The sequence below is a fragment of the Gadus chalcogrammus genome, chromosome 9, assembly GCF_026213295.1.
Source record: "Gadus chalcogrammus isolate NIFS_2021 chromosome 9, NIFS_Gcha_1.0, whole genome shotgun sequence".
NCBI lineage: Eukaryota > Metazoa > Chordata > Actinopteri > Gadiformes > Gadidae > Gadus > Gadus chalcogrammus.
The window spans coordinates 14,114,003-14,359,501 of NC_079420.1; the positions used below are offsets into that span (position 1 = coordinate 14,114,003).

General features: G+C 45.2%; 10 protein-coding genes across 25 annotated transcripts; 5 read left to right on the forward strand and 5 right to left on the reverse strand.

Annotated features, from left to right (window-relative positions):
• Positions 1 to 76,387: 76,387 nt before the first annotated feature.
• Positions 76,388 to 94,178, forward strand: LOC130388749 (protein arginine N-methyltransferase 8-B). Its single transcript, XM_056598248.1, has 10 exons — positions 76,388 to 76,572; positions 79,827 to 80,075; positions 80,735 to 80,890; positions 83,166 to 83,229; positions 84,356 to 84,498; positions 84,854 to 84,941; positions 86,004 to 86,119; positions 89,071 to 89,221; positions 90,934 to 91,055; positions 91,844 to 94,178. Exons 1-10 carry the CDS (start codon positions 76,504 to 76,506, stop codon positions 91,925 to 91,927), a joined length of 1,242 nt encoding a protein of 413 aa, XP_056454223.1. The 5' UTR covers positions 76,388 to 76,503; the 3' UTR covers positions 91,928 to 94,178.
• Positions 92,529 to 108,254, reverse strand: cracr2aa (calcium release activated channel regulator 2Aa). Of its 7 annotated transcripts, none has more exons than XM_056598242.1 (19): positions 107,865 to 108,254; positions 106,704 to 106,746; positions 105,840 to 106,365; positions 104,631 to 104,742; positions 104,178 to 104,358; positions 102,220 to 102,366; positions 102,039 to 102,129; positions 101,409 to 101,504; positions 99,656 to 99,843; positions 99,224 to 99,295; positions 98,895 to 98,940; positions 98,709 to 98,791; positions 97,575 to 97,926; positions 97,168 to 97,300; positions 96,675 to 96,756; positions 95,948 to 96,062; positions 95,441 to 95,542; positions 94,655 to 94,731; positions 92,529 to 94,190 (listed from the first exon to the last, which is right to left on the reverse strand). In XM_056598242.1, exons 3-19 carry the CDS (start codon positions 106,194 to 106,196, stop codon positions 94,103 to 94,105), a joined length of 2,322 nt encoding a protein of 773 aa, XP_056454217.1. In that variant the 5' UTR covers positions 106,197 to 106,365; positions 106,704 to 106,746; positions 107,865 to 108,254; the 3' UTR covers positions 92,529 to 94,102. The 7 variants fall into 7 exon arrangements, with proteins under 7 accessions (XP_056454217.1, XP_056454214.1, XP_056454212.1 ...); XM_056598239.1 differs by having other exon boundaries at positions 106,704 to 107,003; XM_056598237.1 differs by having other exon boundaries at positions 106,858 to 108,254.
• A 621-nt stretch (positions 108,255 to 108,875) lies between these two features.
• On the reverse strand, positions 108,876 to 121,443 carry LOC130388751 (ubiquitin-conjugating enzyme E2 H-like). Its single transcript, XM_056598250.1, has 7 exons — positions 121,133 to 121,443; positions 117,911 to 117,987; positions 117,745 to 117,819; positions 117,594 to 117,633; positions 117,285 to 117,337; positions 113,988 to 114,116; positions 108,876 to 111,956 (listed from the first exon to the last, which is right to left on the reverse strand). Exons 1-7 carry the CDS (start codon positions 121,183 to 121,185, stop codon positions 111,832 to 111,834), a joined length of 552 nt encoding a protein of 183 aa, XP_056454225.1. The 5' UTR covers positions 121,186 to 121,443; the 3' UTR covers positions 108,876 to 111,831.
• An 896-nt stretch (positions 121,444 to 122,339) lies between these two features.
• On the forward strand, positions 122,340 to 129,189 carry LOC130388748 (kelch domain-containing protein 10-like). Its single transcript, XM_056598247.1, has 10 exons — positions 122,340 to 122,579; positions 122,928 to 123,020; positions 123,674 to 123,895; positions 124,929 to 125,083; positions 125,216 to 125,364; positions 125,443 to 125,527; positions 125,624 to 125,690; positions 125,785 to 125,832; positions 126,267 to 126,406; positions 126,707 to 129,189. The coding sequence occupies exons 1-10, from the start codon at positions 122,489 to 122,491 to the stop codon at positions 126,914 to 126,916; spliced, it is 1,260 nt and encodes a 419-aa protein (XP_056454222.1). The 5' UTR covers positions 122,340 to 122,488; the 3' UTR covers positions 126,917 to 129,189.
• Positions 129,190 to 131,306: 2,117 nt separating this feature from the next.
• srgap1a (SLIT-ROBO Rho GTPase activating protein 1a) lies at positions 131,307 to 202,476 on the reverse strand. Of its 7 annotated transcripts, none has more exons than XM_056598232.1 (23): positions 202,063 to 202,476; positions 201,635 to 201,712; positions 179,732 to 179,927; positions 172,805 to 172,967; positions 167,721 to 167,783; positions 163,994 to 164,173; positions 163,228 to 163,356; positions 161,567 to 161,788; positions 160,538 to 160,639; positions 156,152 to 156,349; positions 155,386 to 155,470; positions 154,279 to 154,306; positions 152,919 to 153,012; positions 150,300 to 150,360; positions 149,447 to 149,524; positions 149,172 to 149,306; positions 146,565 to 146,670; positions 145,235 to 145,459; positions 143,176 to 143,255; positions 139,435 to 139,615; positions 137,726 to 137,863; positions 134,537 to 134,924; positions 131,307 to 133,840 (listed from the first exon to the last, which is right to left on the reverse strand). In XM_056598232.1, the coding sequence occupies exons 2-23, from the start codon at positions 201,696 to 201,698 to the stop codon at positions 133,412 to 133,414; spliced, it is 3,345 nt and encodes a 1,114-aa protein (XP_056454207.1). In that variant the 5' UTR covers positions 201,699 to 201,712; positions 202,063 to 202,476; the 3' UTR covers positions 131,307 to 133,411. The 7 variants fall into 7 exon arrangements, with proteins under 7 accessions (XP_056454207.1, XP_056454205.1, XP_056454208.1 ...); XM_056598230.1 differs by having other exon boundaries at positions 201,635 to 201,715; XM_056598233.1 differs by lacking the exon at positions 152,919 to 153,012 and adding an exon at positions 151,664 to 151,697 and having other exon boundaries at positions 201,635 to 202,476.
• An 88-nt stretch (positions 202,477 to 202,564) lies between these two features.
• rxylt1 (ribitol xylosyltransferase 1) lies at positions 202,565 to 205,809 on the reverse strand. The gene is made up of 6 exons (XM_056598245.1): positions 205,573 to 205,809; positions 205,288 to 205,464; positions 204,987 to 205,089; positions 204,542 to 204,856; positions 204,252 to 204,422; positions 202,565 to 203,980 (listed from the first exon to the last, which is right to left on the reverse strand). Exons 1-6 carry the CDS (start codon positions 205,718 to 205,720, stop codon positions 203,578 to 203,580), a joined length of 1,317 nt encoding a protein of 438 aa, XP_056454220.1. The 5' UTR covers positions 205,721 to 205,809; the 3' UTR covers positions 202,565 to 203,577.
• A 179-nt stretch (positions 205,810 to 205,988) lies between these two features.
• Positions 205,989 to 208,039, forward strand: LOC130388750 (cytochrome b-c1 complex subunit Rieske, mitochondrial). The gene is made up of 2 exons (XM_056598249.1): positions 205,989 to 206,244; positions 206,603 to 208,039. The coding sequence occupies exons 1-2, from the start codon at positions 206,121 to 206,123 to the stop codon at positions 207,211 to 207,213; spliced, it is 735 nt and encodes a 244-aa protein (XP_056454224.1). The 5' UTR covers positions 205,989 to 206,120; the 3' UTR covers positions 207,214 to 208,039.
• zgc:112052 (protein C19orf12 homolog) lies at positions 207,241 to 209,937 on the reverse strand. Of its 4 annotated transcripts, none has more exons than XM_056598251.1 (3): positions 209,866 to 209,937; positions 208,564 to 208,721; positions 207,241 to 208,360 (listed from the first exon to the last, which is right to left on the reverse strand). In XM_056598251.1, exons 1-3 carry the CDS (start codon positions 209,877 to 209,879, stop codon positions 208,095 to 208,097), a joined length of 438 nt encoding a protein of 145 aa, XP_056454226.1. In that variant the 5' UTR covers positions 209,880 to 209,937; the 3' UTR covers positions 207,241 to 208,094. The 4 variants fall into 4 exon arrangements, with proteins under 4 accessions (XP_056454226.1, XP_056454228.1, XP_056454230.1 ...); XM_056598253.1 differs by lacking the exon at positions 209,866 to 209,937 and adding an exon at positions 209,092 to 209,258; XM_056598255.1 differs by lacking the exon at positions 209,866 to 209,937 and adding an exon at positions 208,904 to 209,015.
• uri1 (URI1 prefoldin like chaperone) lies at positions 209,308 to 216,505 on the forward strand. The gene is made up of 11 exons (XM_056598244.1): positions 209,308 to 209,684; positions 210,569 to 210,603; positions 211,089 to 211,167; positions 211,401 to 211,536; positions 212,834 to 212,922; positions 213,005 to 213,068; positions 213,250 to 213,442; positions 214,349 to 214,619; positions 214,742 to 214,896; positions 215,219 to 215,456; positions 215,550 to 216,505. Exons 1-11 carry the CDS (start codon positions 209,589 to 209,591, stop codon positions 215,733 to 215,735), a joined length of 1,542 nt encoding a protein of 513 aa, XP_056454219.1. The 5' UTR covers positions 209,308 to 209,588; the 3' UTR covers positions 215,736 to 216,505.
• A 9,660-nt stretch (positions 216,506 to 226,165) lies between these two features.
• On the forward strand, positions 226,166 to 243,331 carry LOC130389152 (uncharacterized; the record flags this gene model as incomplete). The annotated part of the gene is made up of 4 exons (XM_056598823.1): positions 226,166 to 227,930; positions 234,059 to 234,961; positions 240,639 to 240,817; positions 243,272 to 243,331. Coding segments are annotated over 4 exons (2,907 nt in total), but the record flags the coding sequence as incomplete, so codon positions are not given.
• Positions 243,332 to 245,499: the final 2,168 nt, after the last annotated feature.

The following is a 245,499-nucleotide window of genomic DNA, read 5'->3' on the forward strand; positions in this document are numbered from 1 at the left end:
CAAGGTTTGCGACGTGCTATGGTGAACGACTGACACTGGACTAAGGGGAGCGGGTAAGGGAAAGGGATGAGGGTTCTATGTCTCCGTGTGCACAGGTCATTATTGCAGTGTTGAGGGACCATGTCGTCAGAGAGGTTTGAAGTAAGCCGTAAAGAGAGTAGGGGGGGCTGAGGCGGCTCAAGCATGTGGGTGGTCACACAGGGGTGAAAGGGTCGTCTCCAACAAACCTGTAGCCGCTCGACCTAAGTGTGGCCTCGCTTGGCTCAATCAACACACGAGGCATGCACAAGCACCCATGTGGATACAGGCATACACATGCACACACACACACACACCCGCGCACGTGGACACACACGCGCACACATGCGGGCATGCCTGTTTGGATACACACACAGGCACACATAACTGCTATCTCCGCCTACTTAGTCGATCTTGTGAACACCAAACACACACTGCGTGTTTATCTCTCCTTCACATTTCTCCTGTTATCTGACCTTCTCCGTGACATTGTCTATATGTGTTTGTGTGTGTGTGTGTGTGTGTGTGTGTGTGTGTGTGTGTGTGTGTGTGTGTGTGTGTGTGTGTGTGTGTGTGTGTGTGTGTGTGTGTGTTTGTGTGTGTCTTTATGTCTTTCTTCCCAGCTTGTTCTCAGGTTCTGGCTCTGACTATTTGATCTAAGATCAGGGCTGGTGTAATGCCTTCCTTGGTACAGACAGATGATACACTGTACCCTTTCGGCCTTTCTTAGAACGGCCCAAGATCCATAATCAATACCTACCAAACACACACACCCACACACACACACAGGCACGTACACACACACACAAACACACACAAATAGACACCGAAAGACACACAAACAGACACAGACACCGACACAACGACACCGACACCGACAAACCAACACACACACACACACACACAAACACAGGTGCATGCAGACAAATTGCTTGGATAAGCAAATGCCCAGACACACACACACACACACACACACACACACACACACACACACACACACACACACACACACACACACACACACACACACACACACACACACACACACACACACACACACACACACACACACCGAGCTGTGCACGTGCAGGGAAGCATCAAAGCCGATCTGATCTGGCTGGAATGTCAGCAACAGGACCTGGACCAGCCCAGCCCAGCAGTAGGGCACATGCCTGGGATGGTTCCCAGTGTGACGGGGGCCGCGGGGCTGGGACATGACATAGCCTCCGGAATGGTTCTCAGTATATGCTCCATTCTACCTCCGGTCAATCTGGCAGAGGGATAGACAGGCCGGCTTGATGCAAAAAATACCTAAAAAAACAGGTTGAAGAGACAATGAGGAAGTGTCTGAGGGTGTTTGGCTGTTCATGTGTGGGCGGATGCCTGGGGTGATGGGTGTGTGCGTATGCGTGTGTGCGTGTGTGTGTGTGTGAGTCAGTCTGCGGTGGATGTTAGTTAATTGCATGTTATTCAGTCTTTTATCACTGCCAGAAGTATAAATAAATAATAATCCGGTGCCCGTAAACAGTGTGTTGGATTTTTCCCGCTTGACTTGGATACAGATGTGGCTTGTGAAAGGAACAGGGTCCTGCTGGGTTGTTTGTTTCCATCCAAAGGGTATTGGGTATGTTTTGTGTTATTGAAGGAATGCATTCATTTGAATCTTTGATGACTGCACTATTTAAATGCTCACATTGTGAGTGCACCACTAAGGTTCTTTGTGCGGCCGATGAGCGATCACAGGTTCTATTTGTGTGTTTATCGTATAGCGTTATTTATTTATTTACATATTCTTAACAAAATTTTATATTATGTATTAAATGAGGAGGTGAGAAAGTATCATGAGTTGGCAGCTGTTTTTTTATTGGCAGGTGTGATTAAGCCTGGGTTTCGCTCTTTCAAAATGATGGAACTGTCACGATATCCACAGGAATCCTGGTGGTAAGTGAAAGTGACAAACAAAATTGAGAAAAATATTTACAAAGTTACTCTCAAGATTGACTTCCACACCTCTGGACGTTTTGGAAGAGCTTCCACGGCTGTAACCACGACAACTCAAACACCATACTCTACTTTAACCTCAATGAGAGCAGGTTAATTACCTTTATAACTAATATAAATCGGAATATCTAACCCTAACGGCTCAGTCCCACCAAACGCCTGGCCTGGAGTGTGGCACTCACTATCCACTCTCTTTGTATTGGATTATCTACCTTCATAACTAATATGAACCTCGATATCTAACCATAGCCCGAACCTAATTTCCCTACAAATAAAAAAAAAGGAACAATCAACAGATTCAACCCCAATATCCAGGCTACCTTTATCAGATCAGCATTTACACAGAGAGGAACAGAGTGAGCGTGAGAGAGATACGCTATACACTTTTAAGATAAGTTATATGTTGATATTTTTGTTAACCGCCCACTGCCGAAAGGTCATATACATTTTGTGTGATAATCGACTTGTAACAGTTTCAACAAGCGTAACCATAGCAATTTGTGCAAACAGTACTAACAAGGAACCAAAAATAGATCAGGCAATAATGTATGTGTTTATGCGTTAACCCACCTTCATCTGTTAGAGACAATGGAATAGCTCCTCCATCACGGTGGGCAACATGATCGGACCACCTCCAATTATTTAGAACGGTTATTGGCCGATAATGATAGGTGGCTGATCAGAGAACCCTTAATTTAGATTTATTGTCACCTTTTTAGCAAGCACATATGGTGCAGCTGTTAAGCCCTTGGAAACCATGATGTATGGCATGCTGCCATTTCTAGAAACAGCCATAAACCTTCACATTTCCCCCAAAATGGAATCACTGTACCTTATCAAAATGAATAAAAGTTTCTGTTAATATCACCAAATTGAATTTACTTCATAAAAGAAACACGGTTGAAATAGCTGTATTTTTCCAAAATAAATTATATGACTGGCATTTGAAGCACAATCAAAGCGATCATAAATTAACCAAAGATATGCTTAACTAACTTCTTGTATGCTGAAAAGGCATTTCCAATACTTTTCAGATGACTAAACCCATGTCCCATTGAACTTCAGCGAGCTGGCAATAATACGCTACACTGCTATTCAAGATAATACACGATACCATGCTACAGCTTAAATTACAAATAAATCTTTTGAGACCACAGCAAATTGAATTAATCCACTATTACATTCCAGACTTTGGCGCCACAGTGCTGAGGAGACTTTTTGGGTCTGAGTTTTCAACTACTGAAGTGATGTCATATTTAGAGCAGTAGCAATGCGGGGAAAGCACTGTGGATAATCCGATTCCCAAATCAATTGTTCACCCCCGTCTACCTAGCCTCCCACCAATCCTTTAACTAATGCACAAATAGGCATCGCATCAAGCCTCGTTCCACGGAGGTCTCTTCTGCCCACACAGGAGGCACACTGCGTCCAGTCGATGGCTGGAAGGTGGGGTTGGGGGAGACGAGGTACTGTGGTCCAACAGTGATTCTCCGGTCTGGGGCACCTGAGGGGCTTCCCACCAGCACCTGAGGGGCTTCCAACCAGCACCTGAGGGGCTTCCAACCAGCACCTGAGGGGCTTCCAACCAGCACCTGAGGGGCTTCCAACCAGCACCTGAGGGGCTTTCCACCAGCACCTGAGGGGCTTCCCACCAGCACCTCATACGAAGCCATCAGCCCTGCACTCAAGCACAACTGGGCTGTAATTAAAGAGAGAGAGAGAAGGAGGGAGAGAATAGAAGGAGGAATTACCTGAAAGATAGAGAGCGGTGAGCGAAATACCTGTGTTTGTGTGTGTGTGTGTGTGTGTGTGTGTGTGTGTGTGTGTGTGTGTGTGTGTGTGTGTGTGTGTGTGTGTGTGTGTGTGTGTGTGTGTGTGTGTGTGTGTGTGTGTGTGTGTGTAAAAAGGAAGGAGTGAAGGACAGAGAGTGAGAGAGAGAGTAGGGCTCTTCAGTTACCCTGAAATCAAATTGAAGTGCACACTTGTTTGGAAGACATCTGTCGCCAGACACAGCTCATGTGAAGGAACGATATGATTATCATAATCATGATGACATGATCATGCCTAGCCCGGTGATTGGTATTCCAGTCAATACCACACACAATAATGCACAATAACAAATACACATCCATGCAGATATAATGAGGCGGTACTTGTGGGGACCATGTTGGAGATAGAGAAAGCAATTTCATGTCAAAGTCAGGCATTCAGGGACACAAATTGAATTCTTTGCCCTTTGCAAACCAAAGATTCCTCCTTGTATGCCTCACTATATCTGTCCAAACAGGGACAGTGTTCGCACTGTGACCTACAAAAATAAATAGTGTCTGAAAAGCTGTGTGTGTTGGTCTATGTGTGTGTGTGTATCTGTGGACGCACGTGCACGTGTGTATATATGTGTGTACCCGCATGTGTGCGTGTGTGTGCTTGTGTACGTGCGTGTGTGCATTCAAGTGTGCACGTGTGTATGCATGTGTACCTGCATGTATATGTGTAATAGTTTATGGAGAGGGATCATTTTCACACCTGAATTTGGAGGATTTGGTTCGTTTCAGGCTGTTGCACTTTTATTTGGTTGGGTTAGCATTCACAGAGGTCTTTGTCAAGTGAACGGTTAGCCAATGTAAACATATGTCACGTTGTCGTTCTTCTATTGGCCAGGAAATCCATGGGGAAAACTCAGAACGCCTTGTACAACAATAACGGAGCAACAACTTTGTGTGGTCTTGGGTTTTGTTCATTTCACTATGGTGTAAGTACAAACTATTTGCACCACATCCAACCGTGACTTATTGTATCCAGGCTAATTATGTTTATTATTCCCAGTTTGTGGCAAAAGAGTAAATTCAACCCACAATGCATTGTACACTGGTTCACTTCTGTTAGTTGAGTCGGATCACGTTCACACCTAAAGCGAAGCGTACCAGAATTGACTTTGAAGCTGACCAAGATCCCGGTTTTCAAGCAGGCAAACAAACAAACAAACAGTACTATCGTTGGGAAACGATCAAAGGCTTGATGTAAACGGACCGAACAGCTAAATTGTGAAAGGCCAGGACACTCTCTCTCTCTCTCTCTCTCTCTCTCTCTCTCTCTCTCTCTCTCTCTCTCTCTCTCTCTCTCTCTCTCTCTCTCTCTCTCTCTCTCTCTCTCTCTCTCTCTCTCTCTCTCTCTCTCTCTCTCTCTCTCTCTCTCTCTCTCTCTGTATAATTCACTGTGCTGCTGCTACCACAGTGGGGTCGATCAATAGCCAATTAAACACAAGGTATCTGCGGCCTGCAGAGACCAGCAGGGCACCGGGTGCCAAAGGAATCAAGTATGCAAGAATCGATGCAATGGACAGGAAACATCAAGAAGAGACAGGGGTGAGAGGCTGAGGGCACACACGCACACACACATACACACACACACTCTCTCTCTCTCTCTCTCTGACACCCCGCTTCAGCATTTTTTCCCAGTTTTGATCAGCCTTAGGGAATGGGCCTACAAGGTGTGTGTGCCTTTGCGTTTGCGTGTGCTTGAACAAGCTTGATCCTATACAACAAGCATTCACGTCATGTCCTCCTCATTGACTACATGAGGAATCTGTGACGTCATTTGCTAATACCTTTAGGAGCACACATACCCTTATCAAACATGATCTTCATCAATCACCCCAGAACATCGATCCCTTTCCCGTTTTTCCGTCTCCGTAAACTCACTCACACGCAGACAGAGGGTCCTATCTTGCATCCGGCGCAATTGACTTAATCACTGGCGCATGTGTCGTTGCTAGTTTGCAACTGGCGTAGAGTGTTCTTTTCCCTCCTGCGCCACGCGTCGGTAAATTAGGGAATAATCTTGCGCCCCAAGGGGCGGTTCGGCGAAAGGAGGAGGCGTGTTCTGGCGCAAACGTTCCCTGGTGCTATATTGCAGTTTCAGAAACCACTTGTGCCACAAACCAGGAAATACCTGGTTCAAAGTCAGTGGCGCGTTGTTCAGATGCTATTTGAAGGGCGCATGCATAATGTTGCTTGTGCACCTCACACATTCTTGGTCAATTATTTGGGAAAGAACAGCTGATACAGCGGTAATAAGTTGTACTTTTAAATCAATGCATCTGCAAACACCGTACAGAAAACACATATTTTCTGGACACAGACATCGTGTACATGCCCATAACTTTTATGATTGATGAGTATTTGATCGTGAGAAAACATTGTTTTACCGCGAGTGAGTGTTAAAAAGAATGCACGCGTGTGTGCGTCCATCTGTTCTAAACACACGCAAACTTAACACGTAACGCATAATACAGTCCATGGCAATGTATATTAACTGACCGAGGGGCACACATGCATATTAGGAACACAAGTCTATAACAATAATGCATACAATACTGATATAAAACAATGTTTATAATGTATTGCGTATATCATTAAATAGAACCACAGTTACCGCATATCATATGTTATATCATATTTGTTTTCTTTGCCGAAATGTATTTGAGGACTCAGTATTTCTGAAGTTGTGGAAGAAAACCTTATTCCATGTGTGAATTAGGCCATATTATTTGTCCATAAACTGAGCCATTTGAAGTTTGAAATCCATGTGCATCTGTCTCATCGGAGACTGCAGACGCGCTGTCAAAACATCAACTCGTCAGATTCAAATGCGCTCATGGCTCTTAAAGGGGATGGGAGCTGGCACTCTCATTGGTTTATTGCACGTTACGCCCAAACCACACCTCCGGGTAATTAGACTACTTCAGACCAACCCTTTTTAGATTTGTGCCGGGCGCAAGAGTCATTTTTCACGCCGGTGAACTAGCGACATCGCCGTAGAACCGCCCACAAAGCTACTTGCGCTTGGCGCCTCTCACTTGCGTTTCAGACCGTTAAAAGTGTTTTACCGGGGACTATCGGACAGGGATCCAGTCCAGCGAATGCTCTCACAGCACAACGGTCGAGACACTAAATATTAACCTCCCCCCACACGCCTTCCACACCCCACACACCTCACCCTTCTCCCCCAAAGCCCCTGAAGGCTCCCCAGCCGCGGAACCGACACCCTACCGTGGGGGCCTCCTAAACAGCCCATCATTCACACGGAAAGCATAGCAGCGGCTATGCCCTGACTTCCCGTCTCCCTCTCCCTCTCTCCCTCTCCCACACATTCTACATACCTCTCTCTACCGACAGCCTCCGCCGCCACTAGCCGGCCCTCGGTGGGGGGCCGGGGCGATTCAGTGGCCCGCTTTGATCTCGAGGCCTAGGTTATCTGCCTGTCCCGGCTTATTTTAGCCCCTGATTTTCGCCGCGCTTCACTTTGAAGTCTACCGCTCGCCGGAGCGGCGCAGCAGACGCCGGTGGTGAGCGGAGGCCGAACCAGAGGGGCCGGCCACGCGCTCAGAGTGAAGGGGCTCTTCAGCGCCGCCGGGCTGTTATCCCGTAGCTCGGTGTTCCCCGCTGTGCTACAGCCGGGGGCCTAATAGACTCATGGTTCCAGGTGTAGGGGCAGCAGCAGCAGCAGCAGCCTGGAGAAGCTCTACAAGCTGGCTAAATTACTCACTTAATCTGAGGCAACTTGTTGGATAAACAGAACGACGGGAGGGAGGGAGAACCACAAAGCCTCGATAGACGGCGGTCCACCGGGGAATCTTGGTGCTTATACATTCTGGGAAGTATCTTGCAGGCAGGCCAGCAGATTGCTGCAGCAGATGGGGGGGGGGTGATGGACGCTGGATGTCTTACCTGTGGCCCTGGAAGGTGGATCGGGGGGTGGATCAATCAGGGGGCAGAGAGTGTTGAGCCAAAGTCTGCTTGTCACTCACAAGAGCGGGAAACCCTAGAGAGCTGACAGAAGGGGGAAAAAAAACAGGGAGTTAGTGAGTGCTAGTTGAGGAGCGGCAGACTTAAGCCTGTGGTATTCCCAGTATAGCTACATGGACCTCATCACCCACGCCTCTCACCCTGTGTTCTAGTTTGACCTAAAAAGCTAAATACACCTGCTTAGCCAGAGGCCAGCGAACCGTGCAGATGTCACCTGGCTCGTTGTGCTCTGTACATTCAGAAGGATCTCTATCCTACAGGGAACTTTGGAAATGAAATGAGGTTAGCGCACAGCTGAGATTGTATGCAAATGCCCCCCTTTTAATTCTGTATGAGATGTTTGTACTTTTCTTTTCCTTCTAAAGTTCTGTTCGAATTATTGTCATAACATAACTATGCCCAAAACAGAATTCCTCAGTCTCGAATTCCTTTCCAAGACTGATTTGGAAATTAAAACTTTACAATCATACCGCTTATTTTCCAATTGTCCAACACGACTAGGCCCCCATTCCCTTAAACAACTGAACAATTCTTTCCCTTTCAACTTTTTTTCAAACATTTCTCTAATTAGTCATGTGATTATTTGGCAATATTGTGGCTTCCTTGGATCTGAGCGGTGATCACCCCTTACCCACTTCATATTAATGAATGAGGAAACAGCAAGGAAAAGGAGGTCAATAATACTCTGCCATGCAGCCCTCCTGCGCAGTGATCATTACAATTTGAAGAGCATCCACACTACAGTTCATTAGTGTGCGTACACAACACACTGAGATGCAGAGCAGCCTGGCCCCGGCTTTGTTTAGTCTCTCATAATAACTGAGCAGAGAGAGAGAGAGAGAGAGAGAGAGAGAGAGAGAGAGAGAGAGAGAGAGAGAGAGAGAGAGAGAGAGAGAGAGAGAGAGAGAGAGAGAGAGAGAGAGAGAGAGAGAGAGAGAGAGAGAGAGAGAGACCTTGCGCAGTGCATCAGAAAGCAAGCGAGACAAACAGGAAGGGCTACATGTTGAGGAGGAAGGAGGCGGGCCTGCCCAATTTCTTTCTCCCTGCTGTCAAAAAAAAAAAAACACCATGATGACAACAGAACAAATGGACACCTACACAGCGGCCAACACACAACATTCAAAAAGCAGATGCCTACGTGAAGCACTTCCAAAGAATTTCAAAGTAATGCAGGTCGGCTGGCGGCTTGAAGGATGGTCCTTCTGCGGCACCTCCAGATGAGAGGAGCAGCAGAACACGCCCGACAGCTGATTTAAAGCCACAATCCTGAATGAGGACAGTCTGCTTCCCTCCCCACTGGCTGACACACGAGGACACTGCAGCGGCACCAGCATTTCATTTCCATCCTATGATGAGAAATGGCAGCTACAGTATCCCTTTATTTTACCCTGCTCAAAACAGGACCAGCCAATAACAGGATACAGGCAACAGAATGTCAATTCATCTTTTTCACTTTTTTTATGGGGGGGGGGGGGGGAGAATTATATTTACATGCATGAAATATTATCAACATTTTAAGATTGAACCGAAGATTGAAGCGAAAATAATGGACCTTGGGGATGGGACTTGAAATTGTATAAGCTTCACGTCGGAAGAAGCAGGGGTCGGTGCGTCATCTATTGGTGGATGGATGTGATGAACGGATGTAAATATCAAGACGTGAATGTGGATAGGTAAATGTCAACATGTTAATGTTTATGTGAAGGGAGAGACATAAATCCTAAGATGTAAACGTTGAGACGTAAATACCGAGATGTAAACGTTATGATGTAAATTTAGAAATGCAAATGTAGATGTACAGGTCGAGATGCAACTGTAGATGTAAACGTTGTCAGATGTCAGTGAAGCAATGTCAATTTAGAGACACACATGTAGAGATGTACATGTTGAAATGTAAATGACAAGATGTATATCTGGAGACGTAAATGTCAAGATGTAATTAAAGAGATTTAGATGTAGAGATGCAAACGTAGATGTTAACGTTGAGATGTAACTGTAGATAGGCAAATGTAGAGACACACATGTAGAGATGGTCATGTCGGGCTGTAAATGTCAAGATGTAAATCTCGCGACGTAAATGTCAGGGTGTAATTAAAGAAATGTAACTGTAGAGATGTAAACGTAGAGATGCAATGCCAGGCTGTTTAATCAGCATCCACCGCTACAGCTATAAACAACCTGTAATTTGGCCGCCGTCGCAATCACTCATCCCGTGCAATACTCAAACCGCGTGTATCCCTTTACCGTAGTGTGCACGTGCCACGCTCAGGGCTTACATGTATGCATGCATGTGCGCTAATGTGCCATTGGCACGCGTGTGTGATTTCGCAGCGCATCTGTGTGGGCAACGGGACGTATAGAACACATGCTTCCACCACATTCTGCACTCTAAGCTACGGGGAGGAAATAGGACTCCACGGATACCCACGCTACTATCACTGCTGCAACCGGGGGTCTCCGGCATGCACCCCACGCAATGGTCCCAACCAGGGCATAGGGGGTCTCCGGCATGCAGCCCACGCACTGGCCCCGACCAGGGGATAGGGTTCCGTGACCTTTGGCGTCCAGCGATGGGCCTTTGTTCAGAAGACTTCCAAACGGCAACTCGTGAGCTTAACAACGGAGGACGGAAGGCGTCTTTTGCATTTCGTCAGGGGAGAGTTTAAGGGCCGGACTGTAGGATTTGCAGTGAGTTATAGCGAGGAAGATGGTTAACCCGGTTGTAAAAGGAGAGAAGGGGAGGGTGGGAAGGAAGGGGTGGGGGGGGGAGGTGGTGAAACGTGGCGTTGGTGCATCGTGCGGTAATGGGGGTATCATCTGTCTCAAGGGAAGGGGGCCTGCAGCTGTCCGTACTGCCGAGCGAACACAGCTGTGAGAGAGTGGCGTAAAGCGCTGGATGCATGCATGTGCCCTAAACGGAACGACAATGAGGTGGAAAAACGGACGGCTTTTAGCCACGATGAGCGTGTTAATCCGCCCTGCGGGGCGAGAGAGATCATGCCCTGGGGCTAAACTACCATGTATTTCTTTACGTGTTTGTTTGCATTCTGCCTTTGGCAAAAGTAATGGATTCCGCTGTGCTTCTGTGCATCTTTTATGAGGTTTAGAAGCATCCCTTTTAAAAGAGATGTGTATACCAGGAGGTATGGAGAAAGGAGGTATGAAAGGAAAGGAGCCCACTTGAGTTAAAATCTTCTGTTGCAAGTAATGAATGACATGCAGTAACAGCGTTTTACTGGAGGCATTTACATGCTGGTGTGCATGGATGGAAGGAGGGCGAGATTTTGTGCTTGATTTCCATTCCTGTCACTGACGGGTCGGGCCCAGGGTAATTGAAACCATGTGATGTGGAACAAAGCCCATCTGCCTCAACATAAAGGGGATCACTCCTGGTTCTGGGGCTCTGACACACTATTGATCATGTCTGGGTTGAGTACTGATATTCACATCATAATCAAAAAAGGACGTGTCCCTATGTAGGATCAATGCGGCGGCACCTGCATGCAATTCGCATCCGTAGTAGACAGCAAAGCACATTTTTATTAATAGAAACCATCTCTTTTGTAGGCTGTGAGCGTTCGGTCATACATCTCTAAACTCCCTGAACCCCCTCCAAACAAACACCCTGAAACAACTTCTCATGAGCCATGTCCCCCAGACATTTCATCACAAATTCCACTGTTAAACATGAGTGGAATTCCTGTTCCTAACCACTTCTCTTAAATATGGCTCCACCAGAGTGAAGTCATGTCAACGACTTCCCCGGCCTAATCCCACCCGGGTATGGTTCACGCTGAAAACCTCCCAGTCACTCTCTCAAAACCACCTGACAGCTGCCCCCCCCCCCCCCCCCCCCCCCAAAACCCACTGGATTCTCTCTCTCTCTCTCTCTCTCTCTCTCTCTCTCTCTCTCTTATTCTCTGACGGAGAGCGCATGCCTCAGTGCCACTAATACTTCTCTTTCAACAAACACTTGCTTTTCTTGACAATATCCCCCCCCCCCCACACACACACGCATGTGCATGCATTGTGATGCACTCAGCGGTGTGGCCCCTCGACGTCGCTGCGAGGAGAGAGTAGGGGAATGGAAGCAGCTCAAGGCTGGGAGAAGGGAAAGTCCAGGCAGCCATTAGATCTTGGTTGCAGGGTAGTAGGGTGTGTGTGGAGGGGGGGGGGTAAAGATACTAGGTTAGCGTTAACTCTTCAGAAACCCACCTCCCTCCGGCGGTTGTGAATCAAAATCTCTCTGCTTTCAACAGAAACCAGGGCGTGTTACTAAGGGCCGGGTTCTTATCAGGGTAAATTGCTGTGTAAGTCAAGCCCCGTGTGTGTGTGTGTGTGTGTGTGTGTGTGTGTGTGTGTGTGTGTGTGTGTGTGTGTGTGTGTGTGTGTGTGTGTGTGTGTGTGTGTGTGTGTGTGTGTGTGTGTGTGTGTGTGTGTGTGTGTGTGCGCGCGCGTGTGTGTGTGTGCACGAGGGTCCGTGCGGAGCTGGGTGTGCGCCACTGTAGACGCTGGCAGCGGGCCAGACAGAGTGGCATTGCTGACTGATGAGTCGCGCCCACCGGTGCCTGGCCCAAGAGCTGCATTAAAGAAAGGACAGCACTAAAAATCAATGGGCCACCGTGACCACCGCAATTGCTTTCTTCACCGGGAGGGTGAAAAAGATGTGACAGCACACACTGTAGCCCTGATCGTAATACCCTGGTATTGATAGCAGAGTAGTGGGGAGATAATGGAACATTCACTGTCCGTCGATTGTAACACGATTGTCTCATATTTCGTTTGTCTGGCTTGCCCTTGTGAACATTTCAATGCAATTCCTCGGCCCGTTCTTTCATCTCTCAGTCCTCACAACGGCGGAGCTGTCGCTCTGTGCCTAACAACCGGCGCGTTGTACTTGGATATGATTGGGAGATATCCCCAAGGGATTCGGTGGAAGAAGACCATAAGGAAGACTTCTATTACTTCATTGTTTTCCCCCATCATCAATCATGTGTACTAACTAAAAACGCTGGTTAAACGAAAATAAAGCTGTATCTTCCCCATGTCTTCCCAATGCCTACTCTGTGGTAAAGAGGTATTTAGGTGGCTTGGCTTCCAACGTTTGTGTTGCGCTTCATGTTATATTATGTTTTACAACAGTTCTCATTTACAATATGCCACCCCTACACATTTGCTATGGTACTTGCCTATCCGACTATCTCTTATAATCTGAAAGGAAATGTCGGGTCCTATCAGAACGTGCACGTGCCTGCGTGCGAGTGTGTGTGTGTGTTGTTTAATGTGGGTTCAGGGTTCACGGAAGGCAGCCCGGCGAAGAGTTATAGCTGCTCTACTACTATCTCATCAGCCCTGGTGTCATCCATCATGTATCTGCAAAGGCCTCACTATCACTAAACAATAAACAACCCCATGCTGGCAAATCACATAACACACACACACACACACACACACACACACACACACACACTCGCTGCTTTACCACTCAGGGTCAACAAACACTAGTATAGAGCAGCCCACCAAGTGGGACGGAAAGAAATATGGGCTTCTGGCCTGTAGACAATGTGGCATGCTTTATTATCTATTTATGTGTGTGCGCGTGTGTGAGTGTGCGTGTGCGTGTGCGTGGAAAATGTATTACGCACTGCACAACATAATGTGTTCTTTTGAACAAACAAGCAGTAATGGAGAGTGTTGAAGCCGCATGAGACATGATAAAAATTAAAATGAACCAATTAAAAGATTCTGGACAATGTACAAACACAGTAGTAGCGAAAGCAGGATGGATCCCAAGAGCGAAGAAACAAAAGCAAACAGAACAGAGATGTTTTTATGGTTGACCAGTTTGACAAATTGGTTGAAAATGTTCAACGGTTGCGTTATAGCAATTCCACTTGTAGCCAATTTCCTTCAGTTTTGTTAAGAGAATAAATCAAGTCATTTTATGGCCTCAGGTCTCTGTATGTTTTAGGGTCTGTGTTTTTATTCGTGTTAGTTTTGTTATGTCGGTTCCGAGCCGTAACCATGTTTGCCCGCTCTACAACAATAGCCATGAAACAGATGGTTCGCTCGCCGACGCTCCCAAAGCCCAAATAAAATGGTAATAAGCCTCATTTATAGGTCACTTTTCCAGGGTAAGAGATTCCCATAGAATAAAAATATAAAAACCGACGGCGTGTTACCAAAAATACACTCATCATCCAAATACCAAAGCCACATGGCAGGCCCAGGCCAGTGGAAAGGTCACACTCACACACCCACACTCGCACTCCAACGTCACACAAGCCACAAACTCTGTCTAGAACCACCCAGAGCACCAGACGACCAGACGCAGACACCCAGAGAGAAAGCACCAGTCCCCCAAAGCGACAGGATGCTGACGCATAGAAGAAGACCGGTGGTGACTGCAGTACAGAGGAGGCCATCTCTCACCAGGGGCCGTGTAAGACCTCATGAACGTCGCCAAGGATGAAAAAAAAAGATGAAAAAATATATATACACACCGGGAGCTTCAACATAAAAGCCCTCAGGCGTGCTTGTTGTGATTACCTGTGATTAGTCGGCGGAAAATATTGTGCATGTCTAAACGCCTGTGTTTCAATTGGCCTCCAGCAAGGTGCTGTCATCAAATGGTTTGTAGAAACAAGAACCGCGGCCGCAAGGTTCTCTCTCGTCTTCGCTCTCGTCTTCGCTCTCGTCTTCCCTTGTCTGGCAAATCTCTGGCAGTTAGCGCACAAGACCGCTGGCAGCGCGTTGCGGGTTGGCAGCACTTATCGAGGCATATTTCAAGATATTAATTTATTGTGAAGCCAAGGCGCTTTCGGCCTTTGTATCTCTTCTGTTTGGTTGTATCAGGCAAGCGATTGTGCTTCTTGAATGTTTCCAAGGTCTTCACAGGTAAATCAATTCAGAGTTGAAGAGCCGTTGTGTCCAATACAACAAGGACATTGTGCGGGAAAACCTCAAGCATCTTCACACATGGAGGAACACAGAACACGCATGCATCATCTAACATTTCAATGAAAGCCTCCTCTGCAATGCCCTGAAAGCCGTTCTCTCCTCCAACCTGAAGCCCGTTCTCCGACGTGAACACAACCTATTCACATGCCATTTACTCATCCTCCAGACATGACATACATCCGTCCATAATGCATCAGTCCGCCCCCGTGTCACAAATCCTAAGGACGAGTACGGTTACAAACGTCATTGTCACATCCTTGTGATCTGGTGCAGGGGAGGGAAGGCGTCTGCAGACTGCTGAACACGGAGATCATTGATCCCCGTTAGCCAGGGCGCCAGCGCCTGCCACAGGGCACGGCCATTCTTTTGTGTCAGTTTGGTGAAATTGGACCAAGGGGAACCCGGTCCGGTCGGACTCCGTTTCCCTACTCGTCTCGCTTGGTGGACTGCGCAAAACAACTTTAGACTCGGTTGTGTTCCTATTCGCAGCCACAGGCTAAGAAAGACGAGTCATCCGGCCACGTAGCACTGACACACGCGCTGAGTATTCTGAAGTCATTTTCTAAATAGGATTTTGTATTTATTTTTAATTGCTTCATTACATCGAATGAAAAGTCATGCACCGTCTCGTTGCTCCGTGCTTTGTTTGAAATACGTTCAAGTATTTCGAGTGTCAGGGGTCCTTATTTGCTACCCGTTTAATGGATTGCATGAGTGGCTCCCAGCATCACAGACCTCGCGACGGGTGGCACATGAAAGCCGGCGGAGCGAGGCCCAGGTGAGGGGTAAGAGGAGATCCTGACCCCGGATGGATAAGTAACCGTATTCATAACCATCATTGCTGGTGATGGGAGAGCTGAAGGAGTGGGTGTGGGGAGAGAGAGACAGCGGGGGATTGTTTGAATTAGTGCCGATATGCAGGTTGTCATGCAGCTGTGTGTATAATACAATTAATTGCGACCAGATGTGTTTTTACTGCGTATTGCTTTTATCTACTGGGATGTCTTTGAGTGTCTGTCCGTGTGGGTGTGCATGTGTGTGTGCGCGTGTGTGCGCGTGTGTGTGTTATGGTAAGCAAGCACACAGGCCTTCCACTGTTCGAGGAGACTTTCCAAGAGTGTCCAAGGATTGGCCATCAACCCTGTGTTGTCCTCCAGGATCAATGTCGCCCCTGATCCAACAGGCCACTGCAGGCATCTGCAGACTCAGCTTAGCCAAACACGTCATTCTCCCCCAGAAAGGAGAAACCGCCCAGCGGCAGCATCTGCTGGGTTCCTGCCACGCAACGCTGCAGCTGTGTAGCCATCCATCGGTGTATGCATACAAACACACTCACATTAGAAAACACACAGTCACACACATACACACACACGGACACACTCACAAATGATCATCCGTCACTGGGGATGAGCGGGCGTAGCGCCGGTGGGGGTGGTGGTGACGTTGGGTTGACAAGTGATACATCTCAATGGGTAGGACCCGTCATCACCCTTGACCTTGCAAAGCCTACTGTGTCATTCATTGGCATATATGAGCCTTCAGCCCGTTTGGGGGTTGGAGTTCATCTTAAAACGTATGTTCTGCTCGGCTGGGGCTCCCCCCAACAAAACACTGAGGTTTCTGAACATGCGAGCCGTTTCCAGGAATGAGTGACTTGTTTTTCTCCTTTGAACGTGACACCTCTGAGGCCATCCCCTTCCGAGCCCCTCTTTTTATTATTCCTCACATCCAGATGCCGCGTGATGGACGGCTCCCCGCCGTGCTGCACGCAACACGCCTCTCCGCCACATGGCTGAGGTTTAGTGGCTCGCATCCTCCATGCTCATTCTCAAGGCTCAACCAGTTTGAGTTGCTTAACAGCGTCTTGGACATATGGCCGCGATCGCAAGTCTAGCAGCGCCTCTCGCGCTCTCTGGAGGAGCTTAAATCCAAGGCACTGGCAGCTCACCCGCCCCCCGATCGCTGCGTTCACATTGCAGTCTTTAAGACGAGGTGAGGCACCGTGGGACCGGGAGCAGGGGAGGGTTTGGGCGGTGTGTGGGAGGTGATATTGCTCTGTTCGATGCAAGGCACGGAACAGGGGTAGGGAACGAAAAACAGGGGAAATATGTGCAGCCTGAAAGCATAATTAGCGGAAAAACAGTTATCGTCTGTTCCCCGAGGCAGACACTCTGTCAGCGAAGAAGAAGAAGAAGAAGAAGAAGAAGAAGAAGAAGAAGAAGAAGAAGAAGAAGAAGAAGAAGAAGAAGAAGATAACCACAGCTCTTGCTTGGCTTCTTCGCCAGCCAATACATCTTTGGGAGAGATTATGTACGGACAGAAGACCCGAGTTGACCCCACAGTTGCAACATCTGGCATCACGTTGAGACATGGATGAAACACACACACATACAAACACACACACAAACACACTGATTACCGTTTAATCTTCCTTGTCCAGATCACAAGGGGCCTGCACACTGGAGACGAGAGGTCTCCTGTTTGCTGTAACAACACATTCCAGAGCCGCTGAGCTGCCATCAATTTACGGCCACCACCACCACTTCTGCTTAATGCTCATGGGTGTTGAAATTCAAGGCGAGGGTCAGTCGGGGTGTGTGCGTGTGTGAGCCTGCGTGTGTATGTTCTAGGCCAGTTCCGATCGGATCACATCTTGACAATTGGATTATATTAGCAATTTGAGGCCGGATCGACAACTCGTTTTTCCAGCCCTAATATTAAGCCGATTTTAACTCTTGAGAACAAACTCTATAAAAACACAACTATAAACACTTGCTTTATGTGCACATTCGGTGTAACGGGACGGTGAAAATGTCAAACACGTCTTAAACCTAATTTGCAAATAATCTGTTGGACCACCTCGAATCATTTGGATTCTAAAAAATATTATTATTATTATTACTATACTAAGTATAAAACTTTAATAAGATATCTTTCACTCAACGTTTGGTGAATGCTAAAATAAGAGGCTTGAGGCAAAGTGCCACGTTCAGACAGAGTCTACGTGCGCTCAGGAATAATATCCAAACTAAGATGTTCAAATGAATCATCTCTAGAATCAGCGCCCTACTGTGCCTTGTCCGATATTTCTGACAGAGCAGCATGTCCACCCGCTTGGCCCTGCTAATCAGCGCAAGTGGTGACTGAACTTTAAATTCAGTCGGCCGTCTCTTTCTCGTGGATCTGGCGCCCCGCATCGCCAGTCTCCACATGCCTGCTTACCAACACTTTGATCTGCACTCTTGGAGAGTAGCTTTGTTATGGCTATGATTTTGATTGTGATCTTAAAAGATACCATAATAATATTCAACGGAACATGGTGTGCTGTGTTACAGTCGCACCAATCACAGACACGCACAGACGTTAAGAAGGGAGCTGTTGTTTGTTAGGAGACATGCCATTGAATCTTTATTTAATGTTAAAAAAAATATGCGCGCGTGAGCGTTTGAGTTAAACATCTGCAGTGACTAGATTTCAACAGCAATAAAAGAAACGAACCGTGGATATAGAAACATTGGTCCTGTGCACACACACACACACACACACACACACACACACACACACACACACACACACACACGCACACGCACACGCACACGCACACGCACACACTCTGGTTGGTTTGATACCCAGCTCCTTCTGCTGCAGTGCTGCGGTGTCCTTGATAAAGACAGCCAACTCCTAAGCAAAGCCAACCAGAGCTGGCTGACACGGTGATGAGCAGACGCTTTAATTCAAAGTGACTCGCAATTGAGATTGACAACAATCAAAGCATGCGCTCCGTTATCGGGGCGCACTAAAGAGGTAAAGTGCTGCGCAGCCTACTTTCCTGGAGCAGCTTCAAAATGCGAGCACACAGGACACCTAGGTGAACCAATAAGGAGGTGTTTGTTTGATCAGCGCGTGCGTGTGCCTGTGTGTGTGTGTGTGTTGTGTGTGTGTGTGTCTGTGCTTGTGTGTGTGTGCGGATGGGCGAGCATGGATAACTGTGAGGCATTGAATATAATGTGATTTTTTCTCGGCCCTCGTGGCTACAAAGTCCCCACGGTTAAAAAGGCAGCCCATTTAGCATTTAGCCCCGCTAAACAGGCAGAGCGGGCAGTGGCCCTGGATCTGGCTGAGTGTCAGCAGACATGGGAGTACGGGAGGGGCGGAGGGGAAATGAAGCATATGCAGAAAATGATGCCAATTAAAAAGGAGCGAGAGAGAGAGACAGAGGGCAGAGAGGGAGAAGGGGGGGGGGGGGAGAGAGAACGGAGAGAGATAGAGAACGGAGAGAGAGAGAACAGAGAGAGAACAGAGAGAGAAAGAGAGAGAGAGAGAGAGAGAGAGAGAGAGAGAGAGAGAGCTGAGAGGGAGAATGGGAAGAGAGCAAGAGAGCGAGAGAAAGAAAGACAGAGAAGTTATTAAAAATCAAATCAAACCCAGACTCTGCAGCATCAGCACTGCAAGGCCGAGCGAACGAGGTAAGCTCAAAGGTAAGAAACAGAGGAGCGAGAGGGAGAGAGATACAGAGGTCCGCAGAAGAGAGAAAGTGTCGGTTATTGGAAGAGGTTGTTAAAGAATCATCAGGGGAACCAAAACTTGGAGAGAGACATTGACCTGGCGTAAAAAAAAGCACAGGGCAAGTAGTGGGAGCCCAGGGAAGCCAGGAGGAGAGTATAAATCCTGTCTATCGGGAGAGGGACAGGGACAGGGAGAGGGAGGGGGGGGGGGATATATAGTGACCTTTAAAATAAGGGCTGAGAGACACGCACTGCTGCCAACTCCGGAGATCGCTTACCTGCCGCGTGGACACAGTGACACAGGCCGGTTTACTGCCCATTACCTAGACCTGGAAGAGTTGACTCTGTACGGGATTTCGCAGGGCAGAACAAGGCTTCGGTCCAATAAAACTGTGGATCTTAGGTTCCAATTTCCCCAGCCACACACACACACATACACACACACACACAAACACACAACTCGTCAGGAGGGAGCCATTTGTTAGGTTTCCTTCCCCGACAAAAGGATAGAGGGGATACATTCCTTTCCTCTGCAAAGTCAGTGAGGCAGTTGACACTTTCTGATTCGGATTGTGGGTCTATTTCTGCCCCCCCCCCCCCCCAACTTGAATCTTATTTGAGAAATATCAGGCCAAACGGCTGATAGGCGGAGCAAATTCAATGAGATATTGCAGGGAAGGACAGCGCTGTGACAGAGACATTCACATATACCAGCTCAGGATGGATATGTCCTGCCTCTGAAAGGACCTATACAAACAGACAGAGAGAACAGACGCAGAGAACCATGCAGGGGGCCTAAGGAACAGCCGTAAAAAGCAGGAGCCATCATAGGTCTTTTTTGTGTGTTTATTCTGAGACATGTTGATCAAAGCGAGCTGGAGGTGGAGGAGGGGGAAGAATGCTGTGGGCCGTTAATCACAGGTCATTATTCTCCGCAGGGTTTTTCCCTCGTCCCACACCTCCCCCTGACAATCAGAGGGGCGATGAACGATGCGGGACGGAGCGTCAGCCCGCCCCCTTGCCACTGTGTTGACAAGCCCCCCCACAACCCTCCCCCACTCTCCTCCTGTGTCCGAGCTGACAACAGGGTGGACAGACACAGCATGACCATCGAGGGGGGGGGGGGGGTTCCCGACCAACAACACCTCTTCTCCCTACAGGGACAGTGAGAGGAACGGATGGAGGGAGGAAGGAAAGAAAGATGGAGGGTGTAGGAGAAGGAGGAGGAGCTGCATGTCTGAGTGATGTTATGACAGACCACCGACCAGAGAGATGAGACAAATGTGAGTTATTCGTGTGCGTGGGCGCCAGGGAAAGTTTGGTCCTCATGAGAACGGTGGCTCCTTCTGAAGTCTCGTGTAGGAAAAAGAGTGTAATGTGTTTTGTTCGGATGTTTGAGTGTTTCACAGCCCTCAGGTGGATTTATGAAAGGCATAACACATACACGACGATATACTGTTTGCCTGTTGAAAAAAATGTCTTGTCAAAGGTGGCTGGAGAAGATACAGAAATAGATAAAGAAAGACAAAGGAAATAGTGGATAGTGAGGAGGAGGATAGTGTCGATTCTATGGCAACTACTTGTTCATTGGACACTATGTTTTTAGCAGACACTATGTGTGTTGTGGACACTATGTGTACCATACACGATGAGTGTGTATTGGTCACTGAGCTTTTGGTAGCTGGGCCTGGGATGATCCTGGTGCCAGGTGGTCGTGCTGTCGTGCTGTGTGTGTGTGTGTGTGTGTGTGTGTGTGTGTGTGTGTGTGTGTGTGTGTGTGTGTGTGTGTGTGTGTGTGTGTGGACATAGGAGGTTTATATTGGACAATGTGTGGGTATAGCAATTGGAGTGTTAATCGGACACTGAGTGTGTATTTGACACTGAGTGTGTATTGGACAGTGAGTGTGTATTGGACAGTGTGTGTTGACAGTGTGGGTGTACGTCATGCCGCTGTGCTGGGCCTGGGATGATCATGGCGCCGGGTGGTCTTGCTGGCAGCCGGCCACTGTTTGTCCTCGAGGTGTCCTGGTGACCAGCATGCCTGTCTGGGCCCCTGGGAGGCCCCTCAGGGGACACGTTAGGGACACATCACACTGTGCTTTACAGTATGTCTGGGCCCAGAGAGCCAGCGCCTTTTCCAGATGTACGTGTGTGTGTGTGTGTGTGTGTGTGTGTGTGTGTGTGTGTGTGTGTGTGTGTGTGTGTGTGTGTGCATACTTAAATCTGTGTGACATAAGTGGTGTGAAGGGGACATGTGTGTGAAGGGGACGTGTGTGTGTGTGTGTGTGTGTGTGTGTGTGTGTGTGTGTGTGTGTGTGTGTGTGTGTGTGTGTGTGTTTTATGTATTTCTTATTGTAAAGAAATTAAGCCAGGCCAGACCCCAACCCCATAACTCTGACTTTCTCCAGACCACATAGGAAGGAAAATAATGTTATGGCCATCACAAAGGAAATAAAAAGTGGGAAAAATATGGGCGAAACTTACCAGATCACTAAGAATTTGATCATATCCATCTGCCTCTCAGAATATCTCCCGACAACCCCCAGAGAACATTAAGGGTAAATCACCGGGTTCTAGATTAGATATAAATATAATACTGGGCCAGGTGAAAATGCGTTCAACGTGTGTGTGTGTGTGTGTGTGTGTGTGTGTGTGTGTGTGTGTGTGTGTGTGTGTGTGTGTGTGTGTGTGTGTGTGTGTGTGTGTGTGTGTGTGTGTGTGTGTGTGTGTGTGTGTGTGTGTGTGTGTATGTGTCTGTCTGTCTGTCTGTCTGTCTGTCTGTCTGTCTGTCTGTCTGTCTGTCTGTCTGTCCATCTGTCTGTCCGTCTGTCAGTGTGTGCATAAGTGTGTAGGTGTGTGTCTGTCTGTCTATCGAGTGTGTAGATGTGTGTGTGTGTGTGTGTGCGTGTCTGCCTGTCTGTGTATGTCTGTCTGTCTGTCTGTCTGTTTTTTCACACATCGGTGTGTGTGTGTGTAGTTGTATGCATGTGTACGTGTAGGTGTGTGTATTTATGTACGCAGGTGTGTGTATGTGCGTGCGCGTGTGCGTGCATGTGTGCGTGCATGCACCAGCACGTGCTCCTTGAAGCCCGGTCCTGCTCTGTGTTTCCATCGGTGTGGCCGGCGGGGTCGTGGGATTGCGAGCGTGACAGAGATGAAAGGCAGCCACGTGCCAACGATGACAGCGGCCTGAGCACTGAATAAAGGGCGACTCCCGGTGTCACGGCCGCTGCAGCCCCTAATCCCTCACTACCCACTTCCTCCGAGGCCGCGGCTCCTCGCTAAATGCCAGCCTTCATCTTCTACCTCTTCCCCACCTGAGTGCTCTGAGCCTCATCGCGCGTTGGTCTCTGTCGTCTGGCACCGGGCCAAACACAATGAGGGGAGGGAAGCTGTAGCAATGGGTTTGCAGGCAAAGCTAAACGGGTCGATTGCTATTCCGTTGACGTTTGTGTGTGTATCGATCGTTTCCCTTTATAATCTAACCATCCAACTGTTGATACTGAGCCTTATCTACATATGCAAAGGAAAAAGAGTTAAAATCACTGGTGATTTGGTCAACTACATACTTCCTTGTAATCTATTGGACTCACACTGCATAAATTACAACCACATCCATTCGTACAGAACACCATTAGATCCATTAGAATATGTGATCAAGCCAGGAAAGCAATCATCGGAAATCAAAGTAGACCTTAAAACTTTAATGATCAGTGCAGTCTGACCTTCCCTTCAAAGTTTTATGAGCGTTTTATGTGTGTGTTTCCTCTCTCTGTCTACCCTGATAACATAAATCCTAAGTCCTGCACCGAGCTCAAAGATAGGCCCGCAGCTGTCTTGCTGTAATTGCGTACATTTCTATCAGGCCTGGTTCTTCGATGCCTGCTGGCACATTGTGCCGCACAGAAGCATTGTGTCTGCGTGCACTCCCCAAGAGCCACGGCTTTCCGACCACTGTCATGGAAGGGGGCCCACCCAGGAAGGGGGCACTTTTTCCTGGGGTGGGCCGGGGAGGTCGCCGACGGCAGTGACGGCGGAGACGGCTATAAAAAGGAGCCCTTTAACACATGGGCCTGCCTGGCACTGTGGAAGGCCTGATTCAACATGACAGTGCAGTGGGTCTAGACAGCGAGTGATTAGCAGAATTAGCTCAGCCTTATCTACCGCTGATGGCGAGAGACAAAAGCGGGAGACAAGGCAGCTGGAGAGATAAGAGGCAACAATGAGCTGGGAGCGGAGTGGATGAGTTGTGGAACTTTATGGTAAATGGAACGGACGTTATCGCAACCGGGGAGCACTTGTGAAGCTTGCGGTGGTGAGATTGGCCACAGTTGCAAACACGCACACCTTACACTCACACAAACTCACACACACAGGAATCAATGTTGATTTATCAATGCTGGGTTATCGCTGGAAGGTCAGAAAGGATGGAAAGAGCGTAGCTGTGTTAAATAATGTATATACTTCTGACTACTAAATGCGCAAATAATAATATAACATTATAATGTTTTAGGAAACCATATAATACGATACACTGTTAGCATAAGCTAAGGTGAGATGGTGTTTTCTATTAAAGGGGCAAGCCCTCACTTCTTTTGATGTGCAAAGGTTGAGACGGTATACGTTTTAGATCTAAAGGAAAGTAAAATAATGGCCTTAGTTATTCGAAGACATAAAAGATGTGTGAGCTTGAAATGTGCAGAGTACGGGGAAGGCAAAGAAATAGTCAAAGAAGGTACTAAATAATGAAATCAAAGGAGGTAGAAAAGGGTTAAGGCAAGTTCAAAGGTTCAACCTCCACAAAGCTATACAATCTGTCAAATATAGCTCTCCCATATAGCTCTCCCACTTTGCTTACTTAATCATTAAAATCATTTCCCATTTATTAAACATGATACAGGAGTGCAATTTGAGGTTACATTACACACCAAAGATGACAAACAGCTCCTTCAAATGCATACACTTTTTTGAGATATATTCCGCCACCTGTATTGAAGACTATAACATAAATGTTAAATGCATTTCACAAAGTTCACTAAGAGTTGAACTCTGGAAGGGTTTCTCTTCCCAACAATAGGATAGGATAGGATTTGATTATGTGTATCGCCGTCTGGGTGATAACTACATCACGATAGGAAATTACTGTGGGCTTACCTAACCTGACATACTAGAGCAATGTACTTGCAATTTATGTTAAATTGTGATGCTAAAATTTACACTGAAAGCAACCACAGAATGACCTTAACCTAATTATCGCCATATTTATGGTACAGCAAGACACACATCTGCAGGCGATAAAGGCTATTAATAAAACGTGAAAGTTATCTTATCAAATATACGAAGGCCTTGCCTTTGCCGTTTATCAGTTTTAATGGGCGGCTGAACCTCTTTTGATGTCATTACTTATGTAACCAAACTGCTCTTTATAATGGCCAGCTCCACTTGGACATGGGCTTGATCAACTCAAACCACCAAACAATACGCAGTCCTCTCTGCCTTCATGTGTCCATTAGTGTCATCTGGGAAAATAGCCTCTCTACGGCACTAGCGGCGACACCATTAGAGAAACACCAGCGCACATCAATGACAGGTGGCTTACAGAAGGTCACCTCGTGAATGGCTCTAATGGACGTAAAAGTCTAATCAAAGCTCTCTTTCTTTTTTCTGTACGAGTCCCCCCCTCCACCCAAGGTTGGCGTTTGTATCCGAAGAGCCGTGACGTTGTCGACTGGCGACCTTCCGTCTGATCCTGGTGCCTGATGTGGCTTAATGACAACACGCACGCACGGGAGGGAAGGCGATGTGAGACAGAGGGGAGGAGAGAGGGGCGAGAGAGGGGCTCGGCTAAAGCCCAATTTAAAGAGAGATTTAGTATTTGTTCAAGGACAGAACCACTGACACGGAGAGACGGGGGGGCCGTACCGCCGCACGCGTCTCCGGAGGAGGACGGATGGGTCTGTGCGAGCGACAGGACTGTATGAATCACCGAGTGTCCGGCCCAACATCCATTTAAAGGCCTCCTCCGTTGCGCTTGAAATTCAATAACGGCGCGAGGGAACAGATGCTACTACTGCAACCCCTAGAAATAAAGTGTGGCTGACTTATCTCCTGACAAGCCACCGCCACGCTGCAATGTGATCCATCGCGCCATTTGGCCCCCCTCGCGACTACAGGGATGGACAGAAGGTGTTTCGTATTGTGATTGCCTGACACTTGCGGACGCAGGGCTCCGGCGGGGAGAGGGGCTGGATCAGATCAGAGACTCCGGAGTCACCAAAGAAGGTCCCCGGACGCTCTCTCTGCGCATTCCCCCGGCCCTCGCATTGCAGTCTGCCCGCATGGAGCCGTGGCTAAATTTACCTCCACCCCCCCCCCCCCCCCACACACACACACACACACACCCATCCTCCACAACCTCCCTCCTGCCAACCCCCTCCTCCCATTCTTCCCCTGTCACACTTTAACTGTCCCAGGGAGTAGGACGGGCACATCACGTTGGGATTCGATTACCCTACACTCCTCTCCTCCCCCCCCCTGCAGCCCCAGATGCCCTCCTACGCACAGAGAGTCATGTGCAAGCCGGAGCCCACACGCCTGGGGCTGGCTCCACCGGGCCTGCCTCTCTCCGCAGTCACCCTTCAGCCTGCTTAATGCCATCCCTCCCTCACCGTCTGAACCCTCCTTCCCCCCCTTCATCCAGCCCTCCTCTCCTCCCTCTCCATAGCCTTGTCTCATTCATTCCATCTGGGCCTCCACGCCCCCCTCCTTCCCACGGAGAGCGAACGAGCGCCCGGTCGGGGAGAGGGGTGAGATTGATAGTGGGTGACAGAGGGAACGGAATGAACTAGGGGAGGAATGGGGATCAATAAGGAGAAGCAACGGGAGGGGGGCTGAGGGATGGCTCCCTTTATGGGCAGAGAGCAGAGGGCGAGAGAGAGAGGGCGAGAGAGAGAGGGCGAGAGAGAGAGAGAGAGAGAGAGGGCGAGAGAGAGAGAGAGAGAGAGAGAGAGAGAGAGAGAGAGAGAGAGAGAGAGAGAGAGAGAGAGAGAGAGAGAGAGAGAGAGAGAGAGAGAGAGAGAGAGAGAGAGAGAGAGAGAGAGACTGAAGGAGAGGAGGATTGAAGGAATGCATCGGCTGGCATATCAGAAGGGATCTCACCTTTAAGCGCTGCTTGCATGTCATCTGGAATCGGGTTTGTGCCTGTCAGCGGCGAGCCGTGCATGAGCACGAGACATCGGAGCGCACGGTGACCCGGGAGCAGGCGGGGCACTCCAGGCCGGGACCGGGTCGGCCTGTCCCGCGGAGGCAGGCAGGCGGTCCTGGCTCCTGACTGACCAACTGGTCCCGACCGACGCTGTAACAACGATCCATCACTGAGCTCATCGGTTCCTACTTGGCCTTGTATGAGGCTTGCTCACCGCAGAGCCTGAAATAGACTGACATGCGTCAATGAGGGCATTGCGGGCATTAGCTATTCCTTTAGAGCAGCCAGCGTGGTCCCCCCCCCCCCCCCCCGCCCAGCCCCACCCACCCATCAGTTCTCTGCCTTGGTGGATGGGGTTGGAATGCGGGAGCAAGGGGAAAGACAAGCGGAGAAAAGGGGACTCGAAAAAGACAGAATAAGAGGAGGAAGTAAAGGGTGCTTTCTTGATAAGGTAAGCCAGGTGTTGCCACCATGCCCATATGAACAGGAAGCACTCTCTAACCACCCAGCACCACCTCCACTACCATCTGCCCTCTCCCTCCACCACCACCACCTCCTCCACCACCTCCTCCACCACCCCGACCTCCAAACCCACCGCAATCCCCAACCTCCTCACACGTACGGCACAGCAGCCAAGGGTCACACTGACCTCTAGTGGTGTCAACGTGAGCACAGAGCGAGAAAATCGAAAGGCACGAATGAGAGATCATTTGTCCTCAGTGTAATTTTACACCAGAAATTGATTTTAAAGTCACCGCCGGGTCGGTCGGCGGAGCGGCTCTCAGATGATATGGATACGTGGTTGACGGGAACATTGTGTTTTTGCAACGCCCGGATCTGATCTGCAGACTCAGCCTCGCGGTGTTTCCAATTACCTCCTACACCCCCCCCCCCCCCACCACCCTAAACACCACCACCCTCTGCACCACCCTACTCTCACCGACGTGCTCACCGACTTCAAGACCAGACACTCCTCCAACGCCTTTAGAGATTTTTCATTTGAACATCATCGATCCGTGCGGTGAAGCCTCCGCCGTCAAAATAAAAAAAATGAGCACCTAATAGTGAAGAGTGGCGCTCTGTCTGGGCTTAAATCGGCCGTGGCAGTGCTTTGAAGCGGAGCGAGGCGCCGTCGCCACGGAAACAACGACCCTGAGTCAAAAGGGAGGCCAGAGGGCAGGATAAGATATTACATTGAGTTGTTGTTTTTTTATGAGGGGGGGGGGAGAGAGGGAGAGAGAAGAAGAGATAGGAGAAGAGAGAGAAAGGGGGAGAGAGAGAGAGAGAGAGAGAGAGAGAGAGAGAGAGAGAGAGAGAGAGAGAGAGAAGAGAGAGAAAGGGGAAGAGAGAGAGAGGAAGAGAGAGAGAGAGAGAGGAAGAGAGAAAGAGAGAGGAAGAGAGAGAGAGAAAGAGAAAGAGAGAGAGAGAGAGAGAGAAGACAGAGAGAGAGAGAGAAGACAGAGAGAGAGAGAAATAAACTACTCACAGTGAGGTCTGCATTCTTCCTCGAGCTATTGAGATTTTATTTTCATCCGGTTAATTAGGGAAGGCTAGGCTATAACGCTTCAGCTGTTTCTTAACAGTAGCCAATGCTACGCTTGCAATGTCCGAGTCCACAAGAGAGCGGGCCACAAGGAGTGTGGGCTGAACCGCGGCTGCTGGCGGCAGGGGACGGGTCAAGTGGCGGTCAGCAGCTCTGCACCAACAGCTTGAGGAGACGCAATTTCGGTACAGATTCCAATTTGCATGTTGTTTGTGGTAAACCAGGGTTTAAACGGTGCGGCAGCATGCCCCCCCCCCCCCCCCCCCACACACACAGACCGCAACATAGATAAAATGACAAGGCCAACACAGCTTAAAATAGTCGACATAATCAGGATAGGAGCAAAACCCTTCCCCGTAAGAAATCAATGGACAAAAACCAATGAAACGTAGCCTTGGAAACTAAAGACTTGAGCCGGAGATGGAACTCGGGGTGGCATCCATCATCATCAACACCATGTTCAATATGAGCTCATGTTGAAACAGAGTAATCTAGTGCACTACTCATCTGTCATGCCGTTTCGTCACAGCTTCGAGAAAAAGTTGACATCGGCCTTTTGAAATAACCATTATGAATGTCCAACTTGTGGATCGAATAATTTCCGAACAAAATGAATTTATGGGCTAAGTGGCTAGCGTTGAGCTATGATATAATAAAGTAAAATGGAAGAGAACCATGCTGGACATCAGAGAGAGAGAGAGAGAGATAGAGAGAGAGACCCTTAGCAGGCGTATTCTTTCCATAATTCCTCTCGGGATCAGTGGCGCACGCGTTACAACGCACCGATCAAACGCTGCTTACGTGACATCTCCCTACATTTCCTCCCTCCCCCACACCCCCACGCTGTCTTTCGCTCTCGACTGTATAACTTTGCAACGGGGTGAAAACCAGTGCAAACCCGGTCGGAGCACGATGCTCCACCCGGGTTCACAGCTTTGATTGAAGACCCCCTGCCCTCCTCTCTGCACAGGGGGTCCGGTTACCCGGCGTCCGCGTGTAACACGAGAACCGTGCTGCCCACGGCCTTTAATCAAGGAACCACGAGCACTACCTCAGCATCTTCACTGCAGTGGGATTAATTGCACTGAGGCCCTTCAACCCCCCCCTCCCCCCCCCACCTACCCACCAAACATGTGCTCCTAAGGGGATGCCAGATTAAATACTGTATCATGCTCAATTAAGGTGGAAATAAGCAGAGGTTGAATTGATGGGTTATAATTGGGCGAGACAAATGGCTTTTATTTAAAAGCTTTCACCCATTGCACCAATGAAGGCAGTTAGCATAACAAACGGTGGATGAAGTTAGTTACACGCACCGATGCTAGTGGCAGTGCACAAACAACAACTTTACCTGCATCCGATACTAACGAGGGAGCTAAAGCCATTCAGAAGGCAAAAGCTATTGAGAGAGAGAAAGCGCGAGAGAGCGCGAGCCATTAAGGGACAGAGAGAGAGAGAGTGAAAGAGTGAGAGAGAGAGCTCTTATAAAGAGCCCTTTAAATACTTCCTGTGCTACTCAGGTACTGACAAGAGGCCCACAGCAACTGTCGATAAAGTACGACAGGGCTTCAAGATCATGGGAGCGACGCAGAAGAGACAATAGTACGAAAAGTTTTACACTAGCTCAAAGAAAGAGCATGACAAGACCACCTCTTGCCGTTCCTTGACATGCAAGATCATGTGAGTAATATTGAATTAACCCTCCTTCCATCCCGTAAAACCAGTTGATTCAATTGTGTGGTTCGCCCATAACTCTTCTAATCAATCCTGCTTTAGCCAATTTGGCCCTAAATACCACAATCCTTTTCGAGATGACATGTGCAGTGCCGCAAGGTCAATCCCTGTCTGTTCCGTGTCTGCTCTAGTGGAACGGACAGATAATCTGGCCTGAAATGAGGGCAAATCTGGCCTAACGGGTTGGGAAAGATTAAAATCTCCTCAACCGTGTCCTCTCCAAGGCAATCCTGATAACCGCTGGAGTAAAGAGGGCCCAGTTTGGCTCACCTACAAGCACAGCATCCGGCCACAACGGACACGCCTTTGGTTCCTGTACCCTCCAAACATGACCAACACACTTTCAAATACACATGGACACAGATACGCAATACGTTCACTTGATGAACTAATGTGTTATGAAATGATGGAAACCATACAACACATTTACTTGTGTGCGTTTGTGTGAGTGTGTGCGTGGGGGATATATGTGTTCCTACCTGCGTGCCTGGGTGCGTGTGTTTGTGTTTGTGTTTGTGTGTGTGTTTGGTGGTAATGACAGCTGGGGACAAATGAGCAATTACACTGCGATTCCTCTTGACTAGGGGTGTAACAATTCACCGATATGAATCGTTATCCGGTTGGATTAACACAGGTGCGACTACATCGATACGCTCTAAATTGATACATTCGTCTTCCCTTTTTTTCCCCATGCCATAAAGAAAAATAAGATTCCATGGTACCTATACCATATATCTATTTGAAAGTAGGCAATGGCTCTTTTATAGAAGGGTTATTTTAATTAATAGAAAAATAATGTGTAAACATTAAACAAATCTTAGATGTATCTATCGGATTTAATCATATCTCATCAAATCGCACCGGAACGTTAGAACATTGAATCGAATCGGTTTGAATAGTTCCATATTAAAATGTATCGTCCCTGAATCGTATCGTAGCGCATGTATCCAGATACGTATCGGATCGTCCTATAAAGGAGAGATGCACAGCCCTACTCCTGACCACACGAGACTAGCCAGACACGTTTCACATGCACAGCAAAAGGGTCAAGGCTCAGACTGAGAAGCAATTTCCAAACAAATTGACTTGTTTCCTCAAGAGCACGGTGTAGTGTACACACTGGCAAGCCAGCCGGCTTGCAAGGACACATTTGAGTTGCAAAATGAAGGCCCAACGACTAGATTATTTATGGATGCATCATCCACAGTATCTGCTCAGCCGCGGTGTGCTCAGGCGAGAATCTCACATGGATTAACGATCATCGGCCAGTTCAGCTGGTCATCGCCGCAGCCGTCGACAAATCCTTAAACAAGGACAAGGCGCGATGGTGCCGTCCTCCCCGTACGGGTCCTTTGTTCTGGGCCAGAACCCCGCCCTTGCAGCCACTTGACCCCCACGGAGCAATGTGTTGTGAGCTGCACTAACACAGCCATCAAACACAGGAGGCCAGGGAGCCCTGCTGCCAAGTGCAGTGGAGCGCACCCTTGATGTTTGTTTTTTTTCTTCCGCTTTTTTTTTTTGTATAGAGAGCACATTACCAAGCCAGTGATCGATCTCTCTCTCTCTCTCTCTCTCTCTCTCTCTCTCTCTCTCTCTCTCTCTCTCTCTCTCTCTCTCTCTCTCTCTCTCTCTCTCTCTCTCTCTCTCTCTCTCTCTCTCTCTCTCTCTCTCTCTCTCTCTCTCTCTCTCTCTCTCTCTCTCTCTCTCTCTCTCTCTCTCGCGCTCTCTCTTTCTCTCTCTCAGTTGGAGGCTGCTCAGACAATCTCAAAACAAAACAAACAAGCTAATAGGAGAAAGATATATTGATACATTCATATTTATTGCAGTGCTGGAGCCTATCCAACATCACATGAAGAGTTAGAAGGAGTAAGGCCTTTAAATAAGTCAGTGATTCTGGGACATCTCAAACATGACTAGGAATCAAGTCAGTGACCTACAGTGCTATATTAATCTTATCTTACTTATTTAGGTTTATCTTACAGTTATACAATTCCAGAATCTTCTGTTCTATTTGTTTAATCTGATTGGCTTTAATCAGGCTAGAAATGAGTGTGAAATTAAAGTCTAACCCTGTTTGTTAAAAAGTTACACCTGCCAGTAGGTGTAATTCATGGGGAGATATCCCATGACTTGGCTCTGATTAACCCACATAACCAATTCAAATAAATTCTGAGAAGAATGTAAAGTGGTAAAGTAGAATTCTAAAAGGTATATTAAAAAACAACAATGAACCTAAATCGATGGTCCAAAGTTAACAAAATTGTCCCAGATTTATATTGAACACTTAAGGATGTCAAATCATCCCTATTTTTCTTCTCTAGATAAGGTATGCCAAGACCAACAGCTACCTCATTTATTACTCCCAGTTAAGAAAGGGCTCACCTATTTTCAAACCGCATGGGTCTACGGTTTCAGTCATTTTAAACACTCTCATACAAATGAAAACCATGCTGAAGGCATTCAGTTCCGCAAAATTATTAAATATGTTCATCCAATTATGTTAATCCACATCTCTTGCTTTGCCATATTTCTTGTGCTTGCTGAAGGAACCCTGCAGAACCACGGCTGTCTGCTAGAGGGCACTGTTACACTGTGCCCTGTTGAAAAACCCTTGTCCATCCATGGTAGCACAGCTTTTTATGCATTAAACTCAATCTGGTGGATATGAGCATATTATGCAATCCCCCAGTAAGAACCAATCAAAGGCCAAGTGCATACAAAAAAAAAACGATTGAATTGTATTCATTTGTGTTGACATTTTGTTGGACGAATTCAAGAATTCATGAAAAAACACTTTGTTTGTTTCTGCATGCGTGCCAGCCTCAAAATCATTGGAAAGGATTGGGTTATCTCTCATTTAGTATAAGCATTAAGCAGGCCAATATAATAATCTATATTCTCCAAGCAAGGATGTTGTTTGTGTGTGTGTGTGTGTGTGTGTGTGTGTGTGTGTGTGTGTGTGTGTGTGTGTGTGTGTGTGTGTGTGTGTGTGTGTGTGTGTGTGTGTGTGTGTGTGTGTGTGTGTGTGTGTGTGTGTGTGTGTGTGTGTGTACAACCATATAGAATGGTATTTCCTGTAGTTACTTACAATACAACTATGGAGGAAGAGGAAACACTTTGACCCGAGTGACAATTCACCAATGGAAAACCTGTCATTAAGGAGAGTGTGTTTCCTGAAAGCCCTATTATATCATAACACCCACCTTTGAATTGTGCACAACCACATCCTCTCCTACGGTGTATAAACACTTTGTATGAACAGCATCAATACCAGCCTACAATCTTGAGTAGAATGTATAAAATTGTCATGAAGATATTCATTTGCATTTTTAACCTGGACCCTATTTTCCAATTCCCACTTCAGAATTGAATTAGAAATGTGTCCAGTATTGGGCAAGAACGCTGCAGTAATCCTCTGAAACTGGCTGCAATGTAATCCTTGGGGCAATAGTGCCCCACCAATGTACGTCAACCTAAAGTGCTTGTTTTTGCCACTGACCGGCTAAGATTGTATTCTATCATTACTAACCCTATCCCTAAAGAGAAATAAAACTTTTGTTTTCCATTTGGTTTGATCAGGGTCTGTTTGTTACTCGTCACAGAGAAGTCTCATGAGAGTTGAGTTGTTGCCCGAAGAGAACGGTGGAAACTTGAGTGAAAGCTTGAGAAAGCAGAGTTGTTGTGTTTTGTACTACAGAAAGCATGTTATCTAGAATAATCAGGGGAAGGAGGGGTTGAGATTGTAAAGACAATGGGGAAATATCCTGCAACAACAACGAGATGTCAGAACGAGACTCGGTTGAACACAATAACAAACAGACCAGCTCCAGCGAAAGGTAAAAGAAACAAGTTTCATTTCTCTGTAAGGCTCCTTTTCATAGTGATAGAGTCAATCTGAGCCTGTAGGTGACAAGAACAATCATTTTTAGAGGACATACATTGACAGGGTGCTATTTCCACAAAGGATCACACTACAAAATGGCTCAATACCGGCAAAAAGTCAACATAGGGGCCAGGTTGAAAAATCCCAAAGATTTCCATTACCCAAGCGTGTAAAAAACATACTGTAGGGAGAATTCTAATAGATCTCCAGCCAAACCAGCTGATTGGCTGGCACAGGCACACTATTTCTGTTTCCTGTTTAAAGTAGCCTGGCGCTAGCACGCGACACCTCTCTTACCAGGCTTGGATGTGGTGGGAAACAGCAGCCTGGCGTGGACGTCCGGTGTGTGCCTGCGTCAGCCTGTCAGGGAAACAAGACAAAGAAACGAAAGGGTTTCAGTCCGATTGATTGGGGGGAAATCAACGTCAGTGATGAGGGGGAGGGAAATTACTCTTGAGTCATGCAATGGCACACGTAGCCCCAACTGGGCTCTGACCAAGTGAGGGTCATCGCCATTCAAAGGCAGCGGTTAATATCAATGAGAAGTACAGTTTTATGGGTAATGTGTAGACATGGTGCTTATTCATGAGAGAAAGAGCAATGATGTGACTGCAATGCATAGCCAGAAGTGGCCATAGCTCTATTTGTTGCCGAAGTCGTCATCATCACATCCTAAGGTACAGACACACTTGCAGTGCAGCTAAGGGCCCGCGCGTGTGTGTGTGTGTGTGTGTGTGTGTGTGTGTGTGTGTGTGTGTGTGTGTGTGTGTGTGTGTGTGTGTGTGTGTGTGTGTGTGTGTGAGACTAGTTACAGACCATATCCCTGTCCCCAGGCAAAAAAGAAAAAGATAAGAGAGAGGACGTGAAAAAAATGCTTTAACCATCTAGCCTAGCCCTGTCATTGGCCGTTATTAGCTCTGTGTCCAGATGAGCTTGATGGTCCACCTTGGTGGCCAGCTATTTTAAGATTAAGCACATACCAGAACGATGATTACATTAGGGTGTGTCCAACACGTGCCACACAACATTACTGCTCCATGAGTCACGTCAAGAGTGACCCATCGTCTGCGACTGTACTGGTTGCTAAAAAAGGGAGCAACAGGCCCAAACCCACAATTTAACCAAGCAGTGCCTCTTCTGTGCATGCCTAACAGTGGCGAAATAACACAGGGCTCCTTGGTCTCCTTCTTGTGGGGATATTACGTTAACCTGTCCCAGTTGAGTACCACTACCAGCATCTGGCGTCTAGCTCAAAGTCATGCCCCCAGAAGGCCAAGTCTTTCCACTTGTCTCTCCCAATTTTATTTTGGGTCTTCAGAAGCTTAGGTCGGGTCTGACCGTACCCAGGGCAGATGAGGCCAGCGCCGTGTCTGGCTGTGTCCCCCTGCTCCCAGTCACATGGCACTGAGGGGAGAGCAGGGAGGGACAGAAGTGGAGGAAGCAAGGGAAAAGAGAGGCTGGGAATGTTTGTTGACTTGAATAATAAGTCAAGGGGAAATTGGTCTGTAATTGTTGTGGGGTGGGGGGGGGGGCTACTTTCCCTCTGTTGTGTGTACTTATGCCCCTGAATTACACACTGAAAACACACCATGTATTTATTTATTTATGCAATTCAGCCCTAGAGGGAAGAGGGAAGATACTTAATAAAGAGACTCCATTAAGTGTTATTATGCGTTAATATAATTCATGTTGGAGTTGGTTTTATGGTAACAATATTGTACTGGATGAGATAAAGGGGTATAGGAGTAGGATCAACAAAATTTCTAAAAGCACAGTAAATGAACTACTTTATATTAGACAGACATACAGACTGAACCAGACAGACAGACAGACAGACCAGACAGAAGAGAAAATACCATGGCTTGATTTGTATGTTGCTTCTGCTACGCTCTAAAGCAAGTGACTCAATTGTGTCTTTTCTCTGCACTGAAATTGTTCCCAGAGAGAAGGCAATGCTGGTTTCACAGTCATCACTTCGAGCTAGATGGCTGCAAAATGTATAATACGCCTCGAAAAGGGAACTCCAATAAGCCTGAACTATTTTTATTTGTAGATTGAAATGAAGAACCGAAACATGTATTTAGCTAGCCTGGGTATACCCATGCTGCCATGCGCGCAATTTCATTTCGCGCTGCTCGGCAGCCTGGATTCCATGGATCAGATTTTCGCCTGAGATAGGGAACCAATCACAGTACGGGGAGGGACAGCAGGACGATGACGACGTCTATGCGACACACCGAGTATTTAGCTGCATATCATAAAAATGAGGAGAGGGCCCTGGTCAGCAGCTCATAGAAGACATATCTATTCTGAAATTTGATGTCTCCCACTTTTCAGATTTCGTGAGTACCCCAAAATTGCGGGTCATCGGGTTACAAAGCACTGATTGCATTTTAATAATGTCCTATAATACTCAAAATGGGAAGCAGATTTTCATGAATATACACCTGTTGCTGTGCTCTGAGGGATCACAGGTCAGTGGGGCAACACAGATGGGACTTGTTACAACTCTCTACCCCCATTGGATGGCCATGGTGGGTCTTCCTACTCTCCCCACACTCCCTCCACCAGGATCACACTTACCACCCTCTCCCACTTATCTCTTCATTAGCTCCCCGGTGGTTTCAATTGGGTGAATAGCCTCCGCTTGTTGATTGCTTCTGTTCATATCTACTATCACTCTAAACACCACCAGATAATACGTACTACATACTGAAATCGATAGCACACGCTGTCTCGCTGATGTAATAGACGGCCACTTTGAGAAACTGGGCGGTTTTCTTGGATCTAATCAGGTGATGTTAATTAAGCACCCCAAATCCCTTGCTCCTCCTGCCTGGGTTCTATCCTCTTCTCTACTCCCTGCATATCTGAAACTAAATATGTTCTTGGCATGCGTGCATGAGTGGTTGTCTAAGATGATCCCCGCTATAGTACACCTATCCTGACTAGCGTGGCCTGGCACCGAGTTTGGGGTGGTTGGCGTTGCGATGACTCCAAAGGGTTTGTCGCCCAGCCGTGACAGACCGCTTTGTCATGAAGCCAACCCCTGCGTCCGCTAGAGCCGTGTGCATATTAAACAGGAAGACCGAGTCAGGGGCGACACAACTCTATTAATATCCTCCAGAGCCAGTAGAGTCCTTGCACTCTGTGTTGCATTGGCCCGACACCCGCACACGCGTGGGCCTAGCGATCCCAGGGCATTAATACATTGATACCTGAAAGCCTTGATGTTTTTCGGTTGTGCTTGTTATTCTGATGGTTCTCGAAGAACGGTAATTCCTCACTGTCACGGTGTACAAACAGCGCACGCCACTCCTAGTAAATGGAAATAGCTCCAGAGAGCTTTGGGTGAACACCGAAAAACAAATGGCAGGCTGTGATCTATCGCAGAAACCACCGAGATGATTTAAGTTCCCATCAGTCGGTGATTAAGAAACCCTAAGTGCATTCATTATGAAATGTGTGTTCCAAACTGTCACATGCTTTATGTACAACTGATTAAATTAATGCACTTAATTACAACTGAACTTGTACTGAACGCTGTATAGCACATAGGGTGGGGGGGGCAGCAGTTATCAAGAGAATAAGAGGAGAGAGAGAGGAAAGCAGGACTGAATAGGAAAGGCCAAGACGAGGTGTGTAAAAAGGATGGATAATTAGTTCCCCAGCCAAACTCGGGCTCGGAAAAAGGAACAAAACTCTGTCAACAGCTCTCTAAAGACGGAATGGTGGGTGGCAGCACCATAATGCCAAGGTGCCCTTTATGAACAAAAACAACAAAAAAATAAAATAAAAAAGCCCCATTCACTGGCGTCACGGTCTGGCACCCTAGTCTGCATTCAGCGGCAGTCTGTTGAGATGATCGCCCCATCAATGGATGATTTTCCCTTTGGACACCAGTAGCCATGGTGCCCGTCCAGAACGAACATTCACAATGCTGCCGCTGTTGCCGCTATTCAACTTCAACCCCATGTGGTGGAAGCATCCAAGCTGTTTAGAATGTATAGAGAGAGATCCACGTTTATTTAACCCGCACCGTATTGCTCCTGCTGGGAAAGAAAAACAACTATGCCAGCCCCAATAATAGAAATTAGTGTGTGAATGTGATGTAGGACAAGAAAATTGACCGATCGGCCATGCGTTGTTAAACATGGCTAATCAAAAAAACATGCACCACAGATATACAGAAATAACCCGGAGAACGAGGATGTTCAGTAAGACGATAAATGAGATAGTGCACTTTTCATTCTCCATCTGTCAAATGACTGGAAAACCATCTTTGACATCATGGAGAAAATCTGAGGTTGGTTTCGATGCCGCTAAATCAACCCGGTAGAATTCATCAAGCATAGAAATTCACAAAAAGAGATGCATGTGTGAATTTGCTGCGCTCTTCAAATAAACATTATAAGTCATACTGTGCAACGTTTGAAGTTGGAGTCATGAGACTGAACATTACTTGGTATGATTAAAAGCATATGCTGCGTTTGGCAGCTACACTAAACAGATTCAACATCGGCCATGACAAAGACCACCAGTCCTAAATCAATTACAACGACATGGATTTTTCGAGTGAGGGAAAAATGGTCAGGATACAATATAACACGTCTTTGATCTAGAAAATAGTTTAAAAAAATATTCTAACGGATTTTTGTTGCCAAAAGAAAGCAGGCTCTAGCACTGCTACTAACTTGTGAATGGCCCTCATCACATTGCTCCAAAACAAATCTACCTCTTTGGTTTGAAAGTCTATAGTGCTACATTTTTATTGTCAAGTTGAAAACAGTTTGTATGAATGTCTGTATGAAAACAAAAAGGTGCTGAACAAAAAACAAATCGTCTAACGTTTACTGAGCTGTCTCCCACTCTCTGCAAAACACAAAGAAGCGTTTTCTGGTTAACATGTTTCAGAATCTCCATGAAGAAAACAAAGATTACAGCATTCGCTTCCCTAATTATTATCATCTTTCAGGCATCACATCCATGATTGGAAAATTTCGCAAGCCCCGAATAACCAATTAGCCATGCCAGACGGCTCTGTGCGTGTCTGTGTGATCCTAGTGAGGTGGCATTCCCTCTCTGAGCCCAGGGATGAGCACCCAGCAGGTTCTCATCCCTCCTGGAACTAGCTTTAGGATTTTTCTAGTCTCAGTTCAACATCAGACCAGACTCTATGTTGATGTATTGTTGTTGTGGGAATGACTCGCACATTGGACAGCCCAGAGCCGCGGAAGCAAAAGAGAGGCTGTCGTGACGATGATGATAAACATCGTAATTATATCAAATTGGTATAAATCTCTGTTAAATAGAATAATTCCTACAGCAATGTGCTGTTTCTGCAAACTAAACCAGAGAAGATCATTCTCCCTTTAGTCAGTCCCCCTCAGCCCCAAGGGGACCAAAAGAACAATCATACTCTCAAAATTATTATAACTGTTGTGCAATCCGCACAACTATCTTTAAAAATACTGATGATTCTGGGCGCCCAGGCTATCGTTTCTTTCAGTCTTTTGAGTGCGAGGCGTCGAGAGATCTACAATAGTTTCAATAGGGATTAATATTACAGTTTGCCAAATGTCCCAGAATACACAATGGTAGCATTTCACACTCCCTGATATGTTTCACTTACTAGCAGTGATCATGGACCCACTTCTAAACATCGCTTTGTAAAGGACCGGGCCCGGCAGCGACACGTACTGTCCATCTGTTTTGCATGTTACGTGGAACGTCTCAAGACATGCCAACAGCTTTGGCCAAGGAAAGAAATGCAAGACATAAGGGACAAGAGAATCACCTCATGTTGTCTCCCCCCTGGTAGTGTTTGGACAGCAGGACAAAGGCTAAAGGAGGGGAGAGGTTAGGGAAGGTGGATGCCTTGGCTTAACAAGAAGGCGGTCTATTGAGAAGCCGATCATTCCTCTAACCTTTAGCAGAAGGGTTCAATCTTATGTTTTATTGCATGCGTGCCCTGATCTTCTCTAAAAACTACGATTACAGAAATTGGCTAGTCATGACTGCAATTGTTGCCTGATGAATGATACTGCAGTGATGGAAAATATATTTTTGTATGCATCCCACGTCCTCTGTGGGATTGGGTCATGCCTCAGATATTTAAATGCTCCATTTTTTTATCTCTTTTTACATACCCATTCAAAGCACTTAAAATGCTCCAGTGAGAACTCAATGTTCAAGCAAATGTGCCAGAAGAACGATATCACATTAACCCTTTTGAATCATTATTTTGTTTTAATATAAAGCTAATTAATATCCTCCTCAATTATTCTTCTCGAGTACACGCTGAATGGTTGACTAGTTTGACCAACCACACCGCTCCTAGTGGTGATATTTTGTGGATTTGCTAATCAGTCACGCTTGACTGAATAGTCTTATTTTACACCAACAATGGGAAGTTAATGTTATTCAAAATCAATACCTTGTTGTTTCACAAGTGTGCAATGAATTAATTAACAAAAAAATAATAATTCAAGGATTCTTTTCATTTCTTCATAGTCCAGAGCTCATTTTCAGATGTTCATCTGGATTATCTATAGCTCTAAACTATATTATTTATCATTTAAGAAGAGAATTCAGATTATAAAAAAAACAATATGCTGCCATCAAATCACTGCAATACATTTGCCACATCACCTTCTAAAAGAGATGTTTAATCTCAATGAGACAACAATATAAAATAATCTCTATATCGATACAATTTAGAGCATTAATCTCTCAAAAGATTATTCAGTATATAAAATTTAGTCTTCTTCCAAAAATAATTGTCTAACAATTATTTAACAACTTGGTATTGAATGTAAATGAGGCATTAAAACAACAAGCTTGGTAATCTCATGCCAGGCTTAGTTTAGTATTCAGAATAATTAGTCCATCTGTGAACAATCAAACAACAATCACACAGTTGTTGATGGTTATGTTTTTGTCTCCATGTTTTTGTAGTTTATTAGAAAAAATGTAATCTGTGGCAGTGGTTTCAAAAGGGAAAACAATCACAAAATCAAGTAAGCAATTCCATATAAAGTCGAAGCATTCTCGATGGAAAACAAGGAATATCTATTCAACGTAATTTGTAATGTCAAGGTTATAGAGTATACCTACTGAAGACAATCACCCCTGCCTGTCTCTCATTGGCCACTGACATAACTTCCTGACTGTAAGGTCATTGGCTACAGGACGGCTGAAAGTTCAACTTCCAAGAATAGCCTGTCGAACTTGATTATGTATTCTAAATAAAGTGAATGGGTTAAACATTTCCCCTCATACGGTGACAGTCACACACACACACACACACTTAGACAAGCATTCTGAAAGGCTAATTAAATAGATAATGCTTGCTAATTATCCATCAGGTCTTGAAGGCAATGACAAGGAGGAAGCAAATGTATGCAAGCATAAGACAAGTATAATCATAATGTGTGTATAATCATTCTGCTAGAAGCCATCTTTTGTTTTCTCATGAAGCCTCCTCCTCACCCTATATTTACTCTTCCCCCCACATTACGAGTACGGATGCAGTCACAAACACAATGGTTTGTAAGGAAGGCTCGCAGCTCTTGATGGAATCCATCATCATGGAACAAAATCTCAACTGTTCTTTTTGGTGGCTCAAGCGGACAAGCAGGAAGACACCAAAACGACTGCTGTCTCTTCCCATTGGATATTATTGTTTGGCACTGTCCAATCAAGTCGTCCATTGACCTACATGCAAAAAGTAGAAAAGGCCAATTGGTTTAAAAGTTGCGAGGCCAGCAAAAGCTAGAAAAGGTCGATAGTTGTTTCATGCCGCGAGATTAAAGTTGTATGAGCTTCCTTGAACCCCCCACTATAAAATCTCCCTAGTGCCATATATATGGGAAGTTGTTAATATATACATTAATAACTGTCTGAAATGTCCTAGTGTTTGGAATGATAATCCTAATGTTTATACTTGTCTATAATTGTCCTCAATTTAATGATCTAGATCAATTTAATGATCGATATCTAAATGGCAGGGAAAGGCGCTAGTCACCTTATCCCAGAACTCAATTATATAGCAGTAAACACAGTAGGCTTATGATGATTGCATGATGCCAGATGTCTGCTTGTTCTAATAGTAAGTGTGAGGCTCGCAAGGTGACTGGAATAATGTTGGAAACCAGAACACGCAGATGGGAGGGTACTTAGTTACACAGGACACATGAGGTTTGAGTTAAGTCCATCAGAGTTTGTAGTCACTTGGGAAGAAAATGAGCTCATTTACCATGACATAGCTATTCCAGGGCCTCACAGCAAGCGTGTCCTTTCATTAACAGGCAAATCAGTAAAATAATTGCACATGTTCCTTGTATATAGAACCTGTATCATCTGGTTTACACTGGAAATCAGTGATGTGTTGATACACTCTCTCTCACAAGTGGAGGACTAGATTAACTGGCAAAGATACGGACAGCTGGAACGGATGACAGTGACCACCAACAAATGAAGGAAAGGTTTGTTCTTGCCATTAACCAAAGAGTCAGCCGGTTTATAATGTTTCATTCAGAATAAATTAGAATACTTTGAATGAAACGGTTAACCATCATCCACTGCGTCATCACTAGAAAGGACTGTTGCATAAATACAGCTCATTACAGTTGGTTTTCTGTACTCTTCACTCAACTGTAACAGAAAGAGGCGACGGGGCCCGAATTGCTTGAGCGAGTCGCCGATGGTGTGATGAGCGCTGATCTAAGGCAGAAAGGCGTGTTGAGTGTGAACCTTGAACATGCTGTGATGTGGTGGTCCCACTCCACAGAGCCCCAGGCCCTCATGTGACTCACAGAGGTGTCTTTGATTAAAGCGTTGGCAGGGAGCACAATGAGAGAAGGCAGCCGCTTGCCAGTGATACTCCCTGATGCAGATTGCTTCAAGAAATAGTGCTACATTTGGCTACCGTTTTCTCTTATGACTCAAAGGCCAAGACAGAAGAGAGCTCCCTCTTACCTCCCTGTTTCGCCACTTAAAGTGAAACTGTAGCCACATGTCTGCTTATTATTATTATCACACAAAAATGATATGATGCACATACAATCTATTATTAGGTGGATTGAAGACATAATGTCTGTATTATTGCTTTCCAAAAAAAGATGGCAAAAGGTGACCGTAAACAGAAAAAAACAAAACAATAGTTTAAACTTCATTGTCTTGCATAGAAGTATAAATGTAGTCGTACAATTAATTTTGCAATTATAAATGAAAAAGATTGAGATTAGGATCTATTCTAAATGTCTGCAACAGAGTATTAAAGCCTGACTCTCTTACTTATCTCTAACTTCCGATAGGTAGTGCGATCTTCAAAAATAGGTCTCATTAAAATGAGTCGTATTACATTCTTAAGTGGCTAAATGTGAATTTAAGACGAGGGAGTCTGGCCTCCGGCTTCAATCAGATCAGTCCAATATAAAACGGACACAATGCATTTGCCTGACTTTTGTTTTAACATGCTTAGACGCACTGCAAGAGCCAAGAAGTGTCAAGTCAAGTAGCCATGTCCAGCATTCCAGGAGCATCTCGTCCAAGCCACCCAATAAAGTGTCACGTTTTATCGCACAAGGGAAGAGGAGGAACGGGAGGCACGTTGCAGGAGGAAGCTCACATTGGAATTCTGTCCCCATCCCAAAAATACAACCGTTCTCAAACTAAAAGTGGGTTTCTGGCTGAAGGCCCACCGTCAAGCCATAACGGGGTAGAGAGGAAGACTTCTCCTCAGCTGTCAAAAGAAAGACTTCTTGAAAGAAAATAATTACATATTGCGAAATATTATAATTTATTGGCCGTTAACGTCAACTCAAGATTTGTGTGCGTGTGTTCTAGTGTGTGTGTGTGTGTGTGTGTGTGTGTGTGTGTGTGTGTGTGTGTGTGTGTGTGTGTGTGTGTGTGGGGTCTGGTATGACACTTATGAGGTAGTTGATAGTGTGTGTAATCGTTGAAATACCACACTCAAAATCGGCACACTAACACAAAAACAATGTCATGGTCGAGGCAGTTACGCATTCTGTTAATGGAACACGACCCCTCAAATTCCACAACCAAGATTTGAGTATAAATACAGTGCTAGAGCAGCAGGGTTCGGACTACTGCACTGTGGGAAACTAAGCATGCTGGATTCCTGCTCAGAAATAGACTCGACTATAAACAGCCGCACACTGTCAAATAGTGGGGTCAGGATATAGTCTCAGATATAGTCTCAGAGTGTACCCGCCTGAGATCTTCTATGTAGAGTATGTCAGGATGTTAACTCGCTATAAACGGTTCTCATCTTAAATCATCGTTGCATCGCCATGTGAAAAACTAGTTTTAGTCTCAAGTTGATCCAATAAATGATCTACGTTCTACTGGCCATCCGCTATGAAAGTTATGATAAATTAATCAGAATTGTTGTGATAATATATAATACGTTATAATACATATCGCCCAGGCCCTGTAAAGAGCAGGCATCACATGACATCCCGTCTGTCATGCATTACTTCCATATGCAGCTTTAGGAAACCTCCACATAGCAGGTGGATGCGCAAGGCCATTATATGTGACTCTAATGGGCCTCTCTCTAACAGGGTTAAAGCACATACAGAGGGTTCAACCGTTCTGTCAGGGCGAGGGGAGGAGTTATGGGAGCCTGGGTCATCAGCCCCAAACTCCAAGAGATATCTCACCAAGACATACACCAGGCTGTGCTCTCCCTACTAATATACAGTATATATATATATATATATATAAATAAGAGAGAGAGAGAGAGAGAGAGAGAGAGAGAGAGAGAAATAAAAATACTGTAGTGTGTGTGTGTGTGTGTGTGTGTGTGTGTGTGTGTGTGTGTGTGTGTGTGTGTGTGTGTGTGTGTGTGTGTGTGTGTGTGTGTGTGTGTGAGACAGAGAGATAAAGAAAATGTTGATATAGGGAGGGCACAGTTTGCCTATTGTGGAGAGACTAGGAGAGGTCTGCCTGGGACAGCACAGTCAGGCCCCTAGTCCCAGAGAATAGGGCCCTTCATGAGAGGCCAGAACAGAGCTCACCCACTGCGGTGGAAGACGTAAACACATTGCGTGTGTGTGTTTGTGTGTGTGCGTGCTTGTGTGTCTCAGTACAGAGTGGCTGTTTCCTATTGTCAGCAACAGATCACAATATGGGAAAACGTCAAAATGCAAAGATTTAGATTGATGAGATTATAGAAAGAATGTTGGAAATGACCTTTGTACTTCGTATGGTCAAGTTATTGTTCAAATAGATTTTTCTGAACAATGACAATGCCGTGTAGGGAAGTAAACACTTAGGCTACAAAGTTGCCTCCTTGGAAGCTCTGCATTGCATGTGAATGTCTATTGAACCCACACAATACACAACATTGACCAGCTTATTCTTCTGTTAAAATCCACCCTCCTTTTGCAGTGACCCCAAATGGCAACACCATATGGGCGTTCAACCGTAAGAGCTCACAATAAAAGCCTTCTTCCGAAACCCCAGTGTAGTAGGGATATGATACAAAATGTGCAAAGCTGCTATCTTATGATGTTAAAAGATCAGACTTGAATGCCTTTGTTAAAGTGACGTTTCAAAAAGTGACAATTCGTATAAGAGTTTTTGTTCCATTGATGAAAGATACACTTTATGACCAGAGACATTGGTAGGTGTTAAAGTATCATTGGCCGTAAAAGCCAAATCTAAAACGTCAGGAAATTTCTGGTTAAATAAAAAGACGAGCTTGACCAACATAGGCGAGCAGTAGATCCTCTCGTCAGTACTTAATCAACACCAGATGCATTGACAACACTTACAATACCTGCAAGGCATATAGTGAAAACATCAGACAAAAAGTCAAAACAAAGCTGCTCTACTTTAATATTTCTCAAGCAGGGCTGTTGTAACAGCGAAATCTGTGCGTTAATCCGTATATTGACACCCCTAAAACACACTCGTTATTTGCAAAATTTGCGTTACATTGGGCTGAAATACAATAATGCATTCAGAATTAATAACTATCACGTCGTTAAGTCTATCATTATGGACTTGACAACTGAAGTGTACCGAATATTCTCTACAATGACATAGTTTGTAAGTGTAGTCAGTAAAGTTACATTGCAGAGGGCAGATAACAAGGAGACACAATCGTCACTATCATAAACATACGATGGATAACCCCCACGTTTAAACACCCATAGCAATTCATACTAGAGGTCTCTCACCTGGCGAAGGTACTTTCCAATCACCTTGGTATAATGCTGCCACTTCTCAGACTGTGGAGGAGTTAGATCAGAAGCGAGAGCAGAAGAAAACAAATCACCTCGTAACTTCCATTCAGTTGAACTCATATAAGTTTGACAAGGAGACGTTTTCCTTCCGCTTGGGGCTGCTGAATTTATGAATAGGCCTATGTTTATATATAATTTAAAAAAAAAAAGCTTATGAAGAGGCGTACTATTTTTTATGGTAACCGAACAATCTCCGACACTCTTTGATACCCTGGTTGCTTATTTTGTTCTAGGACCAGAAGGAAATGATTCAGGATGAGAGAAACTCGCTTACTGACTCCTACAGGCAGAACATTGAATGGTTCAACAAGCTACCGTAGGCCTTTGCGAAAAGGGCAGATTTTGTTCACTTATTAAAGTGGTTTATTTTTGGGCAGAAGAGGAGTAAGCCTAACAAAATGATGTTAAAAAATATATGTTCTATTAACTTTCATGTTCTAGCCTAGCACAAATGAATATTTAACCACATATACTTGAATTGAATCAGTGTTCATTCATGGTTAAAGCGGTTGACTTAAAAGTACTCTTATTTTATTTAAGGGGCTATACCTAGGAACACTGAATTAGTGGGGAATCTTAACTCATCTTGCAGCCGCACAGTCTTTGTCTTGATTACATTTTCAGTAGTCATGTTGAAATGAAAAAGCTAACTTGAACATATACCTCTGCATTTAAAAGTTAAAGAAATTAGCCACTTACAAATCTTGTATTTTATTAAACTGCCTTTTCTGCTAACAACCATTTAGTTTTATGTCTCATCATTAACCTCTTAAACCTCTTAGCGTGTGTGTTTCAATAAAATATGAACAGTCCAATCTGAATGGGGATTTAACGTCAGTGACTGGTTAGTTTTGCCACACCGGATGTGTTGCAATTATGCGCCACGTTGCTCTCCAGATTTAGCATAACATAACGTGATCTGATTGTAATCTGTCATACTTCTTTCTGTCCCCAAGTAAGATCTTACTGGAATCCTTCCTAATGAAATCCCAGTTAGACTCCAGCGAGTACTCTCAGCGGTAGCTATCCCGTGGATGGACCTAACCGTCCACATTAATCATATGGCCTGCTGGCAGGCCGTTCACTCACCTTGCACAGCCTGAGATGCAAGGCCGGTTGTCGGCCTGGCAGCACACACACACACCCCACACACCACACCCCCCACACACACACACCCCCACACCCCCACACACACCCCCACACACACACCCCCACACACACACCCCCACACCCCCACACACACACACACACACACACACACACACACACACACACACACACACACACAGACAGACAGACAGACAGACAGACAGACAGACAGACAGACAGACAGACAGACAGACAGACAGACAGACAGACAGACAGACAGACAGACAGACAGACAGACAGACAGACAGACAGACAGACAGACAGACAGACAGACAGACAGACAGACAGACAGACAGACAGACAGACAGACAGACAGACAGACAGACAGACAGACAGACAGACACACACACACACACACACACACACACACACACACACACACACACACACACACACACACACACACACACACACACACACACACACACACACACACACACATTCCCAACCAGGGTAGGGTCTAACGATGCTACTTCTGAGCAATGTAAATTCCACTATATTCCCCAGAGGTCAGGTGGTGCTGGAAAGAAAATGGCTAATAATTGAATGCAGACTACGTTCGATTCTCCCAGACAGCGGCTAGCATGGCAGGACCCTTTAGTCTCAAAAATCTTCTTTCCTATTATTAGAAGAAAAATGAAGTGCCGGGTTTGAAGTCCTTTGTTTACCTGTGTGTGAGCCATCTTGACACTCAAAGTCAGTTTTGGATCCCCATCAGCCTCCCCAGTGGCAGCCTTATTAGGAATCTAATTGGAGGTTGACCCTTGGTGCCGGTGATGTATCTGGCATGACAGAGCTGTGCAGGTGGACTATGCTAGGCTAATGACTCAACTGGAGGCACGGGAGGCACTTGGCACACAGCCAAACCGCCACTAATTACCCGTGCCTCCCCCTGGATAATGGATGGAGTGAGGAGACGCAGAAGAAGCGGGACGTGTGCTGCATGCTGATTGGATGGGTTTCACATCAACTACAATATACCTGTATGTGTGTGTGTGTGTGTGTGTGTGTGTGTGTGTGTGTGTGTGTGTGTGTGTGTGTGTGTGTGTGTGTGTGTGTGTGTGTGTGTGTGTGTGTGTGTGTGTGTGTGTGTGTGGTGCAAAAGTGGCATCCAATGTTTAATGCAGGGTCAAATGAGTTGGGTGTTTTTTTCAACTGATTCAACCTTGGGTGCTGTGCCTCATTAATAAATACATTTGTTGTTTTCTTGCAAAAACTCGAATATTGCACCGATGTACCAATCAGGGGAGTCTTCATTCAGCATTACACTTAAACCCTGACAACCCGGATATGAGCAATGTTTTTACTTAAATTTCCGTTTCATTTTATAAACCATCGCAGTCATGGTTTTACATTGGGACTGATCAAAGACTTGTAGACCCACCTCTGGCAGAGCTGAGCGACGGAGATGAATAACTCTGCAGAGTGTTCATAAAAGTAAATATGTTCCTGCATGGTTCCTTCAGAGGTGAAGCATTCCCGTTATCACAAAAGGCAATAGGAATTCTGTTGGATGTGCAGCAGTTGTCTGCTCCACTATCACTCAATGTGCAGTAGCCTGGCATGCATCAAGACTCATAGCAGGTATCTCAAAGCGTAGAGAGAGACTTTTAAGGTAAGAAAAAGGATTTTCCAAATGTACAGAACTCAAAGCGTTTCCCCCTCGGGGAGTCTGCCCTGGACAAAAGGGTCTGGGGGGGACATTTAGCAAGGAGCCATGCATTAATGCTCAAGGTTGATTATATGGTTGGTAAGGGCTTGGGTTTTACTACCTAGAGAGATCTCAACAGGGACCACTACGTGGCAGCTCGTATAGTATCTTAAATAGCCATGCTCCTATTAGATTACACGTGTAGCCCGCTACACGCTTTAAACATCTCACTGTTGGTGAACAATGAGACTCTATGCTTCCATTGACATCCCCCACTGTGGGAAGGCACTTTAAAAGCTATTATAAAAATATTCATCATACTTGGCGCAAAATACTTTTAGTTGCAAAGAAGCGAGAAACATAAATAAGGTCAGAATAGCCTCGGCTCTGCAAAAATATGAAATGACATTCAGCAAATCGAATTCAGTGTTTAGACAGGCAATCATAGAGAGACAAAGAGAGAAAAAGGTGAACACACAGGGAGCGAGAAATTTAAAGATGCTGATGATGAAAGGCCAGGTGAACCGGTCAAGGCCCTGGATCCCAGTGGGCCCAACCTATAAGAGACCATGTCAGCAAGGACCTTATGAAAAATAAAAGATTAACTGCAGCCGCAGTGCACACATTTGGTTCTCATCAGAGAACACCATCTGTTCATGACCTGCATTGGCGTGCCAGTGCGGTTTGGCTGGAAGTAAAGTTAAAACTATGTGCAAATTAAATGTTATAATGCCTTAAAAGGACCTCATGGAGTTTAAATGGTGAAGCATATTAGCTGAAAATAACGTTGATTAAAATGTGGATTAGGTGTGAAAGCTGGAAACGTAGAATGTCTGAGGTTCCTAAACAGTTACTCAAAGCAATCGTCCATGTGCTACCCACAGCCTAGGTGCGATCACACACAAACACACAAACACATACACACAGTGTGCGAATTAAGGGGGAGCAGGGGGAGCTATAGCTCCCCTAGTGGTGACATGAGCTCCCCTGGAAACATGGTTTGTGAAATTTTGGGGGAGCTCTAAAATATTTATATGATATCCAAATAAATGCTATTTTGGGCATGTCTTTCTAAAAGGTGTAAAATAAGTAAAATAAAATTATATTTTGAGTTTATGATTCATGAAAACAACGTAGCCTAATCATTAATAAGCCTAGTCATTATTGCCGCTCGGAGCGTGGGGGCGCTGTCTGCAGCCCCACTACCCAATCACACAAGCTTGTTTAGTTAACTTGCTTAAAAGACTGTCACCTGTGCGCCATTGTTGCTGACATGGCTAAAAAAAGAAAGCAACTCACCTTGGGCGATTTCTATAAAAAGACGCCCAAACAAACTGAAAAAGAGGACCAGCCGTCTGTAGCTGGTGGTAGCACATCGGACGTTGGGACTACTACAAAGCCGAGAGAAGAGGCAGCTAACGTTAGTTCTAATATTAACTTGACCACTAACGTTAACGTTACTGTGGGGGCTAAAGAAACAGAACAAGACGAGCCAAGAGCCAAGAAGATAGCCATAGTAGTAGAGGTCAAAGGAGATGAGGAAGAGGATGATGATGCTGATGATCACCCCAATGGCTCTTCCTCTTCCTTCCCGCCTGCTGCCGGAGATAGGGGATGCGAAGTTGCGGGGGTGGTCCCGGCTGGCTGGACCAGCCAACAGTGGGATGAGTGGACCAAACGCCTACCATGGCTATTCTCCAAGGATGGATGTGTAGGATGTTCTCTTTGCAGGGATGCTAAATGCCTTGTCCTCATTGATAAAACTGGAACACACTTGTCAGAAGAGTGGATTAACGGGGAAGTAACCAGTAAAAGACAAAACAACTTTCGTAAGAAAATATATAAGCACCGGGATAGTGTGTCGCACAACAGGGCAGTTGAACTGGCAGAAACAAGACAAAAAGCAATACTGCCGAACAAGATTCTTGCAATCAACGCAAAGTTGTTGGAGGAAACGGCCATCGCATTCAGATCTGCCTATATGGTAGCAAAGGAAAGGATGCCTTTTAAAAAACTCCCACCCGTCATGCAGCTCCAAGAGATCAATGGGGCAAAGGTAGGCCCTGTACACAGATCCGATAAATCCTGTGCTCAGATTATTGAGCACATTTCACATGAAATGCGCAACAAGTTTGTTTCTAATATTAAAAAGACCCAGTCAAAAATAAGCATCACTATCGATGAGAGCACAGTGCACGGACGTGCATATATGATTTTATATGTGAGATGTGACGTGACAGGAAAAGGGGCTGTGGATAATGTCTTTCTAGACCTCAAAGAATTAACGGAGGGCACAGACGCTGAGTCCATCTACAACAGCCTGAGAGAGGCTCTACGTAAAGCAGGTTTTGATGACGAGTTTTTGTCTAATAATCTCATCAGCATAGCCACTGATGGCGCGTCTGTCCTCACGGGCAAAAACAGTGGAGTCATTGTTCGCCTGAAAAAGGATTTCCCAAATATCCAGTCAGTACATTGTCTTTGCCACCGCGCAGAATTAGCAGTCCATGACGCTCTAAAAGATGTTGCTGGATGTAACCACTTTGAGTTTTTCATTTCAAAACTGTACGCTTTGTACCACCAGTCCGCAAAGAATACCAGACTACTCCAGGAGGCAGCAGAGGAGTTGAACATGCAGGTTTTGAAAATCGGGCAGATTTTTACCATCAGGTGGGTGGCAAGTAGTTTTAGAACTGTCAAAGCCGTCTGGAACAACTACCCTGCTTTAGCAAGCCACTTTAAAACCGCAAGTGAGGATCCATCTCGCAATGACACTGATAGGAAGAAGTACCTTGGGCTCCACAAACAACTCTCTAACGCTGGATTTGTAGCCGATCTGGCTTGCATGAAAGACATGCTTCGTGAGCTGCAGGCCCTCTCACTAAGGTTGCAGCAAAGGGACATCGATTTAGTGAGTGCTAGTCGTCGTATTCAGCAGTGCATTGATGTACTTTACGCTACAAAAGAGTGTGGAGGTAAATCAGCAGAGAAGGCTGTGGAACGCATATCACAAGGACTGTTCAAAGGTGTGGAGCTAGTTGAGAGCAGCGGTAAGATTAAAAGGGGTCAGTTCTATCAGGCTGTCATCGACAATCTTAAGAAGCGAATGCCAGAGTCAGATCTCGTTCATATGCTCAAACCCCTTGACAAGCGCTTTTGGCCACAGGACCGCAACGCACTTATCCTTTATGGAGAAAAAGAAATACGGGCCCTTGCGAAAACACTTGGCGAATCTGCCAGTGAAGCAGTGCAGGAGTTTCGCGACTGGAAGTTACAAGATGATGCACCAGGCGAAACGCTGCAGAAGCTGTCCATAGCAAGCAGAACATACCTGCCCACGTCATCGGAGTGCGAGAGGGGCTTTTCAGCTGTAAATGACACTGACAGTAAGACTCGCAATAGACTGCGTGAAGCCAGCCTCTCATCACTACTTTTTGTGGACCTTAATGGACCTCCATTGGAGAGATTCGATCCAACTCCTTTCATCACATCTTGGCTTAAATCAGGCCATCGCCTGTCCACATCATGGGTTACTGGACGTAGTCGAGCAGAGGCAGCTGAACCTAGGCCTCTGTGGTCGCTTCTGTGTTAGGTAAGACCCGCTTTTATGGACTTGGATTTTGTGCATCGTTGTGTTGTGTATTTGACGTTGCGTCTCTCCAGGCATTGAGACGTTTGTGTGTTGTTTTATAGCTGTATTATTAATAATAATGGCATTATAATTGTTCATGGTTAGGCTGCCGCTATAGGCTGGCTGCTTGTGTGTTCTGCTCTGAGTTGATTTAATTAAACAGTCAAACGTTACTTTGGTGGTCCGTGGATTATTTAAGGTTGGTCTGAAGCACTTCTTTAACCTTGAGCAACTCTGCAACTTCCAAAAAAATATTTGATTTATTTTACAATTCAAAAATGAACCAAACTTTCTACAAAATTAAGGAAATGATACTGGGAAACGAATAAACCATTATAAGTAACGAATTAACTTAATAAGTGATCGAAATACTTTTATCAACCACCCCCCCCCCCCCCCCCCCCCCCCCCCCAGCTCCCCCGGAGACCGTGGTATAATTCGCACACTGCATACACACACACTGTGTTTTGTACTAAGGAATTTCCCAGTTGTATTCCTGGTTGTGGTTGTTTGTGACTACTTAAATTAAATGCCTTAGCAGGTCCATGGTTATGTAGTCAGACTTTTACATGCATGTAATAAAATTGCAATGTTAGAATCACCTCAAAGGCTATTTATAGTTCAGAAACATGCGTAATTTGTTTAATTGCAATGTCAATTTGTCGCGTTCATATTGCTCTGAATGCCTGTGTGCAATAAGTATGAGCCTGCTGCTTGTTCAAATGCTCCAATAAAACCACGTCATCAGCTTTGCTTGATTCAAAGGAAGTCTGTGCTCTCGTTTTGAGACACAGCATATTTAGAGGCAACACAATCTAACGATCCGAAGTGATGACAGAACAACCTTGGGAACTCTATTTCAATGTAGTGAAAGTATCAAGTCCCATTGACCTGCTCATGATTCATTATCCAATGTATCATAAAGATAACGAAAACCAAACCACAAGGTGATACTCAACATCCATTAACAATCCTACGATCCTAATCAAATGCATTGCGTTTCCCATACATAAAATGGCATGGGAGGCTGAGCAGGGAGATATTTCCTAAAGGGAAAATGAATCACAGGAAATGAGAGATGGACATTCCTACATTTGACAGACTTACTTGGTGAGACCATACTTGAAAACGAACAAGCACGCACATGGGCATGCCAGATCAATTATGCCAGTCTAGTCAAGGTTGACTTTACCAGTGCCTGTGCATGTCTCCCTCACCTTGGGGCTCATTAGTGGTAGCGTGATGTTTTGTACCATGTTGTTCCTTAATTGGCATTGTCAAGAATACAACCAAAAACACCTCAGGTGTCTTAACATGTGGGGAAAAAAGGTTAATCTCTCCACAGGGAATTGAGGCCAATGGGGCAAAGCCTGGCTGCCAGATGTACAATGCTCTCAACAACATCCAGCCAAGTACTAACACACACCTTCATTTTTCATCTCGCTTATCATCACTGAAGCTAAGGTTTCAGCAGAAACTTGTAATGCCACTGAAGTGTTTTCCTTAAGACATCAATCTCAGGATGTAAAGGAAGCTATAGCAGGCATATAGCTTGTTGTCTATATTCTGCAGCCCCGAACCATTTGAAATGCAAATGGTGTCAGGTACAATGGCCAATCCGTCTTTAGGATCCTACTTGAGATATGTCAAAGTCTCTGACAGTCGGTCGGACAGGAAGATGCCTCGGTAAAAATCCTCTTACAATGCTAGAAGGGTCTTTACTTCCACTCTCTTATCTACAACATTGCATAATCATAACCTGTCACCTGTTAAATAGAATTTCTCATTGACGTTCCATGTTATTATTCATCATAAGCGCAAAGTGCTTTATTACTTAACAGTGCTATATATTTATAGAAAGATTCCTTGTCTCCAGTCCTCTTAATAAAAGGTGGCTTTGAATCGCTCTATGTCTGACAATGACTAACATGACCGACACAAAACTGGAAAACTCAGTTGTGTGTCTCTATTTGCTCTGCTGTACTCTTGCCCTTTTTCTAATGATGTTCTCTTTGTATCTGTCAGAGACACTTCTTAAGTATCTTCTTCATTACGTGGCCTATTTTAACAAGGTCACTCGGAAAATAAAAGACAATCATTTCTTTGTAAATCGTCACGACCTGTACAGGTGTTCGGTCTCGGTCTCAGTGCAGCCCACCGAGCACATGAGTTTTCATCGAACGCATGTCATATTTGACAGACGACAGCATTACATAATCACATTTTAATGGTAGTTATGCATCGTCTACAGTAGGGCCTCCTATGTAATGCAATGTAATGGGGTATTCATATTGCATAAAAGATGAGGAAAAGTGGAAAGACATTCACACGATTAGGATTTAATGAGGAGAGCAGCGGAGCAGAGAGGAAGGATTCCTCCCAGTGGATTCAATGGTGAGGCGCAAACGGAAAGCGCCTCTCCGGCTTATTTCATTACAAATGACAGGGCAGTCAAGCTGTCACGGCTCCACTCCAGCCTTTCTGGTAGCTGCTACAGACATAAAAACCAGGAACAGGAGGAGGGGGAAGGAAATAAAAATGGATGAGTGCCCTTCATGACGCTAACGACCGTCTCATTGTGTTTAGCGGGAATCTCGTTACTGGCTTTCGGCAGAATCGATTGCAAAGTCGACAAAGTTAGCCATCAACTTTTATTAAGCATTTAGTGCAACTTTTTCTTACTATCTCTCCTTTTTTTATTCAGGCAAAATTCTGCTTGTTAACAAATTAAGTAGTCTACACTACACTATGTCAAAAAATGGAATAAAATGAATTGAAGAAATCAAGAAATTTAGGATGAGCCGTGCCCTCCAATGCAATAATTACGTAGCTCTTCACTGCGTGTGAATAGTAAATTACACACTTTACCCCAAGCAGATGCCAGCTGAGTAAATTGTATACCTTTGGAATGAGTCTGATCATAACAGTGTAACACAATCAAAGACGCTTACATGAAGGATAGCAGGCCTGGCTCCACCTGCAGGTGATCTCCAACAACCCAAGCCTTGCTATAACCTAATTTCCAATGGTGACACACAGCCTCATTCGTCCCTGGGGTTCTTTCCTTGGAATTGAAATCAACCTAAACAAACCTCACATGCTCCACATGGGCCGTCAACGTTACAGAGGACTTGGTGTTTCACTTATTACTAGTCCTTAAACTCCAATTAGGTTGTCTTTATGCTACGGGAGTAGAATGAATGGAGCCGCTATAGCCCCATCTTGCCCCCATCTGCTTGGGAAAGCGATACTGTGTGTGCTGGTGTGTGTCTGAGACTACCTCTGGGAAAAGGATACTCAAGCTGTTATCTTACACTGTTGATGGAATCTTAAACTACTTCATCAGGTAGCTGCCACCCACGTCAACTAATATAAGTTTTGTGGTTTATTGCTATCTACCTGATACCTCGAGTCTAGGCGATGCCATCCCCTCTCTGAGTAAAGTTGGTTTGACAAGATGTAACATGTCCACAGATCACCCATTTAAAGCTTTATGTGGAGTTATAAATTCTGCTGTGCTGTGGTGTGTAAATGAATCCATGTGTTGGCCAAAAAGGTAATCACTAGTGCGTCTTTATAGCATCCTCCATTATTGTGATAATTACTGGCTTATTTCAAATTATTATTATTATTATTATTTATGTGGCATTACATGCCACATAAAGTGTGCAAGTGGGGAAATTAAATGTATGAATACATCTTCTCTTCTGTGACTGTGTGACCCTATAGGTTGGGGGGGAAAGTTGGTTTGTTTGGGATCTACCTTGGTTCCCCCAGCCCCCCAGTAGAAGCCATTAAACCTGCCTGGGGTCACGACCACCACCCCCGGGTAGGCTGTAAGGGGCTAGAGGGGCATCAGGCGAGACGGCGGCCTTTGGGTGAACCAGGGTTTGGTTCACGGGCCGCTAAAAACAACCCATTTCTAAACGGGTCTCCTGTCAGTCACAATAAATGATTTCCCCTATTTTCTCACATGAATGCCGATCTCCGGCGTGCACAGCGCTGTGTGGACATGACAACCCAAAAAGCAATTTTGAATCGGTTTGCTTTTTCCTTTTTTTCCCCACTGTTTCCCATTACTTTCTTTTCAGCAGCAACTTAGCGAGGAAAGCATTTGTGGCAGGTAGCCCAGTGTTTGGGCGACGCGAGTTTGGCAGAGGTTTATTCTCCACCATTTCCCCCTATAAGTCTGACTCATATCACCTTCTCCAATCACACACCGGCTTTGTGGAAGGAGGTCTCGCTCAGGGACCTTAACAGGCTCCGGATCTCTACCGTCGACCCTTTGCTCAAAAGCAGATACCATTCATTCTGTGAGATTTGGGATTGCATTGTTCTTCAGCCCTGAGGATCAACATGGTGGCAGGTGGCCCAGATTACCTGCAGCTGCGGCTGTGACGTGCATTTTAAAAAACGAGGCAGGGCACAGAGAATACAGAGATCATATAAACAAACAATACTTCTATCACGTCATCCGATTGATTAAAGTGCAGAGTGTGTCAAACAAGGTGAGTGCGCACTTGACTGCAACATTATGGGACTTAAAAACATAATTTTACCCTGTTTGAGTACTACGCGACACACATGTTATATATTAAGGAAAAATCATTTCTTGAGGGTCTAATAACAGCTGAAAAGGAGTCCTCACAGACGTATATGTGATTCAGAAAAAATATATTGTTATGACCTTTCGCCAGATCCCTTTTCTACATGCAGGAGAACAGCTATTTTCAATGTGTCAGGTATCCCTAAAGAGTACTTTGGTATGACTGGCCAATAATATATTTTCATTGTGTGTGTGTGTGTGTGTGTGTGTGTGTGTGTGTGTGTGTGTGTGTGTGTGTGTGTGTGTGTGTGTGTGTGTGTGTGTGTGTGTGTGTGTGTGTGTGTGTGTGTGTGTGTGTGTGTGTGTGTACGTGTGTGTGTGTGTGTGTGTGTCTGTGTGTGTGTCTGTGTGTGTCTGTGATAGGTAGTCTGGCAATGTGGCGCAGGAATTGTTTTTTGTACCCTTGAAGAAAGACCTATCTCATCTCGGATATATTTGAATCCTGTCTCTTGTAATGTGATTCGTGGATTCAAATAAAGAATTCAAATGTGTGTGTGTGTGTGTGTGTGTGTGTGTGTGTGTGTGTGTGTGTGTGTGTGTGTGTGTGTGTGTGTGTGTGTGTGTGAGTGTGAGTGTGTGTGTGTGTGTGTGTGTCTGTGTCTGTGTCTGTGTCTGTGTCTGTGTGTGTGTGTGCGTGCGTTTGCATGCGTGGGCCTGTGCATGTGTGTGTGTACAGTACAACTATATCCATGAGTCCTTAGCATTCCTAGTACTCCAGCTTTGCTCTCTGATCAATTTATCTTTTTGCCACATCTTGCGGACATCCACATACGATTTTTTACTTGTATCTCTTTTCCCAGCCAGACGCATTCGCCAGTGTCACACATAGACATACCGAGCAGACACTCTCTCTGCTGTGGATCCTCGTCACGTCCAGCCCTCTCCCCAACATCAATCAACCAGATGAAAGCATGACTACCCCACTGCACATAGCTCTCTGCAGTCAGCTCCCAGTAGAATAGCCCCTTAATGTGCAGGAGTCAGCATGCAGCCCTATGATGTTTCATTGGTTTTAAGAGTGCCACCTTCATATCATGAGAATGCCAGGGGTTCACACACTGACGGACTCTCCTTCAGTCTGGTTTTTAATAGGGGCTCATGTCAACTCCATTCTTCCAGAGGCATACAACATGAGGTGCGGCTACGCTAATGGATTCTCTGTGTGCAAACAGATACACACTGATACACACACACACACACACACACACACACACACACACACACACACACACACACACACACACACACACACACACACACACACACACACACACACACACACACACACACACACACACACACATACACACGCACACACACACACACGCACACACAAATTATTGTGCTTATTTTAGTGTGTATATACAGGGCTATTTTAGGTTGTACTAGTAGTACTCATTACTGTCGATCAATGAATGACACAAGTAATGACAAAATATTCGGTGAGGCTATGCAGCAAAAGTAGTTATAACTCTGGTAACTTACTAACTGCCTTGTTTTCAGTGAAGGCTTTGACCAAATACCGTTCAATGCTTACAGAAACAAACTCCCACAGAACTTCCTTGTTTTGGTGGGTTTGCCAGTTAAATAGATTTTCTCTCTATCAAAACATTTCAACAGTGTAAGATATAATTTGGAAAGAAATATAATTGAATAGCAGGCTAGCTGGAGGGGAGGCATTCTTAAAAAATATGTGATTGTTTGGGAAGAAAGGATGATTTGTGTGAAACGATTTTATTTTTCTTGAAATAAATTCCCATTATTTTGACATGACTAGTTATTTGTTCCTCATCATGCTTTCCAAGATGGCTTTTGTTGCCAGACTGCAATTAAACAGTTGTGGAGAAAGGCTACAGACAGACAGGGCCAGCCTCCCAAAAGAGAAGTGACGAGAATAGGTTTTACCCATTTAAATGTACCTGGGGTGCCTAAATTCTAACGTATCATAGACGTTAACTTGGTTTCTCGGCTTGCCTTCCAAGCAAGCAGGCCATCAGGAATAAGGATTAAGCAGCAGGCAGGCAAACCGTTAAACAGCCAACATGTAGAAGGTGATGTCCCGGCCAACGAAGGAGTTAAATTCGAAAGAATTGTTCAGTTTTGTTTGAAGTTCAGACTTTTCAAAGGAATATGCAGCAAGCAAGGGTGAATCAATCAGAATAATGTAGTGTGTTGTGTCAAGTGCCAAAGAACTGCAGACCTTTCTCATGTGTTCCTTTGTCAAAGAAAACAGCCAACCGAGGCATGTGCAAAATCCAAATAATAATCTCTGGACGGGCTTTAGTCACTACAAAATAAGTATTTACAAGATAACGTGTGTTTCAACATCAATGCAAATAAAGTGACCTTATCCAATATGGCTGTTTTAAATAAGGAAATAGGGTTAGGGTTATGCTCCAGCAGTAACATAGACAGCTTAAGGAGACGCAAAAGTCTGTTTGTGTTTGTCTGCAGTGTCTTCTCTACTCCATCTGTGTCACATTTGTGCCACACTTTACTCTCCGCCTAAAACCTTCATCAGCCATATCCAATGGAAATAATAATGCATCATTAATAAAGGTCAGCTGTCATCTGATATGAGTTTAATGTCTTTATATCGCCTCGACAACATTTGAATAGAGAGAGAGAGAGAGAGAGAGAGAGAGAGAGAGAGAGAGAGAGAGAGAGGCAGAGAAAGAGAGAGAGAGAGAACCCTAGAGACAGGGTTGGTTCTTACTCATATTGCCGTAAATCACACCGTTGACGTAACAAGTGAGTTTACAATCGGCATTTACTGATGTATTATGCGTTTATTGTGTGTGTAAAATGGGACTCTATCACTGTTAAGTGTTTTTCCTATGCACACAGCTCCCCTTATGTCACACACTTAATCTGACTTACTGACATACTGGCCAGATTTTCCACTGTCTTGTTCCATTTGTGGGCCAGGCACGGAGACCCTGTGTTACTGTGGTACAGGAATACACTCAATGTATCAACCATTCTAAACAACACAGTCGTATCATAACCTCCATACTTGGGATTTACTTGCTGTCCAGACAAAGTGCAGTACAAATGAAAGTGGCAAACACAATAGCTATTAAGACATGGTTTGAATCCGCTACACGTGTATAGCTATAGCCTATGATGATGATTATGTTTCAGAAAAATAGGTCTAGGGAAAGTAGAGGATGTTACTAAAGATTTAGAAATGCAATCTGTTTGTATAGCCTGACAGAACTGTCCTGCTGTCAGAAAAGGACAGCTCGACCAGCAGTAAATCTGGAAGGTACTTGTCGGCGCATACAGCAAATCCTGATCTATCTCATATCAGACCGTGTGCGTGGGGACACATTCGATCCCCTGTCTGTCGTAAAACAATCCCAGCCTACACTTCTTCTCCGGATGCCATCTGCAGAGAAGACGAATGAGGGTAGAACTTGTCCTGTGTTCATCGAGTTCATCAGAACCAGAAGGAGGATGGGAGGGAGGGACAGAGGGAGAGGAGGGAGGGAGGGAGGGGGAGGAGGGCGGACAGGAAGGAGGGATGGAGGGAGGGATGGAGGGAGGGACTGACGGGGGGCTGGAGGGGATTGAGGGAATGGATTTAGGGATGGAGGGAACGGATGGAGGGATGGAGAGAGGGATGGAGGGGGTATGGGATGGATCTAGGAACGGTGAGGACGCAGAGGAAGGAGGGAGGGGGGATGGAAGGGAGGGAGGGATGGAGGGAGGGACGGAGGGAGGTGAAGGGTGGACGATATGGAGGGGATGAAGGGAGGGGGGAGGTTATAGTATTCTTATGGATTTCATTAGTGCAGCTCCGACAGGACACTGAACGGCGGTGGTGTGGCAATCAGAGCAGAGCGCTGCATAAGCTGATCGTCTCCACATTCCCCACCAGCCCCCGCGGGCTCTCTAATGGCGAGGCAGATCGGCGCGGCCCAACAATAACAAATGGCAGTGGGGCGGATCCTTAGCAGGAGCCAAACGTTCACATGATCAAAGGGAAGATAGAAATCTGTTGCTTCTGCTGGAAATCTTTTGTGGGTTTTGGTTCAGAGGGACACACAATATAATACAATTTCTTCTTGCCTTTAACTGAAACTAAATCAAGATGAACGGATCAGTGTTTGTAGAGGCCGGGCGGTTAGGAGGCACTGGGAGGCAGGGCCTGCGTGGACAGACTGAGCCTGTCTCCTCTTACGCAGGAAAGGGCTTTATCCGTGCTGTATCTGAGCTGTCTGTGTGTGTGTGTGTGCGTGCGTGCGTGCGTGCGTGCGTGCGTGCGTGCGTGCGTGCGCACGCGTGCGTGCGTGCGCACGCACTCAGTGTTACCGACGACCAGGGGAAAAGGCCCTGTGTTATCTACCAGTGGAAATGCCGGACGAATAGAGGCTATTACAGCGGACTTTAGATTTACTCCTTCACTTAAGCCATAGATTGCAATTTACAATGTAACAAAAGAAGGAGGCAACTCAATCTAGTCAATTTAAGCTGCACACATTTTAGATGGCCATTCAAGATTTCTTTGCACAACCTTGATTGGTACGTATTCTGCTAGGGCTTTGGTAACTATGAACACACTAATCTGTCACTGGAGGAGCAATTAATGACACTACACATATTGGACTGAGATAATCAGTGTGTGTTTGGAAGGTCTTCTCCCTGGTTCAATTAGAACACCGATAAGAGATTATTCCCAGACTGCAGTCCATAACAAACACTGATGAATGATGGCTGTTAGCTTTGGCTTCTTCAATCCAGCTCAATCATGTGTCAGACAAAATAATGTAAATACATCCCGGTACAGTTGATATGCATCCACAAAACAATCAGAACAATACATTTATTCGAATAATTTAAAAAAAAAAACGTCCTTCCGTGGACTTTGTGATTGTCACTGCTATTAAGGAGCAGTAGTCAAACAGACTTGGTATATTAAATACATGCCATGGAATTAGCTGGAGCATGTGAGCATGAGGCCTTTGCTCACACCTGATGGTACGAATACAAATCCTAACAAGCCCTCCATCTTTTCTGTTACTTTCATACACTACTGCCCTGCTGCCATCCTAATCCAATAGCCCTCCACTAACCTCCTTCATGCTCCTTCTCTCTCTTTGTCTCTCCCTGTCGCTCCATCAGTGCTTCAAGGTAACAGAGGACATTACAGGTCTACTAAAAATAGCATGCTGCAAAGTCAACTCTCTATATTCTTTATTTGCTTCTACCGTTCCGATGCGTCTCCACTGGCCTACCCCTCTTCTTCCCCTCTCCTCTCCTCCTGTCCCACAGGAAGGGGAATGAATAACAGGAGGAAGAAGACAGTCTGTCAGCTCATTTATCAAACCAGCCAACGTTGTGGCTGCATCTCGCTCCCTGGGCCTGCAGCGAATGTAGCCATAGGTGCTTTTACTTTCACCGGCCTGTCTTAACTTCCCCCCCTCCCATACCCCCCCGCCCCGCCACGGTTCGGTCTGAGTATCATTTGGAGACAGCTACGGAGGTGACCGTTAATGAGAGGTCAGCGTCTGATCCGTTAGAGGTCGAGATCCTCCATCTGGCGCTAAACTAAAGGAGAGGCTCTGGTGGAGGCAAAACATTCAGAGGCATGACAAACGATGTAATGCCCCCCCACGGTCCCAGCAATGTGGGGGTGATAATGTGGCTGACCCAGGAGACCACACAGCAGTCTGGATGATAGTGGGACACAGGTCAATGACCTGCTTGTGTTTCAGACTGATTTTGGAACACACCACACAAACTACTACTGCTAATAAAACAACTTCTTATACTCATGAGGGTGGCACTGATGGTTTAAAGGCTACGTTGCTCAACTATGTTTTGTATTTATCAAATTTACAACACAACACAGGGTCATTCTGGACCATGAAGACAAGGCAAGGGTCATCTATGTAGCGAGTTCTTTTTGAAAAGACTGACTAGAGGATTCATATGGAGTGGTAGTAAGTAGGACATGTAAAAGTACACATTGATTAATTGATCTATTGATATAAAATAATAGAATAAAGAAAAAATGGAAAGTAGCCTAAAGTGATTAGGGAAATCATATATTCATTATGAACAATACAATAGAGGCTCCAGGCCGACATAGACACAGAAATAACTATGCATACGAAATCCATCTATAATTTGCTAGATGAATCGAGTCAAGTGAGTAAGTACATCAAACAATACAGAAATGGCATGTTACTTTTGCAGTGTTCACTTTGAATGCCATGTGTTTGTTTTTGCATCTCAAACCAAATGTTGTGGTAGCGACAGAGCAACTGCTCCGGTTGAGGTTAATGAAGCTAAGCGATAATAAATGATGCCTCTCCCTCAAACGAGTTGACGGTTCGCTGCATGCTCGACATATGCATGCAGAAACACATGAACATGGGAATGCTGAAACACAGAAACACAGACACAGACGCACACGCACACGCCCACGCCCACGCCCACACGCACACGCACACGCACACGCACACGCACACGCACACGCACACGCACACACACACACACACACACACACACACACACACACACACACACACAAACTCTATAGCGGTAACCTACCTAAAGATCTTCTATGAATGTGCCCGGCAATCCATTAGTTTTATCGTCTTCAAAATTGATTTTTCTTTTTAATGTCAGGATTGATAGATGATGTATGGTTCATAAATATACACAGAAAGAAGAAAATGTGGATCACCACAATTCTAATCTCGGATCTAGCCATCCTTCCATGTTACAGCAGAAAATCTGGGGGGAGCCGACACTGTGGACGAGCCTTTCAGAACGGATCTTAATACGTGTATTTCTCGAGTGGCCGAGAAATAACATGATTGGTCCAAACAAACCCGTTCACCAAGTCATTTGTTTGCTATCAAACTTTAGATGTGAATCTAAATTCTGATATGTGAGACTAACACAATGCTAACTGGAGGGAATGGAGAGGTATTTGTAGCCAATAGCCAACTACATACCAAAAAACTCAAGAATTCATCTAAGTTCAACTTAATCAAACCCAATAAGAAGAAGAAAGAAATCCTCCATCCATACATCTTGTTTTTCCAGCTCTTCCTGGAAGATCCCTAAGTGACCCCAGGCCAGCTGGAAGATATGAGAAGCAATCCATCCTGGGTCAGGAGCAACAGGGCCAGGGTCCGGGTCTAACCGGCCCTCCCAGTGTGTCCCAGTCGTGCCTGGTACCCATCCAGGGATCAACTGGGAGGTTTTTCATACCAGATGCCTGAAGCCTCGCTATCCCACAGAGAGCAATACCAACACTCTTCCAGTGCCCTGGTTTCAGTTATTTATTGGATTTTAACGTTGGAAACTCTGCATATTCTCTGGGTTAGTATTGACAGCTCTTGGATAGAATTGCGATATATGATGGTCGTTGGATATGAAAAATACTTAATGATCATCATTCAATGTCTATTAAGGACAGAAGGGGTCTGGTTGAGCATTAACACGTATACAACATAGCATCTACAGCTACTGACTGTTTTTAGCTCTGTGAATGGCATTTTTTGCTAAATATACCTGTTCGATGTCAAACTGATTTGAATACATCGGGGAGGCTTTGTTTAGTGGCGTGGGTGTTTCAACTTGCAAATGCCAAAAATAAATAAATGAATAATAGAAAAAGAAACTAGCAGTAACCTTATACATTTGTTCAAACATTGGACATAAAAACCTTTCAAAGTGTATTCAGACAACCTGCAACAAGAGCCCTAGCGCTATAACGTATTGACTGTTTCCTGTCCTCTTGACAGGGGAAATGGTCTGCTGCATCAGAGGCCACCCCACTTTGTTCAGGAACTTGTCTTGTAGCTACTTGACTGTCATCGATAGAAGGATTTGTTATACTAAAAAAGAATTATCTAAACAGCTGCCTTTGGTGAGCGGGAATATAGTATGTGTGTGTATGTGTGTGTGTGTGTGTGTGTGTGTGTGTGTGTGTGTGTGTGTGTGTGTGTGTGTGTGTGTGTGTGTGTGTGTGTGTGTGTGTGTGTGTGTGTGTGTGTGTTTGAGATTTTAAGCCTGATGTCTCTGCTTCCCATCCTTCTGATTTACTGATTAAATTAAATAAATGACAGCGGACCATAATCCCCATGATTTGTGTGAGTATGTGTGCGTAAATGTATGTATGTGGGTGCGTGTGTGTGTGTGTGCACATGAGGACACCTCGTCAACTATGTGCGTGTGTGCCTTTGCCTGAACAGAAGTGAGTATCTAGAGGCTCTCTGCAGTGCCCTGTGTCTGCTTTGAGCAGACGGTGGCTCCTTGGTGCCAAATGTAGCATCGTTATGGAGTTGACACAGCCTAGATTAGCGTCATCAGCACTGAAGGGCCCCTCGTGAAAAGCGCCCTCCTCTTGCAACCGGCAACATCTGTTCAAGTATTCACCCCAAGAACCTCAAAAGCAATTTTGTAAGGTTGAATAGATACAGACTAGGTCAATACAGGTCTAATTCTCCTGTTCGAATAGCAAAACTATGTTTTGTTTTTTGTTTTTATAATAATTAATATTGACTGTCAAAAACCTTCTCTATTTACCTTAACATTGACGGACCATAATATAATAAGCTCTGAGGGATATGGATGTAGTGCTTCTTAAAAAGTCAAGTGTCAGCATTATTAGCGGTGGTGGAAAGACCGAATCCGATTACAAGAGGAGGATCCCATTTCCTCGGCCTGTGTGGGTGAATTCCATTACACTTTCAACACTTTCCCTGCACGTTTGATCATGTTATGAAACAAAGTCTGTAAGCCTAATGCAGCTATCAAGGAAAGCCGGCAGAAGCGTTTAGCGGAACACCATTAGTGGCTCCATCTTCTTGCAATGTCTCTCATTCTCGCTGACAGTCACACAGACTGGCATCCTGCTGAAGAGATAGCTTTGGCTAGCTAGAAAGCGGTGATGGAGAGAGAACTGTAAGTAGAAGTGTGTGTGTATTTGTGTGTGTGTGTGTGTGTGTGTGTGTGTGTGTGTGTGTGTGTGTGTGTGTGTGTGTGTGTGTGTGTGTGTGTGTGTGTGTGTGTGTGTGTGTGTGTGTGTGTGTGTGTGTGTGTGTGTGTGTGTGCATGTGTGTCCCAGAGCTTTAACATGCATGCCTGTCTGTCTGTTAACAAGACAGGCGCCAAGAGGGTCCTTCTGAGACAATATGCTCTGTGCCATTGAGACATGGAGAGAATGGATGGGTTAAAATAACTCTTCCCAAGCCGAGCAAATATAAATGCCACACTCACTTGATTTACTGAGGCAGGAAGCAAAGTATCGCATCCTGTCATTCTCTGAAATTCTCATCATGCTTCAATGTTGTAAACAAACAGACAACAGTCAATCAAGTGATCTGCACACTTCAAGGGTGTGAAATCACAGGAAGTCTTTCATGTGAAGAAACAAATCCAAAATGGATTGAACTGCATTTTCTTCTGCTAACACTGTGCCATGAAAACAACGTTGACTAATGTAATTCAATGTTTTGTGTGGTGGGGAGGCTGTTATTTAATTTTCTTGGATTTTCTTCAAGAGCGGTACATTCCCCGTGGTCTTCCGTCCAGCTCTGTCGCATTTCAGATTGATTAGCTGACCACACCCGTTTGACCTTTCAATGTCAAGCCAAACACATCCCAACACAAGCCCTTAAACTATCCATGCAGGAAATAACTTTTTATTCTTAGCACTATTCTTTTCTTTTTATATTTTAGGCAAGATGTCCTTGAAGATACCGCAATGGATTTTCAAGCAGTATTTTTTTCTTCCATGAAAGCCACTATCTCCGTGAATAGTTTGCTTTTTCATTCAAGTGTGTCGAACTTAAATCACATGCAATTAGACTCCTTATGGAATCTGTTGGCCTCAACCAGCCTGGGTGACGATGGCCGTCCAACCCCCATGTCAAACACCAGATTAAGGACATCCATCGACATTCCAGCCCATCTAATCCTATGGGTTTCGACAGTGTCGACCAAATATTTCTGCAGATCGTAGTTCATGTTTGGTGGCATCCATTCTAATAATAATGATCCACATAGACATTGTCAATAACAACAATGCGACTCATTTTCTCTGATTGCAATCAGAAGCTTCCACGTTGCGTCTGAGCTATCAAAGACATCTGACGCGACGACAAAGGTGTTTGGAGAAAATGACAGAGCTGAGCCCTGCCTCGCTAAACCCACTGCGGCGGTCCCTGCTGATCTGCCTGCTCTGAATTTCAAATGAGACATTGGGTTTTGGCTGCAGTGCTCATCCTGCGGAGCCACCACGACCACAACAATACTCTATCTGTCTGCCTTCCTGACTGTGAGTCTTACCAATGAACAATCAATGTAGCATTGTGTCTCTGTGTGTGTGTGTGTGTGTGTGTGTGTGTGTGTGTGTGTGTGTGTGTGTGTGTGTGTGTGTGTGTGTGTGTGTGTGTGTGTGTGTGTGTGTGTGTGTGTGTGTGTGTGTGTGTGTGTGCCTGTGTGTATAAATGTGTGTGAGTTCATTTTCCGATATAACTGGTTCCCATTCATACTGATTTACAGTTGCTCTAAATAAAAGACAGTGCCATCATTCCTCTGATTTGCAGATATTCATATACTCCTGGGTGGTTAATTTATCAATGAAACGAGAATTAATAGCACCCTATTTTATACAACCCCGTTAATACGCTGAGAGCTTTGCTAAAATTAAAGCAGCAATTCATAATAATATCACAAGTCAAGTTAATTTATATCGCCCTTTATCACATTTACAACCTCAAAGGTTTTTTCAGTGAACTGGGGTTAGGATTAGGTCGGCCCAGAACCAATCCCATTATTCTAATCGGACGTCCTCAGACACCAGTGATACTTAAAGTCCCACAAGACATACACCCATGCGCAAAGTCTGAAAAACGTTTTGCACATATTCAGACTCAAAGAAGCCTTGTGTAACACTGACAGGTGAGGGAGGGAATATGAATCTGGGGTTTCACCATGAATGACTTTGAATGCCCTATTTTATGCCCTGTTGTGCAGAATGGTTTCTGGAGGCAGTCGGCTGCAATTGGCCATTTGATGGTCCTTACAGATGCATACAAAGAGAAATGCACCTCTAAAAGTAAGGCCAATAAGCCGCTGGCTTATTGGTCGTACTTTATACGATACTTTATACGATGATGACCACAGACAGCTTTAGAGGTTTATAATTCAGCCTTTCAGATCTAGATCTGTAATAAAGGTTATGACATCTTGGAGGGCGAGACATTGGTGGCATGTTTGGGTGGCTGAGCATTTTACTAATGGCTGATGGTAAAAATTTCTGTCACCCAATTATTGAGTTACGTAGTTACATTTTACAATGAGTAGTGGGCCGAGGATGGGCCAATCGTTTTTAAATGATAAAAATTGTAGGCTACAAATTAGCTTGTAGTCTGTGATTTATCTGTAGAATGATTCTATTTAAAACAGGTGAATGTGTTTATTCGGTCTTTTAAAACCTGGTGAAAAATACCAGGCAGGTTTTTATAACCCACAAGGTTGATTTGAACATCAAACGATAAAAAACATTCTGTTAGCCGCTGGGTTAAAGTAGCTTAGCTCCTGTTCATGTGTGGGGAATACGCTTTTAATTACTTGCCAAAGATACGACCGCAGGTCCAACTATATAATCAGCTGCTTGTTGCTGGGTAGCCTTAGCAGAGGGTAACCTGTCAGCAAAGCATTACAGGTAGCCTAATAACCACAGTGCAAAGATGTTTCCAAATGACCTGTGTGTTTGCAAAAAAAACTACAATCTTGTTGGGTTATTGCTGACATGGTTTTGAATTAGCCACTTTGGAACACATTGTACACCTTTGGAAAGTAATTAAAAGTGTATTTCCTATCCCATTAACAGGAGCTAAGCTACTGTAATTGTGCCCGTCAATGGAAGCGGCAATGAGGAAATTCGAATTAAACAACTCTTCTGAATCTGGGAGAGACAGGCGAAAGGCAATTTACAGATATCTATCGTTTAAGTCTTGTTTTTCATTAGACAGAGATAAGAGAGTTAACACACATGCACACGCACACACACACACACACACACGCACACACACACACACACACACACACACACACACACACACACACACACACACACACACACACACACACACACACACACACACACACACACACACACGCTACCAATATTCATATATTTCTATAGATATTTAATTGTCAAAATCGATCAGGGCTCAGGCTACCTAGAGAGTGGTCAATAGGGAGCCTATGTCACCTGTATTAGGGGGAGCTGAGGACAAGCCAGATGGTAGAGATCACAACAAAATTTACTGAATACATGTTTCACCTACATGTCACAGCCTGCTTTAAACAACGATGTTCACACATTGATGGAACACACTTTAACCAATGGGTGGTGGTACATGGTATCTTCGTAGCACGTGATGGAATCCCATCGTAGCATTGCTCCTGCACAATCAAGTTCACTAATTGAGTGTTCACTAAGTCTATAAGTACCCTGTTTGTGCGCATGCCTGCGTATGTGTGCATGTGTTTGAGTGTGTGTTTCTGTCTGTGTGTGTTTGTGTGTGTTTCCGTCTGTGTGTGCATGTGCGCGTGTGTGTGTGTGTGTGTGTGTGTGTGTGTGTGTGTGTGTGTGTGTGTGTGTGTGTGTGTGTGTGTGTGTGTGTGTGTGTGTGTGTGTGTCCGTTTAAGCGATCCAAAGGAACACACTTGTCATGCCATATTTGTAGACATGTGGTCTCCCAAAGAGATTATTATCATTAGAAGTAACTTAGATTCAAGGCTTCTGAAGCTCTTAAGCAGGATTCAGTCGACCAATTCTGGACCTGCACAACAGGGAGGACATTTTTGACTGCATTGCAGTGTTGTTCCCTCTTTAATGTGGTGTTCTACATAACCCCCATATAGCGAAAAACACAGGGAAGGTCTGCCCTGTGCAGTTTTACGATGACCTATACAAAACCCATTCTGCAGGGATGGGTTTATTCTTATTGTTTGAATGAGTTAGATAGTTCTGTTCTACTCTGCGTTTAGCATTCCTTGTGTCATTCGTGGAAAAGTGGGGCTTGCTCGGATTTCGAATGGGTCTCTGACTAGTACGTTCCCTGTTGAATTATTAACTTTCCTTGTGGTTTTGCAGTCTTTTGAAGGCCAGTGTGTTCCTGGATAGATGCTAAGGTGGCCCATTTCATGCAGATGCTGCTGGGTCACGAAATATGTGTCTAGTCCCGTAGGAGCAGCATAGCTGCAGTGGAGGAGAGGTTTGTGTATGTCAGGGGTTATTGTGTGCGACTTGGAACCATATGACTGGTATAGCTAGCATGGGAACCAGAGAACAAATGGTTTATTTGCTCTGGCAGGTTCGTCTGGCCTCCCTACTGTACAGACAGATTTCAAACTTAACTGGCCTGAGTCAGGCCAATCACAACATTTATCTAATATGTGATAGTTTATTATGATGACAAGAGAGCCCTGTGAGTGCTTTGTATTTGCATTAAATATCTGTCTATTGTCTATTGGTCTTTGACACGTTGACAAAGCCCTTTGGATTTGCAGTTTTATTGTTGTTCAAAGTAAGGTAGGACAATTTCTTTAAAGCCCGAGCCCTTATCATAGCCAACAATGATGAACTATTAAATTAATGAGCCAGCTTCCACTTGCTCTTGTGTTTACTCTTCAGTGGGCCTCCGGGTTGGTCAACAAAACTATCTAGGGACATTTAAAAGACTAAACTTTACTACCTTCCCAACGGTGCCTATTTAATATATGCTTGTTTAAATGATGTGCATTGTTTAACTATTAGGAAGTTTGGAGTTTAATGTTTGTTAGTTTTTTTATTCAAATTGTGTATACTTGTTTGTTTTAATTTAATGTTAATCATCCCTGTCTTGAGTATACAAACCCTCCGGTGACATCAATGGTTCACACACTATTTGCTTTGAAGCAAACAACTGCCCAAAAATATTTACCCTTCCGTCTCTTATAGAAAAACTAGTGTATAGACAATGTTGTCCATTGCCTGCAAATGAGTGTACATACATGTGTATGTATGCATGTGTGTGTGTGTGTGTGTGTGTGTGTGTGTGTGTGTGTGTGTGTGTGTGTGTGTGTGTGTGTGTGTGTGTGTGTGTGTGTGTGTGTGTGTGTGTGTGTGTGTGTAGGGCGGTACGATAATGAAGAAAACTGACAGTTGTGAATATTTTACCCAATATTGTGAATGTGATTATTCATTGTGATTAACTGATCCAATTGATATTCTGTGGTGGTTAAAATATTATATATAAATAGGTCAATTACTGAGTTTTATCAGTTTGTAATTAGATTTTAATGTAGCAGGCGTACAAAATGATAATTTAGCACTTCACGATTAGCCAATTGCAGAAGCCAATATTGTGATTTAGATTAATATATATAACATATATAATTAATTCTTGTGTAGCCCTAATATGTGTGTGCATGTGTGTGTGTGCATGTTTCTGACGGATCTCCGACTACTTGTTCAAACTGCAACCCTGCCTCCAAAGCCAGAACAAACATATTATTATTCAGACAGTTCTGCTGAGACTCAAACTTGGTGCTCTAGTGCTCCCCAGATCGGTCGATATTGCACTGAGAAGAAAATTAATTTCCTCTGGACTGCCATGCCCTATTCAAGAAAAATCAATGAAAAAATGAGTAAATAGAGGTGCTACACACACACACACACACACACACACACACACACACACACACACACACACACACACACACACACACACACACACACACACACACACACACACACACACACACACACACACACACACCAGAGCACGTATTATTAGAAAGCCAATCTATGTTCCTGGTTTTTGGCCAATTCATGCCTGCAGGCCATCGCCCAACGCTGCCAGACACAAGCTGACATGATGTGAGGTAACCGGACTAACAATACACAGGGAAGCCAGCTTATGGTCCTCCGGCCCGAGCCACTGTTTGATCTGTCAGCCACTTTGTCTTCACTCAGTGGTATTGAACAAGGACTTGCAGTCTCACTCCACGAAGCAGCCTAGCCCAGCACATCACATTGACCTCTGACCCAGAATGCATTGCAACAGGCCTGTCCAAATTTACGATGGGTAAAAGCAGTGTTATGACGACGGTGTGTGTTTCAACCATTATTTAAAACACATTTGTTGATTCGTGTCTAACTGTCTATTTTTGTTGCAGACATAGCGATAACCGACCACATGATATGGCCCGAATGGAATACAGATTTCCCAGAGAGGCTCCCCTGTCGTTGCTATATCCCATGCTGGTGATTGTTCCGGGGAAGATTGATGATCAGTGGTTGTGAGGAAAGGGTTCAGAGACACACCAGGCTCATGTTAGGGTATGCTGGAGATTAACACAACCTTTTCTGGCTGTGTGTGTGGGTGTGCATGAGCTCCCAGGTCTACCCTCCATTCTGCGTCCATTGGACCACCTGGGTACTCGGATATATACAAAGCCCTTATTTCAGTTGAATGAGGGCTTGGTTACAGCTGTGATTGGAACATCTTGATTCTGCGACTACATCTGACACTTGTATGCAAATTATTTTTGAGAGACTCATGATTGGATCTCTTGTTCAATTATTTGAAATAGTTGTTATAGTTAATTTGCAGTGTTTGGGAGAGAACATCAACATTTGAGATCCCCCAAAATAGCCCTTGTTCCTTTGTCAACATCGATTAGGATCACAAAGTGATATTTAAACTCTACAGACGGTGACCTCAATGAGGGCATTTGAGGTGAGGCCAGAAAATAACATCCAGCAATCCTGCTGTGTTATAGCAAACCCTATGGGGGGAGACAGCCCAGAACCTTGGTTAAAAACCAGAACACATGAGGAAATTAAGCTTTCAGAAGGAGATTTTAAAGAGTGGCCTACACAGTGTTGAATTTAAACCTTGAGACTCACTTTTTTCATCAAGCAGCATGATTGGTTGCAACAAATATGTGAAACGTGAAACGCCCCCTTCGCCCAGATTTGAGCTCCTCTGCGATTAGACTTGATATATCTGATTTGTGAGAGTCGAAAAAGACTAACACTGAACCAAGATACTGCTCATCATTCTCCAAATAAAATTTTGGCGATAACAATAAAGCAAATCTTTCCCTTCTGAATCTTGGGAAATAGCTCCAATTATGACAGCTAATCCTACCTATTTTTGGTAAAAAAAAAGTGTGTGTGTGTCTGTGTGTGTGTGTTTGTTAATGATGCCATGATATAATATGATATAATACTGGATAAAGAATACTCGATTCATGAATTTTGTAATATCCCTTCGAATCAGTATGGGTGGCCGGACTCCATTTTTTGTCTTTGATTAAAAATATGTCTATTGTGCCACTTCGAGTCACTCTGGCATGGCAAAATGAAGGTGGTGTTCTGTATGACAATGGGTGTCCTTTATATTCTACCCCTTGCTCCCCTCTACTGAGACTTTCATCCACAAGCTACATTCCAAATGTGTTTTCACGCAGTATAACCCACAAAGGAAGTGTGATACTAGAATATGTATAAGTTATAATGTGGGTACAGAAAGCAATTCTATATTGGCAGCAAACAAAGATACACAACAGATACAATTTAGATAAGGGTTGGACCATATCAACTATTAGCAACAAGTATTTTTTTATTCGTCCACTCTTGGAATCACAGATACTAACTCTGAAGAAGAAAGAAAATGTGTTTGTGTTAACTTGTTAAGCATTGCAATAGTGACTCTGTCCACACCATTAACCTTACAGAGATTGCCTTAATGAACTGATTCACTTTCTCTTGGCTAGCTCAGAAGCTGCCTTCTATCTGGGTCTTGGTGTTCCAGAAACATAATACAAGTTCACCTCTAAATGACTAGTGTGACCCAATTTAACTATAGCAGCAGGCTGCATTGTCAAATCAGAGAAAATGTCAAAGGTATGCAGAAACGCACACACGAGTGCACGCACAAACATGCATGCACACACAAACTTGCAAGCACAATGTAAGGTGTTTACCTCCTACACAACCAGGGAGAGCAGAAGAGAAAATATTGAGTTTTCCTTCCCTTTTGTCCTGTGCTGCTAAGTAAGCAGAGACAGAGCATTGTCAATCTGTACTGATGTACTGAAAAGTACATCAAAAGAAAGGGGAGTGAGGTAATTTTTCAATTTCAAGCATCTTAGATATCTTAGATGCACTTAAACGGGAAGTGGCTCTGGAGCTGAAAAGGCAAATCATTTGCAAGTCATTGAAGTAATGCACCAAGAAATATATAAGCCTCCTTCTTAATCACACCTGTCCCTTTGAAATTCTCCTTCCAAGAGAAATGTCACTTTCAGAGATTCTAAGTAGAATACAATACACGGCGAGACCTTATGAAAAACATCTGATCAACTGATACCAAAACCAATTTGCTGTCATTAAATGGACCATAACGTGTGTGCGTGTGCAGGGTGGGTGTGATTGTGTGTGCGTGCGTGTAGGGTGTGTGTGTGTGTGTGTGTGTGTGCGTGTGTGTGTGCATGCATGCCTGAATTCAGTTCCATACGAGCAGGCGTGTGGCTAGAAGCTCAGGACACACACGGAGCCCTATGGATATAACAGGTGTGTTGGTGGGCATTATGCAACCTAATAACTGCCTGTGTTGCATAATGTTCTAGTTGTTCTATCATGTTCTAGTACTGATGCACTGGTTCCTGCTTGACTGGCTGGGACTTATCTGATAGTTTGCCTTTCTATCTGTCTGCTTCTTTGTCTGACAATCTCCCTGCAAAACTGCCTGTCTGCCTTCCTAACTGACAATCCATCTTTCTGTTTGCCTATCTACCTGTCTGTCTGCCTATATGCCTGCCTAACTGCCTATCCGTCTGTCTGTCTGTCTGTCTGTCTGTCTGTCTGTATGCCTATCTGCCTGCCTAACAGCCTATATGTCTGTCTCTCTGCCTATCTGCTAATCTTCCTGCCTCCCCATCTGTTTGAATTGCACTCCTACCTGTCTGTCTGCCAGCCAATCTATCTTCCTGTCTGCCAGCCTGCCTGCTTGGTTATATTAAATAATGCAGTAGGGAGTGGTATAAGTATAGGGCTTAGGTGGGCGAAGAGGACATTCTCTGAAAATAGACTTCATGAATTTTAGGGCAAGCTGATTTTCTTGTTTTATATTTAGAAGCCATGCAGCATCTTTGCTATCTAAGGCTACACATGAGCAAAAATGGCCTTGATATCAACCAGGCAGAAATATAAATTGAGGAACTATGCAATCATTTAATATACTATGTAGGGTTAGTTATTAGTATATAGAATACATATTACAGATCTGATCATAAATAGGTACTGACCTATGCAGCCTGGTGAACGTTTTAATAGCATCATTTTAATAGCTGCATATATGTAAAACCCAGGCCATAGCCATTACAAACATGTCACATATATAAATAAAAACATCTATGCATTTGCAAATTCTGGACAATATTGCTAGAAGTTTTAGGACTTGGAATACATCAGTGACAAGGTCTTATCCGTGCATCTCTATTTGCAAGGATTCCCATATTGCAACTAGATTCACATGGCAGTATAAAGCCTGCATAGGTCTACTTCAGTTATCAACACAACAACGGTCGCGATAGGCTGATATTGCATTAGGACTTCAACATGACAGCTCGGAGAAGTAAAAAAAAAAAAAGAAAGAACGGGAGATAGCCTGGGACCACACAAAACCTGGAGGAGCAGGCATTGCCCTCTATGACGGTCAGGAGTGCTGCTGCCATTTCTACCGGTGCTCGTCCTTTGCCACTAACCTGTACACAGATTCCACATTCTCTCGTCTCGGTTAGGTGGGAAGTTCAACTTTTTCTGGGAGCTGGCGTTAACTCTGTATACACTCCACTGTCGTAAAACGAGGAGACACATCACAAAGATCTCAAACTGGAGGGGATGGAACCACACGCAAGACAGTCACCGGCAAAGCAATCATGGTAACATTTACCGCAACGCTACACCCTTCAAACATAACGTATTTGTAAGTATCGGAGAAATTAAATATGCGTGACATGCTCACCCGTTGGCCAAACCACTATAGCGGTTTTAACAGTCGATGACAGCGCGGGGCTATTTATAGAAACAACGTTGCTGCACGAGAATCCATCAAAGTCTATATAAACATCTCCTTCTCTTCATACTACAGAATACCGCCTCGGATCGCTACACACACTTTGGGCAAGCTATGAAACAGCGCCGGACATCAACGCCTGTCACATTCTGTCCTCTGAGATAAAGGACAACGATGCCACCATGTCCTCCGAGGCTACAGGACAACTTTTGAACCGTGAACTCACGATGACTTCCTCGCAGCCGTTGTGATTTTTTTGGGAGGGGGTTGGGGGGGACTTTGTGTGTAGTTCAAAGGTGGATTTTAGACTTCAGCTCACGTTTCATGAAACGTTTCCTCCATGTTTAGAACACGTAAAAGCTAACAGAAAGGCACTGCTTAACCATTTTTATTTCTATCGAGCGGAGCGTGTAAATTGGCTCTTATGGGAATGAAGCACTCCTCCCGCTGCATGCTCCTCCGGAGGAAGATGGCGGAGTCGGACAGCAATGAGGTGAGTGGGAGAAATGCACTTTATGTATTTAAAAAAAGAAAAGAAAAACGTGCCAGCTTAATAACTGTGCTTACGATTCTGGAGAGTAATGAGTCGAATGAGCCGATAGGAGTCAATCTCATAATTAATAAAGTGTGGGGAATTGAAATAGTAAATGCCCCTAAACGGATAGCACAGACATGATCAAATAAACGGCGAAGGCTGATTGAATGCTTGTCCCGTTGAACTGTTGTTACAATGTGAAATTAACCGGGCAGGGGGAAGGACAGCTGGGTTTATGTTGGGTGTCTATCTGATGCTGAATTCGCTGCAGCGAGAAAGCATGCGCTGTCCAGGGTACTGCAGCACTCCTGTTGCTACACACTCCAGACGCTACAGAGAGTTGATGCTTCGAGCAAAACAGAGCCAGCTTTTAGGATGCAGTCTTGTCTTGAGGAGGAATCAGCCGTCATGCATGCACGTCAATTGCAAAGTTGGTTCCGCACAGAAATATGTCCATACAAAAAAGTTCATGCACAGCTTGTGTATTTCTACTGAGCCTTCTTCCAACATTCCTGGACACTCAACCGCAACTTCAGCCTTTCAGTTTGAGGCTACACAGCACAGGCTCCTGATGCATTACAGGTTGACATCACCGGCTGCTTCCCCTTCCTCCTAATCGCCATGTTGGCAGCACACTACATTTACAGCGGTTCTCTCTAATCCCAACTGTTACTTAGAGAAGCTTTCCAAATGAAATATAGATGTCCTCTCAGCATAGTAGCTACCATATACATGGCCAAAAACCACTCAACTAAAACCGTCAGCGACATAAGTAATAATAGCAAGAGCCAATCATACCAAGTCAATAGCTTCAATGTAATAATTATAACAAGCATATTTATTTTATATAAAAAAAATACAAATGTTCCTATTGTCCGAAATAACCACGTGCATGGTCAAGGTTAGGCTATGGCATTCCAAACACAGAGACAGAACACATCAAGACAGCAGTCCTTGTGCGGTAAAACAACAAACTAAATGGATTCCTCTCCTGTCAGGAATAGGAGCTGAAATGTGTTTACTCATCTCCCAGGTCGGACAGAAGGGCATTCGCCACACTCTTCGTTTTCCTGACTTCTCTCACTTACGTTGGCTGCAGCTGCTCAGCCCTGATACATCATCCTGTATCCAGTTCCTCTCTCTCTCTCTCTCTCTCTCTCTCTCTCTCTCTCTCTCTCTCTCTCTCTCTCTCTCTCTCTCTCTCTCTCTCTCTCTCCTGACTTTTGACCATGTTAAGTCTTTTTCAATTTTGGAGTGAAAGAAGCAAGAACTGCATATGAATTGCAATATTCAAGGAAGCATACATGACTGAGATTATTTGAATACGTCATGTAACAATTCAAACCAATAATTTTACCAATATGTGGATACTTTTACATTATTGTCCTAGGGTTAAGTCTTCATACAGATATGCCTCAGGCCGTGAACATTTAGGCATGTATTCAGGGTTATCACTTTAGATTTGAGTGTGTTTTAGGAAAATGAAAGAAGAAAGAAATAATTGTTTCTTCTTTTATGATCGATGCTACTTCAAGAGGAAGTCTGCCGGTTGATATCCTTTGTAACTGCTGTAGGTATGAATGGAGATTTGTTAAGAGGGAGCAGAAAAGAAGGTAAGAGAGCAAGATTTCGAAAGTCCCTTCAGTCTCTGAGCCCTTGATACGTTTCTCCTCCATTGAGAAATGCTGCCTTTCACACATCTTTGATTGACAGATGAGGAATAGTCATGAGAGAGATGCCCTGATTGGACAGAAATGAGCCAGGAGCTGTCTCCAAACTAAATTGGCTCATACAGAGTCAGGCGCAGTCAACTCGAGCCAGAAATTCCCATGGCGCATTTCCCTCACTGACAGATGGCTATGATATGTCTAGCAAATTGCATCTAAATATAAAAATTAAATCGTACCTAGAGCACCTTTAAAATAATATAATGTCAAGCACTCATCCAAAATCTCTGGAGTCAACATTGATTGACACAGCCATTATCCTATATAAGATTTCGCACTGCTGCACTCCGCTAATAACCTAAACACCCGGGAAAAAACGGTTGTGTTCTCACTTCATCCTACAGGGAGCTCTTCTATCCCCTGTGCTACTGATTGTTCAAGGCTTCGGGTGTGCTTAAGTGTGGCGGCGTGCTTTTCTTGTTTACCTGCAAGGACTGGCCCCCTGTGGTTGATTGAAAAAGCAGGGAGAATGATAAATATAAGTTGCAGTGGGGAAACATTCTTGTTGGACTCTGGGGCTGGGTGGGAATTCACACATGTGCGGCATTGGACAATCATGCACACAGGTTAGGGGACATATTATACCACCAGGTGTGAGTGTGATTAGCCATTTACAAGCCGTTTTGAAAATGTGCAGCTTAAGACATCGCAGGTGGGGCTGTCCACCTAGATGTATTACGGATAAATGACTAACATTTGATACAGTCCACTGGGTAGGCTGGTAGACTGATCTATCCAGCACACATCTAGGTGGACACGCCCACACCTGGTGGTATAATATGTCCCCTTTTACCCAGCCATCACCGCACACACTCGGGAGACCTCAGCACGGATCGCCAGCTCTGTGTACCATTGTAATCAAAACTCAGCCATAAACTGGTTTCAACATCTACACCCTGTGTCTCTGATTCGGAGGAGCCCAGTAAAGACCACCTAGGACGAGGGTGGCAGCAACCTAGGTGGCCTGTAGCATCGTCCCTTGCTACAATAAAATATGAGAAGTATGCACTGTAATTACAGTTAATGAGGCGATGCAAAGGTTGCAGACAGAGAGAACAGATGTGACATTGTCTTTGTCTAAACATTAGGCAGCTTTTTAGCAGTCTTCCTACTTTCTTTCTGTGTTCTCCCTTTTGTGGTCTTTATTTGTGTTGCTGCTCCTCAGGCGTCCTTCACACTGATTGATATTAAGCCTGAGAGGCACCAGTGGCGTCGTCCATATACCGGTGTGAGGTGAATGACAAGTCTCATTTCCTCTTGCTGACGCATAACATCGCCGGAGGAAATATGTTTTACCCTCCACGTTAGAGGAGCCTTGACTTTTAACAGACACTTGTCAGCAGTTAAGGTGTTTTGATATTTTTCTTTCTTTCTTTCTTTCTTTCTTTCTGACTTTCATTTTAATGCATTTGTCGCATTTCTTCCTTTTCTTTTTAATTTGTTTCCTTCTTCCCATAACCCTTTTATCCGATCCCCGTCCTGCAGCAACCACAGCCTCCGCCGCAGCAGCCAATCCGCATCATCCAGTCCCGGTCGACCCAGCCAAGCCCTCTACCCAGGCCGGTGCCCTCCGTCCAGCCGGGGGCACGGCCGTCCCACTCCACACACAGCCCCCATGGGGCCAGCCTGCCCAGCTCTCCTGGTAGGGGGAAGATGGCCAAGCTCCTCAACCCAGAAGAGATGACCTCGAGAGACTATTACTTTGACTCCTACGCCCACTTTGGCATCCATGAGGTACAGCGGACATGTCAGATGGATTTATTGGTAGCAACAGCGATGAGTCGTGCCCGACCAACTGGTGGCTAACTATTTCACACAGACTTAAATAAAGTTGAACTTTGAATTTCCACTGAAATGAAAAGATCGAAACTATAGATAGAGAGGAGAGAGCGGGGAACAAAGAAATGTCTGCTTTTATCAACTTTAAAGAGGGATCTGTAAGATAAGGATTGTTCTATTTTAACCATGTAGGTCAAGTAGGGTTTAAGTACTTTTTGCTTCTCAATTACACACACTCACACACACACACACACACACACACACACACACACACACACACACACACACACACACACACACACACACACACACACACACACACACACACACACACACACACACACACACTGCTGAAATTGAGATTTGTAGAGCTTATTCAGCAACAAACTTTTTATAAGGTACAATCGAAAAGAATTAGCCTGAGTATAGTGGGATTGAACAGACCTCACATTTTTTCTCTTGAACTACAAACATGTGTGAAACCACCAAACCCTTGGTCCAGCATCTGGCAACCATTAAGAGATAAGGACAACTCTATCTCAACAATGAATGCTACCCTTATGGTCCTTCCCCCTGACCTCAATTGTTCCCTGTCCTCCTGCCTTTCCCATAAGGAAATGCTGAAGGACGAGGTCCGGACCCTGGCCTACAGGAACTCCATGTACCACAACAAGCATGCCTTCAAGGACAAGGTGGTGCTGGATGTGGGCAGCGGGACGGGGATCCTCTCCATGTTCGCGGCCAAGGCCGGAGCCAAGCACGTGTACGGGGTGAGAGGCGCCGTCACACTCAGCCATCAGGATCCCCTCGCAGGATGCACTCTGCTGAGCAGCAGAGTGCATCACAGTTTGTGTGTGTTAGTGAGTGAGTGAGTGAGTGAGTGAGTGAGTGATTGACACACTGACTGACTGATTAACTGACTGAGGGACACACAGAAAAAAAGAGCATCTGTGTGTATGCGTGTGTGTGTGTGTGAGAGTGGGGGATTAAGCGAGACATTGACTGACTGACTTATTGACTGACCGATTAACCGACTGACTGACACAGACAGAGAGAGCATGTGTGTGTGTTAGAGAGAGAGAGGGTAAGCAAGTGAGACACAGATTCACAGAGAGCAGAAAAGCACGTTGTTGCAAAGTTGTGCACACGTCAGCATGAGCCGCGCACACTCAATCGGTTTTCATTAGCACATCGATGAGTCATTGTGTTTCTGCTGTTCATCTAACTCGGTATGACTTATTGAACCGTCTCTCCCTCCCTCTCGCACTGATTGACATTCTGAGATCTCTCCTAGCTGCCACTTCTCAGGCGTGGCGAGTGAGTAGAAAGCAGAGCTGTCCATCAAATGGTATCCAAAGTACACTTGATGGATGCGCACACCAGGGTCTTGAGATAACCGCACAGACACCCAGAGGACGTGTTGAAATGTTTTTGTTTAATAGACAAAATCAATGCCCCGTGCGTTTGCTATGACAGCTCTTTCTGCAGCTCTCGTTTCCCTCGTTATTCTTCAACATCCTTGTCCCTCTCGGTATATACGTCCCGTTTTCAAACATCAATTCCATACATGACGAGCCATGCCTTTTGTGTTGTGGCAGTCTTTCACACAATGACGTCGGCTTGGTGAGCAGCTCTGCTGAGGCGTGGAGAGAGAGAGTGCTACCGGGCCTGATGCACCCATCCTGAGTGCTTGTATGGAGCTCTGCAGCGTCACTACCTCCTCGCCTCAATCATTTACATGGGAGATTGCCAAAAAAAAGAAATGACTCTAGAAATGTCATTACTCAAGAATTACAATAGAAAATGTTCTCACTTGGATCAAATGCAAATCGAATATGACATGATGATTGTTTTTATTCAATCGAGCATGGACTGTGTCCCATGGCTCTCATGCAAAACATTGAGACTAAACATACGCATTTCCAATACATGCTCACAGACTCAGGTGAACACTCGACATAGGTACGCACAAAGCAGCATGGCTGTTGGCCAATCCTCCAGTTGGTAGACAGAGACAACAGCCAATAGGCAGTGTCCACATTCTACTGGATAGGGTTCTGCATCTAGACACATATGCGTAGGCTTAGGCCGATCTTCCCAGGCCATCGTCACAGCCACGCTAAAGTCATGCTTCAGCGTGCAGTCTTGAGCATCGTATATGTCTAAACTGAATATGAAAAACACCACTGTTGAGAAATTTACCCACACACCTTCCCAAACCTGTCTGTAAATCTTTTGTTGTTCCCTGTAATCAGTCCCTGGATTGTTTCTCTTGGAAAATGGGTCTCTTTTAATGGGTTCTCCTGCTGAGAATCAAGGACGTTGCAATCGGAGTCGGGGCTGACCCAAAAATGGAAATCGAGCAGCTTGCAGAGCTGTAGGGATCTGAAACGAGTGTGCGACATGTTTTCCCCAAATACCTCAAACAATCCTGACTGACACAACTCCCTGGTAGTTGTGACTGTAAGGAAAGAAAGAAAGAAAGAAAGAAAGAAAGAAAGAAAGAAAGAAAGAAAGAAAGAAAGAAAGAAAGAAAGAAGAAAGAAAGAAAGAAAGAAAGAAAGAAAGAAAGAAAGAAAGAAAGAAAGAAAGAAAGAAAGAAAGAAAGAAAGAAAGAAAGAAAGAAAGAGAGAAAGAAAGACAACAAACAAACACCTGCAATGAAAGAAGGAATGAAGCAAGGAATGAAGCAATGGAAACACATAGTAAGGAAGTAAGGCATGAAGGAAGGAATTTCTTGAAGGTCATTTGAAGGAGGTAGAGGTTTGAGACTCAGCAGGTGTCGTCTGGTGATTTTACTCACTTCATTACCTGGGCTGAATAGGGACAATAGCCTGTTGTTGGCCTCGCCAGTCTGCTGCAGAAAACTCAGTTTTTATGTCTCTTTTATTATAGTCTTTGGCTTTTACGAGGCTTCTACCTTGCATCAGCATGACCTCTCTCTCTCTCTCTCTCTCTCTCTCTCTCTCTCTCTCTCTCTCTCTCTCTCTCTCTCTCTCTCTCTCTCTCTTTCTCTCTCTCTCTCTCTCTCTCTCCCCCCCCCAGATTGAGTGTTCCAGCATATCAGAGTATTCTGAGAGGATCATCAAGTCCAACCACCTGGACAGTGGTAAGATCTTCAATGGGGGGCCATTTCCTCGGCAGGGGCCACTGCCTCTGCAGATTTCACAAGCCATTTCACAGTGCAAGTTCGTCCCCACAGTATTGGTTCTGGGGTGAGGGGGAAGGGGGGCATATGGTCACCGCTGACTACAGATGTATGACCCGATGACAAGTGTGTGTGAGAGCCTGTATGTGTGTGTGTGCGATGCCCTAGCAATGCTTACCTAACATACGTCATGAGTTTCATCATTTTTTCCCTGTCAATAGAGAGAAAAGACAGATATATGTGTGATGGGGACATGTGGTCACCGCTGACTACAGATGTATGAACCCAATGACAAATGTGTGTGAGAGCCTGTTAGTGTGAGGGTGTTTCCCCAGCCAAGCTTACGTAACATGCGGAATGAGATACAGCTCTCTTTTTTCACCCGGTCAATTCGTCCCTGCTTAATGTCTTGCTAATGTCGTTTTTGTTTTTAACAAGTATATTGGCTTGTAACCCAAATAGACATTGACAGAAACATTATGACATCGCTTTCCCTGCAACAACACGAAATTATCGGATTCATGCTGTCAAACTAACCTGGCGGTGGCGCGTCTTCTGAATAATGAGTCTATAAATAAACAGTGTCAGCAAAGTGTGCACCTGTACACTCCAGACCCGCGCCTAATAGACACATTGCCTTTCCCCCCGCTCAGCGAGCCTTTCCCAGCACATCAAGGCCTAAGAATATGCCGGGAAGCAATTTCTGGTTAGTGTGACAGGGTTCATAAGTCATTTGGACAAAACTGGGGGGAATCAGGGCAAACTATTCAGAGCAGGGATCAAGGGGGCAGGCTGACAGGCAGACTGAAGCCAGGCGTGGGTCTGCTGCTTGGCTCTAGAGGAATAGGAAGGGCTGCTGGGATGTATATGCATCTGCTACACAGGCCGATTTGTTCCAATCACAGAACACGTGTATGCATATACTGCACCCACACGAAAACGCGCAGAAAATACACACTCACGCACACACATACACACCTCTTAGAGTACCATTATGGCATCAATGTGGATAAGCCGTGTTTTTTATATAAGAGTATGAGCAGGGTATGGGCATGGACAATTTCTCTCAACGTTTATGCTTCGTCAGTGATCACCATCTTCCGAGGCAAGGTGGAGGAGGTGGAGTTACCCGTTGAGAAGGTGGACATCATCATCTCAGAGTGGATGGGCTACTGCCTCTTCTACGAGTCTATGCTCAACACCGTCATCTTCGCCAGGGACAAGTGGCTGGTAAAGTCTCTCTCTCTCTGTGTCTGTCTGTCTGTCTGCCTGGCTGTCTGTCTGGCTGTCTGGCTGTCTGTCTGGCTTATACCTTGAACATTTGCGGGTCATTCATTCAGTCAAAGCACTTCATGGAAATGTAGCTAAATCTGCAAAAGAAACAAGACGATAGAACTGCCACATGATCACATAAACAAAATATGATGGAAATCTGCAAGTAGCTTAACGGCCATTTATATTCAAAACCTCAAGCTAAGTGTCCCAGGCAGCGGCTGTGAAATGAGATGGCGTCTTAGGTGGAATGAAGACCTTTAGTTTCCAGGGGTAATTGATGGCTTCTATGTGCTCTTCATTCGTCACACAGAAACCAGGAGGATTAATGTTCCCTGACCGGGCTGCACTCTATGTGGTAGCCATAGAGGACAGGCAGTATAAAGACTTCAAAATACACTGTAAGTCTCTCTCTCTCTCTCTTTCTGATACACACACACACACACACACACACACACACACACACACACACACACACACACACACACACACACACACACACACACACACACACACACACACACACACTATAACACCTTTGCTAACCAACAAACAACAAACAAGCACATACACGTACACACACACGCACATTTTCACAGGTACATCACTAGAGGCTACGGTCAATAGCTTAAGTCAACAGGCTTTTCACACTCTCTCAGTAAGGGCCATGGGCTGGGCTTCAGACCTTGTTACTGCAAACAGAGAATTGGCCACAGACCACTTATTTTCTTATCTGTGGTTCCCACCACCAAATCTTGCTGATGAAGTACTGCAATGCAATCAAACAGGGATTTTCAGAGAGAATCGCAAAACACTTGCCAAAACCTGTTATATTTTTCCTGTTATAATTAAATGTGAATCTGGGTAAAAGTGTGAGTATAAAGGGTTGGATTGAATGGGTGTTGGAGACTAGGGGGCTTGTCCCTCTGGTCCCTACAGACAGAGGTCTGAGCAGCCTCCTGAAATGTCCTGTAGTCATTTGTGACCGTCTGAGCAGGACATTGCCTTAGTGGCACAGACAACACATTATACCTCCCCTCACCTGGGGGAGGGGGGAGGCGGCAGGGGGCAGTGACCTCTTCAACACCTGCAGCCTCTGTACGTTCCTGCACTGCCATCCTGACGGGTGACACTAGGAATGCTTACCCGGCCCACACCGACCGTACCTCGAGGAGCGCCCATGAATAATGCAGCGCCCATGAATAGGGATCGCTTCGGAGCGAGCCGGGGGGAGCCGGGGGGGGGGGGGGGGGTTCAAAGACGGCAGAGCCTCTGCATCTGAGGTGTAATGAGATGTGACTTACCGTGACTTTGACAGGGTGTCTGATCCTAGAACTGCACAATCATGCAGCTGCGGTCCTGGAAAAATCGAACAATCAAACACACTGTCGTACACTCTCTTAACCTGAATTCACCTCGAGAGTCCGAGAGGTTTGAAAATCTCGACGCCGTCTTTTAAACAGGGTGGGAGAACGTGTACGGGTTCGACATGACGTGCATACGCAACGTGGCCATGAGGGAGCCTCTGGTGGACATCGTGGACAGCAAACAGGTGGTGACCAACTCCTGCCTGGTCAAGGTGAGCACCACCATTTCCGTGTCATAATTTTGTTGTTTTGTGTTTTTTTTCTTAATTTCACTGTGTTGTTTTCTCCCACAGCTGCATAATGCCAACTACGTTTCTTGAATCTAATACTCTGACATTGTCTTTAAAGGAGAGCTTGAGCCCTTGGCACCGCCACTAAAAAATGCTCTCAGGTTTAAAAAAGGTGTGTCGCATCGACGCTTAATTAGCAGGCGACTAATTAAGAACGTTGTCAGCCAATCAGAGATTATGCATGAGATAGACCTTTTTCACAGCAGTGTCAGCGTAGGACAAACACAGGTGTTGCTCGTGAGACTAATTATGGTTTGGCTCATTATATGTACTACCAGGGCACATGTTCCACAGTCAATTAGTGTGATCTTCTCTAGTTTAGGCCCCGTCCACACAGAGCCGATTTGTTGGTGAACCGCATAAGTCTTGTGCATTTCGGCTGACCGTACAGACGGAGCCGGCGGATCCAGTGCCCGAAACCGCACATTTCTGAAACCATGTCCCAGGGTGGTTTCAAATATATCCGGACCTCTGCGGTTTCATGTTAGGATTCGTGTGGACGCCTGAAACGCAAACGATGACGTCATTGCACCCCCACCAGCTGGGCGACGTCAGAGTTGCGTCTAATTTTTTATAATTTCTTTTATTTTATACAGCCCCTTGATAAATTGAATCACTAACTGCATTAACAAGTATTTCTGCTCAGTTTAAAAGGTGAATCTCCTCTTGACTGAATGTTTGCATACAGCGAGCAGCCTTAATGCGCGCAGGCTTGATGCGCTCCACCTTTTTCTTGGGAGAACCAGCGGCTTGAATATTTACTAGAGCGTTTCTACAGCTCGATGCGGTTTCACAATGAATCCGTCTTTACGGAGATATTCCTGAACCGCAAAATACGAAACTTGATCGTGTTCGCCCGTTTGGGCTCCGTGTGGACGGGGCCTCAGTCTATTCCCTGTGCCCTAGTTCATAGAAAGAGCTGTTTTTAGGCTATCTCACAATTAGGCCTCGGTGAAAAAGGTCTTTAGTGCGGGTTTAACCTAAAGAGGGAGTCTAATTGAACCACTGTACAAGTGATATTTGGATTCCCCTTTAATGACCTCTCTCTCATTTCTTAATCACCCATACTATGATTCCATTCACCTGGTTTCATCAAGGTCCCAATGCCTGTGGTGAACTATGATAAAAGCAATACTCATTTGAACCCACTGTGAATCAGGACGTGTTCTCACTCCAGCTATTATGACTATTCACAGAGGAAACTCAATTTTGACAAATCGTTGGCTGCGATAGAAGCAAGGAGAGGAGCTACATGGCTCTCTTGACACACAAGATGTTCTCTCTCAAAATAAGACGTCATGTTCCCCTCAAACAAAAATACCTGCTGCATTAGGACAGCATTCTGCATCCTACTGAGACTGCAACGGCGCATGTGGTTCGAGTCTGAACCTGAATGTCACTACAACACAAGCAACAACATTTCAACACGGTTTCATCAGGCATGACTAAACAAAGGACGAGGAACAGTGTGTCCCGTGTAACATGATGATCGTGCAACACGCTCCCTGTTGCTCTGTCCGTGACCTTAGCTGCGCTAATACCACTGAAGCAGGGCTTACTAACGATGCATATCAATGCCACCCGTCTAGACGTTGTTTTGTTGTTATTGTGCTTCTTGTGAGGCCTTCATTGACCTTCATTTATTACCCTTACTTAATTTTCCTTCAAAATCTATACCCACCAATAGCAAGACCACCCGCTGCATGCAATCATGCGTGCCTTGATCAATTTGCCGCCTTTAGGACAAATGGCAAGCTCCATTGTACCCCGATCCTTTCAAAGGCTGCCGCCTTTCTGGGGAAACAGGCGAAGAGAATGACTGGAGGATTGGCTGTCTGAGAGTGATTTTGTCTGGGTTGATTGAGGTGGAGTCTGTTTTTGTCGTTCACCTTTCAGCCGAGGTGGCAACCAAACTTTGAAACTTACTTAGTTTCCAATTTGAACGTTTTCAAATAAATAGTATTATATGGTTGCAGCTGGATTGTGATTTGCGAGGTGTGGGCTTTATGGAAAGCAGCTTTTATGTGAAGATTCTGACGGGCGCATCATTTTACATTTTTATTACCCAACAAACATGGGCAAAATGTTTCCCCTCCGGTAAATATGTCATCCGTCAGCGGCATCCCATCACGCCCGGAGCGCTGAATAGATAACAGCGTGTGATAGTGCTACAAACCCAAATGTGTTTACCCTGCGTGCTGTCAGGGTGGAATGACCCCGGCAACCGCAGGCGTCGCCAGGGTAATTTCATCCGGGACGCGCCTCGGACACAAATGGTTAGGGGATCGAAACCAGACGTTGAAATATAAAATACATACACACGGATAAAACTATAAAGAAACAGGGATGAAGTTTGACCATTACCTTCAAAACCGGAGAATAGAATACTTTGATTCTCATGTCCTGGAAGCCCCCCAGTGACTCCTCCGCACCTCTTCCTCGCCTTGGCTTTGGCCTTTAGTTGGCTGTGAGTTGCAAGGTTCGGGCTGTTTCATGTGGTTCCTGCACTCGGGGCTTTTAGTGTTTCATATGGGGCTCATTACCCATCCAGATTCCTGCTCTCCCCCCCCCCCCCGTCCACAGTGTGTTCCTTCAGAGTAAGGGGAGGAATATGATGGCAATAAGCCGCTTGAGGTGTGAAGTTCGCACGCATGGAGAAGGCAGGTAGCGTGAGAAAAAGAAAAGGGTTTATGTGGGTCTGACCATGAATAAATCAATGAGAATCAGATCAATGCCCTTTTGCTCTGGTGTTCTGAATGGCGTTTCACATCGTGGACGGGAACATGTACAGGGATCAGCTCTGTGTTGTTTGAAGGGGCGGGATCGCCCGAGGTGTGGAGTGTCCTGCTGACGTTGGATCTATTTGTGTGCAGGAGGTGGACATCTACACGGTGAAGGCCGAGGACCTGTCCTTCACCTCGGCCTTCTGCCTGCAGATCCAGAGGAACGACTACGTCCACGCCCTGGTCACCTACTTCAACATAGAGTTCACCAAGTGTCACAAGAAGACCGGCTTCTCAACCGGTAGGACTGTAGGAACACGGGGTGTGTGGTGGGGGGGGGGGGGAGCTGAACACTCTGGTGATGGTGTACACACACACACACACACACACACACACACACACACACACACACACACACACACACACACACACACACACACACACACACACACACACAGAGGAATATAAAGATGGAAGGGACTTAGTTCCTTTCTTAAAAATCACTAAAGTGGGTGAGTCGTTTGTCTCTCTTCTCAGAACAGATGGAGGTTTCAGAGGAGCCCCTATCCACTCTCAAACAGTTAAGCACTGCGTTATCTGCAGAGTCCAGCACTCTTCTTACTGTGCAGCCTTGTCTGACCAGGGGCAGTCTTTATAATTAGCGCTTGTGGAAGAGTGTAGTTAGACTAGAGGGACCGGCAACTCCTGCAGGCCCTCATGTGCTCGGGCAGGTTGCAGCACTCTGATCTCTGCCATCCTTCCACAAGGCCCAGAAGGAGTTTCATTTATAAAGGGTCTCTTTTAAATGAGGTTCCTGATTAAAAGCCCCTTGACCAGAGAACAAAATGTCACCAAAGAACCGGGGGTGTTTTTTTTTTAATGAACAGCGGGTTGTGTATTTTTTTCAAATGCTATGCGGACTATGACTGACCTCTAGTGGATGAATAAGGTATTGAAGAATAACTCAGTCATCACCCTTATTGTTAGCGTAATAAGTACTTCCATGTTTGATTTATTATTGCATTGTTGATGTATTAGTAATTTAGTGCCCAACAAGACAACCATGAAATATGTTGACTGACACTATATCGCTAGCCTAAAAAAACTGCTTCCTCAGCGTTTTTTCCCCCCCCGTCACTGCCAAACGCTTAACTGACTTTAGAATACAGTTGGGAGAACGAAGGGATTCAAACTTTCTGATTTGGTTAGTTTGTGTCTTGGTGTGTGGGTGTGTTTGTCTCTTGGATGTGTTTATCTGTGTGTGTGTGTGTGTGTGTGTGTGTGTGTGTGTGTGTGTGTGTGTGTGTGTGTGTGTGTGTGTGTGTGTGTGTGTGTGTGTGTGTGGGTCTCTGTCTGTGTGTTGGTCTCCGTCTATGTTTGTCTCTGTCTCTCTGTCTCTCTGTCTGTGTGTCTTTGTGTCTGTGTGTCTGTCTGTCTGTGGGCGGGTGTGTGTGCGTGTAGCAAATGTTTATGTGTGGCCCACCAGAGATTATAATTCCCTCCCGCTCAGGAGAACAACACAATATACAATCTCGCCTATTCAATTAGCATTGCAAAGCAGAGCGGAGCCGTCAACATCTCCACGCCCGGCCACACACTAACAGGGCCAGGGCTAACGCTAGCAGCAGCCGCAGCAGCCGTTATGCTGACGACTAGCAGACAGTGTCAGCGGCTCACAAAGGAGGCATGCGGTAAGAGATGGGGGGGGGGGAGATAGTGGCCTCGGGATAGAAAGTCAATTGTCAGTAGAATCGACCTCACGGGTAATCAGCGGATGTTCAGGAAGTTGGAAACTCGTTTGTGTATCGGCTTTTCAGGCTGTCAGCTGTTGGCAGCCAGAAGACCCACAAACACACACACACAAACACACACACACACTCGCACACGCTCACACACACGGACATGGGATGTTGTTTTTTGCTGCCGATAACCCCAAACCACAAGGCTGTGGAGACCTGGTCAGGACTGAACGGCCGTGCCAACCGAGTGCTGGTGGTGTCTCATCTGTCCCAGCTCCAGACGCTCCGTACACCCACTGGAAACAGACGGTGTTCTACCTGGAGGATTACCTGACCGTCAGGAGGGGGGAGGAGATCACCGGCAGCATCGCTCTGCAGCCCAACGAGAAGAATAATGTACGTGAGTGGGGTGCTGCAATGTGTGCATAATGCGTACAACACGCATCCTTGTGAATACGAATGTGTGCACGTGACTGTGCAGGTGTGGTGCATAACAGAGTTAAAATGAGGATATCTCGTAGGATCCTTTCGGGTTTGGATAAATGCAGCACGAAGACTTTTTCCGATCGATGCATCTTACTGAGGGAACGACTTTCCTGTGCTTTCAACACCAGTGAGCATGTGTGTTAGTGTTATCACTGCAGACAAACACATTCCTCCGCTGAGCTGGTCGCTCCGTGACCTCTAACCCTTCAGGCCAACCGAGCTGCTCATGTTTCAACAGACCATCCCCAGCACCTTTCGCACACGCAACACACAAACGCAGGCATGCATGCACACTCGCACACACACACACACACACACACACACACACACACACACACACACACACACACACACACACACACACACACACACACACACACACACACACACACACACACACACACACGCACCCTGTGTATTTTATTCAGAGTAAGTATGTTGTGCTCTTGGCCACAAGTTGACCCCCTGCTCAGTGAAGCCTAGCTAAATGAATTATGACCTCTCATCTTTCATCTTGTTTCGGTCAAAATGGGTTCATCCGTCTCTTGCTCTCTTCCATCCCCCTCCCTCTTCACCTATTCTCTTTCAACCTGTCTATTATTCCATCATTCACTTTTACTCCTCTTCTTTCTCTCTCTCTCTCTCTCTCTCTCCTTCTCTCCCACCACCCATCTCTGCTTCTCTCTCTGGCAATGCAGCGTGACTTGGACTTCACCTTTGAGCTGGATTTTAAAGGCCAGCTGTGTGAGGCAGCCATATCCCACGACTACAAGATGCGCTAGGATGGGCGTACGGGAGGATGTTGTCAGGTGACAGCCCCAAACAACACACCAAGGGAGAAGAGCCTGCCCCTTCGGACCAGAAGCACAAAAGGGATACGGTCAAAACTAAGGAAGGTGCTAGGAGATTAGTCCAGGTCAAAAATATAATAAATGCTTCAACGAAGGCATGGCATGTCAGCAGCCATGTCACCTTGTAGGGAATAAGTGCGGGGTTCTTCAAACTGACTGTTACTTGAGACAACTCTGAATGTTAACACCTCTTGAATCGTTGAATGTTTTCCATTCTCGTTGCATTACAATACATGTTGATGGTTGTTGATGTGTAAGATGTGAGTGATGTAGCCGCTAGGTGACCGTCTGTTTTGACCGTCCATTTAAACATAACATTCAACATCCTGAAGTGTTGATACATTCGTGAAGCGCTTTGTTAGAGAAACCCTTCAATTTAAATCCATTTGCTTGAAATACGGGGAAATTGCAGCACTTCACCACGTGAGTGAATGGTATATGTGTGTGTGTGCGTGTGTGTGTGTGTGTGTGTGTGTGTGTGTGTGTGTGTGTGTGTGTGTGTGTGTGTGTGTGTGTGTGTGTGTGTGTGGTACATGTAACAGTTGATGTGTCTCTGCCGTGAGTCCTTGTTTCAGTGCTGTGTGCTTTATGATAAGATGGGTGCTCACTGCTCTGACAGCACTCCGAACACGGTGTTCTACTCACTCTGCAATCGATTCTGATAGCGTACATATTTTAAATGCCTTGACTTTTTTTCCAGACGTTTTGTTTCCAGTCCCATAGACGGACCTTTGAACTATTGGTATAATTTATCTGGTATCACTATATTGCACAATACTGCAGGTCAGCCCAGGGTTTGGCCAGAATTTTTGCACTGTTCTCAAATGCATCCAACGGGTCCTTTCTGAGAGGATTTAACAGCCAGCAATGGGTGTCTATTTTGCTTACATATCTAATTAGTTGCATTCATAATTGAGTCAGGATTGGAGTGTTTTGGCTGGTTAACTTAAAAAAAATTTATACGTGTGGAGACATGTTCCAATGGGGTCTCATGAGTGTTGATCCTTGATCTTCAAAGATGGTGATGTTGTTCGCCTGCTCTCAGAAAGGTCTTTAACAAGGTGGTGCTTGGAACGCTACCTCCTCCAGTAAATCACCTAGACATCGATCCAGTTCACCAATAAAGACCTCTGGGACAGATCTGCCCATTGTCCCGCTCAACACTTTATTTAGACCAAATGTCAGGGTTATGTGCCTCACAACATGTCGAGAACACCCTGCGCTGATTAGAAGTACAAGTCTGAATCGTGAGCCATTCAAGCATTAAGCAGACAAAACAAGTTCCCCTAATGATGCGAAATGCTGGTGAATCTCGATGGCCACATAGTCAGAAGGCTATAAGAATGTAATGGGGAATGTAAACATTAGGATAATTGGTTGAATGAGCCGTTCAAAATTCCACAATTAACATGAATAAACAATGATTCCACATGAACACGATGACGCTACAGTAGGTTAATGAGGCACTCAGTTAAGCCCATATTTGTTATTCAGTTTTCCTATGATCACCATTCTTTCATTACATTATACTGTCATTGCCATGTGTTAATGTGAAGCACTTTGTGAATTGTAATGAAAGGTGCTATGAAATTAAAGTGATTGTATTGTTACTATGATTTCTGCTATTAACCATTTCAAAGTGCAGCGTGACAATAGTCCAATGCCAAACAGTAAAACCCATTGTACATCCTTGGTCTTTCCATCAGTCCTCTAATCATTCATATCTTGGGCCTGCTAAAGATACATTGATGATAAATAAATACGTGTGGTGGCCAATAGAATCAATACAATGACTGGCACAAAATCTTTGATAAATAACACTGACAACATATCCAACAATAGAACATCAGTAATAACATCGGGTTATGTACAACACTACTACAAAAATACAATTTTAATCTATTTTTTACTGTTTACACGTAACCATTTATATATTTTTAATAAAATATCTTTAAAATATGCTCTTGAATGTGCGACTGAACCATTGGGTCTGTGAGCTGACAGTAAAGGGAGTGGGAGAACAGAGTTTGCAGTCTAAAAGTCCATGCAAAGTCTACTACATCCAGAGACGGACTTCACCGTGTGTGCGTGTGCATGCGTGTGTGGTCAGCAGCACGCACGCGTCTTCTGTGAGGGGCTGTGCGCCAGAAGGACCGTCTTCTCCTTGGCTCTGTCCTCTTGTTCCTTCAGTATCCTAGTGAATGCACTCGACATAATCAAAACAATGTATTTTCCGTGGGTTGTGACATACACCAACAGCTTTTCAGCAGTAGGCCCACATTTTGTTAAAAGTTTTTCACATGAATGTATTTTTTGCAGAGCGTCGCATGATTCATTTTCCAGATTCACACTTGTTTAACGAATGTTTGTTGGGGATGAAAGCCCTATACTGCCCCCTTGTGTACACATTAAAGTGATGAATCAGAAAAGTCGCGCACGGGCTGTGCACAGAAATATAAAGCCAGCTCACGTATTGAGAAACACAAATGGCACAATATAATTGGCAGCACTTCTCATTCTCCCTGTTCCGTTTCCCAAACCAACAGACTGATTTCAATCTGGTGTTCTTTGTGCTTCTCGTAGGGAGAAAATTAATGAATAATTACATATTTGTTAACGTTTAGTGTGGTTTCTCCATTACAAAGGGACAATGCTCACCTCGCCATATGCACCATGGATTCCATCACATTGTGTCCCGAGCACGCGCTGCATTCATAGAAAATGAACTGGCCGTCCTGTAAGTAGAGAGAGACAAGCGACCATGATGGCTGTAATTATCCACAAACAAGGAAAAGGCCCGAATGCAGAAAGCTGTGGATGCGACCAAACAGTTTTTTGTCGCTGATGATCAGGCAGAAAGAGGAGAATAACGATAATATCAGAGGTTGGGATGAATTGAACTAATGGCTTTCTGCACAAGCACAATGATAAACAAGCAAGTTGTACTAATGGAGCACCATTATGTGTGGATTCCTGTGTATAATGGGGTTCACTGGGAGACGGGAGGCCTCTGGAATAGGGCAGTGTGAGCTAATCTCACCATGCAAATGTAGCTATGTTATGTCCACAGCCCATTTATGTTCACTTCAGCTAATGTAAATTCATTTTCCCCTTTTCAGGTGAAGCCAGAGCCAATAACAATGTATGCATGAATGCTGTTTTGTACATTAACCTAATGAAGTAAAAGGTCACATGGAATAGACTATACATGAAACTAAAAATATGTAATGAAATGAAGCATGAACTTGTCTAAGGTAGAATAATAATTAATAATGAAGCAAACCATAAATATAACTAATTATACCAAATTACGTAAATATAGTGTTAGCTTTTCTGAATCATTAAGCCTCTAACGTTTAACTTATTTAGATTAGGTCAGAGGTAGACTGAATCCGCTCATTAGCATTGAGCCAAGAGCTTATTTTACAAGAGAGACAAACGGACCTTAGCTAGTCTCTCCCCCGCTGCAGTTTGGACCTGCCTCTCCCTCTCCTTGTCTGTTTTGTTCCCCAGGATCATTACAGGGATTTCCTCATCTGCATCTTCCTAAAGGCAGACAATAAAAGAAAATCATAAAAACACATGAGATGATTAGGCTTGTAGAGGCTATTAAAACCTCCAAACTCCTTTTATTGCCATCAGAATATGAATGAAACCGTATAATACATGAGCAGCCATCCATACGGTATCAGATTACTTCTACTAATCTACCAATATCGATCTTAATATTACCCCGAAAAATTTGACATCTTATACCAACATCTACTTTTCGCAAATCCATTCAAATGTGCATTAACAGTTATTAAGAACTTAATGAATGCATTATCGTTCTTGAAATTCACTTATTATTATTTTTTAACTCAAAACCTTTTTCCTCCTGATGGATACGGACACCTTTGCGTTTCCCTCCATTGTACAGCTGTTTGTGGCAGCAATAAGCACGGGCCTCACCTGCACACTGGTCAACCACTGCCTCACGCCGGTGAAAGTGAGCTCAGACGTGATGTCGTACATAACCACCACGCCGTCGGCCTTGCGGAAGAACTGCTTGGTGATGCTGCGGTACCTGCAGGAGGGGGCGGAGCCAACAGCAGGTGAGACGAGGTGAGCGGCAGAGCTTTTGTTAAGCTGATGGTTGACGCTTCGCCGGAAAAACGCCGGCAGGATCTCTGGATGTAGGGCTGGTAACCGCAAGGTTGCTTGCATGGTTGACTCTGCCGTCGTTGTGTAAATGTGTGGTGAACTGGTGAAAGTCAGGCGATATTGTGAAGCGCTCTGGAAAAAAGCGCTATATAAATGCAGTCTATTTCCCATTTACCAAAACGATTCCTGTGCACGCCCCTGTGCTGTGTCTGTCTGCATCCACTCAAAAAGGCTTCGGAAGTTATTGTTTTGTTTTTAAAATGTCTCTTTGTGGGCTCTTTAAGGGTGCCTCGAGAAACAACTCAGACAAATTGGAAATATGGGTAGTCTAGCTTTGCAGGTTACTCCCCCCCACCTACCCTCTCAAGCCTTAAGAGTCTCCTGGAACGACAGGACAGGAATATGTTGGTTTTTTACAAACAATGTGAATTTAATGAGCAAACTGCCAAACCAGGGGAGCTCAGAACCCCCACATCAATCCCTCTATCCAGACAGAGTAATGGCCTGGGTCGGATGTGCTGGCGCTACGCCTCACCTCTCCTGCCCTGCCGTGTCCCACATCTGCAGCGCCACCTGGCTGTTGTCCACCAGTATTGTCTTCACACTGTAGTCCACGCCTAACCATAGAAGCAGGATTGGGTTATTATCTTTCCATAACTATAAGGGTGTCCTGCAATATGTCACATTATCATCATCTTGTTAGCTTCTTATAAACATTAATAGGTGTTACTTTTTCATATCAGACTTATTATATGCTTTACTGTTTGGGGAATTATTTGGGATTGGACACAAACAGTATTGCAATCCCTGACAGCTTTCCTTTACATTGTTTTGCAACTTTCTGTGTGAAACAGTGACCAAAGTGCATTGGGAATTTATAGTTTGACCTCCATGTCAGCTGTTTGGATATCTCGGTTCTCAGGAAGAAATATGTAGGAGTGGGAGTCAGTCAGTCAGTCAGTCAGTCAGTCAGTCAGTCAGTCAGTCAGTATATATGCCCAGCTGTCCTGTCTCTCTGCTCTACATACCCACAGTAGCCGAGGTGCCGGGGTGGAAGCAGTCGTCACAAAAGCGCTTCAGGAGGGAGGTCTTCCCAACGCTGGAGTTCCCCACTAGAATGATCTTGAAGAGGCGGTCAGGGGGCAAAATTGCCGCTTCCTCCTGAACAGCATTAGAGGCAAGGCTGGGGTTAGCATCGCAGGATCCTTAATATAGCAGTGGGAGACGTTATATATTCTGTAGGTTGTTAAAGTGATGTAACCGATTACCCTGTGTGAAACCAAAAGGCCAAACCTCTCTCACGTTACTACGGTTAAACTATCCTCTACCCCTCCAAGGCCCCCCATAACCGGACATGGTCAAGAAGCCAAACCAGGGGGACCCCATCCGCTGTCTCGTCCAGAGTAGGCGGCGCCCACTGCGTCATAAGGCTCACCTTAAAGCTGGTCTCCTTGCCCACCGGCTGACCTCGGGGGGAGGTGGGCGCGTCTTTGTCCCGTGCTGCCTGGGGCGCGGGGGAGCGGATATCGCTCATCACCAAGTCCATGCCCTCCTCCACCTCCTCCACCTCCTCCTCCACCCGGCTCCAGGTCTGCAGCGGGGGAGGGGCCTGCAGCAGCTGGGGCAGGGGGTCCTCCTCAATGGAGATGATCCTCTGGAGGTGTCCTCTGGAGCGCCCCCCCGTCCGGCCCTCCGCAGCCTCCCCCTGGCTGGGGGTCCACAGGGGCGCGGGCCTGCTGGCTGGGGGGGCGTCCTTGGCTGCGCGGGGGATCCCTCTGACCTCCTCGCTGTGGGGAAACAGGTCTTGATACGTAGCTCCCAACTTCAAAAAACTTCGGAGCACCGGTTGAAGTTTCAATAGGTTGGTGCTCTCTTGACAAAAAGGGATTTTCCTTTATTAAAATCCTTTTTTTTCTTTTAGCAAGTTTGATGTATACAAATGTATTAAGTATACTAAACACATTTATCCAGCAATCAAACACTTTCAAGCCTACGGGAAAAAAGACATAAAAAAACCAATATATTTACATTTATGGAAATCATATTTCCATAACAACAAGTACAGAGCCAATACTGACTGCATATTAAGAGTGTTCACCAATAATCCCTCCCAACAAAATGGTTAATTCCAACAGAAACCCTCTAGGGTAGTGCCAGCACTCACTCACAGTGAGGCATACATTCTGGTAACTTGCCATCACAGACAGAATTATTTTATGCACCAACAAAGATATACAAATATAGGTAAAACAAGGTCCATTCTGAGTGTATGAACTTGCGAAAATACAGAGAAAGGGATTTTTCTTATGAGAAACAAAGATATTTATTAAGAAAACTGTTCAATCAGAACAGTTATTTGCACTCACACAGATTTTCCCAATTTTGTTTCCATAATAATTCCTCACCTCTTGACTATGATAGCTAGTGTGGGTTTAGCATTTTGGCACATACTTAGAACCATGCATCACCCAGATGGCAGCTTCACACAGCTAGTGAATGAGGTGAATTACTTTCCAAAGCATTCTATTTTTCCTAATCGATTACCGTGTTTAGTTAAAAGGGGTTTTACCTTAACCGCTTTGTTGTAGGATTCACAGTATTTAAAAACGGCATCTGGCTGCAATTTTGGTTTGGCACAGAGTTCTTTGGTGTCTGTAAGACAAAACAATTATTTTAGTGGCCGAGCTAAAAGTAATGATTTATATGGATGCAGTTAAACCGATTCTCTATCTAATAGATTCCAATGCAACAATACCAGGTAGCACATGTCACGTTCATCCCGAAGGTGTTTGTTCATTTCCCTAGACAACAAAAAAAACATTAAGACCAAGCACAACAGCAGAACGTATCAAAAACAGATTACAACTGTATAAGTGAATTGAAATGGAATTGTTCTAGCATGGCAGCGGTCTATCCATCCAAAGTGTTTTATAGATTGCATTACGCTTTAATCCTTTCACTCTGCTGTTGCTCCTCACTGATGATGAAGCGGTGAACATGTTGTGCAGCCTACAGTGCGACGGCAAAGAAAACACGACAGCGCAGTGAACGTACTCCCTCTAGTGGCCGGCTGGCTGGACATACCTCAGCAGGTCCAGTTGTTTAATCAGGCTGGCCTGCTCCCTCTGCAGACCCTCAGTGATCCTGTACATCTCCCTGGTGGCAAACGACAAGAAGTGGGTGAGGTAAGGTCGCATACTTGACCCCTCTGTTTTGAACGTCCTCTCACATGCATCCAACATCCACAAACACAAAGGCCTTTACTTCCGTATAGCTTCGGAAATGTGACTGGGACTTCTGGAGAGAAAATGTGTTTTTCTGAAAATATATCCAGGCGGGTTTAAGGCAGAGAGTCCAGTGCATTACAAATGAGGGTGCTTCATCAACAACGCAATCCTCCAGAAGTGAAGAGACTAGCAAACAACCTCAAAAGTCACTTCAGGCACCACTACACGTCCGACAACGGCCTTCCACAGCCCGTCCACAAAGTGAGGAACTAAAGCAGCCAGGACTCACATCTCCTTCTGCTGCTGGAGGCGTGAGGACTGCTCCTGCAGTTGGCCCAGCTGTTCCTGGGCCAGCGCCAGCTCCTGGTTGGTGAGGTCCAGCTCCGACACTAGCTCCTCGTTGGTCTGCCTCAGCTTCACGTTCTCCTCTTTGGTCACGTGCTGCTCGCTGTGCAGCTCCGTGCACTGCCGCTCCAACTGGACATGACAGACACACACAGACAGAGAGACACACACAGACATAGAGACACACAGAGACATAGAGACACACAGAGACATAGAGACACACAGAGACATAGAGACACACACAGACATAGAGACACACAGAGACAGAGAGACACACAGACATAGAGACACACACAGACATAGAGACACACAGAGACATAGAGACACACAGAGACATAGAGACAGACACAGACATAGAGACACACAGACATAGAGACACACACAGACATAGAGACACACACACAGACAGAGAGACCCACACAGACATAGAGATACACACAGACATAGAGACACACACAGACAAAGAGACACACAGAGACATAGAGACACACACAGACATAGAGACACACACAGACATAGAGACACACACACAGACAGAGAGACACACACAGACATAGAGACACACAGACATAGAGACACACACAGACATAGAGACACATAGAGACATAGAGACACACACAGAGACATAGAGACACACACAGACATAGAGACACACACAGACAGAGAGACACACACAGACATAGAGACACACACAAACAGAGAGACACACACAGACAGAGAGACACACAGACATAGAGACACACACAGACATAGAGACACACACAGACATAGAGACACACAGAGACATACACAGACATAGAGACACACACAGACAGAGAGACACACACAGACAGAGAGACATACAGACAAAGAGACACACACAGACATAGAGACACACACAGACATAGAGACACACACAGACATAGAGACACACACAGACATAGAGCCAGACACAGACATAGAGAGACACAGAGACACACAGAGACAGAGAGACAGAGACAGACACAGACATAGAGACAGACAGAGAAAGAGAGACACACACAAACATAGAGACAGACACAGACATAGAGACACACAGAGACAGAGAGAGACTTTTCTGATTCATTCAATGACAGGATGTTGTTTTTCTAACCTCACCCAGAACGCCACTATAAGTGTTATGTCTTAAACAGGATGTTTAGTAGTATAGCGTACTTACAGTCCTGTTTTACAGGTGTGTCATAGTGGGTTAAAGACACAATGTGTAACATTTCGTCTAGCTTGTACCTTAAATGGTACAGACACATCTGTGGGCCATAATGATCCAATGGGATTCCAATAATCAAAGTAATAAAATCACATCATATATTCTATACAAGTATTTAAATCGACACTCCCAAACCCCTCCCACTCACACCACCCAGCCAGCAGAGCTACGCTAGTTTGAGTCACACAGTTGCACAGCCAGTTTGATTGGACAAAACACTTTGTGAAAGAATCATGCCTCCAACTATAAATTACAACTCAAATTACATGGGGTCAATGTAAATTTGCCAAGATTCAGAATATTAAGTTACCCAAATAGTTTCTTCTGCACTGGTGCGTTGAATAGAGTGATAATACTAATCCCATGAAATATACACGCATTAACCCTTTCATGAAGGGCCTTTCAGTCCATACAGGGAAGAGGAGGAAGTTGTACCACGTGGTTTCAGATGATGAAGGTAGGGCTTTCTCACCCTGCTCTGCTTCTGGAACAGCTGGTCCAGCTCGCTCTCCTTGCTGGACAGCTGGACCGCCAGGTCTTGGCTGCGAGTCAGGAACTGCTCGGAATCCTGCAGCCGGAGGGCACGGGGAATCAGAGTTCATTGGACTGTTATCTAAACCCGTCACATTCTCCTTCTGTCTGCATTAAATACTGTCTTGACTCAAGGCTCAGATATGCTACAATAACACATGCAAGACCAAGACTGAGTGACCACATCAAGTTTATAAGAGGGGAAATATATACAAGATAAGATTCATTCCTGACTTCCATCTCAATTATAATGTTTGTAAAAATAGGGAAGAGAGCAGGGAGAGGAGATGCCTGTGAATAGGCGGAGTACAATTATATCACAATTGTTAAAACCACACAGACAGAGACAGAGACAGAGACAGAGACAGAGACAGAGACAGAGAGAGAGAGAGAGAGAGAGAGAGAGAGAGAGAGAGAGAGAGAGAGAGAGAGACAGAGACAGAGACAGAGACAGAGACAGAGACAGAGATAGAGATAGAGATAGAGATAGAGATAGAGACAGAGAGAGAGAGAGAGAGAGAGAGAGAGAGAGCAGTATCAGGGTCAACGTAAGCTTGCAATACACAGATACCTGCAGGAGGATACGGTCCTTTTCATCTTTAATCTGCTGCTCCATCTCCTCATACAAGGACTGGATCTCGTCGTCGTGTGTGGCCGCTTTCCTTCATGAATAAACCAATAGGGACGGTGTATTAAATGTATTGTCGACGTGATCCCCAAAACATCTATCAACACCGCTCCTGCGGGCTGACCTTCTCATGGCGCTCTCCATCTCCCTCTTCTCCTGGTTGGCGTCCTTGATCTGCACGGTCACCCGGGCCAGGAACTCCTCGAAGTTAGAGAGGAGGTGGGGCTCGTCCCGACTCAGCTGAGCCCACAGACTGCGCACCTCACTGGGACTAATGGGATACACAGGAGAAGGCAGAAAACACAAGTTTGGGAAACTGGTACTGAGGAAAAAAACAACTTGACAGATGTGTCAGCAGAGGGTCATGATTGAATACCCACGTGGAGAGTGTGTGGAAGGTGGCTGGTTTGAGCAGCCTCACCTGGCGCAGAGGCAGACTGATTGGACTCTGGGGCTTGGAGAGGCCGCTTCAACCAGCCATCGTCAACACACTCTCCACAACATCCATTTACCCGTACCTCCAGAGGAACATTGCGTTTGCCTTGAAGCTATTAACAAAAAAGCTCAAAGAAACATAAATTACCAATGTCTGGCTTTTGGTTTTGTGAACTCACGCCATTGTGGTTTGAAAATCCACAAATAAAGTTTTCATCAAGTTCCGCTTGATAAAACACTGAGGGCAATATCCCATAACTATATCCTATTCTGACCATGACTGAAAAGTGATGTGTTGTGTAATGACAGCCTGGGCTGGCAGGCATGCTGAAGTCAATAGAATGAACTTCATTCATTCACTGTTGACTTTTATTGAGCTCCTGTTATTTGCTAAAGGTGAGTCCACTCAGGCATTGGAGGATGCTCTTCTCTCCCTCTTGAAGACACAGTTATTGACGTACCCCTTCATGCCAAGTAAGCCGTGTAATCATAGGCTAGGATTATAATGTCAGCAGCTTTATGATTGGCAGCTGCCAGACCTATTTGAGGCCCAATCGTGATAGACCTGCCTTGGCACAAGAAAACAGATGGGCCGGCACTGGCATTAAGATATAAAATACACGGAAGCTGTATTGGCACTTTGGATCATACGTCAACAATCACCACCATATCCGAAAGGCTGGCCTGTAAACTAATACAAGTCAACAAGTTCACCTTTCTTTCTAAAACTACAACAAACCACTAAAATGTTTGCTATCTCAACAAACTTCAATGAGCCGTTTTTTTATACAAGGCAAAGAAAAATAATTTTTAAAATCGGTTGAGAAACCTGATAGAGCTCACGACAAGCGACAGGTCTCCGGTTTGATTGTATTTGCCATCAGGCTGCTCTTGGCCTTTCCAACATGGCGGCTTGTTGACTAATCGCAGCATTGGGTCAAGCAGTCCCTGCGGCGTCTGTGAATGTATATCACTGTTGGCACTAGGACCCAATGGAGTTCATCATGCACACGTCTGGTTCCTTCCTACACACCTGCCGTTCATCAGCCTAATCACGATCAACCCTTATTTTGACCATTTTGCCGTACATGTACATGCGCTGTATGCCATTTAACCTTTATATTCCATCTGGACAATTTTTAACCATATGGTACAGTCTTTTCCAGGGAAACCGCATATATATTTCCTGACGATTCTCTAGTCATATTGAGATACTTATTCAAATTACTAAAAAGGTGAAGATACAAATATCCGGGATAAAATAAATAAATGAAAAGTGAAATATTATTGTAGTCCATGGAGATAATCTGTTTCAATGGTACGGCATTTTGTATGGTCAGCAATATGATAGACTTAAGAGGGTATTAGGGATTTTGTTCCTTAATATTTAGGCATGTTACATGAGAAGAAAGGACAAACCTAACAGAGTAGGAACGTGTTTGGTTTGTTTAGGACAGCGGGCGTGACTCTCACAGTATGGCACCACGTTGACTTAAGGTATGAGAGGGGGATAGTGATGACCTTCAACCCCAACAGCACAAACAGAGTGTGTGCAAATACACACAATGACACATGAACGCAAAAACAACCGTGAGCAAATACAAACGGAAACACAAACACACTCATAGAGTAAACTCAGGAACTCACTCTTCAAACACATTGCTTGCCCCCAGAGACTCCATGAGCATGCAGAAGTGTTTCTCCTCCTCATCCTCGCTGGCCACCAGCTTGGTCTCCCACTGGCTCTGGGACATGGCTTCTGACCTGCCTTTGCTCGGCCTCCTAGCCTCCTCCGTCACTGAGCTCCTCTGGGAACACAGGAACTCACCTAGAGGAACGACAGGCTGTGGGGTTAAGAGCTTGGCTTCAGGGACTCGTACCGTGGGCTTTGATCCGCGGGGAACCGTGTCTCAAGATTCAAGAGTTTTATAAGTCACATATTCAGTCTATACAAGAAATGCAGTGAAATGAAAAGTGGCAGTGCCTGCAGAGATTGTGCAACTTTTAAATATAAAAATAAATAAAATTAAAAAGAACAATTAAAATAATTAGCCTGATATAGAATAACAAATCTGTAAAAAAAACAATGTGGAAACGTACTGAAGCCAGAAGAAAACTCGTTGAGTGTGAGGTAGCCGTTTCCGTCAGTGTCCAGGGTGTCGAACACCTTCTCCAGCTCGTCCGCGTTGAGGGGCACCTCCATGTTTAACCGCTGTTCAAGACGACACAGAAAACGTTATGCTATAGGTCATGACTTTCAATGTTGGCATGAAACTTTGGCAATACATAAAACATTGTTAAAAGTGTGTGTGTGTGTGTGTGTGTGTGTGTGTGTGTGTGTGTGTGTGTGTGTGTGTGTGTGTGTGTGTGTGTGTGTGTGTGTGTGTGTGAGTGTGTGTGTGTGAATAGCTAAATATATTGCAGTTGCATTTATTGTACCTTAACCCTCTCTGCGGGCAGAACACATCACGTGGTATTAACCATGCGTAACCTAAACAGAGATTTCAGGGCCGGGGTAGAGCTGTTGAGGATGTGCTGGATCCACGCGCGTATTTAAATAACACTTTTCACTTGCTTGTCTATCATGTGAGCAGAAGAGCCATTAGGGACCACCTCACGCATTTGAGAACTATTACAACCAACCCCCAGATCAAAGCTTGGATTATTCTCGTCCCCGCGTGGGCTCACAAGTGGATCATCAAAAGGAGCGGGCCGGGGGGATGGATATCGGGGGGCCGCGTGCATCTGCACAACAATAAGGCTGGAGGAGCCGCAGGACAAAGCCGCCGCCGCGCCGCTTCTCAGCGCTTTTGCGCGCTGTGGCTTCCTGTCCGTCTCTTTCATGCGGGTCTGAATTGAACATGGAGGCGTGTGCTTTCAGAATCGTGCGGTTATTATCTAAACGGCTGCCTTATTGCAAAATAAATATATAAATAAAGTGTGACAGGTGTTCATTATATACTTTGGTGGTGAACATGATCCAGTCCTTGTTCATGGACAAAGAATATAAAACATAAGATAATAATTAAAAGGAAATTCAGTTAAATAATCGTTATATTAATTAGATACAGTTATTGATGTCTAAATCTTTTTTAGAACAAATATGTTTTCACATTGTCATAATCTAGATCGAACAAAACATATTGATACGGTCACATATCGCTCATCTTCTGCAAGCCAAAACAATTATTCACTAACAACCACTTCTTCATCCAATTACGGTCCAACATAAGGGCCTATTTCCTTGAAAACTTTACATTAACACTTCAGCTCCAGTCCCCCCCCCCCCCCCTCATCCAGCCCCCTCACCTGCAAGTCCCGCCGGGTGACGAAGCCCTTTCCCTCCACATCACACATCTGGAACAGCTCCCGGGTCTTCTCCATGATGGTACTGGTGCTGGTGCTGGGGGAAGCCGCGTCCCCATTCCTGAATGCTGGTTCTTCCACGCTCACCGGGGTGGGCTCTGCGGTCCCCCCCACAGCGGTGTGGGTGGTGGCAGTGGTGGCGGTAGTGGTGTTGGTGCTGTTGCTGGCGGCTGCACTGGTTTTGATACAGGCGGCCATGGTCTGAAGGTGAGTGGGCCCCCCCCCCCCTCGTCCCCGGAGCTCTGTCACACGGCAGCTAGGTGGCGTGAACCAGGAGCGGAGCTTCAGGCTGCTCAACATCAGGGGCTCTCAACGATGTCACCGCCCGTCATCTCTTAGCAACCGCCTCTTTAATGATCCGATGGAGCCTGGAAGATGAAGTCGGGAGGAGATGGGGAACGTAGTCCAGTGTGGAGATGGGGAACGTAGTCCAGTGTGGAAAGGATGGGCACTCTCCGATTTCAACAATCTAGTGTCCAATGAAGATTAGTTTGGTCATTGTCTTGAGGAAAACCTAGAATATATTAGGTCACAGTTGGCATGCATAACCCAATAACCCATCGTGTAATACATGGTAGGGTTGTACACCAAAAATGTGCTTATGGTGTGCCTTTAAGAAGATGATTACATTAGTAATAAAATTGTCCAAGTTAAATGCCCTTTGTAGAAAACATTAACGTCACCCAGAGAGCCTTAACAACTTAGACCAACTTTGAGCTAATAACACACCATCATCTAAAAATATATCATACATTTAAAGAAAAGGTGAGACGGTGTGTCTATAGTAAAGCCATAATTATGTCCTACCATACAAGATGAATGCTGCTAAACAAGGCGGGTCCGGCCCTGGCTTATGAAAGCAGACCCATCATTACAGTTGATAGTGACACCACTGTTTGTCTTATGATTACGCCACATTGACAATGGTCTATGGGTTCAGGAACTGAAACTTGTTTCATACTTGTGATGATGACCAGTATAAAACTAAGTTGTTGGTTCGCTGAGATGATTCTGCTGGCCTGGACATATTGACTGGTTTAACCCAGGCATGGTGGTGGCACATATGCAGGTTTGCATTCAGGGGGCACTGGTTTGGAAGACTGCCTTCTGAGGATGGCAGTATGAGTGTTGGATGAGTCAGTTCAAGACTGCACACAAATCAAGCCCTGATCATGCAAACCAAAAATAAATGACAGAAATGAACACATGCAACTTTCTTTCAATCTTTTCCCTCACAATGTTTTTTAACAATGTCCTACACATAGGTTTATTATTAGACTACAACAAAGCCTGCATATTACGTTTCTGTCCCCATGCATACAGGTTAAGCATGGGAAAACCCCACCATGGAGTTTTTTGTGTGGCCGAGTGCCAAATCTGCACATTTATACAAAAGAGAAATTAAAGTGGTCGCAAGTAGAGACTATTCCATCACGGTCACATATCATTACTTAACAGCCACTGTGCATCCAGCTATGTTATATGTTGAAACAGAGATTTGGTCACATCTATAGTTTACCTCCTCCAGCCTGGGTCTTTGTGACAGGTGTTTCTAGTTAAACAAGTGGCACTGGCGTTGGAAAATATTTGTTATTCATTTCCTCTTCATGGTGAAATACCATTTACCAACTTGACCACAGTAATGTCACGTTATTTATATTCAAACGAGGATTAAAAAGGACAACACACAACATGGAAAAAACACCTGTATTTCACAAATGCATGCGTTTGTCTGCGTTACAAGCACATGCATTTGCTACATCTGCAATTAACTTCCTGGTAAGTTGTGAAACTTCCTTCGCCAAAAGCATTGTCATTTTGCTACAATACTTTCGCACTGACAGTACAGGAAGAGGTCAGAGTCAAACAGACAACTGAATTAAACAAGATGATTTGACTAGCAATCTAATTTAATATATTCCAACAGCACACTTGAGGACATGCGTGTGAACAAGAGACGATACTCACAGTGGTTACTTTATCAAGTGAAGAGGAGGCCTGTTGGGCGACTCATTTGCTCTGATGTAGTGTTATTGTTCAGGCAGCTTTCTTGTTGGTCCGCTGACGCTGTTCATATGACTACAACCCGCAGCTACAGGAATGTGACGGAGGCACCGACTGAGTTGACTTAGGGGTGGGACTCTGACGTGCCATCTATGGGAAACCAAAGCGACACTACGACATGGTCCTGCCTCCGCTTAAACTCTATTATTTCGTATTTCACATAAAAGAAAAATATAAATAAAGTGGTTGCTTCATATTCAAAGTCAGAAGGGAGGGACCTTATTTGAGCTTATTATAATATGAGACCTATTAGAAGTTGGCACACGCAAGACAGATTAGCGTTACACCCCATGTGTCAGAGAGCTACAAGCGATTCTGCCCTCTGATCGCTGAGAGACTCTGAAGTCTAGAGCAGGAGACATTCGACCACACACCACAGGACCCTGGGCAGACACTCACTCCAAGCTCAGAGCACGTTGATTTATATTATTAAGAGTGAGTAAGAATGAGTGAGAGCGTTTGTCAAAGTGGGTAGAAGGGAAGGTAAGTCCTTTAGACTTAGCCTATCAGCTCTCTCAACTTTGTAAATATGTATTTATGCTGTCGGTTTGAATGTTTATTTAATAAAGTGTATTGATTAAATTTGTTCCTTAGCTGTAAGCCAATTACGATTAGCTGCAGACTATAACTCGCTGGGAGAAAATACTGCTCTAGTCTTAATTATTTTGCATCCTCCTCACTGTGTTTACATAACTCTGAAGTAGGCTGTGAAAAAAAAATGTCAATACGCCAACCACAGAGAAGGTTCAAACCCACAATGAGTCTGTTGTTATAATACCGAACAAACGAACTTTAAAGATATTCAGAGATCCTGGTTGCGACATATGCAAGATGTTTTCAAAAAAGAAAAAAGGTCTGTCACATGGGATCCAACACATTCATATACACAAAATCACAAATAACATAAATCACCCTTTGTTTTATTTGTTTATTTTATTCAAGATACAAGGGAAGCACATTTATTCTTTTTTGCTTTTAAAATATTGGGCCATCATGACTTGTATCTTTGACATCAGGGTTATAACACAAAATAAAAACATTTAAACAAATCTTCGGCAAATATACTGTATGCCGTACATTAGTAAAATAAAATGGGTAATATGATAATTAGTCAAGGTGAAACTCGCACAGTGGTTCTGTTTGTTTAAAGAAAAGGTTCTCCTGCGTCTTGTCCCTCGATCCGTCCTCTATTTATTTGGTTACCAACGTAAAATATTCAAACTAATAAATTTAGACTTTAAACACGTTTATGATTAACATTTCGCTCTGGGGCATCTAATTTGTTCTATGGAAATACTCTTTATGGAACAACCCAATAACTACAAACAATAGGGATTATTTTGGTTCATTAATTAAAATAAGTAGAATAAGATATTTGTTTTCTTAGTGACCGCATCACTCTAGCTGATTTTCATGAGAGTTAAGATGTAAACCATAAGCTTTAAGCCAGTAATACTTTAACAGTTCACGGGAGCCTCAACATTAACACTAAATACATTTTGAATGCCTTGTTTCCAGACAGTTTTCATGCATATAAGAGACAACGCCCTCAACTGATCCCTCAGATCCATTACGCCGTTCTCTGAAAAACAAAGGAATCAGCTGAACCACTAAATTGAACTCAGATCACTGTAGGTCAGATCCATCCTCATGAACTTGCTAACTCAAGATGTAAACCAGACGTTAGCCTGGTAACTCCAGATGTTAACTTGGTTACTCCAAGGGTAAGCCAGGTGTTAGCCTGCTTACACCAGATGTTATCCAGATGTCAGCCTGGTTAATCCAGATGTTTGCTTGGTAATTCTAGAGGTCAACTAGATGTTTACAGTTAACTCAAGATGTTTACCTTGTTACTCCAGATGTTAACATGGTTGCTCCAGATGTTAACATGGTTACTTCAGATGTACACCAGATTTTAACGTGGTTAGTCCAGATGTTAGCTTGGTTAGTCCAGATGTTAGCCTGTTTACTCCAGATGTTAACCAGATGTTACCCTGGTTACTCCAGAGGTTAGCTGATCTTAACCTGGTTGCTCCAGAGGGCAACCAGATTTTTACATGGTTACCCCAGATTTAAACCTGGATATTCCAGATGTTAGCCTGGTTACTCCAGATGTTTGCCCGGTTACTCCAGATGTCAACAGTGTTACACCAGATGTCAACAGGGTTACTCCAGACGTTAACCAGACGTCAGCCTGGTTACTCCAGATGTTAGCCCAAATCAATGCGCACCATTAGTCTAAAACAAACACTGGATGGTGATCAAGCAACCAAGAGCTCCTCTAAATGACAGGTGAACTAACTTTGTGAAGCGGGGGGGATGGCTCATTGGGGAAGTGCAGAGCTTTGAGCAACAGGTTAACAACACTCACAGGGCTGCCACAATGGGACCGTCAGGCTCCAAGAGTCATATCTTAACATGATGCTTGTTTCTTTTATCCACTACCGTGTAAGGACCTTAGTATTAAACTATACATCATGAGGACTCACCCAGGTTGAAAACAACTTACCCCTATGCAAGTCAAAAAACCTATGATAGAAACAAGCTACAGGCATAGGGATGAATCAAAGAGTTTGACTAATGGACATTCCTGCCCCACGTACTCGCAACAGCACAAACACCAAATCATCACAACCCAACCCATAACATTGAAACCCAACCCTTAACGTCACCAACCCCACCCATCCCCTCTGTACAAGGCTGGCTCCGTCTTGTCCTATACCACCGTACTGTTCCGCCAGGCATACATATATTAAAGAAATGCTTGTTAAATGACAAATGGTTTCCTAACAGAGAGCCCCTCCCCCTTTTCACACACACACACACACACACACACACACACACACACACACACACACACACACACACACACACACACACACACACACACACACACACACACACACACACACACACACACACACACACACACACACCACAAATGTTCAAGTGCCGGTAAATCTTTCCATTGGGGTAAAATAAATACATTTGAGGGGGATAGGCTGTCCGGTAATGTTCCCTACTAGAAGAGGGCTAAACCCAGTGCTACACAGAACGTCGTGGTCGGCGTACTCCGAGAGGGACATGAGAGCGCAAGATCTAAACAAACTGTAAGCTTAACTCTTTAACGTTGATAGCGGCAAGTCCTGGTGAATTGTCATGCTCTCTGAGGGAGAGCCGACGTTAAACGCAAAGCAGCGGGGGGCAATTCAAACAATAGACATTGAGGGATTTTCAGAGATGTCAGCCTCTCTATCTTGCGGCCATGTAGTCTGCTTCAAAATGGCGGCCGTTTTCCTCCCATCCTAACTCCCTGACCTATCGCGGTCTCACTGAAGGTTGATGACACTGGTGGTTGTTCGGACGGGGCTAGCCTTAGTTAAGGCTATCCTTAACAGGGGGCTAGACATAGCATGGGGCTAGCCTTAGCAAGTGGCTTGGCTAAGCAAGGGGCTAGCTCTAGCAAAGGGGCTATAGCCATAGCATGGGGGTAGCCTAAGCAAGGAGAAAGCCTCAGCTGGGGGCTAGTTTTAGCAAGGGGCGTCGTAGCAAGGAGCGTGTACAGTGGATGGTTCGGTCCTTACTGTGGCTTGTAGTATCCTGGAGGGCGCGTGTGCACAGGAGCACATTCAGTGTTTGAGTGTGTGCGGGTGGGACAGATTGCTGGGCTGGGCTTTTACAACCACTTGCTGTTTTTCACACTGCAGCTCCTTGTTTGAGATAAAAATCCATAATTTCTTCTTTTTTTTTTTATTGTAAAAAATATTGTCTCATCCGGAGGGGAGAGGTGTCCCAGCTCGAGAGAGTTAGTCTTTAGGAAAAACAGTCTGAAGGAGGGGGGAGAAGGAGGAGAAAGGGCTCCTCCTCTCCACTACAACTCCATGTCCTGCGCCTCGTCTTCGGAGAAGTCTGACATGGAGCTCTCGGACGAGGAGTCTCCGGCGCGCTCCTCCTGCTCCTTCAGCGCCTCCTCCGTGGCATACTTCTGGATGTACTCTGGGGGAGAACAGACACGGTGGTTATCCCCATGACTCAATGCTCTGACCCCGGTCCTACACTGACCTTAACAACACCAAGCCTATATCTAACCTAGAACTAAAACCGTAAAGCGATGTACAAAATCTATAATTTGCTTATAATTATTGTACAAAGGTTTATTTAGGTGTGGATGTAAGCATCAGTCAATTATGTTGGATCAAATCCATTGGAATCACAAGTAAGTTATGTCTATGTGCATGGATTCCTTTATATTCTTTCAAGTCGATGTAATGGGTGGATTTTATTAACCCACATTGACCCTCCATTTAAAACAACAGGGAGGAGGTATAATATAACAATTTAATGGATTTAAGTTGTTTGTGGAAAATATAAATAAACATGGTCAAACGATGTGCTTGGGGTACATGTAACACGGAAAGTCGGTCTCCCGAGAGGCTGCAGAATGGGGTACATCTCATCCCTTTTCCCAAGCCACAACGGGACTTGGGAAAGAAAAAGTGTGTAATGTGGATCTGACTGTGTTGCATCCCAGAATACCAACTACATTTAAGTTTTTCACTCTCTGTATGAAAGGGACTGCGTAATGCAGTCCCTTTCGATTGATTCTGGAAGAAATTAAACCATTTCTGCACAAAACTTCTCCAAAACCTGCTTTGATATAGTTTCAGCTGACATTTATCCATATGTTTTCGTTATCTGGTCTGGTTTGTTTTTCAGAGTTCGTCATGATAACGAAGGGGGGCATGACTTAGTGACAGGTGAATTACAGTACACATTACAGCAATGGTGCAGCTGAATGAATACAAAGTTTCGGACTTTGAGGATGTACAAACTCAGATATATGAATGTATTTAATCTGTAATGCAGTTTAATTACACATATACACTGTTGCAGTGTATAAAGTCATGGGATACCAAGAAGGGTCTTGAAGCATAAGCTAGCTGGTGTTAGTTTTCTATCACGAGTCACTGAGTTTTGCATTGATACATGAAATATACTTCCAATATCTCTCTCTTTATATGCAAATGTACACCGACAGATTGTATTCAACGGCTGTATGCGGTTCCTCCCTCCCTTCACCATAGAAACCAGAATCGCAAACAGAATTAGCAAACAAACATTCTTCAGCAATGGATGGCTAGAATCAGACGATGACCCTTCCAAATGACCCACTGAGTTAGCCCGTATGCAAAGATCTACGCCGCTGGTCAGAGACCTGGACACGCTCCTTCTGCTGTCAACGCGCATGCAAAGACGTGCAGTCCTCTTAGTGGATCTCCTGTGCGGAGACTCGCCTCACGTCATCGCTATTGGTGGAGCAGGGAGATGGAGTAGCGCTTTGTTTTGGACAGCCAGAAGAGAGTATAAATGTTTGCACCCGGTAAAATCTGAACCCTACTTTCAGTCGTTCAACTAACGACCCACGACAACTTAAAAATATTTTTTGAGTACCGTCGTTGTGTATGAGTGATAAAGAGCAATGTTTGAAATGTGCCAAACATTTATACTGAGCAGAACCCTCACTCGGGACACGGACATCAAAATAATCTGCTCCTCAGACGGAGCTCCAGTGCACATCCATTTTTCACTCCGATATATTTAACAATTATTCGCCAAAGGCGAAGTGAATAGTGCACTGGAATAGCCCACTACTAAGCTACTCCCCACTATTCACGGAGCCTGAGGGGATTATTTTGTTTTTGTTAGCAAACAAAGCGGGACATTTTGCAATAAAAACAATATCCCGAGTTTGAGATCTCAATCATGGGATATTGCCAAATATTCTGAGATAGCGAACCAATCAAATTGCGCCATCTAAGGAGGTTCACGTGTAGAATATACTAAATATATAGAATCATATCGAACAGCCCTACATTGATATGTTTGTCAACATACTGTATTTTTAATAGAGCGGACCAGATCTTGCACTTTTCAGTCTTGTGCTGTGGTTTGTGTACATTTATGGACTGATCCACCACATAGCGCTGTTGTGGTTTTAAATATGTGTAAGTCTGACGAAGAACTGACCTTTGATCTTGTGTTTGTAGTCCTCGGGCCGGTGCAGGTACATGGCAGCTGCGTCGCCGTTGAGAGGGTCAATTGGGTTGGGGTAGGCCAGCAGCTGGGGCAGAAACGACTCAAAGATGTTGGTGAGGTCTGTTGGAACAGCAGAACGATAACATTACATTGTGTGCCAACACTGTGAGGCTGACAACAAATAGAAGCGTACAATCAATAGCGGAGTAGCTACAAAAAACTCCATGTGTTGCAAGTCCTGGTTTCTGAAAAAGCAAGTGCTGAGTAAATATAGGGAACAGAACCTGGGGTCTGCAGATTGGTTTTTTTTGGTAAGTGGTTGCACACGTTGGTTAGTTGCCCAACACCCACACCCACATCATCCAGTTAAATACTACTAGGCTGGTGACACTTTTGTTGTACAAGAGAGCCCCCTGGAGGATGACCTTAACAATTCTGGGCCCGAATGGCATAATGGGAAGACCACAATGGAACAGTGGCTGGCTGCAAATTCAGAATGCACACGCAAGGGATAGAGCTAGTCCATCAATAGGATGGGTCAGACTAAAGAATTAAGGGAATGGAAATATATTTACTTTTTTTGACCTTGAATGAATCACAAAGTGTGGGCAATAAGGTCAACAAATTAAACCATTAATGATATTGATTTAATCATTGTGGCAGGGCATAAATCTATCATTACACCCTCAAATCCGGTTTCATTAGAAAAAAAAAGCCGGAATGCATTTTTATTTCATCTTTGGACCATATGGGACTTCAAAGAAATAATGTGGAGTTTCTAGATCCAACACTAGAGGTCTATCTCACTGATTTATATCAAAACCCAAGTAGGGTGTTATATTACATGGTTTGCTCCTCTGTAGATGAAAGGGAGTTCGGACATCAACCCACCATCTGGGTTCATTTGCATTTAAGAGTGCATTATAATATTGAACTTTTTTTTCTCTGGGCAAATGAATCATACTCAGACACTCTCAAAATAAATTAAATAGAGGGCAGAAGAAGAATCCCACTGAGCAGAAGAACTGATGGAATTGATATACATTTATGTTAACTAGTCAGGACATAAATAAAACATGGAATGTAGCTCTTCGTAAATAGCATTTGATGTTGCATTCACTTTCTGACTTTTACCCTTACAGCAGATCAGATCATACAGCAGATCATTAAAGGGGACATATTATGAAAACAACACTTTTCCTGGGATTTGAAAAAAGTCTGCACATGATTTTTTGAGTGAGATATGCATTTCTGAAAGTGGACCGCCTACAGTTACCGAACAAGCGAGTCAGTTTTGGCTCCCGCTTCTACGTAGGAAGGGGGCACAGTTGAATATTACCTCCCACTTCCCCACTGCCCTCAAATCAGAGCATAGCTAAGATTTTGTGGACGAGCATCTCCGGCGGTGCGAACTCGGCGACAGCTCAGCTCCGGGAGTACAATCCCTTTCTCTGCCGGACTGCCGCCGGAGGAGGAGACATGGAGGAGATAGGAATTGTACTCCTGGAGCTGAGCTGCCGGACTGCCGCCGAGCTACCCCCGCCAGACTTTTCAGCTCCCGGAGGACACCCTACGGAGCAGCTGGAAAATTTCAGAGAGTCAAGGCTCAACCATGGCTGAGATATCCCCCACTACGAGTCTTTACTTGTTGTGAAAGTGCCAGAGATGTCAGACGCTGTCTTTATGATTAATAATATCATCCGAGGCACACATAGCTTTTGGCCTTGATATAAGATATAATATTATATAAATACCCATAGATAATATTATTAATATTATTATTATTATAATAGATATAGAGCTCCAGGAGTCTACCAACGGCAACAATCCCTTCTCCTCCATGCTGTGGTTCAGTCTAACAGCTCATTGGTCAATGGGCAGCAGCTCATTTGCATTAAAGCTACAGACACCAGAAACAGTGCATTCTGAAGGGACTGAAACAGAGGGGAATAGCGGTAGGTGAGATTTTTTCCCCTTAAAGCTATTTCAAGCAAACAGCTTAAAATATTTTTTTTCTGGAACTCAAATACTATGTTTACTTGTTGTGAAAACACCATAATATGTCTCCTTTAAATAAATAACTGACTATCCTGGCACCCCATAATACATAAATAGATAGAGAAAACAAAATGTGTCCTGTTTCAACGATGAAATTGGGACAATTTTTACAAACAAACAGTTCTTTGTGGAAGAGTGTGTGATGTCTCTACTATTTAAAAATAGTCTCTTGCACACTGCACTCCAACAAATCACCCCCACTTCAAACTGATACCATTACAATATACCAATGTTGGAAAAGCTGACTCAACAAAGCTGCTTACATTAACTCATGAATATAATTTGAGATCATGTTTAACATAGGAATGTATCAAGGAAATATGTTTTACACTGGCCTTAAAAAGGTACAATATGTAAAGTTTACACAGTTTAAGTTGGGCACTGTGTATGTAATTCCAAATATTGGAGAGTTGTCTCCAATAATGCCCCTTCCAACCCAGAATTGTGGGTTACCAGGTTCAGGACACCAAGTGCACATAATGAACAGCAATGTGTTTTTCTAAATTCTTTAAATCCTTCAGGGCTCTAAACTGTCTCCACCTTTCAAATGCAACTCACAGATTTATGCATGTTGTACAAAGTACAGTACAGTTGTCACATATAGATCCTTAGAGACGGTGACCTGCTAGTAAGCAAGTATACATGGTCGGTTACCATGCTAGTGAGTTAATGTATACATGTGTGGTCTCATTTACGATGCTTGTTTTTAAATGTACAGATGGGAAGTCTTAGTAAGCATGCTAGTAAGCATAGTATGCTGGTAAGGAAAGGTTTGGGCACTGCAGCAGAGCATATTTCCGGCCGTATCAATGCCAGCAAAGCGGTGTAAGACATAAGCCATGTGTATGACGTTTTTCAACCTGTTTTGGAATGAGCTGTATCAACTTGCTCCGTTGGTGACATTACACTAATCTCATTGGCTGACGGTTTTATCTGTCAAGTCATAGCTACTAATCAACTGTAGTGTGTAGGCCAAAAGGTCAGACCCTCTTGTGAAAGGAATTGAAAAGACCTTGCAAGATAGACTGGCAGAACCAGGCTACAAATTATTTCTATCAACATAACAAATGTATGGATGACTGCATTATATTCCAACTACCACTCTGGTACGGTACGCTTATGTTCCTAAAATGGCGAAGGCCATTGCGATGTGACGTGATGATGTACAAGCCCAATACTCTAATGACCAGCGTAATTATGAAGGTTGAATATATGCAATACATCACGTACCGTACAGAGCAGTCCAAGTCTGGTTGATGACATCTAGACACACAGTTCCTGACCTGGAAAGAACCACATCCATACACGAAAGCAACTTTGAATTAAGGTGATAAGTCGAATGGCGAAAAATTGTTCTGCAAGTTCTGCAATTAACATATTTGTAGAAAGCATTTTGTAGCACAGTCATGATAATGGCTTAATAAAATGTATACAACATTATGGTTACATCACAACTCAAGTGCATATAGTCCATTGTTAGTGGAACTTATCATGGATAAGACACTACAAACATGTCTGAAAGTCAGAAGTCCTACTCACGCCTCATCGATGTTGGGGTGAAATATTTTATTCATGAACCCTGTAAATAAATGAACACAGGTTAATCATAGAGGTCATGTTAAAAGGCTCTGTGATGCAAAGCATGCTGGGTAATAAAGGTAAAAAGGTTCTATGGTACTTGAACACCTACCTATTGACGGGGATTTAAAGGGGTACTTATCCGGCAGGTCCACGCGCACCTTCCAAACTCCTTCTTCATACGGTGCTGAAAAACAACGACATCAAGACTCAGTGTTAGCTAATCTGAAACTTTTTTATCAAAATGGAAGAAGGGGGTGAAGGTGTCTGGCACATACTTCCTGGTGGGCCGTGAAACTTCACCACAAACTCGTTCAGTCCGCTGAGGATGGTGACCTCATGCTTGCTTTCAATGCTGTGGGGTTTGTAAAGGAAACTACACAAAACAACCAAAACTGCTAACGCCATATTTTTTTTTACAACAAAAGGACATAATAATAGTGCAACAAGGGTCAACCGGAAACAGAAAAAAACAGCAAAGGGAATTACAGTGTATAACGTTAGAGGAACTCTGGACACCTGGACAGGGTTAGCCTACAGGCTCCAGTAGCAAGACTCATGACATTCAGATCAATAATTCAGAGGCGAGGAGTGGATCTACTCAGTTCAACAACATGGACTCTCTGGTTGTATCAGGTTAAACAAGTCTGTTATGTTATATGTATGTTGTGTTATTTTCAGGAAGGCTGAAACGATGACAGCGTTTTCATCTAATGGGGATCCTCAAATAAACAAAAGCTGACTCCGCTATTAACTAGCACCAAGCTCAGTTCAACCCCACCCGACTGTCTGGTTGTAACTAGATAACAGCTTAGTTCCACATCATCCGAATGTCCGGTTCTAACTAGATCACAGCTGAGTTCAACACCACCCAAACATCTAGTTTTAACCACAGTATTCCATCTCAGTTCAACTCCACCCAACTGTCTAGCTGTTGCTTGATTGCAGCGCAGTTCAACACACCCGAAACATCTAATTTGAACTAGATTACAACTCAGTTCAACACCACCCAACTGTCTAGCTGTAACTAGATCAAAGCTCAAATCAACAATCCTCAACTGTCTGGTTACAAGAAAGGTTTTCAGGACGGGTATCTGATTACAGCATTTTCAGCTAATGAAATATCCTTAAAGAAACAAAAAAAGAATTAGCTGACAAAGCTTTTAACTAGCACCCAGCTCAGTCAAACACCACACAACTATCTGGTTGTAACAAGAATTTTCAGGAGGGATAGCTGATTACAGCGTTCTCCGCTAATGGGGATCTTTAAATAAACAAAAGCTGACTCTGCTTTTAGCTAGCACCAAGCTCAGTTTAACACAGTCCAACTGTCTGGTTGTAACTAGATCACAGCTCAGTTAAACACCACCCAACTCTCTGGCTGTAACTAGATTACAGCTCATTTCAACACCACCAAACTCTCTGGTTGTAACTAGATCACAGCTCATTTCAACGCCACCCAAATGTCTGGTTGATAAAAGATTGCAGCTCAGTTCAACCCCACCCGACTCTCAGGATATGACTTGATCACAGAAAAACAACACCAGACTCTCTGTTTAACATGTAAATAGAGAACTTCTTCGCCTGATGCTTCACTGATGATTCTTGGTCATTTGACAAAGCAATTTAGGTGTCAAAATGTATACATGGGTTACAGCCAGTAACCTTAACTTTAAACCTAGGCATTCTCACACTGAATGTGTTCTTTTAATTGGTGATTGTTGGAAACAATAACCCTAACCCTATTGTTAACAATGGATTCTACAGCAGCCCAGTAGCCAAGCTATTAGACATCTAGCAGCAGGTGATTATTATTTATTATAAATAGCAAAAATGTCAAGTAAAGTGGGAATGTAAGAAAAATCTTAAATAGCCCAACTTTAACATTGAATTGACGATACATGACGGATCCAGGGCTCTTATACCAAAGTTCTTAAAGCCCTACTGAGTAAGAGCACTTAAATTGCAGGACTTTAAAGCCATTGCAACTGTTAGATGAACTAGGCGGCAAACAAAATGAGAGCAGTTTCACTGTGTAATGGGAAAAATAAAGGCTTGAGAAATATCATATCATATCTAGATCTATAAATATATAGAGCCATTTAGCTGTGATTATCATGCAACATTTAAATATTCGCTTCTACATTGTATTAAATATATTATGGAGGACCAAGTGTAGTCCAAATTATTTCATAGATCGTTTTATTTACTGCTTCACTTATATTATTTCTTTATTTGAAAACACTTTCATTTAAATGTATCATTAAACATTAATTTATTATTTCCATAACATGTAGCTTCGTCAACAAAAGGGGATTTCTGCCCAACCCCCAACCACTGCATGTGCACACAGTACAGCGCGTTTGTTTTTCCTCGATCAGCTGTCACTAAGATCCGCCCTCTACCATGTTCCGGATGGTAACAGGCGGACCAATCAGAATGCGGGATTGAGCTGCAGGACAAAAACAAAACAATTCAGCTCATGCTGCCAGGGCCTTTAATGGCAACAAACTTGTGTGTTAAAATGTTTCGTCGTCTTTAAACCCACAACGAACTACTAAGATAATGTGTGAATTTTCAAGTAAATAGTCTGATATTAAATGATATCCTTGTATGGACCAAATTCGACAAAACGATTTGGATCAAGTATTTCCATGATAATTATGTAATTAACGTAAGAGCACGTCTACCTTTGGGTTTGGTGAATGTCATGAAATTAGTTTACTACAAATACAATCCATAAAAAAGCAATTATATGAACTTATGGTTCGACGGCAAAAACAGGCCAACGATTGTGCAACTAAATACACAACAAAAGATCTGTAGGAAAATAGTTTAACGCTGACGCTATTTGAGAATTTGTCAGTGCCAACGAACACGAATCCTCCAAAAATGATTTAATTGCCGACATTCAAGCAATCCTCCATTTTCCGACCTAAGCTATTTCAAATAATACAGAAATTGTTCAATGTCTCGCGGTGTTTGTTGACTCCAAACTAAGGAGGATTATCAAGCTAACTTACTGTTAGCTGGCTAATGCTAACAATGTTTGACGCGAATTGCAGCTTAGTTACAGAGGTCAGCGTTTACAGATGGCCTCGGTTCGATATGTGACAAATCACAACGAGAAACGTCTGTTTATTATGGTATAAATTAGATTAACCAGAAATACATGAAAAACCAGGGTTGGCTGTGAAGGCATTTAAAACAAATCCGTAGCTTAGCTCAAAACAGGTAAATAGTTGGCTTGCTAACGCATTGCGTGAGCAGACTCGGACTCGATGCTTGTTCCAGAAATAACCGTCGCTTATAGTTTTACCATAGAACCATAAAACCACATATAATCCAGCTAGCTATACACAAATACTCGATGCATTTAAAATCAAATAAAACAATTGCCTACGACGTAAACAACACACTCGAGCTGGCAGCTGTGAAGCATACAGACAAAAGTTGGATTCCCAATCAGGGCGATCTGGTGGATGTTGTGAAAAGGATACAGTTTCACCACGTCGGTGTCCATTCGCCTCTTGCCCGGACTCGGAGACGACATTTTTGTAATCTGTTTTTCAAAAGTACACTGGCTAACCTATGGTTCTAAAGAACAGTTTTAGCTTGACAATGCAACTACCCTGGAATACTCCAGCAGCCTTACCAGTCTGTCCATAAACGGGTTCTCATAGTAATCAAATCACTCACTTTGTTTTAACGATGGTTTTCGTGGCAATATTTCACATTGAGAGCCCTTGCCTATCTAGTTCTGTCCTGTCCTGAGCAGCCTCTGCGAGTGACATCACCGTCAAGCGACACGAGCGTCGGGAGAGGAGGGGCCCCAGCAGAGGCAGGCATAACTGACTAGAGTAAACACAGAACATTGCCATGGTATTCTCTCTATTTTGCGATACTCTCTGTGTAGTTTAAGATGACAATCTATATCAAGTTTGACGAGGTGCTGACCCAAATCCATCCTTATTTTGTGTGTTAATAGCTGTGAGGTTTAATGACCCACCAATGCACTTGTAGTTCGCATATATGTACATATAGGTAAGTCATTTTGCAAATTACAAATTAAAACTACAGACTTTGGCTTCTAACATATATCAACTATACTAGTGGCTGATCACCAATTGTTATGAAGAAACAAGACAACCCACTATCTTAACCTCCTTATATATAAAGCGTTAGTTGTGCTTATATTAAAGTATAAATGTAATTTATCTATGGCCTATACAAATAAACATTCCTGTCTGAGTTCCAAAAGTACATCTTTCTGTTCTACAAAAAATCGGAATACTTTTTTACACAGTTATATAGTGATGAGTTATACATAATTGAATATATACTATTGGATGTATGGATGCTATAGGGAAGCAATTAAGACAGACAATTACACTGTTTAATGTTATTATATGTATGTATGCATGTAAATACACAGCAAAGTTGGTGTGTACGTATGATGTAGCCCTATATATGAATGTATGTGCATACACAAACACAGCAGATTATGTCTCTGTCTGTCGGTCTATCTGTCGGTATATTCATGTATATGTATGTATCCTTTGATGAGAAAACCGGTTAGGAGTGCGTCTGTGCCAGATATTGCCATTGTTGCAATGTCTGGAATGGAATCCAATATGCTGGGTAAATGGAGCTCTCTTTGGACGCCTGCAGCCCTTGTAGGAGACGCACCGCCCACCCCTGCTCCGGATTGGTCAGAGCACTACAGCTGGCTGTGACGGTGTGAGTTGCAGCAGGTTTTTACTTATTTTGACTTGATTGGTGCTTCAAAAATAACATAATACCTGTGGCGCACTATCACTGTCTGCGATAGTGTTTGCTTTTGCACTCCGTTTATAATGTCGATCGTGGAAGGTGTGGGAAACTGCGGCCTCAATCAACTAAATAAATTCGAGAAACTGTCGTGGAGGCTGTCCATTCGTGATCCAGGTTTGTAAACAAAAGCAGATGGTCCACAAGTGCAGAGCACATATATGTCAAGCATGCCTCGATTTAATGGCGAATCGTCATGGCGTTATCGTTATGAAGATCTATCTCTGGTTGTGCATGATGCAGCATTGCATTAGGCAGCGTCTGCAATGCCAAGTTTGACTACCGCAGCAAAACGAGTAAAGCTAGCTATTGCTACGGAAGCCAATACATTTTATCTGACATTAGTTTTTTTATGCAGTCACATTCTGCAGTTGATACACTCATCGACTGCAGTCCGAAAAACTCCTAACTATACATCCAATGATGTGTTCGCTATTTGTGTAACTATTATACATTGGTTTGAAGGCTCTAAGAAGAGAGTGCGATGGCTTCAGGCTCGTCGGATCTTCTCTCCATCATGCCCCAACCTGCGGATCCCGAACCGTTTTCTGAGAGAAGGTGGAGTAAAATGTTATGACATTTGACCGTTTATTAAGAGATTGATCCCCCAACCACAATGATCTACGCCTTTCCCAAACATGCCCTCCTATACACCTTATACGAACAAGTAAAGCCTATGTGAAAGTTGGTGCAACCTGTTCGAAAACATACAACAGAGATGGAGAATAAAACTCATATGTGGAAGTATTTAAGTAGCATACCACTATTTTATATCTCCAGTAGAACACATTTAACATTGGAATGAGTAATAAATGTTGCATTCAACATTTAGACCCCCTCACCTTAAGTTTAAACCTAGGCATTCTTGCGCTGAATGTGTTGTTATTTTAATTGGAGAACTGCAATTGTCTTTCAATAAAATTTCCCCTTTCCCCTGGGGTCTTCACAATGGGCCTCATTTCATTGTTTACAATGGATTATACAGCAGTCCAGTAGCCAACTATAGTAGACATCTAGCAGGTGATATTATAAATAAAAAAAAGTCAGGTAAAGTGGGTGGGTATGTTAGAAAAGTCGGCTCAATCCCTAATTCCCAAGAAGTACATGCAGGATGCAGCTACAAGCCTTCAAGTTAATCCTATGCCGTGAACGCCAGCGCAAGGGGGAGGATGAGCTACGTGTTCACGCTGAACATCTCTCCCCCTCCCCAGGTCATTATGCCCCCCCTGCCCGCAGCGGACACCGCTGTGTAGCAGACAACGCCAACCTCTATGTGTTCGGAGGCTACAACCCAGACTTTGATGACGCCGGGGGCTCTGAGAACGAGGACTACCCGCTGTTCAGGGAGCTGTGGAGGTTCCACTTTGCCACGGCCACCTGGCAGCAGCTCCGCACCGAGGGCTATATGCCAACTGAGCTGGCCTCAATGTCTGGTAGGCCCCAACCCCCTATCCCTCCGAGCTAGGCAGAGACCCTCCATGCCCGGGAGACGGGACCTACCCTCAAAAACCTTCTATACCAAGTAGACCAGACCTACCCTTCCATACAAAATAGATCATGGCCTGGCCCACCTCCACCCTGCATGCCCGGTATACCAAACCTACCCTCAATAATGCTCCCTACCAGGTAAAGACCAGGCCTATCCCTCTGACCCTCCATACCAGGTAGACCAGACCTAGCCTCCATACCAGGTCTAGTCCAGGCCTACCCTACCCTACTCTACCTGGCTTCCATACCAGGTAGAGTCCAGCGCCTACCCTGCATACCAAGTACAGACCCAGGCCTTCTCCCTTAAACTTCCCTCCCAGGTAGAAACACAGGCTTAACCCCTAACCTTCCCTACCAGGTAGAGACCCAGGCCTTCTCTCCTAACCTCCCCCTACCAGGTAGAGACAGAGGAACCCTCCATTCTCAAAGAACACCCCTTAGGCAGTCGATGACCTACACATATGCAAATACCTGCAGTCCTGCCACAGCATGGCAACGCGCACGTCAAGTAATCCCTTTACAAATCGGTCGGGAACATTGTTTTGTTTAGTTTTTGACTGCCAGAGAATACAATAATTTGAATACAAACGGCAAAATTAAAACTTTATTGTCAGTTGCTTGTGAGTCACCAAACCCTTTGTCAATGCATTTCTATGATTTGTGCACCAAATCATACATATCCTTTCATAATTCATTTTTTCAACATATTTACAAGAGGAGTCTGGGGATTCGTACATTTAGTATCGGAAAACGCTACACTGCCCCCCTTGTGTACACATTAACGTGACAGGAAAATATGACTGCAAGTAGGGCTGTAAACATCCCAGTCGCAACGTGGATCGTTGCAGAAGAGGGGATCGAAGGACGTTAATTCAGCCTAACCCTCCATACCAGGGAGAGACCCGCATTGAATAGCGGGTTGGATGTCCTGCAGCTCCAAGCCCTGAGCCTGGTATTCTGTGCTCTCCTGTCTCCTAGCGGTCATGCACGGCAACAACCTGCTTGTGTTTGGCGGAACGGGGATACCATTCGGTGAAAACAACGGCAACGACGTCCATGTTTGTAACATCCACTACAAGCGATGGAACCTCCTGAACTGCAGGGGCCAGAAACCCAACCGGATTTACGGACAGGTTAGCCCAGGGTTTATTCCCCAATCCAAGGTTCACTTTTCCCTTAAAGATGCGTTCCAGCTGACTAGGTGTTTTCCATCTCATATTCTATATCTATTTAGTCACTCCTTCTTACTCTGCCTCCACCGCCAGGCCATGGTCATTATAAATGGCTACCTGTATGTGTTTGGAGGAACGACGGGTTATTTCTACAGCACAGACCTGCACCGGCTGGACCTGTCCACACGAATCTGGGTCCACCTCAAACCCAAGAATGCACCCACAGATCTCCCTGAGGAAAGGTGAGTCCAATCCCTGACCAGCACCATGGGTTCTCATACTGATGTTTGAAGGATGTTTGATTAACCCCCACCACTCAGGTACAGACATGAGCTCGCTCACGACACACAGAGGATCTACATTCTAGGAGGCGGGACTTCCTGGACGTCATATCCTCTAGACAAGGTATTAAAGATATTGCCTGCAAACAAACAACGACGATGAACACAATAAACAAAAACATGTCGTGCAGTCATTTTAATGCCACTTGAAATCTGTCAGATTCATGCGTACAACCTTGAGACAAACTGCTGGGAGAGGATCATCACGAAACCTCATGAAAAGATAGGTGTGTGAGTGTGAGTGTACACATTCTAGTTTGCAGGAGGTTTTAAGCTCATATTTGATCCCCATGCTTGTTTATTTTTACCTCTGAACAAAAGGTTATCCTGCTGCTCGCCGCTGTCACAGCTGTGTGCAAGTCAAAGACGGTAGGACCATCTGAAACTCCCGACTGTCCTCTAACTACTCCTTCTACTAGTTTACACACTGAGGATTCACCTGCCTATCCCTCATAAAGCTAATACCTTCACTTGATCCGCCTGCTACAAACCTTACACTCTTTTCCTTCACAAAGCCTCAGTTTATTTTTTTTATCATTAATCACACACACGCATGCCCTAGATATCCATGAATGGGAAAAAGAGAATTGAGTCATGTTGTTAGGGCAGTGTCATGTTTCAAGTAAATGGAACAGTGGGCAGCAGTCCTTCATAAAAACATTTCAAAACAAGTTCTCAAAAGTTGGAATCAGAATAAATCATGTAAGAATAAGTTTCAAGTTTGCCTGGATAATCCTGTGCAGAGATTGGGGGAGGGGACTATTAGGTACCAGCCCTTCACAGTTCACACTGTTTCCCCACAGAGGTGTTTATATGTGGAGGGTACAACGGGGAACAAATACTGTCAGACCTGTGGAAGATCAGCCTGCAGACGTACCAGTGGAGCAGACTGCCCGCCCTCATGCCAGAGCCTGCTTATTTCCACTGTGCTGCCATCACACCGGTTAGTGCACTGTATTCAATGCTATTGTTTTAAAAGGTCTGACCTTTTAATCCCACTGCAGCCCTCTTTTTACTATAGTCATTGTGGAGACTCTTGTATCCAAATAGAATACGTGATTTTATGTATTTCTTTATTTAAAATAAAGGGTATTGTATTTAAATGTAGGCCTATATTTAATTATGAGCATGATTGGCAATAGGCATCATAATCCAGAACAGATTAGCTGGGAGTCCAAATAAGCGAGCCATGGCTCCACTCTGTAACGCCTCCCTGGACGCCTCTTTCCCCGCCGTCCCCCAGGCCGGGTGCATGTACGTGCACGGCGGGGTGGTCAACCTGTCGGAGAACCGGAGGACGGGCTCCCTGTACAAGGTGTGGCTGGTGGTGCCCAGCCTGCTTGAGCTCACGTTGGAGCGGCTTCTGAAGGCCTACCCTCGCCTGCCCCAGCTCTCCAGCCTCCAGCTTCACAGCCTGGGACTCACACACTCCCTCATCCAGCGCCTCAAGTAGATCTGGACCTGCAGCCCCAGGGCTGCGGAGCCGAAGGCCTCGAAATAACAATGCCCTGGATGGGCGGCTGTGATGTAGTGATGACCGGAAACTGACTTTTATTTTTTATTTTTTTTTAGGTTGTCTGCTCTGTTCTTTTTAAACCTTGTTATTTTGTGTGCACGTATTGAAATGTGGTCCTTTTTTACGGAATTTGTATGAATGTATGACCTCATTTTTAGTTTCATGACTGACTGCTTTTTCAATTCTTGTTCCTGTTCCTGGCTAGTGCCATTCTTAATTATTTATTTTTTTCTATTTTTAAGAAATGCATACAACTTGAAAAGCTATCAGCTTTTTCATCAAGGCCTTTGTGGAAGGCCGAAGTGGAAACCATGGCCTGAAGACTGGAGATCTAATCCTGTTTTTAATCATAGACGTCCTCGGTTTTATCTTTTTCTTCGAATACAAATTTCAGACGGGCGTTTATGACCCTTCACATTTGCTGTCAGCTGCTGCATAACAAAACACGTCCCAACTCTTCACACAGTTAAACTAAATGGTTGCAGTTAGAGTTCTGTTTAGTCTGTAAGTAGTTGGAAACCCAACTACTTGGTCGAAACCAGATAGTTTTCTGTTTCTAATATCGTTGAAACCTGTCAGAGGAAATTGTTTGGTATTGCCTTTGCTGTGAGACTTATTTTCTCAGCCAGCACCTTGCACGTGCCCCCCCCCCCCCCCCCCTCGAAGATAACGTTCGACCACGGGTTATGAAATAACACGTGAAATATAATTTCCAGCTAGTCTCTTTTTTGTCAATAGAAAGTAGGTTAACATATTACCGGGACCAGAGGAACCACAGGCTGCTCAGCTACCTGTGTATTTCCAGTATGCATATGTTGTAGTTCCTCTTCATGTCCAACCAGGATCTTGTGTCACCAAACATGGCTCAGCACCATCACTTTAAATTTATTCTCGTGCCTTAAAAAAGAAACGTTCAAATGGGTCCTTAAAATGGCTTTCCCATCACGTGTGTTTTAAATGGTTCATTATTGCTACTTGTTTTCCTAATGTGACCCACCTGCTGCTCTGAATTATTGAGCCATTTTATGTTTGATGTCTTGCAAAGTTGAACAACTTTTTTTTGTATCGGGAAGCCTTTCTCACGGTTTGAACAAATGTTTATTCATTTTTTTTTCTCTTCAAAGATATTATTCATAACATTCTGAGTTTTTGTTCACTATAATTTCTAGGTCAAGTTCATACATTATTGGGAATTTCTGTCTACATGCTGTACATACTTATTTTTTTTAATTGGTTTACATTATTCATAGCGGCTTGATGGGCTTTCACTGAATGTCAACATCTGAAAGTGGTAGAATGATGAGAAACATGCAATTGCTCATTAACATTATTTATTGACGAAATGGAGGACTTTATAATATCAACACCCGGAGGCATCAAAACGTAAGCCAATTTCTGAATCATTTGTTAGAAATACTTGACATTAACAATATTTATATTTTGCATTTGAATTGTCAACACTTACCATAAGGTCATTTGGACTGCAAATATTATATTGGCAAGATTTTCACTCTGATTAATGTGATGGGATTTGGCATTTAGTCCCATTCTCCAATCCCATTTCCAATCGGCAGTTACATGGTCAGTCCTACTGTATTAATGGCCTTACAAACACTGAGCATGCAAAATGCCTGTGGCTGGCATTTCCAGTGGATACTTTGCCTTTCCTAATAGACACCAAAACATTTGTTTGACCTATTCATTTGATATGAAGGACTTATTGAAAATATTCTGCATGTCAAAATAGTGCATGTTGGAGGATAAAGACTGAAATGAGAAACAATGAATGTTGTCTGTTATAATTGACTAATTTTTCTAAAGTGTTTCCAATTAAAATATTGCAGCATATTAGTTTGAATTCATGGAATTGTCTCTGTGGTAAGAGATTTAGATAAACCTGCTTTTTTTTAATGTAGGCTATAGTAGCCTATTTAAAATACCCAATGTGTGTTGGGTGTATGGAGATAGATTGACTGTTGTCAAAAGTGATAGTGGATACATGACTTTAAGGTGCAGGTAGGTCTTCTTGCTGGAGCCTTTTGCCGAGAGTCAAACATATAGAAACCATTAAAGCGTCTAAACCTGTTGAGTAGGCCTCATTTAACATTTGTGTCACTGGATACCTACAGGTGCATCTCAATACATTTGAATATTGTGGAAAAGTTAATTAATTGCAATAATTCAATTAAAAAATGTAAACTTATTATTAAACCCAAAGTGAATAATTTAAGCATTTATTTGTTTTATTTTTTTGATTTTGATGATTATGGCTTACAGCTCAAGAAAAAAACAAAATTCAGTATTTTTAACAAGGAAATGTCGGCCTTCTGAAAAGTATGTTCTTGTATTTTCACTTGTACTTGGTTGGGGTATTTGCATGAATTACTGCATCAATGCGGTGTGGCGTGGAGTTGATCAGCCCAGGGCACTGCTGAGTTATGGAAGCCCAGGTTGCTCCTGCACTCTTTCCTGGTAGACCGTTGCGTTAACTTCGGACTTGCCAAAACCCAGTGGACCAACACCAGAGAATGACATGGCTCCCCCAAATCATCTCTGGACCTGACGGAAGCTTCGCACTGGGCTTCAAGCAACTTGGATTATGTGCCTGTCCATCCTTCCTTATAATGCAAAATGTACTTCTGAACCTGTACATCTGAAATAAGGACTTTAGACCACTGATTAACAGAGCACTTATTTTTCTCCTAAGCCCAGGTAAGACGCTTCTAACGCTGACTCTGGTTCAGGAGTGGCTTGACACGAGGAATGCCGCAGTTGTAGCCATGACCTGGATCTATGTGCGCAGTGTGGCTCTTGAGGCACTGACTCCTCCCTCAGTCTCCACTCCTTCTGAAGCTCCCCAATTTTTTTAATGAGCTTTGCTTGACAATCCTTTATCCCTGTTGCTTTTATCTCTGTGCACCTTTTCCTATCACACTTTTCCCTTCCACTCAACCTTCTATGAATATGCTTGGATACACCACCCTGTGAACAGCCAGCTAGCAATGAACTTTTGAGGCTTAACCTCCTTGTAGAGGCTGACTTAAAACCTGTCAAGTCAGCAGTCTTCCAAATGATTGCGAAGCATACTGAATCAGACTGAAAGACCATTTAAAGGCTCAGGAAACCTTTGCAGGTGTTTCGAGTTAATTAGCTGATTAGAGTATCACCTTCAGGGGCAGACTCTGCATAGTCAACACATTATTCACATTGTCTGAGATACTGAAACTTTTGTTTTCATGAGATGGTGTGTGTGTGTGTGTGTGTGTGTGTGTGTGTGTGTGTGTGTGTGTGTGTGTGTGTGTGTGTGTGTGTGTGTGTGTGTGTGATTGTTTTCTATGTTGTCTTCTGTGTATTAATTTACGTTTTAATTAATGGATTTCCTGTTACCGAGATTATTGATGTGTGTTCCATTTGATGTCAAATTATTTTTAGACCATGTGTTATGTTTTCTCTTAATATATCATATAATTAATAATTAACCATAATAACGATTCAACACACACAATGGATATATATATATATATATATATATATATATATATATCCATTGTATATATATATATATACCATCATAACATTTGACTCCATTTGGTAGGCCTATATAAATGATTTCATGTTTCATACTGTATTCATAATATATATATATTATGAATACATATAATATTTCTTCCATGATCATCTTCCTAAGGAAGATCTCGGCTGACCACATTCAGTCCATGCATGATCATAGAGCACGGTGGACGCAGTTAGTGATATACTGAGAGTATCTTGAGCTTCTGAATATAAAGCAGGTATGTCTTGCTGGCCTTGTCGTCGGCGTAAGATAGGTACCGATAGCACGACCCAATCCTGATCACTGAAGCCACACGCAACCTGCAGCAACAGCACCCATAAACGGAGGAATTGCATGCAAGTTGCGTTGTGTTGCCGCTAGTCAGTGCCACTCGTGCAATAAGGACTTCACCCCCAGGACACAGATTGTCAAACGTACTGTAGTGTAGTTCCAAAGTAGTTGAAAAGAAAAAGGTTTTTTTTGAGAAATATACCGATAAGTGGGCCTCCAGAATAAGTGGTATCTGTTTCCCTGTAGAACTGACTATCGAGAACGATATCAAGAGTCTGGTTCTGTGTTTTATTTTATTTGCTGCGACACCTTAATTTCCCCTGAATAATTCATTTTAACATAGGAATGTGAACTACAGCAAAAGACAAATACATTTTGAATATTATGAATTATAAATATAGCCTATAGGCTATAGTTAATTCACTTTATATTGCTTTAAATGCAACAGAAGAAGCAGGGCTAGGACCACTAGTTGTTGATAAAAAACAAAGACAACACAAATCTCGACAAACTATTTCCTTTATTAGAAAGAAATCCTTTGACAAGCCCGCAAACAAATCTAAAGGTAGGATGTTACATGCCATATATATTTACATTTCTATACAGAAAGGTGCAACATCACAATGGGTAAGCTGATCAGATTTTCTCATTGATATAACATTCTCTACTAAATGGCATCGTGACCTTTTTCATCCACTCACCCCCTTGCACTGGCTTGCTTCAAACACACGGTCTGAAATGAGATGCAATGCAACAGTATGAGACGTGACGTAAAGTTCCTCCAAAAATTGTTTTCAAAGGCACTTTCACAAGTACATAGTACGGATGTGCATAAGACACCACAGAGTAACGAACAGCACACATACTGGGCATGGCTGACTGTTACGAGGATGTTAATATAATGTTAATACAGCGCAATGCAGCTTTGCGACTGGCTTCGGAGATGGCGCAACGACTCCTCCATGTTTCTTTTAGTCTAAGTTTCTCTTTTACAAGTTCAATATGTTTTTAACAAGATAAAATAACAAAAAACAAGATAATGAAACGGTTAGTAATCCAAAATTAAAAATCATATTGTGTCCGAAATACAGCAATTCTCAAGTCAAAAGACACTGTAAACCTGTTAGGAGAATACTACAAATATAAAAACTAATCCTTTGTAAGCATTAATAGGCTATATGGCCACAAGCAAAACCAGTTTTATTTTGACGCTACGGGAGGTACATCGAAGATGACACCCAAGGGTGACACAGTCACACATGTTGAGCACTGGTACATACTGTGGTAATGGCTCTATTGACACACACACACACACACACACACACACACACACACACACACACACACACACACACACACACACACACACACACAGAGAGAACATGAGGCCTATCACACTAACAGTCATTAGGTCCATGGCTACTGGCAATGCTTCAACAGAGCGCTGCCTTGAGTCTCTACAGAAAGGGGCAGTCGTACACAGGGAGCTGTTCAGTCGACCTACACACCGACTTGCGCATGGTACACTTTGGGTAGATAAAGCTAAGCGATACACAAATGACCAGCACCCCTACTTTGTTACATGTACTGCATTGCAAACATGGAAGAGATTAGTCATCGTGAGTTATATGTACAGACCACTTTGCACACAATGCACTCTATATAGCATCCAAAGTTGACATTTGTACAGGAATAATCAAAAGAAAAGATTCTTTCCAGAGGGTTTGCGTTGTTTATCCTTCTCGCTAGTGGTTGTGTCCAACAGTCCTCCATGCTATATTGAAACATGTGAGAAATCAACACAGGTTGGTTTTTTTTGGACAGTTCTGAGATGGAAGTATATTTACAGCAGATTCACAGCTCTCTGCAAGACATCTTCATTCACACCAGTTGCAAACGCATACTGGTACTTATATTGTTCTTTTTTTTGGTCAGATCAGAACTCAAAACGTTTCAATCAAACCATGTTTATCCCAGTCATATAAGCACCTTTGTAATGGCAACTAAATCAATGTACAAATCAAAAGTTAAAGCCAAAAGTCAGTACAACCCTTAGAAAGCCTTTATTTACTTATGGTTTTAACTATGAACTAAATCAAAAGAAAAATGAATGGTCTCATAACATCTTCTCGATGGCTTCTTGTGTGTGGAAAGCTGGGCTACATCAGTGTTCTCTGATTGTTTGAAACAACCAGTCTAAAATATGTGTATAACCTTGAGGGAAGCGTTTGTGATTTGTTGTTGTCGTTTGGAATAAATGCCAATAAAGATTACATAATATCAAGGTTAGGCATCATATCAGAGTAGTTAACTGTACAACCAATATGTATTTTGTTTGTGTCCCCCCTATCTTTGCTGTGGTTTCTACTCTTGCTACGAGACCTTAGACTCAGAACAATCTGGTGAAGATTCAGTTATCTTTGCAGCTCTGACTGCGCCCCATAAATTGGTGTTTTTAAAACAGTCCTGGCAACATACGACACACCTTCTCTGACCTAGCCCCGACTACTACTTATTCCCTTGTTGTTGTCTCTTGTTCTCTAAAGATCACAGTCCTGTCATTTTGGTGGGGGCCGCTCATAAATGGTTCACATGGTGCAGGACTTATCCAGGGGGTCCTGGGGGGAAGGCAGATCTTGGGGGTGGGGCCCGGCGGCCTGGTCCCGGGCCTTGGGCAGGACCATGGGCTTGGGCCGCAGGGCGGGGGGCTTGAGCTGCACGCCCATGCGGGGGGCCACCACCGGCTTGAAGCTGCTGACGGCGTCGCCGGCGGAGGTGGAGCTGGCGCTACGGCGCATGTTGGCGTCGGCGTTGGCGGCCGAGCGCAGCATGACGTTGTGGATGGGGCTGAGCGACTCGCTGGAGCTGCCGGGGGTGCTGCCGCCGCCGCCGCCGCCGGGACTCTGCCGCTGCATCTCCAGGGTGTCCAGCACCACGTCGGGGGCGTGCTTGGCCGAGCTCTGCCTCTCCAGCTCCCGCAGCTCGTTCAGAGCCGTGTTCATAGTCTCCTCAATGTCCTGCAGTGGGGTGACAGAAGACGATGGTGAGACACACACACACGCACGTACACACAGAGACACACACACAGAAAGGAGAGAGAAATATTGAAAGAGAAACAGGTGTGTAGAGAAAAGACGAGACGGGCGGCAGAAGATGAGGATATGGAGGGGCAGAAGGATAAGCAAGAGGAAAAAACATATTTTGTTTTTTGCATGCAGAAAGTTAGTGTATTATTTCTGCTTGTATTCAGGTTCATGCTATTTATTCGTGGCAGACGAGAACGACATCAGCGATACACAGAACACGAACAAGGCAAGACATGTTCTCCGTGAGCTCAGCTGTATAAACACACTACTCTGCGAGTCTGTGACTGCAGTTAAACCAGGTCACGTTGCCCTCACCCCTGGGCTATCCTCTAGGGGTTCGGCTGAACCAGAAAGCGTTAGCCGTCAGCCGCAGAGTAACCTTCAATCTGATCTAATGCAAACCATCCTTCCGGGCGCACGCTAAATGCTGCCGAGCTCAGACATTCACTCCTCCCTGCCTGCCGAGTCCTGTTTGGTACTGAGGTCTACAGGAAGGGGGGTGGGAGTAAGCAGAAGACGGGGGGGGGGGGGGGGGGACTGACTGACTACGTGTTAACGGGGCGGGGCTGGCGTGGCCGGTGGTTGGGGGGGGGGGGGTGGCTGGGGCGCCGCTCGTCCCGCGCTGACCTGTGCGATGGTCTCCGGGTCCAGGGGCTTGCTGCCGCCGCCGCCGCCGCGGTGGGGGTCCCCGAAGCTGGTGTACTGGCCCGAGGAGGTGGAGCGCCGGATGGGCGGGCTCTCCATCTTCTTCAGGGACTCGTGGCGGTTGATGTTGGTGAGGCTGCCGTGGTTGGCGCGGCGCCGGCGCTCGGGGCTGTCCACCGCCAGGTGGTTGCGGCCGCGCAGCATGTCCCGCGGGTTGAAGTGGCCCAGGACGGGCGAGCCCATCTCCGGGGTCCCGCCGTGGCCGCCGTGGTTGCCGTGGCCCCCGTGGGACGGGTGCACCATGCAGTGGATGTCGTTGGGGCGGGCGGGGGGCCGGCGGGATGGGGGGTCCGATCGCTTCCTGTGCCTGCTAGGGAACAGAAAGACGCGGCCGCTCAGTCTCCGAGGCCTATGGCTTCTCTGCGGCCCGTCAGCCGCTCAGTGGACAGGGGGTGGGGGTGGGGGGGGTCAGCCTGCAAGGCTTTTGGACTGACCCTGGATGTCCAAAATATCATTAAGAGCATTGTACCCGTCTCACATCAGTCATAGAGGGGCCTGGTAGAACGGGAGCGCATACTGAAACAAAGTGTAACCTGCAATGACGCATGTAGACAGACACACACGCAAAAATACACTCAAACAGCCACAAACACACACGTAATGTGCTGTAGTGATCTAGTAGAAAAAACTTCCCCTGTTACTTTCCCCATGAATAAAACCGATGAAGCAGCCCTTCATCACCATTACTTCTCTCATTAGCCTTTCAGATTCCTGATTGCTAGCTACCCTACTTGCTTGCTAGCCTTGCTAACTGCGCAGTCATCCCCTATGGTAAGATGGCAGTACAGAGAGCTGTCATCTTACCAACTGACTGCGATAGACTTGACTTCATCAACTAAATCAATAATTATTAAGATATGGATTATTATCAGGAAAGATTATGAATAAAATAAATCATGAAAGATCTCTTCCGTTGCTTTTCAGAATAGATTTAGCGAATTAATCCCAATCAGGAACATGACCTACTTCATTATAACTTCTATAAACTGCAGGATATTGCATTTTTAGCTGGGGCGTCTCCCTTATGCCTCTCAGCTACTTAGCATCTTCATTTGCTGAGCCCCTACTGCTTCAAATTAACAACATGGTGAGTTTGTCAAGAACATGAAACGGAGTCCTGGAGGGAGAGGAAACCCGCCGAGGGTAGGTTACATTGTTTATCCAGTACGACTGGCCCGAGGCCAGCTTGCAAAACAACACACCTACCCAGCTTATTTACATACACAATTTTGTTCAGCATACTTCCCCTGCTTAACAATTGCATTTCGGCTGAAAATAATTTGTCAGGCAAGAATGTACACAATATCGAACAGAAACAACACTTCACCAAGATCGACAATGCAGTCAGATTGTAAAATATATTTATTTTTCCCCCCTGACTGCAAACCCAACCTAGAAAAGTAAACAGTTGTAGTGGCCGGTTATGGCCTGCAGGGGGAGTAGTCTGCTTTTAAAACAAACGTCCCCTTTGGGACTAAGCCCAGCGAAAACAACACAACCTCCTAGCTTTGCACGCAGCAACTTGGGAGCCATCGCCCCTTTTGACAGCTCATTTGTTTGTCTGCTGCCTTGGCTAATCATTATGTGTACGATTGGACATTCCATGAGTTCTTTCTCAAAACACAAGTTAGCTCTTAATAATTATGTGATATTATTCACATTCGTGCACTTCCACTCTTTTCTGGTGCGATAAGGATTCATAAACAATGATGTTTGATGGTATGCTTGCAATTTTAATGAATTGATACAATTGTAGAGCTCTCTTGTGTCGCTAAGCAAAGTTTGTTGTGTGTATGTGTTTATCTACGGTAATTAGGTAGATTAGATACAAGCTGGCATACGTGTGTTTGGGTGAGTGCGTCGTGGTTGAAGATCAACGGAAGAGTGGGAATATTGAAATAAAAGCTTTGATATCAAAGATTCAGCAGCTGAGAGGCATCACTGACAGCAGCGAGAGAGAGAGAGAGAGCGAGCAAGAGAAAGAGATGGAGAGAGAGCGATAAATAGACTGAGGGAGAGAGAGACACTTGGGAGAGAAGGGAGGCTAAAGCCAAGATAAAAGCATATTTTATTCAAGCCGCAAGTCGCAAAGAGTGCGATTGGTATTGTGTCAAGCGGTGCCAATAGTCCTCATCGACACAGTGTTTCACTTTACACCACTTCAATAATAGCGTTGTGTAAGAGCAACAGTAACAGACGCTTCAAGGTCGCTCGCTCCGGTACAAGGAAGAGTGCAGCACTGAATAGCGGTCGGGGAGAGGTAATACTGGCACCCCACCAGCAGACTACAGATACCCTGCCAGAGATGGGTGCTTCATTCTGTGTGTGTGTGTGCGTGTGCGTGTGTATATGCGTGTGTGTGTGGAAATGTACACACACACACTTATATGTATATTTGGATGTAGATCACCAACTACCATGATGCAATCTCCACTGAACAGGGCACACGCGGCTGGGTTGACAACCATTTGCAGCGGAAGGGAGGCTCCCTGTCAGTTGACCCGTTTCCCCACCAACACATCGATGGGAAAGGGATAACGCCACCTCTGGCTGGAGTTTAGCTACTGCCTTCACTAAGCTAACGAGGACCTTGTTGAGGAAACCACCGTAGCCCATTAGGTCAAGTGAGTCCATGATTGATCACTCCTGTACTGAAGAGTGGTTTTAGCCTTATCTCCAGGGTGGGGGGGAGACAGTGCAGGCCACAGGAAGGGTTTTTTCCAGATCCCTGGTCTTAGACAAAAGCCCAGGCTTGCACGGGGCTAGTTCAACACGGGGCGAGACATCCTGGACAAAAACACATGTTCTTCTGTACACAGGCACACGCTTGTATGACAGTGGGGTGGTGTTTGCCATGTTTGTCATGTTTGCTATGCAGTCAGTCAGGAAAGCACAGTGATCCATGAATCCTGATGTCATGTCTTGACGGCCTACGTTCCCTTCAATGAGTAGAGGCTGACCTTGTTCAGTGCGTGATATGCATGAGGGGCATCAAACAGAGTCGGACTAAAGCTATTGTAACACAGTCCCGACCTCGTCGGAACGTATCGAGGCTCTGTGTGAGTGACGGCCGTTTCCCTGCGTTCTGAAGGCACGGCGGTCAGACGCTACCTGCTGATGTAGGCCTCCGAGATGCGGCTGTCGGTGGGGGAGCCCGGGCCCTTGGCGGAGCACTTGTCCTCCGCTCCGTGGCCGCTGCTGGTCTCGCTGTCCGCCTTCTGACTCAGGGTGTCGGAGAAGCTGTCGTCACTGGAGCACAAAAACATGAGAGGAGACGCATGAGAGAGAGAGAGAGACACAGACAGACGGACAGAGAGACAGAGTGAGCCAGAGAGAGAGACAGAGACAAGAGAGAGAGCAGGACTGAGAGAGATCGAGACAGATAGAGCGAGAGAGCGAGAGCGAGAGACGGAAAGAGCGAGACAGAGACGGAGACAGAGAGTGGACCAAAAACAAAACATCCGCCTCAGTCACTCTTTGGGTCCCTTTCCTAAAAAATGTATGCGTGTTAGCTCTCCTATCTCGTGGAGGTGGCTGGGAGACATCATGAATTGGTAAGGATTTGAAAGGTTTGTTTGGTGAACCGGCACAGAAGGACAAAAAATAACAGTAAAGCTACGGGCCAAAGGCTATGAGTATCCGTGTGAGCGAGCTGTAGTAACTCCATGGAGATCGCTGTCAGGTGGCAGCAGCTGGTGACTCTAAGCTGGTTAGCATTCGCATAAAATAAACATGTATGCTAATGAAATCTATCCAGCAAAGAGAAAATATTTCTAATTTGAGCATCAGTATGGAGTTATTGAGCGTCGGCAATGGTAGACATGGAGCAGTGTTCCGAATTGGTATCCTTAAAAATGAACAACAAAAAAATAAAAAGGGCGCACACATCGACGCATGCAACGTCACATTCCTGAGACGTCCTTCCTGAAGGAGGACATCCTGTCTGAGGGCCGGAGCCGAAGTGCTTCCTGCGACGCTGCCTGTTTGAATCTTTGTATGTTAAACGGGGCCGGCATAGCAGTCAACATTGGGCGTCTTTACACCGCCCACCCTGATCAGCCCCGGGGGGGGGGGGGGGGGGGGGGGGGCAGAAGGAGACCTGCCCACCCCGGGGAGACGCCTTGAGGGCCATGAATTGTTCCTTCTTCTCTTGGTTTAGCTTAGAAAACAAACCCATCCGGGTGAATTATTGATAGGAACACGCACAGGACAGCTGCATATAACAAGGAGGGAGGAGGTTGTAGGAGGAAGGAAAGGTAGGGAGGGGGGAGGAGGAGGAGGAGGGGAAGGCTGGGAACTGAAATGATAGATTTCCCTGGCCGGCCACAGAGAGCTGGAAGAGATAGGATCTCTGGCTCTAAGGACACTGCTTAATTAAGACCCCTGATGGAAGCGTGCATGGTTGTCATGGCAGCGGGGCTGGGGGGTTGGCGGGCCCCAGGGACGCACAATGCTCCCCTACCCCACCCGCGAAACACGCTCATTAACCTTAAGGGAGTCTCTGAGGGAGTAGACTGCAAGGAGGATTCCCTGTTTCATTTGAGTTGAAACTACTAATGTCAATTCAAGTCAATTGCATTTGTGTCCATCCCCTAATCTCTCTCAAAGGGCTTCCCAGGCCGTCTATTAAGACACCCCCTGACCCTAGCCCCCCGAAGCACAAGGTAAAACTGCCTTTTCTCCCTTGGTTATAAATAAATACATCAATAGTTACTTGCATCCTAATGAAGGGTCGCTTCCACAGTCAGTTAATCCCCCTTGATTCCACCGCCCATTCACATCGCCTTGAAGGAGCGGGGGTCCTTGTTCAGGGTACTCACATGTCCTGCACCACGATGTACTGGTGGGGCACCAGGCCGTCAATGCCGTTGTGCCGGCCCTCCCACCAGTCCTCGGAGGCCCGCTGGTACAGCAGCAGGGACGCTCCCTTCTTGAAGGACAGCTCGCGGGCCGAGCGCCCCACGTAGTCAAACTTGGCGATGGCTTCGATGGGCTCGCCCTCTGTGGACGGGAAGCGTGGGTCAGAGAGCGAGGCAACGGAGACGCAGGAGCACAGCGCCCGTGTGGGGGCGTCACGGATGTGTAGCCGAGCGCCGATCACACGCAAGTCACCCGTTGTTCGAACTGAATTTGAGTGTTTAATTTACTTTAAAACAACTTTATTGCTACATACACATTATACGTTCATTTGATCCTGTATACATTATGAGCATGAAGAGATGAAGTGAATAGAGACATTTCTGCTGACGATAATGCTTTGAATGGCCGGTTAAGACCTTTAGCTTTAACAAGGTTTTTTTGCCTGTGTAAAGACGGCACGCGTGTGTCTATGTGCATCACAGAGTTGTTTGAGAAGTAGTCAATAGCAACCTCAAATCAAAACAGCAGGTCAGAGCCACAACAGGCCCTGGGGGGATTCTGTCCAGAGTATTTATAGAGCCTGTTCAGAGTGCATCTATACCAGTCAGGGGCTTGGAACGCAATCGCCAGGATTCCCCGCGGGGATTGACTCAATATTTGCACAACTGTACATCACGTCAGTCGTAAGGACTTTGCTCCGGAGGGAGTCGACTCGTCAAGATACAATTAGTATCAAACATTAACAAAATATAACAATCTTTAAATGAATATGCTTTTAATATTTATTGTAAATTGTGATTGTTTTCTTGATTGATCAGTTTCAAAACACACTAAAAGTCTGAAATAGGTTTCAGGCTAAAAACAAACAGGGGCACACTTGTTGTTTTCATATAAGCTTCGCAAAACACAACCCTCCCTTACGAAAAGGTACCAGCAAAAAATCTCTGAATCAATATGCATGTACAAGTGCAACACAGCTAAAAATAGCCTCCCCTGATCCTCAGTCTCCCCATACCTCTTTCTTCCTCGCAACACACCCCTCCCCAGCCCTGTTGCATGCGCACGCACACGCACACACACACACACACACACACACACCGACAGACTAAAGATCCTATCAGGTCAAAGGCAGAATCCCCCTGTGACAGACACAGCTTCTCCCTAGCCCGAGTCCTCCATCTGTAGCAGAAGAAGAGACGGGAAAAACAACCTGATCCCAGGGGACGGGGGAGAGACACACCCAGCCTGTCGCTTCTCTTTCCTCCTGCCTCATCTCTCCCCACAATGTCATCCACCCCTTCCACCCCACCCCCTCCAACCCCACCCCTTCAACCCCCCCAGCCCTGCTCTACTGCGGCCCGCCCTGGTGGGGTTGGACGACGTCGACGTGGTACGGATGGTGATGTGATGAGATTGGATGTGACACAGGAAATTTACAGCCCCATTTAATTAGATGGGGCGGTTAATAAAAAATGACGGCGGCGCAATCGATGCCGGATAATGCCGTCTCCGTTCGGGTCTCCTTTATTTTTTTCTGTTTTAGAGTCGTTTCTGTTTATCCGTCCATCCGTCTCTTTTATTGCAGACGTATGCTGACCCGTCGCGCTTGTACAGTTAAAGGCATTACAAAACATTACACCGCAGCCAAGCTTGTAAACAATCCCCGCAGAGATGGGCAGACGTTAAAGATGGGGAGTGATGTTAAAGCGAGGGCCACTCCATTAGGAAGAGCCGTACTCAAGCCCTACCCTGAAGTGATCGGGCCATTCGTCCGCATTCAAGCATACATATAGCTCAGGGGCCAATCGATCAGCCTTATTCAGGAGGAAGAAAGAGCCCTTAACTCTCCCTCCCAGTCCCAGTCCCAGTCCCAGTCCCAGTTGCGTGACCTGGCTTAAACCCGCTCTCTTCCCTGGCTCCTTCAGACAAGCTTTAACCCCACATCCTGCTTAGCCTCCTCCCCCCGGAGCCAGGGACGCCACACTGGGATCTCTAATGACCCAGGCCACGGTGTACAGTGAGATGCAGTGCTCACACACACACAATCCACTCAGGGCCTATAACTCACAAACATGGGCCCCATGCAATGGGAGATTAAATCAATGTGCCAGCTAGTTCACCTCTGACCTCCTGTGGTTTTCAACAGCGGAGGGGACATCCATGTATTGATATGCATGTTGTGCTGCTCAAAAATACAAATCAAGCAGCTCCAGTTATCCGGTTTTAGGCGGACATATCACACACACACAAATGAAAGGAGTCAAGTGGCCGGGCGGATATAGGCTGCCATAGTCTCACGCTCATCGAGGAGAGCCAAGCCTTGGTGGCTCTCCTCGTTGGTGGGGGGGGCTGTCTCTCTCTCTCTCCCGCTCCCTCTCAAGGAAAGAAACCCAAAAGCTTTCAATCCCAACTAACAACAGCCACGTTATTGCAGATTAACAAAGAGGCCGGCTCCTTTAGAAAGTCACGGCTTACTTGGGTGTCTTAACTCCTAAATGAGATCACAGGGTTTTAGTAGTTAATGATGACAACAGACTCTCTCTGCGAGCTCTTCTTCCACACCCATAAACTCTGGAAATAAATTCACTGGTGGTGAAAAAACCATGGCAATCCTGTGAGAGAGACTATCTTGTTACCATGTTCTATGAGTACTGTGTTACCGTGTTATTATATACAACCTATTACTATGCCATTAGACTTGAACTGTGGGTGAGTTTAACCTTTGTAATAGTGTGATTTCACTACCGCAGTATTATGTTATCAGACAAACGTATTACTGCGTGTGACGATGGTTGAAGGAGATCAACGTTATTTTCCGGATCGCAACAGCGATGCAATAGGTCTTTTGTGATCACCATGGAAACAGGTTTTAGGAGGAAGCAGACGTTTTTTCACGAGTGATGAAGCTTTGGCTGTCACAACTTGAGGTGCGCTGCGCCTTCCCACACATTCTGCTGTTGTCTGCCGAGGCCTGGTCTACTTTATTGCCTCAAGTAAAAAGTGCTTTGTTATTCTGACATTCACCTTGTGCCAGCGGATAATCACCCGGCTGCACCTCGGTGTCTGCTTTCAACTGCTCTTTGATATGGATCTGTCCAGACAGACGCTCCATTAAAAATGGAGTCCATCAATCACATCGAACGGCAGCGTTAATTGATGACTATTTTGTTTCGCTGCGCATTCGCAGTTAACTAAATAATTAAAGTAATTTCATCACAAGCGGCCTTGTCCATTCAGAACCATCCGAATTAAAATTTGAAATATCTGAATGTAACTTCCAAGAGAAGCCGGTGATTGTGAAGTAGAAGACTTCAGCGGAAGTGTGAGGTCCCCATGACAGTTCACCATCCTCCCTGCGGTTCACTTTCACGTTAAGTTTACACATATATACATATATACATATATACATACATACATACATACATATATATATATATATATATACACAGCAGGCTCAGAAGGATCAGCCACCCATGGTGATACTTGGATTTACTCTCCCTTCCAAACTCTCTCCCAAGTCCAAGATAAGTCGATATGGAAGATTTTTTATTATACCTTGTATTTCTTTTTCTTTTCCAATATTGCATACTCAACTCTAGCAAAAAATAAATAAATCCATTCCATTGTTCCAAAGACATTTTATTGGCGTCAGTCACTGCTCAGTGTTCAGAGTGTGTATTAAAGTGTTTGAGGGGACTCACCGTCATCGCTGGTCTGGGTCTCAGTGCCCCCCTCGTTGTCCACCTCCTCCAGCGCTCCGTGCTCACTGTAGGGGCTCTCACTGGGGGGAGCGCACACGCACACACACACACACACACACACACACACACACACACACACACACACACACACACACACACACACACACACACACACACACACACACACACACACACACACACACAGGTATGGAGGTGAATATTTGTATTCTGTTCCAATTATCTGAGGGAATCTGGGGTTCCAGCATTATTCTTTACATTTGGCTTCATCTCCCTCGAGGAGAGTTGTAGCCGAGAGATAATGGTGGGAGTGTGAGGGAGAGCTGGAGAGCGGAGAGCTTGTTGTGTTGGACTACAGAAGGTGTAGTCTAGGGTCATCTAAAATATTTGGGTGAAGGATTGTTGAGACTGTGATGATAATAGGGACATTTCAGAGTGAGACCTGGTTCAGCACAATACAAAAACAGACTGGGATCAAGGGGCAGGTAAAGAGGAAAGTAGTATTTCTCTCTAGGGATCCTTTCCAAAATGTTAGAATATAATCAGTGAGTGCCAAATACAAGCCCTTTTATTGGTCGTACGTTGACAGGACGCTTTGCCCCAAAGGATTACATCGCAGGCCGTTCCTCGTGGATTAAACCCTGAAGCGTTCTTGCTCAATACTGGACCAATTTCAGAAATTGCTCTCCGCGTTAGTCCTTTAGACCCAAAATGATCAGATAACAAGGCTGATGTTGAAAAAAACCTTAATGTTCCTTTGATAATAGCGGTGCACCAGTAGAGACAGAAATGAGGGAGGTGTCAGGCAGGAGAGGGGTAAACAAGAGGTCAAAGCTCTCATGCCGGAAGGAGCAATCAGCTCTGCCTTTTTAGCCTTTCTGGGCCCATATTCAAGGTCCAGAGGAGATCAACGGCGAGTTGGAAAGTGAAAGAAAGATGGAGACCCATCCCAAGAAGAACAGGAAAGGCAGAGGGAGGGAAAGCAAGAAGTAGTCAAATAAAAAAAGGTAAGAAAATAACCCAGTGTAAAGTGGTGAGCGTGTAATGGAGGTACTCCACCGTTTGACCCGCTGTACTCCAGCGTGAGCGTGGGCACAGAGTGACCTCACAGTCCTCCCCCATTGGACGGCTCCCCCAATCCTCTGCCATATTTTCCTACTTAGTGATCGTTTCTGCATGTTCCTAGCAGGAGAGCGTCGCGTCATGTGCTCCTCCGCCCCAGACAGCTCACCCCGTTTGCGGGGTAATTACCCTGATTACCCCCGCTCTCACACACGCTCTGACGCTCTGGCCCACCGCACACGCCTGCAGCGCTCTAACGGCAGCCCCCCGATGAGAGAAGCTCACGCCGTGGCCCCGCTTTTCTTCTATTACTGTACAGAACGGAATGAGAGAACCACCAGCTGTGTAGCTTCCTAACGCCCCCGGCCCCCCCCCCCCCCCCCTCTACATCTAGCATCTCACTCCCCCCACATCTGTGGAGGTCCTTCCGGTGAGCTCAGCTGGGAGGTCTACCAGCTCCAGTTTCATCCCGCGCCGACCCACACGCTGACCCGAATATTAACACACGTTTTACGGATGGGTGGCGAGGGGGCCTGGAACTGAGATCACCCCCAATGCGTTGGATCTCTTCAGCTGCAAATTCTGTCTTTTCACTCTGGCATGCTGCTTTTTAACTCCAGACGCAGCAAGCATCCTTTTCGTTTTCCATCTGGAGTGAGCCTTGACGTACGGCGCGAGCCTATCCAGGCTTAGCTCAGAAGGTAGAGCAGGTTGACTCATTACCGGAAGATTGCTAGTTCGATCGCCGGCTCCTCCTAGCCGAATTTCAGGTGCTCCTGAGGAACACAATTAGACCCAACTGCTTCCGATACGCTTGCAGTCAAACTAGCATGGTTGACTCCGCCTAAATAATGTGTGTATGAACCATTGTAAGTCACTTTGGATAAGTGTCTGCTAAACACCGTGATTGTAAACGGTAATCCGGTCTTCCCCCAAATAGCCAGTGTGTCAGGTGGGACTAACAAACATGTCCTCTCACCAGTAGTCTCCCCCGGCCATGCACTTCTCGTAGACGGGCCCGTCCAGCTCTTTGGCGTCGGGGAAGATGGTCTCGTGGTGGATGATGATGGTCTTGACGATCTCGTTGACGTGGGCCTGACAGGACACCTGGTCCAGGCTGTCCGGCGTGGGCATCAGTGTGGGGCCGAAGCAGATGGCCAGGTTGTAGGGGTCCATCATGTTCTCGTCACTGTACTGGGACAGGCTGTGTAGGGATGGGAGCAGGGAGAGGGTGAGGGTGAGACGAGAGACAAAGCCAGTGGTGACTAAAGGTAGGAGGAGATGTTCCACATAATATTAATTGCAGGTCTTGATTACCCCTGTAGCCATTTGGCATACTGATTGTATCCAAAGAGACTTCCAGTGAATCCAGAACACAAGAATGCCGAAGACGTAGCGCCTTGAAACTAGTACTTGAACCTAGTACTAGACAAACATGAAAACCACTACCTTAAGAACACCAGTCCACCAGTACAGACCAGTTACCATACATTTGCTGGTTGGGGCTCTGGCAGATGACCAATAAACGGACCAAACTGAACTCTCCTGCTATCACGCTTTTATAGGTTCAATGCAGATTACAATCCAAACATTACATGGCTCACACGTCACATATTAATAATCCATTACATTGCAGACAACCCAAAATAAAATTAAAGGATGAAAGTGTGCAGTTAATCATTCCGGTTGGCATGGATACCCATGCATTACTGCAGCGAGGGCAGCCGGGGGACAGATGCTGGGCTGTGGGCAGGGATACCCGAGCCTATCATTATTCTAGTATCCTGATTACGGGTTGGAGGTCCGAAAACGAGCTTCAAACACGACTCTTCCCTCTGTTCTGTTCAGGCATAACCGTGGACGGCCACGCTCTGAATGGTACGCCCCTCAGGGAGCGTGGGCCCGCACGGCTCCGTCCTAAAGGCTTCGGTCTGATTCCACGTTGATGCAACACAACGACCACGCAGTCGCTTCGACGCAGTCGCGAACCTGTTTTGGTTTTGCGTCGGGTTTCAGTGAGCGGACCAATCACAGCCCTTGCTGCTGTGTCGCCCGGACGCAAGGTTACACTTTTTGGGAGGCTACGTCAGCCCCTTGCCACGGACGCATGTAGGGTCCCCGCAAGGATGCAATGGGTCCGTAACCCTCTTGCGTTTCGCCAACGTGGAACCATAACTAAGCCTTAAGACTGCCTGACTAGAATTTGGCATGAAAACACGAATCTTCACAGTTTTACCCGCGGCTGAGTCGTACTGGGGGGGGGGGGGGGGGATAGCCGTAGCAGGCTGGGTGTGTGATGGGGGACTCACTGGTTGAGGAAGGCAAAGAGGTAGCGCATGACGATGAGCACCGACCGGGGCACGGTCAGGATGATCTTACGGAGGTACAGCGAGCGCTCGTACAGGTTCTCTATTCCTGAAAGAGAAACAGTAGAACACAGGTCAGTGTGGTAACAGTTCAGCTATGCACCAATGTATACATGCCTCCAATATAATGTATATATATATGGATAGATGCATTTTTACTTTTAGTTATTTTTCAAATTGACCAGTTTTTGGAAGTGAGTGAGTGAGTGTGTGTGAGTGTGAGTGATAGACAGCGGGATAGTGATTAATAAGAACCACAAGGCAGCAGCATCTGTAGGTGTTCCTGTCAGGTTTCAATAGTCTGACAATCAGTTTAATTTTGTGTCAATCATGCTTTGCTCTGAAAGCCCTCAGCCACCTCTCCGCCGAGCGGCTTTGCATATTTAACCACCACAATCATCCATTTGATAATTAAACCCCATTTCATTAAGGTAACAGTGTATGAATAGGAGAGTAACCTCTTACAATGAAATGAAATGAAAGAAAATAAAGCATTGAATTATGCGTAAATCGGCCCTGAAGTGCATCATTTCGAATGTGAAAAAAAAAGAAAAGAAGTATAATTGTCACAAGTTAGGGCGTAACCATTTTTTTTTTTACTGCCATGTAAACACCAGAACCTGTATCTGTAGGTCGGAGAGTAAACCCAGTATTCAAATAGCTGCCGTACCCTGGTTACGTTAGCCGTGTTGTAAGCACGATAATGACGAGTGTGATTATCCCTCAACGCCGCCTGGTAGCTCCAACTCACCGCTGGGCGTGTAACCACACCGCGTGTGGCGCTGGGCTACAGGGGGTCTTGTCATTATATGCCAACATCTTTCAGCCTAGCGTGTTTCCCTCCTGCCACAGTCACCACAAAGGGAACAGGAACAGGAGGCGGGGCAGGAAGTCAGGACTCATCGCTCTCCGCTGGCAACATGACTACCACTGGCAGCTGCATTAAAGACGTGACGTATATTCTTGTTCACATCTGCACGAAGGTTGGGTAGCAGAAGTTGACGTTTTTAATAATCTATACCTATGTGCTAAGTCACACATCAGAGGTTGTTCGTCATAATAAAAATAAATACATTCTAAATATGTCAGCTTCCTCTTATTATTGGAGCCAACTTTGTTTCTGAAGTCTGACTCCCTTCCACCCTGGTTTTGCCACCCCATTTCACGTGATTTATTTAGTAGAAGTGGTCTTAGGCTGCACTTGCGGCCAGAAATAGCGACGTCACCTTCCTCCTGTAACCAGTGTGAGCCATTAGGGATTAGTACGGGTGGGGATAGCAGTCATGTATTTCATCCCGACTTGAGTACCTAACTAGGCTCCTGTGAGGCTTCGGAGCAGGGCTGAAGCCGCTATTTAAAGACCGACCCTATTTCAGACTGCCACACGCATGTGGCCCAATATTTGTGGGCTCGGGGCACGCGCACACACGGGCCGTGTTTAAAGCAAAGTCAGGAAAGGCATGTCCTGACCGCTTCTGCGGTGGGGCAAGACATAAAGTCAGCAAAATAATAGGGAAGTGATATAATCGCATATAAGGCTGGATGTGTTTGACCCATTTGCGGGGTGTGCATTGAGAAGTGGGATGCACTATAGCTTGTCTCAAATAGTTTTCAAAATTGGATTAGTGATGCATTTTTAATGGAGGCTTTGGGGGGGGGTGGAGATTCTGGGCATTCAGTATGAATCCCTCACTGGAGGAGTCGGAATAGGGAATCCTCGTATCCAGCGAATATAAAAAGGTGGGCACCCACGCACGCACACACAAACACAGACAGAATAAGGTCACATCACACACACAAACACGCATACACGGCCCACGTGACTCTATGACTCCTAAAGTCCAAGAGGAAAGGCACCGACTTGTTCGGTGCGCCTTCACAGCCCGAACAGCGTCTTACGCAACCGGACAAAGCCCCACACAGAGCTGCCGTGGCACACGGGTGACGGGGGGCAGCCTTCCAGTCAGCGAACAATGTACTGTACTGAGCAGTGCTTCAATGGGAGATGTATGAGTCGATGTAAACGCTCAGCCCCAGCGATGCGCCGTTTAAAGCAGGCCGTCATCTCAGCTTTGTGTGAGATGGACAATGGACAATACCCCTCTTAAACGCTAAGCTGAACACTACAAAGTGCAGCATTCAAAGATGACCGAGGTGGTAAACAAGGAAACGTCTTCGCACATTCTACCTATTGGAAAACCGTAGGCCGGATGATCACAATGTTCAAAGGTGACCTATAGCTTAAACTAATGATTGACCCCTGACTCGATTTCAACCTATTTCACACTGCATACCCCACAGAAGAGGTGATGGGCTGGATGACAAGTTAAAACAACAAGCCAGTGGTTCGGTAGAAGAACCAGAAGAATCATGAAACCTCCATTAATGGGACAGGAAGGAATCTTCCACAGAATCGTTCACCTTCTCAACAAAGCAACTGCAGCGCAGGGAGTAGTGTCCTGCCATCATAGTGTGTCACTAATAGTGTCACTTTTCTTATGAAGAACGAAAGAACATGAGCCAGAAAGGGAAACAGCTTGGGGTGCTTACGGATGCAGGACAGCAGGTCGTTGAACCTCTCCTTGGGGAAGAGGGGGTTCTCCAGACCCCTGAAGTACAGTTTGAGAACGCCGGCCACAGAGTTGATGTCATGGTTGTTCTCCTCATCAGTCAGCGGGTCGTTGCCTAGGAAACAAGACACGGCGAGGCGGGTCATTTGGATGAACTAATAATGCCAGATAATTACGGATAATAAGCAAGAATGTGATAATATATATATAATGTAATATATATGAAATAATCAAAACTCTTTCAGGGGGTTATACCTCTTTCAAAAGAGTTCTTGATGTCATTGACTTCGAGCTGGGATCCAGACACTCTGAATATCCCTTGATGTTGAAGGCCTGCAGAGGGACGGAGATGGCAGAAACACATAAGTCACTTCCAAAATGTCTGCATAGTGACTTGGACAAGGCCGTCAACCATTTTGACGTCTAAAATTTAAAATGCATCAACTTAAACTTTACATATTTCTAGCAGTTCAATTCAAAGGATCAGAGGACAACAAAAACCTTGCTTTAGTGCTGCAATTCAAGTTGTATCCAACCTTCGTGCGGCCAGGGATTACAGTTTAATAGGAGTACAGGTGAAAAGTCAGGAACGGACATAATTAAGTCTGCTGTACATATTCTACTCTGAGCCTCTCTGTCCATACGCAAAGATGGCTGCCTTGCTTATATTCCTCAGCCACTAGAACCAAACCAGCCAGGCTGTCATGTGTTACACATGTCAGGACTACCAGTAAGGCTCCATAAACATCCACACCAGTACTCATGACCCAGCAAGCCTGTCTGTCTCTTTGTCTGTGTAGCTATTGGGAAGGTCAAGTAGAAGGCACAGGGCCTCAGAATGATAAACATGATAGCTTTTCACCGTAGCTGTGACTGAAATGGAACTAATTTCCTTGACGAGACACCAATGTGCACACTCAAATAAATACAGCATGACTGAGGAAAGTGTGTGTGTGTCACTCTTGAACTTGGATTGGACAGCTTTTCAAAGACTAATAGTTTAGCATATATTTTAGTTAGCAGGGTAACTGTTCGTCTCGAGGGTGGGTTCTGTCTTCAAAAGCAAAATCAATTCATTTGTTGGACCAAAGCACGTTTTTTAACTTACCGTACAAATTTATAAAACGAATACAACTCTCAACCACACGCGGGATAGCTTGTCCAGAATCCTTTGTGGATGGGAGGAAAACAAATACGAGCACAGGTTACAAACACTCAAAAGAGTACAAGTTTCGGTTTCATGCACAAAATAATCAGCTCATCCCCCCCCACTAAAACATACTGACACCAACATGCAGGTGTTGTGGGTCCCAGGGCGACGGAGAAAGAGAAGAAGACTGGAGAGTTACTTTGTGCAGACATCGCTCAGACAGACTCGTTCACCCCCGGTGGTTCTCGCATGGATTTAATGGTTTTTCTTTTAGGTAGCAGCTCATCAAATTGACAAACCCAATGAGTCAAGCTTGCAACATCTCCAGCTACACATGGAAGATGAGTGCGTCCAAAAATACTAACTACACTACGCTACGATACACCGTGTGCGGTGAGGCACCCTGCCAACAATCACGCGCCCCTCTTCACGAGCCTCGACGAGTGAGGAGATGTGACGCAAGAAAAAAACAAAACAAAAAAACAAAACCTTGAGAGAATCCAGATGAAAAAAATTGTATCAAAAGAAAAGGGCTGTCACTTTGGAAAACACATTCCATCCTCGCTGTGTTCCAGATGAGCCGGGGGGGGGGGGGGGGGCGGGGGGGGGGGGGCGGTCTGACGTGAGGGGAAGGCCTCTTGGCACCAGCTGTGGCTCAGTGCTGGAGGCGGGGGGTGGGAGGGGAGGGGGAGAGCGTGCTTGGCACACGCTTCCCATGATACAGCAGATTTGATTACAGCCACCATGTCGATACCAAGGGGCGGTTGCTGCGGCAGGAAGAGGGGAGGGGGGGGACACGTCATGGTACATGTCGGATATCATCGCCGCAGGGGGTTGGGCGGCTGCACAACACATTTAGATGTTGTGAGTCATTCAAAAGTTGAGCTCAACGATGATCACGTAGGGGCGACTCGTACGCTAATCCGAGTGACGCACACACACACACACACACACACACACACACACACACACACACACACACACACACACACACACACACACACACACACACACACACACACACACACACACACACACACACACACACACACACACACACACACACACTTTCCTGTGAGTCAGGGGCGTATCATTTCACTCCGAGGCCGGTCAGTCTGTCTGAGTGATGTCACACAGAGGGTCTCGGGGGTCAGGGGTGCACGGCCACACATGCGGTGAGTGACGGAGCGGGGCGGGGCGGCTGAGGCTTTCAGAGGGCGCCGGCGGCATGGCAAAAGGGGGTCAACACGGGAAGCGGTGGAACGAGCAGCACCGTACACACCCCCGCCCCCCCTCCCCCCCACTCTGCGCCCGACGTCTACCTGGTGCCGGCCGTGGGAGTTCCGTCGTCCGCGGCTGGGGGGGGGGTCGAGGGGGGCAGTGGTCGGACAGTGGACGGAGAAGGAGGAGGAGGAGGAGGAGGAGGAGGAGGAGAAGGAGGTCGGAGGAGAGAACAATGGAGTCACAGGGAGAGAAGAAGAAGTGAGAGGAAGAGAAAAACAAGCATCACCAACGTTAGCATTGTAAGCTAGAGCCACCAAAGCACACCAAAGAAAAAAGGGCGAGAACGTCAGGCCCCCTCGGTGCCCAGATTATCCCCCCCCCCCCCCCCCCCCCGCCCCCCCACCCTCCCAGAACCATGGTGGCAACGAGGCAGGACGGCTTGAGCTGACAGCGGTCCCAGACGGCAAAGCCGGGCAAGGGGGTCGGGAGGAGGGTGAAGGGAGGAGCTTGGTTAACTCGTAGCTACACTGTGTACAGAATGCCTTCCCCTGGCTGACTTCACCTGCTACTGCTCTCGCTCTACCTCTCTCTCTCTCTGAGCACAGGAGGAAAGATAGGAGCCAGGGATAGAGGGGAGAAAGAGAACTGGATAGAGGAGGAACATAGAGGAAAGAGACAGGGGAGGAGAGAGGGATAGAGAGGAGGAAGATGGAGAAGAGAGAGAGGGATGGAAAGCAGGAGTACAGAAGGATAGAGGAGGAAGAGAGAGGGCGATGGAGAGGAGAAAGAGATAGAGAATGAAGAGACTGATCGAGGAGGAAGAGAGACAGATCGAGAGGCGGGAAAAGAGAGGAGGATGAGTGGGATAGAGAGGAGGAAGAGAGAGAGAGGGATGAGCCCAATCTCCTCAGCAGTGCAAAGCAGCTCAGTGATGCCTCGTCAGCAGGGGTCGGCTACAGTCGACAAACTGTTCCCTCCAGCCATCTCACCCCTCCCTTCCTCTTCCTCCCTTCCTCTCTCCCCCTCTTCCCTCCCTCTCTCCCTCCCTCCCCCGTCCTCATTGCCCTTCTGCGCTGGCATGCCGGGGGCAGCCATTCCCGGATGCGCCGAGTCAGCGTCTTCCCCTTTCCGACCTAAACAAGACGATCCCAAGGCGGGAAGACGGCCAGACACCCGGACCCACAGGTGAGGAGGTTCCCCCCCCTCCCAGAATGAACCATCTGGGCGCGGGCCGCCCCCGACGCCGAGATGCTTCAGGGGGGGGAACCCAAAGGGGGAATGAGACGAGACGGACGATTGGCCGGTGGGGTAGAGAGGGGGTAAAGCGGTGCGGTCGGGACGGGGGCTCGGTACCTTGATGAAGGACTCCATGTTGCCGTTAAACAACCTAACGTTAAACACAGAGTGTGGTCTGGGCCGCCGGGTGCCTGTCGGGTGTTTGTGCGGCCTGGAGCGTGGGTTAGAGCGGCTGTTATTGGGAGGCTTGGGCATGATGAACATTGATCAGGTCTTTAACAAATGAGTATGCGATAGGATATTCAATACGCCAGGCCCTGTGGTGGAGTCGGAGCGGTAGTCGTTAGGCGATAAGGCACCCCGTGTGCTCAACGGCGCAGACTTTGAGCCCTGATTAAGCAGATTACTGGAGGCGAAAAGTTAAGTATGCTTTTAGATTATCCGAGCCAAATTTCACTTATCGTGTGTGTGTGTGTGTGTGTGTGTGTGTGTGTGTGTGTGTGTGTGTGTGTGTGTGTGTGTGTGTGTGTGTGTGTGTGTGTGTGTGTGTGTGTGTGTGTGTGTGTGTGTGTGTGTAAAAGGAATTCTATATACAGAGCATCTTCATTGAAATATGAATCAATACAATCAATACACTGTAGATTGATGCGGAGATAATAACTATTTTAATGGCATGTCATTGTAATGATTTGAAAGGCGGGTCAAGGCTGGAGCGCTGGATGAAGCATATCGGTTTCCTATTGAGGAAGTCCGTAGAAAGAAGCCCACTGTTCCAGACGACTCCTACTTGAAAAGGGTGTGGGCTGCTTTCGTGAACACGATTGTTCTTCACTCTCGCCAGCCCACGCCCCATTACCATGGGACACCTTGCTCCAGCTATTGTTATTCATCGGGAGTTTTAGGAGATCACCTGAAAGTCACAAAACACTTTGTGGGGTGCTGCCACCCTGACGTCTGTGCTCTGAGCACTACCATGATGACTGTGAGATACAGCACACCATGAAGGCTAGGGCCGGGCTATATGATGAGAACATGACAATAGAGCACTGGACAATAAGGAGGTTACTGCATCATTCTTTAATGGTGAACGAGAAATGCATATGATGATGATGACGCCTAGTATCGCTGAGCTCACATGGCTCAATCCAAATGTTATTCCATACGAACAAACACATAGAACATATGTGAATAGGTACTGATGCACATATGAACGTTGTAAGCGTGTGTGCCTGTGCTTGTGTAAGCGTTTGGCGTGAATTTGTGTTTGTGCTTGAACCAGTGTGTGAGTGTGTATGTGTGCCTGAACTAGTCACTAGTCAGTGTGCCTGAACTAGTCACGTGTGCCTCTGCATGAGTGTGCCTCTGTGCGCAGGTTCGTATGTCGGGCGTGTGTGTGTGTCTGTACGGGTGCATGTGCACGTGTGAGCCCGCGTGTGCCTGTGTGTGTGGGTTGTGTGTGCCGCGTGTGCGTGTTTACCTTGTGGTCATGTAGTCAGCCCTGTGACCTGTAAAGAGGAGGAGAGGACAGTGTTAGGCTTTCGAAGGCAGGACCAGGACCCAGACCAGGACCCCTCCCCGAGGACCACCGCGGTGCACGGTGTGCACACACTTGAAGAAGCAGTGCACACCCTGCCATCTGTCCACATCTGTCCACGTCCTCTTGAGTGAACCGCTAGCCAAGCGCACAGACACACTACTATGAAGCCGGGCCCTCTCATACGCTGACCAACGCAACTGTTAATTATGAATCACGCTGTGTGTTTACAACTGTCAACACTGACCCAGTTGGGTGGCCTCGGCACACCCGCACGCACGCATTGTGATCAGGGGAAGTCACCGTCGGAACGACGCAAGTGAGGACCAGGACCTAGTGCCAACGATGTGAGGCCTACAGGATATGACCCGTCTGTCTGAGCGCGCCAAGCCTATAACCGACGAGGGTGTATCCTCTTGACGTTGTTGGCCCGGGACTCTGGGAGACCGTGGAGATCGCCGCTACGGGCCCGTCCCATAACCGTGACGATGACCGCATGTGACACGTGCTGGGCGTCGACTCGGCCTGGACGACCCTGGAGGCCGTCCCGCCGGTTGGAGAACAAGGGGGGAGGGGGGGGGGGCGCCACAAGCGCTGGCCTGCTAATGCCAGGGAGTCCATTAAGTTGGTGGCAATCGATCACTACGACGGATAATACGACGCCGCCGTTCCCCTTCAGCTCTGGCTCGCTTTCTCGTAAAGTCTGATTGCTTCCTCTTTTCTTTTTCTGGGACCTGTCCCTTCGAGAGCCGCCGTCTGAGTAATTATTTCCTCAGAGTTTGTTCCTTCATCACACCAGACGCAAGCTTTGTTCCGAGAAGGAGAATATGTTAATCACAAAACCGCCGCAACTTTCTCCCAAAAACGAAATGATCAGGGCTGTGATTTAGGAATCTTACAAGAAAACGTCAAGTGAAATCGAAGGAGAACAAGAGATAAGGAGGAACATTTTGGGGGGGGGGGGGGGGGATAAAAAGGAAGGTTACAACAGAGGAGCGGGGTGAAGGAGATTTATCCGTGGAAGCAAAGCGCATGCGGCGGTGACTGTACCTTCTCCAATCGTTCTCTTTAGCAGGTCATGTTTGGCCTGCAGTTTGGAGATGAGATTACTGCCCTCCAGAAACTCCCGGAATTTCTGTGGAGAGTTGAGAGTAATTACACCAGTGGCTGGGGCTGTCCGACGACCGGGCCTCTAAGAAAGCAATCTGCGATAAGGCATCCGGCGGCCAGGGAGGGACTTGCCAAGAGTCCCATCAAAGCCTCTTTTTTCATTTTCCTTCTCTTCAATCAGACAGTTTCCATCAATCGGAGAGGACACATTTTTGGCCCCTGCAAAGCAGAGGTATTTTGGGGGGAGCTTAGCTTCGGCACGCTGTTTGTTCTGTGTTATTCTCTGATTAATAAATAAAGCACTACATAATTGATTTCATGATGTTCAGCCTTGGTTGACCTCCATTTGCTACTTGCATGAGCTACCACAAGCACACCGACCCATTGATCTTCCTTCTTACTTAATGGTCACGTGAAATACATTACTGTCCCGACCACACGTTTCCCCGTTTTCAAATCTTTCTTTTCGCTCTTCACTGAGATGCGCAAAACTACTGCTCCTGTATCTTCTTCATATACATTGATTAACCAAACCAGATATAAAGAACCGGATATTCAATAAAACATTTAAAGAAAACGATTTGGAAGGCTCTCACAAATGCATCGTCTATGATGAGCCTGGACGCAAACATGATTGACTCTAGATATCAGCTCCCCTGGATAGTTCTCTGGAGCGTCTGGCGCCACGCGTTAACCCCCCACCCACCATGAAGTAGAACTGCTCCGTCTCCTGCTGGTTGGCCCGCCGCTTGGCCATGCTGGGCTTGCTGAGGTAGGTCTCCGACACCGCCGACTTGACCGACTCGGTTGAGCGGCTGTGGTGGAAGCACTCGGACACGTCGTAGTCCTCGATGGTCACCATGTCCTGGATGGTGGTCAGAGTGGCCTCCGACGTCTTCTTGATCTGAGGACCCCAGGGAGGACACGAAGGGGGGTTAAGGGCCGCCGCGTTCAGACGATAGTCATCGTGGTGATTGTGTTTATGCATGCATGATTTAGCGTATGATTGGATTCAATTCATATGCTGCAGTGCCTACTGCCCATAAAAGAAAACGCATATAATGCAATTGCAGAGTTGTAACTCAATTTCTTTGTATACATTAATTGCAAAGTTTCAGGATCAGCTTATCAGATATCATTGGTCAGACCTCTAACCAATTTGAAAAAGTGAATAATGATGTATTCACCATTTCCGTAAAAAACAATGACTCCGATTTTGATCACATAAAAACATATATTATCGAATTGTAATATATATGAATGTATGTATAAGATACCCAGGCATAACATCTGCAGCCTCATCTGCAGCCCCGACAGAGAACTGTAGCGTTACGCAGCATGCCACAGCCTCAGCCCGGGGAGGGGGCCCTGTCGTTAAAGTGTCCATCACAGGGCACTCTAAAACATGAAGGCCTCTCCTCTACACTCTTGTATCCAGCGCTCTAAAAAGGTAAAAAATGCAGCAGTCTAAAGAAGGACAAGGCTTTCCCCCCCGGAACTCTACATGGGACTAGAGAACACGGACAGAGTGGGAGGCGTCAGCCCCGGGCCTTTTAGAATGCATCCACACTCTCCTGTCAGAGAAAAACCAAAGAAACGTCAAGGCCTGGCCAAGCGTGCCCCGGCGCTACTTTGAGGAAGCCGTGCGGGCCAAAGCTGCACGCCGGGGCATTGTGCAACTTATAATAAGGCTAGACAAAAAGGCGTTTTTTAGAGAAGTAGTCGCAGACGAGCAGGGAGAACGAACTAATGCGTTTCTCAATATGAGAAAAGACGGGTTGGGGGGGATGTCCAGGGGAGAAGAGAAGTAATAGATATCCTTGTCGGCTTTCACATAGTACCTTGTGCTAACCACAATGAGACCGGCATGTTGTTGATTCTTCAGAAACATCCCTGCATTATCCTAATTTCTAAACAAACACAACAATTTGTGTACTTTGTACTGTGACGTGGTTGGTTTGTAGATAGGATATCAACTATGATCTACATTTTAAGTATGATCTACATTTTAAGAGGTGCTCACTTTCAATACTAGCCAAGATAAGTAAAAGACCCCAGCTAGAAACAACCTTTACCATCCATGCGCAACCCTAAATTGTTCCTAGAGTAATTTTATGTCTAAAGATTGGTTTGAAGTTAGAGAGCGTGTCAGTCAACGACGGCGCATTCTTCTTTGTCATTAGCGAGTCAGCAATGACCGCATGAAGGACAAAGGCCAGAGAGAAAATCTTTTGTTTTGGTACATGTAACAGCTGCGCGCATCGAGACAAGACTGGATTAGGTTGTGTTTGTTCATCTGGCTGACCCCATGACTCATCCCGCTCAAGACACCTGAACACCAAAAGCGGTAGGGCGAACCTCGCCCCCCCCCCGCGCGGTCTTGAGACAAAGACACACGCTACAAGTTAAGACACAGCGAATGACAGCTAAAGAGGGCCGCGGCGCACATAATAAAAGGATATGATTGCCTTCCTGTCACCGAGTGACAGTTGGTATTCAAGTGGTGATTACCTGTGGTGAAAGAAGGAGAGGACAAAAACCCAGGAGGATGTTTGCCTTTCAACTCTGTGCAGCACGGAACACTCTCAGACCAAAGTTGCACACAGAGCAGCGTCTTTATGGAGCTTCACCAAGGGCAAAGATACAATATTTACTCCAGCGTTTCATCACCGGAGTATGCCTACAGATTTGGATGCCGACAATGGGGATTGAACTCTAGACCTTTAAGATGGGAGTCAGACGCCCTTTACTGGAACACTAGCCCACCCCCTCTCTGGGTCGGATCAGACTACATGTAGGTGACGTACACGCTCATAGTAAAATGGGGGGGCGGGGGGGGGGTTCAGTACAGCCCACTGGGGCCAGCTGCTGTGGTATGGAGGGTGAGGACCCGTGCCAGCCAGAGAGGGGCTCCCAGCTACAAAGCTGTTGCTCTCCTATCCATTATTGAGCAGACGACAGTAGGCAACAGTGTTCACCGTGGGACTAATGACAACCAGGATCTTTCCTTAAAGAGACAGACTGTGTGGCTCTGCCCAGCCCCCCCCCCCCCCCCCTGCCATGGATCCAACATTATTATTTATTTTGCTAGGAAAATGTAGGGGATGGGCTCAGCACGAATAAGAATGATAAAAACTGGGCATTTATATTCAACAGACCCCACAGTGATATTCAACCACACACACACACACACACACACACACACACACACACACACACACACACACACACACACACACACACACACACACACACACACACACACACACACACACACACACACACACACACACACACACTTTCTAGATGGGAGCTTGACTTCGATTGCATCAGGTTTATTGCAGAAAGTCTGGAGTACATCCATAAAGTTCACTTGTTACATCTCCTGACAGCTATTGCTCAGAGAAACAACCGGCTTGTGTTGGGGATATTTGAAGACAAACATCAACTAGAATATTATGTAAATGATCCATCGATAGATGTTGACTGCCTCTCTCAATAAAATATAAACAAAGAACACAAAAAGTGTGTACTTAGTGATCATGGCCGGGTTTGTCCCAGGGGAGAATGAGTTCTAGTGACCCCCCTAACTGAACCAACCCAAAGATGTGCCCCACAAGAGACCCAAGTCCCCTGCCCACTCCTGAATGCGGCATTCATTCTCCGGCAGCAATGTCGTCGTTGGCTCAACGTGATTGTGATCTTGTGCTCGTAGGACCTCGTCCCAGCCCCTTTGAAACCCCCCCTTTATCTCCGCGGATGTGTACGTGTGTGGGGCCCAGGAAGGGGGGGGGCCATCTGGTGCTGCTGGTACAGAGCAGCAGTGCTCTCCCGCTCTGACCCCTCCAGGACATCCGCTCCACACAGGCAGGCGGACAAGGACACTGAGCAGCCCGGCTCGCCTTCCTACTGCCCTGCATGCACGCGCACACGGCCACACTGCACACACCCGCGCATGTGCAAACACACCAGCAGACAACAGCGCAGACACACTCACACACATCGACACGGACACAGAAAAGCAGACAAGCGTGCTCACGAACTGAATCACACACGCACACACAAACCAAAAGGCTCATAAACAATGAAACAAACACACACCCACCAACCATCACCCGCATCGGACACCAACACCCACACCCCCGCACACTTGTTTGTTTTCCGGGGCCCAGTGCAGTCTGCAGTAACTATGAAGACACCATCTGGGCCAAAGATATACTACCCAACACAATACCAAACAACGCACTAAAACGCAAGGCCCCAGAGCACAACAAACAAAGGAATGAGGCAAGGCGGACAGGAAGGTACTGTACAGGGAGTACACTCTGTTACACTTGCATCTCGAACGTCGACACTAGAGTACTGGATGTGACAGCCACAGACAGAACACAGTACCTAGTATCTGCCCTGTAACACAGGCATGTTCATATACACCCCATGCAATGTCATATGTAAAACTACCCTCCAGACGTTCACTGGAAGACAATAAGCTGTTAATAGAGGTGTGTTTAACGTTAACTTGGCAAAAATATTATTTTCTACTCTACACTGTGCTTGATATTCGAAGCCATGTACGTGGCAATACGTAGAAAACAGCAACATGTGCAACTCAATCAAGCATGAGAAATAGAGACAAGAGTGAGAGAGGCAAGAGATTGTGAGAGAGGAGCGAGAGATGCATTGCGGACAAGCACACGTTGCAAGCAGGGCAAGGTGTTCCCGATGGAAGGCAAAACTGTGGCGTCCAAACGCAACCTCCCCACCGCCCTCCTCCACTGATGCATTGGTGAAAAAACCAACCTTGAGAAATGTGACCTACACAGATGGGTCCAGGACTACTGAGTGTTGTGTCACAAGCACAGAGCAGTGGTACATCCATATTAGAAAAATACTTCAGACACTGTGGATTGCACACCCTGGGAGGCCATACTGATTACAATTAGCCGTCGCTAGCTGCAGGCTTACGACAAGCGAGCGGAGAGCCGTGTGGTTCTGTAGCCTGGGGAAGCTTCGAGTCGTCTGTGCCTCAAAGACAGCCCTACCTCCTCAAAACATGCAGACATTCGGAGGACATGCGACGGCATCACCCCACCTCTTCGTTCTCGATCTTGAGGGTGGCCAGGCGGGACTGCAGCTGCTGGAAGCGGAGTATCAGCTCTCCGTTGATGGGCGGCTGTGAAGAGATCTGACACACCTGCAGAGGAGAGATAAAACACAAGGACACAAGTCTGGACGTGTGGTCACCGTAGGTCACCGAAATCAACAGCAGCACGCCGGATCAGACCTCTCACGGGCTGACCTGAATCGACATGCAGGGAGAGTGATGAGAGAATAGCGATGACTTCAATTACATGACATCAGTGTTGACGGAGCTAGCTGGCGGGGGAGGGACAGAAGGCTTAATGGCACGTTGAGCTGACTGGAGCGATACGAGGGTCAGGGTTCGCTGTTAAAACCAATCCAGCAGCAGATGAGGCCATGAACCTCCGTATTTATACCGTCTCATAAAGTTCAAAACGTATGTGCGACTGTTTTGCATGTGGAGCATTGTAACAGTCAGCAATGAACCTATCGCTTTTAGACTACAAGAATTCACTTGACCGACAACGGCAGACCAATTCACAAACGCAGGCCGGAACCTCTCATTTAATTTAGACTTCCATAGTACGTTATCAACACGAGCGGACCGAAATGCCTCGGGACGCAACTGGATAGATCTACAACCAATCAGAGCAATGGACCGTGACACATCAGTGGCGGCCATCTATTTTTATTTCTTTCTTGGTTTATTCTCTCATCAACAGTCAAACTGTAAGTGAGCCAGAGTTAGCCTAAGAGGCTAGTTTACATATGTTGTCCTCTACCAAAATTCCTAAAAAATATCTTGGTCGTTTATGAAAAACTCATAGGGTGCTGACGTCCTACCAAAGCGGCCCAATATTAGATAAGCGGTTGTAATTGGCCCTGACCCGGGGGCCAGTGCTGACGGGGATCTGTCTGAACAGGAGCGGGGCCAGACGCACATGCCAGAGAAAATAAAAACAGGGGCCACGCCGACCCATGTGGTTCCCAGGCTGAGGATCAACTCTGACACACGATTGAAGCGGAGCTCCTCTCATACCTCGTCTCCCATGTGAGGCTGGAACTCGAACTTGGGCGGGGGGCAGAAGGCGGAGGGGAACATCTCCATGAACCGCTGGCGGTCGCTGCGGGGGTCCAGGCTGTCCACGGCGTTCTCGATGATGTCCAGGCCTTCGTGGCGGGACGTCTCCAGGTTGTACTCGGCCGACAGGTAGGTCCTGAGGGCGCGGTTCAGGCTGGCGTGGAAGCCTAGGTCGCAGCCCTGAGCGGGGGAGGGGGCGAGGCGGTGATGAGTAACAGGGGTGGAAACCAGAACTGTTTTTGGTCCCACACAGGAAATGCGGGGAGAGCAAACCATGGGATGGAAAATTAAAGGAAAACCAAAAAAAAAACGAATTGAAAGGAATAAGAACTCCAAATATATACTGATAGTATTCTGAAAATATACAGTTCATTTAATGTGTACAATCTGAGTACTAGAATTGATGCAGCAGGCTGTCTGATTTGGAGCCCTGTACTTTTTATTTTATTTATTGGATTATTCACTTATTGGAAACTTCCGTGATTTACCCATATTGATTGGGGTTTCGACTTTATTGTTCAAATGAATGACCTTCCTGTAGGGATACATACGGTGTTCTTCTACTGTAATAGTAGTACAGTGTTCCATCTTACATCAACAAATGTTACCTCTAGTTCCTATCTAATAACTAGGGCCTTCTCCATAGTCCCCTCATACAAGCACACACACACACACACACAAACGTGCACACATGCAATGGTGATAAAACAACTGCACAGACCACGCGCTCCATAAAACCACAGACACACACACACACATCTTTTGTACCATTGAGGCCAACATTCAATAAGAAACCACTGTGTACGCCGTGCCTGCAAGTCCACACAACAAACATAAAAAGAACCCAATCACTTCCACTCTAACCCAACTTCCAAACAGAACCAGACCTTGAACGCAGGTGGAATCTCTCCTTCTCCCTAACCCTAACCCTCACATGGAATGCTAACCCCAGGCAGCAGACCCGTTATAAGAGGAACGGTTATGAACAGACCCCACAATATAGGAACATGTAACACAATTTCAGTCCCATTTTCTTCCTCACAACCTAAGAGACCACGTCCTACAAAAGTCTGATGAGGGTACAATGTGAAAGATCAAGTGAAAAAAATATCACCTTTTCTTTACAAATCTATCCTAAAGTCTGGAGTATTTGATCCCTGCTCGCATTCCCTGCTAAACGCAACACATTCCTCCTCAACCGTGGTTTCCATAAAAAATGCTCTCGATAGGCGTGAGGAGATGCCTTTAGCACAAGAGAGAGAGAGTGGAATAAAAACCTCCCGAGAAGTGCATGGGAGGTGATGAAAAGAAACATTCAGAAGCTTGGTGGTGGTGGTGGTGGTGAGAATGTGCCGGGTCTTCAGCAAGCGGCCTGGTTTATGTACGCCAGATCCCTAGCACGCCTCCTTCAAAGTGCGAGCACTCTCCTCACATGTGGAAGCGTAGACTGGGGGGGCTGCTAATCTAGCTGACAGACTGCTAATGAGGTGTAGGGAGGTTGTTATACACAACGCCAGCTTCCAAAGCCTTTTTTGCAGTCAGCGGCTCAGGGAAGTAGCACAGATTCGAGCAAAGCGTTAAGATCGAGGCGAGTCGAGTACCGGGTCGCGTATACTCACGTCGATTAGATCCGACAAGTCGTGGATGTAGTATTTGAACACGGAGGAGTTGGAGGCTTCGAGTGTCAGAAGGTACTCGTTCCTGGATTTTATGGACTTGAGCTTGTTCTCCGAGTACTTGGCCTGGCGCTAAATAGAGACGCAGGGAAAGAATTAGCAACATGTACAGAGAGAGACAGAAATAATGACTTAAATGGGCCAGTGATTCTTGATGTCAAGTGATTACGCCTTCATGGTTACGTTGCGTCTTGCATTGGAGAGCTCAAACGACATAATCATCGGAAATGAGCTCAATCAACACTATTACTGAATGTACAAGAATGGAACGAGGGGCAAAATAAACGCTGGAGTTAAATTGAGATGCTGCCTATCGGTTTATATTGTACACTTCCTCCCAACCCTAAAAGCAGATGGCGGTTAGTCACTATTCACTGAGTCACACACACACACACACACGGCATTCCAGGAAGTATCGTGAGAAAAAATAAAACGGAATATCATTCCATTAAATCATCTGTCACAGATCTCTAACAAAAAACAGTCCACTGTCCTCCTAGCAGTTGGCCGTGACTGCACTCAATGTGTTTCCCATCCCTGCGTCCCGACGGAGCCTTAGAGTACAGTAACGACCGCTCATACTTTCAAGCCTTGTTTGCAGTTTAAAGCAGTTCCTTCCTGCGTCCCACGTTTGACGTCAAAGTGACGAGGCCCGAGTCTAGCTGGGGTGTCGTGTAACACGGAGGTCGATGAGTCGGCGGCGGGCTACCTTCTCCTTCATCTTCTCGATCTTCTTGACGGAGCTGCGGCGCTGGTGCTTGTCCTCCATGCGGATGCTGAACACCGGGTCGCCCCGACCGATCTGCTTCTCCTCCTGCTTCTCCGCCTCCTTCAGCTTGCCCTCCGAGCTGATGCTCTCGGCGTGGTACATGTGGTAGGTCTTCATCACCTGAGAAGGGTTACACAGACACGTTACAAGAGGTCAGAAGAAGCTGGGGAGTGATCACAGATACGGTATTCAGTATGGGTCTCGGGTCTGAAATTTGCCCCCAAAAACTATCTACTAAATAGATAGTTTTAGTAGATATGCTGAGCACACCAAGATACTTTATAACCTAGTAGCTTGTAGAAAATAGTACCAATCTAATTATTGGATCTGTAATGAAGTGGTATGGAGAGTGATACTGGTATATATTCTCTCATCCATATGAAAATAAACCGTAGGATGTAACCTCAGGTCCTTTACAGTGAGAGGAAACCGATGGGGGAGGGTCAGAATAACAGGAAGTCTGATCCTTCATACCCATGTGGAGGTCGCGGTTCTCCTTTAAAAACCACAACAAAGGGCCCCATCATATCGCCCACCTTCTCGTTAGTGAAGTGGTCTGACCCCTGCCTCCACCGGCCGTCACTCTCTCCCTCAACCACAGTCCAAGACCGTTTCTTTTCACTCCCATTTGATTTTAATGCCGGGGGGAGGGGGCCCCCCGTCACATGGCCCTAGCATGCCACAAATCACCGCAGCTAAATATGTCGTGTTGCTTTCATTTCTCTGTTGGGAAGTACAGTTGATTCACGGAGAGCCAGTGGGTCTACAGGCTGGTTTAAAATGGGGGGGTTCCGAGACAGAGGTGGAATTTTCCACATGGGATGAAGAAATAGGCTCCAGAAATAGACCCCAAAAAGGACTTCTGTGGAACCTTTTACTACAAAACAATCACCTCCTCTGGTGACCAATAAGAGCAGATTATTTTTAATTGGCGTCTAATTTATTTACAGATTTTAAGTGAGAGATGTGGGCAATATTCCTTTCCGAAGCATACATCTTTCAATAAGTATTAGACGCATGTGTGGGACAGCCACTCAACTCTTTGTTTGTTACTCAAGTAGAAACGTCTATTTCCCAGCATCACACCGGCTTCCCTGAGCCAATGTGGCCATTAGTAGGCACAGAAACTGCAGCCTATTGGGAAATGCATCAGCTGCTTCTGGAGACTTCCTGAGGATTGACTCATTATCATTAGACACACGTCTGGGAAGTGCGTGTGTGTGTGCGTGTGTGTGTGCGCGCGTGTTGGGGGGAGAGGAGAGTCTGTGATTAGCCCAAAGTTGATGATTCCATTACGATGTGACTCAGCCGCCTCATAGAAGGTAGCTTACAATGCAAACAATGTGGTTTTGAATGAGCAATATGCTTCAAAACTTCTAAATCCAGCTCATCGCCACAAACCCAACGGAAGGCGGCCAGGCACCGGGGGAGAGCCGTTGCGTTAAGAGATGAATCATTAAGCGAACAGGGGACAGCGATCCGGGCAGAGAACACACAGACCCGGGCTTGACACAGAACTGTTACGAAGAGGACTCTGCAAGGCTTTAAAAATACAGGATGATGCATCTGTAAGCTCCAGTGGTGGTAGGCTAGCGGGCAAACGGGAGTTATACAGCAGAATAAAAACCTCATGAGAAGCCTACAGAGAAGATGGGAAAAGCAAAGAAAGTTGGAGCAGTCAGTGTGCCTAAGGAGGAGGAAGGCCGTTGGAAAGGGAAGGATAGGAGAATGATTCGTTTATTGGTTTTAAAACGGCACAGTTCTCTAAAATTATCAATTAGAAAACATGTTAACACCATATTAATTAACTAAAATTGTTCTATTTAACAGATTGACACCATGTTTCTTACTCACTGCACCCATCACTTTTTGAAGTGTCTGACGAATAATTCAAAAAATAATAAAAACCCACCCGCTGACGGCTCAATCTAACCTGGGACTCGTGTTGCTCCGTAAAACAATTTGGTCCGAGGACACACCGAAAATCACACTTTGAACAAAAGATAATGGCTGCAGTGAGATGGTTTCAGGCAGGGTTGACGTTTGTTTCCTTGTCTAAAATGAGTTCCTGAGGCGTTTATAGAGGAAGGCTTTGCAGCGTTCGGTCCCACATAACACACATTGAACAAGTATGGTCGCCTTGTCTGCTGCAAAAATACACAATCACAAACAGGCAAGGCCAGTCTGCCGGTGGTTTAACCTGGAATGAACCAAGTCCTGGTTATTCCAGCCTCACTCTTGTTTATTTTCAATCCACACTTGTCTACACGAAAGCCCAAACCCCGCCCACCTCATCGTCCAACCCCATTTCTCCCCTCATGTTGGGCTAGGGTTAGGCCTCCTTTTTGTGTGGATGAAAAAATCGAACCAAACTTGTTTGAGAGAAGGTCCCGTTCTTCAGTCCGGGGTCACTACCGAACCCCAGAGTGGGTGGATCTCTGGGTGGATGACCCTGGGGCCTGTCGTCAGCTCTGCCCCGGCTCGTCTGCAGGCGACGGCCGGCGAGTGTTTGCTTTGCTCGTTTTAGAAGGACACATTTAGAGCTGGATCAGGGCTGTATTTTAACTGGCGGTGACCCACAAAGGACCTGTGGCTTTTCTGATGCAATGGTGACTCGCACACACCAGGCACGCGTGCATGTGTGTGTGTGTGTGTGTGTGTGTGTGTTTTCAGAGGCCAAACAAGGTCAAATCTGTGTGGGGGTGCGGTTAAGGGAGTGACACGTATTGAGCCCGAGTCACACGCGTCTCGAGCTCGGAGCCGGTGGAAGGCCGAGGGTTTTCATCTGCTAGTGTGACTCTATATAGGCAAACTGAGCTGAGACTGTACACACACACACACACACACACACACACACACACACACACACACACACACACACACACACACACACACACACACACACACACACACACACACACACACACACAGTTTCTACGAAGGGCAAATTACACTCACTCCCTTCCGCAAGTGAAGGTGAGCTGTCAAACCCATCCCTGCTATAATATCCCCTGTGGAGACCAGCTCAATGCATGCATGGAGAGGCCAACACGTGGAAATGTGTTGGGTTTAATGGTGCCTCCGCCACACCCAGCTCAGCTTCCAGACGCTCAAACTAATAGATGCACATCTAGCATTCACACTGTTAATGCCTCTTTGAATATGCTACTGATGTGACATGCCCAATTGTTGGGTTTTGAACAACTGCCACTACTTCTGAATGCTATAGAAGGTTATAAACCAGTTCAACACAGCATGCATGCTGCAAACTGACCCAGTGGGATCGAATGGATAATAATATGGATGGATCGATACATACATACATACATTTCTAGACACATAATTCCATGCTGCTTGGAAATCTAGATATAGAGCCCAAAGGGGACATTTACTCAAAACACAGCCAACATATAAGCTGGTTACCCTATAAGGCTTTGGTGAGCCCAGTTAAGTCTTTAATAGACAGTGTGAAGGTAATCACCATGTTTATCAAGGAAAACTCTGGTATGGAGGGCTTGAAAGAAGCTTCAAAAGATAGGGCGAACAAAACCTTTTAACATTTAACATAACATTTGAGCAAGATCCAGAGCATTAATAGAGGTTTCAGCATCAGCAGGAAGTGCAGTATAATAAGTAAAATAGAATTAAGGAAGCCACTACTACTTACTGTGTAAAGCTCATTTAGGACCTTCATTAAATCCTCCTGTAGTTGGAAGGTGATTTCTTTAGTCTGTAAAATAAACACAAAGAAGGGAAGAAAAACCCATTAGCCAGGCACGACGAGAACAACAATTACTTTATGTAGTCATGAGGAATACTGGAAAAGATTGTTCCCAACCACTTGTGTGCGGTATGAAATGTGGTCCGGTTCCATAAAAGGTATATTCAATGACATTATCACACAGGGCTCGAGTTTCATTGCCCGCATGTGCTTAACAGATTATCTGCCCAACCCCACGTGAGTGAACCCCAGATATATGTTAATTCAATCAGCCGTGCTATAAGGCTGACCTTAGTAATACTATCAGATAGACAGCTTGTTAAACGACTCCTATGATGTGGAATGAAATATGAAACATACAGTACGATAGGTTGAACTTTTCTTGATATATATACATTTTCACAGTACAGTGCTTACATTTCTCTGGGGCTGACCTGCATATCACATGTTCACAAGGTTAGGGGAAAGGCCAATGGATTTTTGGATCGGTCAACAGTGCATCCTGGATGATATTGAATATTACATCGGCACTCAGAGGCTGTCTGTAAAGTAATTATTGTCCATCGTATCTGATCCTTGGAATAGTGTACTCATGTTCTCAGCAGTATGCTGTGAACAGACCAAATACAAAGGCGCTCTAGTGTTACCCAAAGTGGTCTTCTCATTGTTCTGAGTGAGACAGCTGGTGCATACGTTTGCAGGATAAGGTCATTGGCTGATTTCCAGTAAAAGCATTCAAGTTCAAGAAAAAAATAATGGATGGGATGAGGTTAAATATACAAAGTGTCTTTGTCAGAATTGTATTACATCCCATACAATAGCCCAGAATCACAATCCATTTTGAGTGGCCACCGCTCTGTCTGGGAAGGCCTTTTATGACTTGAGAGTTGCAGGATTTGCAAGACCGTAAAGCCCTGCACATCTGTGGTTTCCTGTGGGTGTGGGCCACAAGGAAGTGCCACTATTGAGGTCACAAACCTGACGGATCCAGGTTGATTCACATATGTGAACTAAAGCAACAACGAACAACTATAGTGCACCAGTGGAGGCATAATACAATAATAAAAGTAGCGCCGGGGTTTGCAAAGAGTTGTACTCTCTGAACACTGCATCCCAAAACACATCTGCACTGACAAAGAATCCTATTCTGAAAATGTGACTAAGCACCAAGGTCTGAAAATCGACCGTCCAAGCAATGGTTCGACGTGAATCACTGAATTGGGCTGAAGGGCACTGTGGTGAGAGTTGGCCCTGCCTGTGCGCATTCAGAGGTAAGAGGATTACGTTCTCTGTGAACGGCGGCAAGGTAGGTTTCCCGAATTAGAGCAAGGTTACACCAGGTAGCCTGGGCAATCCTTAGCACTCTGCTGCCAACACCTGTGCTGCCGGCTAGCCGCTGAGCATCAAGGGGCTAATCACAGGTCAAGAAAAGCCTTTAAGCTTAGATCAACAGGCGTAGCTCAACGCTACTGGCGAAAATAGCCCTATCATCTTTCGTTTTACAATTTCAATCTAGTCTCTTGCGCAATCCCTTTTCCTCCCGATCGGAGGAGGAATACCACTTCGACTGAAACTGCTGCAACAAAGTTAACGTTTGACATTTACTTAAGCCCCCCCCCCCCCCCAGCTCTGGAGGGGAGCTCTATTTGTACGCCCCCCCCCCCCTCCCACCACCGACTGTCAGATGGACCGCCTGTCAGCTCTCTCTTGCCCCTCCGTCTCGCTGGGAGAACACTTGGAAGTGGTCGCCGGCCCGCCGAGGAGCCGCCCTCGCGGACCACACAGCGAGGAGACACGCCTTCACTAATCCGAAGACAGGAGTGAGGAGGGAGGAAACGAGAGGAACCGAGAACGGGAGGAGACGTGCCTCATTGAAGACAGATCTCGGCGGATAACACTTAAAACAAAAACTGACACGGCCCTGAAGATCCACTTGAGTTGTTGCTTCAGAGCATCTCTCCTTTCATAGCTCATCCAACGCTAAGACACATACGGAACCCCCTTGAGGCGGTGCATTGACGGGTAAATGCTGGGCAGTGCAACCACCGCTTGGTGTCATTTTGAAGAATTCCCCAAGAGGTCACTTGGTGTTTGTATTGGTTTTGCATGCGACTTTGGGGCGTTTTTCCCCCTGAAACCGTATCATTAAATTGAGGATCTTTAGGGATCAGACACTTTGAAGCTCATGTCATCTTACCACATTTAAGAGATCCGACAAGTCAAAGAGGAGCGGGGTGGAACAAAGTGCACGGTTCTTCTTTGACTGGGGGGAGGGGGGGGGGCAAGCAGCCAGACGCGTAGACTAATCCTTGTGCATACAATCCGACCGATACACAACAATAACAACATACAAACACGTGCCTCTGCCTGAACACGTGCACCTCGGTGCCAGAGAGCTCTTGAAAGACAAGACCAATACCAGCCATCGTCGAGACAACAAGTCCCGTCCCTCCTCTGACCGATGGGGGCCATTTCGTTCTAGCTTTAGCCAGCATACTCCCCGACGTCCTGTGACATCAGGACCAACGGGAACTGTACAACGCCAGGAAGCGCGTGCTCCGTCTGACAGGGGAAGTCAAGGCACTGTTAAGCCTCGGAAAAGCTACCATGGCGCTGTAGCTGCAGAAAGCCATAAATAAAACAAAAAGCTGGCCCCTATAAATAATACAAACTAAATCCATGTGAGAAGATCTCTCAGACCATTAAAAAAGAGAAGATACTTTTTAGATTCTGGCAAGAAAAAAAAACAAGCGTGAAAAGGAACGTGTCATCTTTAACGATGCGAGGGCTGAGCGGGAGCAGGCAGGCGATGGCAGGTAGGCTATTAACACCACCCCGGGCTGGGATCCTGTATTCACCACCGCAACGTCTACGGTCCCAACCACACAGGCTGAGGTCAGAGAATATCAAGGGAAGGGGGGGGGGTTCAACACAGCATTCCTTCGTGTGATTTCCCTGGAAGCATGACTACGGAGTGCCCCCCCCCTCCCCCCCCCCAACCGAGCAGTGAGCTAAGTCACGTAACATTAGGAGACACCGTCTTGTTTTCGCTGGTTACAGCAGCCTTTGTGCAGATCAAAGAGCTCGGCGGTGCTGTGATTACAGGGTGAGGGGTGTTTCGGTGGGGGGGCCGCTGGGAACCCGGACCCCCCAGCGTGCTAATATGCGTGTCTACAAAATGTCACCTGGATACATGGGGCGTTGGGGGAGGGGGGGGCAGTTGCTGTAACTTTCAAAAAGGGCAGAGTTCAGGGCATTGTGTGATTGTAGCAGGATGTCACAGAGATGGCACGATAGCACTGCCTTGGGAAGGGCGGAAAGATGGATACATGGGCGGGAGTTGGGGCGGCTGGAATGTGCAGCACCAGGATTTATACGCAAACATGAGGGAAAATACTATACTGCAGGAAAACATACGAGAGAGGGAGAAGCAGGGCTATAATTATGATCGTCAACTCGGGGTGGGTTGGTGTCACAGAAGACGTCTGTAAAGACGCTGTCTGTTTCACATCTGGCCTCATTAGTACAACTAGGACCCTTCAACCACTATCAAAGGGCAAGGATGGCTGGGACTTCCTGTGTGTGTGTGTGTGTGTGTGTGTGTGTGTGTGTGTGTGTGTGTGTGTGTGTGTGTGTGTGTGTGTGTGTGTGTGTGTGTGTGTGTGTGTGTGTGTGAAGAAGGGGTGGGGATGTCAGGAGTAATGGAGACCATTTCTTCACCGAATACTCAAAGTCAGAACCACAAACTATCAGGAGATGGTAATCAGTTCGGAGAAATGCAAGACTTTCGAAGTGACACGAGTTAACAAGTCTTTAAGTAGGAATGAAAGAAAAGGATGATGAGCCTTTTTTTTTTAGAACGGAGGGGGACCAGAAGAAAGATTAGATAAAAAAATGTACGATGAAAAATGAAACAAAGACAGGGGGAAAACTTGTGGACGAATGAGGAGTTAAACATAGCCTCGCTCAAATGGACGCAGAAGCCATCCTCTGGAGCCGTTGCTTTGTAATTTGGGCCTGCGGTGCGTGGGAGCACATAATCTGTTTGGGAGTTGTCGTCTTTGTGGCGGACCCGGCAGCGGTGTCTTGGCTTTGGGTCACGAGGGCACAGCCTTTCAGATGGTATGGTGGAGGCATTACTGGTGGGAGCTGTGATCAGAGATGCGGTGAGCTCCTCCACATCATCTGATTGCAACATGACTTGGGGGAAATGCGTCACAGCTCAACTCTAAATATACCCTCCTCTCTAGAGCAACAACTTGACTTAGGAAGGAAGACAAGGCTATAGAAAAGTGGGGGCCGTTAGACAATTGAGGCCAAATTTTTACAGTTCCTTCTATTTCTTAATGCCGTTTTAATGGGTGGACTCTATTTTCCCTCCTGGCTACGCAGCCAAGCAGGTGACCGCTTAGTGTCATCCACGTGGATAAGCCCGGCCACTCACATAATAGTGCGTATTGTCCTTAGAAGATATTCAGCAGGTCTGTTGTGGACACATCTCTTGAAGTGTGAAGTGTTACGGCCGTTTAACGTTAGAGCCCGACCGATGCCGATGTAGGGAGTAAAAATGTACCAAGATTATCACATCGGCCGATATTTAAAGTATTTATACACACACGTACCTACGTGCGTGTGGATATATATATATATATATATATATATGTATAAAGTGGTTCCCTGGGGGTAGGGCAATTCCCTGGGAATTGCTGCTCTCCCTCCAGCAACGCTTTGGGCCACAGCGACATCGCATTAGAACCATGAGCTAAAGGAACCAGTTACCTGTAGTATGGGGAAGAGCTACTAACCTTCACACCATGATGTAAAACTGTTAGTGTTGGGTTAGGGTTAGGTGTTTACGTAGATGTGCTTGGTTAATGCACCATTTCATATCTGCGCATATCTACCGATGCCGATATATCTGTGAGGCTATAAATCGGTCGTGGTCTATTTTACGTATTTTGATGTTCTCTAAAGAAATCCCTTTAAAATACCCAGTGGCAAAGACCAAGAGACGGGCCAAACAGTCTCACCTTTTTGAGAAGCCGTGTGGAGTCCTCGCTGACCTGCATGAACCTCATGATGACGTTGTTGAGGTAGATGTCGCTGAGCGTGGCGTGATCCTTGCTCTCCCTCCTCACTTGGTTCAGCAGCAGGTACCAGCAGTTCACTGGGGACAGCAGGTTCTGGTCTTTCCTGAAACAAGACGAGTTCGGCCGTCAGTTTAACCATTTCCCTCTGTTACACAATTGGTAAATGGTAAATGGACTGCCTTTATAAAGCGCTTTTATCCAAAGCGCTTTACAATATTGCCTGACATTCACCCATTCCTGCTCACATTCACACACCAACAGTTGAGTCTACCATGCAAGGCGACAGTCAGCTCGTCGGGAGCAGTACGGGTAGGGTGTCTTGCTCCGTTACTCCTCGACACTCAGCTAAGAGGAGTCAGGGATCGAACTAGCAACCTTGCGTTTACCAGCCAACCAGCTCCACCTCCTGAGCTGCCCCTGGAGGCCGCCCCTGACACAATGAAGGTCACTAGGAAAATATACCTTTCGCCGTCCCATCGGGAGTCCCGCTAGGAGTAGAGGTAGTGAGATCAAGCACCATGGGTCAAGGTGAAATAGACGTGGCTTTGGGGAGCAGGGCCGATGCTATAGTAGGTTGGCCGCTTTTCAAACGGCACAGGGACTAAATATGGACACTTGTGCTCTAAAACTGCAATATTCAAGTCGGCTTAGCACAGAGGTGACGACCAGAGCTAGCCTTCATCTCAGCAGTCCATACCTGGCGAGCAATTAGAATACTTAGAGTGAATCAGTGGCTATCACAAACGTATTACACCTCTGAAGACTCCCTAGTGGTGAAATGGCCTATATTTTACCGGTCTCTACGCCTAAAAATATCTTGATCTACAGCGCAGTCCAGATGAATTACTCTGAGCAGATATTCAACTTGCGCACCGCTCACACACAGTGCACGGGTGACGTTTCTGGGGCACGGTTCTAGGAATGTTCTAAGCCTGAGATGATTTGCTGCCGGCAACCAGCTGGGAGCACCAGCCTTAAGTACATAGCAGAGTAACTCACGAGCAAACTTTAGAGAGACTGTGTTATGCAACCAAAAATAAATATATATATATATTTTAAAAAAAAAATGGAGATAAGCAGAAAGCACTGCGGCGAGAGAAAGAAAAAAGAAAACACAGAGCAACAGACTGATCCACGTCGCTGCTGCTTCCTGAGCCTGCTGCAGGGCAGACTGTAGGACATTGTGAAGGCCGGGCTGACTGCAGGACATTGTCCAGGCCGGGCTGAGCCGAGCTGGGGCCCTGAGTAAGCAAAAGGCCCGCAGGCCGACTTCCTCTGGCATGCTCCGTAACATTCCTCCTGCCCGCTAAAATCCAACAAATATGTGAGCGTGTGTCAGTGTGCCCGCCTCCGCTTCAGAAATGGGGTCTGGGACGAGGCTGCCGGAAAACGTTTGGACACTTTGCCTCTGTATCTCCCCCCCCCCCCCACCACCCCTCCATCTGTCCCAAGGTCAGCTGGCCGAGACAGGCAACGCATGTCAACATGACAGGTGAAACTCTGCACTCTGTCTGGGCGGGAGACCCAGCCTTGAACTAGTTCACAGTGTTCTGCTAAATTGACAACAACCTAACGGACAACAACACACAGACAGAGAGACAGACAGACACACACCCCGCCAGTCATGTTACACGAAAACAGGAAGCAAACCTCGCGTGACGCAAGCAGGCGGAAGTTTCTAATATTTAGGAAATGTTGTGTATTGTCCGGGAATGTTGTCTAAAAGCTGACCAGCACATCGATGGAGTGCCCCGTTTTCATGAGCCTTTAACGCCTCGATACTTCAACTGGATATGAATTAATATAGGGACAGCATAGGTCAGTAAGTATGCAAGTAAATAAAGAATGCTGCAGTTAATAATTCATGTGTGCATGAAGTTGGTCCTTAAAAATAAGGTTGACCTACCAAGTAAGAAGGGACATGTGAAGTCTACATATCTATATAAGTAGATATGTAGATACCTATATATATAAGTCTACATATCTACATCTATATATCTTCTACAAGATATATAGATCTTTGCCTCACTGAGGATTTGTATTTTGGACAGTGGCAATGAAACAATGTGAATACAGTAAGCATTTGAATGACTGATGATCTGCTTGACACAAGCATAGCAATGAGGCAGGACACTGCCCTGAGAACATAATGCATCTGATTGTTTGACTTGCTAGGAAAACACCAGACAATCTGCACAACGTTTCGTCCTCAGGTTTTTGTCACATGAGGTTAAGATGACATAGAAATAAACGCCTCAGACTGCAAAACTCTACCCGTGACTTGGAAATCATAACATTCTAATTTCGAAGGAAGAACCAAATACATCTTCCCAAAGTAGGTTCTCTGCTTGAGAGACACCCCTGGGCAGAAATGCAAGGATTTCTCAGAGAATTCCCTCTAATAAACACCAGTGGGTCGCAACAGAGTCTTTGTGATCTGATTCTAGACCGGACCAGGGGAAAGCAGAGCGGTTGAGGAGGAAGGAGAGAGAGCCAGGCTTGTTATTGGGGTGGAAGGAAGAGCGACACTGCGATCACAATGACTTCGGGGAATCATAATGACGGGAAGTGTTCTCAAAGTCATCGTTTCCTCTGCAGCCAGAAGGAGAACCGTGTCAGACTGAGAGATCCACCCAACAGAGCACTGCTTTTATGCGTGTCCATAACCCTTTTCACAAATATATTGATGAAACTTTGAAAGTGAAGGATTGCACAATACGAGATACCAAGCTCTTCAGCGTGCTGTGTATAAAAAAAAAACATTTTCAACTATTTTCTATTTGTGCTTCACAGATAACATTTGATTGCACGCTACTGTTTTATCACTTCCAGCATGTGGGTTAGATTACTTAAAAAAGGAACATATGGCATTATACTCCTCCTTAAGACCAAGAACGTAGCATTTGTCTCAGATGTGGGTTATAAATAGAAGATTCTATATTTTTCATAGAAGATTCTACACTGTGTTTCAGTATGAACTAGATACAGCTGCAGCCGAAATTGGAATTTGGGCAGAGGATTTTTGTCAACAAACACAAAATACAACTGCTTGCATTTTGCAGGAATCTGGTATGTTGTGGGCCTAGCCAGAGATACGGCTTAGATCTTGAAAACAGGTGCATGAACATCGTTGGGCTTCCTTCAGACCAAATCCCTCATTGCGGCCCTAAGCACAGACTGCTGGGTTAGCTCACTTCATGGCCCATTTATGTGACGTAATGTTGTGTACTCCCTCACGGCAGGGTTGTACAGCTCCGGAAAGGACAACACGGCGACCGGCCCCTCTCCCGTCTCCACGGTTGCTCGGTAAACAGCAGAATGTATAATGCACAATGTACAATGCTAATGCTACACGTTAAACAAGGTTCCCCATCCAATTGGCGTCTTCAGGTCTGAACGCCAGTTTGTGTTGGCCAATCACGTGACATTGGGATGCGTTTATCCCAAAAGTTCAACTCATTCATTCAACTGAACAGTTGAACTGGGGGCTTTGGCTGCAGCGCCTGATTTGGTCTGCAGCCTTCGGGAGGTAACAGAATGTCCTTCACCCAGACACTTTATTCTCGACGAACAGTGTGTCTATTCAAGACGCCACCAGGGCAGGCTTTGACAACATCGATAATTGAATTATTCCCCTGCACGCCATTCTTCTGTCCCACCCTGAACAAACTCTGGATAGCACACTGCATAAGGTCTCACTGTGCGTGTCAACTATGCGCCCGCCTGTGTGCGAGTGTGTTTGCTTTGCTAGCGCTGCAAAGCCATTGTGCACCGGGTTGCACTGGGTGATGTGCAGTAAACAGCACTGACGAGAAATGTGCGCCTCGTGGTTTCGGCCGTTGTTCTCTTCAATGGCATTGGGCGGGGGCTGGGGGTGGGTGGACTCACTCAAAGGGCTGTAGGTACATTCGCAGGTTTGTTGGGTGGTTTGTGCGAGGTTTGAAAAGGAGGTAGCATTGCAGTTCATTCATATAGACTAAAAACTGTTTTTACGTTTGATTGAGTGTCGCTGTTCGACCTGATGACATGTGGGCTAGGCATGGGGATACCCCGATATGACCAGAGCAGTTAAGGCAAATCTTTTTTTAACCGTGACCAAATCCAATCTGCACATTTGGGTTTGATCCCTATTGTGTGTGCACGTTTTCCATAATTGGTCACGCAACCTTGGTCACTGACCTCAAATAGATAGCCTGCTATCCATTACATGAATGCTTTGTTTTTGTTAGGACACATAGAAAAAACACCTTTGGGTATAGAGTATCAGCATTTGCTGTGCCTGCTGTATTCAGCAAAGAACATTTGAGGGACTTCAGAAGACAATGTCTTTGTTAATACAAGTCATATACACACGAAACCACCTATTATGGTGCGGTTAGCTCATCTTTACTCTTGCTGACAAAGCTTGTCTGTCTTGTCTTGTCTGTCAATTCCTGTTGTATCCCCAAAACACCTAAGACTAATTCCTAGGGCATCCACATTGCTTTGGTCACCAGAGGAATACATCCAAAAGAGGAACTGGTCCCACCCCTTCTCCTTATCCATCCGCGGTGCCCTATCAGCAGCTTTCCTTTCTCAAATAAGTCTCACTATAACTAAACATGGATAGGTTTGGAAAAATAACTATATTTACTTTGACTTTAATGCTATACGAATAATAGAACATGAAATACTTAGCTTTTCACGTTTAAGCTGAGACTTAAACTTAACAAAACCTCCCACTGCTGACATACAGCCTTTACAGCGGTAGTTCTCCGCTATCAGGGTGCTTCCAATTTAAGGCTATTAAGTCTAAGTTAATAGGCTAGCGAATTAGCTGCACTTTTTTTTAATGCCAACTCATTACTGCAGCTTAGTCCAAATTACTTGCCACACACTAGGGGTGGGAATCTCTTGGCACCTCACGATTTGATTCCGATTATGAGGTCAACGATTCGATTCTAAAACGATCATCGATGCAACAATTTTTTGAATGTTAATTTCCATGCGTGATTTACAAAATCATGTTGCTACTCAGAGTTTGCTAATCATTTCCTACTTTTGTGATGATCATTAAAGACATCAACAGATGAATTAACTTATCTCATATTTTATTAGAGAAAAAGCTTTTGTAAAAAATATGACTTTCTTGGAACAATAGCACATGAGTTTGCGTGCATGCTATGCGTAGGCTGAATCCCAATCATGTCAAGACAAATTAGATTGGCCAATACACACTGAAGATCAATTAAATAATTTTAAAATTACTAAAATTATCCCTCTCTGGCGAACAGAATGTTGCAGCAGGCGACAATTCCGATTATTAATCTGCATCGAAACGGAGAGAGAGAAACCTCTTGATGCACCACTGAGTCCAACAAAAACAACTGCATGAATGTGGGCAACATACTAGACGACTGTATTCGTTAGTTATTAATCATCTTAATATTTCCTAAATACACAACAGTCTATTCAGGAAGAAGGACACACATACGCACACGCACACGCACACGCACACACACACACACTTTGGGTAGAGGAAAAGGAAAAAAGTTCACTCCAGCGCATGTTCAAACAATATGCTAATGGCTGCTCTTTCCGTGAGCGTTCTCCTACAGCGAAACGAGGCCACCAAGTGCAGCGGACTCAACGGTGTATCAACATCCTGGAAGAAGCTGGCGGAGCCATGCTGTGATGCCCCATGTGGAGAGCGCTGGAGTGAGGGAGCGAGGTGCACGGAATACAACATTAAATAGACAAGAACAGACAGAGGGAAGGGAAGGGAGAGACAGCAAGACGAAGGGATCCCTCATCAACGCTCAAACGATTAGCGACATGCACTCACTTTCTATTGACTCGTGATTTAGTTTGTCATTTCTCAAGTAAAAATAACAAACCGTTCCAGTGTGAAAGATTTAGAAAACTGAATATTTGGTCTCTGGTAACAACATGCAACTTGATGTTAAATAATTAAACAAAAAAAAAAGTATCCACTAATGAATGAATGAATGTAATCGAGTTTTTGCCTGAGATCTGCAGAAGATATGGTTTCTCTGTAGGTCTTGACAACTGAAGACCTCCTAGGTATAAGCAGCCCTGCATGAGGGTATCAGTGTCTCTCCCAGGGAGATCCCAAACTCCCCAGTCCCATTTCTTGCTGAAACACAACCAGGTTGCTGAGAGATGGGCTGTCAGCTGTCCCACAATATTTGAATGTAGCCTACACTCATTACTCAAGGGATAACTTCAGCCCCAGGTGTAACACAGATATCAAATTTCAATATTTCAATTGACTTTCTTTACTTCTTTTTTTTTATTTTATCTATACCAAGTATTGGTATGCAGTGGGATTATCCATTGATTTCGGATTCTACTGGTTTCAAGGAGGAAATGAATGGAAAAGGCAAAGAGACTAGCCTTTCGAAACCAAGTCTCATGTATGGAATCTGTGTTTATCTGAATACAATAGAAACAAACGGCCATCCTAAGCTCCAGGTCGCGGTTCCCCACCAACTTTCATATGAAACCAAGACTGAATGATCGCATCGGCAATATAATCATTAAAATGTATTTTCCAATGCAGAAAGATCCTATCTATGTAATTACATCAAATGTGAATTCTATTTAGCTTCCCCAATGCAAGAGGATTCATAAGAATTGGGCGGTACAGACAATGAGAAGGCTTTTATGCGAAACAGACCAGGACCGAAGGCACTGTGACTATTAAACAAGAGCCAAGGCAGACGACAGAAAGATACAGGGAAAGGATATGGCAACTAAACTGATGATGAAAGCCTACATTCAAATGCACCCTATAAAACAAAACACACATTGATAAACAAGTTAGGAGTACTTGTAGGAGCGACAATTGGACTAAGGTCTCCTTACTTGTATTGCTGGTGGTCTTTGGTGCTTCGCGTTTTGGCCATGAAGCGCTCGGCCAGTTTCTCCAGGTTTCTAGAATATTCCATCTCGATCTCAGACTTCTTCCGGAAGAAGTCCTGGAGGTCCTGCAGCAGCTGGACCCTCATGTCTGTCTGCTGGTCCAGACATTTCTGCTGCTCCACCAGCTGGGCCCGGATCTCTGAGGAGACGGAGCACAGGACAGGACATGGTTAGAATGTATATCCTCTGTAAAGGGTTGGCTGCTGCACAAGGGGAGAATCCACAACATATTGAAAAACTACAAATGTATTGATTCTCAAAAAGCCATATGTACGGCATGGTGTTGGTGGATGTTGTCAAATATTTTGTGTTCATGCGCACACAAGACGCGTAACTAAGGCACTGGTATTATCCCTCTTCAAAGACATAGAAACGAAAAACAACGCATTTGATCCAAAGTACAGCATTACAAAGCCAAGTGCCAATAAGGCTCGTTATTGTTTTCTAATCGCCGCAGGTAAAGACATCTGTACCAGACATTGTACACTTAAGTGTTCTACAGCAAAATATTGTTAGTCGCTCTGCTCTCAAGTGTTTCATTAGGGCAAAGCCTAACCTCAAGGCGAACACACTCACTCTTTCTGTTGTGAAACTGGCATAAACTCTTCTAAACATTTAGGACACACACACACACACACACACACACACACACACACACACACACACACACACACACACACACACACACACACACACACACACACACACACACACACACACACACACACACACACACACACACACGTTCCTGCAAAGTGCTCTGGCTGTATAATGGACTTCTCTTAATGGAGGCCGGCCTGGGCCAGACATCCTCAGTAAGGGAAGCAGATTAATAAGGTGATTTAAAGCCACACGACCACCGGCAGAGCAGGAGCGCTGCACGTCTACCATTTGCAGAACAACACAAAGTAATTCAGCAGGCACACTTTCTTCTGCATCATTACCCCTTACAATCCGCAGGATCCATTTGCGAAAAAGGACAAAGACAATAAAATCTGCTTATTACTAATAATATGTGGCCGAACGTGTACATTGATTTCAACCTGAGCCACCCACGCCAAAATATTGAAGCATGTGCTGACATATTCCAAGATGCTAAATTAAAGGATTGAAGATACTCATTTGATAAATGGAAGAAATGGAAACAAACACTTTCGCCAATATTATTAGGCCATTGGCAGGTCAATGCGCAGAAAGCATCAACTGCAGTTTGGCAGGTTAGCTAATGGCCAATCAAGTGCTGATTCAATTAGGACGCTTCCAGTCAGACAAGAATGAAAGCTGCAATTTCTGTCTGTGTCTCTGTGTGTCTGTGTCTGTGTGTGTGTGCACCCTTGTGTTCCTCATGTAAAAGTGGATTACCATGCGACCCTGAAACATTTATCAGCATTAAACCAAAACGCAACCCACAATCTCAATAACCTTACAATTTAGATGAGGTCTATTAAATATAGTTGATTAGGTTTCTGCAAACCCCAAGCGGTTGTTCTTTGCCTCTGGCACTCCGGAAGAAATATTAAAGGGTAACAAGTGGAAGGGGGGGGTTGCGATTTCCGCAACGCTTAATCTTGATAGATGGCAAGCATACAGCACTCTCAGCCTCGCTAACCCAAGATAGACGACGGTGTAATGTACTGTAAATAAATACACAACATCACAACAACAAAGAGAGATCACTAAGAAGAGAAAAGTGGGTAAGGCAGAACCATCGGAATATAAAGGATAAGAGGAAGTGGCCTGTCAAGTTCTTTCTGAAAGTTCATTAGATGCGGGAAGGGATGGCTCAGGCAGGGGAGGGTTTGAATGGAGCAGGAGAATTGTCTTAAGTGTACCTGGTCTTTAAGGGCAAAACTATAATTGGGGCCATCTCCGGCTACTCAATGAGGATGTGGGGATTAAAGCAAAGCTGGCATTGCGTTTACACAAGGGGCTGGCCGGATCATTTAACACAATTACAGCCATGGCTGCACATAGAAACTCATTAAATCATTAATATTCCAAAGGCAGACATTATACAGACACTGTCTGAGTGCCAAGATCAAGCCACAGGAAAAGTTACATGCCAGAGAAGCTCACAGAATGTCCAACTTCAGAAACACGGCTTTACTTTTATTGTAGGCAGTTTACCATTTCTTGCAGATCATGAGGTGACGATGACTTTAGCATGCACGCTAGAGTCATGAGCTCTTTAATGACTTTACATCTTTACTTTATGTATCACACATATTACACTTTATGTATGGCACATTCCTCGAGAGGTCATCTGGATAGTCCGTCCCTGATATCTGTCGAAGTATTGCCAAATCAAAGCCCTGTCTTGCACCACCAAACTGAAGGCTTAGGGGCGTATACACCTGTGCACTGTGCAACTTGAAGTGATTGGAAATGAAGTCAAACAAACCGTACACCAGCGTCACTACTTTTGATCTTTGAATGTATTTGGTGGTTTGTATTATATAATGGTCTCTACTGATACAATACTGTAAGATAACAACCATACTGCAGAATGTGTTGCCTTTAGTCTGCAGGGTTTTGGCAGGTCTATAAAGCCAACAAACCAGCCGACCAACGGACACAGTGGCTATATTGACCAATGTTGGAGCGCCGCTGGGTCTTTGTGGCCATGGGTTGGAACCAAAGCTCTTTTGTTCAAGCTTGGATGTTGTCCAACTGCTCCTTTGAAGGCCACACAAAACTCTTCCAATAACCCATTCATGCAGGCAAATATGTCCAAAGTTGCAACCCAGAATCACGTTTAATTTGCTAGATAGGGCTATTCTATTGTGACAGGAAGTGCTTTGTCAGCAGAGAGGCTGTGCCGACCCACATTGTTGACCTCTTGAGGGACATTCTGGGCTTCTGTGGAAACTGTACCAACCGGACCACTGTCACACATCCACAAACCTTTCCTGTGTGAGCAGATGTTGCCTGTGCACGTAAGCGATGGCACCAAATCGATCAAAATACATTATTCTACACCTGCAATTCAATTTGCTTGATTATCTTAAAGCAGAGGACAACCTTTGCACACAGTCCATTGTAGCCTCTCAGAATCTAAAGTTTAGCTTAATGGACGATACAGCATTGTTTTCAGCCATCACCGTGTGCTACTTATCAAGGCATTGCGACAATGACAGGCTGGATACAATATGGTGAAAATACCATCAAAAGGCAATCAGGGATGGGCTCTTCGTTTTTCTGCAGAGCACAAGCTTTCAATTACAACTGGAACGAGTTTGCATACCAGTGAGAGATGGGTCACTGGATTTTCATTTTTGATAAATGGATAATGAAATGATCCAGGAAAAGTGTGAGTTGTTAATATTCACATTTACCTTCAGCAGTGGACGCAAAGCGATTTACAACGGTTAATAGGCCACACTTTGTGGCCTATTCCTAGAGTGAACAGAGGAGTTAACAAGATATGCTTGGTTTTCTCTGCATTGAGAATGAGTTTCATCTTAAATCTGGTAATCTGAAGGACAGTAAAAACATTTTGCAAGAATTCAATGGCCTTGACACCCAGTAGTATGTCAGTGTCATCAGCATAAAAATGTAAAATCAAAAAGATTTTGACATGCAATAAAGATTATTTATACATGTAGGGAATAAAAGTGGACCTAATACCAAACCCTTGTGTTACACCCTTGTAGAGAGAAACAATATCAGAACGTAACCCATCATATGTAATGCAATAGAGAGCTATGACTTAGGTCGTTAGTCGTTTAACATTATGATCCACTTTGTCAAAAGTTGATGTTTCAACTGTACCAGTTAACTAGACAGCTATATTTCATCTGAGGTCCCTGAGCAGGGATATCCACAAGAGAATGATGGCATCAAATGATATAATTACAACAGGGGCACTTCCCATTGAAAACTATTATCTGCCTTTTTTTTATGTTTTATGTCTTATGTTTAGTACTTTACAATTAATATTCCAGTTATGATTTAGGTTAAGTGATTTAAAACTGAGAAGGTCGACCATCATCTGATTGTGCTTGAGAGTGCTGGGGTGCTGGGGATCACGTTTCAAAACTTTGCAACTCTAATGGAGAAAGCTGACAGGCCAGATTCAGTCGACCTGTACTGTACTACACAGTTGCCATTCTGGTCTATGCTCTTGTATGCCTGATGTCATCCGAGCATCGTGAAGCAAAGTGGTTCAGTGGGGGAGGAGCACAATTGTGTGTCAATTTGTACATCGAGCTGGAGTGTGCACGGCAGACAAAATGATGAAAAAGGTCAAAAGGTTGTACTTTATGATGACTGAATTTTTTTACTACAATATATTTTTGATAATGTAATATGATACAATATTAGCAGCATGTGTTGAACATTAGTTTAAGGTATTTAAGGTTGTTTAGGTTCAGTTTGACTGTACTTGTGACATTTGCAGGTGTATTTGCTTCTGTGAACCCCGCAGGCCCAACGAGACGAAAAATTAACGTGCTTAATTACCAGAACTGCTCCTCACAAGTAGGTGCATCACAAGACGCTCAAAGTATGCTAATGCAGGAAAATGCAAATAGTGAGTCTCTCTGTATATGACTTTGAGGCGACGTACATTTCTTGCTGTACTTCAAGAATCGTACTTTAGTAAGAGACAAACATGAGAAAAGAAAGGGACATCCTTCTTCGTTTTGTTGACATGGCGGAAAACTTGGAATGGATACAGAATCCGGAGTCATTTTGGGAGTTTGATGTTAACAGTCCCGTCTCGCTCATCAGCCTTTTGTAGCGATCATTGAATGCAATGAGGTTGCTGAAGATGATTCAAGGCGCATGCACGTGTGAAGGCCATTCAAAAACAAGCAGAATTGCCTTTGGTCGAATATTAAAAACAGGCGGTCCTGACATGAAGATAAAACAGGGCTGTTAACAAATACGTGGATAAGGCTGCCTCTTGCAGTATATAAAAAAAAACAGCCAACCTATCTTATAAGAGTTTAACTCCTTACGATAGTTCAGAGTTCACCTGGACTCTGCATAGCCTCCTCCCGTACCCCCCACTTTCCTAAAAACAGCCCTTACGCACTCAGTTTGGTTTGTACGTCCTGGCTCTTAATGTACTCACTTATTGTATGCTGTACATCCTTGCACTTAAAAAAAGTACTTCGCATTGTGTAGCGTATATTTTCCTAACTATCTTTGGTGTATACGAGGAATGGGTTAACCTAGCATTTGTGGTAACCTAGCATCTGTGCTTGGCACTTGGTTCTATGAACATCTTTACTGTACCGACAGCGATGTATTTGTTTCTCTTACTTCTGACAAATGTACTTACTGTTAGTCACTTTGGATAAAAGCGTCTCCTAAATGCCCTAAATGTAAATGATAGTTAATGTAAGTAAATGAAAAGACCAATGATTTACACGGAAAGCACAAGACCATCATGTCAGCCAGGTAGCGGTCACACTGGAAAAGTGAGCAAATTAGCAAGAAATTAAACTTTTCCAACAGGTGTTATTTCTGAACCCTGGGCTTGGTCCTGCTACCCTGGTTAACAACGACCCACTCTGTTACTGACTCCACATCCGCGGTGTGAAAGCATAACATAAATAGGCCTTATGTACTTAGCCTAACACCAATCAATGAATGTTTTTCTGTTTTGTTTTACTGGACGGAGGTAAGGCAACTCGACTTACAAAACAAACAAAAACAGAAAATGTAGTACATAAACCAATACATGCACACAGCTTTAGAACGTGAATAATACAAGTTAATACTGAAAGGAAAACATAGGACTGTGTATGCTACATGGGTTTATACTAACAGGAATATTATTTTAATCCAGCATTGGAATGAGGTTTGTTTGCCTTGGGCTCTCTGTTCAATAGACTTATGGTTGGAGACACTGAGCATATTTTTTGCCTGCGATTTAAGTGTGTTTAGTAATCATCCATGATTTCTGAACCAGAATATATATGAACATACTTCAATACAATACACACAATACTGTTTTTATTTTTTGCCATGTCAGAAACCAACTCCTACATGGGGGGGAAATTAGCAATCAACCATGCTGTCCTCTGCAAAGCAATCATGTTTTATCCCCAATTGAATAACTCAAATGTATAATTCCAATAACAGGCCTGCCAAGTAGCCCATTTGCACAAAAAAAAAAGGTCTGGTTGCTAGGGAAACCGTGCAACAGCCAAGAGCTCCCGGGCTGGATGGAGCGCATCAATCAGTGGTGTCAGGATGATGGCCTGCAAGGACTGTTGCCATGATCCAAACCAAACAGGGTGGCAGGTCAGTAGAAGCTGAATTGTGGTACGAGTACACATGAGAGAAAGGCTGTTTATTCAGCTGCAGAGTAATATCTGTTTGATCTGGACACCCTTCTCAAGTTCTGCTTCCTTGGACACTTGTTCAACACTTTCCGTGTATGCCTGTACTGACTGAGCACACCTTTATGTGCCGTGAAATATGGTATGATATCAACCTGATTTAATATAACGCCCAATGCATGTGTGACAATAAATATGGGCTACACTTCCCTGTTACCGACACCTGACAAATAATAGAGGCCAATATTGCCCAGTTCATATCCCTTAATTTAAACACCTTAAACTAGGTTGTATTTTTGTTTAAAAAGTCTGGTGTTGAAGTTTGCCGTCCGACGAGATTTGTAGTATAGAAAATTACTGCGTTGACGCACATAGAATTTTTCTCAAATTTTTTGGTGGTGAAAACTGACACTTTGCCTGTAGCATTCAAAACGCCCTTTGTACTTTTGTTGGAGGTTTTGATGGGAAGGATAAAGAGAATACAGCTCATATGTCATGTCAGACCACCTCTCTCTCTCTCCCTCTCTTTTTCTGGTAAGCCAACCCGGGGACATAGACCTGTCTGGGCAAGCTAGCAGCTTGCATACAGTTGGGACTCGTTTGTTAGGGGCAACGGCTATACAATGAATAAATGCTATGGTCGCCCCACTGAAAACATGTGGAGATATACGGAGAGTAGATTTAAAAGAAGACCATCCATGAAAACCATTAGTTCCCGTAGTGCAGAAGCTTCAATCAGCCGGAATGTTTAGAACACTGGTCTGCAAAATAAACACGTGGAGTGGCTGAACTGTCTCTACCCTGAACTCTGTTTGGTTTCCACAAATTCTTTGCAGAGTATCTGCTTAATAAACTCAAAATGGAGCATGGAAGGACCGACTGACACAGGCCGACAGAAAATCCAAACTATCAGGGCAGGCTGTAGATAAATGTAGAAAGTGTTTGCAAACCAAACTTTTCCATAAGTTTGGGCATTGTCGAAAACATCGTTCTTACTGCCATTTATTTGCCTGCAGTTTAATATTCACCCAAGTCCAAATAGGGAGACCGTCCCCATTTCATCAGAGTTATATGGGCCAGACTGGTCATTCTTTTGACAGTATTCAAGTTGAGCAGTTCAGAATCGCCCACTTCCCGAGATAGGGCCTGGTGGTCAGCATCCTCCGACAGGCCTCAGAGAGCACACTCCCCCTCCCCTGCTTTCCTCTTCTCAGTGTGTTGACAGTTTGTCGGTTTTTCTGGCTATTTTTCCTCATCAGTCTTTTGTTTATTCTATGGTTCGTGTGTCTCACTGTCTGGCAGTTTGGCTCACCTGCATTGAAGACACTTTACTACGTGTCTGAATATGAACTGCCTTTCGCCACCTAGTCGGTCCCTATGCCTTTCGCTGTCAATCAGTCTTGTCTCACTGCTTCCCCGTATGTCTTCCTCCCTGCTTCGCTGTCTGTCTCTCCACATTATACCAGTCTTCCTGTGTCCTTTGACACTGGCCTTTTCCGGGTTGCCTGATCCGGCAGTTCGGAAGCACGCGTCAGGCGTGGAGGGGGGGGGGGGGGGCGGGGGGGGGTCCACAGTCACTCACCACCCAGAGTATCCCTGCACACACTGGGGTGGACAGTGTGTTCCCAGAGGCGGGACACTGTGGCACCATGGGGCCGGGGGTAGGGATGTAGACGATGGGAGGGACAGAGGATGAGACAGCTCAAAACTACATGTATAGTGTTTGAGTTTTCTCCCCGTCCCTTCAGACTTGCACAAAGTACATCGTTCTAACTCCACTAAAAGATGTCCTTAGTTTGACGGACACTCTGATGTTAATTCAAATAATATGACCTACAACAGTGGCTGATGCTAAATAGGATACAGGCCTAATCCTGCTCTTACATGGAGAGGGGAAGAGGAGTTGAGTTGGTCTCTTGTTTTTAGCTTTCACAAGTCACTTACTTGTGACATTCGGTGCCACTGGAATGACTGCACACGCCGTTTAGAGCCACACAGTAGAAAAGGCAAATAACACAAAAGGGACACATTCTCATTGTGATGCCCTGGATGACGCATTTGTGAGATGGGTTTGCGATGAAAAGACAGGGAGCAATTGCTTGCGAACATACAAATAGCCTTCTGGCTCAGGAACGCTGTTAAACCAATCCCAATCTCCAATCTCAGTGTGTCCCCCAAGACTCCTCAGAAAGGCAGCTATTAATTAAGCTTCTAATGATTTCTGCCTATTATACGGGCATCCAGCAACTAGAAACAAACCAGAGGTGATCATGTATTCATCTCAGTCAACTAATAGTGTACTTAATGACAAACTGAATACCAGAAGATTTGACCGGTGAATAACTTGCCCCATCCGTTGATATGATCCTCACAAGGAAATGATCAATCAAATAATAAAGAAAGAAGCCTGAAGTATGTTAACCAAAGAGAAGCTTATGTCGTAGCATTGACTTTAACAACACAGCCATGACTAAACTAATTCTCCTTGTGAGTGGCTTTGGGAGAAGAATATACAGTCACTTTCACTTATAATAACTCGTTATCTATTTCTCTGTGCCGTCATTCCAGCAGAGAGAACGTGATGGATGCCACCTCTTAAAAAGCATGCAGCCAAACAACACACATGCCAGAGCAGGATAGGGAGCGACAGCCAACCTCACCCTGATGAATGAATGCTGGCATAGCGTAAAGTTTAACTTCATAGAACACATGGGGGAAATCCCACAGGGGGAACCATCCACCAGGAGCATAGAAAACCCGTTTCATTTCATCCATCCCTCCCCCAAAAGTCTTTGTGCCTCTCCTCTACCCAACCCCCCCCACACACAAAACCACACAGGATGTGTGGTCCCGGGCCTTTTGATAGAGCTGGGTTAGCGGAGGAGCTGGGCAGCCCAGGAAACACACAGCCCCTGCTTGTCAAGAGCCAGCCTGCACATCAGGACCTGGGGACAGAAACCAGGTGGGGAGCGAGGAAGTGGGAGAATAGAGGGACGATGGATGGGGGTTGGGGGGTATTTATCGGGACTATAAATAAGCTGATATAAGAACAGTTCAATCAGATATTCCAATATTATCATGATATAGATGTATTGAATGGTCTAGACCTGACAACTTCTTGAAGCATTGATGTTGAGGGCTGGGTTCAGTTGCAATGCAGCTTGTGGCAAAAAGCTTTCGAGGAGAGGTGACAGCTTGACTACAACTGGTAGTCGACTTTACATGATTTGGTTTATGATTTGAATAAATTTGACTTTTCTGTTCTGCTCCGACAGCCAGGGGCAAACTCTTTGAATAACACGAGAAAAATACTTTTCAGAATGTACAATATTCAAACCTAGGTTTCGATCTTGGTTGTTGTTAGTCTCTGATGGAGGAAGTGGGGTAGTGGAAGACAGGTCATAAGATGGTCACTCCCCCGGAGACTTCAACAAACTAAATTATTAAACAAACCGTTCGGTCAAGGCCATGTAATAAACACACAATAGTAAAAATATCAATAATTTAGTTTCAGTTGTTAACGGACAGTATGTGTCATCAGAATGAATATGCCACAGACAGTAAGTTAGACCAGGCTAGTGCATGTGGGGAATTACCTATTTTTATCGTTTTCAAGATACTTTTCTGTGTCTCTAATAGGGGTATCCTTGCCTAAGAATGTGCATAGTCAAATCTCATTCATCAGGCATAAGAACAAATGTGGCAAATCAATTTAACAGACCAGAGAAGATGTACTACCTGGTCCCAATGGAGAGAATCAATTTCAACTGTACGAGTGGTATTATATGATAGCTGCTTTTGACAAACTTTAAATTTAACTTCTCTTTAATGGTTTTGGAATGCTGCTAAACTGTAGAAACTTTTATCCTGATATTGTATTGTGTATCCTTCTAGACTGCTGGCTAGAATGTGCTCTACTTAGAAAATGTAATGAAGGATAGTGCTACTGCCATTACACAAAGTGGTTTTCAAACAAACAATAAGGACTTTTACTGAAAGCAAACCAAAACACAGGAAATTGCACACAGAAGACCCCACAGATTTGTTCTGAACTTATGGGCTTTTTCTTCTAGAAGCCAGGTAACTCTGTACCAGTCATTTAGCACCCCCGTCTTCCCAATGGAAATTCCCGCTGTAAAACAATTTTACCAACATGGCGATTCGACCTTTGAAAAGGTGAAGTTGACTAAATGTCTATCAAAGATTAGAATCATCGAGGAATCAAGGTCACCCCTAGTCTCTACTTTGCTTATACTCGTTAAAAAAACTTTTTTTTACTTCCTTTGTACCAAGTACATATAATGAATGAAGCCCATAATGGACACTAAGAATCTGAAATCTTGTACTGTGCTGCTGTGTGTAATTTGGGTTTAAAAAAGGACAAGACCGCTTCCAAGCACCAGGTCAAATGATGGATTAAAAATGGCTTATCTGCAAAGGAGCAGCTGGCTGATGGCAGACAGCAGCTGGAAACTTGTACACACACACACACACACACACACACACACACACACACACACACACACACACACACACACACACACACACACACACACACACACACACACACACACACACACACACACACACACACACACACACACACACACACTATTGATTACTGGGGCAATGCTTTTAAATGTTACATCGAGTCGCAGTGGTTCCTGATGAGTGAAAGTAGGACAGCAGTCGCTTGTTTATCAGCCCAGAATCCGTTTTTTTTTCTCGACATGCATGTATTTAACCCTTTGTTGAGGTTTTATCTAAATGGTTATAGCTCATATCAATACTAATTTATAACATGCCACGCACAAGGGCAACGCCTGCACAGCCCCTACGGCAGTGCTTTTCAATATGTTAATGGTACTTCTACTTCTACAAACACAACCGCCAACACTGGCAAAGCATCAAGAATGATAGCCACTGAACAACCTTTAAATTAGAAAGCACTTTGAGGCCGGATACAGTTTTATTAGGATTCATCATGTCATGTCATTTCTGAACAATGAATGCTAATAGAATTGACCCAAGTTATTCGTGGTAGGGCAGAGCTTACGCTAAACCTTTCAGCGTTACTGATTCATTGGTCAAGTACACAATGTATCGAACATAAAATTGTATTTAACATAACATTGCGTTTATCTGTAGTACTACTACTATTAACACGCCAGTCATAACTGCTCATTACACATACTCAATGTTTGGCCAAAATGTTCAGGCTGCAACTTGTAGCTTATTTGAGTAAACTACACTCTAGCACGTTACTCTCACAGACAGAGTGCCAAAGTTGATTATGTTTCCTCCACAGAGCAGACAGAAAGGGCCCATAACGAGCCATGATTGCATTGTGAGACTGTAGCTGGTCTCGCCACAAACCTTACCCTTGGTGAAATCTGCGAGTTAAAAAGAGACAGAGGGCTGGGCTCACCAACATAAACAACAAAAACACTGTCTCGCTGCCGTTTTCCACAGATCTCATTTGAAGAATGCATATGAGGAGACTGGATAAAAAGTCGATATTTTGCTTGCTTTTAGTTGCAGAGAGGAGTCCTCTCAGACATTGGGGATATTTAAAGTCTGACCAGCGACACATCGTTCTTATTCATATTTGTGAATAAAACCTTTTGGCTAAAAACAGGTAGAGGAAGCTTATTGGGTTAAAGAACAAATGGAACAAACGTTCACATCATTTTATGATGGTGCTGCTGGTACAACGTCCATTAGAGTCAGGTCAGAGTACCTGGCTGAGATATCCCGTGGTATTCCCCCAAGTGAAGGCCCCGACTAGTTCTGCTCTTTGAAGACGGGTAAACATTCAAATCCGCTGGCTACCTCAAAGGCGGACAGAATCTCAAACCAAAGAGACACAATTATGCCGTTATACACTTTTTATATCCAAGTATGAATACATCCATGTTTAATTCATATTTGAAAGTTGGGAAACTCAAATAAAGAGCAGGGAGAACATCATCCATGAGTTGCTTATCATAATCATGTAATTCAAATGCACACATCAAACGCAGCCCCTTCCTCCTCATGATAAAAGCCTCCGTATTTCACCCAACCACTGCAACGCGACACCACATCTAAAATAGGCAGAAAACATAAACGGTACCATCTACAATTATGCTCAGGAATTCATTCTCCCAACTGCCATAGCTGACGCAATGTCTGCCCCACGCTTACCATCCAAAGAGGAACCTACCTTAGTGAGGAACGCCAGCAGGCAGTGAGGCTGGGTTGTAGGGTTTGTTGGTGTGTTCCCCCCAGGCAAAGGGTAAATATTTACGCCACACACCTCTACCTAAACCTTCCGAGAGTTGATAGCGTGAACTTTGTGACCATCAGCCCTTCAATGGTATCCCAGGAGACATCAAAAGGCTCCTGTACGGTTTATTATTGTCGGGCAGTGTATTTAAATTACTCTTGACTGTGTCAATCAACACCGTCATCCCCCTGTAAGGGATCATATTATTAACAATTTTCTTACACCACCAAAAGGTCAACATAGCTCGATTCCATTTATATGACGTCATCAACCCATTCTCACTCTTGTTTTTTTGGATAGCCTTGGGGCCAACCCTTACACTGTAGCCCCAATACCTGTTTGGATTCAAAGTTTTAAAAACGGCATACCTTGTGATGGCCAAGTAACGGTGTGTGAGGAACCACACAAAGACACCCTTCCCCACAGGCACAAGAGAGCCCCAAAAAAAGGCTGACTTGATCATCTCTTTCAAACGCGCACACGTAAACAAAAAGGCACACACAAACAACACAGCAGGCCAGATCTGAGGGGTTGTGAAGGCCTCATACGTGCCTCCTTCCCTGATAATAACAGTAGAAGACAACATGGAGGAAGTGACAGAGAGCCGTGTCCTGTTATCTTTGTCTCCGACTGACTCCCAGGGGAGGGTTCCACTGGCTGGTTCCCTTTATCCTTGAGCCGACTCCAGGAGTTCCTCCGCTGTATGACTCAACCACACAGAAATACCATTCTGAGGCTTACAGCTGGGAAGCTACAACTAAATGGCTGTCTTCAAGCTGTAATTTTTCCCGGATTCACACACATTAGTCCTGACAAGACTGGGAGTTGAAAAGGAATACACGCTTTGTCCAGAGTCTCCAATATCCAGTTTGAGCCCGCATAATATTTTCAGATTACACTGTGAAATTTAAGACCAGCAGAATGGACAAAAGTGAGACTGAGGGGAAACCAGCCTGGAGCACACAAAAGAGGGGGAAGGATAGAGGAGACGGGAGAACGGGAGGGATATATCACTTTTCAAAGCTCCAGAGTTTGGATGCCAATCTGTCTTCCAAACCTTTTTTTGATTTGAGGGACGGGGTGTCTGCACGGTCCGAGTGGACTGAGCCCAGTTGCCTTCCATCTGACCCTCCATTAACCGGCGTTTGATAAAAAAGTAATCTATGAAGGATTCAGGATGGGGGATGGTTTTTGCTCAAGGTTTTAGAGAGCAATTTTGTTTAATAGGAGCAGTTGTTTTAGCTGCAGGATAAAAAAAAAAGTTTTGTATTATGCAATACCTTAGTGTTTGTTTTACATTCAAACAATGTCAAAAGTTGTTATTTCAGCCGCGACCCTCGCCGTCATACTCAATTGGTAGTTTATTATGGGAGGAAACACTATCCTCAATAGTTGAAAACGGAGTGGTTCTTTCTTTGTGGTCAGATCTATTTGTGCTGCTGGACGGATTTTGTTCTACTTTAGCTGGATCAGACCAGTACAGTGTCACCCACATTCTATTTCCAGACTAGGAGTCTCCAGTGAAAAACCCAAAGTTTCATTTCAGCTCATTCCAAAGCGAAAAATGGCTGTCAGGAACCTTTAAATAACTGCTGTAAGCCTGCTCTATTTCACACTAACCCACATTCAATCCCCAAATTAGAACTGTCAATAACAAGAAAATATCCGTAAGTCACATGCTTCACCTGCCTGCAGTGTAACTGTGCCAAGATTCACAAAATGTTGACAAAATAGATTCAGATGAAAAGATGACTGGCTTTATCACAAAGGCCATTAGCCGGATAGAGTGGGACAGTAGAAGAGTGCGAAAGAGAATAAGTTCTTCTCTGAAAATGTTGCGGTCGGATATTAGGCCATCAACAGGCGATCAGATTCAAATATAGCTACCAAAGACAATTTTTTTATTAACTTGCTTAATGGGGAACCGACACCAGACTTTTGGGCTAGTCCCCAACCATTATCAACATACAAGAAATGCCCTTCTGCTACACACTCCATTTCCCTTGAGGGGTAGGGCTTTATGGCTGTCCAGCTTTCACTGTCTCCACTCTAAGGGGGGAGGGGGGGGGGGGATGTTACCTGGAAACCTTAAACAGCCAGTTGCAATTAACGCATGCAATCGTATGCGTTCTTTCCATAATAGGAACAGGTATGTTGTATCCTATCATTTTAAACTTTGTGCTTTTAAGTCATGATTTGGATTAGGACATATTTAAAATCACAGCTTTGCAACCTACTCACTCATTCACCCAAATCTTTTTTATTTTCTTCAAAGATTGAGAGCTTTGAATGACACTATAAACGCCGGCTCTCCTTATTTCCAACCAACTCAGAAGCAAACCAGATATCTCCCAGTGGAACCACGTCTGGGTCTCGGGTTTCAAAACCAAAAGGGAGGGCTAAAGACTGAGGGCTGGGGCCTGGACGCAACGGATCTGCCCTGGGCTGTTCTGACAGCAGCCATGATGGCAAAGCAAATTCAGACATCCCACTCTTCCTACGGACCACAACAAGGGTCTTTTTTCTCTCTTTCTCCGGGAGACCAATAATCATAGAGCATGGGAAACGTGTCCTTGCACTACTATAAACAGACACTGGGGAACAATGGATTCAGTGGTGGGAGAGATTGACCACATAAAATGGAGCAGCAATGAGACGGCATTGTCGTTTTTAGTGTGTGTGTGTGTGTGTGTGTGTGTGTGTGTGTGTGTGTCACGACGAGCATAGCTTATTGGCTTTGAGCTATAATCAATCAGGCTTAAGGACACAAAAGGAGCTGTGGCCATATGCTGACACTTCATTGACCATCTCCCAACACCAGGTTTGGCCCGAGGTCTGTGGCTGGAAGTGGTCGTCTGGTGATGATCACTGGGACCTTTGGTTATAGATTACGATTTCAGCCTGCTTAAAATATCCATGCTGTCCCGGTCATTAGGTCAAGGTAGAAGAAAGGAGGCGTGGCTAGGGGACAGAAGGAGGAGTGGCAGGACCAGTAAATTAAAAAATTCTCTTCATCACAGCATATGGTTTTTACGAGCACAGGGAGCAAGGAGGTCCAGTGGCTGGCCAAGCAGTGTGTTGTATTTGTAGTGCAAGCGTCTTCAACTTCATGCAGACTGCAATTGCAGGAATGCACATATTTTGAGTTTTTGACTATATTAAAGTAAGTCTATTTGTAAGTACATTTACTCTCAAAATAGTCAACACAAATGAAGAGTACTGTGGAAGTAATTGAACTTTAAAATTGGATTAATTGCTTCTAGTAGTGAAGTACGACTAAATATTTATGGTAAACTGGTTTGTGGGATACAAAATCCTTTACAGCTACTGATGTGTGGTGCACGTTGAAATGGAGGTGCAATCAATAGGTTGGTACAAGGCTGAAAAAGAAGCTAAAACCCGGGTATCATTGAGTTGTTGTCCAAAGTGAGGACTCTCCTGGCGGTGACATCCACTTAGAAGGCTCCTCTCTGAGCACATCAATTATTGATCTGATGGACTTCATGACTCCATAGCTTACATGCTTTAGTAACGAATCTCTTTAACAAACCTTGACAGGACGCCTAAGAGTCGCTGAGGGACAGGCTATGCTATTGGCTGTGTGCATCTTGGCTCTGCAGCTAAACGGACCAGTAAAGGATCGGGGGGTTGTATATCCAATGTTCCAGTCCAATACGCGACAGTGGTCCCCCTGGGTTTTTTATGTAAATGATTGAGATTTTGCTTTTGTTACCTGAGGTTTATATATAGAATTGGGGAGTACCTGCCTGGGACACATGGCAAGCAACAGCTTGTAGGGCCAGATTGTGTATGTGGTCAGCGGAGCTTCAGAGAAGAGGAAGTCCAAGTGGCAGATGTCACATTGTTCGGGCAAATGGGGGAAATGAGAAGCAGTAAGAGACCAGACAAGGATGTTTACACTCATCTTAAAAAGCTTTGCTCACCATTAAACACATAAACAGCTTACGTCCGCCAGATGAATCGGCTGAACATAGTTCCCAAAGATTAGACAAGTTAGAGCAGCGCAAGCTGACAAACCCCCCGTCTTTGCATATTCCTGCGATTGACCTCAAACCATCCTTTTACTCTCCCATCCCCTAAATCGCCTTCCTTAAGGGATTTACACATAATCCGGCCACACTGGGTGGCAGGAAGTAGCACTACCAACTGCACTCCACTAGCTACACAGCCAGTCAGTTGGCATTACTCATTGTGTTTACATAGCCACTCGCATAGCCCGGTCAATTTTGGTTGAAGTTGCGCCAACTCCAATCCAGATAACATTTGACAAACATCCCTATTGCATAAATTTCACTAATCAATGCCATTAATAGATTACTTTGAATTTCACAATATCATGGTTGTATAGTTGTGCCTCTGGCTGTCTAAGAAAAGGGCAGTAGCAATAAAAATATGTTTAAAGGGAGGTTAATGCATTAAGATTCCATTAAAAAAGACATTGGAATGGTGGCTGGGTGCAAACAACGTAGAGTGATTGACGACAATCATATGCATTAAATGGTGCATTTGTTAATCATATGTTATGCATACTGATATATATTATGTTACACATTAATTATTAAAAAAAAAAAGATTCTGCCACACTATAGAATGATACAAATTTCAACAATTCTAGCATGAGCATAAATAATTTAATAAAGTGCCAATTTAAGCATTACAGAAATTGAATACAGAAAACTATAGATTTAAATTCTATAAATAATTCACAATACAAAACAATGTCCCAAGAATAATTAAATCTGCAAGTAACTATTGTGTTAATATCTTATTCACCATGTCTGGGATACTTTCACGTATGAGGCGTTGACAACCCCTCAGATCTGGCCTGCTGTGTTGTTTGTGTGTGCCTTTTGTTTACGTGTGCGCGTTTGAAAGAGATGATCAAGTCAGCCTTTTTTTGGGTCTCTCTTGTGCCTGTGGGGAAGGGTGTCTTTGTGTGGTTCCTCACACACCGTTACTTCGCCTTCACAAGGTATACTGGGCAGGAGAGACATCTGATTAGTGGTCAGCCAGATGCGTGTAGCAACACAGGTCCACACGGCAGGAGAGACTGCAATCAGTCCCAGACCCTATCGATATCTGGCCACAGGAGGCCATATCCGAATCAGGACTTGGTTTTACAGTTTAGTTTGAGGTATGGCAGCCTGCAAGGGGGCGTGATTTAGGGGTACAGGAAAGAGGGCTGGGGGAAGGGGACTTGGGGGGGGCTTTAGTGATGTCTGACCTAGACTAAAGCTTTTGTCCAGGACTATAAAAGCCCAGTAGGCCAGTGTGAGGCCATTCTTTTCACCTAGTTTATTAAAAGAGAGAAAGAGGCGTTGGCCACAGATGGTGTTATCAATAACCAACCACCCTCCAACGCACATATAAGCTGACACGCATACATGCACGCATACATATGTTAAATACATGAGGCTAATGCACAATGCATCCGTCCCATGCATAACCCCCAAACCCATCGTACTAGAGACATGCATAGATGCGGAGTAAGGTCGATGTGAGATGGGTGTATATGTGATAATCCTTAACTGCTCGCTCCAGGGGAGAGCCCTACCTTGGATTCTAATATTGACATCTCATCTGCTTTAAACACCCGAGAAGATAATTAAACATCTGGCAGAAGCCTCGACTACATTAAATAACTGCAAATGAAGAGTGAGAGTTTAAAAGTAACTGTACAAAAAACCACAGGCAAAATAACTATCAGGCATAAACTTAATATATGCCATCTTTCGCTTCATAACGGGTTAAAAAATGTCATGTTGAGGGTTATAAATGTAGGGGTTTCATGACATCAGGTTAGGGTGGCCACGGTGACAGATGGCTTCAGAGCACCCCTCAGCTCGCCCCAAATTACAAAGTCAATATTTACTGACAGAAGAGGCAAAGGTGACGATTTTAGAGGCCTTAGACAGCTGACGAATGAGGAAGCAGGCTGGCTTTCGTAAAGAAGAGAAGGCAGAGATCCCTATGCAGACACATTAAACATGGGAAGTAAGGAATGTGCATTTCATTTCTTTCAGAGGAATACTATTTAGCCTATCGTTATTAGTCATAAATGTCCATCCTTTTTACCAATTCAGTGTGGTTCAATGGATTATTATTTCAAACACTGCTGCATTTCAAGGAATCTTGCAATGTAAAGAGCATCTCATGGTGTTGGGTGAATTCATCTTCATGAGGGACATGGTGTTAGACGCACTGGACCTTCAGTGATTACCCCTTCTGGGGAAAGGGTACAGGTGTCAGGTAGTGATCTACGGGGCACATGTTACATTGAGACGTTTTTCATTGCTGTGTAATAGGCCTGTGTCTCTTGTGTTCCATGAAAGGGTCTGCAAAGGTGATGAAATATTGGCATCACACCAAAATAGGCTTGCATGTTGTACACATCTACTCCCAAGAATACTTCAGCAATGTTCTGTGAAATCTTTGCATTGTTTTTGTCCTCAAAAATAGTCCAGTCAGCAGGATAACCACCAGGTACAGCCAGAATTAATAAAGTGGAGAGCTTAGAGAGCAATATCATAAATCAGAGTTTTTTTGTCTTCCTTCCTATTCCTAACCAGCAATTAAAACAGATTTATAATAAAATGATCTGATATTGACTGACTGTCATTAAACATATACGTCTGGTGAGGCAGATCATTGCTATTTTTGGCTGAAGTAAAACAATCTATGACCATTAATTATGTTGTGTATCCAATCGAAGATGGAAATAATGACCCTTGCCTTGGATCGCTTTAGACTCTTTCATCTGACTGCTTGCAAATTCACCCATAATCCGGGGACTGCTCTACTCTTGGCGAAAGGGGGTCTAATTTCAAACGGTAAAAAGGGGTAGGTCAAAGAGGGCGGCCTTTACGATGCTTTGAGAGAGGACCCCTGTCAGGGGCTTAAGGGGCTCTGCCATCTGAGTCATGACCTCCGAGGCTACGAACACCAAGCCACAGTCAGGCATCAAACCAACAGTTTGCCACGGAGAAAACTAGTGAGCGTTGCTGAGCTGTGTTCCTTCGGTCATGCAGGGAACGGCTCACGGGCTGAATACCAATGCATCCACCACGTTTCTCTGTCTTTCTGTAATTCATATGGCAACAGGAAATGAGACTATCACAGATGGGAGAGGGGGGATTGAAACTCATGGTCCATTATAACATTTTCTTCATTACCTCCAACCATTAAACTCAGGTGGAAAGTAAGCAAGAAGTGGACACAAATGCGTGTCCATGTTGCATTTATTAGAAGAGACATTATTACGACATTGGCTGCAGAGATTTAAATCCATCCTAAATTCCATCTGTGGTAAAGCAAAAGGCAGTAAGAAGATGCTTAAGAAGTGGATTCTTGTTCGCCAGCTGAATGTCAGATTAGGCCGGTGTGAGCCATCATAGAGTTCGTGTCAGACAGACTGCCACAGCCAGAGAGCCAGACACAAAAGAAATATTTCAGTAACTTGCGTTTCCTGCTTACAATTATCATCCCACTCAGCACGCTCCTGTTGGGAGTTGGGAGTTGTCAGAAAACTGTTCAAGCTTAATAACAGGTAATGGTTCATGGTTCCCTGGTCTGTACAATGGAAAATGCAGCCATCAACGTCACAACTCACGAAGCACAAGGAAGGAAGGGGGATGGTGGCTTATGAGGACGACATGTGGACCACAGCACACAGGTTTCCCATCATCATGAGGACATGCAACAAAGGTATCGACTGATACCTGGCTGCGTAATGTTTGACCAAAACAAAAAGGTCAAACTGCCCATAGATGCGTGCCATGCAGATCAACATTCAAGTCTGAAAACGTGCAACATAACAAATAAGCCGTTCTAGTGCCCTTCAACACTTCCACACAAATCGAATGTTGTGCAATAGCCTACCTGATAGAATAATCTTTACCAATCCAAACAGCCATCTAAACTAGTCATACTTCAACTTAAAGTCGCAATGTGTAATAAATAAACTAGCTCGTAGCTTAAAACAACATGAACATATCCGTAGTCAATGTTGAGCGATAGTGATTTGAATAATGTTTCAATCAATTCCCATTATATAACGGACTTATTCTACAAACAAAATTGCTGGCTGGCCCGTGGCTCTCTTTGTTTACCAAAATAGTACCATCGACACTCCCACAACCCCTCCCACCCAACCAGCAGAGCCGTGCTGGTTTGCGTCACACAATTGCATAGCTAGTTAGTTAGTGGTCAGAGTACTGTTATGTCGTTTTAATACTTCCAAGTCTATCGCCTACTAACTGGGAGGAGTTCAATGGCACAACTTTAACTATTTTTTTAATTAACAAGTTGTACCTAAAACTATCTACAGCTGAAACCCAATATCTAGCCTTAAAATGGCATTACAGTTTTTTGCCATCCAAGGGCAATTTTGCTCGTCCAGCAAGTGCTGCAATTAACCTCAGAGTAGAAATTGCATTAAAATGCCAAGTCAAGTACAAGAATGGTTTAAAATCGAAAATGTTAATTATAAAGGCTAGTGTACAATAAGGATGAGGATCAACCTAACCTGCTACAAGTATCGTGCGAGATGTGTCAATGTAGGCGTACTAGCTCAGAGTAAATTGATTTGCCAACAGGCATTGAGCTGTTAATCAAGTCAAAACAGACCGAACTAGTGCAAGTTCCTTTGACAATTAATTCAGCCCTACTTTTAGACATACTTTTAGTTAGCACAATGCTATTTATAACAATGTCACCGAATAGATGTGTTTGGAGTATAATAATTATTCATATGGAATTTCCTTCATCTGAAATGGAAAACATCCCACATTCACTTGAACACACCATTGTGAGCAAGAGGGAAAGACGGGAATATGAACGTCTCTTCGTCAAACACATACGCATGCACCACACACACGACTGTCGACTTTCTGGACCTAATTATAATCTATTTGTTACGGTTTATCGTCTGATTTGTTACTTTTCATGACAACAAGTGAGAGATGAATCTACTGTATATTGCTTAGGGTTTTGCTCCCCATGACGGTGTAAGAATACAATTAAAAAGCTTTCTGACGATAAACGTTAAACAATTCGCTGTAACCTGGAATACGTGCAATCACAATACTTAAGTCAACTGATTCACGTTACCTCACTGGGGTGTGTTTAGATGAAATACCAAAAAATATTGAATCATATAAAACATTTCGATGACTGAACTAGTCGAATCTGGCGACAGGTTTCCATATTGGTAAGACTGTACCGCACACAATTACAAGCATCTGTGCTTACAATGTTTGTCCTTACCTTTTACTTGACTTTCATAGTCCGCAATGATTTCTTTGTCCTTTTTGTACCTCGGCGTGGACATTTTCAGGCTTGTTTCTGCTGAGAGCAGTAAAGTTATTCTAAACTATTTGTCAACAAATGGAATAATGTCCAGTCTCACGCCTGCAGCATCCGACATACACACGGTAAGCCTCTTTAAACTAAGTAGAAAAAATATATAGAAATTAATTTACAATAAGCACGGGAGCAAACTGCCCTCGGCTAAGTAAAATTCAGACATTCATTGTTCTTCTTCCCAGGACTCGAGGATGAAGACGAACTCAATTCCGCCGCTGCGGAATTCTGGTCCAACCAATGAATTCACTGAACTATTGGCTCTGCCGTTGCGATCTGTTCTGCTGCTTTGAGTCGGCGCAAAGGCTCGTTACTAAAAAAAAACAACTTACTAAGTTTGAAAGTCTTTGCCACAGACTTTCCGCGATTCTAGTTCAACGCAAGGTTGTACCTAATAAAAACGAACTAGCATCCAACGTTACTCGAATGGAATTAAGTTCCCGTTGGGAGCTCCCAGTACAGAGGTAGGCTTCCACCAGTGCGCCCTCTCCCTCGACGTTTCCAGGCAGGCACGGGGCAGGTCAACTGAACTGCACCACAGCTGGTGGAGCCTCAAAGGAGAAAATAGGGATTGGTGAGACTGCAGCGCACTTAGTGGACAGAAATGGAACGGCAGAGTAATTCCAAAATGACCACACACGTTTGGCCAATGGCACATTGCTGCGTTAAGAATTTAGTTTGCAATTTCTTGCTTGGGCGATACAAATAACCAATTCATTATTAATCAGAAGTTATTATCCTGCATTTGTTCTTCAGAAGCTGTAGCCCTCCAATTCAAGTCAATACAGATAATAAAATAACCTGCAACGACATCTGGTGGATAAAAATGGACAGGCCGACCAACGACAATATTTTATTGCACGCTTTCCATGCACTACAACATAGAAAAATTAAGGAAGCAAACAAACGTTATGTTTTCAATAAGAAATATAGCAACAAAATAAATATTCAGGTTTTACACAAAGCAAAATACTTCTGGCTCAATCGTACCAATTCATTCTAGCCTGCAGTTATCTTTTTCTAAAAGAGTAGTGTACTTTAAATCACTATATCAATTATGAATAATAGAAACATACGTATAAAAGTATATTAAATGTATACAACTGTGACACCATTTAAAGGCAATCTATCATTCCCTGCCTTGATACTGCCCTCATTGTAATAATATAAATAGTAATAGCCTACCAAGATTATTAGGCTTGTGGAGCATTTAAAAACAATATGCAGTCAACTGGCCAACTTTGACAGAACGATACAGTATCTACCATCATAAATTGTTAAATATATTGTCACCACTACAGTTGAATAATACAAAAATGACCATTACACCAAAATACATGAACCTATTTCTCCACAAAGGCCACAAGTCAATCTGTCATGTGACAACACTCACATATGTAAGACTCCCATTATCTTTAACTAACAATCTGTTATAGATGCATGGACAGCCCTCCTGTCGCCAACTGGGTACACTTAAATAACAACAATATGTGTTTACTTTTTCTTTGTGTAACATATACAAACAGGGGATGCAACAGTAAACACTTTTCACTTAAATATTTAAATAGCCTGAATAGGATGACATGAACATGTCATTAGTGGAGAGAGATGGGTCTGAAAAAGCACCAGTTCTCCTGAAGTCGGTTACATTCTACGTACATGCGTCCACTGTTGCTCCATTACCAGCAGCAACAATGCATGTTACCAATATTAGCACATTACTCTCCTGCAAACCAAGAATGTGCCTGGACTTGTCACACAATCTGTTACACAAAAGTATAGAATATTTTTGAAATGCTCCAAACCGTGGCGGGGATTACCAATTGTTGATTTTCAACATTTGTTTGTTATAAATTTGTAAAGAAGGTCTCCTCTATGACTTCAGTGAATCTGTCTTTCATCTGTTGACGGAAAGTAGTGTACCATTCTATCAATCTTTTCCTCCGCTCCATCCTTTGATTCTGATCCATCCTCCTTTCCTTCTCCAAGATGGCCGGCAGTTCCTTCCAGTCCCTGAGGAAGATGAAGGGTGCTCCCGCAGCTTTTAGAAGACGCAGCGGCGAGCTGGGCCCAGTGACACAGGCACCAGGGTTCTGAACATCCTCAACGACGGGGACGGAGCCATAAGCACACGCCTCGAAGATGCGGTAGCACTCTGTGTTGATCCCTACCGGACAGAGCGTCAAATCACTCTGGGACAGAGCCGTCTGGTAGCGACCCAAACTGTCCACCGTCTCCTGAGGAAGCCACCTAAGGACAGATTGAGACACAGGATGGATATAAACAGCCTGAAACCACCAGTAAATTTCATAGGATAGCCTATTAGAACATAATGTAAACATCAACGGTGTGAACATTAAACTACATCCAATGTAAACCTAGCAATTCTTGCAGCTCTTCATGCTACTCCATTTTAGAAAACACGGGGTGACGTTATTATTTGTATTTCAATGACACAAACATGTTCATCCTAATGACATATGATGTCACCAGTAAGTGACAAGAATGAATGATTACTTACTTGTCCCTTGCAGTGGTGATACAGTCTTTCTCAATGTCAGCTTGTTTCAGAACCTGCACGAGAATTTCTCTCGAGGAATTTTTGTAAACTGTGCCCTGGAAGTTGCAGAGGTACGGTCTGATAGAGGTCACCATCTGCAAACTGGGTCTGATAATGGGGAACTGTCTATATCTGTTGAGATACAATCAGAGTTTCAGAGTTTGATGCAATTGTATAGAGTGACAAATCAGTAAAGTTAGAAGAATTAGTTAAGGGCTGATTGCAAAATGGTAACAATAAGGCAAACATACGTGGCAACCCCGAGAGGCCATTGGAAGACATCGATGTTATTCACCCAGGGGCTGTCATACACCACAAACAGCAACTCAACAAAGCCCCCGTTCCTCTTTAAGTACGGGCTGATCCAATCATTGACACAGTGCTCATTACCCAACAGCACTACAGCCACATGAGAGACAGTGCGGGCCTGCACCAGAGCATGGACATGTTCCAGCCACCGTGTGGAGTAGGAGATCTTCTGCTGCTCACGGCCATTAAGAACCAGAACTAGGCTGTTCATGTCAAGAGGAACATGTCCCTGGACAACCGCAGGACCTGTGTAAAAGCTAAAGAAAGGAGTATAAGTTAGGGTCCATGCAATTGTACTGGTTAGTTTGTCGAGGAGGTATCTAGTTATAATGTGTACTGTGTAAGTGTGGACAGAAGGATTGAGGTATATGTAAGAAGTAAAAACACCTGAAATCTATTTTCCCTGACTGAAGCTCCCCTTCCCTCCATTGGGCTACTTTGTCTGTAGGATGCAGTGGTCCGTCTAGTATGTGTTCCCACAGGTAAAGTCCTGAGGAAAAGAGAAGTATGAAGTATTTGTCTTTACAGTTGGATGGAAGACATTATAAAAAAAGTATCAAATTGGATTACAAAAAAAAGTGAGGCAAGTATAGCACAACATACTGTTTACATTATAAATATATATGGCCAAGGTAAAACATATTTACATAAACCTAAATAGGGATTTGATATGCGTCAGTTCACCTACCAATGGCGGCTTTCCCCCATATTTGGACCTTGTATCGTTTGGGCTTATTCTTGTTGATTTGTGCCAAATGCTTTTGGAAAGCCTCTCTCTTTCTATTGAGAGCAGAATTGTACTCCACCTCTTCATCTTCCCATGGGTTCCATTCCTCGTCTTCAATAAATGGTGCAACTGCACCGCCTGTATAAAAGGGATTATGCGTATTAGATAGAATGCAAACACCCGAAACAAAATCTTCATTCAAGTCAATACCATTTTTAATACGCTTTTTATTTAGCGATTAGTTACCTGGAGGGCCTACGGTATTTTTCTTCACAACCCTGTGGACACGGGAAATTATTTTGCTGCCGAAGAATACATTGTATGCAGCATAGAACGAAAATCCCACATATGCAAAAACTATGAAAAGCAACAATTTTCGTCTGGGTATTTTCATTTTGTATTCCCTCTTTTGGATTTCATTGCTAGTTTTGAGTAAGCACTTCCTTCATTGTTGACATCCTGAGGACCCCGATTGGCCTATATGTGCCTGTATCTGCTTGTGGGTTATATGGTTTATATGATTACTTGTCCTCTTGTTAAAAATGCATTCTAGCATAATTCATTCAACGTTTCTTCCCCCATTTAAAGTAAACAGAAAATATTTTAAGGTGCAATCTTGAACCCCTGCTTATGTATTGTTTTCGGGCGTGTTATGGAACCTGTAACGAGTATCATGTATCCAGTAGGACCACAGAAAGAGCGACACACACCGTTCGCTTCTGGGAGCCGCTCGTAGCAAGCGCTAGTAAGGTCGGCGTGTCCTCGGTTAAAAACCGATAACTATTTTGTTCAAAATGATGTCAATCGCTGCTCGTCGCAGCGCTATCGGGACTTGCCTGCAATTCACAAAACCCACGGTTAATGCTTCGGTGTTTTCTCGACTTGTCAAGGATTTCGTCCCCGCGGCTAGTGCTAATGGTAAGGTCGCGGCAAGCTAACTATTTCAGTGTGTCCTGTGCTGGGTTTCGTCTCGAAATCGAATGTATATTCTCTATTTCTAGTTATATAATATATTGTTTTGTAATTATTTAATCTACACGTTGAGAGGGTTATGTCATGTTAGTGACGTAGTGCTTTATGTTCAGTTTATATTGCTTGTCTAAGTCGAATTTCAAACAATTTTATATTTCTGGCCACGTAATCGTTGTTTATGGTTTTATTGTCAGGTTGTGGATAGTGATTTAGCCCCACCTAATCAGCCGTGTTAACCACATCATTAGGCCTGTTCGAGATCCACTTTTATCTTCACAATTTTATTTCCGTTCTGAATTCATAGGCGCTACTGGAATCCGCCTCGCCCACACGGACATCAAGGTTCCTGACTTCTCAGACTACCGACGTCCCGAAGTACAGGACCCCAATAAGTCCTCTCAGGACAGTAGCGAAGCAAGAAAGGTGTTCTCCTACCTAGTCACCGGGGCAACTACTGTGGTGACCGTCTATGCTGCCAAAACGGTTGTCAGCCAGTTTGTGTCATCTATGAGTGCTTCTGCTGATGTCTTGGCTTTGTCCAAAATCGAAGTCAAGTTGGCTGATATTCCCGAGGGCAGGAATATGACCTTCAAGTGGAGAGGAAAACCCCTGTTTGTACGCCACCGCACGGAGAAGGAGATTGCTACAGAGGAGGGTGTGAACCTGGGAGAGCTGCGTGACCCCCAGCACGACAAGGATCGGGTGCAAAACCCCAAATGGGTCATTGTCCTTGGTGTGTGCACCCATCTGGGGTGTGTGCCCATTGCCAACGCAGGAGACTATGGAGGCTACTACTGTCCTTGCCACGGCTCCCACTACGATGCATCTGGAAGAATTAGGAAGGGCCCTGCCCCTCTTAATCTGGAGGTGCCATTTTATGAATTTGTTGACGAAGACACGGTTGTTGTGGGTTAGGTTAGACCCCTAACTGCTTCATTCCTTATGTGTGTATATAAATGGGTCTGTCTTGGAAACTGAGGTGGGATAAACAGCCAATATACCTTAATAAAAGTATATTTATGCTACCGCAAGGTTTAGTCGGTCTTATTTTTTTTTACTCATGGTGTCAAAGAACTGCAAATATGTAGTTTGACTCAAATACTCCTTGTTTGCATAAAGCATATTTTTATGGCCATTTAAATGTGTAAATATTAGGGGTGACCTCATTGCTTAACGTAAATGTTGGGGAAATCATCCATTAACAAGTCTTGTTAGTGGCTAGGACAGAAAGTGTATGCTCATGAAACTAGATATTATAGTGCGAATAATTTAAGGTATAACAGTGAAGTACTGAGTACTATGTATTACCTCTAGTACTCAGTAAACTACAGGTAATACAATATAGTACTCTGCCGGATTGGACCCAGAGAATGCAGGGAATTACGGGCATTGCAATTGGAACCAATATACATACATTGACAACCTACCAATATGTTTGACACATTGGCAGGTTACGATGAGAAATATTTAATATTTTGTTTGATACCACAGGAAATTCCCATTTTTATTTTTTTATTGTGTATAAAGAATACATAATTCAAAAATTTGGTTTATTAACCTGAAGGCCAAAGATGTGACCCTACCACCAGCATAAACAAATCGCAATATAGCTGCCTTGCGGATATCTCTTAGGAATCAATTTGATCCATCCAGTTAACTTTGACACTTTCCACAGCATAACTTAAGAGTGCATCTGTCAAACCTCAAACAATTAAAAAGAACCAAACACACCACAACCTTTTGATTGGATTTTCTTTCTTTCCTATCATAAATAATATCCTACAATCTCCCAGGGTCTAGTCTACATAATGAACCTCAGCTTGAAGCTCCTTGGTGATGTAGCCAAGCAGGGCTGCAGTAACCTGCTGCTTCATGGTGGAGTTGCCCATCACTAGTGCAGTTAGCTGGGCTAGGTCTGTCCACTGCATGTTGCCAAGGATAGCCAGGACATCTTCGTACAGTCTCTGTTGCTGCTGGGGAGCCAGTTCCATAATAATCTGGGGCAGTGGTTTGAACTGTCCACTCGTCATCCAACACCCCAGGAGGCCACCAACAGCACCACCTTTCATGGAAGGAAAAGCATGGAAATGTTTTTACAATTTTAATATAAGTAAATTAATCTTAACTGCTGACAATAATCAACACTTGTTCAATCTTAACCCTCCAACTAGCAGGCAATCCCAACTTTGTTTCCATGTTGAATAATACAAAGTAAATAAAGCCCCATTTATACTGGACAAGCTTTTTAAAGAAGGCTCTACATACCTACAGCAATACCAAGGGGACCTCCGAGCATCCCACCAGCAAAGGCAAGACCCCCGGCTGCAGCGGAACCTTTCATTGAGCCCTTTACTGTGGTCTTTATTTGCTGATTGGCAGACAACTCACAACAGAGCTTCATGACATCGTTGATTGGAGCCATTCTGTAAAATCATATGAAAAGTACATGTAATTTGTCCCGTCGACATTGATTTTTGCTAATTTATAGTAAAGACACATCCTTTGCTTTAATTCATAGATCAGAGTCCAAAAAGTCTGTAGATAAAACCAAACGTCCTCGATCAACATATAGAGCTTTTATTCAGTCATTTTCAAGAATAATTACATTTTCGGTTTCAGTTCGGCAAATCGATCATCAGCGTTTGTAAAACAGATGTGCAAACGACCTCTCTATACACTTTAAAACTCGGATGTATTCAAAAAGAGACATGCTAGGTTCACCTACTGGATAAGGGTATGTTCATGCACAGCCGGTTTGTTGTCTTTTTATTGCAAAACTCTTGAGAGATTCACCTTTATTATCCGATGTCTGATCTCGCGCATGGTCGCAATGCTCGATGGGAGATGTGTTTGTCAGAATTGCATAAATCAAAAGTGTAAGCGACTATTACACTTGATACTATCAATACCGACGATTTTATTGAGATGTTATTTGTATAAAACTGTAATTTCTAATAATTTGTAATCAAAACCTGTCCGATTTTAAATAAAGTTATATATATCATTTACCCAGAGTACATCGGGGTACAAGCATAGAAACATGGCGCAGGATCAGTGACGACCGTCGGATGTAATACCTTTCTGTGGATGTTTTTGTGGTCGTACGAAAATCCTGAAATGAGAGTGTGAAATGATAGCACTTCTAAAATTGTGGATAATCAGCACTGCCCCCTTGATGAATACGACAAGAACGGGTCTCAGGAATATCTGTGATTGCATTCATAAACACTTCTTTAGGACTCACAACCCTTGAGGATTGTTTTGGAGCAATATCCTTTCATTTTCATTTGATGCACACTACGCGTGGGACGACAATGGCTGACAAAAGTAAAAGGAATATAGATCCTCAAGTGAGAGTTGATAGGCTTCGAGAGGAACATGAACAGGTAAATTAGTTTCAATAAGATTGCTGTGCACTTCTGCAGTCAGCAAACTCAGTTTCCATGCTCGTAGGCACGCGGTGGAGCAGCAAGCGTTTTTGTAAGTCGGTTTCGGTGTACGAAATGCACGACTTTGTGGACTTTGGACGACTGTTTCTTAATTGTTATTATTTGTATGTGTATTTACCGGACGCTGTGCATTAGACTCCCATTGGATCGGGTGAGTCGTCCTGAGACGGTTGCACGTTTTCGAGAAGCTTCCTTTCCTGCAGTCACATGTCTAGGTCATGTTTATGTAGCTGACTGGAAACCATGTTGTTTAAAGCACAGACCCGCCCCCTAGCTTAATAATATCAAGAACAATAGTTCTCTTTGTGACAATATATGTGCAATAACACTATCAAAATGAAGGTTTTGGGGATGATGTGGAGATTGTAGATTCGCTCATGCTCTTCTGTTTACACTGTATTTTTTATGTAACCTCTACCAAGCGACGATGCCCCGCCCCCTATCCACCCTATTACTATCCAACCCAACTTTAACTTTCAAAGTGTGTAATGGAACGTCTAAATCAGCATAATGCATAGCGCCATCTCTGGTCAAACGCTTGCGGTCATAGTTTTTGACGTTACCCGCCAATCGCATAAGATAACACGGTACGGTGCAGCCCTGAAAGGTTTGTGTAACTGGTTACTGTAACATACGTTATACGCATCCTAGATGTATTAAAGGTACGTACTCTGAATAAAACTCCTTTTTCACCTTGTTCAAGAGTCACAATATGACCACGTATGTTATTCCGCTACATGTTCCCTGGACAATTTAATCGGAATTAGAGTGTACTTGACTGATTTAGGATGGATCGATTTATAAATATTTTCCATCCACAGGTTGTGAAAGGCTGTGATGAGCAAATTCTGCACTGGTGAGTCTTTTCCACATAATAGAGATATGCAAGAAAATAATAAAGTGTCTGTGTGAAATCTATAATGATGTGAATGCATTCCCTCAGACCGCTTAAGAAGAGGGTTCTTACCAGACATTTTTGCTTATTTCACATTCTGACCTTTGGGTTGAATTTCCCTGCCAATTCATGTGGTCGAACAAACAGAGCTCCCTGCTCAGGATAGGCTATCAGTAGCTTCAACTGACAGACCACTAGACTGTTCAACTGAGCAACATTCTCACAATGTGCTACCTTGCAAGTAATCCAGCATATAGTTTGTCTAATTCTTTAACGTTTTGACAGATTTTTCTGATATAAGTTAAACGTTGTATTTCCCAAAATCCTTGAAGGACTTCAACAATAAACAAGTTTACGGCCAAAAAAGTGTGATTCCACAATGAAAGTAATTGGGATTTTTTTAAGTTACAAATAATGGTAAAAAACTCACAACAATGTCCCAACAGGAAGAAGGTATCAGGGGATTATGAGGCCCTGGACGACCGACTGCGTACCCTTCCAGACCACCTGTCCTATGATGTCATGGTAAGGCCAATCATCTTTGATGATCACAATGCAAAATAAACACTCGGCATTAGGATCATACGTTGTACACACAGACACGCTCAAATTATTATTTTTTGCCTCGCTTTTGAAAATGATCATTCTCTAGCGCTGTATTCTCAAGAAAGTTCGGTGGCTTATGCCTTACTAATTAGAGGTTTGTTCTTGTAGATGTTGATTTCTCCTAAACTTTGTTTTATTATCCACTACAACAGGTTCCCTTTGGGCCGCTGGCCTTCATGCCGGGGAAACTGGTCCACACCAATGAGGTGACGGTGTTGCTTGGTGACAACTGGTTTGCCAAATGCTCTGCCAAGCAGGCTCAGAAAATCGTTGATCACAGGGTGAAATGTGAGTTTGTTTTGGAATATTGAATATTGGAATATAGCCTGCCACAATATGAATTCAATTGAATCTACAATGTAAAAAATTTGCAAACCATTTGCATTTATTAAGCAGATGATTTTATCCAAAGCATCTTTCATGTGAGGCTGAGAAAGATCAAAGCATCCCATCAGTCAAGTGTATTTGTATGATTGAGAGCTGTTCAGAGCTGTGCAAATTGTATTGAGTTCGGGCTCCATAAGTTCGGTCTTAATGTTATGTTGCTCAATACTGCCATTCCTTGACCAGCAGAGGGCACTGACATCTCAAAGCTAGAAGGGGGTTTGCATGTTTATTTATGGAAGAATTGGATGTGTGGACACTGAGAAGCTTACAGAATGCTTTGCAAACTCAAAACGCTATTTATCAAAACAGAACAAAAAATACAGTTTGTTAAAAGCACTTTAACTTGCCTTAAAAGAGGCAGGTACCATCATCCGGCACATACTTTTTTCATTTAACATTGAATGATTTTAGTAGACCAATCAATTGGGATAATGTTGATTTAAGTCTGTCACCTTGAGAATTCCATGTTATTTATCATTATATATTATATATTTATACATATATGGCTTCTGCTGGTAGTTTCAGCCGAGCCCAGAGACGAAGGAAATGGATGGGTAGCTTCTAAAACATGCAACATATTTCATAAACGCGCTGCTGTACTGCACACAATGCTCCCTGTGGCGGCCAATCATTCCGGGCTTCAAAAGCTCATATGAAGTCAAATGAGCCTAAGTAAGGATTTTTTAATATGAACATTATTAGCGCGTTAAGTGAAGCATGAATGTGCTGCCACGGCCTCCCCTCCCTCCCCCTCTTTCTCTTCTCCTCTTTTTTCTCTCTGACCCGGCCCACCCCACTATTAAAACCTAAGTGCTGCAAATCAAACAGAGCTGGCCGAGATGTGTCAGGGCTCGGCTGACTTGTCAGGCCTTCAGCGTTTGACCTTTCCTCTGTGCATAGTCCACACACAGACTAGAGAGGCTCGCCATTGCCATAGAAACAGGGCAGGAGGGGTGCCACTGCCATTAGTAATAGAGGCCTTAATTGTTGTTAAGATGTAATGATCCGGAGTTGTATGTTGGCAGGAAATATTCAAAGCCCACATCTGCCCTACAGTATGAAGATGTAAATTAAAGGGCAGAAAGTGGTTCATCTTTTTCTTTTCATTAGCATTTGGACCACTTGATTTACGAAACAGAAACTTTGAATGCAAGCTCTGATGCCCGTGTTTTTGTGTGTTTGCTTACACCCTTCACAGACGTGAAGGGTGAACTCGACGACTTGCTCAAGACTAGGAAGAATTTTGAAGCCAGAGTTGGGTTCACAGAGGATCTCAAAGAACTATCGGTGGGTTTTTATACCCACCTAAAATAGATTCCACATGACATATAAAGCCAAGCACTGACCTACTAACCGGCCTTTCCTTCAGAACAAAGGAAGCTACGTGGACATCCGAGAAGAGGTTCGCAGCAGAGAAACGGTTGTCACCAAAGGTAATTTCCCTTTCCTTTTTCTTTATGTAGATAGAACCAAAGACTGAAATACTTGCAAATTACACTGCTACAAAATGAGGTCCCCTTGGTCATATTGGATCACATCTAGAATCGAGTAGCGTCATCATGCATAGGGTATATTTCCTGCATATTTTTAAGAATCATTTTTCACTATTTACAGGAAAGCAGAGGGTAGCCCATAAACCCAACTCTAAGCCAAAGTTGGATACAGTGTTGGATTTGGAGGAGGTAGAAGAGGAGGGCAATGGAGTAGAGGCCGATGAAGAATACTGCAAGATACTCTCTGAGAAAGAGCTCTGGGCCAGGCTGGACCAACTAGAGAAGCTGGAGGAGCTGCAGGACGAAGAGGACCGGTACATACACATACATGCATACACATACACTACAAAAAACAGCTTTGAGTTGGTTTTTGCATCCCCAATACAGCATCCTCAATACTGACATAATCACAACCATTTGGCCATTGGCTTTAATTGGTCAGGGGTGAGAGCCGAGAGGACACGTGCCTGTTCAGGGAAGTGGTTCCGCTTTTATGCTCTTGGTTATTCTAAGCAGTTTGGTTTGCGACAAGGAAAGGTCTTTCGTTCTAGAAATAAGGGCTCTAAGATAAAAATAAAAGGTGCTGCAATAGGGATCTGAAAAATATCTAAATGAGCTATGCATGTACACGCGTACTCACCATATTGTGTTGAATGCAGTCATTCTGTCATCAGTGTATTCAATGTTACATATCAGCTCAAGGATGTAGTTCAACAGAATATTATTAGTCAAAAACCTTTGACCTATCACGGATTGATTATGTCAAGTTATTATTTGGATTTGGTGCGCATCACTGAACCCCAACCCTTCCTAGCTTTCGTAACCTGGTTACCTTGGTGGCCATGTATGCGAGATAATGAGTATGTAAATCCCCCAAATGAATAATAAATAAACGTAAGGGGGTGACTGAATTTTGAAGTGCATGTAAACACACAGAATGTTTCTAGAACTGGAATCAACTAAGACTGCTGATAACTGCAGTGGTACACTATAATTTGTTTCCCCTCAAGTCATAAGGGATAACTCATGCAGCTCATTATTCAGAATATCAAAAAAAAAATCTTCAGGTAGATTTTTCGTTCAAGGCATTTTAATAAGAAAAGCGGAAAATCAGTAGCGTTTATTTTGTAAACATACAATATCAATATGCCCTTTTATAATGATGGATGATGGATATTTATCATTGTTGAATAATCTGTCTGGTTCTGGTTGTTGGGCAGAATGTCTGACCCCGGGGACACCAATGGAGACGACACCACCACCTCCTCCTCTTCCTCTGAAGAGGAGAAGGAGGCAGACTGCAGCCAGCCAGAGAAGGAGCCCGGTCCAAAGACTAGCTGGGCCACCAGCGGTCCTGCCAACGGTCAGCTCGTCAGCCAGGCGGCACCCGGCGGAGACACGACCAAGGACGAAGACGAGCAGGAGGAAGAAGAAGAAGAAGAAGATTGCTTGCCCACCATCTATTTCTCTCACACGGTCGAGCCAAAAAAGGTCTGTCGATGGAGGTTCATTATCTGAATTAATGGTATTTTGAGCTACCGGAAAAAATCAAGTATGTAGCAATATCTTCTTCATATCCATCAGTGTTTCTGCCCCCCCCCCCCCCCCCCCAGGTGAGAATATGCACCGGAAAGAACACAACTCTGAAGTTCAGCGAACGTAAAGAGCACTCACTCACTCACTCCAAGAGGAAGAAGAAGAACAACGGCACCAACGGCCACTCTCACCATGAGCTCCACAAGATAACCTCGCCAGTGGACATTTACAGGTACGGGAACACGCCCCACCAATTACATTCAAACACTTCTCTTCAATGTACCACAGTGGTTCAAGCAACGGTTGAAGGTTGATAGAATTGGGAGCGTTCCCTGATAAATAACCAGAACACTGCTGTAAGTAAGCGGTAGATGATCAGGTCAGCTTTTCGGACTGAAACCGAATCTGAGAATATCTATATCAGGTTGTCTGTGCCCACCAAAGTGTGAGTACATCTCTAGGCTTTAGGCCGCTCCCAGATAATTTCTGACCAAGCAGGGTATCTCTACTCTACTGTGGATGTAAGCTGGTTGATACGTTTCTTTCTTTTTCAGGCTGTTTGTGGACGTGAAGAACGGGGAGCCCGTCCCGAGGAAGTCCATCCTGAAGTCGCGCAGCCGGGAGAACAGCGTGTGCAGCGACACCAGCGAGAGCAGCGCCGCCGACTTTGACGAGCGGCGGCTGGTCGGCCGCGGTGTGAGCCACGACGAGGCGCCGCACAGCGACACCAGCGACGGCCACGCGGAGGACGACAGCCCCACGGCACTTCCACGCACACCGAGCCGCTTCGAGGTCTGACCCGGTCCTGGCTTTGGCCCTCGCACCAGTTTCTTGATTTGTATTTTTCGACTGTTCCGTGACAGAGAACCCTTTTTTCCCCCCCAGGCTTTTTCAGGCACAGTGGTGGAGAAGGATCCCATGCCCACAGCTGTTCCTCACCTCACCATCGCTCCACCTGCTTTGCCGACGATACTGGAGAGGAAACAGGAAGAGGGCACCACGGACGCAGCCCCCCCTGTCGAGCCCCCCAAGAGGGTTTCAAAGTTCAAAGCAGGGCGGCAGAACAGGTGAAGCGTTACGAGGAAGTTGAGGTGATCAATACTTTGCTCGTCAACACCCTTAGTTTTTTTCTGGGGGGCTGGGCCGGGGGGGGGAGAGGTTGTGTAGTACTCCTAATGGCAAACGCTTAAATCGGCATCTCATGTATGGCAATTATTTTAGATGTTTTTGTTTGTTTGTTTTAGTTCACCTGCTTCTGCATTATAATGGCACTTAACATTTGTCCCCCTTGCCTTAGTGCTTGTCCTGGTTGGTATTCGCTCCTGTGGCAGAGCCTTAACATGTGTTGTGACAAGTCAGTGTTTTAACCGCTTTTCGTTTGATCCCTTATGTTGTCTGCAATATTGAGGCAAAAAAAAGAAGCTTTGCAACTTTAAGATTCATTGTTTTCCTTTTGGATTTATTACACAGGATCGTGTGATCAATGTTTATTATTCCTTGTGACATGTCGATTGAATGTATTGTCCACTGATGTGAACAGCTTTATATCTGGAAAAAATATTTCTTGTTTTCAAGTTAGTAAGAAAATAAAGAATTTTGGTAATCTGTGCGGTTTCTTTTTGCGTGACAATATTTTAAATCAAGAATCTTGACAGGTGTTTTGTATTTGGCATGATGGGTATGCGAAGGAGCACATAAAAGTAGATCAACTTCACTCTTCAAAGTAGCTTTAATTAAAGCTGCAGCTTCCAAGTTAAAAGACTATCTTTTCACTTTTTTATTATGTTTTTTTTGTGCGAACTCTGATAAGAAGCTTTGAAACTTGTCCTGAGGTGACGGCCTCCCCCCGCCCCACCTCCTCCCTCAGAAGGATTATTCCTCCAATATGAAAATCCAGGTAGCACGAGACAGATTAGCCAATGCTTAACCTAGTAGCATTGGGTTGTCGAGACACAAATCAGTAGACTTAATGTGTGTAAAGATGTGAAGGGCTGTACTGGAACAGGAGAACCATTTGGATTTCAAAGACACCTAGAATGTGAACGATGTAATAGCCTGGAACACAACAGAAAATCTACATGCAGGGATTAGAGGGGATTTTAAGTGCTGTGCGATGAAGGATCCAAGCGGGTATTGTTGTCCGGACAGGTGCAAGGGCCAGAGAGAGTCACTCTTGGCTCCTGATCTCAGGCTTCTGGATAAGCCACGTTGTGTACTTGTTAAACTGCACCTTACCCAGGTTATAAATCCAACTACAAACATGAATCCGAAGTGGCTTATCGTTTGACATTAACTCTTCGTCTCTGATGCACAAGTGCATCAGGTGAGCAATTAGTTTACTATTAAGTATTTTCTTTGGGATTTTTGGGCCATGAGTGTGCTGGCTGTGGAGTCAATTTCAAATTCAAGTTTAAATCAAACATGTTTAAAAGTTGTTGGTGCTTTGCTGTATGTTACAGTGATCTATATTTATATATAGGCATATGTATATTTATTTAATAATGAAATATAAATTGCAGAAAATCGTCTGGAAAAAGTCTGGGACCTGTCATTCCTGCCTTGGATATTTGTATAGGTTCTTTCGACTATTACATTACATTGAATAGGCTACATTTATGTGTGGAATGTGTTTACAGTTGATTCAATTATGATTGACTAAATGATCAGTACATTGGCATTCGGAAATGAATACGCTCCTATAGCTTCAGCATCATTTTACATGCAGGCTTACTAATACATCATAGCATTCAATATGACATTTGCACAAAGGTCACACATGCAATAGCCTACGTCTCGTAAATAACGGTAATGTAAGCAGCTTACATTAAAATATGTAGTAGCACAGTAATTGAACATTTATAATTCCAAAAAACTAGGAAAACATCCAGGATCGCACTTTTAAAATGTACTTCCCATCAAAGTTCTTTAAATGTATCGTAAAAAAAAAAAAGAATACCGGAGACTTTCGAAGCGCGGTTAATGTCCCTTTAACACGCGTGGTGTCAGTTCACTCTCCACCTGTGGCCAGATGAGGGAGACATCTCGCTTTAGGACATCACCACCCAAGTATCCCAATTAAATGTCGGAAAATTTCATTAGCGCTTGTTTGTACTGGGATTATTGCAGAAAACAAGCCACTGCCTGCGTCTCGCGGACGTGCCCGCAGCTTGAGTGAAGGGAATACAGCGGAAATCTGAACACGACTGGGCAGCGTGAGACTACACTCAACACTCTCTCACACACACACACACACACACACACACATACACTCACGCACACAAATACACATACATACGTACGTACAGCAGTCAGTCATGCAGCTCATCACTCGTCACTGAACTCCGGCTGTCACAACTCCGCGTCCTCTACTTCTCGCATTGCCCAGGTAAGATTCACTCTTAGAGCAGTTTCTTTTAGTTTGGTTATTTGCGGAAGTAAATAAGTTTCAAACAAGTCGCATTTTTTGCTCATGATACGAGCGGAGTTTCGGAGTGGCACGCATGTTTTTGCATCCCGTTGTCTGATTCTTGCTAAGAGTAAGTCATCTCTACTGTTGGAAGGTGTTTGTCCTATTGTCAATACATATCAACCAAATAATGTCATGTTGTCTTAACTCAGAGGAGGGCTATGCGTATGACCAATAATTCGTTTCGTTTTAAATAAAGCGGTGCACAGTGCACACATTTCTGGTCAACTAATCCTGACTTCTCGTTTTCATAAATTATTCTCAAATTTGATTGAATCCGTTGTCCCGGTAATTAACTCAGTTATTTGAAGCATACATGGATTAGGGTTTTTGTAACACCTATTCTAGTGCTGTATTAATTCGGGTGTCTGTTATAAAAACACAACCTATTGGGAGTTTCTGTGTCTAACTGCAGGCCTATAACGTTGTGCCTATTTATACAGCTTGCCTCGCTGTTGATGGGTTCATTGTTCCGTTTAAACTCAGTACGCCAATTTAAATGTAGCATGGCATCGGCCTTTTTTTATTTGTACTCAACTACAAAACTACGTGACGACTGTCCCTAAATCGTGGTCACCTGTGCGGTGTTCTTTAGCTAGCTGCAAAACCATGCACCCTCAGCCTTTGCTCCCCCCCCCCCCCCCTCTCCCCCTCCTCCTTTTCCAAATGCTCTCCTTTGAAGCGATGATGCCCCATCTGTCATATGTGAGCAAAAAGAGACCATGCTCTGCTCTTCTCAATTACTGAATTCTCCTCTTGCCAGCTCCAGTGGGACAGGAGGAGGAGCAGGTGGGTGGCAGTCAGTACGATCAATCAACATGAAATATTCAGATTTAGTTTATACTGAACATAGCCTACTAGTTATTTACTATACTAGCGGCTGCTTTTGTTGGACCAAAAACCCTTGCCTCCTGAGTGTGTCGGGATTTTTTTCTCATAACTATGGGAGGGAGTTAGTGACACTATTCAGGAGTGAATATGCGTTTGCAAAGAGGTTAACTGATTTAATCAGGATCCTTCTTGGCCGCTATAGAAAGGCCCATTGAATTTATTGCTGCCATAAGGAGAGAGGGAGCTGTTGTGAGAGAGAGTGAGTGAATGAAACTGTATCAAATGTTGCACCACAGCCCTTTTCTCATTATCCTGCAAGAAAGTCACACGGCTTACATGACAAAGCTCTGCTTGGCAACTTTCTCCCCCGAAGGAAGCACTTGTTTGAACATGGAACACATGATTTTAATTTCTGTAATCCATGCTCAAATCAACAGACCAGATGAACTTTTTGGCACCCCCACAACCACATTCAATAGGATTTCTCAGAAAAAGCCTTAGCTATTTGTCAAAGGCTTAAACTCATTTTGAAAATACAACAAGGGGGAAGTTCCTTCAAATGATTGTCGGTGCGGTGTGTGGCAATCTAGGAAATTTTCAATTTGGGCGAGGGCAGCAAATCAGAACATATCATTCAAAACTCTTGGAAACTTTTCGTCTCTTGAATGTCTTCCTTGTGATTATTATATCTCTATGATGTTGCCTGGTGAAATTTGCCCGGGTACCATGGCCCTAAGTGTTTGAGCTATGAGGCAATAGAGTGAAAAGCATATCCCCCCTCGTATGAGAACACAACAGTGAATAATTAATAACCTTGCTCCCAATTCCAGGAAAACAATAGCATATTGTAGGAACACTGCACTAATTTAACTAGCAGGGGCGGGGTGGGGGGGTGGGGGGGGCTCCCAAAAGCTTCGACAAATTGTGGAATGTATTGCCATTGTTGCAAAGTATGTCTGTGTGTTGTTCTGTGTGAACCTTGCTTCACATTCTGCTTCTTCTTGATAGTTTTTTGCTAAAATAGCGCCGGTGTGTGTGATGCAGGAGCAGAGTATATAGTGGAACTTGTGTACGTTCTTGCGTTGTATTGTAATCGTGTTTGCCTTTGGGATTTATCAGAACCCATTAAATAGCCTACTTTCACCTGCTGGCAGGATGTGGGATGGAGACACAGGGCACATGCAGGAAGCTATTTTCCACGGCCCTCCTCTCCTGCCTGTCAGCTCCCATTAAGAGGGAAGGTGTCATATCTGTAGCACAGCTGAGTGCAGATGGCAGAGTGGAGCGGATGGCTCACCGATTTAAACAATGATTAATGAACAGAGATGGAAAACAAATTACATTGGACTATCGGAGGCAGGGAATTGTTTTTATGAAAATGTTAATTGTGTCTGCCAGGCTGATATAAAGGAAGGAAGGGGGCGGGGGGGGGGGGGTGATGGAGGTTGGGGGGGGGGGGGGAGAGGCAGGGGGTTGGCGGTGAGGGTGTGGGGGGGTCGGTTGTTGGAGGGGGCTGGGAGGATGGCGAGGGGGCAAACGTGGCAAACGCTATCCGAGGGGCTCGCTGATAGAATGTCTACTGCTCCCCCACGTCACATCATCTCTTTGTCTCAGCATGCAATGTTTAATACCATACCTTGGCTCCAAGTCTCTGATCTGTCGTAACCTTCCAGGCATGGCTGTTTTATGATGAACCCTGCAAAGTATTGTCGGCCACTACCGCACCAATTAGCGCTATCTCTAATAATAAGTGGTGCTAAGTGACGGGAGAAGGCGCCCTGGTTCTAGTTGTAATTATTGCAGGCGGGTGCAGCTGCACTACTTAGGGAGATGACGATAATTATTGATCTTTTTTCATCGCGGGTTGATTATTTAAGAGCATCATACACTCATCAGAGTAATCAGGAGAGAGTGATTAGTGAGAATCCACAAGGCCAACAGCTGCCACATTAAACACTTGCCTCTGTTGCCAACACACAGTGGCAGGGCGCGTTCACGGCACACGAGACGAAGTACTTCACCTTCATCTGCGGGCACTCACCTACACCCATGCACACGCACACAATCACACACACTCAGACGCACGCTTGCGTGTGTTGGTTAGAAAGTCAGGGCAGAGGTCACAGGGACAACGAGGGAACACACTAGACAGAAAAGCAGGTTGACATGTCGAGGTGTTTTTCACAACTGCTTCGTTATACTCGTACGAGGACCTCAGACGTCGTATAGGATGAGAGTCCAATGTCTTCAGAGTTATCAAGACGTGACTTTGTGTCGGTGCAATGCCCTCTGCTTCCTCCGAGCCGTAGCACTGCTGATGTGGAGATGAGACTGGGACAGAAAGGGTTGGATTGTTCCATTGCCTTTGTACGACTCATGACATAACTCTGAAGAACCCACAGTCGTTCCTCCCATGTCCGGCGTCAACAGCATGGCGCTGGCTGCCGTGTGATGCCTGAGAGACTAAAGGCTAATTCTTTTAGCCCAGATGTTTGCCTGAACACAATCCTGGGATCCTACTGGGTTGATGAGCTCAATCAATGAAATGATTTAATAGATGATTTTTGTCCCTGTAATTACAGTGTGTAAACTACTTAGCTAGGATTGCAAAGGAAGTCATTTTCTAATTACGCTGATACCCCGTTGTCTAATGGTGGATGTTTTGCTGTTTTTCGAGAGTGTGTGCTCGAGAGAGAGCGAGAGAGAGAGAGGAAGCGAGAGAGAGATAGTGGGGCAGAGATAAAGAGATAGATGTATAGAAATCTTTTAGAGGATGAATGGAGAGAATGGGGATGGGAAGATATCCACACTTATAAATCACATGTTCTATATGAGAGTGAGGGCAGTCCCACTGTATGATCGTCCTATGCTGTACTAGCAGGATTGAAAGAAGATCATCACAACAACAAGATGGCTGCCAAATGAGTAACTTCATTGAATTATCAGCCCAGTTAATGTGCCTTGGATTTTATTCTAAGTCATAGCTTAATGAGATACTGTTAGGGGCATTACCAAACTCCTGCTGTGATTTTGTGATGACTTGTTTAATGACTTTTGTTTTAATGCCTCAGAGTGTGTTTGAGATAAAAATATGAAAGTAATATGCACAATAGTATTTGCACACCCCCACCTCCCTCCTATAATATGCTGTCAAACAGATTTAAAGTCGCATTGGGTATCACTTCAACTTGCTCTTAGCCGAAAATAACATGGACATGTCAGTAGTCTGTGCTGATCGATGGCGATTTCAATAATTTATCAAAATCCCATCCTATAATGGATATATTCTAAAAATAAGAGATCCTGTACCTGTGTTTACAAGAATATCAACAAAACCCCTCCCACTCACGGCACCCAGACACAGAGCTACCCTAGTTCATCTCCCACATTTGCATAGCCAGATAGAGTCAGAACATTGTTGCTGACTTCTAAAAGTCTGCTACGGCCTACTTACTGGGAGGGGCTCCATCGTAAACATTGCACTTTCATGGCAAGTTAAATCTATGCAACTTTATTGACAGTGGAGGTTGTTTTTGCACAGCTGGATATGTGTACACTGCAAGAAAGGGAAATATGTCAATATGTTGGAATAGCTCCATTCTGTGAAATCAGTTGGAGTTCCATTGGAGATGGCTGCCTTCCTGCAGAGTCCAACCATCTGAGACTGACTCCGCCATGTGGATAAACATCTTCCGTTGCAAGGCGTCCCCAACGCACGCCACACTGATAACAGATCCCATAATATGCCCGAGCTTTGTTTCCTTCCAGAAAGAACAGGTGGTCTTGGCAAACAAGAGCAACTGTTTACACATAAGTGATTTCATATATATATCCACGGCTGCTTTATTTCCAGTGTAACAGTGTGTACCGGTATTCACAAGCAGGGAACCAGAGAGGACAACACATTTCGATGTCCAAGTCGTCCACTTGCCTTACACAGTGATCGACTTTCTCTTTACTATTCATTGTACTACAAAAATATGTGACTTGTTCCAACTGAGAAAATCCCAATCAGGCATAAAATATTCAGATTGTATGTCATACCATCATCCACCACTTATAGAAAATATTGTACATCTGAAGAAGATCACCAAAAGAAACGACATTCAAAAATCCATCATCATGGTGGTGTTTTTGTTGGTCCTCCAGTGGCTACTTAGACACATGTGTGTGAAGAGGAGGCTTTCTGGGAGTGGGGGTGGCTCGGTCAGTTTTGGGCTAGTTTTATCTCCAGCCTGAATATAGCCCCAGCCCCACCGGTGTCTACACAGCTGGGCACCACTAAGCTATCCTGCTCCTTTGAGTCTAATTCCAAACTAACTGCCCTATAGCTTTTCCTTTTTTTTTTATATTCCTTCCGGCCGTGAGGATTTATTTTCTCTCACTGTTCATTATATTTAAGGCCAGTAATAGGCATTCTTGCACTAAACAAAACCAAATTTAATCAGGAGACCTCCATGAAAATATAACACGGAATAGCTGACTCCCCAGGAACATTGAATCACTCGAGCACTCATGTGCTCACCAGACTTTCTTTTTTCTTTTTTAACAAGCATCAAGCCACATAAATATTGTGATGAGAAAAAAAAAGAAAAGAGTGGCATATATTTACTTTATCCACAACAAATGTGTACGTATTCCTTTATGAGTGTTTTAGCTATTACTCACAAGGAGCTAGTTTGTTAGTGCTGTGTGTGCTCTTTCTGTGCTTTGTGCTTCTGCAGTAATGAATGTAGTGGGTGAGACTATTCTGTCTCCGTCAGGCTTTTGGGGGGTCTGCAGAGAAACTCTACCATTGGCTTTCATTAATCTGCCTGTCTGAAAGTGTATGGTGTTATCTTTTGGCTCTGGGTCATGGTGGACCAGCATGTTGCTTCTACCCTCTGCCTGCTATACCTTAACCGGTCAGTGTATAGACTGGCATGCTGGTCTGTCTTTTGGTCTATCAATATGTATTTTGGCTGTAGCATAGTGGGTGGCATGCATGGCAGTCCTACAAGAATGCTCAATAATCAATTCTACTTTTGTTATCAGTCTGTTGTAAGCCAAAAAGGCTTTTCAAGCAGATTGTTAAACACAAATATTAAAAAAATATATAGAACGCATCTGAACTAAAATACTGTTTGTTTTAAGGTATGTTCAGATTGAATACCAATTGTAGAATATTTACTGCAACAGGCTTGTAGATACATTTGTGTTAATGTTGTATATAGGTCACATTAGAAGTGAACTGAAACTATTGGTTGTAGGCTTAGAATGCAATTTGCTATGAGGTGAAACCATTTCTGGCCCAGATAGAATTCTCTCCTCACACAGCTGTGACAATAAAGTAAAATGGTCTATTTCTTTTTTTTTCTTTTCTTTTTTTTACAGAAACAGTCTCATCAGTATTATTTGAATTTGGATTTAGGATAGTGGTCATATACTCAAATTGAAAGAAGAAATGATAGGACAATCAATTGTACTTCTTAATATAATACCCACGTTCTGTATTGACAACAATAACGATCAAGAGGCTTGGTTCCAATATTTGTATCTCAGGCATAACCATCAGTTGCATGTGCAATGCATTGCATCCCTCAAACCACACCTACATGGCAGCTACCTTGACACCTTTACGCTGAACCGCAATCAGTCACCATCTCGGGTTGAAATGGAAGACTCTAATTGTATCTGACAGAGATAACACACTTGACGGCATTGCACTGTGTTTGGCTCTCCACCCCTGCAGCTGTCCGTCCATACACGTTGACAGTCTCGTATGTGTCTACAATGCAAACCATGCATGGTGCACACCCACCCATATGAGTGCACCCTCACACTCATTAAGGCACTATCAGACATACATGAGAAAACAGTCACATACATATACACATTCAAAGCACACACGTGCACCCTGCTGGCTATCGCATAAACACACACACACACACACACACACACACACACACACACACACACACACACACACACACACACACACACACACACACACACACACACACACACACACACACACACACACACACACACACACACACACACGCACTGCTGAACATGTCTTGCTGTATTCCTACACTTTTAATACATCATTAGACCAACGAAGCTTGGACAGTGTTTTGTTCTCTTGTATATCACAAAAGTTCATGCCAGTGATTACTTATTCATTTTTAGCTATACTGATGCCTGTTCGGCACATTCATCATGAATGAAAATGTGACCCGAGCGGCCAATTGCTGCCAACAGGCTAACACTTTATCGCTGTGTTTTTGTACACATAATTTTTCCTGACTGACTGAGGTTGCGGTCCAGGATGATGTAATCCAGTGTTAATTCATGGTGGACAGTGCAGGCTTTGTTGCATGCCCTTTGGTGTTACACTAGAGCCGTGCAGGGCTGGCTTATGTGACCTCTGCTATTGTAGCGCGTTCTGAATTTGAAGCTTTGTTTGTTGCTAGAGAGGAATTGCTAAAGGGAGTTGGCTCTGGTTGCAAATGTAAGGCATACTTTAGCTTTCTGTTTATTAAATTGTCATTCCCTTTGGTTTGATTTTATTGTTAGATTGAATTGTTTGTTTAATCTGGTGACATCATTTGCCATGATAAAAGGTTTGATTTAAATACGTATCAGGCCTGCCAAAGACTTTAACTTTGATTGGGTTTTCACGTGTACTGTTATCCACAAATTTGTGAAATGCAACCGTCAGGGCAAGAGGAAGCAAGGCTTTGATGTTTATGCTGCTTCTGTATTGTCTTTCAGTACATTATGAGAGAGACAACAGTTTCAACACGCACTTAAAAACACTCATATTTGTAAAGGAAGTCTTTGAGGTCTACTTATTCAGCACTTTTAGCATCGCTCACAATGATCTAAAAACCACAGACGCACCGAACACAGGATGAGAGTCAAATCTTGCCTTCCTTTGTTTCCTGGTTAACAAGTGCCAGTTATGGTAATCGTAATAGCATCGTTGTGTGAGAAAATAACCACCATCATCATTTTTCCCTTTTGCATTCGAATCAATGTACTGTACTTCTGTTAAAAATACTTTGAAACGTTTACTTTGACCTCTACTAAGATCTGTTCTCCTTTTTTATTTCTTTTTAGGTCAGAACTCATTCGACTCTACAGTGAAATATAGCAGATGAGCAAAATAAAACCAATTCTCCCTGATCTAAGTAGCTGTTAACAATCAGCCTAGTGTTAACTTCCAGCCCTCTGCCCGTCCCAGATAGCCATTTCTGACCGTCACACTGAAACATTACCTGATCCTCAAAAGGAGAGCCTCATTAACCTGGCAACCCACCCAATTAAGAGCCAGATGGCGCTTTTGGCCAATCAGATAATGGATGCCAGAATTCTGAGCAGCATGAATGGAAGAGTGGAGCTTCCCCAATTCATGCGCGTCGCCAACCAGAGCATAGTCACGCAGGCGAGCTCTGGCCACGAAGACACCCACAAGAACCGGAAGTACCCCTGTCCACTGTGTGGGAAGCGCTTTCGCTTCAACAGCATCCTGTCGCTCCACATGCGCACACACACAGGGGAGAAGCCCTTCAAATGTCCTTACTGCGACCACCGGGCCGCGCAGAAGGGCAATCTCAAGATCCACCTCCGCACCCACAAGCAGGGCATTGTGGGAAAAGGCCGCGGACGGATCAGGGAGGAGAATAGGTTGCTTCATGAGCTTGAGGAGAGGGCGATACTTAGGGACAGGCAGATGAGAGGCAGCTACGTTGGCCATCAGCAGGGATCCCTCCTAGCCCAGCTGCAGAAGCCGCCTCTGCCACAGAACGCCCCCACACAATCCCCGCAGCTCTCTCTCCCCCCCTCTGGGACAGGCGAGGGCCCGCCTCACACCTCCGTGCCTACCACGGGGACGAGCGTCCACAACGAGGCCATGCAGCCCCACCCGACCGGCGGCTTCCGCTGCTCCTTCTGCAGAGGCAAGTTCAGGAAGCAGCAGGAGCTGGAGCGCCACATCCGAATCCTGCACAAGCCCTATAAGTGCACCCTGTGCGAGTTCGCCGCCACCCACGAGGAGGAGCTGATCGGCCACGTGGAGACGGCTCACATCACGGCGGACTCGGCCCAGGGACAGAAGCCCGCCGTGGGGGGCGGTGACAAGGTGAAACCCGTGGGTGAATTCCCTTGCGAGGTGTGCGGCCAGACCTTCAGCCAGGCCTGGTTCCTCAAAGGTCACATGAGGAAGCACAAGGAGTCCTTCGAACACTGCTGTCAGATCTGCGGCCGGCGCTTCAAAGAACCGTGGTTTCTGAAGAACCACATGAAGGTCCACCTCAACAAGCTGGCAGCCAAGAGCAAGCTCTCTGCCGACCGCGAGATGTCTGCGAAGCTGAGTAGCCTAGTGCAAGAGCCCCCCGCCAACCTGTACACCCAGTACATCTCCAACATACACAACAGGTTCCTGTCTGCAGACCGAGCAGAGCAGCAGGACTATAACCCCGTCCTGGCCACAGCTGGCATCGAGGTAAAGGTCAGGGAGATGCTCGGGAGAATGATGGCCTCATCACAGGCAGCCCTAGGCACCGAGGGAGAGGAGCGATCTCTGCTCGATATGAATCACGTGCGCCCACCGTTGGGTTTGAGCAGCATGGAATACCTTCAGAAGGCGATGACCGAGGCAGACACCATCAACGGCAGCGCATACCCAGGCTGGCAGGTCATGAACCCACCAGGCCAGGCAGTAGAGCCAGGGTTTGCGGCTAATGAAGCAGCTTTGCAACAGCAACAGCAGCAGCAGAAGTGCTCCTACCTGGCGGAGAGGTGTCCTTCTGGGGAGGAGAAGAAAGTGTGTGTGAGAGAAAGCGATGCTAGGGCCCCCCTCTGCAGGCCGCCCAGCCCGGGTAGCCTCCAGCATCACGGAGCCACAGGGGTCCCCCCCGAGGCCAACTCAGCCAACCCTGTCAGGGATCAGGAACAACATCCACCGTGCTCATCCCCAATCGCAGGTAATACAATGTTTTTTTAACACAACACAGAATTTTACTGTTTATTAATAACAATAACAATAATAATAATAATAATAATCATAATTCAAGGTTGCTTTACAATGTTGGCAGCAACATAGAAAACAAAATAACTTAATCAAAAACACACTTAGAGATGAGCAAACAAGCAAGGGAGGGGAACAGGCAATAGGCAAGTTTGAAGAGGTGAGTTTTGAGAAGAGTTTATTAGGATTATAAGACTAATCAAAAGGTGCGCTTCTTATCATGTAGATTAGATGTCAAATATTCATTCTATGCTGTTTTGGCATCACGTTTCTCGACTGATATCAAACAGATACATTTACTCAGGTCATTATTTATAATGTGGGAAAACAGCTAAAGAAATAATATGACGGCGAACAATTAACATATGTCGAGTTAACCACTAATAACGCAGCTCCACATATACCGTGTGACACCCCCAACTAGCAGGACTTGATTCTGCTCCTTTTTAAATAAAGAAAGCCGCATTGTGTTGAAGTGCAGACATAATTAGTATCCTCTACTTTATATCAGTCACATCCCCACCCCTTGCCTACAGGGGCACAAGATGTTAATGCACGCCATCTGGTGCTTTTAATGATTTGATATATACCACCCAGTGACTTTTATGATTTGATCTACCACCTGGTATTTTTATTGATTGTCTTCTGCTCCACCTGGCGGTTCCGTTCCCTGGCTAAATGCCTCCCTCGTCATGGCACCCTGCTAACATGTTATCACGAGACTAAATTGCTGTTATAATAGTGCCGTTAAGAACAAAAGAAAAACTTTTTCGGGTTCCCTTACTTTTTTGGTGGCTGCTCTTTAAGAGCTATTGCTCCGGCGGCGGAGGTTAGAGGATGTCTGTTGCTATGTGTATCCGTTAGTCAGACGCTCCCGTGGGACAGAGTATCCTCTTGAATTATGGCCGTGCACCAGAGATAAATGGATCAGCGCTAATCTCATTATGTGTTTTTGTTTCCATATTGTACACACTCATGGGTATCTGCGTATTTACATAGTAATGTTCACAGTCTAATGTGGAACCTCACACTGGATCCTCCCGTCAAAAAGAGAAAAAAAAAACACGTTTTTTTGAAAGGAAACTCTTGTTGATGTTGTTGTTGTTGTTCTTGATGCTTTCCCCCCTTCTCCTCCCGGTATCTCGGAGAACATACCGTGTCGCCATGGAGCCGACACTCGCTGATAGCCGCGGATAGCCGAGGGTTTAAGAGCTCCGGGATCTTCTGGGATGTTACATTCAGTATCAGACTGTAATTTCAGTCAATATTAAGCATGGAAGCTAATTCATTGTAAAGGTCAGGCGTCATTGCTTTAGTCAATGATGGATCCCCCCCTCCCCCTTGTCCTCCTCTCGCTTTACCCCCCCTCCCCTCCCCTCCCCTCCCACTCCCCTCTCCCCCCCAATCCCTCCCGTCCCTCCGCCGTCTCTTCCCTCTGTTCTTAGTCCTGTGTAATGGTAGACTCACTCTGGGGGCTTAGCGCGGCATTGTTTAGCTCTGACAATATATCCCAGAGACCTCTGCAGCTGCTCTCGGTGCTCACAATGACAGATTAATTAACACAATCACACGCTGCTGGCCCGGGCTCAACACGGCAGGTCTGCGGCGGGACAGATAGGTAAATCCTACGCACACGCAGCGCGGCGACGCACCACTTGATGAGGGCTCTAATAACAGGGATAAGTTTGAGGCTGGGTGGAGTTTTTTTTTTTTTGGTAGCGGGGGCGGCGGGGGTGGCGGTGGTGATCAAGGCTGTCTGTCTGCCGAATCGGTCGAGAGGGAGAGAGAGAGAGGGAAAGAAAGTGGAGATGGTGAGGAGGGGGTGGGGCGGTTTGGGGGTTTGGGAGATGGAGGAATTTCTAATTCAGGAGAGCAGGGGATGCTGAGGAGGAATTACCAGTGCCAGATGTTGGTGGTTTGAGGAACATTGATTAGCCCCAGTATGAGCTGCCTGCATTATTCATGGTTAAGGCAGACGTTGGTGGTCAAGCAGTTATCGATGGACTCAACGCGGATGGTAAATAGGGCCCGCGTCACAGATAGAGACTGCTTCTTTTACCCACAGCGTTGGATTTTTTTAGTTGAAATACACGCACGCATGCACGCACGCACGCACGCACGCACGCACGCACGCACGCACGCACACACACACACACACACACACACACACACACACACACACACACACACACACACACACACACACACACACACACACACACACACACACACACACACACACACACACACACACACACACACACACACGTAAACAAAGTAGGCCTAACATCAGAGCTTGAGTGTCGGTTCAATGGATGGATGGTATTGAAATGGTTCCCCACCCCCCCTCCCTTGTACATCTTATTAAGACATACCATTTATTTATTTATTTCGCCACGATGACTGACATTTTAATACGAGGTTTTGAATAACTCATCTTCTTAAAAAGGATCAACTCATGAAAGTGGAACGTGCTTTGGGCTTCTGACCTACATAGGACCGGCTGGATCTCCGGTCGGAAAACGCAAACGCGGCCGACAAACACAAAACGGCTTGACAGTTATTAATTAGTCCCATTCAGCACTCTTAACCCCAAGGTCAATGAGCAGACAGTATGTAATGATGTTGTCCCCACTTGTCTTTTGTCTCCCATTCCCGTCTCGGGGTACTGTAGCCGCTAAGCCTCCGATAACTTTGGACGATAACCATGTTGAAGAGAAAAAAGACCAAACCCTGTTAGATTGCAAACGCTCACATTAGTCTGGCTGATGAATTGGAAATCACTGCCGCTGATTGATGATGACATTAGTCTTTGTGTATGTAGTGAAAAAGCTCAACCGGTCTTAAACTCACTACTTCTCTAAGTCGCAGCAATATATTTCTCACATAAATAATAACGCTCTCAATCAGAGATGGGATTTACAGATATAGGAGCCATTTGGATGGGTTTGCCTAAACAGGATTACCTGTTGGCTTCTTCTCAGCTTCTTCTCACTTGTGTCTTTTTAATCCCCTTTTTAATTATTATTGCAGATATGAGGCTCAAATTAAGCTCAAAATGCTTGTTTTCCTAGCATGGAGATAAAAAGATTTACCCAGGGAGTTCTGAACACCTGCCTTGAAATATTGTTCCACCATCTCCTGAATGCCATTTGGCTTAATTGACTTGGAAGCGTCCCAAATGCGTCATTGACTATGTGGTCTAATTAATATTAATAATATATGCTATTATAAACATCAAAGAACATCTGGTGTCCCTGTTTTCTCGGCACTCTTGTATGTCTCTCTCTCTCTCTCTCTCTCTCTCTCTCTCTCTCTCTCTCTCTCTCTCTCTCTCTCTCTCTCTCTCTCTCTCTCTCTCTCTCTCTCTCTCTCTCTCTCTCTCTTTCTCTTTCTCTTTCTCTTTCTCTCTCTCTCTCTCCCCCCCTCTCTTTCAGTCGATTTCATCTTAAACTAATATATCACGGTATAGCAGCGTTTTTGATTCTGCCTACTGCATCCCATATGAACAGGAAGGAGTCTCCAGCCCACATTGAACGTTCTTTGAGCACTTCCACAACGTCCATGCCACACGCGTATGTTGGCATACGCATACAGCATGTGAGCCGGTGATTGCATTGACTGTGATGCATGGCGGTAAATCTCAAAAAAGCTATTTCCATTCGATACAAATGACTCTGTCTCTCTGCCCAGCTGCATGTTTTTCCCCCCACTTCCCCACCCTATAGATACATTTTCCTTGGGATATTTATTACATTATTTTGATATTTGTCTCGGCACGTATATCCAGTATGGGTGGCTAACTCCTAGGCATCACTTCATTAGATTGTGTGCCGTAGGTGAGAGAAGGCTGGGGTTTGTAATGACGCCGTAATTGGAGTTTGGGGTTGATAGATATGAGATCTAAAATTACTCCCACATATAATGTGAGCCTCCATAGTGTAGGTAAATCCTAAACTGATTAGCATGAACCATGCAGGCAATCACAAAGATGGCAAACGTCCAAAGGAAAGGAAAAGGGGGGGGGGGTGGGAAAGCCTATGGTCTTTGTGTTACTTTATTGCTCACACACACACACACACACACACACACACACACACACACACACACACACACACACACACACACACACACACACACACACACACACACACACATATACACACACAGACATACACACACAAACATACACACACAGACAAACACACACATACACACACACATACACACACAAACAAGCAAGCCGGCAAATGGGTTTAGGAAGCTCCACGGTGAAGGATGAGGTCAGTTATGTCTGTTTGTGTGTGTGTGTGTGTGTGTGTGTGTGTGTGTGTGTTTTCACTGCATTGGGAGCTGGCTGGTAATGTCACAGTAATTTACACCACATCATAATTGAGATGTAGAGTGTGTCCTGACTCCTGACACTGAATGAGTTCCATTAAGATGTTTTGTTTATTGCGTTGTTGTTGTTGTTGTTGTTTGTTTTTTAGTGGAGGCCAGGGTGTGGCATGGTTAAGATCGACTTTCCTGCACTCATACATGCACAATCATGCAAGCACATTTGCACACACACATGCATACACATGCATGCACATGCACACTCATACACATGTTTGCATGCATGCATTCACACACACACACACACACACACACACACACACACACACACACACACACACACACACACACACACACACACACACACACACACACACACACACACACACACACACACACACACACACACACACACACACACACACACACAAACGTCTGAAGTTCAAGGTCATTCACTATAAAAGGTTTGGCATTTTAGCTGTTATTTCTCCATAATTTGTATCAGTTTTCAGCTCTGTTTAATTAATATGTGTTACTATTTGGAAGTGTAATTTAAACATGAATAATTCTTCGCTATTTGTCTCATTAAATGGCAGCTACTTTGGGGTTCCTGATAGAAACAGGCACCCCTTGAGATCACCTTACAGATTTAGATTTACTTTGGGGTCAGGTCTTTAGGTGTACACAAAATTGATATTTCTCGAGTGTGGATGAATCATTGTTGTGCGTCAGATATTAGTCTATCAAATAAGAACAATAAGGCATCAATATGCACAGAATTAAATTAATGGTGGTAGGTTTATCTCTCTACCCCAGACGGGTCCCTAAAAGACACAGTATAATGTATGACCTGACCTTCAAATGCCAGGAGAGTGTTGGGCAATAAACTGCCAATATTTGTGGCTTAATGGCATCGGATGACTTTTACTGTAATTGGAACAGCGACGAAACAGCTGGGCTGTTTAAAGACAGTGCAAAGCTGGTGTCTCAGACAATCACTAACTCGACACCGTTGCCAAGAGTGTGTTTAACCCTGTAGATTGCCGCTGCAAGCCATTATTAGGATTTAAATGGAGGTAAAGTGTAAGAATATAAGCAACAGCAAAAATTATGTTAACATGGGGGGTGAAATATCTAGGCTTGTATCGGGATGAACAATGTCATCACAAAAAAAGACTGAAATCCTTTTTTTATCGTTTGCTTTGATACATTCGGTACAATGTGAATAATGGACCCAGCGTATTAAGCCCAACCCCATTTTTCTAATATGAAACCAAAAAATAAACTCAGATACATGGTGCATCTTTTTTTTTCATCAACGATTTACATGTAACACTCTGTTTTCAACTGTAAAACTATGTTATTGGTTTTGATGGAATGGGGTCCTGTTTTGCAGCCTTGTTTCGTAGTGTGACTGGATAATTATTTTCGGAAGAATCTTGTTTGCTGTTAACATCTTTGAGTGTATTTATTGCACATGGTGCCGTCCACACTGTAAAATGATGAATCACTGGAGCTGAAAGCTGATTACAAGCTTGATTTACTGCAGGGCAGGGCTTAAATCATTCAACTCAGCTTTGTGTGGGATTGCAACATTTTTCATGTTTAGAAGAAAGGAGTCATATGCCCTGCAATGTACACACAGTTTTGAAGACCAATTTCTCATTCTGCCCCATATGCATACTCTTACACCCCTAATTCACTCAATCTCTCACATGCTTTCTGTGCTATTATTCCCTGTGACAGGTGACAAGGCCTACAGGTGTCTGCTCCCTAGCGACTACCCTAGCACACAGCCGGCCTCGCTGGGCTTCCACCTGGATCGCTACCCCTTTCCTCACTGGCCCAGCAGCCGGGACCTCCAGTCCCCGCCGCGGCCCAATCCCGCCCCGCACTCCGCCAGCCCAAAGCCCAAGCCCGCCCCCAAGCCCAGACCCACGTCCAGGGAAAACTGGAGCCCGGCACCGACACACCACCATGGGCCGGAGGGCCACGACGAAAGCCCCCCGCTCCACGCCAAGCGCCCCGACCACCTCGCCGGAGGTCTGGACCTCGCGGACGACTTCCGACGCGTCGGTGGCAAGTCTCAGCAGAACGAGCCTTTGGACCTGTCCGTCCGTCCGGAGAGCAGCAGCTGCTTCGCGGATGGCCCTCTCGTCCACGGTAACGGACTCCCTTCAAGCAGCGGGGCCCGGCTGCAGAGCTACGCCGAGGGCCCGGCAGTGATGCCCGCCTACCACACCGACCTCCTCGTACCGGCGGCCAAGGAGGACGCGTCGGAGCGACCCGGGCGTGACCGGGAGGGAGACGAGGGAGGGGAACAAGCAGAGTCTGAACAGTGGAGGATGTTGAGGAACAGCGGGGGCGCGCAGCCCGAGGAGCGAGGCCAGAGGAAGGCTGACCTCCAGGGGGCCCACGCGGCCGCTCAGCCTCCCCAGCCCGGGGAGCTTCTGTGGGGCGGGGAGCAGCAGACCCAGTCCCCCATCGCGTCTCTGGAGAAGTTCACCCCTGGGGCCGATCATTTGCTCCCACAGCACCGGAGCCTGCTCTCTGCCCTCAGGGGCCCCGGGGGGTCAAAGAACATGGCCACTAATGGGTACGGCTTCAGCTCTGTTGGTGAAGGAATCCTGGAGACCGAAGCGGCAGCAGGTGAGATGTCAATGAACAAGAGATCCATCGAAAAGTAATCTCCACTGCCTCATTGTCACATCCACAGCCGAAATGCGAACACAGCCAGTGTTGGCATTTTAAAGGGAATACTGCCACCCAGTGGAGAGAAATATGATCCTGCATAGACCCTTCTTAAATGGTTTATCGGGATGTGTTCAGCCATACCATCCGAATATAACACAACCATAGATGAATTAGGATTCATGTTATGTAGTCATATTAACATAACATTAACAAGGCGTCAAATATGATAGCCAGTGTTTGATGGTCGGTTGTCATGACAGCAGCCAACAGCTGCGTATGTACAACAATCAACAGCAGGCCAGAGCCAATGATATTACACGGCATTACTTTGGATATCTGATCCCCAAAACAAATCCCACCAATTATCGAGATGATTTAGAACAAGAGCAAAGTTCTGTTTTCACCACACCGTCTCGTGAAACCCCTCAAACGAGGAGAAAAGAAGTCACAGGTGCGATGCATTTATGAGCGCTCTACACTTTAACTGATGATGTGATCTCCCTATTGGACGGGTTACACATCAGCCCCCTTAGACTCTCACGCACGCACCGGCACCCATACGCACACATGCTCATGCACACATGCGTGCGCGCACACACACACACACACACACACACACACACACACACACACACACACACGCATACACAGGTACACACACACGCATACACAGGTACATGCACACACACACACACACACACACACACACACACACACACACACACACACACACACACACACACACACACACACACACACACACACACACACACACACACACACACACACACACACACACACACACACACAGCGCGATGTGCGGAGTGCTCTCCTAGTGCAGATTTAATAATGCTGTCGGCTCCCAGAGTGGGGAATCAACAGCTGGGGTCTTTGATATGCATGTATTATGAGTGCAACACGATACACCTTTCCCTCTGATCCCCCCCTTCCCCCCAACCCTCTTATTGGGAAACCCAATATGCTCACGTGAAAGACAGGGAAAGTGCCTGTCAAGTCCATTAGAGATCAACAAACATCTGCTCCTTCCCTTTTACGATTCAACCAGAAAGATGCAGTTGTCCTATTCAGATGTACAGATGGTGATTATAATATGGCAAAGATCCATCCTCTTCGATTCATTTGTTTTTTTTGGCGGCTATTACTCAACTGCGTGATTCCTTTCACTCCGTTGCAGGATGAAGGAGCACAAAGCGAGGGGGTTTAAAGTTTGTCTGGTGGCAACCCACATCTGAGTCCCATATGCGGCGCATACTTCATGTTAAGTGTTAGTTGTGTTTCTTGGAAGAATCAAGCAAAGCTAAGACTTCCAGGTTTTAATCAGAGGAGTCTAGGCAGAGCAAAACCCCCACCATTTCTCGTGAACAACATCTAAGTCAACCTGATGGCTCCCCAAGCCTTCCTGCTCTTTGCTCGGAAGTGTCTGAGTGCTCGAGTACAAGTGAAGTTTGTCGTCGTATAATCATCCTGCTGTTATCCTCCTCAACTCTTATGTTTTGTACTTTAATTGCCTCCGTTCCCCTCCAGGGAGAACGTTGTTCCAGGCTCTCGTGACGAGAAGAACATCTGACACGAGAAGTGGTGACGGTAAACTGACATTGAGAGTATGCTTAGTGTCCTCTAAACAAAGCAGGTGGTCACAGCTTATTTTTTCTTTTCTTTTTTTCCCCAACCACCACACTTACTCTGCCAGCCTGTCTTATCTGCAGTGCTGACCAGGTGGCTTTGTCAAGGGCTTGTCTCCTGTCGCCCCCGTTGCCTCCGTAGAGCGTGCCACACTCGCCGTGGCACGGTGACATATTGCGGGGCACTTTGGACATGGAGTGATGTGTTTGCGATGGCAGCTCAGATCGGCTGTACTTTGCCAGTAGTGGTAATTGGCCAGATGGTGACCCCTGGTTGAACCTGTCTGCATGCTCATTAGTCTCAGAGTCGTCCCCTTGGTTTTTTAGACCGTGAGCAGCTTTCTGCACTTAAGGGACACGGCCACTAGATGGCGACAGATACCACTTAAATTGCCACTGGTGAAACGGTGCACTGTTCTACGGTCTGCACTGTTGATGATCGGATCACGTGATTTCGGGAAAAACAGGAATGCTGGGTTACCGACGCCATTGTAAAAAAAAATCTAAGTGTTGGAGAACTGTTGTGTAAAAGTCATTGTGACTGGTGAGAATTCACCTCAGCCAGATATGGTAGAAATCCGACCGAGCCAGTCTCACAGAGACACATGAGCGCATGTGAACGTGAAAAGATCAATAAAGAACGGATTAAGAATGAAGGAAAGTGGTGTGATGAGAGACACGGACAGACAGAGAGAGAGAGACAGAGAGAGAGAGAGAGAGAGAGAGAGAAAAAAAGCCCCCCCCCCCCGCCTGTTTTGAAAAGAGATTGGCCATTATCTCATTATTGTCTGACCGGGGCTGCTATACACCCCTCTTGCAGGGAGGGGTGACAGAGAGCGAGCGAAAAAGAAGAAGGCAAAAAAGTGTGAGAGAGAGAGAGAGCGAGGGAGAGAGTGAGGGAGAGAGAGAGGGAGAGAGAGAGGGAGAGAAAGGGAGCAGGAGAAAGATGAGCGTAGATGGAGATGGATGGCGGGACGGCGGGGTGAAAGAGGAGCAGTACCGGGCCCCACGTCTCTGCGAGCAGATGTCGTTGGAGGGCAGCGAGAGGGCAGCGCGGCCTGCCTTTGTGGCGCGTTTCTCCCCATAGAGATAATGAAGGGTGGAGCACCCGGGAAGGACGTGCACTCATCACTCACTGTCCGTGTGCCATCAGAGCTCCGGCGCTGGTGTCATCCGTCACCATTCAGCTCCTCTGGCCCGCGAGGCCGCGCCACTGTCATCATGGTCATTATCTCCGCCTGTGAGACGCTGCGCACACACACACACACACACGCGCGCGCACACACACACAAAGCCGTAAAAACACACACACACACACACGACACACGTAAAAGCCCACTCACGTCAGTAAAAACACACTCGTAAACCTCCCCCCCCGAACTCACACACACACACACATATATACACACACACTTCCACAAAGAGGTGGAGGATCAATGTGGGGGAGTTGGTGCACGGAAACACACACCATATCATCATAGCACAAAACGCACAATATTCTTTACCTTGCGACAATGGGTTTTCTTGGGGTTTTGCCTGTGCATACAAACATACACTTCCAGCTCCCATATTTGTGGACCTATCCAGCACTCCCATTGGTGTGTGTGTGTGTGTGTGTGTGTGTGTGTGTGTGTGTGTGTGTGTGTGTGTGTGTGTGTGTGTGTGTGTGTGTGTGTGTGTGTGTGTGTGTGTGTGTGTGTGTGTGGGTAGTATGTGTAAATGTGTGTGTAGTTGGGGGGGGGGGGGGGGTGGGCGTTTCAGGCAGGTGGGAGGAGTCTTTGGCTGCATGGGCCTATGAACGGATGATCATGTGTTGGGGAGATGGATGGCTTAGAGCCCACCGCTGTCTCCTCTAATTGTAAAATATTAGTTACATTAGAACCTGGCCTGTGATTAATGGAACTTATTTGGAGGCTGCCCTCTGCCGGACCTCCCCTCTCCTCCAGGGGGAGGGGGGGGGGGGGGGCAAGGGACAATGAGGAGAGGGAGTGGGAGAGAGAGTGGGAGAGAGAGTGGGAGAGAGAGTGGGAGAGAGAGAGAGAGAGAGAGAGAGAGAGAGAGAGAGAGAGAGAGAGAGAGAGAGAGAGAGAGAGAGAGAGAGAGAGAGAGAGAGAGAGAGAGAGAGAGAGAGAGAGAGAGAGAGAGAGAGAGAGAGAGAGAGAGAGCATACATACATACATACATACAGGAGGCCCCGTTGTAGGCTTGAGTCTTTTTTTGCATTCTTTCAGTACGTTCATTGAAAGCGTGACCACCACCGGATTATTTATACAGGAAAGCACACTTGATTTTTTTGTTCGGTTTTTTTTACCGAAATCAGAGTCATGAGTGAGACAAATCCTTTCCATCAGAGTCACAATTTTTATTTTAAGAACAGAAGTGGCAGGGTGCTAACCATCTGTGATCATTGTGTCTTTGCCATTCTTTAATATAAAATACTTGAACTCTTATACGTTGAACTTTGTTTAAGCTTAAAGATAAATGATTAGTCTGGGTTTTCCTTCGGTCAGGCCGTCAGGGCCGGAGCGGTCCGTTTGGACATAATGCAAGCTGCTCGCTACCTGGCAGTAGACAATGCTTCTCTTTTACCTCTGTTCTGACAGCTTCCTGCTTCCACTGACGGATAAGCCCCCCCCCCCCCCCTCTCTCTCTCTCCCTCTTTTTATCTCTCTCTTTTCATGGTCCCCCTCTCTCCATTTTTCTGTAGCAGTTATTTTGTGTATTTTGTGGGCATGTGTTAATTTTTTATGTGTGTTTGTGTGTGTGCGTGTGTGTGCAGATGTCATTTACAGCCATCAGGTTATTATACACCAACAGATGGAGCATCACCTTTTATTGCTCACACCTTCTGTGAGTTTTCTCCATTTCCCCCTCCCTCCTAAAAAAAGAGTTTACTTGTAAATGAGAACGGAAGAATGCTCCGTCTTCTGCTCGCCCTCCTCTTCCTCCGACCCTGATGGCTGGTGTGTAATAATCCGGAAGGGGGAGGAAGAGGAGGGGCGACAGGGTTTTTGGGAAGTGATCTCCGGTGACATCATCACTCGCTGGTTTACTGTAACTTGTGAATCATTGAGACTTTGGAAGAAGAGCAGGGGGCGACGGCAGGATGTAGTGATCTTTGGGATAACAAACAGTGTTACATGTTATAATATGCAGACAACTGTTCATAACCATAATACTGACCAGAACTATTAATGGGGTAAGGCTATTATTCACCTTTGTAAGTTTTGACCAACCCAAACACACACACACACACACACACACACACACACACACACACACACACACACACACACACACACACACACACACACACACACACACACACACACACACACACACACACACACACCAAGAAGCTTTTGTATCTGTTGTTAGTCTTTTATGGGTATATTGTGGTTCCTCTCTGTCATGCGACTGTATTATTAGTTCTGGTGGAGCTTTATAGTGAGAGCCAAGGCCAGCAGCCGACAGGAAACTGAGACAAGCCTGGCCTCTCAGCTGCAGTCTGTCATCCCTCAGTCCCTCCTATTCACCCACCATTGCGGTATATGTGTGAGTGCACATAACAGATTGATGTGTAAAAAAACAGGAAATGAACTACAAAAGAAACAAGCTCAAATGGATGTAAACAGGAAGCGGGATGAATTCTGGCCGTGATGAATTTAAATCCAATCTGCAGCATTTAGGGTTAGACTTATAAAATAATGTTTGAAGTCGTAGTGCAGCAGGTGGGCGTGCTGGCGTACCGCTCCAGGGGGCGGGGCCTACCGCTAGAAGATAGGGGACGCTAGTTGCGACGCGGACGCGGCAACACGACATCACAGAACATCACAGAACACACTGCATCTCTCTCTCCCCGCCACGCCGGAATGCAAATCACAGACGACACTTCCACGCACACAACAACAACAACAACAACAACAACAACAGCCCCATCACCGCGCCCCCGGTACTGACTGACAATCTCTGCCTCACTGTGTTCGCAGCGCGGAAGCCCTTCCAGTGCAGGTTCTGCCCCTACAGCGCCTCGCAGAAGGGGAACCTGAAGACCCACGTGGTGTGCGTCCACCGCAAGCCCTTCGACAACAGCCTCTACCCCGACCGCCGCCTGCGCCGCTCGCACCACGCCCACGCCCACCTGCGGCCCTCGCCCCCGCCCCCCCCGGCCCAGGGCGTCGTGGGAGGAGGAGGAGGAGGAGGAGGCGGAGGAGGCGGAGTCACCCACGCCCTGCCCTCCAGGGACCACGGGATCACACTGGCGTCGCTTTGCAGGACGTAATGGCGGCGCGTGGGCGACAATGACGACAGCGCATTATTGAGACTGAAACACAGAGACTAAGACGGAGTGAATTCACGCTGGACGAACTGTTGGACTTTGTTGTAGTTTGAGTGAGGACCAGGGCGGGGGGGGGTTGGGAGAGAAGGGTAACTGCTGAGTGAAGGTGAGCAAAACAATTAAAAGGTGTTGAATGTACATTCCAGTGTTGAGCAGACGCAGTATGTATTTATCTGTAGAAAGGAAGCTGTATAATAAAGCTTATTGTGACGTGAAAAGTGCGGAGAAGGGTGTTTAGTGCCATTCATTTTCTAACCCCGAAACAACGGGAATCTAACCATTACTGAGCTCTGACGCACTTTTATCTGCTCAACATTCGTCTCGACAGGGAAAGACCGTCCAAGCCCATAAGAACCGTATTTGTCTTTATTTCCTTGTGAATATTTCCACGGGTCTCCTTCTAGTCCAGAAGTCCTGTCTATCTGTCAGGGTGTGCTGCCAGATGTTGGGCTTTAATCGAGGCAGATGTAATGAAGTAGAATGTTGCACATCGGAGCTTCCATTCGTCGTGGATTCCACTCCAGGGAGAAAGCCTCTCTCACATATCATTATCGCCCATTAACTGCTATGCAGCATGCTGCTGCTGTGTGTGTGCTGGAACAATGCGCGATTAAGCAAGGGAAACAAGGAGAAATGGAAAAATACTGAGGAGATTCATTGGTAGTACAAAGGCAAAGCATTTACTTTTTTGGTGTCTTTCAAGGGAAAGCACCCATGTGCGTGTGTACAGTCGAATCGCCCAGTGCACTAATATATATTCTAAAAAAACAAAGGCTTTAAAGTCATTCTTTTTAAAAGACTTAGCTATTGTGTGGTGCCATGGCACACATGTGGTAATTTTAGCACAGGCTGAGCTCCACTGCCGACGTGCCGGTCTGTGCCAATATGCTTCCTGTACAAGCCGTAGATCACCTTGGGCAGCTGTGTGCTTGTGGAGTCAGGGCTTTGTAGCCACGGCGATGTGAGCCTGACTGACAGTCGCCGTGACAACTCCATTCAGGCGCCACCTGCTAGCTGTCAATCAGGACAGCCAACCTGGGGCTATTGACGGAGCTGTCAGCCTATGTGAGCCGTGTCTGTCAAAGCCCACCCACTCTCACCCACTCTGTCTGCCTGCCCACCCGCCTGCCTGCCTGCCTGCCTGGCCAGTCTGACGTACCCTCACCGTCCTCCCTCTCTCTTTCTCTCTCTCTCTATTTCTCTCTCCTTTCAACTCTACCCACTCTCTCTTTCCACACATCTCTTTTAGTACTGTTTTCACTCTCTTTTTGTGTCCATCTCCCTCTGTATCTACTGCTCACCGTGCTATTTCGCTTTACCTTTACTGCGCTCTCTCTCTCTCTCTCTCTCTCTCTCTCTCTCTCTCTCTCTCTCTCTCTCTCTCTCTCTCTCTCTCTCTCTCTCTCTCTCTCTCTCTCTCTCTCACTCCTCGGAGACAATGGGCCCTCTTAATCCCACATCCCATCACCGATTCTTTCGTGTTACATTCGTCATCTCCAAGCGGTCCTCGGGTTGTCATGGAGCCCACGGCGAACCCCCCCGCTGGAGACCCCCCTGCCTGCCGCTCAATCTGCTGTTCTATCACCGGGCGTCCTATGCATCTATACCTTCCCCGGTAACGGCATTGCATCCATACCACACTGCCTTCTGCAGTTTGGTATGCCTTATTTCCCCCTTTTTATTTCCTCTCTACCTCTTTGTAGCAGGCCCTTGCGGTACGCATGCAATCCACGCATAAACACACAGGAACACACAGACGCACACACGCATGCACACACACACACACACACACACACACACACACACACACACACACACACACACACACACACACACACACACACACACACACACACACACACACACACACACACACACACACACACACACACACGTGTTCTCAATCTTTGCTCCTGACATATGACAGGGCCCCGGCCTCCAGCAGACTAGCTAATCAGAAGCCTGTCATACCTGCCAATATATTCGTCCCCGGCTCAGACAGGACAGGGCAGACCTGACCGATACCAGGCTTCTCTCCCATGACCAAGGGCACTACGTTGAGAAGTTCCTCACAAAGTGCAGGCTTTTGATTTCTATTCCCACCTTTTGAATCTTTTTTTCGAATCCTCTGGATTCAGGGATCATTTCCATTTCCTCTAATTAAGCACAGTTCTTCCTTAGAGCAGCTCCCATTAATTCAAGGTGGAGAAGTTTGTGTTAATGACTCCTAATTGTGACGAATGTTCCGCTTGACGTCCTCGCTACGTGGCCAATGTCACGCAGAGGGAGGCTTTTGGCGGTGTCTCCAAAGGACTGCTCAGCGTTCTGGCGGAGGTGTCATGAGGGTACCATGCCTGCTTTGGAGTCAGACCGTAGGGGAAGAACACTTGACAGTCCCTGCGTGAGCCCGACGGTCACGTACCAATTATATTCAAGACGCCAAGCATTTCTAGGGTGTGTAAGGCAGGGGGAGGCGGCCGGAAAAAACCTTTTTCTGTTGTTGTTAGTCCAGCATGTGATCGATGTCCGTAATGCGAGACACGAGAAATGTCAAATGAGCATTTAGCGCGCTTGGTCTCCCACCTTGACCTTTGTGTGTCAAGAGGGACACGCCGGTCTCTTTATCTGGGGATCAATGGTGCGTCTTACACCTTCCCGAGGCAGCGCTCTCTCTCCTAGAGTCCGGTGAATAGACAGTGCTCAGATTGGAAGTAAAAAAGGTGTGGGCGTTGCGTTGTTTATTCAGTACAATCAGGATTGAGATCCAGCCAGGAGCGACGGTTGGCTGTTTGCCAGTTGCTTCTGGCTGATAAGCCGGTAACATATGCCAGTCGCATGCAAAGACAACGCGCACGTCGGCTGCTTCAGACCGGCTCCACTTTTCAACTCCATCTCAACGTGTCTCTCTCCCCTGTCTCTCCGCTTTCTCTCCGATCTCTGGCCGTTTCTTCGGTTTGCTCGGTTTCTCTTGCGATGACTCATCTTTTATCAAGCATACTCTCCTTCAGGGCCTGCTGGGCTCACTATACTCATTATTATTATTATTAATATTATCAAAGTGTTTATTATGATGATGATGATCCGTAAATGGCTACCCAAAGACCTTACTTGAGGTCTTTCTCAGCCTCATCGGAATAGGCGGGTCATGTACTGCTAATCAGCGTGAATAAGTAAAGGAAACACTTTGACAGGCCAGGTAATGAGAAGTAATGAATCACTAATCACAGCCTCTTACAACCCTTGGAGCACAGATGAAAAATTAAAGGTAATTAGCTTGCACAGTTGCGAAAACAATATTTAAGACTGTTGGTGTCCCAGACCTCAGACGGAACATATTTTTATTGCAGATTTATACATCAACACACCACACATGATTAAGTAGTTTTTTTTCCCAAATCTCTCTCATATGATTTTTTAAAGGAAATTATGCACACTAATCAGCGGCACGGCTTCTCTACAAATGAATGCCAGGGAAATGTTGAATGTTTTTTATACTCCAAGGAGTTAATGGTGTGCCAGAAACATACTTTTGAGGTTCTGCCTGATAAAATGCTCCTCCGCACACACACACTCACTCCCACACACACACAGCCACACTCACTCACACACACACACACACCACATGCATACACAGCCACACACACAAACACACACACACAAAGACACACCACACACATACAAAGTCACACACACAAACACACACACACACAAACACACACACACGGTCACAAACACACACACGGTGTCACACACACACGCACACACACACACACACACAGCCACACACACACACATACACCAAAAATACACACAAACACACACACCCACAAATGCACAAACACGCACACACACACGCACACACACACACACACACCAATGAGCCCAGTAACACACACAGGTATCACACAAACACAGACCCACACACACAGATAAACACACACAGACACACACAGGCCTTTGTGCACTCACTGATGCAGACATTAAAATAGATAATCAGTACAGTGACACACACATATGCATACGCTAGCACACGCACACAAACACACACACATTCCAGTTCACCGATAATTACACGCCCGTACCCCCGTACACACACCCACGCGGTGTAACGGTATGCACGGTAATTTGGGAGACATAAGGTCAGAGCGGTGGAGCCACTCTCGACGGCGGCGGCCGTGGCTGACAGCAGAGTGAGGGGAGCTTTGAAAGAACGCATGTTTGACAAGTCGGCGCCAGACACCCAAGCACCAGATCCAGACACGAGCTGTCAGTCAGAGGCGGCTCTTTTACCCCCCTCGACTGAGACATGCCAGTTTAGTCACACTTCCACGGAAAATAACACGCATTAACTGGAGCAAGGCACGCACACGGACGCCCCGGCCACAGCCCCCCCCCCCCCTCCCCCCCCCCCCCTGCGTCCCGAGGCGAGGATTGAAATGATGCCAAGGAACATAAGGCCGAGGTATAAAAAGAATTACAAGGGGACAAGTAAAACACTGGGATTACGGCGG

What these genes read in the sequence shown, in the direction of transcription:
- LOC130388751 (XM_056598250.1), bottom strand. Translation starts at nt 121,185, where the DNA reads ATGTCGTCTCCGAGTCCGGGCAAGAGGCGAATGGACACCGACGTGGTG. An exon ending in GACACCGACGTGGTGAAACT is followed by an intron (nt 117,988 to 121,132) that starts GTATCCTTTTCA and finishes CAAACCCCACAG; the next exon opens with CATTGAAAGCAAGCATGAGG. An exon ending in CTACAAACACAAGATCAAAG is followed by an intron (nt 111,957 to 113,987) that starts GTCAGTTCTTCG and finishes GTTCTCCCCCAG; the next exon opens with AGTACATCCAGAAGTATGCC.
- LOC130388748 (XM_056598247.1), top strand. Translation starts at nt 122,489, where the DNA reads ATGTCGATCGTGGAAGGTGTGGGAAACTGCGGCCTCAATCAACTAAAT. An exon ending in TGAGCTGGCCTCAATGTCTG is followed by an intron (nt 123,896 to 124,928) that starts GTAGGCCCCAAC and finishes CCTGTCTCCTAG; the next exon opens with CGGTCATGCACGGCAACAAC. An exon ending in ACTGTGCTGCCATCACACCG is followed by an intron (nt 126,407 to 126,706) that starts GTTAGTGCACTG and finishes GCCGTCCCCCAG; the next exon opens with GCCGGGTGCATGTACGTGCA.
- cracr2aa (XM_056598243.1), bottom strand. Translation starts at nt 106,196, where the DNA reads ATGTTGAGCAGCCTGAAGCTCCGCTCCTGGTTCACGCCACCTAGCTGC. An exon ending in TCACCCGGCGGGACTTGCAG is followed by an intron (nt 104,743 to 105,839) that starts GTGAGGGGGCTG and finishes CGTCTTGAACAG; the next exon opens with CGGTTAAACATGGAGGTGCC. An exon ending in CGGCACCTCGGCTACTGTGG is followed by an intron (nt 96,757 to 97,167) that starts GTATGTAGAGCA and finishes TTCTATGGTTAG; the next exon opens with GCGTGGACTACAGTGTGAAG.
- srgap1a (XM_056598232.1), bottom strand. Translation starts at nt 201,698, where the DNA reads ATGTCCACGCCGAGGTACAAAAAGGACAAAGAAATCATTGCGGACTAT. An exon ending in TCCTAAATGAGCTTTACACA is followed by an intron (nt 164,174 to 167,720) that starts GTAAGTAGTAGT and finishes AACCCTTCTCAG; the next exon opens with GTGATGAAGACCTACCACAT. An exon ending in AAAGAGAACGATTGGAGAAG is followed by an intron (nt 154,307 to 155,385) that starts GTACAGTCACCG and finishes TCCTCTTTACAG; the next exon opens with GTCACAGGGCTGACTACATG.
- zgc:112052 (XM_056598251.1), bottom strand. An exon ending in TCCCCTTGGTATTGCTGTAG is followed by an intron (nt 208,361 to 208,563) that starts GTATGTAGAGCC and finishes CTTCCATGAAAG; the next exon opens with GTGGTGCTGTTGGTGGCCTC.
- LOC130388749 (XM_056598248.1), top strand. Translation starts at nt 76,504, where the DNA reads ATGGGAATGAAGCACTCCTCCCGCTGCATGCTCCTCCGGAGGAAGATG. An exon ending in CCCACTTTGGCATCCATGAG is followed by an intron (nt 80,076 to 80,734) that starts GTACAGCGGACA and finishes CTTTCCCATAAG; the next exon opens with GAAATGCTGAAGGACGAGGT. An exon ending in GAAGACCGGCTTCTCAACCG is followed by an intron (nt 89,222 to 90,933) that starts GTAGGACTGTAG and finishes CATCTGTCCCAG; the next exon opens with CTCCAGACGCTCCGTACACC.
- rxylt1 (XM_056598245.1), bottom strand. Translation starts at nt 205,720, where the DNA reads ATGAAAATACCCAGACGAAAATTGTTGCTTTTCATAGTTTTTGCATAT. An exon ending in TGGCCTCTCGGGGTTGCCAC is followed by an intron (nt 204,423 to 204,541) that starts GTATGTTTGCCT and finishes GTATCTCAACAG; the next exon opens with ATATAGACAGTTCCCCATTA. An exon ending in ATCACCACTGCAAGGGACAA is followed by an intron (nt 203,981 to 204,251) that starts GTAAGTAATCAT and finishes ATCTGTCCTTAG; the next exon opens with GTGGCTTCCTCAGGAGACGG.
- uri1 (XM_056598244.1), top strand. Translation starts at nt 209,589, where the DNA reads ATGCACACTACGCGTGGGACGACAATGGCTGACAAAAGTAAAAGGAAT. An exon ending in AGAAACGGTTGTCACCAAAG is followed by an intron (nt 213,069 to 213,249) that starts GTAATTTCCCTT and finishes CACTATTTACAG; the next exon opens with GAAAGCAGAGGGTAGCCCAT. An exon ending in CTGCAGGACGAAGAGGACCG is followed by an intron (nt 213,443 to 214,348) that starts GTACATACACAT and finishes GTTGTTGGGCAG; the next exon opens with AATGTCTGACCCCGGGGACA.
- LOC130388750 (XM_056598249.1), top strand. Translation starts at nt 206,121, where the DNA reads ATGATGTCAATCGCTGCTCGTCGCAGCGCTATCGGGACTTGCCTGCAA. An exon ending in CCCCGCGGCTAGTGCTAATG is followed by an intron (nt 206,245 to 206,602) that starts GTAAGGTCGCGG and finishes CTGAATTCATAG; the next exon opens with GCGCTACTGGAATCCGCCTC.